Source organism: Enoplosus armatus, chromosome 23, assembly GCF_043641665.1.
Source record: "Enoplosus armatus isolate fEnoArm2 chromosome 23, fEnoArm2.hap1, whole genome shotgun sequence".
NCBI classification, from domain to species: domain Eukaryota; kingdom Metazoa; phylum Chordata; class Actinopteri; order Centrarchiformes; family Enoplosidae; genus Enoplosus; species Enoplosus armatus.
Window position 1 is genome coordinate 11,486,440 of NC_092202.1, and position 243,482 is coordinate 11,729,921.

General features: G+C 41.9%; 16 protein-coding genes, 1 long non-coding RNA gene and 8 other non-coding genes across 29 annotated transcripts in view; 5 read left to right on the forward strand and 20 right to left on the reverse strand.

The window, feature by feature from the left end:
- Positions 1–2,178, reverse strand: part of LOC139306036 (glyoxal reductase-like) — a 2,879-nt gene extending 701 nt beyond the window's left edge. Inside the window, exons 1-5 of the mRNA XM_070929998.1 lie at positions 2,128–2,178; positions 1,044–1,349; positions 551–696; positions 190–329; positions 1–82 (exon numbers count right to left, since the gene is read on the reverse strand). The exon at positions 1–82 is cut by the window's left edge and continues 77 nt beyond it. Of these exons, the coding sequence (XP_070786099.1) occupies positions 1–82; positions 190–329; positions 551–696; positions 1,044–1,303 (628 nt within the window). The 5' untranslated portion in view covers positions 1,304–1,349; positions 2,128–2,178. The remainder of the gene's footprint in view (positions 83–189; positions 330–550; positions 697–1,043; positions 1,350–2,127) is intronic.
- A 14,963-nt stretch (positions 2,179–17,141) lies between these two features.
- gpha2 (glycoprotein hormone subunit alpha 2) lies at positions 17,142–17,834 on the forward strand. Its single transcript, XM_070930218.1, has 3 exons — positions 17,142–17,262; positions 17,442–17,626; positions 17,730–17,834. Exons 1-3 carry the CDS (start codon positions 17,142–17,144, stop codon positions 17,832–17,834), a joined length of 411 nt encoding a protein of 136 aa, XP_070786319.1.
- A 2,160-nt stretch (positions 17,835–19,994) lies between these two features.
- LOC139306165 (glycoprotein hormone beta-5-like) lies at positions 19,995–22,029 on the reverse strand. The gene is made up of 3 exons (XM_070930123.1): positions 21,984–22,029; positions 20,894–21,095; positions 19,995–20,183 (listed from the first exon to the last, which is right to left on the reverse strand). Exons 2-3 carry the CDS (start codon positions 21,092–21,094, stop codon positions 19,995–19,997), a joined length of 390 nt encoding a protein of 129 aa, XP_070786224.1. The 5' UTR covers position 21,095; positions 21,984–22,029.
- A 6,064-nt stretch (positions 22,030–28,093) lies between these two features.
- On the reverse strand, positions 28,094–60,994 carry ppp2r5b (protein phosphatase 2, regulatory subunit B', beta). The gene is made up of 13 exons (XM_070929481.1): positions 60,802–60,994; positions 42,724–42,920; positions 40,585–40,686; positions 39,181–39,273; positions 38,541–38,671; positions 37,252–37,311; positions 34,692–34,800; positions 31,511–31,564; positions 30,720–30,770; positions 30,411–30,530; positions 29,960–30,087; positions 29,459–29,560; positions 28,094–28,331 (listed from the first exon to the last, which is right to left on the reverse strand). Exons 1-13 carry the CDS (start codon positions 60,992–60,994, stop codon positions 28,094–28,096), a joined length of 1,578 nt encoding a protein of 525 aa, XP_070785582.1.
- A 13,623-nt stretch (positions 60,995–74,617) lies between these two features.
- arl2 (ADP-ribosylation factor-like 2) lies at positions 74,618–76,816 on the forward strand. 2 transcript variants are annotated; one of them, XM_070929614.1, is made up of 5 exons: positions 74,618–74,780; positions 75,107–75,217; positions 75,619–75,781; positions 75,915–75,995; positions 76,179–76,816. In XM_070929614.1, the coding sequence occupies exons 1-5, from the start codon at positions 74,632–74,634 to the stop codon at positions 76,311–76,313; spliced, it is 639 nt and encodes a 212-aa protein (XP_070785715.1). In that variant the 5' UTR covers positions 74,618–74,631; the 3' UTR covers positions 76,314–76,816. The 2 variants fall into 2 exon arrangements, with proteins under 2 accessions (XP_070785715.1, XP_070785716.1); XM_070929615.1 differs by lacking the exon at positions 75,915–75,995.
- A 592-nt stretch (positions 76,817–77,408) lies between these two features.
- On the reverse strand, positions 77,409–82,453 carry LOC139305951 (uncharacterized). Of its 2 annotated transcripts, XR_011599368.1 has the most exons (14): positions 82,439–82,453; positions 81,818–81,854; positions 81,547–81,581; positions 81,180–81,226; positions 80,950–80,997; positions 80,711–80,763; positions 80,250–80,300; positions 79,709–79,759; positions 79,404–79,450; positions 79,155–79,202; positions 78,473–78,535; positions 78,251–78,294; positions 77,872–77,922; positions 77,409–77,666 (listed from the first exon to the last, which is right to left on the reverse strand). It is a non-coding gene; the product is annotated as an uncharacterized lncRNA (long non-coding RNA). The 2 variants fall into 2 exon arrangements; XR_011599369.1 differs by lacking the exon at positions 80,950–80,997.
- On the reverse strand, positions 77,738–77,810 carry LOC139306360 (small nucleolar RNA SNORD31). Its single transcript, XR_011599445.1, has one exon. It is a non-coding gene; the product is annotated as a small nucleolar RNA SNORD31 (small nucleolar RNA).
- On the reverse strand, positions 78,363–78,435 carry LOC139306358 (small nucleolar RNA SNORD31). Its single transcript, XR_011599443.1, has one exon. It is a non-coding gene; the product is annotated as a small nucleolar RNA SNORD31 (small nucleolar RNA).
- Positions 78,900–79,026, reverse strand: LOC139306361 (small nucleolar RNA SNORD22). The gene has a single exon (XR_011599447.1). It is a non-coding gene; the product is annotated as a small nucleolar RNA SNORD22 (small nucleolar RNA).
- On the reverse strand, positions 79,277–79,346 carry LOC139306357 (small nucleolar RNA SNORD30). The gene has a single exon (XR_011599442.1). It is a non-coding gene; the product is annotated as a small nucleolar RNA SNORD30 (small nucleolar RNA).
- LOC139306359 (small nucleolar RNA SNORD31) lies at positions 79,588–79,662 on the reverse strand. Its single transcript, XR_011599444.1, has one exon. It is a non-coding gene; the product is annotated as a small nucleolar RNA SNORD31 (small nucleolar RNA).
- On the reverse strand, positions 80,127–80,191 carry LOC139306354 (small nucleolar RNA SNORD29). The gene has a single exon (XR_011599440.1). It is a non-coding gene; the product is annotated as a small nucleolar RNA SNORD29 (small nucleolar RNA).
- LOC139306356 (small nucleolar RNA SNORD26) lies at positions 81,363–81,438 on the reverse strand. The gene has a single exon (XR_011599441.1). It is a non-coding gene; the product is annotated as a small nucleolar RNA SNORD26 (small nucleolar RNA).
- Positions 82,454–84,591: 2,138 nt separating the features above from the next.
- Positions 84,592–86,329, reverse strand: LOC139305540 (cilia- and flagella-associated protein 251). The gene is made up of 3 exons (XM_070929422.1): positions 86,175–86,329; positions 85,625–86,129; positions 84,592–84,747 (listed from the first exon to the last, which is right to left on the reverse strand). Exons 1-3 carry the CDS (start codon positions 86,327–86,329, stop codon positions 84,592–84,594), a joined length of 816 nt encoding a protein of 271 aa, XP_070785523.1.
- A 6,406-nt stretch (positions 86,330–92,735) lies between these two features.
- b3gat3 (beta-1,3-glucuronyltransferase 3 (glucuronosyltransferase I)) lies at positions 92,736–95,587 on the reverse strand. The gene is made up of 7 exons (XM_070929745.1): positions 95,494–95,587; positions 95,010–95,181; positions 94,717–94,900; positions 94,386–94,547; positions 94,199–94,285; positions 93,174–93,377; positions 92,736–92,849 (listed from the first exon to the last, which is right to left on the reverse strand). The coding sequence occupies exons 1-7, from the start codon at positions 95,585–95,587 to the stop codon at positions 92,751–92,753; spliced, it is 1,002 nt and encodes a 333-aa protein (XP_070785846.1). The 3' UTR covers positions 92,736–92,750.
- Positions 95,588–99,809: 4,222 nt separating this feature from the next.
- On the reverse strand, positions 99,810–106,376 carry naa40 (N-alpha-acetyltransferase 40, NatD catalytic subunit). The gene is made up of 8 exons (XM_070930113.1): positions 106,354–106,376; positions 104,289–104,384; positions 102,189–102,241; positions 101,910–102,005; positions 101,269–101,427; positions 101,050–101,133; positions 100,382–100,459; positions 99,810–100,060 (listed from the first exon to the last, which is right to left on the reverse strand). Exons 1-8 carry the CDS (start codon positions 106,357–106,359, stop codon positions 99,913–99,915), a joined length of 720 nt encoding a protein of 239 aa, XP_070786214.1. The 5' UTR covers positions 106,360–106,376; the 3' UTR covers positions 99,810–99,912.
- A 1,588-nt stretch (positions 106,377–107,964) lies between these two features.
- Positions 107,965–108,046, reverse strand: trnal-aag (transfer RNA leucine (anticodon AAG)). The gene has a single exon. It is a non-coding gene; the product is annotated as a tRNA-Leu (tRNA).
- Positions 108,047–116,968: 8,922 nt separating this feature from the next.
- rcor2 (REST corepressor 2) lies at positions 116,969–129,472 on the forward strand. Its single transcript, XM_070929841.1, has 14 exons — positions 116,969–117,006; positions 120,526–120,651; positions 123,131–123,187; positions 124,269–124,349; positions 124,711–124,763; positions 124,856–125,017; positions 125,176–125,300; positions 125,641–125,707; positions 125,906–126,145; positions 126,343–126,420; positions 126,690–126,747; positions 127,459–127,526; positions 127,835–127,996; positions 129,119–129,472. Exons 2-14 carry the CDS (start codon positions 120,528–120,530, stop codon positions 129,470–129,472), a joined length of 1,629 nt encoding a protein of 542 aa, XP_070785942.1. The 5' UTR covers positions 116,969–117,006; positions 120,526–120,527.
- Positions 129,473–135,946: 6,474 nt separating this feature from the next.
- Positions 135,947–181,550, reverse strand: mark2b (MAP/microtubule affinity-regulating kinase 2b). 2 transcript variants are annotated; one of them, XM_070930034.1, is made up of 21 exons: positions 181,415–181,550; positions 165,107–165,274; positions 163,513–163,566; positions 161,828–161,876; positions 161,482–161,547; positions 161,103–161,173; positions 160,571–160,627; positions 158,715–158,951; positions 157,545–157,664; positions 156,426–156,525; positions 156,133–156,245; positions 155,719–155,757; positions 155,325–155,382; positions 154,518–154,669; positions 153,434–153,528; positions 150,111–150,251; positions 144,825–145,091; positions 142,221–142,247; positions 138,545–138,580; positions 137,728–137,837; positions 135,947–136,329 (listed from the first exon to the last, which is right to left on the reverse strand). In XM_070930034.1, the coding sequence occupies exons 1-21, from the start codon at positions 181,463–181,465 to the stop codon at positions 135,980–135,982; spliced, it is 2,361 nt and encodes a 786-aa protein (XP_070786135.1). In that variant the 5' UTR covers positions 181,466–181,550; the 3' UTR covers positions 135,947–135,979. The 2 variants fall into 2 exon arrangements, with proteins under 2 accessions (XP_070786135.1, XP_070786134.1); XM_070930033.1 differs by having other exon boundaries at positions 155,683–155,757.
- Positions 181,551–187,704: 6,154 nt separating this feature from the next.
- Positions 187,705–192,860, reverse strand: krcp (kelch repeat-containing protein). Its single transcript, XM_070930235.1, has 13 exons — positions 192,799–192,860; positions 192,306–192,467; positions 192,040–192,121; positions 191,818–191,877; positions 191,305–191,536; positions 190,896–190,994; positions 190,209–190,340; positions 189,933–190,120; positions 189,586–189,782; positions 189,373–189,467; positions 189,174–189,228; positions 188,725–188,822; positions 187,705–187,937 (listed from the first exon to the last, which is right to left on the reverse strand). The coding sequence occupies exons 1-13, from the start codon at positions 192,858–192,860 to the stop codon at positions 187,705–187,707; spliced, it is 1,695 nt and encodes a 564-aa protein (XP_070786336.1).
- A 1,995-nt stretch (positions 192,861–194,855) lies between these two features.
- Positions 194,856–200,163, forward strand: cct7 (chaperonin containing TCP1, subunit 7 (eta)). Its single transcript, XM_070929513.1, has 12 exons — positions 194,856–194,886; positions 196,424–196,507; positions 196,621–196,690; positions 196,783–196,889; positions 197,007–197,185; positions 197,365–197,536; positions 197,707–197,871; positions 197,968–198,156; positions 198,519–198,616; positions 198,727–198,859; positions 199,045–199,251; positions 199,368–200,163. Exons 1-12 carry the CDS (start codon positions 194,881–194,883, stop codon positions 199,596–199,598), a joined length of 1,641 nt encoding a protein of 546 aa, XP_070785614.1. The 5' UTR covers positions 194,856–194,880; the 3' UTR covers positions 199,599–200,163.
- Positions 200,164–200,169: 6 nt separating this feature from the next.
- Positions 200,170–213,697, reverse strand: hspa12b (heat shock protein 12B). Its single transcript, XM_070929512.1, has 14 exons — positions 213,661–213,697; positions 211,994–212,057; positions 211,415–211,497; positions 210,856–210,980; positions 210,586–210,772; positions 210,291–210,395; positions 210,017–210,133; positions 208,371–208,548; positions 205,534–205,620; positions 204,190–204,294; positions 203,852–204,110; positions 203,597–203,700; positions 202,641–202,831; positions 200,170–202,405 (listed from the first exon to the last, which is right to left on the reverse strand). Exons 2-14 carry the CDS (start codon positions 212,037–212,039, stop codon positions 201,923–201,925), a joined length of 2,070 nt encoding a protein of 689 aa, XP_070785613.1. The 5' UTR covers positions 212,040–212,057; positions 213,661–213,697; the 3' UTR covers positions 200,170–201,922.
- A 5,776-nt stretch (positions 213,698–219,473) lies between these two features.
- Positions 219,474–230,802, forward strand: paip2b (poly(A) binding protein interacting protein 2B). 2 transcript variants are annotated; one of them, XM_070930020.1, is made up of 4 exons: positions 219,474–219,712; positions 227,223–227,389; positions 229,088–229,270; positions 229,406–230,802. In XM_070930020.1, the coding sequence occupies exons 2-4, from the start codon at positions 227,234–227,236 to the stop codon at positions 229,460–229,462; spliced, it is 396 nt and encodes a 131-aa protein (XP_070786121.1). In that variant the 5' UTR covers positions 219,474–219,712; positions 227,223–227,233; the 3' UTR covers positions 229,463–230,802. The 2 variants fall into 2 exon arrangements, with proteins under 2 accessions (XP_070786121.1, XP_070786120.1); XM_070930019.1 differs by lacking the exon at positions 219,474–219,712 and adding an exon at positions 222,997–223,130.
- A 4,150-nt stretch (positions 230,803–234,952) lies between these two features.
- On the reverse strand, positions 234,953–238,276 carry LOC139306293 (uncharacterized). The gene is made up of 8 exons (XM_070930236.1): positions 238,253–238,276; positions 237,508–237,651; positions 237,063–237,243; positions 236,901–236,969; positions 236,061–236,192; positions 235,462–235,564; positions 235,175–235,340; positions 234,953–235,069 (listed from the first exon to the last, which is right to left on the reverse strand). The coding sequence occupies exons 1-8, from the start codon at positions 238,274–238,276 to the stop codon at positions 234,989–234,991; spliced, it is 900 nt and encodes a 299-aa protein (XP_070786337.1). The 3' UTR covers positions 234,953–234,988.
- Positions 238,277–238,518: 242 nt separating this feature from the next.
- On the reverse strand, positions 238,519–242,000 carry nagk (N-acetylglucosamine kinase). Its single transcript, XM_070929886.1, has 10 exons — positions 241,972–242,000; positions 241,388–241,472; positions 241,063–241,161; positions 240,820–240,961; positions 240,268–240,378; positions 240,074–240,186; positions 239,870–239,957; positions 239,676–239,773; positions 239,501–239,579; positions 238,519–239,390 (listed from the first exon to the last, which is right to left on the reverse strand). Exons 1-10 carry the CDS (start codon positions 241,998–242,000, stop codon positions 239,188–239,190), a joined length of 1,047 nt encoding a protein of 348 aa, XP_070785987.1. The 3' UTR covers positions 238,519–239,187.
- Between the last annotated feature and the right edge of the window lie 1,482 nt (positions 242,001–243,482).

Below are 243,482 nucleotides of genomic sequence, written 5' to 3' on the forward strand. Positions count from 1 at the left end.
AGGAGTAGGCTTGGAAACACACTCCATACTCCTCACACACACTCCTCAGCTCTGTCTGGCACAGCCGTGGGTGAAACTCTACCTGAAGAAAAAAAACTGAGTGCATAAAACTTTTTTTTTTTTTTGCATTTGTGTACTATGATGTATATTATAGGCTATCTGTCCTCCTTTCACTCTCATGCATTCTACCTGTAGCACTGCAGGAGGGACTTTGCAGCTCTGCATCAATTCTCTCATGTGTGCTGGTGTGTAGTTGGACACTCCTATGGCCTTCAGCTTCCCCTGGGCATGCAGCTCCTCCAGCGTGGCCCAACTCTGAGCTCGGTTGCCTGGAATCCAATATTAATTGGGACCCCATCATCAGTCTTACTCAAGTTCGACCACATTGTGGAGTATTTACTTATACAACACTTGGTACACCTGGAAAGCAACATTACTTCAAATGCTTTACATTTATTTAACATAAATGTACACACAGGCCATGCATACACAGTTATGTTTCTAGTGATATTTTGGTACATAAAAGAAAACATTGACTTAATCTCTTCACCTGGGTTGCGTTGGTCAGCCACTTCCAGACCACGTGTGCCTGGCCAATGGATCAGGTAGAGGTCAATGTAACCCAAGTCCAGCTGAGACAGGCTGTTGTGGGCTCCTTCCATGGCCCTCTCACCTTGATCCTCGGGGGCAAGCTTACTGCAGGGAGAAGAGAGAGAGGAGGATTGTTGAGAATGGCACATTGTGCTTTTGAGAGTCAAACTTGACTGAGATCTAGTGCCTCCATATGGTCGCTGACAAAATAAATCATGCGAGGTGGGTATGATGCCAAACCCAGTACAGGCATGTATTGTTTATTTAACCCAGCTACAATAATAAGGTAAAGAAAACATTTGAAGTAAATTACAAATAAGGTATATAGTTTCACATCTCAAAACAAATATTCAATCGTCAATATGTTAATCTCCCAGCTGTATTCAAGATGACACGCATGTTCATAAAATAGCTGGAACTAAACATTCTATATGAGCCTGTATATACATCACCTGGTTATGAAGACATCCTCTCTGGTTAAGCCATGTTTGGGCAGGAGCTCCTTCAGGGCTCGGCCCAAGTCAGCTTCATTCTGGTAGACAGTTGCACTGTCAAAGGCCCGATAACCAGCACCCAGTGCAGCATCCACAGCCCGATAGACATCTTCAGGCAGCAACAACTTGTAGGTCCCCAAACCCAGGAGGGGCATCTGAACCCCCGTATTTAGGAGGACAGAAGGGGTAGTGGAGGAAGAGGAAGAGGACGACAACATCTCTGCTCTGAAAGGCGCTTCTTCTTCTTCCTTGAACCTGTTCGGTCTATCCAGCACAGTTAAAGAGGGAGAGACAGTTTAGTGAGACATAAATGGGAGGTTTTCTTGAGTAGTAAATATTAACACAGTTGTATTGGGACTGATACTGCATCGGGTGGAGACGCAGAAAGGTTACACTGATTTCTGCAGGTTTTCCATTACTCTTTGCCACCAATTCCATGACAGAGGAAGGTCACAGTGTAGCAAATGAGTACCAATGTTGCAGCGTTACACCGTTGAAACGTCACAATGCAGCTAGGTGGGTATACAATGAGGCAGTGTGTGTGTGTGTGTGTGTGTGTGACAGTGAGTACCAACATTATATGATACACACTTCAGAACGCTGGAACGTGACAACGTAGCCGTTAAGTATTACGATTTGCAGCGGTGGAACGTTGGAACGTCAATATGCGGCTGGTACACTGTGGCTGTGTTTGAACGTTATATCGTCACTATGTGGCGTTGCTACAAAAAACAAAACGTCACAGTATATGAGAACAATCTTTGCTACAATGATGCAGTGTTAGAACACTGGGATGTTGCATCTATGATGAGGCAATATTCATTATAACGTTACATTACAATGTAGGACGGCTGGGAACGCCATTGAATAAGGATGCCACCGTAAAATATAATAGATATTTTCGTCTCATCATTCGGGCCCTTTCACTTAAGAATTCTTTATATCGCATAAACATGCAACGGTCTGTCGCCGATTCATATGCCAATGTCAATGAACGCAAACGTCAAAAGTAAAAAAGGGAAAACGTCACTTTACTTCTAACCTGAACCGTTGTACAGAGGAACGTATACAACTACTCCTTTCCGTTACACGCGGTCCGCTAACAGTCATGTGACAGTTCCGGCGGTGTCGCCGTAGTGACACCTTCTCTGACGCCGCCGATTGGAAGAAGAACTAGCTAATCAAAGAAGGGCAAGCGACCGGAAGGCGGGAATTCGACCTGTCCAGCGAATCTCGCGCCGAGTCAAGCGTTTGATTGACGAGCACAGTTTGAAGTATTGACGTCCTGCTGGAGGGTGAAGTGTAATGTGACGCCTGCTGGACGACCTACCAATGTCATGCTCGCCATTTTCTGTAGACATTACGGTAATTTTAAGAGAGCGAAAACCTAGAATGTCTAACAGTTGTTATAAAGGCAGTTAGCGTTATAGCATATGATATATTAAATGTGTCTAGCTAGCTAGCTAAACCAATTCAACATTGTCCTCAGTGATGTTGACATGTAGCCTAGTCTGTATTTTGGTTGCCCTCTGAACCAACAGGCCATCGATTAATAAATAATAAACATTTCTTTTATATTTCGTTGCCCGACCCAGTTTACACCAGCCATGCCACTGCAGGCCTTCTCCTTCCCTTTCCATGAAACCCGACTCTTCAAAGCTGGTAGTTTTATCTACCAGTTCAAGATCAGAGGAGGCAGCAGCTACAGGCAAGGCAGATTGCTCTTTACATCTTCACAGCCTCATATTTATACTTCATCTATTCTATCTTTTGGTGAGAGCAAGACAAGACCACTGACGAATCCCAAGACAGCACAACTGTTTAACTGAAGGCTGAGATAAAGGGGAGCCAAGACAAAGAGAAGACGGTGACAGAAGAAATAGGGTACCATCTCAAAACAAAGCTAGAGATAGGATGGAAGTAGAAATAACAGTTTGTAAAGTAGCTCTAGTTGTTGGTGATCTTTCAGCATACTCCAATGCATCACTAGACATGGCAGTTTATAACCAGAAATGAAATGATTTAACTGATTGTGCTTTCTACAGGTAGAAATTGGTTAAATCATTTCATTTTTGCCACAGGTGGCCAAGCCCGAGGAAATTCCAAGCGAAGAACCTACAAGAAAATAGAAAAATGATTTGAATTTAAATACATTTCTTGAAAGCAGAGCAAAACAGCACAAGCTCAAAATCCATAAGCCAAACCAGCAAGAGAAAGACTACTGATCGATGCGGCATCTACTCACAGGTTCCTTCTGTTCTTTGCTTCCCTTTTTTTATCCTCAAGATTCAATTCTTCAAAGTAAAGGAAAATGTTCTTCCGTCTCCAAAGCAGTTGGGGAGACGGCTGAGCTTCAGACAAGAGAGGAAACACTGATCTGTTGTCTCCATTTTAACTCCAGTGCTACTGCCTATAATGCCTGCTATTACATGTTCTGATGTGTGTTACCTTAAGTTTGTCTTGACATTTCGTTTCATCTGCAAAAAGAAAAGGATCTGTCTGCCTTTATTGAGGGATAGCATACTAGAATAAGAATAATAACTGATCCTGGAATGCCTTAAAGCAATTTTTCCTTGCGACTGAAGGAGACTATTTTTATTTAAACTTTACTTAATATTTCTGACACTCAAGGCTCAGCAGCATTCCAGCGTTATATCCTTTTAGCGTTTGGATTTGTGCTCAACAGTCAGAGACTTTTAAGGCATTCACAGATGTATACAATGCCTTATACTGTAATCAGCTTGGAACTGCTAATGCTGCACAACAACATCTTTTAAGATACAAATGTGTTATGAACATAGCATAATGTGCATGATATATTTCATCAGTGGAGAGGACGTCATGGGAGGAAGCTGCTTCAATCAGGAACTCGAGGTAATTATGGATACTGCTCGCCTGCTTTGTCACGCTTTCAGCATTCACATTTGTTGTGTTGACTCACTGTCGTTCACACAATTTTTGTCAAATTGTCTATTTTCACAGTGAATTGATTCATTCTGACCTCTCATTGTTCATATTGCTCTTTCTCTCTTTATTTCCCTCTCTTTAACGCTCTCTTTCTCTTCTTCTCTGTTTTCAGGAAATTGTCAGAACTGTTCTCGGCAACCTGGACAGTCTCCAACCCTTCTCTAGTGCCCACTTCCTCGTCTTCCCTTGTATCCTTTACAGTGAGTTCATCAACTTATTCGTCCATCAGTGCATATATCTGTTTGTCAGCTTTCTGCCTGTTCCACCATTCATCCCTGTATCAATACTGTATATGTCTGTGGTTTATGTAGCAAATTATAAAGAGTAACAGGGAATAAGACAAAGTGGGGACCCAGTGGGATCAAGCTCTCACCTATAATTCAGTGTTGAGATCACTGTAGTGCATGCTGTTGCTTTAGTGGATGGTACTTTACCATTATCTTTAAATCGCTATACTGCAAAATACTGATGCTTGTGTGCCAGAAGATCGCTGTGTTTTGTTAACTGTAGCTACCAGATAAGAAGCAGTGGGAGAGAGTGTCCAAGGTGATGAGCAAACATGGCGAGAGGAAGCTGAGAGCCTACCCGTTTATTCTCATCCTCTACCTGGAGAAAAACATGCAGAGTGGTGAGCAACATGAGCAAAAACTCACAGCTTATCCGGTTGCTGTGACAACACAAAATACATCCTGTACTTGCAAAGCATGGCACGCTATCAGTACAAAGACATGCACATTTGTTATTGAATTGATTGTGCATCAAGACAGAGATATGGTTCAACAGTGATTAAGGTTACCCATGTTGTTCTATGAAAACAGACAGTCATGTCAGGGCTATGTAGACTCTATTGGCCTGACCACTGTCCTGCCCTGAGAAGTGGTAATGTGTAGGTGCGTTATGTGCTCATCCATAAAGGATCCTTTAAGTCAGTTGTGGTTCATCTTCTTACTAAACTGCTCCAACAGCTTGTTTAATGTTAACAGGCAGGAATATCCTTGACCCAATATTCTTCACGTCTTGGGCCTCAAGGGCAGGCGAAGAGTGGATGCAGGGCGGAGAGGTGATGCCATTTTCAGGGCCAGCGGTCATAGAAAACAATAAGCTCGTCCTGATTAGCTGTGCGTGTACATGCAGATTTTCAAGGTCTTCAGAGTGGTCAAGCCTGTAAAGCATGAATAGTCCTGTTAGCGAGCGCTGGTTGTGTGATAAAGAACAGACATTGTGAATCTCAGCACAGAACGCAAACAGGCACACGAAATACTGCTCAGGCCAGTTGATGTCTCACATGTACTCATCTTGTTTCAGAAAAGCAAGCAGAGGAGAAGTTGAGCCCCGTGAGTTGTTCTGTTATTCACATAAAACAAAGGCAGAATACAGGCTTGTGTGTGTGTGTGTGTGTGTGTGTGTGCGCAACACCTCACTGACAGTGTCAATAAGAACTGAACATTACCAACCTCACAGAGTTGCAGATTGTTTCATATTGTTCACCTACAGTCGTGTACAAATGATATAGTATCCACCTCATGCCTTGTATCATATAAAGTACACTACTGTGTGTTTTCTTGGAGAAACAGGTCGCACAGCAACTCCCCAGTGAGCCCCAGTCAAAGCGCTGTAAAAGAGCTTCACCACTAGAGGAGGCCATACTAAAGGACTTAACCAAGGAACTGGAGGCTGAGAGCAGGCTCTGTATGGTCAGGTGAGCGCTCTCTTTACTGCTGTGCAGCTCATCTGTAGCCTTTTACTTTGAGTTTGTCACGTTACACCTTAAGAAAACATGAATTTGTGGTTCTTACCATGTTCCAAGGAACCATGACTAAATCATTAGAAACTCTAATTCATTTAGATTAAAAACTAAATCCACCTGTGACCGTATTGATTAGATTATTATTAAAAAAAACTTCCTTATAGGGTTAGGTCTGTACATTGCAACAATACTGTCACGTTTACTCAAATGTATCCTCTGCTTACACAAAAACAGTCACATAGGTTCCCATGTGAATGAACTTCGTGATTATCTTTTTAAAAACGTGTGTGTCTGCCTCTGTAGGGTCTTTATTTTACCAACACCTAATACTTATGGTAGTTGTTGTCAGTTATAAGTTGATAAGCCATTTTCTCTTTCGGTGATATGACAATGTATATCATTAGACAACTGTCATAGATGTCCCCATACCATTTATTTTTCTGGTAGCTATCCATTTAATACTAATAAGGTCACTGTGGGCATGTGCTGCAAATCAACGAACAGGACTGTTCTATGACAAAAGTGGATCAAAAACAGACATTACTATCTGGTTATTGGATCCAGAAAATGTCTCCATTTATCAAAAAAGGACAGTATCACTATATATATATATATACAGTATAATATTGTATACCATGATACAGGATTTTATCCATATCACCCACTCTTACTTTCTACACTAAAACCACAACTCTCAATGAAACAGAGAGGTAGCTGAATGAAGTCTCTGGGATTAGCAAGTGTAAGATACATAAAGCCCTCTCTAATGTATATTAACAAAAGGTATGGGTACATTCATTTCCAAAGCTGTCATTGATTATTTTCTGTCTATTGTTGTCAGGGTGGTGATGTGGATAATGTGCCGAAGATGATGGGAGCAATAATAGGAAGCTTGTTCACGTCCACACACACACACACACACACACCTGTATACACATAGTGTAGAGATGAAAATAAATGTTCTTATTCATAAAATCACGAAGACATCCATTCTGACAACTGCCCTCCAGTGATTCTTGCAGTTATGAAACAGACAAGAGGCGAACGGGCGCCACCTCAATCACACTGACAGTCAGATCAGTGGGGCGAAAATTATTATTTAAAAGGCACACACACACCTATACACACACATACACACACACACAAACAAGGTATTGCCCTCCACTTAGTTTGTTTAACTTATATAAACAGAATTGTCTCAGAATTGAGGAACACACTCAGATGCACAAACTGTGTAAACCTCCTGCAAACAGCAGGGCCTCCAGCATCATTACCAGTTCACAGGAAATCAAGTTTCAATGAGCAATTTTCACTGAATTATATTCAGCACATTGACCATTACACTTACGTGTCCTTACAAAGGTACAGGTTCACACACACTGTCAGCAGTCCTTATTACCCTCAGAGGCTTCCTACATGCCGCAGTGTGTGTGTGTGTGTGTGTGTGTGTGTGTGTGTGTGTGTGTGTGTGTCTACATGTTGCCCTGGAGAGACAGATGGTTTGTTTTTGTGTTAAACCTGCTGGAAAAACGGGAACAGAAAATAATGAGTTTCAAAGAACAAGCGTGGACGTAGAAAGGACCAAAAAATGACAGCTTGTGTGTTTTTTTCTTTTTCCTCTGCTGCTGTTCTCGACTGTGGTGCAGTTCATATTGTCTACAAAATGAACAGGCCGTACGTTGTTTTACGGATCTATTTTATTGATAGAAACTGAATTGTCAGGGATATTGAAAAGTGGGTGTTGACTTTGCTTGATGAAGTAGAAGAATTAGTTTGAGTCGTGGTCAGAGGTCCAACGGTTCTTTTAGGCATGCCTCTCCGAAGCTGCATGTCTCTCTCTCATTCCTGTCTGCAACCTTGGTGCTTAGGGTCCTTTTCTGTGGAGTGTTGGGTTCAGTTGTGTAAAGGGCCTCACTTTCCTTCTCACAGGTCTTCAGCCTGATGGGCTGCACCTCTATGAGGCACGGGAGGTGCAGTTGCATTGCAGTTGATGGGCTTTGGCTCCTAAACACTTTGGGCGCTCTGTTGGAAGGATGAATAGTTTATAGTGCCCCAACACACAAGAAAACTGAGCAGATTTACTCGAAGGCATTTGTGTGTTGTAACAAACATGCAATCACATCAACAGGGAGCATCTAACAGAAAATTGTTGCCGTTGGCTGCAAAATCAGGCATTTTAATTGACGTAACTAAAGGCCTTTGGAGGACATAACACCCACCAATTTAAATAAAAAAGTGACATTGACAGACGAGCATTGATTTTCATTGTGTGGCATTATTTTCTTCAACAGACCCTGTTATAAGTATTGGGTCTCAGAATAGTCTGAGAATCAGAATCAATAGGACTGAGTGTTTGTTATTCTGCCTCTCTGAAGACGACTTCATGAACATAAAAATCAAAAACAGAACTCTATTTTAAAGTGGAAAGTTTCTCATGTATTTGACTTAAAAAGGGGTGTTTAGTTTTATTGAGTTTTACAACAGTAATTGTTCATGTAAGAATAAACTGAATAAACTCTCAGCAGGTTGCATGCGGACAGTCCGTGTGCAGGGAGGGAGGTCAAGGAAGATCCAAGACATGTTGACAAGGTGACTCTTCATTTATTCACTCAGTCCTCGACATTTAACTGGTTCACTGATTTCTCTTAAATGTCAAATGAAGGAGTCAGTCATTTCAGCCCACAGTTGTTTAGATTTGATTGATTCCAACAATTCATCCTCCAATTTTAATCTCATAACACCCTTTGGTTTCCTCTCTACCACATATATAAACACTTGTAGCATCTCTGTCTTTATCGTAGCCCCAGGCTAACATTAGCGCAGACAGGTAGGATAACAAGTGTGATTAAGGTTAATAATAACATTACATCAGACAGAGAGTGTACATGGCACTGTGTAATTGTGTGTGTGTGTTTCTGGTGATGTGCTTCAGTTTGATTAGCCTCCGCCCCACTCTCTTTTCCTCTTTGGCCTTTCATCTCATCTCATCCTGTGTTTTTTTTACACTTGTCCACTCTAGCTTTGCCTTTTTTCCCCTCACATTTGTTTCAAGTGGAAAAAATGATTTAAACTAATTATATCAGCCCATTCGGTTATTTGTTTCCTGAATAGGAAGTGCCAATACAAGTCTACCAGCTTTAACAAGGATTAGGTTTGAACAATGGAGGTGATCATTATGCATACGTTCTAACTCTGTCTTAAGTCAAAATACAATGAAAAAATATCAAATGTACATTTTTATAAATGACTTCCATTCAAAATTAAGTCCATGAAGACACATTGACACTGTCGCAAATGGAAGAATCCAATTGACCGTTAGCTAAGCCCTGCTACTCATAGTTACTGTTGCTGTGCCATTCTAGTTTCCATTCTAGCAAGGCATGTATGCAGTTTAGAGTGATAGCAGTGGCAGATCAAAGTTCGCGATAACAATGGGTCCTCCACTTCAGACGGAAGTAGACGAAAGCAGGCCTCTCATAGTCAATCAGCGTCAATTTTACTGGCTGAACGAGCATATTTTACAGACAATATAGCATATTTAACATCAACTCCATGAGTCGGTTGGAAACCCAGCTGATTTTTGTATCTCTTTGGCTAACTCTTGTAAACAAATATTAATTTGATGGCTACATACATAATATCACGCTAACTCAGTGCCGTATAATGATGCAAAAAAGGCTAATGCTAAAACTTACTGGTCCCAGGTAAACAGTCAGCATCCACACCAGTTTATGATCCGCAATGCCCACATGGAAATAAAGCAGCAGCACTTCTCTAGCCTTAGTATTTTATACAGTATAAGAAAAAATGTAATATCAAACTGTTTTTTATTCCTAACAAAATGCCATTTAGTACTATAGATTAAAAATACATAATAAGTTACTTGGATAAACAACACAAAGGTTATGTTTATGATTTACCATTAGTATTCTCTGACATCATTTCACTTTTACTTGAGAAAAGGCTTTGAGAAAGAGGACAAACTGATGAGTAACCTTTCCCAAATCCAATACAGAGTCGCTAACGTTACGCTAAACTCTGATGTAGTAGCATCTTCTCATCCTCTCCCACAGAAAGGGACCGAGAGGTTTGACGATCCTCAGCAGACACCAGGTGTCAACACAGTGAGAGGAAGTGGGACTCCGGGTGAAGTGCATCCTGGGACAGCACAGGACATGGCAGAGGAGGAGGGTGTTGAGGATAGAGACAATGCAGACTCTGTCCTCGGGACACCGGTGAAGCCAGGGATTCTGACTCGACTGGCCAGGTTGGTGTGATGGCACAGTGAGGAGGTACACCTTCACAGAGCAGCCACAGCAACAGTAGACAGTATCTCACTAGCATGCTACACGCTAAAGCTGTCAAATGAACCTGACAGCAGATGTGTAAGATTCAGACTTGTGGAGATGACGGTGATGTCACTGTCTTACTTGCAGATCTGATTGACTTTTACGCCCACAGGAGAAACAAGAGCTAATTGGTACTTTACATCTGAAAGAATAAAGTTGTCAAAGGTTAAAATGGATCCAGCTATTATTATCACAGAAATGACAATATTCCTGTGTCTGGTGAGACATGCTGAGACGTCAGATGTCCTTTAGGCACATAAAAGACTGACCAAAGTACCTCCGTGTTGACGAGCATGTCACACAGTCTCACAAATGTAGTTTGTTATGGTAACGATGGGATGAGCCGCATTCATCCTATGTGCCGTTTGTTAACGAGAACAAACTTGTGAACGTCTCTGTCCTTCTCCCTGCAGCCATATCTTCCCCTTCTCCTTGTTCTTCAGAGACCCCTGAGAGCAGTGTGCAAGAGAGACAGGAGGCTTTACTGGTTCCAGTAGTGGAAAGTCACTGGGGTTTGTTTGGTTAAAGTTGTGCACCGTGAACAGAAGAGAGTTTTGGTTTCTTCAGGAACAGCCTTTCGTAGATCTGTTTTTCATTTTTTCCATTTCGCTGGATTTCTCCTCTTGTTGTCTCGTCATACATGTTGGACTTTCCACTACATTCATTTGTGTCAAAATATGAACTATTGCCACAGATTTGGAGGGTCTATTTTATATCAGTTCTTTGTTGTTATTGATTCGATAAGCAAATAAATCATCCTAAATGTTACTTCTTTGTTTCCTGTTACATTCATGGCTGTTTTTGTGATTTTATGTTCTTTTGTATTGTTCCGTTGTGGATAACTATTGCTATCATAGCATTATATGCAATAACTGGATCTTCTCTTTTGTTTTTACTGTGCAGTTGTCTTCCTACCACAGAATCAGAGACCTTCCTTCTGCATCTTCTGTCACTTCATAGATTTTGATGGTATTTCTCTGGATCTACTTTCACTTTTTCCCCCCAAAACCAACAAAATAGCAATGTGTCTTTTCATTTCTCAGTTTCTTAAATTCTGCCACATTCAGCTTCGCTTTCATGATCTGTGACGCCATGCTATTCAATGGCAGATTCCTTTTTTTTTTTTTTTACATCCCACATCTTGGCACGTCTGTTTCTGCACTGTATAATCATCCTGCATTAATCGTGTGTTTTTTCTGTTTTGATGCAGTTGTGGGATACATTACGTAAAATGTGAATAAGCAGGAACCAGTTTAATCTAAAATGGCTACATCTTTCCTCAGTGTGCAGACTGTCAGATGAATTCACAGGAGCACATTCCAAGGCTTTTATTCTGGTAAATGTTGTAGACAATGCCGGCTCTTTCTTAGTATTTCCACTCCTGTGTGTGTGTGTGTGTGTGTGTGTGTGTGTGTGTGTGTGTGTGTGTGTGTGTGTGTGTGTGTCCTCATAAGTGCACACCTTGAGATTCAGTGAGTATCACCTTGTGGAAACTCCACTTTCCTCCTGTCAATCTAAATTAGCTAAATGTTCTGTGTGTGTGTGTGTGTGTGTGTGTGTGTGTGTGTGTGTGTGTGTGTGTGTGTGTGTGTGTGTGTGTGTGTGTGTGTGTGTTATGTCTTTTTTTTTCATGACTTGATACTTCAGATGCACACACACAGACATTTTCATATTTAGAGCTGATGTTTGTCTCCTGTCACAAATATGAAAAAAAAAAGAAAATCTGGTTATTGACTAACTTTATGGACGTGTGTGTGTGTGTGTGTGTGTGTGTGTGTGTGTGTGTGTGTGTCTGCCTGCACGTGTCCATGCTTCCATGTGTGTGTTTATATATGGGGGTAAATGGGTCAACTGGACATCATCTTAGAAACGGGAAAACTTTGTCTAATCCTCTCCTTACATTGTCATAGAGCCCAAAATAACACACACATCATTTATCTTACACTCACATCTACTTACACACTGTGACCACACACACACACAACATCCTGTCACACATAATGATGCACACACATGTTGTACTTACAATAACAAGCACACACAGTTGTATCAACTTCAATTCAACACACACACATGCACTGCTATACAGACACAGGCATACATCATGTACTTTCACACACACACACACACACACACCACACATGCAGATGTACGTACACACACATACACACTGAGATTAAAATAACAGGGCAGAAGTGGAAGCGGACACATTAATGATATTATAGTTATTCAAGACGCCACGGTTTCCACGGCAGCCGAGAGCGACGGGGCCACTGAGCGATACAAACATCAGTCACCCCGCTGAGTCACACTGGGGAAATGTGTGTGTGTGTGTGTGCATTTCAACGACAAGCGAGTCTCCAGTTTAACAAAGTTCATTAATATCTAACTCTCTCCTGATGAGGTGCTGTAGGCCGTTCAGATTTATAGTGTCTTTACCCCCCCCTCTCTCTCTCTCTCTCTCTCTCTCTCTCTCTCTCTCTCTGGTTGGCATGGAATCTGAAGAAACACACACTGCGGCCATCCGTGCAACTTAACAGTCAACACATTAATAGTTTTGTGTGTGTGTGTAGGGGGGGGTTAGGTGATGATGTCACACATTCCGTTTTCCATTGACATAACTAGATTGGGAATGTTTGGGGTAGAGGGGCCATAAGATGATAATTGTGTTTTCCTTAGGAGGTGTGTATGCGTGAGCGTGTGAGAGTGGGAATGTGTGTGTGAGTGTGCGGCACTGGAAGCCATAGCGTCTATCCTGGATCTGTAATTAAGCGACTCCAACTATGGTTCTTACATGGTGCAGAAAGAGGGTTTAAAGGATGAGGTTGGCGTTGTTTTATATTTTTCTGATTGTCAACAAAGTCCGTTACAAGATCCAACCGCTGGAACAGCTGGTCACTAGTTTTTATCAAACGTTACTCAAACACCAGCAAATAGTGTATTATTGGGGACTATTTTCAGTGGGAGAAATGAGAAAAAAAGTAGTTAGAATAATCCAACTCTTTTCCAAAGCAAATCAACTCAACTCTCATTTCTAGAAAACAATCTTGAAACAAGTTAGAAATATTCTTATTGCGCTGGCAGATTTTTCTCGTTTTTAGAAAATTGGGTTTAAGGACTTAAATGTAGACAGAAATGACTTGATAAGATGATGTTTTTGCTGTTGATGAATAAGCTTAAAGGCATCAAGCGAGTCCTGTTGTTTCCTGGAAGAAGATTGGCCCGTAAAAAGATGCTTTAGCTGTTCTTCTATTTTTGGACTTTCTCTGTTGTTTGGAAATGTATACGCTGCACTCTGGTCCTGAATTTATGGCGTCTTGTAAGCCCGTTGCGGGCTGGGCATAGTTACATGCATGACGCAGTAATAAAAATGTAATTCATTCATTCATATTAGCTTTTGTCCTTTCAGTTGATCAAAGGTCATAACGAGCATCTGCAGTTTGTATTTCTGAAGGAATAGTCTCCAGCTGTCCTATGAATACAATGAGACAATGATGACTGTAACATCTGGGATCCAACCAGAGGAAGTTTGAGTTCAAGAGTTTGAATCGCTACTGTTTCTTGACTGCGAGTTTTATCATTTAGTGAGTTCCCTGACTTCTTGAATCAGCTCTCCTGGCAGGTTATAAAGTTCTGTCAAAGAGAAAGATCAAAGACGTTTATGGCCCAATATCTATAGTGCCTCAGTGGGCTTTACAGACCCACCACAGCAATGATCCCCAATCCAGTCCTCCAGTCAAAAACTCATTGAGAAACCAAAAACACAGAAGAAAAAAAAAAGTAAGACATTTGTTCCTTCAGTCTCTTGTGGATACTCACCAAAAAAGAACAAAGGAGGGGTCTTTGGCATCACTGTTACAGAGCTATACTCAGTCATGTGTGGTCTAATCGGGCGGTTTGTGACCAGTGTGACATGTCACTGAAGTGTCCGGATACTGCAAATGTCCAACAAATAATCCAAGAGTTTTATTAAAAGAATGTCTTTACCCGCTGGAGTTTGGACCGGGTGGTTGCTAAGCTGATTTCTCTCTGTTCAAGACGAGGAAGACGAGACGCAGAGCCCCACAATATACCCATCATGTGCCACACACACACACACACACACACAGTTGACCCAAACCCACAATATCTTCTGACCCGACCCTGCCCTTCCTCCTGCAGCCACAAATGGAAAACCCAGGCAGACTTTGTGTGCGTGTGTGTGTGTGTGTGTGTGTGTGTGTGTGTGTGTGTGAGGTCCCCCATTCAGTGTATTTATTAGATCACTTGTAGTGTGTATCAACTGGCAGCTGAGGCCAAGAATATTATTTTTTGGGTTATTTTTTGTGTGCGTGTATACAAGTGTACTTTTTGTGTGTGTGTGTGTGTGTGTGTAGCCTGTGTGTGAGGTAAAGCTGTGTGTGTGTTCTTACTATTGTGGTGGTGCGTTGATGGAAAACCTATCTAGTTTTCCTCTGTGTCACAGCAGCGGTCCCCCTAAAGGTTTAAAACAGAGAGCGAGGAGGGGGGAGGGGGGAGGGACAGAGAGATGGTAACACACTCCAGGAGAAAGACGTCTAAGAAAGACGTTTAAGGTGATTTTAATATTTTTTGTACTTTTTAGAGAATTTAGGGGTTTCGTTTTGAGTGGAGAAGAAAGAGAACCAGTAGAAAAGAGGAAAAAAAAGATTGACACACTCTCTAATTGTGGGTGTGTCCAGAGCTATAAGTGCCTTCGCTCTTACCTGTGTTACTTATATCCCTGCATGAGGCTCAGAACAGACACACTCACACACACACACACACCTGCCGGTCGACACACCTGCGCTGCACTCGAGAAGCTGCGCCCTCTGCTCTGCGTCTTCAGGTAAGAGACTAGAACAGACCTCCTGTGATTGTTCTGTGACATTTAGGCTGTGGTCTTGCAATTGTTGCTTTCTTCTATATTTTTATGGGGGTTTTGTAGATAAAGAAAATTTAAATATTACACACTTCTTTACGTTCTAATTTTGCAGACTTTTAACATGAAGGTCTATATTAATACTTATTATAAGTAATAAAAAAAAAATCTAAATTGCCCATATTAAGGACTTTTTTGTTGCGTTTGGAGGGTTTTATTTTGAAACTCCTCACTACTCAGCTGACTTACTTTCATGACAATATGCATTTTTGCAACTAAGCATTATTATTATTTAGCTGCTGGACTATATAGATTATTCTTTTTTTAAAAATGGAACATTACATGAGAAGACAGTGACAGATGAGACAATATGTGTTAGCTTTAAGTCTGTGGTAATTTTATCAAATAAATAAAAGGTATTAAATGTGTTTTTATTTATTTTTCCTGTCATTAAGGCTGCACACCTTTTACATTTCCACAGATAACAAGTTGTGATGCTACTTAAAGAAAATATATGAAATTACATCCTATTGGCATTATTCAGTATGAAGTAGAATTAGAGGTTTTAGGTCCTTGACAGCTAAAAGGCTGATTGCGCTTGTGTGTGATGATGCAGATGGTCTAAACTAATGTCTATAGAACAGCAATTGTACAGTATTCATATAAAATCAAATGGTCTACTGCAACTGCAAACTGAGTTGTTTAAACAATGTAAGATACATTTAGGATAACAATAATAGAGGATCGTTTGGGTGATTTAGATTGAAATATTTCCACCTCTGTCTATTTTAGTTTTTCCAGGAAAACAATTGAAAGTTATGTTCAAACGTAACACCTTTTAGCACGCGTGTATGTCTCTCAGATCTGAAGGTGGCTTATGAAGCAGAACTGAAACTTACAGGCAGCACTGATGACATGAGTTTGGCGAGGTGTTTATGTGTATGGAATATTAAGCACATTAAGGATCTTAATTTTTCTATGGTGTATGTTCTTTCGGGTGTATTGGTGGTCTTGAACACCAGCCCTCCCACTATCACTATCCAAACCAAACCTTCGGGCGTGGAAACCCCACATAAGAGGAAAAAGCCGGGCATTTCCCCTGCCCCACCAGCTGACACGGGGTTAATGGCCTCACACACACACACTCACACACACAGTCCTGACCTGTTAATTTGGTCGTACCGGTGGCGTTAATGGCGTCCCCAGGGCCGTTCCACCATCACCACAGCACTCCGGTCAGAAGGGAAGCGGAGCTGGAAAGAGCTGCCATTTTCGAGGGCAAGGGTCAGGATCACCAAATTCCCAGGAAAACATGACTTTATTGTTTACACACGTGTTGGAGTGTGTGTGTGTGTGTGTGAGGGGGGGGGGGGGGCATGCATGTGTTAACATGGAGAACACGGGATCCTTCACCTTGTCTCTATTTTAAAGGCAGACTTTTGCTCATGTATAGTATCTAATTATGGGACTGCTGTCATGAGAGCGGCTACGTGTACGTTTGTACGAGCCGGTGTGAGCTAACACTGCGTACATGCGTGTGTCAGCAGGTAGCTGTGAAATGAGGCAGGTTGAAAAGATAAAGACAGTACTGTTTTTATTCACATTAGCTGTTACTCAACTGAGTGACACACAGTCAGACGTGCTGGATGGGAAATCACCTTGGTAGATGAAGGAGGGGGCTCTGGGCAACGTGTTTGATTTAAGCAGGAGAGGATCACCTCAGGTTCGAGGCTTCGGCTCAGAAAACAAGATTAATTCATGTCTTTTAAGCAGCCTAGATCACTGGTTCCCAAACTTTTTTTGATTTGTGGTGCTTTATGGCCTCATCACAGGTTGCATATGTCCATCAGCTTCAGTTGCACCAAAAAGTGCAGTTCAGATTGTTTCATTTGAACCGTTTTTGTCTAAAGAGGTCAAACTTGATAGACCAAGAGCTTTACACAATGTTGTGTAGTAGATATACCTGGACCAACTTAGTTTCAGCTAATATATTAATATGTAATATATTTTACAATACACTCAAGTTGTAATTATTTTGCATAAAAACCTCAGGTCTTCCAGTAACGTCTTACACACTTTGGTATTCTGTTCGGACCCTCCAGGCTGTCATCCAGATGTCGCTGCGCATGACCTCACATTTCTGCCTGCTGGTCCTACCAGTGATGTCACTGCTGCTACTCTTCTCTCCTATTGGTTGGAGCTACGATGGCGTCACCCCAGGGTGTCACCTACACCGTGAGTAACACACACACAGTTTTAAAGTGTACCCACAGTGCCCCCAAAAGCTGCATCAATTTATGTGCATGTTTTCAGGAAGTAACAGGGTTTATGGGAAATGTGGTCTCAGCAGCGTCAATAGACAAACACTGGCACCCAGCACCTGACTCCCTTCCCCCTCCCTCATCCCTCTCTAGCCTTCAACGTGACCATCCGCAGTGACCGCCGTGGTACATGTAAAGGCACCCACCTGGTCTACGCCTGTGTGGGCTACTGCGAGTCCAGCGCCTTCCCGTCCAGATTCTCCGTGCTGGTGGCCTCCAACTACACTCACAACATCACCTCCGCTTCACGGTGCTGCACCATCAGCAAGGACGCTAAGGTGAGGGGAGGGAGGTGCAGTGGTGAATGAGAAGAGGGGTGCAGCCTCTGGTTTTGATGGGTTTTGCCAGTTGTTCATGTCCTCTGGCTGGTCTTCCCCTCAGGTCAAAGTTCGCCTGGACTGCCCTCGAGGTCGCCACCATGACGAAATAGAGATCCTGACGGCGAAGGCGTGTCGCTGCGACATGTGCCGCAAGTCCCGCTACTGACACATCAAGGCAGCATGCCGCGTGCCAGATCCTACACCGGGATAAGAACCAAACTACAGCTTAGTCAGTTAAGCGGTACAAACTTTAGTAAACGATAGAAATGCAAGATTTTCAGTGATGCACCAGTACCTATCCTTTTTCTATCTATGTCGACTTGTTTTGAATGTTGAAAATGATCCACTTAAACGTATTTATCTGAAAAAGAATCAACCTTCCCGCCAATTTACTGTCACAACCAGGGTTTCCTATATTTGTGTTGAAAGGATTTCTACTAAAATCAAGTGAAATTCATTCAAACAGAGTAAAGCCTGCTCTGCCCCCCCCCCCCCGTACCTTAGAATCAAAATGGGAAATTCACACTTTCATATGTCTGTGTGTGTGTGTGTGTGTGTGTGTGTGTGTGTGTGTTGTTTTGTGTGTGCGTGTGTAAAATGTGATGTAAGGGAGGCTTTTCTAGAAAACTTGATCGATGCACATTTGTGTTAAAGTATCAACCATTCTGTCACTCACACTTCAAACAAACTCCACCTTTTCCTTATTTCTTCTTGCTTTCAGGTTTGGCAGACACTTGACTTTGTAAGAAGCTAGAATTAAATGATAGTCACACTACCCTTCATACCTAGTGACTCAGCAGCAAGTGAGACCCCAGGATTGTAATCGGTCAAACTCACTTCCCCCAAAAACACTTCTTTCACTGAACCTTCACATTGAAATATGCCAAAGAGAAAGAATGACAACATTACATTACAGTTAAGACAGTTAAGTCATCTCTTCATTGACTCGTATTCAACAAAAAAAGTCAACATATTGTCAAACTTTGAATCAACGTAAAGCTCATATATACAAGTAGTTTCATTCTTTGCAATAACCACTAAACCCAGACAAGAGACCAAAGAATGTACAACATTTATTTATATTTATGAATTTGAACTAAAGGACATTTTGTAAATAATATCTATTGATGAAACCAAAAAAAAAAAAATGTCAATGAAATGAGAAGAGAAAGAATGCACTGTATAGTTTGTGATGAAATTGTATTTCAATAAATTTCTATTCTGCAACTGTTAAGTCATTTGTGTGGACATTTGATTTTTCTTCTGAGTTTGCACACACACACAAATGTGTTTCCGTCAGGTAAGGGGTCGTTGCCTTGACTTACATTCATTCTCTGGTGACTTTCCCTAACCGTAACCATGGCTTCTACATGCCGAACCCCAACCGCCTCTCTTTTAAGCTAACCTTAACCTCAAACTAAGCCTTAAGCCTTAAATTGAAAGATATATACGTTGTGGGGGCTTGAATTTGAGTCCCCACAATACAACTGTGGGGGCCACTGTTGACCTCACCGCCACTGTCTCTCTGTACACTGTGTATGTATCATGTCCCTTTCATGTAAACAAAAAAACTGATTTAAATAGAAACCATGCACCATGCGAGTACAATTTAAACTTCAGAAATATATAATGAAGATATTGATTAGGTGTTATAGCTATTATAACTATTTTTTGAGCTTCGAGATGAATACAGGCCCCAGTTAAAGGGCCTTGTCATTTCAATTTCAGTTGAAATGATAATTTGCAAAATTGCATTTGATCTGATTACCGTAAACACAATAAACCTGGGGCTTTTGAACCCCTGTAGTTGCTCACTTTACTTGGTTGGTAATCCACCCTTGATACACATCCACAGTGCAACAGCCGACGCACAGAATGTATGTGATGCTAAACTCTGATATTAGATTATAATCACAGTTTATCATGGCAGCAATTGCTATAGATATTGTTTTCTTTTTAAACATGTAGTCAAAAAGTGCCTGTGTCTGTATATTCTTGAATTCAGTATTGTTAACATCATGGTATGACAGAATAATTATTTTGAACTGTAATGCTTTCTCCTTTCTTACATACAGATATAATTATACATGTACAGTCTTCAGTCTACAGGAAGACACATTTTTGGATTACTAGATTACTGGACTACTTTAGGGCTTTTTCTGTTATTAAACATAAACCTTTTGCTAACATTTCTTGCTAGAAGTGCAGTCACCTCCCACTCAAAAAGTCTCACACACAAATTACTTGATTTCATAATTTTATTCAGTGTCATTCGTATCAGTAAAACTGTGGATAACATTGTTCGCTGAAAGCAGCGTCCCGCCCATCAGAAGGTCTCACACTCTGTGTCCTGTGTGGAGCAGACGGCGCAGTGGCAGTGCAGAGCCATGGGATAGTGGTAGAGAGGGGAGACGTTGGGCTGGCAGCCCGGCAGGCGGGCGGTCATGTGGCGGGTACGACTGTACGTACACACACGGTGGTGTCGGTGGATGTAGGGGGGATCGGGCACAGGTTTCTGCAGGCAGAACACAGGTTACTTTGCTCTCTCCGAGACACTGTTTTTTCCATATACCAACAAAGAATAATGCTAATCATTTTACTGCTATACTGTGTCTAATCTCTCAAACAACAAAGGTCATAGGTCACAGACAGAACAGGTATGACTATTGTTTAACTGTTCTGGCCTTGTTCACATCACACTTAAGATTTGGGGATGATAAACAAGAAGTTTGTTGCACCCTATTATTAAGAATGGAATTGGTGGTTGGCCAAAAAAATAAACAGTATTAACTCAAAGTACCCCTTCTAGTCATGTGACTGAGTCAGGTCTGTTATTGCTGACTCAGAGCTCTTTCTCCTATAAAGGCTTTGAATCTGACCCCCTAAATTTGGTTTTTCAATTACTCAGAGGGGAAATTTGAATCCCTGCAAACTAGAACGAGTTCAGTAAAAGTTCAGTAACCCTCCCTGCTTGGAGGGATCTGAGCTTATGACAATGATATATGGGTCAGAGCCGAGAATGGGTCATCAGCATTCTTATGGTTTGGGCTGAGTCCTGGGTCATTAATCATTTATTTGATGTTTCACAATTCCAGTATTATGGAAGCTTTCAGAAATAGCAACGGAAAAGAGTGGGACTCCTACATTGGCTAAATGTAACTGATGTCCTGTCACTGTACTGTGTGTGTGTCTGTGTGTGTGTGTGTGTTTGTATGTGAATGCTACCTCCCAGGTGTGACAGCGCCCCCAGCAGGCCTCTGTGGTGATGCGCAGTCCCTTGCAGCCAGGCTTCTGGGCCACAAAGGAGAACTCTCGCACCGCGCAGCCTCGGAAACCATGAAGTGTGGTTGTCACGGTTACGCACACCACGGCTGCCCCGGTGACCAGGAGGAGGAAGAAAGAGAGGGACAGGGGATGGAGATACATGCTGGGAATGACGGGCAGAGAAAGAGAAATAAAGGAAAAAAAGATTATTATTCAAGTATTTATATCAATTGTTCCTCTGCTGCAAGTGAGCTACTCTACCTTGGGCCTGAAAGTAACTCTACTCATATTGGAAACCAGAACAGAGTCAAATATTCAGTTTGAACTCTTATATAAAACAGATAATGAATTGCTTAAGGCTTTTTTTAAGCAATAATTTACATCTGTAGGGGACCATGATCCACAAAAGCTGACAAGAGACTTTCAGAGCAGTATAGTGACATTCACTATGACTCACAACTCCCTCTAGTGTTGATCATGGCTACTGCAGCCACTAGTAGCAGTGACCTATACTGTAAAAAGATATTCATTTCAATGGGTGAATGAATAAATGGTGAAAATGTCAACTTTCGAACAAAGGAAAAGGCCATTTTAAATGACAACCAAAACAGTGTAGCTACTTCACTAAAGAAAAAGCTGTTTTCTTTTCTTGTTTCAATCAGAATCAAGAGTCATTTCCTTGATGCTACTGGAGACATCTGCTTAATTACTCTGGACTTTTTTCAAGCAAACCACTTAAACTGTACTGGAACAACTGGAATCATCTCTTAATTCAGCCAGACTGCAGAATGCTTCGCTTGTTTTAAGAAATCTAACACTGAAATAAAAATACTTTCTGCATGAACAGAATGATGTGGAACACTTTTATAAGCACTGAGACCGCTGTGAGTACAATGACTCCATATAGGCTATGAAACTACACAGGTTGTGGTGTAAAACAGCCTGCTAATTCTGTACACGTTTTTCCCCCTAAAGCAGTTCTAAGTCTCTTTTTAACGCAAAATACCTGCCCTACATTACTGAACGGACGCATAAAAAGAACACTTCTCACCTTTTCAGCGGAAGATCTTGCAGAGATTTGAGCTGCTGGACTCTCTCCGGTGTCTCTCTGCCCGGACAACAACCAGTGAATGGAACCAATCTGTCCTTGTTGTTGTTTTTAGAAGGCCATTAGGGCGGACGGACACTCTGACATCATAGCAATTACAATGAAATACCATTAGAGACCCCAAGCCAGAAATAATGGAGACTCCCTGGAAAATACTGATGCTTGTCTATGTTTTCTTAACCTCAGCCTGTATCTCTCTGTGTGAGTGCCTGTGTGTGTGTGTGTGTGTGTGTGTGTATGTGTGTGTGTGTGTGTGCGTGCGTGCGTGCGTGCGTGCGTGCGTGCGTGTGTGTAGTTCTTTATCCAACTTTGGTCTCAGTGATGTGAGGATTGTCAGTACTCAACTTGGCACTTACTGTGACAAAGGATTGGGAACATGAGTACAAAGGACATAACTTTTTAAACTCTTACTGGGTTTTAAAACCTTTAACACCATATAATTAGATAAAAGGTGCATTGGCTGGAAGTCCTGTCGAATTCAAAGTTCGGGGGATTAAAGCAGATAATGTGAACTCATCAGAGTAAATGTTTCTGCTGCTGTCACATGGACATTTTTGTTCTTAAAGTTCCATATCATACCAGTGTTTTAGCCCATTTACTAAAACTCACCTATACTTTATGTCGCAGCTAACCATTTTGCAAACCATGCTGCTTTAGATTTTTGACTGTTCCAGGAGCCATTGGTTCCCATGCATTGTTCCATCATAATGCAATGAAATATTAGGTAACTGATCAATGGTTGCCAAAACTGTGTAACCTGCAAAACCTTCATGCCTTTTAAACACACTTCTTAGCAGATGAAAGCAGCATTCTTTGCAACATTAACATTCATTTGAAATCGTGTTTCACCACCTGATGGACATTTTCTCTCCTTTCAGCTCTGCTTGGGTCTCCACCAACTCCTGAGGAAAATATCTGGCTCTTTAGCTGCTAAATGTCCCACTAGCTAGGTGCTAACTTCGTCTGCTGTTTGATGCTAGGCAGGTAGTGTACAGTGGGTTTATAGGAGCTTTTACGCTGAAAAAAGCTGCCTACCTGAGACAGGAAATTTGTGAAGTTTGTGGGCCAAAAAAAAACCCAAAAATAATAAAAGAAACTAAAGGTGTCTGTTAAACTGAGGGGAAATGCAGGATTGGGTGATAATTCTCGGTGAGTTTGTAACTGCACTGTAACATTACACATCTATACAAGCTGTAAGTAATGCACATTGTGCCTGTAGCTCATGGTATCAATAAAGGGAAGCAGAATGAATATTACTGAATATCAATATATGTATATTATTGAAGAGACAGAAGAGGTGACACACAAAACAGCACAGACTCCCAGAGTGTTTTCTCAAAGTGAAGTTTCATTTTTAGCACATAGTTTTTTTTTCTCCATTCTACACCCCCCCCCCCCCCCTGTAATGTTACGTACAGTAGTAAGCCTCTCTACATTCAAACCCCCCCCACCGCTGTGTTGGTCCCCAAAATATACATCTTCTTCTTCTTCTGCATCGTCTTAATCATCTTCTCTAAGGTTTTTCTTCAACACAACAAACACAGACCATTGGGCAGACAGTGCAAATCTAGAAATTCAGTGAAATTGCTACGTAATGCGGTTGTAGGTTTCGGTAACATTATATTCTCATTCTGTTACTGTTGCTCTGACTTATTGCCATTCTCTGGTGTCTAACTCTATGTCTTTTCTTTCCTCTGTCTTTCTCCTCCTCTGTTTTTTATCTTTACTGGCTGCTTTCATCCAATCCGTTCACACCACCCCTCTGATTTAAAGCATGTGTTTAAATCTGGCCACATGAAAATGGCCACAGAGAGGAAATGTGACAGTGAATGAAACCCAGCGTTTGATGGCTGTCTGTGAGGCGATACCAGAGCTCTCTACCAACACTCTCTCTTCTCTCGCTTCCCGTTCTGGAGCAGTTCTAGAATGTACGACAGAATTCTAGAAAGAAGAATGTGACTATTGATCAATATATTTGAGAATTCTAGAACAGTGGGAGCCGGGGTTCCATTTTCCCCCGAGTCAGCTGACCGTCTGACAGTAACAATCAAGAAGGTTTGTGAGTAAGCTAGCCAAAACAAAAATCATAAAGTAAGCAGAGTTTTATGACAGCGAGGTCAAGTTTAGTCTCTTTTCAGTTGTGTTTTTTGCCTGAATCAAAACAATGTTTGAAATCCGACCAAACGGCAGCATTTGCTTTTCTTGCCTGCTCAGAGCTCAGAGATTTTCTGTGGCTGCCGTGGAGCTCGCCCAAAGCGAATTTGTGCACGTTTATGCTCCTGTTGTGTGCAGAAACAGGAGAGAAACTAAAGAATTCTGCCTGTAAAGAAAGAATATGCAGCATTGTGGTACTTAGTGTAAGTGGTTCCCAACCTGGGGGTCGGGGCCCCTTAAGGGGTCCTGAGATAAATCAGAAGGTCATCACAAGTTAATTAAAAGGACAAGAAAACAAAATAAACCTTTTCTTCTTTTACTATTCTTTTACACAAAAGTATCTTATTTTTCTGATTTTCCTCAAACGTTTTGATTTGTATTTTTGCCTGCAATCCAAACTATACGAGAAGAAAAAACACTCTTTGGTTTAATTGCTCGCAACCCATGTCCACACAAAGGTCAAGGAGTCACAAGTAGACATTAATTTGTTCTCAGGGGTCACAAGCCAAAAGGTCGGGAACCACTAGCACACATGTAATAATCCTTGGGTTCCACAGTCGTCATCAGCAGATGGCGTTTGCTAAATTTGTCATGGAGATGGCTCAGGTGCCATCATGTGACGATACATTCTGAACACCTGTTACCACTTGACTGAAGTTCTATACTTTAGTCATGTGATGACTACTGAGCCATCTCTAGGACAACCCAGCAACTCTATCCCTTGATGAAAACCATGACATATGATTGTAAGCTGCAGCAAAAGCTAAGTAAGTAAGTGGACCTTGAGTTAAGTTTTTTTTTTTTTTATTGTGTCAACTACTTTCATGCACAAATTTGACAATATGTGATTTTTGGTTTGACTGATAAACGTGGTGGAAGATATAGTCTGGATGTTGGATGCAACATCTGCAAATGAAATGAAATGCGAAGCTGCAACGTAAACGCTGGGACACACTCAACACACACAAGCCAAACTTAAAGCATTCAGAAAAATCTGGAAATGTGGGCAGGGGCATAAATGCATCGCTGTAAGATTCATGACTCTGCTTGAGATGCTAAATCGCTCATTAACAGCTCAGTAAAGCTTGAAATGCAAAGTCGAATGGATTTCGAAACCTTGTTGACTCAGGCATGATTTGAAGTGAGTGTTTTGGAAAAACTGCTGGTCTGAAGAGTTTTTGAAGGTTTGGTTACGAAGCGGCCGACAGGTAGCTCTGCGTCTCAAGCGTCAAAAAAACAATCAGTCGATTTGTTTTACGATACATTCGGATTCAAACCCTGTCCCTCAGGAAGGAGAGAAGGAGAGAGAGAGAAAAAGAAGCAAAGAGAGAACCGTTTTTCTCCCGTTCTCTATCACTCTGTCTACGCACATCTCCTGCTCACGATTCACTCACTGGATACACACCAACACACATCCACGCACGCACACATACACAACCTGACCATCATCTTCAAATAAGGTTACATTTCCTGATCAAATAGAAAATAAATAGCATCAGTATCAGTTTTCCACAAAATGAAGATCATACAAAAACCAAGAAAAAACAACATAATTACAAAGCAAAATCATTTTTCATCAAATAAATTTACACAGAAAGTACCTTTAAGACAATGTGAATATCAAGGACGCAACAGGAGTAAAAACAAGAGTGGGGGGTAAACATTGGAGTGTGACACGCACTTCCTGTTTAACCCCCTAAAAACACACAGATTATCCTGAAAGAATGAAAATATTGCTAAAATAATTTTTTTTTTCTGTTTTTTTCCCCCCTCTCTTTATCCCACCACTCTATCTTAATGATCAGACAAGAATAAACTGATTTTTGTTGGTTCACACCGAAAAAAGTTATCATCGTCATGGTCGCCATCTAGCAGCGTCAGGTCTGCTGAGCCTAAAGGAACAGACGCTCCGGGTTCAGAAATCCAACGGGATCGCGGTGTTTTTCTTTTCATCTGAAACACTCATGGTGCGCTTTATTCTTCCTCCAGTAACCTCTGTGTTCGGTGGGGTTTACTGGGCTGCTTGGATACATTTTTGGTTCGAAGTTGGGGGTCCTAAACTTCAACTTCGTAAAATGTAACCCAGGCAAATTAGTACATTTTTAAAACTTTTAACAAAAAAAATTGGTTTCTAAAAATCATCGTCATCAAAGTTAAAGGTACCCTGTGGAGTATTTCACCACTAGTAGCACTATAGAGCAATGTTTTTATGAGCGGGTCCCCATTATGTTGTTGTATCGCGCATGAGCACACGGGCAATATGATTCACATCACGCCGCCACTTTCATGCTATTCCATTGATGTAATGTGCAAAGCGAAGAAACGTAAGCAGGGAAGAAGAAGACAACTAGCAAGTAAACATGGATGTAAACAATGCAAGAGTTAAAATACTTTTAAAAATTGGCTTTACAAATGTTTTATGAGCAAGGAAATGCATTCAGCACATTTGTAAAGCCTCAGAGACACACACAATGCGTTTTGGTGAGTAACACTGAATATGAACACCACATTGTTTCTCCACAGGGCACCTTTAAACAAACAAACAAAAAAAAGATAGTAATGATCTTTAAACATGGAATGTTTTGGGATTTTTATGAAATACTCCTTTGAAATACACCCTCGCACCACAAACATCCAAAATTTCAAAAGAAAAGAAAAACAGCCAACGCCGATCCAGTTCATTCCTCCCCTCTTTAAGGTCTGTTAAAGGGGAATTCCGCTGAATTTCAGCACTCACATTACGGCCTCATACAGTTAACATGTGATGTGAATTCAGAATTCGAGCCGGCCTTCCCCTTTATGGTATCTGCTACACTAGTGTTTCTCCCATAATACACTACAGAAATATCCAGAGACATATGTATATATATAAAAACATTATCATCATCATCATCATCATCAGTAGTACTTAGAGTAGAGTAGAGTAGTAGTAGTAGAGTAACAAGTAAGAAGAAGGAACAGTATTGTACTTTATATCATTATCATCATCTTCCTCAGTGGTTATTTAACCTTAAGGGACTTTAGGCTCGTCCTTTGGTGGAACCCGACAAAATGGGAGAGGAGTTAGCGCCAGAACCAGCTGTGTGTGTGTGTGTGTGTGTGTGTGTGTGTGTGTATGTGTATGTGTGTGTGTGTGTGTGTGTGTGTGTGAGTCTGTATGTATGTGAGTGTGTGTCTGTGTCAAAAAGAAATATCTTGGTGCATCAATCGATTGTTGGTGCGTGAGATTTGTTTGACCTGGATACATGTTCTCTCAGTAAATATGTACCTGCGTCTGTGTGTACGTGAGGGTTGGTGTGTCTGGTCGATGCGGCGATAGTTTTGGGACATTTGTGTGAAATTGCTTCTTTTGTTTATTAATGTATTGTGCTATCCACGCATGAAATAAGCATCTCTGACCAAAAGATCAATACGAGGCCAAGGCATAGACTCTGACACAGTTGGTTAAATATCAAGACAAGTTGGACACATGTTGAACTTGGTTCGTGTTGCACCAAAAGAGAAATTTCATCTCTTATTTTGAGGCTAATTTGAAGCAGGCCAGCTACCAATTTTGGGTACTGACCTGCAGTTTAATAAACCAGCCGTTAATTAAAATGACAGTCTGCACTTCTGGACTATATTCATCTTCTGATCTGCAACATAATGTGTGCACAGCAAAAAGTGAACCAGTTTCACACAATTCCGTCAGAAGAAAGGTACGGTCTTTACCTCGGATCACTGAGTTTGGGCGCTTTTTCACAAAAAGCCACCCCCTCGATGATACAAGGTAAAAAAAGAACAGTGGATTTGTTTTGTACCTTTTTCTATCTGAGCTCTCCCAACACTTTCCCCATCAAACCTCATGTCTTCTCCCTGTCCCCTAACCCCCCTGTTATCCAATCTCCGTGGAGCAGCACCTAGGTGGCGCTCTCCCCAGCTCCAGAGGAGGAAGAGGACGCACCGCTGGGCTTGGGCTCGGGCTGGTCGGAGTGAGCCGTCTGCGGGGATGAAGGGGTCGACGGGTCCCCTCTCTCACCTCGCTCCTGGAGGTTGCGCTGGTTCCTGGCGGCCTCCGTGAGCATCTGCATCCGGCGCTCCTGGTGCTCCTCCAGGCCTCGCCAGAGGTCTGCGCGCTCCCTGTCTCGCTTCAGCTCCCTGGAGAGGCGGGTTGAAGGGAAGAAGAGAAACCATACCAGGTTACAATGCTTATAGACAAGATGGAGAATAAAAACCACAACAGTATCATCATTGTGATATATCCTTAGTAAATATCTCATGTTGAACTTTCACAATTTAGTCTTGTAGTCAGTAATAATGTAGACAGGGATGGGACAGTTGTTCCCTGAGTTTTTTCTTGAGACAGCACTTCTCCACAGACTTGGTGCAGTTTTATGGGGGTGCTAATGGTGCCTGGGAAGATTGCAAGCACTGCCTGAAAGGCCTAAGTCAGGGAACAAAAGCCTCCTGTGTGCAGTAAACACCACAGATTACATGAACGACTGTAACATGATTGCCTGCAGTCTTACTCTGCAAGGTGGACAGCGATACTAAATGTGGGTACTTTTAGGTAGGTATACAGTAAACCCCCACCACCACCAACACCATCCTTTCCCCCAGTGGATGTCGTGTGCCTGAGTATACACACCACCACACATCTGCTGTAGAGAGACCCAAACCAAAACCTGTGCTCCAGAGATTCTGCACAGAGGTGCTGAGCAGATGGATGAACTGGATAAACCAACACATAACTCCCCCTAAAACCACACACCGTCATTTGTTTCATTTCTGCTCGTGCACGGCTTAATCACAGCAGGCAGACCATGTAAATAAGGCAGCTTTACAGGTGTTGGTTAACATATTTCTTAACTTTGACTAGAGCCAGGCTAGCTGTTTCCCCTGCCTGTCTTTATGCTAAAGCGAACCACGCCCTGACTCCAACTCCACGCTGAACTCGCCGACATGAGTTTGATATTGATTATCTCACTCTCAGGGGGGGGGGGAGCAAATAAGTGTATTTCCCGAAACTACTCCTTTAAATTTTGTTTCCCCAATAGAACCCACTATCTTGACTTCGAAGCAGTGTAATGAACACGTGGAATCATGATGTGACCCGTGTTCAAAAGATGACCTAAGCGATACATACTTACAATGTGAAATATAATGTGATGGATAATGGAACAAACGCCGTCTAAAACATGACATAAGAGCCGTCTATTTCTTCCTCTTGTTGTCACTGTTGTATCCAGTGACACAAACACACAAAGAGAGTGAGTCACACTCACTTCTGTTTCTCCACTTTGTAGGAGGCAGTGAGGTCATCAAACAACTTGCTGTTCATCTCCATGAAGGTCTTCAGCACGTTGTAGATCAGAGACACGATGGTCCTAGAGGGGCAGAAGGAGAAGACAGTGAACCTGGGTGGTCATCCTGTCCCATGGGATTATGGGTCAGGGGATGGAGGTTAAAGTTAACACTTGGGCCATTTATGAAAATTGGTTGTAATGGGACAAAACTGTACAGTGCCACTTTTACTTCAGATCTGGCCACTTTGACTGTGGGGTGTCAAGTGTTTCCAGGCATTTTGACGTAGCTGCCAACTTAGACTAGTGACAGTAAAGTTGCTTCCCCATATGGCAGCTTTCACCCCGGATGGGATCCATCCAAACAGTAGCAGAGCTTGAGGTTGCACCCAAATTGACCTAAATCTAATCTAAAATCCAAAATCTATGAGTTACGAGTTATTTATGTGTGTGTGTGTTTGTGTTCATGCGTGAGCCACTGACTGGTTCCAGTGCTCCTTGGAGACTCTGTAGAGGGTGGCGAACACCAGCGGCAGGATGACTTGACAGTTCTCCTCTATCAGACTGAGGATGTATTCGTTGTTCCAGAAGTAAAGAGCCCGCTCCGCTACCTGAAACAAACACAGAGACAGACTTTCATTTATCAAAGTTGCATCAGGATTCTTTTTATCAGATGGATGTTTGTACTCCCAGAAGTTATCCAAGTAACTGACTTTTGTTCCTACAGTCTCCTTCAGTGGATTGTTTTTTTCTATAGTGATATAATAAATCTGTAGGCAATTAGGTTACTGTTATCAGGCTTATCACTCCAGAAACTGTTTGTTTGAACATGATACGAGGGCTGATTTGTGTGACTATTCTTTCTTCATTTTGGGACTATTTTTAGATAATACGCTCCAGCATGGTTTGAACGTAGGGGAGGCGTGGTGCTCGCCTGGAAGTGAGGGCTGGAGATACAGGCTGCGATCTGTTTGAAGAGCGGCTCCTGGACCCGGATGAACTGAGACGGCTCGATCACATCCAGGATCTCCTCAATCTCCCCCAGGAACATCACCTGAATACGCAGACACAACAACACACACACATTTTTTTACACTCAATAGGTTAATAAAGGATAGAAGATACAATGAATACAGAAGTGCAAGGACAACAAATATCTACGAAATCATGAGAAAATGTTTCAGCAGTGACTAATGGGCTCAGCTGTGAAACGGCAGCGTCTTTTTATTACCGGCTCTCTCACCTCTTTCTGCGTGCAGGTTTTTGGCCAGTACTTGAGCAGCCCTCTGATGATCTGCAGAGAAAATATGAAGCACATTAATATAAATAAACACTGCAGCCATTTGCTCAGCGGGGACGCTGGCTGCCGTCCATCTCCATTAATTCATATTCATACTCTGGCTAGTGCATTAAGAAATATGTTGTTAGCTTTGCACCGAGTCTCATTTTTACTGTACTGATGTGGGTGAATGAAGAGGTAGGTTATAGCAAATGCTCTGATTTGACCTGAGATCAGCAGAATTGAGTTTACATTGGTGAACTACTGACAGGTCTAACATTGATATGACTATGACAATTTATTACTACTTAATTTTCGTGGTTTTGACCACCAGTTCTATCAGTTATAATAACATTGTACTCACTAAAGTAATTGATGTTGGTAACATTGCACAGGAAAATTATGTACGGTAGTCAAAGTTGGATCAGGGAGCTCTGTTTTGGTCTCCACCAACTCCTGAGGGGAATATCTGGCTCTGCTACACTATGTTCACCCGCTAGTTGCTAACTTCGTCTGTCTGCCATTTGATGCAGGGAAGGTAACGTACTGTGGGTTCATCTGAACCTTTTTTCTAAAAACATGGTTTATACAAACATTTTGATTAGTGCAGCTTTAAACCTAAAATATAGACTTCTTTTTAGAGATGTCACAGCAATGAACTTGGTAGATAGAAATGAAACTACAAAACAGAGCACTTAATTATCCTTTAAATACGATTCATGCGGTGCAGTAAGGTCATGAAAAAACAGTCTTACATATTCAGTCACTGTAGCATCTTTCTCCATAAACTGCACCACACAGTAGGCCAGCTGTAAGGACAGGGGAGACGTAGTTAGAACACACACACACCAACCCAAAAAACACACACACACACACACACACACACACACATGTTCCCTGAAGCTGTCACAGAGACGAGGGGGATCTTAGCACTTATCCCTCAGGATTACACACTGCTAAAGATCGGAAAGACTAGTTTTCCAAGGGGAGTGTCACGTGTGTGTGTGTGTGTGTGTGTGTGTGTGTGTGTGTGTGTGTGTGTGTGTGTGTGTGTGTGTGTGTCTGCGTCTACATCAGCTCTTGTCTCCTCCTATATGATCTGCAATCATTTCCTATTATTCAACGAGTGTGTGTGTGTGTGTGTGTGTGTGTTTTGCGGTTGCCCCCTCCGCCCAGGCCAGTTGCCGTGGCGAGTGGGCACCGTGGCGACGGAGACTGTGTGTGCGTGTGTTTACTTCGGAAGGAGTGATGTCACACACACAAAGTCCCTTAAGGGCAATGTGAGATAGAGTTTAGAGCTCTTGTCTCAGCCTCTCTGTCTTTCCTCTTCTGTCCTATTTATAACTTTGTCTTGTTCAAATCATTACGCCGCTGGTCCATTTTATGACTTTCAGATAAGTACTCAAATGCCGTCAAAATAAAAGTATGCTGGATTGTCCGATTTTATAGTTATAGATGGTAGAGGTTGTGTACTGTCAGATAGTTGATGGTTGTTCTCTATCTTTTTGTAGGACAATCACTTTTTACTTTCTTTCTTCTTTTTTTGTTGTTTCTTTCTTTGTCTCATTCCTGACCTGTGGCTCCATTGTCTGTCTCTGCGCCTGTCTGGCTTTCACATCTTCCACAGCTTTCATCTTTTTCTCCCGTCTAATCCCTTTTCCTTCTTACAGTGCACCTTTCTTGTTTGTTTTCTCCCTCTCGCTCCATCCCCACCTTTCCTGTCCCTCGCTTGCACCACAACATGGTTACAGAGGCGGAGGGAAAGAGGGAGCGGAGGCTAAAAGAAAAGAAGCTTGAGTAAAAAGAAAAGCAGGAAAAAGAGGAGGATTAAGATAAAGGTGCTGATCAGTCAAACTATTTAAAGTATTAGTGAGGGATTAGAGAAACTGCTTGGGGTAAATATGATGTTGGATTCTGTTGTTATGCCGGGCTTTGTGGGTGCAGGAGGCCGTTGTTAGGCTAAGGATTACGGACATTGTGGTCTTTTTAAGGCTGAGATTTTACCAATATTGATTTGTCAAGGTGACAGGTCAAATTAGGGTCTATTTTTGGGGATGAAGTCATTCTATAGAGCTCTAATGTTGGCTTCTTGCCTGTGAATTTGTTATGACCTGCACCTCAAAAAGTAGCCTTTCCATGCTTTAACAGTTCTTGCAATTCCGTTGTCAGATACAAACACGAGTATTCACAATCTGTGGATCATGCTGACTTATTCACACTGTCACTCTGTTTGAATTCTCCTCACTTTTTGTGTAAGGTGCAGCATATATTTCCATTTTTCAAACAAGGATAAAAACATTACATTACATATAAACACTGTCTAAGCTTCAGGCCTCTGGGCGACAGTCTCGCATGACAGCGGTTGACTGACATTTGAACAAGCTTGTCAGCTTAGCCTGCTATTGTGACGACAGATTCCCACTTTCATGGGTCAGTGGACCAGACTGTCAGAACTCAAAGCACCTCAGCAGTCGCAGAGTAACGTAGAGAGTGCTCAAATCTCAGATGGGACTAATCAGTGGCTTACAACAAAATTTGACAAAACTTAATTGTCTTCTTTTTAGCATTACGGTTTTGACCAAATAAGTCTAAACAAACACCAAGTATACACTGGTGTGTAAAATGCAAAGGCTTGCAAATTAAAATAAGAGAGTCTGATACAGGCTTAAAACGTAATAGCACTGCATTTACTTCTTGATATTTGGAACTGTGATGTGTAACCATGTTGTGGCTAACAAAACAGCTGTTATTACAATTCAGTGACATGAATATAGATGAGAAAACCCTTCACAGGCTACAGGAAGGATGATTCAAATGTCTTTCACAGCGTTGAGGAACCTTTGAGATGAATAAAAGGTGCTGCTGCGATGTGATATTTTGATATTTAGATCCAGAAATAGGTCACTCCTACACAGCCACACCTACTGAGTGCAAAACTGCTGTCCACTAGCGCCGTATCCTCCGTGACCCTGTCAAAGCGAGTGTGTCTTTGAGTGTGTGAATTATGTATGTGTGTGAACCACAGGGAGAGAGACGGGGAGGAGAAATGTAGGGCACGGTGATGCTCATACCCAGAACACACACACACACACACATACCTCAGACCAGTTTGTAGAGAACAAGCCGTACCTTCTGCATAATCAAATAATGTGTGACACAAATAAAATGCACAGATACACACACACACACACACACACACACACAATAGACTGGCTGCCATCTGTGTCATCAAATATTACGATAACCCAAACACACACACTCTCATACATGAACACACACAGGCCAAAGAAACCAAAGGCACAGACACACACGCAGTGCTTCTCTCTGCAGCGTCACCTGTGACTCAACTCTGCCTCCTAGTGTTACATTTGACACGTTGCAGAAATCTCTAACCACCACTACCATTTCAGAGACATTTATGTATCATTGATTTATCAAGCTAAGAAAAAGACCTGACCCTCTTCTTCCTCTGGGTTTAATCCGATACGTGTACATATGCAAGCCCAATGTTTGTAGACACTGCTAGCTGTTGCACAAAACCAGAGAGACCAATCAAACTTTTCACTGGAGATTTTGGTGATGCTGACAGCTGGATTACTGCTGGAGCAAAACATTTGAAAATTGTGAAAATGACGTCCAGAACACTGGCACAAAACAGCAAATAGCATCAGGGTTGGCCCTCAAAAACCATATGAACACACGTACAAACAGCTGTAACATCCGACAGACAATCAAATAAACATCTGTGAATGTGGATGGCTGTGTAACTTGTAGTGTTACATCAAACATAAATGGGTCTCATAAACAGCCTAAGTTGGTAGGTTTTTAACATCAAAAGAAACTGGTGGTAATACTAGCCATTACATATAAAATGAAATCTAAAATACAAACAACAGCATTTAAATACTGAAGTATGCAGGAGGGTGTGTCACTGACCTGTGCGTGGAAGATGGACAGGGACTTTGCCGTGTGTAGCGGGATCAGAACCCGGACCAGGAACTGCTTGTGTTCAGCCTTCAGGGGCAGGGCGAAGCCATTTATGATGCTGGAGACAGGGAGAGGAGAGGGCAGTTAAAGTTACACTAAATACTTTGACGCTGTGGCCTTTGTTTTTATCAAGTTTGCTTTCTTCCTGGCAAAAACAACAAGGTAACGTTTTTCACTCTGTCTTTCTGTTAAAATGTCAAACATTTTGGAAATGATAATGAGATTACTGATTAAAGCTGCATGTAGTGTTCTTTTTTTCAGTTAATCAATGAATGCTTTATAAAATGCTATAACATGTTTGGGGGAAAAAAGGGGCGGGGGGGGGGGGGGTGCTCACTGCAATTTCCCAAACCTCAAGGTGACCAATCGTTTTCTATGGCCAACAGTCCAAAAACCAAAAGAGCCAATCAAATTCATGTGAAACAGAGAAAAGCAGGAGAAGCTGGAGGACGTGAATGTCCGTTTGCGAGTGACGCATGGTCTGCTCTGTTCACTACTACACTGACTGACACAGAGGGAGCTCAGCCTGCGGAGGGAAGAGTATGAGCAGCGTAAGAGTGGGAACTAAACTTGGAAACACAGCTGATTGTCAGTTTGCATGGACCGTTTGTCTCTGCGTCAGCCTACCTGTCTGTCTGTCTGCCTGTCTTTTCTAATAGCATCGTTGTTTATTAGAACATTCCTTCAATAATATCTCCCTCCTGCTGTTCCTCTAATCTTTCTTTCTGCCTCCCTCTCACCCTTTTTATGAATACCTCTGTCTTATTCCTCTCTCCCTCTCTCTCTCCTTCTCTTTCTGTATAATGTATCCTCCCTCGCCCATCTCTCTCTCCCTGTCTCCATGTGTGGGAGGAGCTATAAATACCTCTGTTACCACCAACATGAATACAAACCTCTCTCTCTCCTCTCCTGCTCTCCCTCCTCCTTCCTCCACTTCTGACTCACCATTCACTCACTCATCCTCCCTCCATCTCCTTGCATGCCTCCATCTCTCATCCCTCCATTCCTCCCTCTCTTCTCACCTTTCCTCAACCTTCCTGTCTTTCCTCCACATTAACCCATAGTCAAACCTCAAAAGTCGCCGTGCCTTTTTGGATTTCACTTTTTGATCAGGTGAAATGGTGGTTTCAGGTTTTGTATGAACCCCTTTATCCAATAGTATCACATTCTTCACAAGATACTCTAGCACTTAACCAGCATCCAGACAAACCACTCCAGTCTCTCTAAATCTCTTTGAATGCAGCCCTCTTTTCAAGTCTCTGTACTTTCTTCTATGTTTAACATCAATACGGGTTATTTAAAGGCACTTCTGTCTTATTAGTGTTGAATAATGAAAGACAAAGACAGAGCTGGACTTCCAGCCACCAGAATGCCTTTGAGGGAAATTAACATCTATTGACTCTAATACTGATTTGTTTGTCTGCTGTCTGATTTCTCATCCTCCATCTTCTTTTGTTTATCTTCCTCCTTCCATCCCTCCATCTCTCCAGACATTAACGTCTGTTTATGTGACAGAAGTATGTCAATGTAGCAAACTCACGTCATCGCGCCACTTCAATGCTGACTAATAACCCAAGCTCGCACAAACTACTGGTCTGTCTCTTTACATTCAGCCCTCTTTTCATGTCTCTTCCACTTCTTCTTCTAGACGTTTTCCCTTCTTCCAGCATTAATGCTAAGCTAAGCTAGCAATGTCATGACTCCAGTTCTGTAATGCACAGGCATGAGGTTGATATTGATCTTTTTTAGATCACAAAGAAAGCAAGGGTGTTTCCCAAAATGTCAAACTATTCCTTTAACATCATTTCGCATACAGGGGAGTGAGGAAAACAAACTAGATAATATCACCAGTCTTGTTTGTAATCATCCTCCGTGTTCTCCCTCCCCCTTTCTTTCACTTTATTGCTGTCATCTTTCCATTCTTGTTCCCATTGATTTGTGTACTAGGACAGGAAGAGAGCAAGACATGTTTGGTTTCCTTCCTTGCTCTCTCTTCATTTATATCTTCCTCATATTTCTCTTGCTGGCCTCAGAGACAAAGCAACAAATTGGACCTCTGAGTCATTTCTCATTTATGTCTTTAACCCCCCTCTTGTGTCTGTCTCTCCACCTTTACTCACTTCCCCCCCTGCTTTATAACTCATTTCTCACTCTTTGCGTCTGGCTTTGCACCCACAGTTGTGTTTACCTGATAAGAAAGAGGGAGCGATGATGATAAATAGTTTTTTTTGTGTTGAGCAGTTGCAGTAGTGGTTATGCTTTATCGGCATTTTACATCGTTGCTTAATTCACTGGGTTACCAGCTGTCTCATGAATAGGAGCAACTGGCCAAGTACAGTACGCGTGTGTGTGTGTGTGTGTGTGTGTGTGTGTTCACACTCAACTGCAAATGCATTCATCAAGCCATGATATACAACAAGGTATGCTTTCCTGCAGAAAAGCAAAGTATGCTCCAAAGTGTGTGTGTGTGTGTGTGTGTGTGTGTGTGTGTGAGATTGTGGATACAAACCTGCCGAGGATTTCCAGAAGCTCCGCGACTCCGTTGAAGTGCTCAGTTTCATATATGAACCTGGAGATCAGATTCAACACACACACACACACACAGGTGTAATGATGCATCAGTTGATCAAGCACTTGTTTGTAGTTTAACAAAAATAAAAGCAACTGAAAGAAAGCCTGTAATTCTAGAAATAGTAAAACATATTCTGTTAACTTCCTGTAAAATGACCCACGCACAAAACTCCCTGGCCCTCCTGCCTTTCCTAAGGGACCGATCAATACCGTGACGTACAATAACAGTTCAGCAGATTGATGCTCGTATCTTTTAGCTGTCAAAAGGCACAAACAGTGATACTGAAACCAGTTAACTGAGACAGAAATAGAGCGTGTTGCAGCACTGCAGCTCTCCCGTGCTTGAATTACACTGCAAACACAATTCAGCCACACTCGGTGAAGGGAAAAGATGAAACATGATTGTACATCACAGCACTCTTGTTAGTCAGAGCTGTTTAACCAATCATTTGAGGGGATTTGTGTCACTGCACAATGATTTAACTCTCAGGATAGATGTAGGATGGCTGATTCGGCGAGTGTTATGGCTGCAAATGTGCACAGTCATGTTTGTGCATGCCTCGTGCCCGTTTGTTTGCATGTGAGGCAGAATACTACTTTATCTGAGCCAGAAAATACTACATGTAGCTTTTTGTGCTTCTCAAAATTTAGACGTCCCTTAAACCCCGGTGCCACTTGTCACAATAAGAATGTTGCTTCTTGTCTCCCGTTCTCCTCCATGTTGTCGCTTATGCCCCCATTCACATCATATCATACTGTAATTACGAGCAGCTGTGTGGGAAAACTGTTAACATCAGCCCCCAAGGTGTAGTTCAGAGTCTGGTTTCACTTGTTAAAGAACCACTCCAGACATGTAACACAATAAAAAAAACAGCTCATTTGCTAAAAATTGTGCGCCCACGTCGGAATAACAGGAGGTTTTTCTGTTCTTCCCATTCTGATAACTTGGCTTGAATGCAACTTTTGCCAGAAAATGGCAGCAATTCATTGAATAAATATGCATTCTGACTACTTGTTTCAAAATGTCCTGTTTTGTGGTGTAAAATCATCACTATTTCTTCCAGCGGCGCACTAATCTAAAAAACAAAATGCATTACTAAGGTCATAAACACAGCTGTTCTCCCTGCTGATGGTCTTTGTTGGCTAATGTTTGATTTATTGATGTTAAAATGCTATAAATAGCACCTTTAAACCCTGTGCATTGGATTGGTGGAAGGCAGCCTGTACCTGAGGAAGATGTTGTTGATCTGTTTGCGGATGTAGGCTCGGAGGCCCAGTAGTTTTCCATAGACACGGTGCAGGATGGTCTTTAGGTACTCCCTCTCTCTGGGGTCCTCGCTGTCAAACAGCTCCAGGAGCTACACAAACACATACGATAATTACAGACACAAATGCAGTGTGTTTGTATTGTGGTTCTTGTGAAGGCCTTTTCTGACTGCATTCATTCTCTAACCTCTAACTTTAAATTAATTTTCCCTATTTTCAAACATAAACCTTATCTCTAGCCATACAACAGCTCCCTCAGGGGACTACCAAAATAACCTTGGGAGTATTTGTCTCCTTTCTTTCTCTTGTTTCTTCTTTTTTATTACATTTACGCTTTTTCCCTCATCAATTTCTGAAATAAAGCAGGATATTATATTTTACACAAGGATTGTGGAGTCTTTAAGTCAATATTTTATATGCGCCACAACCTAGATAACAACATTTCAGAGCACTTCAGCAGGGTTATTACTTGGTCCTGTGATGGCGGCTGTTTCAAAGAGGAGCTTCATTTATTTATACCTTTCCATTTATCAGGATTTCAGAAACATCTTAGAGCTTTGGGATTTGACAAACTGCCGCTTTCGAGGAGAGAGAGGATTACCTGCAGGACAAACTTCTGGTCGACGTAGCGTTTGGCCATGGAGGGCTGGAAGTCCGGGCTCTCCAGGAAACGCAGAAAGAACTCGTACACCAGCTGACAGAGGCACAAACAGTGAGCGATTAGACGTCATTTAGTGTGTCTGTGTTTGTCTCCTGAAGGAATAGTTTGACATTTTGGGAAACGTTAACTTTCTTGCCGAGAGTTAGATCAAAAGATCGATACCACTCTCTTCTGTAATTTGTTTTCTACACTCTGTAAGCTAAATTATGCAAAAGAAATTGTTCAAATAAGCAAACCTATTTGCTTTCTGTCCGAGAGTGAGATGAGAAGATCGGTGTCAATCCCTCCGTGTGTTAAGTGTAAAGCTGGAGTGGTAGCCTCCAGTTAGTTAGATGTGGTTAGCCTAGCTTAGAATAGAGATTCTCCTTTTTCATACGAACAAATGGGATAAAACATATTATGAAATTAATTAATTAAAAGCCCGGATAGCTGTTTTCCCCTGTTTCCAGTCTTAATGCTAAGCTAAGCTAACAGGCTGCAGGATGTGGCTTCATTTTGACAAGACAGATGTGAGAGTGGTATCAATCTTCTAACTCTCGACAAGAAAGCGAATAAGTGTATTTAAGTATTTTTCATTCCAAATGGCAAACTATGTTTTTAAGGCAGCTCTTGGCAACATAGCATGATGATTGCTCCAAATGGCAGCAAAAGGGGACTTCACAGAAAAATCTGCGCTTAAGAGCCCAGAAACCTTAAAAGGTGACATCAGAAAACTTCACCTGCTCATTGTATGCTGAAGTTCATAGACAGTAATGCTCTAAACCAAAAGATACCAAAAAAAGATTTTGTTTCATGAGACAGTTTGGACTTCACGCTTACATTTGAATCATCTCTTCCTGAAGGTGAAGAAGTGACTGTACACCTCACCCAAATGTCATGTGGGCAAACATCACAAGTCTATTTAGGAGACGTGATGTTCTTCTTTGCTAGAGCTCCATTTTTTTGTGATTCAGGCTGATAAAACATAAATGTTTGCTTTAATCAGCAGATTGAAGTGATCTGAAGGACCTCAGGCTCAGGTACAGTACGTTTATGTGCAGATAAATGCTGAATGCTGCATTAAAAGCAACACCTGGTGGGTGTTGTGTGCATTATGGCATCGCCCGCCCTCCCAAATATAGTATATAACATAAGGTACGGCCCATTTTTCATTGCACTGACACTGCATTATGTTTCACTTTAATAACAAAGCAAGTCACAACAATTCCCGAAGTTTTTAGGCGAAAAAGGCCAAAGTCAACATGTTTTGCTGAACATTTCCTTTCCAAGAGACACTGTCCTGTTCTCTCTCTCTGTGCATGAATGAATTTTACCACAACATGAATTTTCATGTGTACGATATACCTGCAGATGTGGCCAGGAGGCTTCGAGTGTCGGCTCATCTTCTTCAGGGTCAAACTCTGGATTCTCGCTGGGCGGGAGAGTTCGGAAGATATTTACCGAGATCTGGAGAACCACAAACAAGGAGGAGGACGGGGAGAGAGCAATGGGAACAGGGAGTGTGAGGAAGAAAACAGGAAGTGGAAAAGATGAAAATGGATGAGAGGTAAGGAGGGAAGTGAATACAGGAAGGGGATAAGAGGAGATGGTGGAAAAGCAGGTCAGAGAGAAAAGTGAAGTGAAAAGGGAAGGAGGTGGAGAGGCAGGTAGGAGATTAGAAGAACCAAATGACACACAGTACATTCCTGTTAATGTTGACGATATCCTGGACATTATTTCATGTCTGAGAGATGTAATGGTTGTATTTTTCAAAAACTAGGTTTATGAGTGTCTTAACTGTCGTAGTACAGTATAGTCATAGTCATGACAGAGCCAAAATATTTACAAAAACATCCTTTGACTCATCCCGCTGATATTTGAACAGGATGCGCATCACAGATCGGTGGCACAATAGATCCAGGATGATTAGTTGATGTTATAAAACACTGTTAATTATCATTCAAATGTAATGTTTTTTTAAAGGGACAATTAGGTGGGTTTCTATCAATTAAATCAAGCAAATAATACAGTTGTGTTAGGTGGGTGGCAGTGTTGCAAACAAAAGAAGAAAACCGTGGTCTTCACAGTCTGTTTCTGAGTTTTCATAGACAACTTCCGCTATTGTCGGCCATATTTGATGCTGTTCACAGGCTGAGTTTGAGAACTAATTAGCCATGCAACCTGACTGCTCGCTATGTCATGATTTATTCAACAAATGCATTTCCAATGGCCATTTAGTGCATAAAACATATTGTGCAAATAGCAAATGTGGTAAATCCCAATGCCCTAATTCAGCCTTAGTTTCTTTTCCATTCTTTCCTCCTCTCCACACCTCTGTTTGCATGTGTAGAACTGCTCACTGCAGGAGGACACAGGCTCCTTTCACCTGACTTGGATTTAAAAAGGGACAAACCGTTTAGCCACTAATGCCTTATGCTACAGCACTCTCAGTAGTACAGAGTACCAGCTACAGTGTAGGGATATTAGCCCTAAGTGGTTGGTTCACCACTTATGTGCTGCATATGTTAGCATGCTAACATGCTGAACCAAGATGGTGAGCATACTCATTGTACCTGCTTAACGTCAGCATGTTGTCACAGTGAGCATGTTAGCATGCTGATGTTAGCATTTAGCTCAGAGCCTAAGTGCCTAAGTGCAGCCTCAGAGAGCAGCTAGCATGGCTGTAGACTCTTGGTCTTGTTCTGTGCAAAAATATTGTGCAAGATAATATTAGGAGCATATTTCCATATTTGGGAGAGCTGAGAGAACTAAAATTAGGCTAAAGTTCCATCACATTTCCACGCTTGGGAAACATAGGTTTCTAACATAAGTGTACTCTCTTGGCCTACCTCTTTCCCCTACGTTACATGAATCTGTTGGACTCTAACCTATGCACTTATTCGAAACTTCTGTTATAGAATTGAAGCTTTTCTTTTTACCTTGTGGCCACACATTAAAGCCTTCGCCCACTTTCCTTTCATCCCATCCCTCTGTCCTATCAGCATTTTCATATCCTCTGGGTATAGTGACTCCATAACATAAGCTATATCCTCCACTGGCTTTACCATCTTTCCTCAATCCATTTTCCCTTTCCTCCTCTTTACATCCTCTGGGACCTCTGGTGCTTTGTGATGGCGTCCACACATTTTCCCACCACACTCTACTTCATCTCTCTTGTCCATCCCTCAATTTCTCGCCATCTGTGCAGCCTATTGCTTCTTAGCACCCTTTGCAAGCGCTCTGTCTCTCCTTTCCTTCCCTCCCCTTATCTATCTATCCCTCTCTTCCTTTCTTCTCTCCTCTCTCGTCAGAGCTCCTCAGCTGGATATCACACTGTTACGTCCACCTTCTTTCCTACCCTATTTTCTCGCCGTGTGTAGAGTTGGTGTTGCAAATAATGAGGATTGATTGATGTTGAATTTTGGCATTTACTTTCACTTCATCTATCCATCCTGGAGTCCATCATTTCAACCCCTAACCTCCCCTCCCCTCCTCCCCTCCTACCATCTTTATAGCCTCTGGATACAGAGGCTCTATGAGGACTCCTCTGCTAGTGGCCACGCTCTCCACCAGCTCGTTGAGTGCCGCACGTTTGATCTCCTTCCCCTTCAGGTCGGCCACGCAGTCCAGGAAATCAAACAGCACGCAGCACTGCTGCAGCTTCTTACAGAACAGGTCATGTAACTCTGCCACCGGGGCGTCTGGATGATTGAGAGGTGGGAAGAAAGAAAGGGAGAGAAGAGAAATGTTAGGAGGAGGTTAAAGGACAAAAAAAAAGGCGATGCAGCTCAGCCAAATCCGATGGCTTTCCTGAAAGGCGCTTTGTGTTTGGTAGTGAATTGTTTGACAAAGTGGGAGTGTTAGAGTATACAGAGATGTTTTCTACAGGCTAGATCTTCTCTCAAAGGTAATGAGGGAAAGAGAGCAGACTATTACTCTCACACATTTGTACACACCCACGCACACAGGGGCTTGCCTCCATACACACACACACACACACACCTTCCTCCAGAGGGCCGTGTTGCATCTCAGTCCTATTACCTGTCAGATTCGTTCTCCGGACCTGTTCGTCACAATGAAACAACCTGCTGCCGGCCGTCAGATTAAAACCTTGTACCTCCAAAAACACCACTTTTCACGTATGCAGAGAAAGTGGCTGATACCCTTGGATTACTGAACACATGCAGTTTTAAATTGATTCCACGGGCCTGAGGGGGCGTAAAGTTAGCAGCTCAGCCTGTGAGGCGTCATGCAAAAAGTAAAAAAAAAAAAAAAATGAAGCAAACACCAAAGTAGAGAGTTACAAGCTTTGACAGCAGCCAAATTCTTTTTTTTTTTTTTAGTTACCAGATGATGGATGACTCAATAATTAAATATAGCAGTGAAATATTTTAGATTCCAATAGAAATGAGGTGTATGTGAGGTTTGGTCTGAACAATAATATGCTGGTCTATATTGAGATAAATCATACATAAAATATAAAAACTATTCCTCTTCCTCCAAAGGTTCTTGAGGGATTTCCAGCAGAATGTTGCAGACATTAAAGACTGTATACATGCATATTCAGAACAAGATATATGAGGAGGTGAGCTGGAAGGACATCACAGACCAATCACCTTCTTTGATTATATGTTTAAAGCTGTGAGGCTGGCACACAGCCTTGCCATGTACATGAATAACTGGCCCTACAGGACCTTAGTGGGCCTAACTGGATCAAAAACTTGATTAGTATATCCAACTTGAGCTGACTAGACCCGACTGGGCACTGTGTTGGGTTGCGGGGTAAAGGAGTGGTCTGTGGCCACCACAGACTCCAGACTTTTTTTTTCTTGCAGGGAATATGAGGGGCTTGGAGCCATACTGCTAGTGTGGCTAAAAAGAGAAAGCCCATTATGTATAAATCCTAATACTATACTTGCAAGCTTGGTGCTTATTTAGCCGTCACTGTTGCCTGAGCGAATAAATAAAAGAGAGGATGACCCAAAATAGTGACTACTAAGTTTATAACGCCATGCCACACAGAAAAAAAAAAACTGAACGAGACACAGACTCAGAAGAAAACAATACAGCTTTACCAGAGGGCTGGGAAGCAGTCTAGACTAACTGTGCAGTTGGAAAGAGGATGATCCAAGGCTCACACACACACACACACATAAACAGCAGGAGCAGATTAGATTTAACCCTTCTTAACCCCCAGGTGGGAAACACAGGAGGGGTAAGGGGGGCTGACTGGAGCTCTTCCAGCCCCAGACCCCCTCACCTCTTGTGGGCACACCAGGACCATCTGCTCCCTTTGGCACAGAGCTGCACAACAATAGACGAGGGCTGCCCTTTGCTTGACGTGTCGAGGCACAAGACACACACTCTTTTGAGACCATTGAAATTCGCCTTTTATTCTACCAATTACGACCAACAGAGTATGAAAAGTCGGATACATACCAAAACTAGCAAGTTGCTGTTTGATAAAGTCCCAGGTTGGATAAATGGAAACACCTACAAAACTTTCTTTTTTACAAGATTGTGATCCTAATTTTCTGAATTGCAACTTTACGTGTTAGGGGTCAGATTTAGTTTAAATTTAGTCAGACTACATCAATATTGTCTTCTAGTCAGGCAAATCTGTCTGAACGTTTCCTTGTTATATGTGCAGACGACTGTGTGTTGTTTGTGTATAAACGGTCTTTCTTTGTGTGGACCTTCCTTTTTGCCCATTTTACATGTAGTGTTGACATCTATGAGCGTGGCCATTGAGCTGTACTGAGCGTCCAATTTGTTCTTGAATTGCAGCCATTTCCCAGTGACTGGACAAACGTGTGACAACCGAGTTCACACAATTATCGGACTATGTGTGGCAAGAAAGACGTGTAAAAAAAGTTTAAGAGGTTGGAATATTTCTTCTGACTTTGCGTCGAGAATAAATGTGAGTCTAAATCTGCAGGGCGAACACAAACCACTTCTGTATTTGTGGTGCTGGTTTGAAATCTTCAGTCTTTTCATCCTCCTGACCCTTCATTCTAGAGTACCTTTCCTTCCTTCCTTTCTTTCTCCACCCCTTGATTTTCCTTTCCCTTCCTAATCTGCCCCCCTCCAATTCTGTCTATCTCTTCGTCCTTCTCTCCACATTTCTCATACCCCCCCCCCCACCACCACCACCAACACCACCACCCCCTTTCTCTGTCTTCTCCCTCCCACCCTCCTGTTCTCCCTCTGTAGACAGACTGTGAAGGTGAAATCTAATCCATTTTTAATGGAGAGTAATTGTATGAAGATGTGCCGTGCTGGGACTGAGGAAAAAAAGAACAGAGCGAGGTGAAAAGACGAAGACGAAAGAAAAAGCATGCATGTGTGCTTGGGAGACAGAGAGTGAGATAGGAGGTGAGAAAAAGCGAGGGAAGATGAAGGGAATGAAGAGACTTGGTGGGTCATGTGAGTGTGGGAGAGAGCGAAGGAAAAGAGAGGAGAAGTGCAGCGAGATGACAGGCACAGACAGAGCCACAGTACATATTTTAAGGGAAAGCAAATGGGCTAGAACATTATTTCGGTTGTTGGTGGTGTTTGCTGAACTGGCCACCAGTATTACGTTACTGTCTATCATCCTGTCTTGTGCAGGTAGATACATTTGGAAGAAACATTTCCGAAGACACAAACTCAGTGCTCAATGAGGCAGTGGAGAAACCAAACTGAGGCAATACTCAGTGAAGTGATAGTTGTCCTCATGGCTGTGCTATTATTAGGTCAACGCAGGTCGCTCCAGACCCATTCATTCAAAGCAGCTTTTAATATGATGTCAGCGCAGCGATTAGAATATTACGATCTTAATCACAGCAAGTGAGTCATTTATGACAGAGCTATTTTCAAATTAGTAACAAGCCTAGCTGTGACTATAAAATCCAACATGCAACATTAAATGCATGTAGTTACATTTTGCTTGTTTATGCATTTCATCTTTATGAACTCAGAAGCTCCCTTGAGATTAAAACTCATATTGTAAACATGGCACACCATTACCAAAGTTACATCACCACAATTAGAAAAGCCCAGTACGAACAGCAGGCATACGACACACAATCCATGTTAAGAAAAGCAATTACACTCTTCATGTATTTATTCATGTATTTGTATATAAGCTATCAGGGCTAATACAAAGTGCTTCAAGCTTTGTATTACTATTCTTTTAATCATCTTCTTCATGTGACTGTGCAGATAAAGGATCTTTTCTAAATGCACATGCACAAAGAATGTTTCCACCTTTAATTCCCCCTTCAGTCATTATCTGAAGAACTTACAGCTCCACTTTTTTTCTTTTTTAAAGCTACACTAATCAATATTTCTATGCTACCAATGGATGTAATGACTACTATGACCAGACTCTGAAGTTTCTGAGGGTTTTAGCGTCTTTCAGCTCCACATTTTCATTTGCGGGCCCGCAACTTCACTGTTTTGGTTCACCCTCACCGCTCTCATCAATCACATTTCAAGATGCAAGCAGCTGTTTTCATTTAAAAAGAAAAGCTCTGATAAACCCACTGTACGCCACCTGCTCAGCACCAAACAGCAGAAGTTAGCAAAATACAACTCATGACGACAAATGAATACCAATGTTGCTCTGTGTCTGCTGGAAGTGTAAATAGGCAACTGTTTGCTACCACATTAAAATCATTGTAATCTTTTATGTGCAACATGTAACTAAATGTACTAGACTTCACTGTAAGTTTTACAGTGGAAACAATTTAGAGGATTCAATTAAATTGTTGAGTAGATGTTCATTCTGGTGAGGCGTACAGAAAAGTCTACCAAAGTGTGTTTCACTCATTGAAGGCCAAAGACATAAAATAGTTTTTAGCTGTCTATCCAGCATGTCAACTCCTGTTTATTTGCAAAGCCAAAAATTATGTACATTCAATGTCTCATTGGGTTTTACGGTCGCACATCAACAACGGTTCCTAAGCCAGCCCTGTAGCTGTCTAAGAAGAGTAAAACCGTCTTTGGTGTATGAGAAACATAATGTGAGAAGCCTCTGGAGAGGCAACTCAATCAGAGATTCCCTCTCCACGGATGGCTGGGGGTGCAATAGACGCCGTAGGTGGTAAAAAAGCAATAACCCAAAAATGAAGAGAAAGTTGTAACAATAACAGAAATACCAACATTCCAATTCAGACACACTGTAACAAAACAAACATCATTGTTCCAAGTCTGAGGGGACACGGGTGGAGACAGGTCACATAGTGTATGCAGTCTAGAGGGCTATTGGATCACTACATTTTGCAGATACTGAGGAGTGCAGTGTCATATTATTGGCCATTAAATAAGGAAACATTAAACTGCCAGACATTTAGTGGAGTCTAATGCGAAATTCTCTCCACTAGCATGAACTGAATCAGGTTATCAGCCTACTCTTCTTTCCAAATCTCAAATAAATGGATTCAATAAGAATCACTTCATAATAAATACTTAAATGTGATTCAAATGCCTCGATAGAAACCCAAAGGAGGAAGACATCTGTTTAGTAACTACTGGACTAAGAAGCTCGGTGACACATTGTACATTTACATTGAAAATCCCGTAGGCTGGCTCTGCCTCTTCAGCTTACTTTTTCTTAGATTCAACTCCAAATTGTGTTTAAGAAGAATGTTTCAATGTACCACTTACAAGAAAGAGAAAGAGCTGCAACAAAGCCCATTTACACTTTCAGCGCGACCGACCACTGTGCTATAAACCAGTTTTTGTCTTTTACAATTGTGCGCATGCAAAAATGGAAAAAGGAGACAAAACAGGAACACAAAAGGAGATCATCCAGTATACAAGATGAACTATACTAAATCAGACTCAGCCCCAAGCCCATTTGTTTCTACTGAAGACATAAATCTTTAGAAACTGGTCACAAATATAAAGTTGTTGTTTTTTTCAAGTGTAAATCATTTCCTTTAACAGCTGGGCACTGTAGTTTTTAGGAAACATTACGCAAACAGAAGTAAATAGGGCATTTGTCAAGGACTATTTTCAGTGGTGGATTAATACACATTCGTGCACAAGTGAGTATTTGCAGCAGGACAGTGTGTGTGGGACTGAGTCAAAATAAACTACAGTGGCCATGTTCATTGTAATGAAGGAACATCACCCAGTGCCATAAGTACAGATCATTGATGTGTTTTTGGACAAGAATGGAATAAAGTAAAAGAGACAATATCTGTTGACAATAAGAAAAATGATTTATCTCCAGACTTCCTTTAAATACACAGAGGAGGAGGAGGACGATGAAATAAAGACGACCTGGAACACAGGGAGGGAAAAGACAGCGCGTGACGTAGAAAAGATGGTGGGAGCGAGCGGAGGGAGAGGGGTGGACGGGTTTGGTGAAAGGAGCAGTAACATGTACGACTGAGCAGCGCCGAGCACCCTGCATCTGCATCAAAACACAAACACACGCATACACAGCTGCACACGTCTAAATATAGTCCTGCTGGAGAGACACACAGCGAGGAGAGGAGGAAGAATCCTGGGTGGAAACAGGAGGAAGGAGAGGGGAGCGGTACAGGGTTAAAAGATGACATCATCCCCTTCGTCCTCCTCCTGCTTCTCTCGCATCTTTCCATCACTTGGTACCTCCCTTCTTTCCCTCCCTTGCTCCCTCTCTTCGCTCCCTCCATCTTTCCCTTCGTCTCCTCCACCCATCAATCTCTCCGAGGATTTTTTTTTCTCCTTCTTCTCTCAAATGAGCGAGCACAGCTCTAGTCTTTAAATAACAGTCATTCTGTTTGGGGCTGAGTGTGTGTGACAGAGAGAGACACAGAAAGAGAGGAGGACAGCTTCTGTTTTAGCTACCATCCAAGCCGCCTCTGCACCTCTGTCATTAAGCACACACACACATACACTCATGCTCAATGCACAGATACGGTGACGCAGAGAGGACGAGAGGAAGGGGAGGGAGGGGGAGAGGGGGGAGAGGGGAGAAAGAGACAGAGGAGGATAGAGGCAGATAAAGAAGGAAAGCAAGAGAAAGACACCATTATAAATAGTAGAAGGGAGCTACAGCAGCTATCAGAAGCCAGACACCATGCAGTGTAGAAGTCAGGGCAGTATAAATATCACCTTAAGGGGTTTAAGTGACGCGCTTTAAGTCCATCTCTAAATAATCTAATCCTCCGAATAACACATCCACAGCATCGCAAACTGCCTAGGAAACATGTACAACCCATTATCCATCATCCTGCTTGTGAACAGCCTGACTAGAAAAGGACAAATGAGGAGGGATGCTATCATGTATGATTGACTACATCTCCCCTCCCGTCGCCCATCTTCAGATTTTCGCGAAGACATGACGAGTAAACAGCTATTTTACCTGCCGAGAAAGAACAAGAACGGGACGAATCATCCCGCTGCTTTAAATTAGAGTAGGAAATGCTTGGAAGGCGTCACTCGGTTATGGTACCGAGAATAGGTAATGAGACAGGCTGGGTATTAGCATATAACATGTAAATAGAGTTGTATGTACAGTCTGTTACTGGTAATCAAGTCGGTCCTACTGATGGAAATGGGGGGGGGGGTAGTGCATTTTTCCAGCATGATTGTGCTCTCTGCTGAGGATGTTATGTTTTATCCCTCTCAGTCAGCCCGCCTGTCTGTCAGCAGGAGATCTCACCAAATTACGAGCAGATTTTCACGACATTTGGTGGACAGATTGGTCTTGGGCCAAGGAACAAGTCATTATATTTAGATTTTTATCTGGATCTGGAAATGTACTAAAATAACAAAATAGAGACCGGTTTCCAAATTCTGGATTCACAATGTTTTCAGGGTCAAAACATCCATCTCACCTAAAATGGCCGTGATGGTGGTTTTTGCGTACAGTGTGGGTGGAAGTGTGTGCTCTGTGGCTGACTACTAATTCTTTAGACAAGTGACAATATCTTTTCTTTCTCAAGGTGTCGCTCGTAGCGACGACCCAACAGAGAATTATCACCCAACTCTGCAGCTCCCCTCAGCTCTACAGGGTGGTGTGGTATCTCAGTCTTAAAGTGGCCGTATATTAGGAGAACTGAACTAACTTCAGAACATTTTACCTTGAGATGCACTGACCATTTTTTGTTGAAGATTATTTTGCCTTCAACAAAATTTATTTTGATAGAAACTGAGTTTCAAATTCTACGGGATGCTTGCAGGGTCAGAATCACTTTCACCTAAAATTACAAGAAAGATGTCCTTGGATTCAGTTTTGATGGTTTGGGCTTACTGGCAGACTTCCAGTTTCTAAGAAATTGACAATTCATGTTTTCTCTCAATTTTTTAGGCTAAAACACAACTTTAACATTTTGAGCATAAAATAAGAACCCTATTGAGGAGCTTTACAAACTGAGAGTTTTATTACAAATTTAGATGGCTACCATCTGGAAAATATCAATTATTGAAGTGAAACCCATCACTGGTTAACAATGAAGGTGACAGCTACTGTATCTCAAGACCTTTGCTTGAAAGACAGCATTGTATTTTGATGGCAGTGGATTTCAAAACATGGCCGAAAGTCTTAATATGCTGTATTTAAAGGACGCGTAGACAGAAAAGTCCCATTCTCTCTTTAACAAAGGCAGTGAGAGAAGGCTAAGTCATGGCAAAAGATTAAGTGGCCCGCTAAACCCATCTTTAAATAATCCAATGATACTAATAATACACATTTCCACCACACAGCATGCATAATGAACAGAGACCAGCTGGGTGTGCCAGGCTGTGGTTCATATCTGTATGATCCGTTGTCTGTAATGTTTTGTCGCTTACAGCTGAATCACTATCAATAAATACATTTCAGTTAGCATCAATAAAACCAGACTTTTTCACAGGTCTTTGGGCTACTGGACACGTCTCCTCCTTTGTCTAAAAGTCCAAAGTGCCCCTGACCACAGAATGACTTTCAGGATTTTTAGACATTAAGATTCTCCTCCGAAAGCAATATTTGCTGTGCGAAATGTAAACACAAATTGGAGACAGTTAGTAAACAAATATGGGAGACGTTTATCCCAGCTGGAGACATCCTCAATATTTGATTAGCAGGTTTGTAACCGTCACTTGTTGAATAATAATCTGTTGGTTTGCTGTGCTGCTGCCGCCGCTGCTGCTTGTCACACACAAGGAAATGTGATAAATGAAAAAAATAAATGTCACATTTTCTTGTCCTTGATTTCAGTCTGAGCGTGTTTTTTTAAAAGCCGGATAGCAAAACATTTTCACATATTGTCTGCTTTCAATCGTCCTCAACAATATCCTTCAAGACTGATTTGCAACACGTCACCTCTGCATGTCCAGTGATTTTCTTTGTTTGCCTCAGAACCACAAGAACATATTTAACAGCAAACACCCACATAGGTGAAACATTGCGGTGATTCAATCAGAGCTTGTTTGCATCAGCATCAGCGTATTCCTTTAAGAATCAACTCTTTCTTCGGTGACACAGCAGTGGTTGTGGTTATTGCATCGCTAGCCGTTTCATTATATCCTCTCCCCTGCAATATCCTCTGCCTTTTTTTTTTCTTTCTTTTTTTTTTATCTCTCCATCTCTCCTCCTCCCTCTGTCAACCTAATGTTCAGTCATTTCCTCTTTCCTCATCCACTCCATTTCTTTCATCACCCCCCTCACTTTCTCCCCCACTCTCCCTCTTAATTGATCTGAGACAGTCATAGAGCAAAAAACTACTCCATGTCTTCTGTAACCCAAAACCAAGCCCATCCAGCTGGCCTCTCCCTTACACACACACACACACACACACACACACACACACACACACACAGTCATTCAATCTCCCACATACAATCTGTGTGAGAAGGTGACTGTTTTACAGTAAACAGCACATTTAAAACAGAGCCTGCCATACATTCGTTATCATAATGTGGACAAACACACATGCTGGAAAACATATCCTCTCAAGCAGGTTGACATGTGACCTAAATTATGTGAGGTTATGTTACATGTTATACAGGCAGTATGTCCATTTTGACAAGTACAGAGTCACATTGTGGCCTAAGGAAACAGAAATTTAAATGTGCTTCCTCTTACAAATGAAAAGTCTAGTTCATAAGCAGTAAAACGTATCTTTGCTCTATTCCACACACTCAGGGGGTTTTGCCGCTGCAGCTTTATTTGGTCTAGTTGTTAGCTAATGTTTGCAAACTTTAGAACTAAAGCCTAGTCACACCAGAAGGTGGCACAGCAAAATACATCCTTGCGTCTTTGGCAAAATATGTGGGTCTACAAGCTTGGTGACATACTGGCATGGTTAGTTGGGGAACTAGTGTAGCCGGGGCTAGCCGCTAACAGACTAGCCAGCCAGGAACAGTCAGTCACAATAGTGTCAGTTGCTTAAAAGGACAATAAGTATACAAGAGGGGTGAGCTCCTGTCTCACAACTGTCTGCAAACCATGCCTCTTTGCAGAAGCAGAGCGGGTTTATGTGCATTGGTGGTTCAGTGGTAGAATTCTCGCCTGCCATGCGGGAAGCTGGGGTTCGATTTCCAGCCAATGCAAAATACTTTGTGTAATTTCCCTGCAGGGATAAATGAAGTATTTCTGATTCTGATATATCAAAATTGATGGTGCAATACAGTATATATGCTGCAATATCTTCCTCTACATTCCCTCGAAGGTCATTGTCAGGGCAGTTGGCTGATGGTCTATTTGCTTTGCTCACCAAAGTTGAAGTTGACACAATAGATTCACACAATTTATTTCACCCTTGCAAGCAAATCCACTGATGGTGGCGATTCGATTGAAATTAACTGATATAATGCGAACATTTCAATGCTGTCTTAAATGGTGGTGTCTTTCCAGTGAAAAAGTAAAAGTGAACATTTTATAGAATTAATTTCAAAATTCAAAGAAGTCGTCAAATATCAGTGCAACATGCATCCTAACAAATGTTTTTACATTTAAAATCTTCCTTTACAGCCTTTTTGCACCTACATCAGGCTGGTACAGCATGTCCTTAAAATGATACCCTCACTCTGTTATATTCTATGAGGTGGTCTTGAAGATTTCATAACGCGCATGTCTGATGACATGTTTTCCTTCTAATCCCTTCATTGTTAGCAGTGAAAATGGCCCATTTTTGAGTACATTATGAAACACAAGCGGCAGTGTATTTTTGTTCTTTCGCAGACAGCAGTGGGAGCATTTTAAATGCATTTCCTATCATTCCACAGAAACAGAAGGTTTGCAAAAGCACACTATGACCTGTTAAACAGCATCCAGTGGACTGATAGCATAATCAGACAAATGTTTAGATGTGGTACTGCAAGAAATCCTGCTTGCTGGTCTGCAATAGGGATCATCCATTCTGATTTTGATTAGGGAGTGTGAGCACATAAACTGATACTCCACATTACTACTTTACCTAAAATGTCTAACAACCTTTAATTCTTCCTGTTACCTCACTCGGGTTCAACTCACCATCTGTTGCTCTGTGCAACGAAGCCGGATTCAATTACATTGTCTGTAGTGCTCATCGTATATCTGCAGGGTGTTCTGTGGCTTTTAGAGATGCTTAAATGCTAGCGCCAACCAGCAGGATGGCTTTCTTGCAGGTATGGGAGATTAAACACTCTCTAAGCTCACACAACATCCTTTAGGGCCTGACATAGTTATTTGAATCCACTCAGCAGCCCTTTAAAAAGCCACTGATGGAAACGTCAAGGACAGAAACCATCATGCATGGCTATTTTGTTTTAAGGATATTTCTTTCCCATGGTTAAAATGGCAATTAGACATGCTGGTGCTGGTTTGTACACTGAAGAGTGTTTGCATGAAACGTCTATTAATTATGTGATGCAAGTGTTTTTCCTATTAATGATTTTGTTTTTTGTTGAGCTGTTTTGAGGGTGCAGATAAGCATACTGGTGAGCGTGTTGATTCATTTTCAAAACAGCAATTAGGCCCGCTGCTGTTCTGCAGTTCTGCTGCTTTCACATTGGTGTGGGAGATAATAATAAACAACTAGGTATTAATTTTTGATGAGAAGTCCAACAGCAAAGTTGACTGTAAGAAACAGCTGTGGTAAAAAAAAATTGGACAACTCCCCTTTTTTTTTTGCTGCTGCTGTTTTCTAGATCAGATGGTGGGCCTGACAAAAATTTAGTTTTTCTTTTAACTAGGACGACAAAACTAGAGCCTCTCGTGACACACAGTTTACAGGAATAGTTTTAGTATGATCATCTTGTGACTTCCAAATATAGATACATGTTTGCTAAAGGCCTCTTTTTAAATTCAGAAAATGAGGCACATTGTTGGGATGTTTTTTTTAATTTTTATAAAAACAGGTATTGCATGACCTTTCCCACGTGTTGGGGCTCCTGTCATGTCAGTTTAGGTCTTTACCATTTACGGTAGTCAAAAGTGTGATGGGAGCTTAGCAGACAGTCTGTTTCGTGCGTTTTCCTCTGAGCTCCTGCTGAGGTAGCTGCAGGCGGCAACACTGTTCCCCAAGATCTCAAGATAGACCAGAAAGTGTCTCATGATCACCCTGCATACATACATGCTTTTCACAATCCAAAACACACACTCAGGCCTTAATAAATACTTGGTGTGTGCAGTGCCTCTGTAAGATTTCATCCTCACTCGGCTCAGGAATAGACTCACCGACCTACTCTATAGTAAAAACCCACAAATGTCAAACCTATTCCTAACCTACATCCCTTATCAAGTTCATTTGCTATCCGGATCACAGTTTTAGTAGTGATTACATTTCTATGCATAATGATAGTATTCCTACCTGCAGTGAAGGTGACAACGTTTCTATTTGCAGCGATGTAATTACATTTCTGCCTAATCTGATAAATACACACAGTGACGATGCTTCTACTGTGATGTTTCTGCCTGTGGTTATGACATTTACATGCAATGGCAATATTTCTACCTGTGACTGTCACAGATACAGTCACACTGTGTAGAATGTATTTTCACCTGGATGACTCATCCTTACTGTAAGTCCAATCAAACTGTGAGCCTAGTGGTCTGGCAAAGCTGATCACATTCTGATTGCAGTGCATGCTGAGTGCATAACGTGTGTTTTTCATTATACAGATAAGATTCAGATGCGTTTCAACACCCGATGTAGGGAGAGAGCAGCAGAGGAAGAGGTGGAAAAGCCAAGAAATTAACTACAGAGGCGTTTGAAACCGAGAATGTCTCAAGGTCAAAGGGAATCGAGTGCCGCCTTGCTTGGTTGCGGGATCCTCCACTATTGACAGACAGAGACAGTTGGTTCAATAATCTTGTGTTTAAATGAAAGATCATCCTGAACCACAAATTGTCTTTCATGTATCAACAGGACATAAATCTTAACCATAATTTTGTTTATCTGCTGACGAGATGTTAGGCAGGAATGTGACCTTAGTCTGGTTCGCCTGCCAGTGACAGCACAACACCCGTGACCAGGAAGACTGGTGTCTGTAGCCCCGGGGGAGAGCATCGCAGCTGGGGAGGAGCGCTGAGCGAACAGCCTTGTTCTCTGGTTAATGTGAGAGCTGCAGTGTAACTGAGGACCAGGAGAAATCCAAGGACCAACTCAATAATCAGCTCTGATAAATCTGCCACAGATAACATCTTACATGATAAACTATGAGCCATAATAGGTTTAACAGCAGCTTGGCAAATTCATGCCATTAGGAAAGCAAGGCAAGACATCATGGCTGAAGTATCAACACTACCAAAGCACAATGCATGTTTTACAAAACACAACCTGTTACTTTTCTATGAAAAAACTGCAAAAATGAACTGGTCCCAGCTTCTGAAATGAAAATATTTGCTGGGCTATGATATTAAACAGAATTCCTTTGGGTTTTGGATTGTTGGCTATGCTGTACTTTAGCTAGCTAGCTTACCTAGCTTAATAGCCGGGTAGATGGATAGATAGACAGTTTTGTCTTCTGCCTTTAAAACCAAATCTTCTTCTTACTTGCAGCCTGACTCTATAGAAATGGAAACAGTGACGAGATGATGATAGCCTGTTAGCTCTGCTGGGCTAGTTTCCAAAACCATTAACTCCCAGCACCATCTTTACTGGACACCATCATCAAGTATTTTATTATTTAATGTGATGATTAAAGTGTAGAGAGGCAGGAAAGCAGGGGAGTGCTTTCACCGTGTCTGAAAATCTGGTCTGTGCTGTAACTGCGTGATGGCAGATTGTACATTTTCAGTTTGCCTGGGTCCCAGAGAAACACTAAGTTTATCAAGATCTGGTGCCTCTGTGTGACGTCATCACCATCTTGTTTTGGGCCACGTCTGACACATTTCAGCAGTACTTCCATTAAAGCTCAATTTTTTTTAAACAGGACCATTTAGACAATGAAAAAAAGAGAAACCACTTGAAATGGAGCGACTGCTAATAGTGGTAAACGCAGTGGTCATCTCCATTTTTACAACATAGTTTGTAGTTAAACAACACAAATGCCTACTGAAAGGTGAGGTGGGGTTGGCAGTTGTAAGAACACTGAACTGTTTCCGCATCCAAAGAGGCTTTTGAAGGGTGCTGTGTTTTCATGAAATAGACCTTGAAGGAAAAACACACCATAAATTCAGAGGCTGAAACAAGTACAGACATAAACCGTCCACTGCAGTACGGCGCAACCACTTTGAAGTGCAGCACTGGTGCAAGAACACAGTGTCCGGAAAGGGGTAAAATGCCTGTGCGTGTGTTTGCTGCAGGCCTGTGGCCAAACATGAATACGCTGTAAAAGGGATCATAGGGACCCTGTGTCCTTCACCCCTCATCTTTTGATTAATTGGGTGCCTTGACCATCCCTGCCTCTCTTTTACTGGATCAACTGAACCTGTTTGCTGAAATAAATCCTTCACATATGCTTCACAGCAGCTTCGCTGTGTCTCATTTCAGTGCATGACACCTTAACTGTATGCAGAGAAATATTAGGAACACTCATGTTATTATGACATGACACTAAACCCCTCGAGAGAAACTGTTGGGGGTTAAGAGGTCAGGATCAGGTACAGAACATCAGCCCTGATGCTGGAAGGAAAGTCAATGCCTGGTTCAATGACACAGGTAGATGTTTGCTTACATAAGGGTTGAGCCAGACTGTTCCAGGTGAACAGAAATCTGTCTGGATGATAACCGTGCATTTCCAATTCAGGTGATTTTCACAAATAAAAAGGCAATTAATTGACTTATTTTTGTTCTTCCTAACTTCTATGAACCTGCCTCATGCTGTCTCGTGTGCCTTGTCTTGTTGTTCCAATTACAAAAAAAAAGAGTTATTTTTAAAGGCTGATATATTTCACACCCTCCTGATGACAGATCTGCAGAGATGCAAGCTGTGACTGCATTGCATCCCGATCAGTTGAGGCTACTGTTGATGGGGTGTCTCGTAGATCAGGCAGCAGCATAATACATGGTGGATGCACAAAACTTCTGCAGAGGAACTGACCAATGAATTGACCTGTTTCAAGACCAGAACAAAACAACTGGGAAAAAGAAGCTGCAATGCACTGAAGTGGGGACATCAAAGGAAACAGATAGTCAGACTGTTAGTTAGTTTATAATGTTCAGCGCATTCCGGTTGCTAATCTGTGAACTCCCTACATTTTTGGATTTTCGGGTCCAGCAAAACTGAGAGCAGAAAGAGAAAAACATCTGGTTGCTCCGATTTTAAAAAAGTAACTTTAGAGGATGATATGTTTCACACAACAACTGATGACAGACCTGCAAAGACGCCAGCCATGGCTGCGTTGCATTCTAATCGATTCACCTAGTTATCAGTATGTCTGCCTCTTCTATGATGGATTTCTTCCTCTTTTGACTGTTGAAATTGGTCCAAAATATTAAGGGTCTTGCTCTCTCTGAGACTAATCTCTAAAACTCAATGTTCACTATTGGTCATTTTAAGCATTCCCTGCTGTCAAACTACTGTAGCTGATAATGCAACATTTGTTGGGCTAGTCGTCTATAAGCATCAAATAACAAAACTGATCCATAAGAAGTCAATGTTCAACACTAGAAGCTGTTTCTTGACAGGGTTCAAGTGTTTCAGGGTGGATTTTACCTTTAATACAAGCTTTTTCTTTTGTCACATTGTTATATGCCACGTCTTTCTGCTTCTATTATGTTTCATATTCAGTCCGAAACTGGGAGCAGGACTGAAGCTTTGCTCAGGGCTTAAAGTGAAAGAGATGTTCCACTGTTAACAGGAGGAGGAGTTCAAAGTAACAATGGGAATGTCATTCCCTAGAGGGCAAAACACCCACAAGTCTGTCTACACTTGGCCTACATACTGCCCCGATACAGACTTCCCCACACCAGGCTTTTCTCCTGCGCCGGTGCTGCAGGATCTTACTATCAGTTCCTCCTGGGGATCCGGAAACAGTGCCGCAGCGGTGCAGCAGCCATGTGATAAGTGAGACTTCTGTCTGTGAAGGCTATAGCACATATATGCACAGAGAGGTCTGAACCAAAGGTGCTGTAAACATGCAATGAAAGCCCTCCATCATCATGCTGCACACGCCCCTCGCTCACAGGCCCTGAGAGGAAGTCCAGGTGGGGAAATGAGGTGTAAAAACACGCAAGAGCATACACACAGCCAACCGGCACCTCGTACCGTCTCTAAAAGCAGAAAGGTCGTCTTTTCATAGAGGGTTAATGGGAAGAGATTGCAGGCTACATGAAAGGGGGAGTGACCTTATCAAGAGGGGTCAGAGGCATGAGGACTTATAATGTGCCTTTGTGCTGCACACACGAGTTAGAATGAAAGAGAAGGAACACACGCAAGGTGGAGGAAAAGGCGTAGATATATAGAGATAGAACAGTTCTTGAGAAAACAAATATAGAAAAAGTGCAGGAAGGTGAAGGGATAGGTCTTTTATCTGTTGTTTGCTGTGTGAACCAAAAGAAAAGGTACAAAAATATCGATTTGGACATCTCTGATGCGTACTTACTGTCTAAACACAACGTCAGGCAAGACAACATCTTTTAGGGGTTAAAGCGACTGTGAAGTAAGTGCTAAAACGTAGAGTAACAGTATGTACAGTGGAGCCATAAAGTCAGTGAGCGGACTCAGTAATGTCGATTGCACAACAACACCAAGCTTCCGTCTGCTAATATTAGCCACTAAAAGCTACTGGTCACACCAGACCACGTCAGGCTGTAGCAGCAAAACCCCCGAGTGTATTGAATTAAGTAAGGGTGTGTTTTATTTCTTATGCATTCAACTTTGAGAGGATTCCATCTTTAGCTAGCCACATGTACCTTTTCATGATATGTCTTTTTTTGCCCACTCCCCATGCTGATCTTTACCCTAGTTGCAGCTGAAGATTATTTTGATTATGGATTCATCTGTTGTTGTTTTCTTTTTTGTTTGTTTGATTGTTTTTCATTTAGTATATAATAGGTCAGAAAAGAGTGAAAATTGCTCAACCAGAGATGACTTCTTAAAATGTCTTGTTTTGTCAGCCAACCCTCCAAAAGCTATATAAGATATTCCATTTACAACTACATTAATTCCCATCGGGAGCAACTTAGGGTTCAGTGTCTGTGATAACCACTGCGCCACCATGCCGCCCAAAAACTAAATTTCATCACTTTTCCGTGATGTTCCTCTTTTTCTAACTGTATCACACCAAACCCCACCCCAGACCTGCCTGCAGGTTGAGCTGGTCACTCTATAGGAAATGTAGAAAGCACTACAGTATTAAATGAAAGCCAATGGGTTCCATGTCTCTGCATCCTCATGCCTTCATTCTGAGAGGATTCTGAACCAGCTCACATAAATCAAAGTGGCCTCTGAGTAGTAACAGCAGCTCTGGGGTTACAGCTATGGCAACGACAGACCTGCAAATAGTGCAGCTCTGACTGCCGCTATGAGGCATGTCATCCGTCTGAATGTCAAGCCGCAATTTGTACAAGTATGTTTAGGATTTGATGTATTTTTGATTGAGGTTTCTCCAATGAGCCAATTAAGAAGCAGTTCTGTCGACGGGAGAGGCCTCATACTGGAGAGATGCTTCTTCCCATTTCCCCATCAACCAATCATGAAGATGGAGCAGATGCTTGATGGTGCTGTGTTTTAATGAGCGTGTGAGTGATCAACATCAAGCTCACTGACTCTGCATACACGCATTTGAACTTGGACATTAGGACAAACTCACTCTTAGCTGCAGTTGAAAGCATACTTTCTTCAAAAAGCACTTTCACAATCAACTAGATTACAGAAAATTAACAGTTTGAGTCATTTTTCGAACAAAAATGCCAAAATGTCAGTGATGTCAGCTTCTCCGATGTAAGGACTCGCTGTTTTTCTCTGTTTTAAATCTTAAACTGAACTGATCTCAGTTATTTAATAGGCAAAATGATTAACTGATAATGAGAATAACTGTCAGTCACAGCCCTGAACAGAATATTCCAACAACAGTATCAACAACAGATGTCAGTAGAACTTCTCCACAGTGCTGATCAATGGGTGTCGATAAAGTCAGGAGACTCACTTTCATCAGTTTCTGGTGACCTTATTCGACTTTTCATCATGGTAGGCCTATCACTATGTTACATATTCCTGACATCCACCCATGGCTGCTACCGTAAAGCAGTGTCTCACCTTTGAGCAGGGGCAGCGGGGTGAGCTCCACCTGGGAGCTCTGGTAGCGGAACTGGGACGAGCTGTGGGACCTCCTCTGCCGGGCTCTGCGCATCGACCTCCGCGGGAAGCCGTCCACTTTCTCCGCGGACGGCACCGAGAAGCTGGTGGTCGGCGAAGACGGGCTGGTCGGCGGCAGCTTGGTCGTCTCCATGATGGCTGTGGATGGCGGTGGTGATGCGGTGGTGCGCGCGTGAGTGCGTGCGTGCCTTTGCGCGTGTGAGTGCGTAAAGAGGTGCTTAAGAGGATGTATGGGTGAATGGAGGAGAGGATGGAGGAGTGGGTGGCTTTCTGAATCACAAATTATCAATTGATCAGAATGAATAGACGCTCCGGGGTGGTGGAGGAGGAGGAGGAAGAGGAGGAGGGAGGAGGAGAGGGGTGAGAGATAAAAGGGGGGACAAGGTGCAGAGGCGGAGGAGAGGTGAGGAGAGCTCTTTTCTGGATGTCCAGTCCCGTGCTGTGCGCCTCGCTGTCTCTATCAGAGCCGGACTGGAAATGGCAGCAGCCTCAGCGACATCCCTGAATCTTCAGTTTTTCACGCACAGATGAAAAATCGCTTGTGTATCATCCCCGTGGAGGAGTAGCCTGTGCAGCTACCAGATGATGCTCAGACAGGCGCGTCTCCTCTCTCTCACACACACACACACACACACACACACACACACACACACACGCCTCTCTGCTGCTGTATTGGCGTCACACACACACACACACACACACACACACACACACACTAAGTCATCGGCCTAAATTTGAATATTTATTTCTATTAGGCCTTTTGATCACACAGCTCCTTATGTCAAGAAACCACCGCAATCAAAGACCGATGACCCTCCTCCTGTTTATCCAGATAAAAAAAACAAACAAACAAACGGACCCCGGGTCAGTTTATAGCTTATTCTCCTCGATGATGCTCCTTATGATAAAATCAGTGATCGGTCCTGGCGGTGGATGATGATATCATAAAATCATCAATCTGGGCCCACCTCGGCTGCCGCATCACTGTTGTCCTTCTCGCTCGTTTTTAACGGATCCTCTTTCAAACGGCCGCACCTGCTTATTTTGATTTTTGTTTTCTCTCTCAGAGGTGGATAATGTTGTTCTCGTCGCGGTTTATATCCCCTCCGCACAACCTCCTCCTCCTGCCGTCCTCCAACCGTATCAGGGCGGGGAAACAAGCGCTCCCTCACCGCGCCGACATGTGCAGGTCCTCCGCCAGCGGCCGATACAACACCGAGCCCCGCTGCTCCGCTCCGCTTCTACCTCCGCGGTGAGACAGGAAGACGAAAAGAAAAAGGAAAGAAAGGAGCCGCTCCTCCCGGCAGCAGCAGCCTGGAGTGGGAAAACTGAAGGCCCGTGTTATACAATAGCACCCCGTCTATGTCTGTCAGACTGATGCGTTTTGCTCCTGTCCCCCTTCTCGGATCCCGTTATCCGGTCGTCCTACAGCGCCTCAGCGAGCTGCGTCAAGAAGCACGCGGTGAGTCAGGAATGTACAGGAAATGAGGCATCCTGGCTTTCAAAATAAAATAAGAGTTGGCGAAAATAAACGGGTGCGTTGGTTTATAGACACTGACTCATGGCCGGACTGACTTGGGGCAAAAATGAGCAACTAGGTCCAAAATAACCCCCTGTCTGCACTATGCAATATTTTATAGCCTCAGGCTTGCTGTGTGGTAATTTGATTAAACACACACTCATTTAGGAATGTACACAATTTAAGCTGAAATTAAGTTTTTAAAGTTTAATTAACCAATTGCTTTTCGGGGCCCCTGGGGGTCACTAAGGCGGTTGCCTGCATTGCTCAGTAAGTAAGCACCCTGTCCAGAAAAAGTTGGATTTTCTCTCTCATTCCCTTGGCCTCTTACAAGCTTAATATCCCCGGACAGGTTGGTAAACACTGGGCCTGCAGTGTGAGGCTTACTGCTGACATGACATTATATCTTTTGAAGTGAGGCGCTGGCTTGCCAGTAGACATCAAAGAAAGGAGGTGGAAATTCTCACACTTAAACTGCAAGATGTATCGAAGCGCTGATCTCTAGAAATCCAACTGAAAAGATTGCACTGGAGTTATGAGTGTGCAGCTGTGACCCTTTCTTTTATAACATTTCTTGTATCGTGGAGCTATCTGACGATCAGCATTATGTGCAAATTATATTGTTTATTTTCACTGTCCAGTGATTCCTTCTACACAAACGTCAAGGCAGATTCTGCATCTAATTCAACAACAAAACACCTGAACCTCTAGGCCTATATTTAAAGGGAGAGGTAAAGACAGATTTAGATTTGTCTCTTAATTATCTTACTGAGCAATAGAACATTAGCCTGAACCCTGAACAAATGCTCCCCTCAGTGTTGAGAAGGTCAAAGTCATCTAGGTCATCATGCCAGTGGACATCAGTGAACAGTGGAGGAAGATCAAGGAGGCCGTTACCTATGTTTTCAATGTACTGAATTTACATTAATATGTATCTCTACATTGACATTTGTGGACATAATAGTAAATAACTTTAGAACAGTTACTCTTTATAGGCCTAGTAGAAATAGATACTCATCTCTTTCATTCATCATTTCTCCTGAGAAGTACAAAATCATGGTTAATACAAAATGAAAATTGAATGACGTGCTCCGCAGTCCTGCTTACATTTACATTAGAAAAATAGCACACCTGGATGTTCCATGTAATTATAGTCTCTCCTAAAACAAGTAGTACGAGTAAAGGTTAGTTCAGCGCCACACTTCGCCACATTGTTTCAGTGAAACACTGTCGGCAGGTGCATGAATGAAGGTTTTATTTTGAAAGCTGTGAGCGGATGCTCACCTATCTCACTCTGACCGTCTTGCCACTGGCTCCTCAGCCTAAAGGTGGTGCAAGGAGAGAGAGGAATGAGGCTCCTCACTGCGGATGACGCTATAGGATGGATTTATTTATTTATTTGTCTTTATTTGTGTGGCATGGCTTTGCCTCTTGAACCCGCTTCATTCTAAACAGATGCGTCATTAGTGCCTCGCGACCCTCCGCCAAACCTCTGGCTGCGGTTTCATCCCGCTATGAAATATTCGCTCCAGCAGCGCCAGCGCACCGCTTTGACGCTCATCGGTGTCTCTGTCTGACTCCCCCCCCCCATTTTCCTCGCTTCCTATTTGAGGTGAGCGCGCGCGTGATTGTGTGTGTTGTTTGTGCGTGTACACGCGGGGTTGTAGTTGGCCTTGAGGATCAAGTCCCATCCATTGTTCTTCTCTTCACTAAGCCACTTGTTCGCCCTCTCTCACGCACAGACACACACGCTCGCGCCTCAAAAGCGCAATTATCCGCGCGCTTTCATCTCCCTCTCAGAGTGACACCTTGGCTGGCAGCGGATGTGTTGAGCTGGTGTGTGTGCGCTGCCAGCCCTGAAGCCTCCTTACCGCTCCTCTCACCATAAACACACTCCAGGCATAACATCTTATATCCTGTGCAAGGGCGTGCGTTGTAGCATGCGCCTGCGCCCCTGTCTCTCCTCCTATGTCCCTCCCCCTCCTCCCCCTCTTCTATGTCGTGTCGCAGATGAGCTCAGCCGGTTGCCTTCTGAGAAAAACACTGGGGGGACCGGCAGGCCGGTAAGTGGCTGGGAGCGCTGCTGGTCTGCATCTTGTTTGCTATCACCAGAGGCTGTTAATATTGGTCTGTTAAGGACAATGACACTCTGGTTAACTCCATTATTGTATTGTACACTATAACAACGGTGGTAACATTTGTCTAAATTCTAATAATGAACAGTAAAATCTATTAACAAGACTAAAAGGTTCTGCTCAGCTAGGCTGTTGAGAAATGCTAACATCAGCATGCTAAAGTGCTCTGCCAACATGCTGCTTTCACACATCATTTTAACTACGTTCATCATCGTAGTTTAGCATGTTAACGTGCTAAGATTTCCCAATTAGCACAAAACACAAAGTAGCTACAGCTGAGGCCGATGGGAACGTCATTAGCTATGCAAGTATTGGACAAATTGACCTGATGGTGGCACTAGAGGAAAAGTCAGGGGATCACCAAAGTCTTGATGATTCATCCTCTGGGGAACAGGAATAATCTGCTCTAAATTTCAGTTGTCGGGATATTTCAGACTGGACCAAAGTGGTGGACAGACTACAGACCGGTGGCTAAAATTGTCTGTAGCCTATGTAAGCAACAATAAGATCAGATTTTCTATTAACAGAAAATCTATTCATGTCACTACTTGTGGCCACATAGCATTTATGTTAAAATGCTCAAATGTAGTGTAACAGTAATAATGTCAGTTCTACAGAAACATATATCTAAAGTTTGCTAACATTAGCCACTATAAGCTACAAGTCATCCCAGACCAAATGAGGCGGTAGCAGTAAAACTTGTATTAAAGTAATCAAGCACTAAAACACACCGTTTTACTGCTAATGAATTGAACTTTTTATTTGTAAGAAGAGTTGTATTTGTAGTTATATATTGTTGTATTGGAATGTTATATTACATAATGAAATAAACACGTTTTAACAAAATTGTTTTATTTGGATTGAACTCTGTTGTAACCAGTATAACATCATAAATATATTAATCTACATGATGAATACAAAATGGCCATAATAACTATATTTACAGTTACTTCATATATAAAGTAGAATAATCGACATAAATCATCCTTTGAAAAACCAAAATCGTCATTTTAATACAATCATGGTGCCGAAGCCCAGCTACATCTCCTCAAATACAATCCACTCTTAATTTCCTTAGAGCAGTAGTTCATATACAAATGTTCATATATATATATACGTCTCAGCAGCCACATGGATATCTTACTGTCAGTTACAGGAAGAGGGAGTCAAATGGAAAAATTAAGCTATTTGTCTCATTTGATTCACTTGAAATGTGCACAATAAGGGAATTATTAATTATACAGCCATTGTTCTCAGAGGCTTACACCCACAGGGGTGAGGGTTGTTAGGTCTGTGTCCCTGTCGCCATCAGCATCCTTAATGAAGCTGTCCCTGACAACCTCATCACCTCATCCTGCTGTTTACTGCTTCTCCCTCCCATATCAGTGTAAGCCTGCAAAAACAGCTTAGTCTGTGAAGCAGACTGCTTTCAAGCTAATCCATATGTGACACTATACATACATTTGGCAGGATTTGGTCATGTAGTCCCTGTCACATAAATTGCACCTGTAATTGCTGGATTTAACCAATAGGGGGGTTTTGTGCAAATGTGAGCTGTGAGTCCCTTGTGACCCTCTGTTTGTGGTTATTTAGTTAAACACAAATATATTTAGGAATATGCTCTTTGATACTGACAGATAAGACAGATAAATAATAGAGATACCTCCACCATTTACTTTTTGCAATTAATCAAATTACCACAAGCCAACAGACATACATTCAATCTGGGCAGTTTTGCCTGGTTGGTAATCCACCCTTGCAAGCAAAGCCTGGTAAAATACCTAAATTAACAATAAATCATATAGAAGTATAACTACAGTAGAAGTAGAAATAATGTAATTCTATTTTGAAGTGAAGAAGGAAAGACATAAATCTATTTTATTACAGGAAATGTAGAAAAATGAATTGTAGCTTTTAAAAAACAAAATTAAAAATCAGCAAATTAGCTTTTTCCTTGTAGCAGCAAAATATGCAAGGAGAGCGTGTGTGTGTGTGTGCGTGCGTGTGTGTGTTTGATTGTTTATTTTAAACATGGTAAAAAGAAAAGAAAAAGGGAAAGAAGAAGTTCCCTTGGGTTAAATCAGAATGACTGTAATATGCAGCCAGGCCAGGGCTTTGTGGTCAACTTTGGCAATTTGTATGTTCACACTGCGGCTACACACATGGACATTTCTCCTAATGGCATTTCCTTTAAGTTGCAAGGAAGTGAGAACTCCACCCTATCTAAAATTACATGTCAAAGTTTCACATGTTGAGTCAGTTTTTCAGTGTCTCGTCTCTGGATTAAGAAAGGGATAAGGGTTACCTGTGACGTATTCGAAAAGGAAACAAAACTGTAAGCTCATAGTTGGTTCACATTTCATCTACAATCTCATTTATTGTGCAGGGTTTTGGCCTGGTATCCAGTAAAGTCTCTGAAACCTCTGCTAGGCGTTGTGTCCCTTCAAGAAGCAGTAAGCTGAATATGAGCAACAGCCCAGGCATTTGTTTGGCCCTTGGCTCATTTTTTGTTGTCATGTTTTCGATACAGATGTCAGATGTATAAATGTGTCCTTGTAGTTCTGTGCTGTCATTTGGTACCATTTGGTGAATGGCATTGGTCCAACCCGGTTGAAAAAACTCCTCCTGAGTTTGATTAAACTGCTTAAAATATAGAAATACATAAATTAAACATCCATGTTGGCCCTAAGGAAACTGGTCATCCTCTGCTATGGGGCGTGTAGTGCTACTGGTTGCAAGTCCCACTTACTGTAGTATCCAATCATCGACCTCCAGGAGCTCAGAAAGGGAGAAATCTGAGGGATCCCCCAACGGTGGCAGCGGCCCCTGCTGGGTTGGGGGTTGCGAGAGAGGTCCATCAAAGCTGCTAGAGCTAGTCTGAGACACAATTAGGGGACTTGGGACAGTGAGCAGGGAGAGCAGAGACGCATCTGTGACATGACGACCAGAACTTGGCTTTAAGGCAAAAGCAGAGGCAGGAGGTGGCTCCGGGTCTGATTGAGGGGACACTGACAGGGACTGAAGAGCAGGATCTTGAAGAGTTGACGGAAAAAGAGAACACGGCGGACTTGAACTTATTGGACTTCTGCTAAACTGATCTGGATGAAGCCTGGGCTCATTCATGGGATGACTTTGCACTACTGGACCTGCATTCTCTGCCGCTAAATAGGAGTAAGGGGGCACTACATTAGAGGAAAGAGATAGAAAAGAGGCTTGTTTCATTAGAAAGGCATCCAGTGGACCAGGATGGAGTGTGGAGAAACAAGCATTTGGTGACACTGAAGGACTTTCATGGAGGGAGTTCTGTCCAACATGAGGCAGAGCAGTTGTTGAGAGAGAGCTGAAGGGTACAGGGTTTGAAACAAGGCCGGTGCAGACAGGCGTAGCGTTTGTCGGCCTTGATGTGATTAAAGAAGGAGGATTTTCACTAAACAAAGAGTGTGGAGCCGAGGCTGTAGAGAAAGAGGCAGAATAGGGAACGGTTAAAGAGCTGGAGGAAGTGAAGAGTTCAGCAGGCGAGGCGGTAGATGAGGATAATGTTGTAGTTGTTGGAGCGGGAGTTGAAGATGAGAGATGAGTGCTTTCAACACAGTTGAGGGCTTGAAGACCCAGGCTGGAGGTTAAGGAGGTAGAGAGTGACGGAGCAGCAGGGGAAGTGGAGCTCGAGGCCTGGGGAGGGACTCCAGAGGGGCTGACGCGGGTCTGACAGTCGGCTGAGAGGGAAACCGAGAGGAGAGTTGTTGAGTTGGATGCGGAGGCTCTGAGGCAGCAGAGAGGCTCGTGGCGCTCCAAAGCCGTCGTATAGAGGTGGAGGTCCTTTTTCAACGAGGCAATCTCCTTTTGAAGGGCCGAGTTTGATCGCTCCAGACACTGGAGCTCCTGAGGAGAAGAGGGGGAAAGAGAAAAAGGAAAGGAGTATAGGGTGAGACAGAGATAGACAAAGAGACATAGGAACATAGGAGGAGAACAGGGGCCAGAAATGACAAGTGGTTAATGTCAAGTTGAGTCAGGTATTATCCCTAAGAGTAGCACTCGTCAGCCATAAAAACTGATTAAAGACATACATCAAACGACAAATATTAAACGCAATCGCACCCTACCCACTTAATGTCACACGAGGCCTGATTTTAAGACTCTTCTCCAGCGCTGTAATAGAAAGCACAAAAGCCACAGAGCGGATGATGCGTTGCAAGAGTCCAAACCTCAAAGGAGAACTGAAATATTGCTCTTAAGTGACAGTACTGCAAGTTTAGCTTAAAAGGAGGAAGGTGGGCGGTGGAGAGGGGAAAAAGTAAGTGATTCCTCGCAGATTAATGCAGAGTGGGTACGTTTAATTTGAAAAATAAAGAATCAAAAGTTGGCTACAAACCCTTAGAAATAAACCAGTTCCTATTAAGAGTTCCTAGAATTGTTGTCTCCTAGTTTATCAATCAACTAAACCCTTGCTTTTATGGCCTCATTAAGTTTCAGTGCAGTCTGAAAACACCTAACAGCCAGTGTTCATCTCCATTGAGCACCAATGACTGCGAGTACCTAGACTTAGACTTAGACTTTATTCATCCCACAGCGGGGAAATTTACAAGTCACAGCAGCAAAGACAGAAAGGTGCAGAAACACACAGCAGACAAGCACTGTGTCAATAAAAAAACAGAAGTCTTTTTTAAAAAACAATATACATATAATAAATACAGATATAAAAAATATGGGGAACAAAAATAGATATATACACTCAGATATATACAGACTCAGAAGAAGAGTGTTTCTCTTCAGTAAGATTACATTTCTACTATGTTCTTCACAGAGTCACTGCTGTGCTGTTGGGCGTCACATGCACTGACCCTTTAAACCATGAACTGCTGACACCAGCTCTGTAGTTTTTTGTAAGTCAGCGATGCTTCTTCAAAATGAATGAGGAGAACAAACAGAGAGCAGAACAGAAAGAAAAGGAGAGAGAGAAAGTGAAACCTTCCACGCAAAAGACACACACACACACACACACGCTCACCCGTTCACAAATCCGGTAAACACACACACACACACACTTATCCAGCCAGTTATAACAGGTAGGCTATGACGTAAGAGGAAAACACGGCAAACTAATTAGTGTCAAAGACAATCTTCTGCAACCAGTTTGGATTTCATAGTGTCAAAATGACAGTAATAGAACGCATGGGTGTGTGTGTGTGTGTGTGTGTGTGTGTGTGTGTGTGTGTGTGTGTGTATGGCGAGGTGCATTCATGGCCTGAAAGCAATAAATGACAAATAAAAGTTTGTTACATTCATTGAAAACAAAAAACAAATGATTTGTTTGGCTGCACAGAGACCTGTTAGGATACGGTAATCGATAATCAATGAAGATCTAATCCAACCATGCCAAGTGAACTTCGTACTTTTCAGAAGGGACTTTCTGTCTTTGTGTAATCTGCTGGTGCTGGCCGCTGAGCTGTGTGGAGGTTTCAATGTGTTGCCAAACAGCAGCAGTGTTTTGTTAATAATGGCCATTACCACGCAAGATCAGGGTTTACCCCACGTTTCACTCTACAGGAAAAGAGTTTAAAACCATAACAACTGATCTTCATTAAAGATTGGGACAGTTTGACTTTTTGGAAAATACACGTATTTGCTTTCTGCTGAGAGTTGGATGAGAAGATCGATACAGTCAGGAGGTGGTTAGCTTAGCTTAGCATAAAGACTGAAAACAGGTTTTTGTGCGAATTAAACAAGTGAGATATAACTTGTTAACCAATTAGAGGTGCTGGTGGGTGGGTTTTGTTACCTTTAGACAGAACCAGGCTAGCTGTTTCCCCCCCTTTCCAGTGTTTATGCTAAGCTAACCAACTGCTGCAGCAGTAGCTCCATGTTTAGCATACAAACATGAGAGTGGTATCGATCTTCTCATCTAACCTTCGGCAAGAAAGCAAATAAGCGCATTTCCCAAAATGTCAAACTACTCTTTTATTAATGTCATTTTTAATCTTACTCATGAGAAAAAGTAATACAGAAACATTTGTGGCGAATCAAAAATGCTGACTATGTTTGCTTAGTTCTGAAGGCTGCACTATAACTATCCTTTAACACCATATTTGTACAATAAGTTCATTTTTCCCTTAAAGCATGCAACAAAGATTTTTTGACAATGAAGAAGTCCTTTAAAGAAGAGCATCACCTCTTGCTTTTTCAGAGGGATGACAGTATTACATCTGATTTTAAAAGACATATACCCATGAATAGTTTTCAGTAGTGCACATTATGAAGTTTCTGAGTCAGGACGCCTTAGCCCATAAGCCCAGTGTGTGTGTGTGTGTGTGTGTGTGTGTGTGTGTGTGTGTGTGCATCTCTGTGTAACACCACCATTGGAATTTGTCCCTCAGGAAAAATAAACGACAGAGACGCATGGATGGAAAAACATAGGCGGGACTGTGTGTGTGTGTGTGTGTGTGTGTGTGTGTGGGGGGGGAGGGCAGAGAGGATAGGGAGGGCCAATGGGAAGGGCAAACCAGAGGGAGTGAAAGCTCTTCTCCTAAGGCAGAGTATTTACAAGAAACGGCTATGACCATGCTGACAGATTACACAAGACACACACCCACCGCTAGTCACATAGCCTGTGTGTGTGTGTGTGTGTGTGTGTGTGTGTGTGTGTGTGTGTGTGTGTGTGTGTGAAAGGGAGACAGAAAGTGGCTATGGTGTAAGGAAGGAGGGAAGCAAAGGAGAGAAGGAAGATTGAGGAGGAAGAGTGATTGTTTTGAACCTCATGAAGTTCGTCCGCTCTCTCTGTTTGTTTTTTCCGGCTCTTCCTCGCAGCATCTCTGTTCTTGACTCGTCTTTTTGTCCCTCTCTCTCCCAACTGTTGTCCCTCTCCTTCTCTCCCCTGTCAAGATGAATATAACAGACACAGTTAACCACACACATTACAGTATACACTGTGTGTGTTTTTCAAGTGCGTACTTCTCTTGTGGCATCCCCTACTGCCTTATAGGAAATCTTTCTTTAAGGCAGACTTGATATCGCATGATGTTTTTGAAAGACTTCATCTTCATAAGGTCATGAGACAAACGTATCACATGACATTACATGTTCCCACTCAATTACAGCAGGAAGTTGTTGTGTTGTTTGTTGTGCGTGATGTTCAATTCAGGAGCAAAGTCAAGCTGATGAGCAACAAATTAAGTTTGTAGATGTAGGTAAGTGCACTTTTTTCTTTCAGCCAAGCCTGAACAAAAAACAACAGACGGCAGAAAATAGGAATCCAGGCTGAAGTGACAATTGCTATCATGATAACAGGTGCCAACTACTCTAACAGCACCATGTGTTACGAGGTAGAAAGGAACGCAGGTGTTAGAAACTTGGAAATACAATGAACTTGTCTTTTGACTTGTCTTTCTCTTTTTAGGCCACTTTTAGTGTTTTAAAGTATTTTGGGGGGGATTGTGCCTTCATTCGATAATGCACAGTTGAGATGTGACAGAAAACAAGGGGGGAGACAGAGGGTGAATGACCAATAAATAGATCCAATAAATGTCCCCAGCTGGAATTGAAGTGGGGACTTGTCAATCACAGCATCTGCATCTCAACCACTAGTACTTTTTATTGATTTTAGAGTGATTTGATAATAATAATAATAATAATCATAATAATAACTATAGCACTTTCCAAAAACATTTTACAATGTGCTTTGAAAAAGACAACAACAAGGAATGAATAGATCAGAGTGGAATAAAATGTAAATAACATTAGTTAGTTTGGGTGATTATTGTACTTTATTCCCATAACAGCCTGTTATTGTAATGTTTCCATAATATTTACATGGGATATGTGAAACAGTAAGCAAACTATCCATCAGGTATGTTAATATGATGTGATTAGAGTCTAGCATGCTTTATTGTTTGATTGGTTGATTGATGAGGGGAAGGAGAACTCACCGATCCAGTGGTGTTGCTCTGGCTCTCCTCCGCTGACAGCGAGCCGGGGCTGTTGGGCTCGTACCCGGTGTCCATGAATAACGGGGACATCTCTTCCGCCTCACTGTGACCGACTGTGAACCCGGCAGGATGACTCTTTCACCCGGCTTGGATCATCCATGCAGCGATGCCATTCAAATCCTGAAGTCGGCGCACCACCCGCGCGCCTCCCAGCAGCTTGGAGTGAACTTTGAATGACTCAGGGGGGGGGGAACAGTGCAGGCTACTAAATAGGTCATGCAATATTTCCGTGGTGCAAACTAATGTCCGCTGTTTGCTTGTTGAGTCTATAGGTGTGCAGCCCGGAGTGAAGCGCTCACACGGCGGGTCTCGTGGCTTTTGAGCGCAGGAAGTTTGGCATCACACAGCCGATGATGCAACGTGATGCTGCGGCTGCTTTCGGTTTCTCTTTATTTTAAAGTGACCCATTGCGCGGTAAGGGAGGGCAGGTGCGGGTGCGTGAGTGGGAGGGCTGTGCTGCCTTCAAATGTTGTATGTACATCGGTACAAAAAGCGCTTCAAGCCGAATGGACCCGAATATAACAGCAGCTTTTTCGAGTGTAGCCTGCACTTCTCAGCTGGTGTTTGTTTTAATCTACTATACTTTTATGCACATTGTGTCACACTGTGTAAGTACATTTTCCCATTAGTAGCCTATAATACAGCTATGTTGTCTTGTTGTGAACGTGTAGTCATTTCCACTACTTACACATCCTTACCTAATACTTACGATAGCACATGAACGCATCATGACGAATGAATGAATGAATGAATGGGAACAAGATGTTTCGGGACAGGAACACCTCAGGGTCGAATGACCAATTTTAGAATAATCGCGCGAAGGGAATTTCTCAAGCGCTTTTGCCAGGAAATGACTGCTTTAGCCAAGCCCCCAGACAGCAGCCAACAGCCTCTACCGGCCCCCAGCCGGAAGTGATTTAACATAGGGTGGGAAAGAGCTATTCTTTGACTGTGACACTGGGTTAACAACAGCCCACACTACAATTTTTTTACAAAGACATGCAAGCTGTATTGTTTGCTGATATTGATAATATGTGCAAATCATTTAGCCTGAACTCTTTATATATTTATTTCATAATTGTATTTGGTAGTGAGGATATCAGTTCTCATTATTATTATTATTATCTCATTCTCAGAGGATATGATGAACTTGATTAAGTTTTTTATTAGGTAAATGATCACATATCCATAAATAAACATAAAGATGTGTTATTGAAATTAATTATTTTAACAGCACTTGCTATTATTAATTAATTATGTTATATTATATTAATTATGATTAATGATTAATTTTTTTCCCTTATATTTAATCATCAATTCATTTCCATAGTTTTAACACTATTCTCTGATATTGTTAGTGAATAAAAATGATAAGATGAAAAGTATGGATTGCAGGACGTTTTTGCCAGTTTTAAAATTTCTGTAGGGGCCTAACAAAAATTCTTACAAAGTCAATGCCCCCTCCTCTAAATGTTGCTTCAGCTCTCTGCCATTCCTCATAAAAAGAACACAGTATTGTAGCAGCTTCACTAGGGTGCTTGATATAAGGTTTATCTTCTCCACTGATTAATTCACACCCAGTCTTGCTGCACACTGTAATTTGAATATACTGAACTAAATTTCTTTCCTGAATTTGACAAAATAATCCAAATAAATATCACAAAGTCTACAGACAGATGCAGCTGGAAGCTTTGGAAAACGTCTTGTGTTAATATTGTTTTGTCACACTAACATTTCCAAGGACAAGAGTGAACTTTCATGCTCTCTTGCCTGAATGTATAGCATGTTTTATCTTTTATGAATATGGTATACTGCATTATTGTGTTCCGATTATTCAATTTGTATTTTTCAGGAAAACAGGCTATATTCTGTATATTTTTGGAAACAAGCTTTGACAGGCAGAATATCCCCAGATTGTCAAATAAGTAATTCCCACAACAGGCACACGGGGACGCCAAACCCATACAAACGTGCTATAGCACGGCCACACCTTAAAATGCTCACTGACCAATCAACCAACTTCGAACGTCTCCAACAACTAACCAATCAACGTTCGCTCTTCACCAAACAATCCAATTGGTGGCTGCGTGGGGCGGGATTAGCATTCCAGCTCCTTCCTGGTACTCATTCCTCATGGATGCTAAATATCTTTCATACAAAACTACAAATCAGTCAAAGTAGCGTATTTATTATAACTGCGGTTGATCAGGACACCGTCGCGATGGGTTTGCTGACGATTTTAAAGAAGATGAAGCAGAAGGAGCGGGAGATGAGACTGCTGATGTTGTATCCTGTCTAACACTGTACTAGCTTAGCTAGAAACAAAGTAGCGTGCATGTAACGTTAGCAATGTTATTCTAACCTTAACAGTGTCAATAACATGAAAGCCGCGTGCGGCAATTTATATCTGGGTATGGTTAGATAATATAGGATAAGGGTTGTATGTAAGTAAGTAATGTACGTTTGTTTAGCGCATGTTGTGCTGTATCATGCTACCTTGCTGGCACTGTTATTTAACTGCGTGAGTAAGACACTAAAGCCCTCATTAATGAACTAGGCTACTTAATAGTCAGCTGTGCGTGAGAGTTTCTTCTTTAACCTGGTTTGTGCAGAGGTCTCGACAACGCGGGGAAGACGACCATCCTGAAGAAGTTCAATGGAGAAGACGTCAGCACCATCTCCCCAACACTGGGCTTCAACATCAAAACACTGGAGCACAAAGGGTACCGCGCGCATGCACACACACTGTTGGATTTGACCTCAAAGAGTAGCGTATGACGCACGTTTTTACACGTGCAGTTTCTCTTCCATACAACACACTCTCATTGAATACTTTTAGACAGTCTTTGTCACTGTAGGAAAAGCACAGGTGTGAATATTATTATTATTATTATTATTAATGACGGCTGAATTCCATTTAGCTGCTTCAGTTTCAGGGTCTTGGTGTTGTGCATGCTGCCTCACTGTCATGTCTTACTGGGACACTAGCACCTCTGCTCACTGTTAACACCTTGTAGTAACCGTAATGTTAAATACAAAACACATTAAGGAGTTAAGGATCCATTCTTTTTCCAGTATGCCACACTCCTCATGCTCTCTCCCTCTCTCGCTCTACGTTTACTAGGTTTAAATTGAATATTTGGGACGTAGGGGGTCAGAAGTCACTGCGGTCCTACTGGAGGAACTACTTTGAGAGCACAGACGGGCTGGTGTGGGTGGTGGACAGCGCAGACAGACTCAGACTGGAGGACTGCAGGCAGGAGCTGAGTGCACTGCTGCTGGAGGAGGTATACACACACACACACACACACACACACACACACACACTGGAGTGACAGGGAAGCAGATGTTGGGATTAGTGGTGACTGTATCATTATCATAGCAATCTCTACAGCTGAGTGTGTATTTCCCTCCATGCAGAGGTTAGCCGGTGCAACGCTGCTGGTGTTTGCCAACAAACAGGACTTACCAGGAGCCCTGTCGAAAGAGGCGATACGAGAGGTGAGATTTACACCCACATTACTGCGATATTGCTTTTTTTTTTCCTCCCAGCAATGTGAGGGATTACAATTTTAATTTCAGTGATACCGCTGTTGCTGATTTAAATTCTTCATGTCAGATTGCAGGTGAATGATCCAGAGACTGTACATCATAATGTATGTTGCCACTTGTGTTTTCCTGCAGGCGCTGGCCCTGGATGAGATCAAAAGTCATCACTGGTGTATCATTGGTTGCAGTGCAGTAACAGGAGAGAATTTGTTGGCCGGAGTGGATTGGCTATTAGACGATATCGCCGCAAGGATCTTCACCACTGACTGAGTGTGTGAAGCAGCCTCTCGTCTTGTGAGCTCTGGTATGACTCCAGGCTCATTATTGGACTACAGAGACTTGAAGTATCCAAATCCAATCAGCTCAACAATTGTCTGTTTTTGTTCCGTCAGCTGCTGTTTGAGGGCAGCAGACACGCAGATATCAGTGCTGTCTGTATCCTTGATTACAGGAATCACACCTGGCTCATAGTTTTTTTATTTGATGACAGACAGTTGATTAAGATATATTGTAAGGAAAGAGATCAACAGTGTGAGAATTTGTCAAAATGAACAAGTAAAGCTACCTGTACTGAAACCTAAATTAAGTTTGTTTAGTTTTCAATGCATTGACTAAACATGACCCTTCTTGCAGTTGGCTTCAATCTTTATGGTACATCAGATTGTCAGCTGATGATTTGTGCCTCACTTTCTCAAAATGTTTAATACATTTAAATGTCTAAATTACTGTCACTATTGAAACTGCTTTATAAAGAACATCTTCAAACATGTATATGTGATGCATAAAAACATTTACATCATTCATTGAGTGTTCATTTTTAGGTTGCATTTTGTTACCAGCTCAACCTCAGAAAATGGCATCAGATTCTAGACAATCTGAAGACATAACTGCCATCTTTTCAGTTGCTTCATGACTATGGACAAACAGCTCCCAGCTGAACTAGAGCAATGAAGAACTAATGGACCAGTTGTCCTGACCTTGTTTTTGCACCATTTGATATCTTAAATTATAGAACTGCATTACGTCAAACAGCAATTCTAGTGATTACTGAAAGATTTGGTAGTTCCAGATCCTCCAAGGTTAAATTTTGCATTTCACTTAAGTTTTGTAAAGGAAATTTGGGCTACATACTGGTCTGAGACACTTGAAAAGTACTTTGCCAGTTTACTGAGGTTGTAAATGCCTTGATTTTTTTAATATTGACAGAAATTCCCTTCAGTGGCAGCTCTACACGACTTACAACTGTCAACACTGTATCTACCGCTGATTTCTTCTTGCATCCTCTAGGTGTTTAATCTCGTCTTCGCCCCAGGAACTGAGCAACCAGACAGACATTATATGCAGTATGAGACGACATAACATGGGTTGTAGAGAAAAGTACTTTATTTGAAATTTGCACCATTAAAACTTCTCAGTTCTGGAAAGACAGTCAAGGAACAACCATTACAATGCATAACTCAACACAGCAGTCCTGTTGCTCAGTTAGCTGATACATCAAGTGTAGAGGGCTGGGTTCTGTCATTGCAAGTCACCTTGTACATAAGATTTTAAACACGAGTTGATTCCTGAGGAACTGCAGTGATCATGTTTGCAGCACAAGATGGCGCCCAAGCTCAGTCCAGTCTGAAAAGGAAAGACTACATCTTAGAAATTTGTGGAAAAACAAAAAATTAACATTGTTTAACTGAAAGGTTTTGATCAGAGGGGATACCAATCAGTCATGAATTCTCAGACTGGGGCGGTAATAAGAAACTCATCACTTCTTAAAGAATTTAGACGTTCGGGAATTAGTTCCATATTGTGAAACCTCAAAACCACAAATACTCACCAACATGGGCAGACAGCAAACATGTGATCAAGACCATGTAATGACTTCATTCTGCCAGACCAAAAAAAAAAGAAATTAACTTTCAGCATTTAGATCTGCAATTGTAAATTATATTGCAATGTATTAAATTTAGGCTTTGGCTTCTGGGATATGATCAGAGGAGGGATCTCAGTCATGCCCTCAGTCGGCACTCCTCTCCATCAGAACCCAGCAGGTCACCTTACACCTGGATGGTCAGGGTCCTCAGTGCCATACTGAGTCAACAGGAGGGAGACCAACTGGACTAGTAAGGGATGCAAACCTTGACAAACACCCCTCGACTGGATGGTGATGCATCATTTCCGCAAGCCCAGAAACATTAGTAGACTTGCTCATTTACCTGTAGCACTCCCAGGTGACTGTGCCGCTGTGACAGCATCAGACCTGCAACAAGTGAATAGGGTTAGTCAATCCAGTTTGATTAGTGTGAATGACAACATTTTTAAATCCTTGTGATCAGAGGGGATACCAATCAGTCATGAATTCTCAGACTGGGGCGGTAATAAGAAACTCATCACTTCTCAGTCACCAGTAAACATGACTGCACTGATCAGATACCTACCTCAACTCTGACGAGCCTGGGAAGCCCCCGACGACATCCTTGCAGTTCAGCATTGATGGCGACCTAAAAGAAAGCCAAGATTAAACAGTTTACTTGCCTGGTAGTATGCAGAATTACTGTTCAGCATTTTCCTCCAGTCATACATCTAAAAATCAGAACCCCTTTCAGGGTGCCGAAGATCACTTTACACCTAGAAGCTTGTTCCAGGCGTCAGTATCTTTTCAGCCCAATAGGAGGTCTGATGGCTTCACCTTCATTTACAAATAAACATGTCTGACACTGAATGCGTTCCATGTTGGTCCCTCTGCCAAAGATTGGCCCTCGATCAAATATAACTGCATCACCTACATCTCACATGCACCAAACTTGAGAATAGGCATCTTAAAAATTTTACACAAAATGTAGTCACATCTGTGTGATGTTTGTTTCCATTCAGACTGTTGGTAGCCCCAACAGGTCTTCCCCTTATTGCCAAGGTAACACCAGTGGGTTCACCTTTACAGGTTCTGGCATTGACACATGGCGTAAGACATGCGCGGGTGTCATCACAAAGGAAACAATTCATTTTGTTCACTAGAATTAATAAAACTGCCAAGTCATGTGAGTCAGGCTCAACAATGACACTCCAGCCCGCATGCTTTCATTGAGCTTCAACAGTTAAGTGCCTAAAGTGCTCACTCACCTGTGTTGTAAGATGGCAGCATCTTTTGAAACGGCTGAAGCCAGGTACCTGCAACAGATGTGATAGAGTCAGGTCTAAGCAGAGCGGCGAAATGTTTTAAACCATTAAATGTTGACCTTCACTGATGTCAGATATTCCATTTCTCAACAGCAGTTCAGACGAACGAGATTCCAAAAATATCTCATCATTTTCAGCAGGTCTAGGAGTAAGGGCTGTTTGTACTGTAGTGGTGACTTGTTCACATCTTACCTTCAACTAGAGCACCGCTATCATGCAGCTGAAGCAGTCCGAGTCATCTGTTGACCAAAGACAAGAGACAACATGTACTACAGTCAAAAGGGGTATGTCGAACACGATTTTCAAACTAAACACTGATTAGTTACATAGACTATACCACTGATCAAGATTCAGCTAAACTAAAGCTTTTATAGTCTTTTGATCAGAGGGGATACCAATCAGTCATGAATCTTCAGACTGGGGCGGTAATAAGAAACTCATCACTTCAGACATTCAATAGCTCCATATTGTGAAACTTCAAAACCACAAATACTCACCAACATGGGCAGACAGCAAGCATGTGATCAAGACCATGTGACGACTTCATGCTGCCAGACCAAAAAAAAAAAAAAAAAAACAAGTTTGTTTTATTAATTAACTGTCAGAAATTAGATCTGAAACTGCAAAATTTGGCGTAAGTAAATTCACATCCTGCGACACTCAATGTTTGGGGTATTTTAGCAACTTGAGACATTCACTTGGAACCATGTTACATTTAAAGTTTCTGTACACTTTTGTACAGATGTCCTTTGTAAAATTGTTCAGAGCAGCACCACATTTTGGCAGAGTGCTATTGACATTTGCCAAATGATAATTTAACTTATGTTGAAGCATTCAAAGCTATTTTTTTAATGTACTTTGTTCAAAGGCAGTCAAATTCAAGTTAAACTGGAACGGAAGTTGTAAACAAACGCAGTTGCTCAGATGTTCGTGTCGTTTCACATTGGGTCAAAGTGAGCTAAGTATCATCATCATTGGAACTGCATTATGAAAGACATTACTCTTTGGTTGGGCTTCAAATTTTCAAAAAAATCTTACGATGGGACTCCAATGGTGCCTTCCTCTTCAAGTATCCACTCAAAAAAGGCTCTGCAGGAGAAATTGGCACTTCAGTAGAGTTCAACAACACTAAGCGTCATATTAATATTCAAATGTTTGATCAGTGCTTTGGTGACAAACTGCCATGTGACATTAGTCGTCCAGGTGTTTGATGGGTATTACCCCATTTCATCCTTTCAAACAGTCAGAAACACCTTGCCTTTTACACGTGGGGAACTTTACACTTAAAGTTGGTATGTAATAGCTTGTGAACGTCAAGGCTCTGAGTGCCAAAATGAACTACATAGAGCGGCTGAAAGGGCCCAAGTGCTTCAAGTTTCAGTTTAACTGTATACTTGTGATTTCGGCTCACATCCAGCCATTTCTTTATCAGTGACTGATGCACTGCAGGAAAGGCGTTTCTGACATTATCAAAAGAACAAGCTCATATCACAACTCACCTGCTGAGATGTCTACATGGCATCCTTCCTAAAACTCCTTGTTAAACTCCCACCTGGCAGAGAAACCCCCAATATGTAAATCACATGCGCAAGAATTTAACAGGTCATTGGTTTAACGTAGGGCGATCAGATTAAAGGCTGACATCACTCGAATCAGGCATATGCTTGTCATTAATTGTAATCATCATGTTTATACGCCACTACTGAATAAACTTTAAATAAATCCATCTTTTACTGACCTCAGGGCACAGTCTAGCTGCTTTGAAGTGCAGACAGCGCAGCCCAACCTACAAGATAATCAGTGGTTAGCCATAAATTGAGGCAAATCTGGGCTTTAGTATTTTGATTGGGCTGATCAGATTGATAACCTAGCATCACAAAAATCAGGCATATGCTTGTCTTATTTGAAAAATCATCAGTTATGGCCCCTGTGAAATATGACCAATCCTTTAAGCTTTGTGTCGCTCACCTGGCGAATGCCATCACTCTTGTTTATCTTCAATCAGCCTTGAACATCTGAGAAAGAAAGATTAGAGTTAATCTTTAAGCTCACACTTATACAATTCTTTTTTTTTTTTTTTTTTTTTTTAATCACAGGTCTTATTGGGGTACAGCCTGGCTTGTGTTTTACAGTGTTAGTTGGAGCCCACGCGCTACTCAGAATCTGGTAAAGAGGTTTCTTCAAAGGCTGATTCAGTAAGAGAGAGTTCAGAGATTCATCACCGCAGCACTGAGCTCCTCAGCCGTGCAGCTGACTAAAGGCTGATGTTTAACAGGAGTCGCTGAGCTTAACTACTGAAATTACCCAAGATGATAGTCAAATGTTTTATAATTACCGCATGTGGAGAGTTTTGCCACACTCTTCTCAGGTCTGGAGACAAGGAAAAAAAAAAAGCACATTTAATGAGTTTTATGGGCAGCTGCAGATGAGCACGTTTGAGATCAGAGCTTCATGGTACTCAGAATGTTGAGAGATGAAGTTTCCTCAAGATTGATTCAGTGAGAGAGTTCAAATGGGACATCACTGTAGCATGAGGCTGCATGTCTGGTCATGCTATTACAGTCACACATTCTAAATGTAAACAAGCCACCTGGCATAGAAATTACCTTTGTAGTAAGCAGCTTCTGGGTTTCTCTCCATAGTCTAGAGATGAAAAATGAAAATAGGTTTAGCAGGCTGTAGCTAGCAGGTTGCTTCCTCTGGTCACCTAACACGTGACCACTTCATGCGACGTGCTCAGGACGGCATGAGTTGGTAAAAATTAACATAGCTGAAGTGTCTCACATCAGAATTATTAAATGCAATCACAGTCATTCAGTACAGGTCTGTGAAGTTATCATCATTGAGAGACACTGCTTGCAGCCACACCAAACGCGCAAGGGGCCTTGGCTAAACGTGTTTTCCTATACAAGAGTTAAACTTGTGTTCTTCAACAAATACTACATGCATTGTTTAGAAAACATGTAGTCGTTTAAGTTAACAAAATGAATCAGATGAAATTAGTATGTTTTACTGCCGGATGGTTAAGGATCGCGGCCAACTCTGGTCGGCGCTGCGCTAACATGCTGCACATAAGCTGCTAGCTTGAACTGCACTTGTGCTGATAAATAGGTCGAAAAGGATAAAACTCGTTTACAGTCGATAGCTTTCAAATGCCACATGTAATCTATCACAATGGAAAGGTTTGCAATTAAATGTATGTTAAGAAGCTCTAGGCGGACTCTTACCTCGGCCAGGGGACAGAAGGAAGTGGGAGAAGCAACCGGTCCATCTGCCTTTTATGTCCCGCCTGAAGGACTCCTCCCACCCGGCAAACTTCCACCAGGAAACCGACTCTAACCGCTCCGTGAGCTACATTTAGCTTTTGAAAAATCAAACTTGACGAAGAAAACTGCGTTGTATATTTTCGAACTCACCATTTGTAGAGCGGGGACTTTAAGGTTACAGCTGAAGACACGTTTGAAGAAAGTGAACAGAGTTTCTTTTACTACGTCACTTCCGTTAAGAAAAGGTAGTATTTGTCACATTCACAAGGTGGCAGCAAAGATACTGAGAGCGCATGCACAATATGTCAGACCGCCAGACTGCTAAATGATATTTTCTCCCCTATAACCATAAAACTGTGGAAATTAGTATCAAAATAAGCGACGCTGAAAGTGTTTTAAACTGGACCATTGTATTGTGGTATGTATTCCGTGCAGTCTAGTACTACTACCTTCAGTTATTCTATTTACTTTATATACATATCAGCTGATGTCCCCATGTGAGCATCTGGAAATATACCATACTGTAAGAATAAGATTAGAAGATAAAATATTCCTTGTTGGGATTATAGTTAGATTGGTCACTTTTTGTCGCTGCTTGTTAGTGTCATGGCAACAGCTGCTATGGTGTTCTCACATGATGACGTGATGCTGTGTGATTACATCTCATTCTGATTCATCCATATAATAATGACTCTGGCATTAACTAATTCAAATCCAGACAGAGCTCCATGAAAATACGACCAGTAAAATATATTAAGTCTTTATTTGCTCAGAAAAGTGCTCCTCGTAGTGGTTCATGATTTCAGAAGCTTTGATTAGGATACAAAAGGTTTTTTTTTTAATAAACATTAACAAAGACAATCATTATATACAACCACAACAAGTCTTCCCACTTGTTCAGTCTAGTCTGCAAGAATTACTGAGTACACTTGAGGTAATATAAAAGCCAAATATATAGTGGATAACAGGAAATTACAGCTGGCCTATTGTAAACATTACATATTTCATTTTAACAAGGGTCAATCAGTAATACATTGAGAAATCTCCTGAATCACTTCCATCATGTCTTCTTGTCCCCAGTTGCACATTGATACTGAAGTTATAGTTAGTTCTTAACTCCTATTTTGACCTTCACAGTGGCATTGACAATGTTTTCGGCTTCTAAACGTGTATAACGAACGCCTTTCTCTTTCTCTCAAATGCATACACTCTCCCGTCCTGTCCCTTCAGATTAACTGTCCTTCACCAGAGCACACAGAGAGAGATGGACGTTATCTCATGAGGAAGACAAACACTGACAAGCTGTGCACACACAGACGGGGAAAAAACTCTGTTTAAATGGGTTAACATCGGTAAAAACTGCAACAAATATTAACCTACAAATGTGTGTATTAATGTGGCTCACAATCACATGTTTGTTCTCCTCTCACTGACCACAACTCAGTACTGATTAGCTGCCAGTCAGAAATAAATGGCATTTAACATACAGAAATGTGAATACCTCCAGAACTGAAGTCCACCAATCAGTCATCGCTATACGGTTGAAAATGTCTGCTCCCTTTGGTTACACATCAACGCTTTAGCAGTTTCACAGTGCTGAACCAAAGGAAGCAAAGAGTATTTGTGCTCCAAGCTCTAAATAGTGGACCGCATGTAAGGAGCTAAGACATTCTTACATCGCTGAATAAAATCTGCAATTAGCAACACCGTAGGAGGGGGCCAGAAGCAGCTGAACTCAGTCGCATGAAGACTGGACTTTTCCATTGACAAGCCAGTCCCATTGACTTCAATGTAAATCAACAGCTTGGCTCCCCCAGCTCATAAAGTAAAACTGAATACCTGCAGTCTGTGTGCAAATGAATGTACACCACGATGAGACAAGGCAGTAAACTTTATGACGAGTAATTAAGACTCAGTAACATAAATAATGAATGTTTCTGAGGCCTTAATGCACGACACAAACACATCATGTGACTATAAAAGTCCCCACTAATGGCATGGTAAATGTCACACAGGCAGGAGTGTCCATCACAATTCAGTATTAAGAGGAAACGCTGCATAATCATGATTTAAACAAACTAATTATTAGAATTCGTCCATGTCGCTCTTCAGTTCTACCGAAACTCAGCTAACACAGAGTTGTGTTGCTGTTTCTTCTTTGACGAAGGTGAAGAAGGCGGCGGTGAGGACGATGTCACAGGTGTGAGAGTGACGCTGTAGAGGTTGGTGATGAAGGCCTCCCAGCCGCGACGAAAGGCTCGGTCCAAGGCCTGATGGGAACAAGGGGATAAAGGTTAGCAATCCACATACACGTTTCCCATGTTCAGCTGACCTGCTGTGTACTGACTAAAAGGCTCTTCAGGTTCCACTAGCAGTTCATTGGAAATAATTAGAAGTGTGCAAACTGTCTGTAGGTGGTGCAAAACTGCAGAGTGAAAGACCTGTAAAATAAAGTGCTTGCTCTTATACATAAAACTGAGATTGTCCTCTGTCTAACAGGAGGTCAGACTGTGAGGCTTGAGGGTGGAGCTGATTGGCTAACAGCAGTGGAATGTTTTAATGGTGTGGGTTTAGTAGGCGGGTCAACGCGGCCGTGCTTCGCTCCACTGATCAAAGCGCGTGATATAGGAGGCACAGGAATGTCACCTCTGTGCGTGTGTTTCAAAGGAAGCAGAAAATCTTCAGGAGCATGTGAATCGGGGGATGGTACACGCAGTACGTTTACACTGCAGCTGGTTTACAGCTAAGAGCCTGTTAGTGAAACCTCTGTTCCAGCCTCGCTTTTTCATGTCGTTAAATGTGACGTAGCGGAAAGAAATCCTGTCAGAGGTTACCTAATGACTTGGTGACATGCACAAACGGCTGCTGTACCTTGACCCTGGTGGCAGTCTGTTATTAAGGTGATAGTTTCCATGGTGATTAATAGCCCAGTGTGCAGTATGTGGAGGATGTTGAGGAAGAACTTTACCCCTCTGTTCCACAAACTCTAAGGGCGTGGTTATGTAACCCCGAGGGGCTTAAAGTTTAACCGGGGGGCGAAGATGAACATGGAATTTATGTAAATGAGATACAGAAAGAAGAAGTTTTCTTTGGCAGTATGCTGATAAAAAACTACATAATGCTGTCACTTTGTCTATTTTCTCTCACCTTGCGGTAATTCTTCATCGTGTTCCTCTTCACCACCTTCATCCCCTCCTCTTGCTCCCTCCTCATCCTACTCTCCTCCTCTCCCTCCTCTTCTCTCCCCCTCTTCTTGTCTCTGATCAGGACCTGGTCGTCCGCTTCCTCCCGAACTAGGAAGTGGACAAGCACGGGCTCCTTCCCTCTTGCTGCCTTCTCATTCTCTTCCCCCATCTTCTTCGGTTTCTCCATCTCCGCCTCGATCATCACCGTGGTGTCCTCCAGGATGTGTGAGTCAACCGGACTCTCTGTGCCCAGGCTGAGCCCCTCATCTCGGGCTGTGTCTTCCTCGGCTCTCCCCTCCTTCTGCTTCCTCCTGGAGCTTCTTCTCCACCTGCTGCTGCGGCGGCTGGGTTTCCGCCGGAGGAGAGTCTCCCCGTCGTCCTCCATCATCCCTTCATTGCAGTCAAACGCCTCGGCTTCTTCCCTGTCATCTGCCCGAGAAATGGGCGCCACACCTGGGCTTGGGCTGCTCACGACTCCCCCCTCTTTGTTGCTGTCCTCCGTCCCGTTCCACCTCTCCTCCACTTCTTTTCTCCTCACCTCCTCGCCTTCTCCAGCGACCTCGGGCTCATCAAGGCGACCGTAGAAGCCACTGGATTTGTCCAGAAACTTTGGGGCCCTGATCGAGCTCCGCACAGAGCTTTTCCTGGAGTTCTTGCCAATTGTCATGTTTTCTCTTTCTGTCTTCTGTTATTCTTTCACTTCTTGTATCCTCTGTGGCAGTCTTTTCGTTTCCGTGCTTCACGGCTCCTTTTTTTGTTACCTCTGAAAGATAAGGGGCAAGAGAGATTAGAGATTAATGCTGTTACATAACCCTGCCCTCACCCTCACTCTTTGGATCTCCCTCTTTTACACACACAGTCCCAATCATTTCATAGTAGCTCCCAGAGAACTGAGCCAAAGTTCAGAAAAGATGATAGACGTTTAAAAAGGAAATAAAAACGGAGAGAAAATGCACCAGTAGTTCTGTTTTTGACTTGACTATGAGTGTGTGTGTGTGATTGACACTGCAGGTCACACAGCATTATCAGTGTTGTGATAATAACTAAATGTCAAAGCTAGGCACAATGTTCTGACAACTGAAGACAAACACACACAGACTCGGACTTTGACACTGATTTAACCAGTTGGACGCTGTACAGCAGCCAAAATCAATGACTTCATATTGACTATCTCTCAATGCCAAAGTCAGACTTACAGTTGGCTCATTGTCAATAATGTCAAAAGGGTATAGGATCAAATTTATCAAATATGAGAGAGAGGGGGTATCAGTGTCACAGCAGGTTATTTTCCATCAGCGGCAAAACACCTTCTGTTCATTGGGTTGTCGCCAGAGGTGAAAAAACCCATAGAGAGTGGTGTAGTTTGATTCCGTGATAATTACCCTCTAAATCTTTTACAATCCAACCTTACATAAGAAACAAGTCTGCACAAATACTGCACTTTTCATCTTTCCTGTCAGTATCTACATTTGGCAATAATCAAATGAAAGAGAAACATGTTTACAATTAGGTTGCTCTCATGCAAATTCAATTATACCTCTGTTGTTGTTTTTAGCAAGCGAAATCTATGACGTCTGCTGTAAAGAAAAGCACTCTAGACTGATCACACATTTTGGGAAACGTGAAGATCACTACCACTCTCATGTTTATCTAAATATGAAGCTACATATTAGCTTAGCTTAGCATAAAGTTGGAAACAGCTAGCCTGTCTCTGTCCAAAGGTTAAAAGTCTGCCTACCAGCACCAAGCTCACTATTAAACATGGTATACCTAGTTTGTCTAATTCATACAAAAACCAAAGTGTAAAAACAACAGGTTGTGGTTTTACGGAGGGTTAAGTGACAGACTGTTTCTTTTCTCGGAGCAGTGACTTCTTGAAGTTCTCCAGGCTAGCTGTTTCCCCCTGTTTTTAGTCTTTATGCTAAGCTAAGCTAACCAGCTGCTGGCTGTAGCTTCATATTTACCGTACACACATGAGAGCAGTATTAATCTTCTCATCTAACCCTCGGCAAAACAGCAAATAAGAGTATTTCCCAAAATGTTGAACTATTTCTTTAAAAAAGTAGATTAATATATATAAATGTATATCAACCAGGCTACATGTACATCTTTTAATACTCATATCAACCTCAAGAAAGTAAGTTGAGAAGTGCCATGGTAGCCTTGTGTTAGCTATAGTTTGTTAGCATGCTTGTTGGAAGCTAGTGCATGCAAAGATGGCATTTTAATTAGTCATAGGCTTTAGCATTTATATGTTTCATTCAATGATAGCACCTATAGATTAAACCTATACGTCTTTTCATTGCCTTTTACAGGACTTGGGTGTATGTGGGTGAATAACAATTTGCTTAAACACTAGTTGTAACAGGTATGACTAAAACAGTAATCAAGGTAACTACATTCTGTGCAGAGATCATCTCTTTCTGATTTAATGACACAATGTTCAGATTGTACACAAAGCAAACAAAATGATTGATGGAGCAGCAAGCAGAGAAAACCAGATAAACAGGACTGAAAGAATAAGGAAAATGAATTTAACATCCAGCCACTTATTGTGAGAAGAAAGAAGAACGCTGTAAGGCAGCTGAGACTTCTTTTCTTACTTAACATACCTTATAGACATATAATTAATCTTAAAAGAATATCATGGTGTAGCAATAAGAAAAATGCTGAAACTTCTACATAAGAAAGAGTTGCAGGTCTCACCTGATCTCTTGCTGTTGTCTCCTTTCCCTCTGTGTGTGTCTAACTGTGTGTGTGTGTGTGTGTGTTTGAGTGAATGACTGAGAGCCGGGAGCTCAGGATACTCCCCTAACACACAGCTTCACACACCCACCCTGCCCGAACCTGCAGTTCTGTCGTCATCAAGGCAAACACACACATGCAAAAAGGGGCACATACACATATGCAGCAAGGCGCTCTCACTCTGAAGGACTCTTTGTCTCTCTCTCTCTGGCTCTTTCTTCTTAAACCACCCACCCACACACACACACACACACACACACACACACACACACACACACACACACACACACACACACACACACACACACAGACACACACCTCTTCTTTACATCCTTAAACACACATTGACTTAGAGATGAAGTTCTGATTTCAAATCTGTAACACTAACATGAGACACAGGGACAAATACACACGTGCCTGCAGTACACACTAAATACTTAAGCTCACAGAACAGCCAACCACCAGAGGCAAACATCCTATTCTGCTATCAGTGGCTATCAATCATTAACCATGACCTGATGCCATAGATAAACCCGCAGATTAGAGATGTGACTTTCAATTCAACCCCAAAGGGTGACAATATAACTGTTAGGTGTACCCGAAGTCCTCTCTTGTGTGAGGAGGATTTATATTTACAGGTGGTAGTTGTCCACCTGTAGCTCTATGAAACACACATTCATTCATTTCTCTTTAATTAATGTCAAACCCCCTTCAGGGAGTTACTAATGGGGAAGGAGAACATAAGCCAATACAAACAGTTATATATACAATATATATTCTACCAATACATGTATTGCATTGCATGTATTTTTCATACTGTACCTGCCCAAACATCTGCTGAGCCCATATATCACTGATATTAGCCTACTGCAGACATCTTCTAAACACCTACAAAACAGATGACATCATCATCATCAGCCTCAGCTGTACTTTATGTTCAGTACAACGTTACAGCCTCACAGAGCCGCTGCTAAAAACAAATTGAAGGGCTCTGTACCAAAAATGTTTCTATTATATGTTTATATCAAAACACAAATAGCAGCACATATTTAACCCTCATACATCAAGTTCAAAATGGTGTATGTAGATAAAATGAATGAGCTTCGTCACTGAATGGTATCTCACTGTTTGGAAGGTAAACACTGTGTCTGGGTGGGACAGGGAGTGGGAGCTGCTAAGCTGTGTGCATGTGTGTTGGGTAATAATCCACATGCCTGTTTTTCCTAAGTCAACTTCAGGATGTAAAGCACTCACACACCTTCTTGTACATGCACACACATGCATACAGTGCAACTGTTGCCAGAAGTGACTGAAACACCAACACACACACAGGCAAACACATTAAATGACGTGTGATAAGTGGTATTTAAGAGTGAAAGAGTGATGGTTACAGTAATTAAACTACTTTCTAGTGTCACAAGTAGTCTGGTCTACGTGTGTGTGTGTGTGTGTGTATATGCAAATGCACTTGTATGTGTGTCTGTGAGTGAATCATTGCGGATCAAAAAAAAGATGGTGTAGATGTACATGTGCGTCTGGCTCTATGACTTCAGATCCTCTTACTCACCTCCCGGTGGACCTTCACCTAATAAGTGTGTGTTGGGTGATGAGGCACACTCATACTTCCCCGACGCTCCATAAATGGTCACCAAGCAGGCGACTTCCCTGCAGAGAGGGAGTAGCAGCTGTCACTCACACAGGCCTGTAAAAGCCTCAGCGGTGCTGAGGTTAGAGAATCTCCGCCCACGTGGGTAATTGCTGATGACGGTACCAGACGCTGCAAGCAGGTTGCCATGGTCACTGTCAAGCAGGGGCAAGTTAGGGTTTTGGTACTGCAGTTGGACATTAAGTGTTGATGTTGATGTGGTGAAACAGGAGAAAATCAGGCAGACAGAAAACCGAAAACAGAATTAGAGGTTGGTGAGAACACAAAGGGACAGACAGGAGTGATAAAACTCAGACATACTGTATGACAAGTCTGTTAAGTGTGACACCGTTAAGTATAACCTGACACACTCCGAGAACAGATGTGCTGTTGGCTGCGTCTCAAATAAAGCACATTAAGCAGGCAGTCATTCAACTTCTTTGTCAGCATTTCTTGAACTAGTTGGGGTCAGAATCCAAAAATGCGCTTCAAAAGAAAAAAAGAGTCTGTTGGGTTTCTAAGTTGGGTACTATGGGAATGAAATCCTGACTAGAGTGATCCAAGTACACCCAGCAATCCTGGCCATGCTCAACCAGAAGTTTATCTTGAAGTAAAAACAAAACAATCTGCGTGGGTACACAACCAAAGAGATAAGTGACTAAATATAGTTTTACCTAAATTGGGTGAACCGACCATTTCATTAGACTGGACAGGTATATGATCTGCACAACCTCCACACAGCCAGCATACTCGTTTCTTATTTTAGCTCATTCAGGACCCTCACGTCTTTGCCGCGTCTTTTATTATAATGATGGTTTACAATTCTTCTAAAGGGTTCAAGGGGTACCAAAGCCAAAAAACTGAAAGAAAACTCATGAATAGTTGACATTTTGGAGATGAACATGAGCACATATTTAAAGAAACACTACATTTTCACTTTCAATTGTTGAAAGCAGGCAGTGGTGTAACAGTGAGGACGCAGAGCTCAGTGTTTTGTGCTGGGATACAAGATATGGACTTAATAGTTCAGCTCCTCCTTTTCCAACAGAGCTGCAAACAGTTAAAGCGCAAAGTTAAAAACAATTAAAGGGATAAGCATGAATCACTGAAGTTTAAAAAAGATGACAAAACACGTTTTTACATGATCTAGGTTTATTTTCAAGGCCATGGACAGACATTATCACATTGTACAATGTAAAGAACAATATTACAATAATAAATACATAATACAACAGTAGAGAATTGACTAACAGGCACTAATTACACTGAAGCAGGCACTAGCTGTTTTTACAGTATCATACAACAGTAGCTGAGGAGCGATAATGGTATTTCGCTCTTTAGTCTTCCAACTTCTGAGGGTGTCATGGAAGATAATCAAGCGCGGCTCGAGTAGTTCAATTCATATTTGAAGCTTTTCTTTCAAATATACTATTGAAATACTGCTACTGTAAAGTATCGGGGATTTCCTGCCTATTAAAGGCAAATTCAAGTCTTTTTTTCTTGTCAGAGTGTGGGAATGTAACATGGACGGCGTGTTTTGTATTCGCTTGTTGCATAAGGAACATGAGCTTCAGTAGTGTTGTTCCCTTATTCTGGGCTTCTAAATGGATCCCACAAGCCTCATGTTTCTCACTAAAACTATACATATAAAATGCTGGCTGGAACTACTTGTTGCTATGACACTATTGAAAACCAGCATAACACACTAACGCTACACTGGGTGTGGAACCAGTGCATCTCTGTATTTGTTATGCCTGTGTTGCACCACAGTGTTGCTAAGTTGCACCTGTTGTGACTGTAACACAGGTGTATGAGTGCATAATAAATACAAGGCAACAACTACTGAGCATATTTGATTTGATATTTAATTAACTGGCGGGTTTTGAGGCTCTCGTTTTATGTTATGAACATTGTTTACTGCACCTTCGCTCCACAATACTATTACCTTGAAAGCAAATGCAGACACTTTGATTTAACAGGTTGTATGAAGATCATCATGCCTATGATGATGATGTTGTTTTTTGACATGTGACTAAAAAAGAAGCCATCTATACGGCTGAATACGGACTTACAGACACTAAGCACGCAAAAATAGGAGCCATGCATGAATAAAGTGCTGAGGAAACAGAGACAGGAGGCTGGAGCCAGGTGGTGGTGTAGCTGTTGTCAGGGATGAGTTACACTGCAGGACTACCACTGAGTGGGAGTGATGTGAAAGCTTACAAATGATGCCAAGTATGGAATTCATCGTTCCTCTAGCTTTAAGCAAAAGTGTATGGGTGGTGTAACAGCATGGCTCTGCAAAATTTAAAACTGGCGCCCCCATCAGGCAAGTGTTTAAACTCCAGAGTCCTCATCCACTGTACTGCTGGGCAAGGACAACTAACTCGCTAAAATCAAAGAAAAACCCTGATACGTACACTAACATACAGTCCGGCACAGTTGTAACAACACACACTCAATATTTTCTCACACGCCTACATTTACTACCCGACACAGAAAAAACAGACAGTCATAACCAGGCAAATTTAAATGTCACCTCTAACAGATATTTTTCTGTTTTACAGTATTTACAACGCAGAGTTACATATGCAGCATTAAACAGCAGAATACACTTTACAGTGTGTGTGTGTGTGTGTGTGTGTGTGTGTGTGTGTGTGTGTGTGTGTGTGTGTGTGTGTATGTGTGTTTGTGTTCCTCAGACCTCCACTGCAGGGTCTGACCCCAGTCCCTGAGCCTGCAGTGCCTCCTCTCTCTTCATCTTCGGTTTCTCCGTCCGTGTGTGCCACACCAGCACCTACAAAACACACACACACACACACACACACACACACAATGAATGGACATAAAATCAAACATTTTGCTTAAAAATACACTGCACCTAGTAAATCTGAAATTTTAATTCAAATATTTCATCCTCAAATTTCACTTACGTCTCAAAAATCTCTTTTCCAGGAGTTTCTATAATACAAACTGTGTTTCATCTAAACTGCATCATCTGCTCTAAACTATAATATATGCCAAAAGCTCTTCCAACTTATATACACACACATTACAGACATCTTGCACTCTACCTCTGTCTTTATCTTTCTCATTGTCTATCTCTCTAACACACACGTACTTTAGAGCAGTTGTCCGCTTTGGGCTCCAGTTCGTCCATGGTAACCAATCCCTGAAGGAAGCTGCTTTCCAGGAAGCCCATTGGTGCATCTCCGTCAAAGCACGCCTCTGGATTGGCCAGGACCAGTTTGAGGGACACGGCAAAGCCGGCCATGTCCATCGGGAAGGGGCGACTGGGACGCCAGCCGGTATGAAAGCGGACCACCTTGGAAGAATCATCAGAAACACAAATACAACATTCTGCATTGGTGATAATTTAGTGGAAGCGTTTCTGATAAGACATTAAAAACAACCTCCTCCAGGGCTTTATGAGAGGAGTACTGTTGATACAATCAGACCTCACAGATATCAGCTTTAAAATGCAGCACGGGTTTGTGAAACTGGTGTTTTTATGATGGTCTTTTTTTTTATTTTTAAATCAAGATCAGTATCAACAAACATGAGTGGGAAAAAAGTTACAGTCCTGGTTTATTGAATGTTTGATGGTCAAGGTATAAGAAGAGGTTGTGTCTTTTTTTTTTAAGTGAGCACCGAAGTTCATTCTTGACCTCAAAAACAGTAGCTTCTTAACTCAAGGTCTACTTACTATTTTTTTCAATTAATTTTTTCATTCAACCTCATTTCACAGTCTTTCTCAGCAGATGGGAGTTTGCTTAGATGTCATGACTGAAATTCCATACTTAGGTCACGTCATGACAGGCGAGTTATCGCCATGACATAACAGAGAAAAGTTCATCCCCTGAAGAAGACTGTAAGATGCGGCTGAAAGCTCTTGAAAAAGATGTTAAGTGGACTTTTCTGTTGTTTTTCCTTTTCATAACACATATTAACTTTTGGTTATACTCACATTAATAACAATAATCAAATTAAAATGAACTGAAGCATAATCTTTGTATTTTTTCATATTTCATATAAAAGACACTAAGCTTATTATTTTTGTTTTGTGTACTGATATGAATAAATTTGTGTTTTTCTCAAATGAAGCAAAACACAGGCTCGTCAAACCATAATATAAAAAGCACCTACCTTTCCTCCTTCAACCACGGGCCTCTCATATTTCATCCCTCCAACTAGCCCCACCGGCCACACTGATACTCGCTGAGTACTCCTCATCTGAGACAAGAACAAGAGGACGTTTGTTTTTTATTTCAATCATGGGACAATTAAAAACAGACACCTCAGCTGTAGAACACATTAACACTCCAACAACCACCTCTTCGAATATCTGCAGGCTGTATGTGTTGTCATCATCAGCAAAGTAAACCACTCCCTGCTGGTTGTCTCCGCCTGGCTGAGCCCTTCTGTCCTCTCTGAGCCACCGTAGACCCTCGTTCCTCTGCTCAACGCCACGAGGCTTCAGCCAGCTGGGGTCACCCTGAGGTGGAGAGTGAGCGTTCAGACTGAAAGTTTAAAAGCACTGTTTTGTTCAAACTCTGAATGCCAAGTTGCCAAAATCTGCATTTGATTTAAATTTAAGGAGGACAAAAACAGGAAAGACTAATGTGATTTTTGTCTCCACAAATCGCTGCTCTGTCTCCACCCACCTCCTGCAGTTTGCGGTCCTTGGCAGTGGGCATGTGCAGGTGTGTGTAGGTCAGGCCACTCTTCACCAGGAGGTCAGTCACCAGTGGTGTCTTGTGTGGCGAGTCCTCCACCACGATCCAGTGGAGCCGAGGAACATGGAGGAAGGTCTGGGACATGCGAGTCAGCTCGGCCTTCTGAACTAGCCTGGACAGAAATGAGACAGTGCGTTGGAGTGTGAAAGAGAAATGGAGGGTGGAGATGGTGTAGCCAAGGGAGCAGGAGATGTGGTAAGGGGACCGGCCCCCTGGGTTACCTTGCGTATGTCGGGGTGATGACAAAGATGGTGGGCAAAGACGGCTGTTTCTGGGGTTGTTTGGTCGCCTCCGACTTCCTCATCTGCTCCTGAAGACGGTGCATTTCCCCCCGCAGGCGAGATATGGTACGATCTTTGGGCAAGTCATGCTCTGTGCAGTCGCAGCGCTGACCTGCAGCGCGTTCGGAACAAAACAGACAATACTGTTTAAAGTACAACTAGGATTATCAATAATTGCTGCTTTGTTTGGTGGTTTGTTTTATTTTGTGTTTGTTAACCCCTCTTGGCCAACTTTAAGACCAGGCACTATCTACCCTCCCTAACGAGGACCACAATGGAAATAAACTTCCAGCCTGCTTAAGTTTTCATCCTAAACATTTTAAATTGTATGTCAGGACTGAGTTAGCAATGCGGTGTGATTGAGCGTTGTTGTTTACATTTGCACATTTCCACACTTGATTGAGACTGTGCGGTGACCACTTACCAAGCTGCATCAGTGCATAGATGAGGCCCATGAGGGAGACCATGAAGTAGAGCACAAACACAGTCTTCAGCTTTAGCTTCATCCTCGTTGCCATGGCACCCCGACCTGCTGAAAGGATGACAATATGTGAAATGGAAAACATTACTAGTCACAAAGCAATACTCTTTACAGATTTGTTAACATTTCACTGGTTGTTCACTTTTGTCTCGAGGCTGTGGAGATTGTAACTGAGCACCTAAAGAAGTGTTCAAATGTGCCAAAATTCAGTTTCTCAACTGGCACTCATCATCTAGCTAGATAAGTAGCTAGCTAACAGGGTTAGCATTCCCAGCAACATTAACCTTAAATATTCTGTAAATGTAACTGTAAAATATTGAAGCTGAGGATGGGTTTGTGTACGCTATTCCTGAGATGGTCGGCTATATATGAATATGCATTTAACTTGATAATAAATCGGTGTTAGCTAAGCTACGTTAGCCTGGCAATTTGTTTTAACAGAAAATAGCTCGACAATTATTCCCATGCACTTACCAAAGGCGTCAAATCGTGGAAGACAGGAGCGGTAGAGTTAAGTTATAACAGAGGTCAAAGGTTCATGTCATCTTGGACAGATGAGAGCAAAGCCTCCTCAGTGCATCAGTACATCCATTCATTCGGCATAGCTAGGACATTCTTTGCAGTAATATACCAACAACTTCCGGTTTCAGTGCAACACAGTACGAAATCCCCTCAGAACGTGCCCAATCACAATAGTTCCACAAGAATCCTGCACACTCGCCAGTTTTTCAAAACCGTTTGCTAAATATGATTATATGCATGCCATGCGAAGGACAAATTAAAATTAAAAACAGCTGGTGGTTTCCCAAGTATAGTGTAAGAAAACATAAGGAGGTATGTCAGGCATGTTAAAAACTTATGGTAAGCTAAAATTAAGAGATACTATTAAAATTATGATACCAAGTCAAAATTACAATTTTCTCACTTTTTCTTTTTAAAAGATCATCATAAATGACAAAAAAAAAAACAAAAGGACATCTCTTGAAAAGTCAAACAACTTTCCTTTATTTGTAACATACAAATAAACACTGACAAGGCATAATGACTTAGTTTTCCCTTTCATTGTCGTTCATGGATAGGACTGTAACACTCACTCTCAAACATTTTTCTTTTAACATCATGTTTAAAAAAGTGTTTCACCTGTAAAAGGCCAAGAAATGAAAATGAAGATGGATCCACAACAGCTTATATATATACATAGAGAAAAGACCGAGAGAAGGATCTGTGATTTAGTGAGGGTTTGTAACCTTTTTCAAAAATAAAAGTACTCACTGACTTAAAATAAACTGGTTAAGTTTAGGCTCGTTTTCAAACTGAAGATATTTTCACAAAAGCATTTTTTACTTCCAGTGAGCCTTTTCTTTTTTTAAAGACAGCCCACCTGCCTGGATTGAATGTAACAACCGAGCACTGATATAGGGTCAGTTCCAACTTTGTGTCTTATCTATTTTCATGCGATTTCACATTTCCAAAGCAAGGGAGCTTCTTCTTTTACTGCAACATATCATAAAAACTAAAATCACCTCCTGAAAATCACCATTATCACTTTCCTAGTCGTGTTAAAAGTAGAATTTTAGATAAGGTTCTTCAAATCAGTTTCTTTAAATACTATGGCATGACACGCACACACACAAAAACAAAAACTGACTCTAGGTCAGAGCTGCGGCCGATCCAATCCAGTAAACAGCTAACTGACAGCATGGCTGGTAAATAAAACAGATGAGGTTTGATTACGTTTGATTAACCTGAGAGAGAGACTGTCAGTCGGTTGATATACTACCACTATGTACAACATCCTCTTTTTATTGTAACCTATTAAGTACAAAACATGATTTACTGTACTTATCAGAAGGTAGTCTCGAACTAAAACAAGCAATATGTTGTTTAATTGTTTTTGTTGTTCATGATCAAAAAAGCATGAGACACCAATATGTCGCCTCCAGGTGTTGAATATTTTTTTTGTCTCTACCCAGTCTGAAAACAACCAGAAACTTTCACCCCAGGATCTGGACTCTGTCATCCAAAAGGTTTTTTTTTGGTGATTAATCACATTTTGTTCTTGTGTAGCAGAGATTATTTCAGTAGGTGTTTCTAAGAAAGTGTCTTCACATTTCCATCTCCCCCATTTCACATACTTTGACCAGGCATTCATCTGTATGAAATCTTAAGTTGAGCCTTGATATGACCGGCTTTAAAAAAAACAAAAACAAAAAAAAAACAACTGAAGCCTTACAGCCACACTAAACAGAAGAATCTTTACATCCGTAGTGGTGTAAAGTAATGTCTTTTTACTCCTCCAGCCCACCAGTTAAATGTGTACAAGTTCACTTAAGGGTTTTATGGTGGTTTCGAGGTGGGGCTTCTAACCTGACTAGCACTCGAAACTGTCCAAAAACACCCTGAAGGTTTTGTAAACAGATCAGAATCAAGAAGATTGAAGTGGTTACAGCAGCCGGTCTAGGAACTCCTACAAGCATCTTGGCAGCAGATATACAGATGTACTTTGTGCCAAGATGCGTTAAGGAATAACACACCTCAGCATTAACTTTAAATTGTCTAACATGCACTGATGCTATTAGACCCATGTGATGATTTTAGATACGCGACTCTTTGTTTTGTTAAACATGTTGTCATGCAAACGAATGACTGTGGGCTGGGAAAACAGTTGACGACTGAGAAGAGGAATAGCGACCATAAAAAACACTTCCTTCCTCCAAGTTAATAGCATTCAGCTTCAAACGGCCACATAATGAAGTGGTGACTTCTACCAATCCTCCTCCACGTTAAATCAATATGATTTGCTCATGCTAACAGAATATGTAAGAGAAGGGATGGAGGATGGTTTTAGTATTTTTTTTTCTTTTTTAAATACAGCTAAAAGGTAGCGTCAACATCAACTTGTTTATCATTAGTACCTCTTGGAAACGACGTGAACAAAGAGGCAAGCAGGAGTAATGCAATTGTACAAAGGTGGCTGAAGATGAGAGCAACAGAAATGGGTCTGCAGTCATCGTTCAGTGCCCTTAGTGCATGGAGGGAGAATGGAGGCACGAAGAGGGAGGGGGGGGCATTTTACAGAACTGAAGCCTGGGAACACACACGATCTGTAAGCATGGAAACAAGGAAAAGACGGTGAAAATGAGATTGAATGATTTCATGAAGTAAAGACCTCCTTCAGTGAGCCAGAAAACAGAGTTCATGTACATGACATGTACCTCTGACAAGGACATATGGCCGACGGTTAAAGCAAGTTGAACATCTGAATGAGCAAGAGGGTCATACTGGGATTGTTTTCTGGGTTGGACGCAGATTTACAGCAACAGATGATGAGAGATCAAAGTTTTGCTTTTTACTAATTTCACTGGGAGAGCAGAGAGTGCATAATAAAGAAAAAGGCAACCTTGAACATCTTGTCTTATAAATGTTTAAAAATGAGAAGCAGGGGAGACGTCTATATATTTAGCTATTACCTGAACAGAAAAGACGGGTGGTGCCAACAGTGTACTGTAATCTTCTAACAGGTGTAAAATGGGCCAATTCAAAACAGCTGCAGCTGCTGCTAGCTGCAGTGTTTTTGTTACAAAAATAACTTACAAAGCCATACGTGCATATAACAGGTGATATTACAGTACAGCAGGGCTTCTCAGACTCATTTTTCTGGGACCCAAACGTGAGTGCATTCAGCCTGGGACCCTGGTTCAGTGAAACAAGATGGCAGTCTCAGGGGCTGTATTACAGAAACTGACTAACTCTAAAAATCCTTATTTGCTAAGTATAGAGTCATTTCAGTGAGGGCATGATTTATCTTGACTTGAGGTAGTAAGTTTCTATAATTCAGCCTTAGGCCAGCAACCAATTTCAGGCCCCAAGCCGTAGTTTAAGAAGCGCTGCAGGATGATTCAATACAGAACAGCACGTTGGGAGATGAGAGCAGGATGGGACGAGGTTCACTGCAGTAGTAAGAGAATGTCAGCAATGCCAAGTTAGCTTTTTCTTGACTGGGAACTACTAATTGTCATCATTAACCGGGATAAGAGAATGAAAAAAAGACGGCTTGGACATTGAACCAAGAAGTAGGAAAGAAAAAAGAAAAAAAAAAAACAGGAGCTATGTGTGAAAGCTCACACTGCGTACTGCTTTTGTAGCAGGAATACACAACAAACACACAAATCTCAATCCATAATGCGACATCAATATCTGTAGCCAGGTATTCCACCGTCAGTTCATTTTTTTAACACGGCGCTCTACAGCCGCTCAAACTCAAAAAACGCTCGCAGAGTAGCAGGCAGTTCGAGCTTTCACACACACCCATGAAAGTTGCTGGCTTTTAACCAATCATTAAAAAGCTGGAGCTGGAGCGGATCAGTGGCAGCAGCCCCCGCAGTGGCCACCCCCGTGGGTGTGTCCCGCCGAGGCCTCGCCATGTTTGGTCCGCCGGCTGAGGATCTCATAAGAGCAGTCGTCGCCACAGCAACCGGACATGCTTGGTGAAGTCTCATCGATCTCAAATCTAAATGGGGGTTGAGAGAGAAGGGGGGTGGGGGGGGTTTAGTAAGTGAGGATGAAGGAGGTCTGAGCCATAGAAATATATTTTTGCTCATATGTCCTGTTAATAATGTCGCAACACTTCAGATTGAACCTTGTGGGGGTCCCAACCCCCCCAGGCTGGTAACCACTGCGCTAGAGGAAAAAAAACTGAGCTTCGAACACGTTGCATCTTTATGCATAAACAGAAGAGTTGAAAGCATGAGATTCACCTTACACCAGCCTGTTCACAAAGACTTTGCTTTAATGTTAAAAAACACGGCTGTTGTAGAGCCAGCACACTCACTGTAAAGCTTCTCTGAAGAACTGGTAAGCCCCGTGGTTGTGTTTGAAAACTGTCAACATCACTTTCTTCATCTGTGTACTGGACAGGAAGAGCAAGAGAGCAGGAAAGATACAAACAAATTTACTTAAGTTTCACTTGACTGAAAGATAGACACATTTTTCTTAAAAAGGTTCCCTGTGGAGATTTCATGTGAACGAACTAAAGTTGTGTCCTTGAGGTGTAACAACACATGTTGAACACACTTCCTTCCTCACAAAAACATTGGCAAAGTCAATTTTTTAATGTTTTAAATCATGCATCGTTCACATCCATGTTTGCTTGCCTACAGTCTTGGTCCTTTCATGGGATTTATAGATAATAAAAAAAAAAACATAGAATAACGCTAACCTTATACTTTAGACCATGTTGTGATAAAGCAACAAGCTGATGTGAGATCTTGTCGCATAAATAAATAAGTGAACAAAAATAGTTTGTTGGACTTTCCATGCTGATACATATGAGCCATAGAGGCCATTGCAAAATTATAAAATATATATATTTTTTACAGCTATCAGCAGAGAATAAAACCATTAATCCAGATTCACTTGGTTATTTGTCCATACTCAAGCCCAAAAGCATCTGAATTTCACACGCAGTCACACAGCCATGGTTGCAGCTGCAGGTTTTACCTGTTAGCGATGAGCTGTAGTATCTGGATGAGGAACTTGCCGAGTCCTTTCCTCCGCACTCTGCTCTCTAGCTGCACCTCATAGCTGGAGAGTCCAGACGAACCAGAGTGGGCACATTGCAAAGTTTAGTAAAGAGTGAAACACATCTTTTCTCCAGTCGTTAAAATAAAAGCAACAGATGGAACTTAAAATCCACAAACCCATGGGTCGCTGCCTTACCAATATAAAACCTCCTCTCCGCACTCTACGTCGAATCGGAAGTGAGAGAAGGCCACGGGGGCGGAGTCGCCGTCGCGGGCCAGTAGGTACCACGCCCTCTCGTCGTTCATCTCCTCCCTCTTTTCCCTCTCCTTCCACCCCCACTCGCTTTGCTCATACCTGCAGCCCGGTGAAAAAGGAAATGGGTCAACTCAAACGTGACCTGACATGCTAATTTTACCCTCGCGGTTCTCCCCATCATCAGGCTGCTCGAGCAGTGCCACTCATAAAAAGGACACATTTTCTAAAATGGAACAAATTTAGCTTTGACTGACTGGCTGCCATTTGCTAAATTGAATGCTTCTCAAATTCTGGCAAAGTGAGAGATGATAAATTGCAGTAATTTCTCTGCCTCTATCTCAAATCTGTCTGCATTCCATTCGTCTCCACAGCCTCTCCAGTGTTTATGGTCCAATTCACACTCTGATCCACGTCTTAGCTGTTTGATGTCGCTCTCCAATTCTTACTGCACAAAGGGAATTCCTGTCGTTTCTGCACTTCTTCCCGGCTATAATCTACCATTCAGATCTATGCGAGCCTGCCCGTTCATCAACCCAAGCTGCATCTTTAACTACAAGAACAGGACAGAACAGACTCCTTACAGTGTCTGCATGTTGGCTCTGGTGAGTTCGAAGGCCCACTCCACAGACAGCGGGTTGAGGGAGGTCACTCTCTTACACTCTATCTGCAGGTTGAGCCTGGACGGGAAGACAAGTAAACATGATCAGCAACATCAAGAATGTGTGAGAGAAAGACTAAAAGAAGAACAGACATAAACACCACCAGCAGAGCAACTCGCCCCTCCATGTAGAAAAAGAAACAAGTATGTATTTCATGAAATACTGAATGAGCCCTTTGTAGGCGTACAAAGCCATGCGTACCCATTTCTGTCGTACTTTTTGAAGGCTGGGAAGGCAGCCAGTGGGTCATCAAGCTGTGAGGAGAAGGGGCAGAATTAGTAAGAGACTTCCAAAACACAACAGTATCATGTCTTTTCCCCTCCCATGCCCCAATCTTATTACCCTGCCCCCCAGTAAAACGCTACTATTTCAGTTTTCAGAGAAATGTATTGTGCACATATTTCAGAAGATACTGGGGCTGCGCCTTGAAATGTGCCTCTAGTTTGATTAAAAATGTCTAAACAATATTGTAAAAGGATCATTTCTGTATAGCTGAAATAATTAGTTGATTATTCCATCGACAAAAGTCGCCAACTTTTCATAATTGATCAATCAAAAGAGACATTTTTCCAGACAAAATGACAAATAGTAGCTGTTTTTATTTGTCTTAACTGATAGTAAATATATTTAGGTTATGAACTGCTGGTTGAACAAAACAAGATATTCTAGGATGTCACCAAGGGAAATTTAAGTGGACATTGCTGACATTTTATGGACGCAACAGTTCACCAATAAAATAAGCAGATTGATCGCTAATGAAAATGATCATTAGCGGCACCCCTGCACGTCTGCCTTTTCAAATCAAACTCTTCTTTTACTTGTGAATGCAGCAAATCCCCCCAAAATAGACCGGAAAAGAGACTGCAATTCTGAACTAAGCACTCCTCAGTCTCAACTACAGGCCCTGGAGCCTAAATAGGCCAATCGAGGGCCATACAGGCAGGGAAATTACAGGGCTATTAGTGTTACAGCCCCATTAGTCACTCATAATAAGCGCCCACAGTTTTCCCTTGGCCTTGAGAGGATAGATAATCTCAAATTAAGAATACCCCTCTTATTGCACAGATTATGAGACACAGGGCCCCTGGGCACAGACATATGAACTACGCGGCCGTATTAGTGAGAATATAATACAAATAAATATCGGCTCAGACATAGTGAAGGATCAGAATAAAAAACTAAATCAGGACATGCCTAGTTTTGAATGAGCCATTTGACTTATCCAATCACAAATGGTTATAACAGTCAAACACAAGCTCTTAGGGGGCCCTCTGACCCTTTTGGCTCGTGGGCCCATGCCCGTTAGGCCTGTTCAGTAATCCAGCCATACTTCTCCTCCATTTGAGGGCCAAAGAGAACTTACCAGGATCTGGTTAAAAAAAATATTTTTTTAAGTAGCGAATACACTACTTGTTCATTTGAAACAATAGTCTAAGTCAAGATTCATTACTGTTGGCAAGAGCATAAACAAAAATAAATGTTACTTGGGGAGAATTTCTTGCATTCCTTCTCTGTTGGCACATCAACAGTGGAAAGGGGTGGGCGAGGGAACAGCGTGCAACAGAGTGGCCCATTTTGGGACAAAGTGGTACAGAAAAAGTAATAAGTGCAGGCAGGCCTGTTCAGAGCTGGTTGAGGAAGCGGCTGCAGCTCAGCTGGAGGCCAGTATGTGAGTTTTGTTCTCCTACCAGGCTTACTACTAAGGTTCACTAATGCTCTACCCCACCTCCAAGCTACAGGAGCTGTGTGCTGTGAGTTCTATGAGGTGGGTGGGGTTTAATAATGCTGATTAATTATGCATAAAGAAACATATGGCACTGTATTTGGCTTTTCCTGTCATGCGAATATCAATTACTTGTGTAATTAGGGCAAGGAGGGCATCCCCAGTTCTCTGTGTCATTGCATGGAACCTTGTCTATTACTGTAGTTAACTTAGCAAATAAGAATCACAGCTCACAATGGAAGTTTTTCGATGTAATATGAATCCAGTGGAAAGCCTGAAACAGCACGTAAAAGGGCCAAGTGGTGGATGCTTTTATGTGAAGCACTTAACAGTCTCAAAAGTGCATTTATTTTTAACGTCATGACATTATCAACTGTCAGAACTACACTGCTGCAAATGTTTTGCTTCTGTTGCAGCAGCTAACGCCTAAACCTCTATTTCTTGAAAAAGGTGATTCCAATTCCTTTAATAATTTCAGTCCCATCTCCACAAATGTTCCCTCAAAAGCCCCTCCACATGTGGCCCACTTCCAAGGCCGGCGGCAGCTACCACACCGGTTAATCTGCGACCAGAATTACCTTATTGGCTGCGTCCACCTTGGCGCAGACGGCATCCATAGCTGCCCTCTCCTCCAGACGCCGGGCTTTCTTCTCCTTTGCTCTGTTGGACTTCCTCTGGACACAGAAAATCAGGAAGGAATTAATGATACCAGACATGCAGGAGAGAAACAGAGAAACGCAGGGACACAGGAACAGAAGAGACGAACAACATGGGACATAAGAAGGGGTAAAAAGAAAGGAACGGGGAACAAAGATATTTGACATGTGTCAGAAAACAAAGAACTATAATGATCTATTCATTTAATTAATTGAGGATCTCTTGCTTTTTTTGTCACTTAATCAATCCCCTTCTCTATTTCATATGATCAATTATCCATTTAAACTGATGCTTTTCATCTAGATGTCCACTGTGGGGTTGTGTGTATAATTTAGTGTTTGCTGGCTCTAATTAGATACAATACCATTCTTCATTGTGTCTTTAACTAAATTGATGACGTACTTGTGTAGTCTCTTGTTATAACATGAAAAGGGAATCTTATTACTAATATAATCATGATCATCCTGTCTGTAAAAGTATATTCATATCAGTAGCTATTATGACCACCATTTGTCAAAGCTGTGTGAAACAGTGGAGTGTTTCTAACGCTGATGTTGCATATTGTTCTCTGCGTGGGACTATCGTATTGGAAAAATTCTCTGATACTGATACTCTAATTTAGCCTGCTCTTGGCTTGACGTCCAATGCTAGTATCAGCAATGGTGCAGCCATAATTCACACAGATGACTCTGACTGCATCTGTGCCTCGCAACAGAGAGAACACACACTTCAGCAGCTGCTATGAATGCATTTCGCACACTACCATAAATAGTGATTATTAGCCATCTTTAAGTTATAGAGAAAACTAACACGACTCACTCACTGCACAAATGGCTTGATACTTGCACTTAATTTTAGGGTTTCTAGTGGCACTATTTAATATATATAGTATGCCACTATTTTGATAACCAATTAATCATTAATCAAGTCCTTAAAGAAGGAAAAACACAAATTTGCTCAAATTTGAGGATTTGCTGCATATCTCAGTTTCATAAATTAGACATGTTTGGGTTTACAAAAAGCCATCTGAAGACCTTAGCCTGGAAAATGATCATGAGTTGTAGCCCTACACAACACTTACACAGCTTCATTTATTTACAACATATTAATCAAGTTTTCAGTGACGTGTTTACAGTGCAGAAATGGTGCATTGATGCTTCATAGACAAACAATGGCAATGGACAAACAAGTAGCAATTAGCTAAACTATTAAATTAGATCCAGACCTGAGCAGAAAAGGTAACAATTATGGGAAGGAATGCAGTGAATTGCCAACTTTAGCTTAGCGCATTAACTTTGTACCAAGCACAGAGAGGCTGCAGACTGAGCTGGGACTGTGGAAACACGTGGATTGGTTTATCTGGAGTGAAAGTGGAGGATAAACTTAAAGTCTGCTTACAGGGGCTAGCTAAAGTTATCGAACCTAACTCAGCATTACAGAATGAGAACAGGCCTGGCTGGGGCTGAGAAGTACATTATTGGCATCAAACAAGCCTAAATTTAATAAAACCAAGTGGCCAAAGACAACACACTCCGGTTTATTGGGTCAAATGTACATACACACAAGCGGTTAGCAGTAACAGCTAGCAAAGCACTAGTCATTAATATGGCATTCCTAAGTGGCTAACACAGCTAGCACGCTAACAATGGCACAACACACACCAGGAGAAGTTAACTGAGCACAGCGGCAAGGACAATGCAGTAACGTTAATAATGACATACAAAGCTGTGAGTTAGTTTGGGCTAACGTTATTATACTATCGAAGCTATCTAGGAGCTAGCTAAACGGCTAACGCAGCCAAATAAGCCCCGGTGCCAACCAACACCTTTAACTACATCAATCCACCATGGTCTCTCTTCCTTTCCCTTCCTCCCCCTTCCTTCTTTCTTTCTCTCCTCTCACCATCACGCATTAACGAGCCCAAAACATCCACCGTTCATTATACCACCTCGCACCGAGACATAAAGCAAAACACATACAACTCACCCCCATTTTGCAGCTGTGTCTTATCGGTCCCCCCGGAGAAACACACCTCTATTGTCCCCGTGCTTTACTGTTGCTGAGTTATTAGTATCGTGACTACAGACAGAGAGAAGGGGGCCAGATTAATATGACAATGATAGATAGTGTGCTAACGAGGCTAGCTGGCTGTAGCACCGACCGATGGCTGTGAGAGAGGCAGCGGTTCAGCGAAAATTTGATTAAAACGTCAATGAAAATATAGCTGTTTTTTTCTCTTTAAATCGGATTGGCGCCAAGACTGCGAGGCTGAATTTATTACAGGTCCCTTCCTTGCCCTTTTCTTTCCTCTCGTCTCCGTCGTCCAACTATGCTGCATTCACGTGCTCTTGACGAGCTCCGACTTCTGATGCCCTAGTGAGTACACCTACACCAAAACTTTGGGGAAAGTAAAACCCAGTTACCTTTCTGTAAATATTTGTGTGTATTTTGTTTTTAAGAAATACGCACTTTATTTATTTTACATTTTTGTAATAGTTTTGATGAAATTAATGTATCTGCTTTACAAAGCAAAGTCAAACGTGTGTTTCCTAGATGTTGCTCAGAGCACTGGTGGAGGAGGTATCCAGATCCTTTACTTAAAATTAGCAATAGCACAATATATAAATACTCCATTACAAGTAAAAGTCAAAAGTGCATTCAAAATGTAAAAGAAAGTAAGGATCATCAGCAAAGTGTACTTAAAGTACACAGCTTTGGCTAGTTTATCCTATAACAATAGATCATATTTTGTATGGTCAGTATAGGTTTGGGGTATATAAAAACCTACTCTGCAAAGTAAAGTGAAAGTTTAAAGCAGCAGAAAACTCAAGTACCTCAAAACTGTATTTACCACATGGACATGGACATGAGCACATCACATAAATGTACTTAATTTATAATTTCCCCCCGGGGATCAATAAAGTATTTCTGATTCTGATTCTGATTACATTCCACCTCTGACTCAAACTGTTCATGAAAGTGGATGAAACCTGTTGTTTGTTATCGTTTAATTTGACTGTTTTATAAACCAAGTGGTACATTTCTTATGGTTGCGCAGTTCTTAAAACAATACAGCCCTGAAAACTGAAAAGCTATGTTTTTCACCAAGTCATTCAATTCCAGATCCTAAAATGTCCCACTAAACTTTACCATTAATTGTAGACATTGCTCTAAAACTCTTATGTTGAGAGTTTCCTTGGTTTCCACTCTCAGTACTTGATTACATATTTCTTTATATTTTCTACTTAAAATGTTTATTGTTATGTATCCATATACCTTGATAAATTCCTTGTATGTGTATGTGAAAACCTACTTGGCAATAAACCTTTTTCTGATGAACATCTAAACCACCTTGCAGTACAGAGAGAACTGGTATGTATCTGCAGTCTTTCTCTTCTTTTATTAATTACTACTTCATTGTTCTGTTTTTCTGAGGTCTCATGTTTATAATGTTTTTTCAGGTCAAGTATATATACACAGTAATTCTTCCCCTGATAACCAGCAGAGCAGAGTTTTTCCAATGCCTGCAACAGATTTGCAATGCTGCAGACACAAGAGTCTGGTCATCAATACAGCAGCTATCATAGAAAATATTCCTGGCAGCGGTGGGATTCGAACCCACGCCCCCGAAGAGACTGGAGCCTTAATCCAGCGCCTTAGACCGCTCGGCCACGCTACCACGTTAGTAAATTCCAACTGCATTTGAAAGCACCACTACTTTAGCGCGAATACGGTTTCCTTGTTTGGAAAGTGACGCCAGACCCTCAGAGGGCCGGACAGGGTGAAGAAGCGCGCCACACTTCACACTCATTTCCATTCTATGACAGAAGATTATAATGAACACATCATAACCAACAGAAATGCAGTGGTGGAATGCAGCTAAGTACATTTACTTAAGTACTGTACTTATAGTAGTATAGTTTACTGTATTTAAGTATTTCCATTTTATGCTACTTTATATTTCTACTCCACTACATGTTAGAGGCAAATATTGTACTTTTCACTCCAGTACATTCATTTTTACAGATTTGGTTACTAGTTACTTTGCAGACTCCATTGATTAAATATAACAAATAAACAAAATATAAGCAACTAATAAGCTATGATTTATTGTTATGAATTAAACAGTATATAAAGCTGTTCAAATTAGCCCCACCTTTACTGGCTGCAACATTAGTGATGCATTATTATGCATAATTGCAATCCAATGGTATGGCATTCAGAAATGGGCCATTCTGTATCATGAGTACTTTTACTTTTAATGCTAATACGTAATGTACTGTTACTTAAGTAAAATTTTGAATGCAGGACTTTTTCTTGTGACAGAGTATTTCTACACTGTGGCATTGCTACTTTGACTTAAGTAAAGTGTCTGAGTACTTCTTCCACCTCTGCAGAAATGCAGGGAGTTGGGAGTAACATATTACATGTAACACAATTACAATAATTTGATTACAACAAGCTCAATGAGCATTTGGAACCCATTACACCCTGCTAGCTGTCAGATATTTATTACATTTCACTATAATCTTATTTCAATATAATTTCCCTCAGATGTTCTATTTGTAAATCTCATGTACCAGTCACTGTGAACAACATTGGGATATGTTAAGACTGGAATGATGGGATGTGTTTGGATGGTAGGAATTCTATGATTTTGCTTAATACATCTTACAGTTTTATTACATTTGTATCTATTAATCTTGCATTTACAGTACAATAGGCATCCAGTTCAACTTAATTCAAGTGGGCGGCTTTAACGGCATGACTGCATACAATACAACATTGCCAAAGCATATTAACACAAACTATACAATAATAAACAAAATAAACAGTAACAATACAAAAGGGCATGGAGAACAAGATGGGCTCTGGAAGGTAGGTAAGAGTAACATAAGATATAAACATACAACAGATGAATTATTAATTAATAAACATTAATTATTAGTCATGTGGGACAGGGGGCTCACAGAGCTGTGGAGCTCATGGCAGGCTGCCAGTCTACAGCAGTCCTCCATCTCTCCCAGTAGGACCGGAAGACTTTTTTATTTTTTTTTTGCAAAATATTGGTCACTAAGACCTTGATATTGGTTGCAGTGAGTCAGGAAGTGCAGCTCTGCCTCTATTGTTCCCTACTCCCACTGTATGCCATGAATATGTGTGTTGCATAGACCTCCACATGTCTGCAAGTACTGACTTGTGCTGTTACTGCTCCTCTACACAAGGTTTGAGCAAACTATTAGATGTACAGATTAAGAGGGGGATACCAATATTTTATAAAATTGTAGGAATGCATGAATAATAGAACAATTTAACAGTCATTATAACGGGTCCCTTCTCAGAGAACAACCTCAGACAGCTTTTAGATCATTGTGTTTTTACATGAAAAAATATTCATTAATAAAAATGAATTAAACATGGCAAAATATCCAAATTAGTTGAAAAAAATCACAGAATTATTTTCTCTGTGATCTGGGGTGGAGGGGCTGCTTGGACTTCTGACTACAGTATTTCTTAAATCCTTCAGCCATGATTATATTTAACTTTACAAATATCTCTGTATTGTCAACAGGTTGCAAAGGGGGGTTTTGGGATTTCCAGTAGATACTTCATAAAATGATCCCAGAGATCATTTTTAGCTGATTTCAGTCTCTTTTCAGTTATCATCCTGTGGTTTTTCGTGTAGTAAAAAACATCACATGCGAAACATTTTACTCACTTTTTTCAGGTGTGGGTCCATTGTCAAAGAGGGACCCATCTCGCTCATTGGTATGACAAGAATGGTTTTTTTTTTAAACCCAGAGGCTGAAATCAGTTCCTGACAGTGTTATTATCTGAGAAGCAGTTTATCGCAGTGACCACAAGGTGGCGACGTGGAGTGTGAAATCCCTCCATTCATATTGCAGCTCTTTATTTCTTCCAAACCTAGAATTATGCTCCAGACAGGATAAAAGATGAGTAGCTATAGAAAATATAGGCTTTTATTCAACTTTTACTGCCTCGGCTTCCATTTTGGGCCCTCTTTTACCGTCGACGCCAGCTCTTACAAACAAACTGTAATTGGCTGGTGCAGCATAAAACACACTGTGGTGTCTCCCCTCACCCTGCAGCAGAAGAGATACAGCAGCATATTCTGTCATTAGGTGAGAACGCAACCACAAGAATGCAGAGGAATACTATATTAAAATCACACTATAGGTAAGAACATTATAGGACCACAGAGTCTATTATCTAGGGTGGAAATTAGATCACAGTCATGACATCTTTAATTTACACATTTAACAAGTTTGGCACGATGCTGGCCAATATATCTATGTAAACATTTTATCTGCTCTAGAGCTGTAACTATTGATTATTCTCTGGAAAAAAAAACTGTGAAAAATGCCCACCACAATTTCTCTGAGCCCAAGGTGACGTCTACAGATTTCTTGTTTTGTTTGTTCAACAGTCCAAAACACAATATTCAATATATTATCATACATTACAAGGAAAAGCAGCACATTTGAGAGGCTGGAAGCAGTGAATGTCTTCAAAAAAGGATTGAAACAATTAATCATTCATCAAAATGGCTGCTGATTCATTTTTAGTGAATAATCTTTGATAGCTCCTTAATAGCTTAAAGCTTTTAGTTTTGCTCTATGTGTGTGATTCACAGTTGACAGTACCCATCCCAAAATGAATGGAGTTTTATAATAGTTTGCTCATAATGGTTCTAAACGGGAGTCTAAGTGACCCCATATATAAATAACATCACCATGTTGGAGAACAGACTGTGCATTTCTTTGTCTGTCAGTGATCTTTTGGCAAACAAAAAGAACACATTTCTTCATACACAGCCCATATAACACATACAACATGAAATGTTTTCCTCTTTTGCTGTAATAACAAGGCTTTATGGTCATGTCTTGTGTCACCTTTTATCACATTTTACTGTAATAAGGTCAGAAGAAAAGAAGAAGACGTACTTTCACATACAGCAATGGGGTCTGTGGAAACCCAAAGCAAGAGGGTTAAATATCGCTCTGTTAGAGCTCTGATTCTGACTGTGAGTTGTTGGTTTGGTGGGATATGAGATGGCCACCTTCAAAAGCCTACCCACTTTTTCATAATGCAAATAAAGGCCTTGTATAGGGGGTTCTCTCGCTCTCTCTCTCACTCACACACACACACATACACACTCACACACACACACACACACACACACACACACAGCAGCCCTCCCCAGCACCCAGATGGCCCAGTCTCTAAACCCCGCCTACAGTCTTTTGTCTTCAGGGAATCTGTCTCTCGGCTGTCGGTAGAAAAACTATTTATTTCATGTGTCAGTAGGGGGCGCGGCGAGGCTCTGAGAGTCTATATGGAGGACTGGTGCTGGTGTGGTAAGAAGTCTGCTTTGCCTACAGCCCAGACGTACTCACACTGACAAACATCAACTGCAGTTGAGATGCAACTCTGTGTCTCACCATCTACATGTATTCCTCCTGTCTGTAAATATCTAAGTATTTAAGACTTTCTGTGCATCCTCTTTGGAGTGAATAATGAAATTCAAGCAACCCACACATGTACTGGTATAAACACACACACACACACACACACACACACACACACACACGTACATGCTCACACATACATACAAGCACAGCTCCTTCTCTTCAGCTCAGCAATGCTGAGTGTGGTGTTCTCTTGCCATAGATACCTTTAATGCCTAGATAGATAGATAGATGGATAGATGGATAGATAGATAGATAGATAGATGGATAGATGGATAGATAGATAGATAGATGGATAGATGGATAGATAGATAGATAGATGGATGGATGGATAGATAGATAGATAGATAGATGGATAGATGGATAGATAGATAGATGGATAGATGGATAGATAGATAGATAGATGGATAGATGGATAGATAGATAGATAGATAGATAGATGGATAGATGGATAGATAGATAGATGGATAGATGGATAGATAGATAGATAGATGGATAGATGGATAGATAGATAGATAGATGGATGGATGGATAGATAGATAGATAGATAGATGGATAGATGGATAGATAGATAGATGGATAGATGGATAGATAGATAGATAGATGGATAGATGGATAGATGGATAGATAGATAGATAGATAGATAGATAGATAGATAGATAGATAGATAGATAGATGGATAGATAGATAGATAGATGGATAGATAGATAGATGGATAGATAGATAGATAGATAGATAGAGCAAGGAGGGAGGGGTGAGAGAGGGAATCAACAGATGCAGTGTGGAAAGGAGCAGAGGAGAATGGTGGCCTCTCTCAACACAGCGAGCCCTGCAGCACAGAATTACAACACATAGACCGGACAGCCGGCCTGCACTGCTACTCTATTGAGATGAGATGGTTGTACAGTATGTCTGTGGCCTGAAAGTGACTGGTGTCTGTCTCCTGCAGTGGCACTTCCCTATCTGTGCAATAATAGGAAGGGATTTGTGGCTGATTGTATTCAAGCCGTGTGGAAGGCCTTACAGCTTTCATATCTGGTGGTGAAGCAGCATGAGCCAAGTCTGCGTCAACTCTCAATGAAAGACCTAGATTTAGGACTTCAGAGGAGACTTTTAGCCTCATTTGATAATCTACTGTAAATGTTGCATCATAGGCTTTTCCACCGTTATAACAATGCAATTCTGGGTGTATTCATGGTAGTGATACTGAAAATCAGCACAAAATATCTCCTGCTGCCATTCAAAAGTATTGATACAGAGGATCTTTTTGGGGGGTTGTGAGAAAAAGCTATTTCAACAACTACTTGCCACATTGCCATTAAATGTTCTCTAGATATTTACAGTGTGATCACTGAAAGATGATTTCCTTATGGTTTTAATGACTCCCTGACCCTCCAGTAGCTCCATCTTCGGGTCAAAATTTCATCTTTATCAACACTTAACAAGAACTCCATAACAAGAAACTGTATCTTGAAAGCTAAAGACTGCATTGTCATGCTGTTTTCTGTAAATATTCATATTCCCAAGAGGATGATCCCTTTCCATTTTTTTTTTACACACTGAACTTTCCTTCAGCGCCACCCACAGGTCAGCGAGTCCCCAGTTCAATTGTCATTTCCCCCACTATCTTTCACCACATTTCATCTATCACTATCAATAAAGACATAAAATGCTCAAAACCTAATCTAATCTCAATTTTGCACTCAAGATATTTCATAATCTAACTGTCAGATTGCCATGGAATTTGCTAAAAGTATGTTCATGCTCCAAAGGGGATATAAACATTTGGTTTTCATGATGTCATGACCTTCCCTTTAGCACTATTTCACAGTTAGTCCCAGTGCTGGTAAGGTTCTACAAAAAATGTTTATACAATACTTCAGTGCGTCAATGTCATTTCCATTTCCTTTGTGTAATGCATTGTGGGAAAATAGTGCATCATAAAAAGTTTTTTTTAGTATGCATACTGATTGTTTTGAGTATGCCACAATTTGCTATTTTTTCAGAGTGAAAACACTTCAGACTTGAAACCTGTTTTAATATAGTGTGTATTGGGACAATGGAGTGGGGACAGTACACATCACTGTACAGCACTGGGGAGAATAGCTACAACCGATATCTCCAAACCTCAGCATACCACCGAGCACCAGGAAAAATAATCATTAAGATTTTAGGTCATATTTTTAGGCCTTGGAGACATAAATTTTGCAAAAAGCGCTGCCAATCTATTATGTAGGAGTTTCTAATCTTTTGTACACCTCGTGACATGGCAAATACACAGGGGGTAAAGTTGTACCTTCCAGCAAGTGAGCATCGACAGACACGCAAATCAATTCGGTGATGTGTTTTCCTCTACATCCTTATATAATTTCAGTCTGAATTTACATATTATGATCTATTTACGTCATAAAAGCTTGTGTCAGACTATAATGAGTAACATGGCGTGTCCTGGCAATCAGTGCATATAAATCATATAATAGTGAGTTGGCAATGGCAAAGGGCATTATATCCCTATAGGTGAGTACTGGAATACAGAATATTTAGACATACATGATGGTCTTCCCATATGACAGAAACCATTTGATGGATGCAGTAGGGAGGGTTCATTCTATCACATTTGATTCTAGACCATGCATCTCCTGCGATAACAGAGAAAGTCAGAGGCTTCATAGGAGGGAGGGATGGAAGGATGGGAGTCAGAGTTAGGTGCAAGGGAGACAGCAGAGGAGACAGACATTTACCTTGACAAAAATGAGAAGAGCAGACAGACAGACAGGCAAGAGGAAGGAATGAGACAGGTGGCGGGAGGAGGGGTAGGGGAGGGAGGGGTGAGGAAAGAAGTGGAAACAAGAGTGAGCTAAAGGGAGAGTGGGAGGGACACTCAGTTCTGAAAGATCGAAGAGAAACCGAGCGAGAAGAGAGACGGAGTGACGAATGGAGAGGAGGACAGAGGGGGAGGAGAGGGGAGGACAGAGAGAGGAAGAGGAGGATGAAAGGAGAGCTGAGAGGTGAAGGAAGGGAGGGAGGGGAGAGATGTAGCAGTTGTTCACTAGTGAGGATGTGTTAGGGACTGGAGGACTGAACGAGAGGAGAGACAGTGGGATGGTGAGTTCATGGACACTGACTAATGAGAGGAGAGGAGGGAAGGAGGTGAGGGGACAGGAGAGGAGGGGGGTGGAGGAGGTGGCAGGGGTGAATATGAGAAGATTGAAGGGGGAGGAAGAGGAAAGGGGGGAGGAAGAGGAGGGGGGGTGGAGGTGAGCGAAGCGAAGCTGCTTTACTGTGTCACCGTAGGGGGAGGATGGGGGGAGGGGAATTTGCACGTACGCACACACACTCTGTTGAAATCGAAAGCGACATGAGAGGAAGAAGGCAGGAGAGGGAGACAGATAAGTAGCCAGAGAGAGAGAGACAGGAAGGAGGAAGGAGCTGGAGAAGAGGTGAGGAAGGAGGGGAGAGAAGACAGAGGAGAGGAGTCATCACTGGAGAGAGAAAGTGAGGGGGGTGTGGAAGAGCAGAGGAGGGAGAGGGAGAAATATTAGGGAGGGGAGGAAAGCAGAGGAGGCAAAGGAAATTGGATGGGGAGAAAGGAGGGAGGCAGGAGGAGAAAAAGAGAGGAGGAAGAAGAAGGAGGAGAAACAAACAAACAAAAAAAGAAATCCGTCAGGGGGCACAGACAGTGAAAAGAGAAAGGACAGAGGGGAGAATTGGGGCAGATATTCAGGAGGTGGAAGGAAGAGGGAGGGGGGAGTAGGAGGAGGGAGAAAGTATTGGAGAAGGAGAGGAAAAAGGAGCAAACAGAGGGAGAATTAAATAAAAGAAGTATGGGGAGAGGAAGCAGACAAATAGAGGAGGTGCAGAGAGGAGCAGGAAGCAGGACTGTGGAGAGAAAAGAGGGGATGACAAACAAGAGAAATCACATAGGAGATGGAGACAATGTGGGAAAATGAGTGGACTGGGATGATGAATAGGAGGTGGGGAAAAAGAGGAGGAGGTGGTGATGCCAAAGAAAGAGTAGAGAGAGAAAAAGCTGGAGGAGTATGTAACAGGCTGTTACATGTCAGCAGCAGGCACTTGTGAAGGTAGCAGCAGGTTCTCTCTGTGTGTGTGTGTGTGTGTGTGTTTTTGTGGGGGTTATTGTGTTTATTGCCAGCATCAGGTGTGAGAAATCCTGCTACAGCTATCACTGAAACGTTCCCTATTCTACTCACACACACACACACTTCCACCTGTGCACTCACACAGATTAATGCACGCACACACACACACACACGCGCGCGCGCGCGCGCGGAGGTACAAGGCAGAACTCTTTGAATTGTTCGACATTTCAAATAAAGAAATAAGCAGAATACATAGAGGCTATTCAATCAGTTCATGCATTAAGTCTTGAGGACACCTTCGCTCTCTCAAATAAACACACACTCTCGCACACACACATACACACACACTAGGTTCAATTGTACCCCACTCTCCTGCCCTTTTCTCCACCATGCATACATCAGTACAAGTCTGGACAGCCTGCCTCAGCACAGAGATGCACAGTTGACGAATCCCTCCGCCGACACACTGGCAAGTAGTCCCTAATTTATGGGATTTTGATAGATGGCAGATTAAGAGCCTATAACAGCTACTGTTTCTACAAAATATAACCGCGCCTTCTTTCTCCCTCTATTTAAACGAGATTAGCTGTGGATAATAATCATAGTGTGAATTTGCAAGTAGGCAGTTTTAAAAGCTGCTTTTTTGCCAAAGCCTTTCAGTACGACATACATGTGAAAGATTCACTCTAACATGTCAAATGATATGTTTTTCAGCAGAAATTCAAAATCAAGAGTAGGCTACACTTAATAGTTTTACAGGACTACTTTTTGTCAATCCAAACGGCTGGTTGGGAGAGGCGAACGCATCGGGGCGGATGTCCACCTCACTTTTCCCCGGGTGTTGTCCGTCTCCCCGGCACACACTCTCGGCTGCTACCATCCATCCATGCAGTTCACTTCATTGTACTGACTGTGCTCACCAATTAGGCAAGAATTAAGCCGTTTTAGATGCAATAATTGTCTTTCAGCACTTCGAAGAGGATTATAAACCGCGGGAAGAGGCGTAGAGAAGTTTTGAGTGCGGGAACGCGGAGAGAGACGAAACGCAGGTACAGTGTGACTGTTATCTCGACTTCCAACTAGTAACGTTACTAATGTAACGCGAGCGTACTAGCCGCAAGCTAACTGGCTAACGTTAGCATCCCAGCGACCAACTAGGTTTGACTTCAGATTGCACTTTGGTGAGGGGGGAGAAATGTCGCCGTTTTTTTTTATTGTTCAGCCTCTAGAAATTACTTCGACCGTTCAAACTGCTACTGTTTACAGCTAAACGTCCTGAAAGAGCCAACTTGAGTTTTAATAACCCAGAGAGCGAGTTTTTACTCCATGCCAGCAGCAGACAGTAGCGTTAGTAGTAGTAACAGTCAGCAACGTAAGCGTGGGGAAAACAAAAGGACTTCAAAGTCTGACACACAACACAGATGAGTGCTTAGGAAAGCTGTGAAATATATTGATTTAGCTAGTAAACGTGGCTCAGATGAAGTACCTGGTGCGGGTCCAGCACCTCCTATTTTTGGTGAGGTTTAATAAAGAACTCATTTATAGAAAACCAAGGTTTAACAGATTATGAAAGGATAGTTAAAAAGCAGTCCCCATACTAATATAATAGTGTTACCTGTACTAAATACTAAAAAAGCCGCTATAAGGGAACTCTAAACTTAGTACTGAGATTCATGAGCACATTATTAGTCACATACTATTATACCAACGTTATTTGTCAGTATGAGTAAAGAAAGATGATTAATGAGGAGAGTTGAACCAGACTACACATTTAGACATTAAGGATATAGACCAAATAAATAAATACATTTTTATTTTAGACGTTATTTTTATTATCCCTTTTTAACTGAATACATCTAAATGTTTAGAAGTGTGTAGTATGGATCGGTTCTGTGTAGCATAATACATAATCATATCAGATTACTAGATATTGAAAGTTAAGGAGCTAAAAGTTGAGAGGTTGTGGAAATGAATTACTGAACACAAGCGAGTGGTTGAGCAATTACCGAAAATAGACCCTTCCTAGGTTAGAAGTTATGTGTTATAGTTTTAGCTCATAACGGTTGATCAATCTGCCAGAGATCGAGGCTACCGTAGCAGTGTCCGAGGCTATCACGACCCCCTGAAACTCTCCCTGAAAGTGAATCGGGGCGGGATTATAGCCTACATCTTCGTCTCCTTTTGTAGCTGTAGCTTCAGAAATACATCGAGGTAGACGTAAGTAGACAGAGGGATGTCTAAGGTTTGGATGATGTGAGTTTCCAGTGAAGTTAGAGGGGGACAGCTGTTGTAGGTTTTGGGGGGCCACCGGCAGCCGCGATAGACAAAGACCCCCAGAGAGCCTCAGACACTTGTATTGTCTACCGGAGTTTGGTAGATGTGATTTAATCTCTCGGGTCGTAAAGATTGCCCCCCCGCCCTCTTCAGAAGCATAACCGATCATATTTAATCTGGAGAATGAGGGGGATAACTTGATGCCGCCTGTCTGTCGTGTAACTCCGCGTCCGTGCTTTGTTCTGGTCGTAGTTCAAGTTAGGAAACTAGAAGTTGCTGCTGTGATGGTGAAAGAAAGCAAGTGTAAGCGTTGTAAGATCCGGCGCACTTAACTGGTGTTTATACTGTGATCTGTGAGTGATACCGGTCTTTGTTTTTATCACCTGCCGTGTGGGACCGCACTGTGGAGTTGTGTGCTGGGTTTACTTTCTGCTGTGTGGAGCTGTGTCCTGAGCTGACCGTCTAGTCTTTTGTGCTGCTGTGAGACTCAACTGGCCCGGAGACAGAGAGAGAGGGAGAGAGGGAGAGACAGGGGAAGAGAACGAGGCTTGGCCACGTAATGATATAGCACTGTCTGTGGATGACACTTAAAACGAGAGCCCCTTCATGCAGGAGGGCCCTCGTGTTATCCCTGGCACGTTTTTTTTTCACGTTGTTTATCAGATGCTACCACTTGTTAGCTGTGCTGTTGTGATGGATTTCCTCAGCATGAATTAACAGGCAGTTGTGTGTATATGTAATGGTTTATTCTATGGTGTGCTAGAGACTGTGACTAGAGTTTTGGGATGCATAGATTTTCATATTGCAGACTGGAAACGATGTCAGGCTAAAAATAGGACATCACATTTTGGACATCTTAATAGTGCAATTGAATATGCATAGACAGATATAAACTATGAGGTCAGGCCAGGGCGAAGCATCGCTTTTGTCTTTTTCACATACACTGAATTGTTAAGGGCTTCAACTAATGATAATTTTCATTATTGATTAATCTAATGAGTATTTCCCCTATTAAATTGATGTCAGAACATAGTGAAAAATGCCAATCATCAGCCCAGGTTAACATATTTAGACAGCTGGTCTTATCCAACCAGTGGTCAAAAATTGAAATATATTTGAAGTGATTCATCTATAATCAAAGTTGTTGCAGATAAATTTTCTGTCAGTCAACTAATCGATTCATTGACTACTCATTTCAGTTCTAACTTCTAACTAAGTTCAACTATTCTTTCAAATGTCAACAATGTAAGTCGCTCTGCTACTCTGAATTGTTTTGTACTGCTGCTAAAAGTAGTACTCTGAATTGATATGTCAGAATAGTGTTTCTTAGAGCAGAAACTAACAATTATTTATTCATCTGCTGTTTATGTTTATTAATCAATTTATCGTTTGGTTTATAAAAATAAAGGTGTTGTCTTCTTGTTGTTTCCCTGTCATCCTGTTAGCTTACATAAAAATGATTCCAATGAGCTCCACATGGTGAGGTACATTTTGGAAAAAGAAAACACTGGTATGGGATCGGTACATACACTCTATCAGCTGATACCCTGAGTTGGAATATCAAAATCGTTTGGAAAAAGTTGAACTGGTCCATCCCTATAACCCTAACCCTAATTGATTATCAAAATTGTTGCATATTTTTTGTCTGTCGATCGACTGTAGCTCTAGTGTTTCTTAAACAATGGTCTGGGACACTAAATAGCCCTCTGTTGTGTTTGTGGGCGGTGCCCCCTTGACAGGAGCATGTTCTTAATTAGCTGGAGTAGTTAATCATTTTGGGTCCTGTGATGAACAAGATGGAGAAGTGCCTGTGTTACTGAGGTCAATACTTGGCAGAAGAAGATCAGAATTTAAACTTGAGCCTAAATCCCGCAATTAGTAAAAGGGTGTTAATAGCCAACAGGCCATGTGGTGGCGTCTTCATCACTTTACGCCCCACTGAACTGATAACAGTGCAAGGTCATTTTGATTAGAGAGATACCAGGATATAAGATGACGCTGAGAGCTACTGAGTGATAATGAGGGTCAGGGAGAGATAACTGAGAGTTGTTGAGCGGTAATAAGTTCTCCTGCTGTAAACCAGAGTTCGGAAAATAGTAGGAGTGCTTCCATAAGGTGCCATTCTACTTTACAAGAGTGAATTAGGTTTTATAGGGTTTCAAGTGAAATGAAAAGAGGTTTACTGATCGTTTTATGGGAGACTGAATCATAATTAAGACAAACTGTATTTTGTTGATGAATGTTGTTGTAAGCGATGGAATTGTATTTTTAGGGTCTGTGTGTTTTTTTTCCAGCCATGCCCTCAGTGATGGAGCGCTCGGGGGCCGGGGTCCTGTCCAGGAGCAGAGCCAAGACCGTAACCAACGGCAACAGCCAACCACACTCTGAAGAGGAGAGCAGCGATGAAGAGCATGCTCATGGTAGACACACACACACACACACACACACACACATACATTAAACTGAAGTATAATCTACTGACTTCAGCTCTCTGGCTAGGTTAGGGGTCGATTTAGCTCCTTAATGTCTGGGTTTCTAACATGAAGCATGTGTAACACATACTTCCATCATGCAGATACATCATGCCAGCTGTTCCGGTTTCATCCACTGCGGCAGTGCTTCTTTAGTCCCTGCACACTGCTCTCCTGTCGTCCCCTCCTTCTCTCCTCCACCCCCTTCCCACACTTTTCCGTCCTTGTTATCCTCTGCCCACATACATCGTTCCTTCCTCCATTCTCTCCTTCACCCACTGACTTGCTGTTGGTCTTTCATTTTTTAACCGTTATCTCACTAGGCACATGGACGGTAGATATATTATGAGATCAAACAGTTTAAGTTAACGTTCAAAAGGCACTTCCCTACCCAGATTTCCCCAGTTTATTTGAGACTTTGCATCACAAGCCACCATTCCTATCATTATTGCAACCACCACTTTCACCCTTTTAAGTCTTCCAGTCACCTCTCTTTTTTTCATCCATTTTTTTTATTTTTCCTTTGTTTTTTTTGCCTCCTTCATGCCCCTTCTTTCTTTCTTTCTTTCCTTCCATCCAATTTAATTCCTTCTTTACTCATCCCCTTCCTGCCTTTCTCCACCCATTTCTTGCCATCTACTCCAGTTTCTATCACCCCCGTCTCCTCCCTTCCTGTCCTCTGTCCCTGAGGAAACAGTAATCTGTCTCTTCCTCATACTGGTCTGCTTCCCTGCCTCTCTCATGGTCTCTCTTCACTCTTCACCACAGCACTAATTGCTTAATGTCTGCCATCCGCTGTCGCACTTCCCTCTTTCTTTTCCACCATCTGGTTCTGTCTGTATATCTGTCACTTAGTGATGGGCGACGTGGTGAAAATGTATCACGATATAAATATCATGCACAGAGATATTAATCACGATATATGCTATTTTGACTATAGTTATATGCAGTGATTAAAACCTTCCTGGCCTCCTGGTTCATCCAAACTGTTCAGAGGCTCAAATGTTTAGAACAATTAAGGAAATAGAACAAACGAAGACCAAAACAGTCAGCAGCTTCTAGTCTTTTAAACCAGTAAAATCACTATAATTTAGATCGTTGATTAAAAGCAGTCTCCCTGTGTGTTTCTCATAGGCTGACAACTTGAGGACTTGAGGAGTGTTTGCACCCTTGCCAACTAATTACACATCTTCAGGGTTTCCTGCAGTGTTTTCTAGTGGAAAACCCACCTCGCCTGAAATACAGAGTGCCTTCATGAAAAAATTTATCACATTTTTGTAAAGTATAAGATAAGGCTTATTCAGCTTCAGGGAAAACGAGCAGTGGCACTACTTTACACAGCAAAGGCAGCGTATTTATTGATGGAGTCGACTGTTTAAACAATCATCTTGTAACTACATTGATAGCAAGATGAGGTGCGTCAGGATCTGCCTGATTCAGCTTTGCAGGTGATTGATCATGTCATATGTTTGGCTACCAGTAATTAATCAGAGCAGCACGTCACAATGGAGGGGGAAAAAAGAAAACCCTCTGAGTTTTTACAAAAAAAGTAGACACAAAGCCCAATCAGTCACAATCAAGTTCTGATGTGCAACTTCAGGTGGACAGCGCTTACCAACTCCGCTAACCCTGAGTCCACAATATATAAGTTTGTATAACCAGGTTGTTAAATTGATCAAAATCTGATCCCTTCTTTGCTTTATTCTACTGTATTTTGTCCACCTCGGGGTGCTAGTGTTACAGCGCTGCTCTATTTTACCCCAGCCAGCTCTACAGTGCCGCATTTCACTATATGTGAGAGAGAAAATGAGTTTGTGTTTGAAATGTGAAAAATAATTTGGCCACACCGGTAATTGGCGGAGTGAAGACAGAGAGGTTGGCAAAAACACGGATTCGCTAAGCTATGGCGCTAATTATCGTTAGCAAAGCTCTACCTACATTTAGGTAGTAGCTTCTCATTTTCAGCCGGTGCACGTCGCTCTCACCAGTTAAAATGACAAATAGCAGCAGTGGCAGGTCAGCTGGAAAGTGATCAAGCTGGTACAGTTTGTTGTCATTGAAATAAAATTAAAAAGAAGTTATGTGGATGTAACTCCAGTTCTAAGAGTATGTGCACTGCCCTCTAACGGGCTTCGTTATTGCAGAGGCAGAGCCTTGATAGGATAAACCAGTGGTGAAGCCTGTTAGAGGGCAGAGCATATACGAAATAGAAGATTATTATCACTCTCAGTTATTTACTCTGTCACGCTATCGATGGCTCTCCTTCTGTCTCTCCTGTTATCTGTCTTCTTATGATCCTGTCCTCAGCTCTGCAACTTCATGGGAAATTTACTGTAATACTTGTCCCCCATCCTCTTTATCTCTACAGCTCTAGCCATCCTTCTGGGAAATAAAAACTCATATTCGTCTTGTGTGTCTCTCTCTACAGACAGTATGATCAGAGTGGGAGGAGACTACCAGGCTCAGATCCCAGAGTTCAAACCAGGTAAGTTGGGAGAGAAGGAAGCATAGCAGAAAGGGAGATGACAGGGAGGTATAAAAAGGTAGAGGAATAGAGAGGCAGGAAATCAGGGCTGAGAAGGAGACATAGAGGTGAGGAGAAATGTGGATGACATTGAAATGGAGGGAGGAGGGGAATGCAGATGAGAGAAATGAAGGTCAAATGACCAGTGTTAGTGTCGAAAAAATGGAGACGGGGGAAGAAAATGTAGTTTCTCTTCCCCCAGTTCTTTGTAAACCAAAATAACTAATTTACAGTTTTCTTACCCCACCTGTTTAAATGCAATCATACTTTACACAGAATAAAAGGAATAAAAGACACAGAGTGTAATTAAGTTATTAAGTCTTAAAAGTGAGAAAAGGTGTTCAATAATTAGCATTACTAGTGGCACTGTGCAGTGAAAGGTTTCTTTGAGGTGAGTGTTAAGTCTTTGTTTAATAAATAAAAGGGTTAACCGTGCAATATTCAAACCCTTTATTTTATTTATTATATCTTTTTCAGAAAACCCAAATGGCCACACATGTGCCTGTAGCTATGTTGAATCAGAATAAAAACAAAGCTAGTTTGTCAGCCTGTTTTCTAATTTAGTTTAAATGCAATTTCATGAGGACTGAATGCAATAGGGCTCTGTGAAACACCCTGATACCTCATATAAGTAGTAAATGTAAAGTGGCTGAACACTAGAAGAACAATCACCATAGATGAAGTTGTCCCACAACCATTAGATGGCTCCAGAGGAGGGGAGAAGCAGCCTCACTTGTCTGTGTACAGGTGTTGAATTCCCAAAAGAGTCCACTGACCGACATACCACCGTCTCCTCCTTGTTCTTCTTGGTAATGAAGAGGAAGCCAAAGAGTCACAGGAGAAAACATGCAAAGGAGAGGGAGGAAGACAGTTAAAGTTAATATGAGGAAGTAGCCAATCAGGGAGAGACTGATATTGGGAGTTGAGGGAGAGGGAGACGAGGAGAAGAGGCACACAGATGATGTGCCGGAGTAAGAGAAGGATTCAAATATAACCTCAAATAATATGTGGATTTAAATGCTAAATGTGTTTTCATTACCAGACAGTCCAACCCGCTACAATGAGAAGGACCAGAGGAGCATGTTGGTCTGGTGTCCCAACAGTCTGCTTTCTGATGCAATGTGTAAGCTCTACACACACTCTCACACATACACACTCACTCTCTTCCACATCCCTACCTACCTACCTGACCATTCACTGGTACAAGCTTAAAGTGACCTTCAATTTAATGGCTATATACTGACTGGAGAATAGCAATTAAAACTTTCATTCTCTATTCTCCCTTCTTTTTCCTGTGCACTCTCTCTTTTGTCCTCTTTGTCTTCATCTCCTTCCCTCATGCCTTTATATTTCATTTAACTCATCTTTCTTTCTTTCTCTCTTTTAATTCATTTCTTGTTCTTCTCTTTTCTCTACCTGGTTTACCCTTCCTTTCCCGTCCACCATACTACTCTCTTTTGAACCCATTTGTTCTCGCTTCCCAGTGGACGAGTACATCCTCATGGCCAAAGAGAAACATGGATACAACATGGAGCAGGTACGGCGCACCAAGACAAAATGTCTTTTTCATTTCACTGCATGTTCGTGTCTCTCAATTCTGACTTGTCTTTGTCCCCTCCTCACCTCCAGGCTCTGGGCATGTTATTATGGCACAAACACGACGTGGAGCGCTCGCTTGCCGACCTGGCCAACTTCACCCCCTTCCCAGACGAGTGGACAGTCGAGGATAAAGTGCTGTTCGAGCAGGCCTTCAGCTTCCACGGGAAGAGCTTTCACCGCATCCAGCAGATGGTGAGCGACAAAGGAAACACACACACACACACACACACACACACACACACACACACACACTCACTCTTACAGAACATTTAAGACAGAACTGAGTCTAATTTCCAAAGACATTTTCAATATTTAATACTCAATTTATTGATTTCTGTGTTTGTGTGTAGCTTCCAGACAAGCTGATCTCCAGCCTTGTGAAGTATTACTACAGCTGGAAGAAGACCAGGACCAGGACCTCTGTCATGGACCGGCAGGCCAGGAGGCTGGTCAGCAAGAGAGAGAAAGATGACAGGTTTGTGACACCACGAAACTTTAACAACTCCAAACTGGGTATGAAGGGAGAGAGTGGAGGGATGGACAGAGGAAGAGGTGATATTGGAGGATGGAAACATTTAAGTTCTCAGAAACAACTCATCTGTGATGTGACATTTACAAAACTCTTTTGTTAAATGACACTCGATAAGCATGTCCTCCTGGGAAACAAGAGTCTCATGAATATGAATGAGATGCTTTTGATATTATTTCTTGTCATTTTCAGTTGACATTCTCCAGCATTTTAGAAATGGACCATTGGCTGGGGACAAAGCTTAACCGTGAGCGTGTTGAGTTAAATCTTCTTTTTCTTGTTACAGTAATGATGATATAGAGGAAGGTGACCCTGGCAGTGACAGTGACTTTGAGATTGACACCAAGAAAGAGGTGAGCAACATGACATTTAATAGTGCTTGTTTGACTGAGTGTGTGTGCATGCTTATACAAACAAATCTTTTTGTTTTATTAGTAATGACTTGCCTGAGGAGATCAGCCTGGCTAAATCAAACACACATGTATTATACATAAATGTAATGCTGCACTCTTGTGTCATTCTGATAGAACCCGATTCCTCTGTCCAAACAGGCAGTGAAACAGAACCCCAGCAGCGCCAGCTCTGACAAGGCGACCCCCAGTCGCTCTGGGCCGGTGAAGAAGGAAAATCTCGGGGTTCAGTACCGCCACCACCCGCTCAGAGCCCGCCGCAGGCCGCCCAAAGGCATGTACCTGGAGCAGGGAGACATCACGTCCCTCTCGGCGTCCCACGATGCCGGGGTGCTAACTGTACGACAGCTGGACACACAGCTGGTGTCACTCAAGAGACAAGTATGTACCTTCATGAATGAGTATTTTTAATCTTAAGCCTTATGTTGCATCTTTGGTCATCTGATTATAAACTGAAGGTGTAAATGCAGTAGTGTTTTTCTAGAGGAGCTCCAACACAATTTGGAGTGAAACCAGCCAACAACTAAACTTACCATGCTCTCCCTCCTCTCCTTCTTCCCCTCCACCTTTTCCCTCAGGTTCAGTCTATTAAACAGAACAACAGTAGCTTGAAACAGGGCTTAAATGAAGGTGTTGACACTTTCAAACCTGCTGAGGTAAGTCCTTTTTTTTGTACAGACTTTGTCTTTTTTTGTTCCCTGACTGCATTCACTTTTCTTCATCTCCTCAGTTTGTCTCTCTCCTCTTTCATTTATTCACTCTGCCCTTACCCGACCCCCTCCAGATATGATTTCACCCCTTGTGGGACTGAGATTAGCCCTAATCTGCTCTTTGCTCTCATGCTGTCATTTTCACCCCTCTCTTCTCTTCTTTCTTACCACCTACCTCCCTCCCTCACACTCTAACCTCTCTCTCTCTCTCTCAGCCTGCCCCTAAGATGAACTCTCGCTGGACCACAGAGGAGCAGCTCCTGGCAGTGCAGGGTGAGTAAAGGCTCCAGCATCATCATCCTCCTCCCCTCCTACAGAGTCACCTCATGTTGCCGCCTCTCCTCTTCCTTCCTCACATTCACAGGCAGAAATCAGACTGTTAGACACATTCATATTCATGTTTTCCAAACACTGAAAGCGCCTGTGTCAATACTGTAGAGGCACATTAACATTTTTACGCCTCTGCTTTGGATGAGCCGTGTTGCGGTAGTGAAGTTTGGCTGTTAAAAACACACAGACTGTCTCCAAAATAGTTCACTAAGAGCTACTGGGATTCAGATTCCAGCTGTGATTGAAGTGAGTTATTAAGTTGTTAATTAAGTTACGGGAGAAGTAAAGCAGCTACTGGTCCATGATGCAGAGGTAGAGTTGTGGAGATTTCAAATCCATAAATCGCAGTTAAAGTGTCTTTGAGCAAAGTGTTTAACCCCCATCAACTGCAGCTGTGTGGTGCACACAGATGAAGCGAAAGCAGAAGCTGGAAGCTTTGAATGTGTGTAGTAATATGAGTGTGAGGCCTGGAGAAGAGCAGGTGCACTCAGCCGGCCGACCTCAGATGAAGGTTAACAGAAAACACACGCATCAACAAGCCTGCTCACACTACACTCACTCTTCCTCTCATACACACTGCCACGTTTCCTGTTGATGTCTGTGAGTGATGCATACAGACAACATGAACCGTTTCCCCCCCCGTCTCCTCCCCAGCTATCCGTCGCTATGGTAAAGACTTCGCAGCCATCGCCGAGGTGATAGGGACCAAGACACCAGCTCAGGTGAGTGTCCTCCTTCTGAAAGGAGATGACCTCCCTCATCTCTTATTCTGACCTCAGTCTAACCCTCCATCCTCTCAGCAGTTTGCTTTCTGTGAGCTGCCTATCAGCTTTTCATCTCGTCTCCAATTCCTTCCTCATCCCTCTCTCTAGATGAGCATTTTTCTTTATAGCATAACTCTAATCTCCATTATCCCTCCTTTCATTTGTCTTCTGACCTCCAGTCTCTGCCTCTGCGTCCTTGAACGCAGTACGACTTTCTGTCCTCCTTCATTTATTCTCTAACTCTCCGTCTTTGCCTGCCTGTTCAGGTGAGTTCGTTCTTCGTGAGCTACCGGCGCAGGTTCAACCTGGACGAGGTGCTGAGGGAGTGGGCGGCCGAGCAGGTGGCCACCAGCCGAGACCAGAGAGACCCCAGAAGGAGCGGCGAGGAGATGGCAGCTGCTGCAGATGGAGGCGCAGAGGAGGACGAGGTGAGCCGTGACGGAGGATACACGTGATACAAGTAACACGTTAGTTATTCACAGTTCAGAACAGAACAGTTGTTGTGTTAGCTTTTACTAAATATACTCTTAATGGATAAAAAAGGTTCAAAAGAAAAATATAAATAACAAATAATAAATAATAAATTAAACACAGCTTATATTTTTCACAACATTCAGTATTTCATCTTAACTACACATTTTATAATATGTACTATTCTCTAACTTGAGTTCTATATTAATGGAATAATCCAGTATTTTGGATAATACATTTATTAGCTTTTTTACAAGATCTTATGCTAGCAGCAAGGGGAAACAGGCTTGTCTTTAGCCTTCATGCTAAGTTAAGCTAACCATGTCCTTAACACATAGAAAGAGACTGATATTGATCTTCTCATCTAACTCTTGGACTCATTAATGATTCATCTTCATCAAACAATGAAGATTTGCTAACACTGTCACAAAGTGGTGAAAATGGCTCACTGGTCATCTGCTTAAAGTTGTATTTATGGTCATTCTTACTTTTCATAAACCTTAATTATACCTTTTTAAAGGATAAATCTGTTAAAGAGTAAAAACTCTAAGCTGCTTTGCTGGAGAAGAAATGAATGCCAGAACTACACAAAATGGCTGCTTTTAGTACCAGATCTGATTGAGTGTCCTTAGTGCTTACTTGCCATACAACACAGTAAGTTGAAAATCCAAGATGGCGCAGGCCCAAAGGAAGAAGTGGAGGAGAAAAAACGATAGAAGGTCTGTCATTAACAGGACCATCAACTTTATGCTGACTCAGAGTCCAGGCGTGGGCTCTCAGCCTGTGATGCTTGTTGTGGGTTTAATGGCTGACATTCCTACGTCACAGCTCCTGAGTGTACTGAACAGAAGGAGCAGGTGGTTGTAATAAGTTCTCTCCTGTGTCGTGTGTCTTCTTCATCATCGAGCTAACATGACATCTGTCTCTTTTCCCTCTTCTTCCTGTAACTCTTCCTCTCTCCACCTCCCGCCTCTTCTGTTCTCCAACTGTCCTCTTATCTCACTTCATCTTCTTTTGTTGTCTACACTGTTTACCCTCCCTCCTCCTCAACTCCATCTCTGCCTCCTCCCTCCCCTCAGGTCAAAATGGAGGACTCTCCCTCGGACGCTGCCGGCGGCTCCTCTCCCCCCTCCTCCACCCAGACCCCCTCCTCCCTCTCCCAGCCTCCTCCGCTGCTGCGCCCCGCGCCTCCCTCGGCTCCCCCGAGCCTCCTCCGCCAGCCTCCTCCTCTGCAGACGCGCCCGCTACAGAACCGAGCCCCACACAACCACCCTCCACCTCCTCTCATCCGGCCCGCGGTGACCACCTCGTCCTCTTCCGCCGGGGGCTCCAGCCTCAGGGCCTCTCCTCCCAGCTCCTCCTCCTCCTCCGCTGCAGGGCAGATGCCTCCGTCGCTGGTCGGGCTCAAAGTGGAGCAGCCCAACTCGCACTGATACACACACACACACGCACACACACACATACACACACACACGCACACACACGCACACACACACACACACACACACACGAATTAGCATGCAGACTTCACCCTGTATCTCAATCATTCCTAGCCTGTGTTCCTGGGACTATTACACACATCACATGACCACGTGATCGTTCAAACACACTCCGACCCCTAAGGTGACATCACAGCCAGCCCCCCCTCGCAGGTCTACTTTGTAAGGCAGTGGCCTAAAGCCCCTTGACTGTACTCCTGTACTGTAACACCTACCTCCAGACCCTCGTTCTTTAGCATAAACACACACACACACCACAAACAAGCTAGGAACTCAAAACAAACACTACTTGCGCACACACGCACACACACACACACACACACACACACTTAAAACAAAAAGAGACACTGGATCGCCAAGCTGTTGAATAAAGCCGTGACCACAGAGAGCAAAACCCACCTGCTTGTTTCCATGGCAACTGCTGAACATCTGGATTGTGGAGGAGTGTGGTTGAACACACACACGGACACACACACACACACTATATATATATATATATCTATACTGTAGATTCCACTGGGCAGGTATCAAGTCATCCAAACAACCTTCAGGAAAATCAAATAATGAATAAATGAGGGAACAGCTGAGGAAGACTGAGGAAGAGTCGCCCACATCTGAGCCAAACCTGAGAGGTCACGTAGATCAGAGAATCATCCGGATGGCCGGAAACGATGTGAAGAAACACACCTTCTCCTGTTGAGCTCTGCTTTAAAACTCAGACCCTCGCAGAGGAGTCAAAAGGTACTTCTGCACAGACACGGGGCTATGGAATGGAAGCTGTGCTGTGAGTTCGTCATTATGGCTTTTCATAGTTGAAGCTGTTGGTTCAAAAATGGAAGAAAAAGAAGAGGAGCGAGAGGTCACACCTCTCCCTCTTCTCTCATAGCCATGTATTACTAGTATTAACTGGAGTGATGTTTTTTTCCCCGACTAGACTTTTAAAGTGAGCCCTAGGTAGGCAGTTAGTTATTGTAAGTAGTTTAGATGGTGCATACTTTATTATGATGGTGATGATGGTGATTGTTGACTGAGCACTAAGGAGAAGAAGAGCTTTTTAATACACGTGACTGGACTTTGTCTCACATTTGAAGAAGACATTTGCCGCCGTTTTGTTGTTCACTGGTTCAGTGTTGAAGTCCCACTGCTTAATGTCCAGTACTTTGGAGGAATATTTTCAGTAGCTAACCGCTAACGCAGGTTTACAGTGCAGGGGACAGTTGACCTTTCCCGACCTCCTGCAGATAACCTTCTCTGAGGAATAACATGTTCTGCCAAAGTCTGTTATCGCTTTAAAAGCTCATTGTCCCACCAAATTCCCACATCTCCAGTTAGCTGTTGAGCATTTTAGAAGAGTGTTTTGACACTGTTGTCTAACCCTCCCACATGTTAGACACAGGAAAAGCAGCAAAACAAAAGGCGTTACAGGTCACGTTGGGGAATACACGTATTCGCTTTCTTGGAGAGAGTTGGACGAAGAGATTGACGTCACTCTCATGTCTGTACACTGATGTGAAGCTACTAGCAGCCAGCTGACTTAGCACAAAACAGGAAACAAGGAAACAGTTAGCTTGACTCTGTCCAAAGTTACCAGTTACCTAACCTACCAGCATGATCCAACTTGTTCATTAGTGAACTCTAGAGGTGCTGGTAGGTTGATTTGTTACCTTTGAACAGAGCTGGACTAGCTGTTTCCCCATGTTTCCAGTCTTTGTGCTACGTTAGCCAGCTGTTGGCAGTAGCTTCATGTTGACCACAGGGACATGAGAGTAGTTATCCTCTGGATAAGTTCAGTTCTGGATTCAGTTCAGCATTTTTGTTAACCAGTGTGTCAAAATAATTAGAAAAGGGAATTTACTGATGTGATGACGACTCTCGAAAGCCCTCTGAGTCCAGGAAAGGCAGCTTTTCTCTCTGGTAGAGATGCGTGACGGGTCAAAGGGTTAATTCAGCCAATGAACTGTCAGGAAATGCTGCATCTTGCCTCTCAGTCCTGCCACAGTGCAGTTCTCTGCCTCTGAAATGTTCCTGTAGCTTGTCAGGCAGCCTCGTGAACATGACTAAATGATATTTTGTTACTTGTGATTTCTTTTGAATGTCATCTGCTGGTCCCCCTGCTCAGTCTTTCCCCTCTTCATAGTCTTAGTTGCCTGTGTATCACTGCCTTTTCAAGCAGATCTGGGATCACACGTCGCATATAAATCTTTAAAACTGTGTTCAGTGCTTCTCCACTAACAGTCTCACATCAGCTGCTTTTGTTCGCAGAGGCCTTGGCGTTGGGTTTAGCGCAGCACTGAGTGGGAATCAAAGTGGCCCATCACTACGTTTGGCTTTAAAGTGGCTTGCCTTTTGACTTTGCTTGGACTTTTTTTTCTGACATTTGTTCCTTCCTCCAAAAACTGCTTGTGTGTACTGTATCTGAGAAGTTGTTTACATTGTGAAAACTGAACTGTTTGTTTTGAGAAATGTTTTTTTTTTCATAGAATAAAGAAATGACCAAATAGGGCAGTGTTTGTCTTGTATTTTAAAACGGTTTGTCCACACACACCATGTCAATGTTTTATATGAGTTTAGGCTCTATTTTTATGGGAAAGACCATGTTCAGTCTGTAACATTAACCTAAGTTATACTTACAAGTGTTATTTGTGAGCTTCATGAGCACATCATCTGTTCCCAAATGCCAAGTCTTGTAAAAACACCATCTGTTGACTTCCAACAGGTTCGGTCACCTGCAGCTCCCACATTCCTGAGCAGGGCTGTGGACACAAGCACTTCGCTGGGCTTCACCTGAGCACCAGCGAGTGAATTCGAAGAAGCCCGTCTACAGCCGTAAGACAAACGCGGGCAGACACAAAACAGCTTTTAGGTTTAAGGTATACAAAGATTGGCTCCAACTCAATCCACTTGATAAAAAACAAACCACACCAACAGAGTGTGTACTACAGGTAATTCCACATCAAGGATCCTGTCCGACATGTCTTCAGTGTTTTTACATGTTTATCATGAAGATATGGATTACAAACAAAGCAGGCAACGGCCTGAGGCCCCAGACCCCTAGGGACGTCAAAACAACGTTGGTCATCAGACTGTAAATTTGTTTAGGAATTTGCATCACTTATCAAGTAAAATCAAGGTGGGTCCTGCATAATGAGCCCCCTCTTCTAAAGGGATGCTGTGTCAATATCTAGTTTTAAGACCTTTATTGATTTAGTTGTTGTTGTGCTTACATTGGGCCTATTCCAAAATAGTTCTTACCACAAACTGACACCTGGGGAAGGGGGGGGCATGTTATTCCTGCATATGAGTATTGGTTGGTTCGTAGGTGTCTAGCCAAAGTAGGGGATTAATCAGGGAATCCAGCCATGATTGTTCAGTATGATTAACCCTGAGAATCACTATATGCTGTGTAACTGTTAAGATTATCCTACACGTTTTCATCTTTATTTTAATGCTGAATCTGAACACAGCTGAGTCCATGAGAAACCCTGAGTTAGTCTGACTCTTGGGAATAGAGGTCTAGTAAACGAAGGAACTGCAATTCACCGTCATTGACCCTGCTGAAGCGTCAACAAGCAAAGCACTGATTCTTTGTTAAACTACAGGACTACTTTCAGTCTCAAATTTTAAGCCAAAATGGACAAGAAGTGCTTAAAGTGCCCAGAAAAAAATGGACATTTGAACATGCAGAATTACACTGGGCACCGAGAGCTCCAACAACAGCTACTAAACGGACCTTCATATTCAGAGATTTTGTCAGCTACGGGGCTGCTGAGAACTTCCAGGAAGGACTTAAAATATTTATCTTGTTTGTCACTTAATGGATTTCAGAGGCAGGCTGTCATTATATCATTGTTTTTATTACTATCATTGTAATTTTTCATCATTTTGTCTTTGCACAAAAAAAAACAAACAAATAATACATTTTTCAGGAGTTGATCACCCCTCCCAACCCCAAACCCACCACTACAGTTACAGTTTGCTCAAAACACGTTTAAAATCAATGTAAATTACAGCAATGTAAAACAAAATAATGTAAAATAAAATCAACCCTGAAAGAGATAATATAACAGCAACAGTCAGAATAATAATTAGAATCCAATACCCAGCACCTTAATACAATGATCAACTTGTAAAGAAAAATCTGACGTATTAAAAACTGAAAGGAAAATAATAAAACGACAGTGTGTCATTGTGATCGAAAGAAACGTGTTCAGTTAGGTACAACCAGCTGACGGGACCCAGCGTCGTCCCCATCACCCCCTTTCTCTAACCCGTGTGTGTGTGTGTGTTTTTCTCCTGCTTCGACAAACTGCAAAGAGAGAGAGAGAGAGAGAGAGAGAGAGAGAGAGAGAGAGAGAGAGAGAGAGAGAGAGAGAGAGAAAGTGGCTTCTTCTGGTTTGTGGTTTTGAACATGAACATGTGCTGATATGAGAGCGTGCTGACGAAGAAGCGCTTCCTGCTTTCTGTCTCTGCTTCAAGCCATTCTGGACCGATAAGGCCTTTAAAAAATAAAGTAAATAAAAACAGACCGATGAAAAAAAGAAAGGGCCAAAGAGGAACGAGCAGTAGTCGTCACCATCAACATCATTAAATACATCGATAACTCCTGTCTGCACATGGGGGGTGGGGGTGGGGGGGGGTCGTGTTTAATACACTATGAGCTGTGTGTTAAATGTGAGTGTGTGTTAAAGGTGCACTACACCGAAAAGGCAGCAATGATATGATCTGGCATGACCCTTCACACCCGGTCCACCCCCCCCCCCCCTCCTCCCCCTGAAAAATCCAAATCTGTACAAACCCAAAATTCTCAACGACACAAAAATATATTATCAAATCAAAAGTAGAAGAAGAAAATAATTCATCATTCGTAGTCGTCCTCGTCGATCCTTTTTGTTTTTTTGTTTTTTTTTCCAGTGATCTTTTATAATACACTCACACACACACACATACTGTTTGTTACAGACTCCAAAGACACACTTTTTTGTGTATTTGCTCTTTGGGAACACGTGTAGCAGAGAGGGGACGGGGGAAGAAAAAAACAAAAGGGGGGGGACAAGAAATGTGTCAGTTCAGGGTTGACATTCTGGATATGAAGGCGCGATGCCAACCGAAGCTATACCAACATTAACAAAAAAAGTACAAATAAATCATTTAAGCATTTATGTGCTGACGTATGCAACAAAAACAAACCCCAAATTTAAATCTATAAAGAAAGGCAACATAAAGTCCATCCACAGCCCCGTCCATGAGCTGTCCGTCCCGCCCCAGTTTCCCATATGCCCCTCTTTTCCAGTGCACAACTCTTTTTAAAAGCCATAAAAGAAGAAGAAACTAAAAAAAAAAAACAACAAACACAAGTACGGACTTGAAGGGCTGAAGCCCAAACATCAAGTCTAACTGGCCACCTCGGACTTGATGACGTGAGAGAAATTTAAAAAAGGAAGAAAACGGGAGTGAAGAGGCGAAAAAAGATGGATGTGTTTGTGCTGATCAGTTTGAAATTAAGAGGGAGAGGGTGGTGAAGAGTGTGTTTGTGTGTGAGGGGAGGTGGTGGAAGGATGGATCAGGTGGATTTTTACGTTCATTTTGGGGTGGGAGGGGAGGTTTGGGCGGGAAAGTGGAGGGTGGAGAGGGTCCTTTAACCAACAACAGCAGAGTTCATCCATCCAAAGTCCACCTGTAGGTGTGTGTGTAGGTGTGTGTGTGTGTGAGACAGAGACAGTGGGCTTCAGTGACCAAAGTCCTGGCTCAGTTGGAGTCCATTCAGTTTTGGAGGAAAATCAGAGCAAATTCAAAACTCCTTTGAGTTTTCCAGCAAAATAAGGCTCCAAACTTTCTGTCAATCACCATCACTTGTTAGAGAAAGTTTTTTTTCAGCAATTCCTCCGCTTTCTTTTGTCCTCCATCCAACCCCCATCTTTTCCTGGTTTCCCCCCTCCCCAAAAAGAACTTGCAGCGGAACCGTGCAGAAAAACTGAATAAATAGCAGGAAGAAGTGACAGGAGTGGTCAAAGTGATCAAAGTGTGACTTCTAAAAAACAGAGAGAGCAGATCGGACATGCAGAAGAGTGGAACGTCTAAGTAGAACGTGACAAAAAAAAAACCCCAGCAGAGAAGAGAGAAGACCTCGGTCTATAAGTACTTCACAACTCAGAAGAAATCAACTCGAGTTTCTAATCGCAGAGCCTCGGGAACTTAAGGAACAAAACTTCTAGAAAAGAAACGTTTTCTAGTCTCAGAGAACCGATAGCCCTACTTCAGACCTTTGTCCAGATAACAATTGCGTTATTTTGAAAATGATCCCACCCTTTAGCTTACCTCCTGCCCGCCACAGTGCCCCCACCCTGCTTACAGCATCATCTTCATCCTCGCTATCACCCCCTTCGCCCTCCCACCTTCCACCTCCACCCTTTAATCTCATCTCTCCTCGCTGCTCCTCCGCACTCACAGTTTGAGCTCGTTGGCGATCTTTGAGGCAATGTTCTTGAAGGCGATGGACGTGCCCGAGATCCGTTTGAAGCGCACGCCATTGAGGGAGAGCCGTGGCAGCTTGCACACCTCCATCTCCCACTGGACGAAGTCATCGCGGGCCGGGTTGCCCGACACGCACAGCAGCATGTAGCGCTCGCGCAGCTCGTACTCGCAGCTGTTGGAGTCAAGCACCTTGCGGATCTCGCGCATCATCTCCGTGGGCTCCATGGACGACGTGGTCTTCATGGACCAGGTGAAGCGAAGCGAGCGCGGCTTGGCCGAGTCCTTCTGGCCGCCGATGGCTGGAGGTGTGCCGGTGCCACCTGGGGGGGGGGGGGGGGGTGGTGAGAGGGTGAAAGATGAGAGTAATAAATAGACAAGTGGGAGGAATAATGGGTAGAAGTGATAACAAGTGATGGAGCACAGAATGGATAAAGATAAAGAGGGAAAGTGAACAGATGCGAGGGTCCAAGAGGTAAGAAAGAACATGACGAAAGACTTGGAAATTAAGTGAGGAGGACAAAGATGGGAGAGGAAAAGAAAGGATTGAAAAACATTAACAAGTGTGGAGAGAGACGGGAAGAATGAGACCAGAATGGAGAAACGAGCGTAGAATGAAACATGAGGTTGAACACATAAAGCATATTCTCTGATACAAAACCCCATTAAGACAATAGTCTGAATAAGAGTTGATTCCCATAAACATTGTGATGTGAAGCAGTGACATAAAACAACTGTAAATGACAAACGTGTTGTGGAAAGTTTTCTTAGCTACAGCTACAACCAATCATTTTCATTATTGATGCATCTCTCAGTTGTTAATTCAATGAGAAGAGCACTCCTATCATTTAGTGTTGCACTACAAAGCTCTTTAAAAAAAAAAGACTAGACATTATCAGGATCAATAGAATCCTTTTGGTCCAATGTCTTTCTAACTCCACAGCCCCAGGCTGTAACCAGGGATGCACCAACCCATTCCACTACCTAAACTCGATACTGAATAGTGATCTGACATCATTACATCCTTTTACCAAGATGTACAGGCTACCTCACAGTGAGGAACTCACTGATTTTATTATTGACAAATTTTAGTCAATAAAATGATTTTGCTCGTCTCACTGTCTAAAGCCCAAAGCCATTTAATTAACTATGATATACAACAGAGGAAAGTTTCAAATCCAGATTTGAGAAGGTAGCATCAGTGAATGCTTGGCAAGTTTCACTTGATAAATTACTAAAATGTCAAAACTTTTGTTCATTAAATACTACTCATCGAGTACCTCAAGGGTCTGTGCTTGGCCCCATTTTATTTTTCTACAGTTGGGCCTTTAATAATTTTATTCTATCTTTCCGCTTTCGTGCAGATTCTCAGCTGTCTATCTAGCCCGGACTCTGTGTGATAAAACGCAGGTCTTTATTATCAGTCCCGAGTCCTCAAAAGACCCTGCAGCAGTCGCGCAAACTTTTAACCTCCGATATCAAGCTGCATACTAAGAATCTGGACGTCATATTTGATTCTCGACCCTCGTCTTGAAGAAAAATAAACCACAGCAGCAACATGGCAAGATGTTTGGTTTTGAGGTGGAATACTGGGGACACTCTGTTGTCATAATGTAAGATGGGGAGGACATCATCGAGTGTGTTGTCAAAACACCTCCAGTGACTGGTCTGTTTATGCTACTATTGAGAAAATTAGAAAATAGTAATAAAAGCCAACATACCAGTGTTACCAGATCCTGGTGAGGAGTTGTTCTCATCGTTGTTAGAAGAGGAGGAGAGAACACCACCAGACGTCTTCTCCGACTTGTCCACTGTGCTGCTCAGCATTGACCTGAGTGAGGGATGGGAGGGCGGAAGAGAAGGAGAGAGGTGGGGGAAGACGAGGAGAAAGAACGGACAGATAAAGAGATGAGGGAACAGGAGAGGGAAGATGAATACAGGAAAGGGGAGGACGAGATAAGCAAAGAGAGAAGAAGAAAAGTGAGAATCGAGAGAATTATTTTAAAAGTAGAGACAAAAAAGGAGGGAAGGAGGAGGGAGAAATGGAGGAGTGGTTGAGAGGAAGAGAGAGATGATGAGGTCGTGGAAATGAAGACAAAAAGCAAAATTTCCTTAAGTACCCCTGTGTGTGTTTGTGTGTACACATCTCTCAGGTTACTAGAATGTGTGTGGATTTATATCGGTGTGTGTTACAGTGAATTTCAACTCTGCTTGCACACAAACACACATTTGGGTACTTCGATTCGGATTCCACCCCCCCCCCCCCACACACACATGCAGGTCAACCTCCACACCAGCATTCTCACTCTCTGGGATGCTACCATTCACTTCTAATCTCCCCTTCCCGATTGGTTAAGCTGCTATCACCATCACCAACCAATTACATCCCAGATCGAGCCCCCCCTCTCCCAGCCATTCACAACAAGCTCAGAGATCATCTACTGATTGGCTCCAGACTACTGATTGGCAGGCGGTTTTGGTAGAGTCTGGGGGTTTTGTAGGGTTTTTCGTTTTTTTTCGGGCTGTTCTGTATCTCACCTGCTCCCCTCATCCCGACCCTCTCCCTCATACGGACTCCTCGAGAAAAATCAACACAAGTTTAGTCTTTTTGAGGGCTAGGGGCAACAATTGGACTCTTACACAGATAGTAAATCAGCTGGTTTAACACAGTTGCACTGCTCGCCATGCCTGCCTGAATGTTCCAATCCAACCACATCGAGCATCGATGCCAAATGTCTTATTTCCACTCCAAAGTCCAGAGCCACCCGAGGACTTCATAGCCCACAATACAGGCCCCAATGCCAGTCCACTCTGAGTAACCACTTTACCACAGCTCCCCACTGAGGAGACGTCCTGAGTGTTCAATGGGTTGAAAAGATGAGTGAGAAAGGATTGCGTTGCATCACCTATTCATAAATCCATTAAGTTTATTTTAAGTGTAATGTCCTTCTATGTTCTAAGTAACTACCAGTTACAACTAGTTTCACCGTTTTTTTGATTTACTAAATTGGGTTGCATCATTAAAACATAAGAAATGTCTTCAAGTAATCACTTGTGTGAACAGGACGTCACTGTAGCACCACAAGTTGTAACATAACTTCCAACTATAACAGTTTAAAGGAGGAAAACAATGTTACTACCAACTGAGTGAAAATGTGTGCAAAAAGAAACATGTTATTAGTATTTGTGTGGTTTAACGGGAGAGCGGAATATCTGATTATGCTAACCTAACTGACATTCTTTGATCATTTGGTCTAACATTGTCAGTCCTATATTAGCAAGCTAGCATTAGCTTTGTCAGTTCGTTCAGTTAGCAACAACAGTTACATCTGCCAGTTAATATGTATAAATATTTTGTGACAACTAATCTCCACTTAAGACCTCATTTGTGAGGTGCAACCCATTTTAATTTAATGATTCATAAAACTCCACCTAGTAAACAGTTGTATCTAAGCTAAGTTGGAACTTATAAAAATCTGGTGCAACCAGCTGCAGAATGGATCAGAAAAAGGTGAAGGATGGGATAGAATGACCTGAATAGAAATGGAACTGGTCTGGTCTATTTACAAAATGAGTTGGTCCAAATTAAACGGAAAGTTTGGACAAAAACTAGTAACTCAAAATGTCATGGTTCATTTTAGATCAGAACTTGAGTACATCATGTTGGAATAGAATGGGATGGCGTGTAATGGAATGGATTCCAACAAAATGGAAAGTTGGGAACAAAATGTAAAATGGAACCATTTAGAACGGAATGGAATGGATTGTCCCAAAATGGAATGTTATGATCAAAAGGTGAAATGGAACGTTTTGGACCAGGATGGAACGTTTTGGACCAGGATGGAATGGTTTGGAACAGAATGGTTGGCATAGTGAGCGCGATTCGTGCGGCTAAAGAGGTTAGGAGCATTAATGATCCCAGCACTGCATTGAAACCTATATTAGTAACACTGGACCTACACACAAGTTGTTTAAAAACACACACACATACATAATCCCCGACAATGCTGTAACTACAGCTAACACATGTGTAACATACACACACACACAAATATTCTCTCTCATACCAGCAGACAAGACAAACTGAATAGAGAAAAGCAAACAACAAAGAAACACAAAGACAGACAACAGCAATACACATGCAGACAATGGCAGGAAAGAGACGCACACATGACAAATAATTCTTAAAGTCTTAAATTCATTCCGTTCTGGGAACAGATAGCATTCTTGTTTTTTTTTTACCCCATTAAAAGAAAAAAACAAAACTAAAAACATCATGTGAAACACGTCCTGCAACAGAAACATGATCAAGTATACAGCACATGGGAAATGACAAGTGGGAGGAGTGGAAAAACAGGATTTCTTAAATAATAGAGGTAAATTGGTGGACAATGTAAAATTAAGCAATTTGTTCCATTTTGCATGCTCTGTATGATTAAGCTAAATATGAAGGGATGCAAAATGACTCCCAGGAGGGGCACTGTCACATCAAGAGAAAAAAAGGACTGATAAGATGATTACTGGAAGCCAAATTTATCTCACTTGTCTGGTTATTGAGAACTGTCACTGTCCACATAGAATGCACTGTACATACATATATAACTACTACAATCTATACATATACTCATAAACATAACCAATGTGCCCCATATTTATCCAGGCAGATTAATTGTTTCTCCCTCTTATATTTCATGATTTATGAGAATCCTTAAATGGCCCAAAGGCATTTCTACTTATTGTTCATCATGTCACTAATAACAAAATAGTATTCCAACTTCTAACCACCAGGTGGAGCAATGGTCCAGATTAAAGGAAAATTGCTCTACCTGCTGTTAAAAACCAGCCAACACACTCAAAAGCAAGTGTGTGAGACAAATGTGGTTGTGAAATCTGGTGTGTTCAGCATGTACATATATACATGTAAAATGCGTCAACGTGCATTTAACATCTACATATAGTGTCAATATCTACATGAGCATGGATAAAAGTGTGTCTTTATGTAAATGTTTGGGTGTGTTGGTGCAAATATGCATATATGTGCAAGAGATGTCATCTGTGTGTGTGTGTGTGTGTCCACAGCATAAAAAAGGTCTTTTCCAGCCACAGTGGGTCAAAGCCATCCAGTTCTGTTGCTGCTGCTGTTAGAGAGTAAGTGCCAGAGTGAGAACAGAGCAATGAAAGAAAGGAAATGAGTGCAGCCTCCAGAAAAGAGTGCAGCCTGAGAAACACTGCAGCCCCGTCCCTCCTGGGTCCTCTCCTCCTCTCTACCTCCCGTCCACAACTACAGCCAGGGACTTATTACAAATGACTTCCCCCTGTGGGATCATCAGAAACTTACAGCAAAAACTAAAAACACGACTCCAGTCTCTATGGCAAATGAAAATTTGATTCGAGTAACCAAGCTGATGAAAGCAGAGAGGTGAGATGCTAGGTGGCGCATTAGCTTGGGTAATGGTTAGCAACATTTAACAATCCTGTTGTCCCAGACTAAAATGAAAACACCTGCTCAGAACACCTTATCCTATCTCTGTGTTTCTTCTCCATCTCATATGCTTATGGAAATTAGGAAATTAGTACAGGGCTCTGTCTCTGGAATGACATTTTATACTATTACCTCACCTGTTTTTAAGATTTGGAGAGGAAGATCTCCATTAAGCTCAAAGGAATGACAACATTACCTGCATCTGAAGCTAAGAAAGGGAGAGGGTTAAGAGTGGGAAGGGCGTAGTTTGATCTATTGCACCATTAAGACTTGACCTAAATCTGGGACGCTACAGAGGGATACGAGCTCACACACACACTCTACCTGATAAACAAATGGAAAAAGAGGGGATGAGGATGAGGTGGGTGGGAGGGACGAAGAGGAAGAGGTGTGAGGTGTTATTGTGCAGCATGACGATGGAGTGAGTGAGTTAAGTGAGTGGGTGGCTGGGTGAGGGGGGAAGTTAGTAAAAAAACAAAAAAAGAGATAAATAAAAATGGGCCAAAACTCGGCACTCAAACCCAGAAGGCTCAAAAAAGGGGCCAACCACAGAAAAAAAAGGAGGAGAAAAGATAAGGCTCAAGGCACAAAGGAAGATTTCAACAAAAAGCTGCACGAAACACCAAAAGGGGAGGAAATATAAATATATATATATGTAAAATATATATGAAGAAGAGAATATATGTATATATATCAAGGGGTTATATATTTAACGTTGGGGATGTTGCCTACCTTCTCGGAAACCTGAACGAGAGATTTCTACAAAAACAAAAGAGGGATAAAGAAAGAAAGAGAAACAAACGTATGTATAAAAACGTATAGTTTTATAACTTTCCTGTAAAAGACAAGCTGCCCTTTGAGTAGCAAAACTTTCAAGCAAATTGTCAGAAAAAAAATGAAGTCCAACATTAAACCAAGCTCACTTGGGATTGAAGCAGCAAGCACAACCAACATTAAATAACCAAAAATAAACAACAAAAAAAAGAAAATCAGTGTCACCGGCCGCCGCTCACTTTCAATCTGAACGTGTTTAAATGTGGGAATTATTGGTGTGTGAATGTGTGAACAGGCATTATTAAATGCACACCAGAGCACCTTAGATGGATTTAATGAGCTCAGTGGGGAAAATTCCATTAAGAGACCCTGTTTGAACACAGCCGCCCCCCCCCCCTCCCCCAACATGAAATGAAGCGCTTGTTCACATACAGAGCAGTCCTGGGTGATCCTGAAAAAAAGTGTTTGTGAGGTGAAAAGTTCAAACGTGATAAAAGAATTTAAAAAAAGGAGAGGAAAACACCTCCTATACACACACAAAGACACATTTCAAATGAAAAAGCACAGGTTAAGAAACAACTTAATCTTTAACACACATTGAGAAACTTAATCTGCTTCACACACACACACACACACACACGATGTGTTTGAAGGACGGAGAAACGTCACTCTGCAGACCAAGCAGGAAAGTGCAGTGCTGAGGTTATATGATATGTTAATAAAACACACAGCTTCAGTGTGTGTGTGTGTGTGTGTGTGTGTGTGGTCAAACTGTACAAATGCAACACAATCTCTCTGTCTCCACCAACTCTACTTCCTACCAGCACGCCAAGTTGTGTGTGAGTGTGCATGCATGTGTGTCAAGGTGTCCCCACTAGCGGTATTTATAGTTGAGGGAAAAGTGATATCTCCGGTGTAACCATGGATACTGTCGCCACGGAGCTACAGTATCTCTGAGTAGGAGGCCTAGAGAGTGGCTGTGCCTGTACCTCCGCCTCTTACACACACACACACACACAGACACACAGACACACAGACACACAGACACACAGACACACAGACACACAGACACACACGATACTTGATCATTCTCAATTTCTGTCTTTTTTTAAGCTAACAAAAACACAACCCTCTCAACTCATTCTCTCTTTTCTCTTACTGCCTTCTCCTTCTGAACCTCCAGGTCTGCTTGGTGACACGGGAGCGGTGACGAAAATCTCAACCTCACCTGCTCTCTCAGCTTTTCATTCTTTCAATGCTCACTTGGACCTTCCTCTTTCAGTCTCGTTCCTTCCTGCCACCTTTAAACCCTAGCTTCCTGTCTCCTCCACATCTTCTATTCTGATAGCGGCCTCTGATTATAACCTGCCAGTCCGCATCAGTGCTCCTCTTCTCGTCTCAAGTAATGTCTGTGTAGCCAAAGCCTGATATATGTTATTGCTCTGTGCCATAGAGCTCCATTGTTGTAAAAAAAAAAAAAAATAAATATTAGCAAACACATCAATGAGCCACACAGTTGCTCTGGGTAACATGCTCCTCCATTATGATGAACATGGGTACATACACCGTCGTGCTGTTGTAAATAGTGCTCCCAATATACATTACTCCACAGCTAAAAATAGTTCCCAGCAAATGCCCTATTTACCCGTGTTAGAGTAATGTTTACTAAAAACTACAGCATCCAGCTGTTTAAACTATTATTCTCTATGAAATGATGAATGAAATAAAACTATATATTACACATCAGTCTAGTTGTCACAAGACACAGTAGCCAAAGAGTTCGTAGATACTATATTAGTCAGCCTTTTCCCTCCCATCCTTCCCTTCCACTTTTATAACCACAATGTACAGTCTTCACCTCCCTGTATTTACACAGCAGAGTTGGATCAAAGTTAGAAAACTGAAGTCCAGACTCCACTTCCAGAGAAAATTAAAAAAGTATAAATAAAACTAGTTTAGCTTTCATTACAGCTAGGTACCCATGAGAGCAGTTTTAGAGCTGCAACCTGCACTAGAGGACTGAGATGAAAACTGGGCCAGACGTGGAACCAAAACCAAAATTACTCCCCAGTCACCACTGCTCCAAACAAAATTATAGAGAAGACACAGCTGTTCCCTTCCTCTCCCTCTCTACTCTCAGCAGAGTTACAGATCAGCACAAGTTTACAGATAGGGATGAGATGAGACCAGCCCCTTTAAAGAAGTACTCAGAAAATCCAGTGATGACATGGACTTGCAGTGCGTTGTTCCTTAGAGGAAATGAGCACATGAAATGACTTTCACGTAAACCTAGTCATTTTCTGTTCAAAGCTGAAACCTCAATGCTCAGAAAAAGCTTTAAACTGTACTTGTGCTGCAAAGTAGCTGGATAATAAGTAGACCAGCTGCTACGACGACTGCTTTGCATTTATAAGCTACCAAGTTTCTTCTTCTGCCACTAACCCTTACCCTGTCCCGTCCTTTCTATCTTGCTGCTTCCTTTCTCTGCTCTCTCCAAGTATACTCTTAACTATTCACCCATCCCTTTTCCCCATGCTCCTGCCTCTCTTTTCCGACACTCACCTGCGTACAAACTTGGATGTGAACTTGCTGAAAATCCCTGTAGCGCCGTGTGTCCTCCGGGCCTGGCTGTTGCCATGCGACAGTGATGGGGACGCGGGCCCACCGGGGTAGGCGGAGCCCTGCTGGTCCCGAGCACCCCGCTGCTGGCCTGCGTGGAATGTGCTGCGGACGCCCACTCCTCGGGAGAAATTGGGACGGTCTGACACGGCAGCGCTGCTGATGTTGTGGGCAGATGGGGAGGCACCGGGCGCCCGCTGAGTTGGGGCACTACAGAGGAGGGGTAGGAAGAAAGAGGTGGGAAGGGATGGTGAAGTATAGGTGATACAGAGGAGGGGAGGGTGTAGAAGAGCAGAGAGGAGGATGTGGAGAAGAAGAAAGAGGCGTGAAAAGATTGGAGAGAGATAAGAGGTTGGTAGGTGTGATGAAAGAAGAGGCAGAGAAGAGGAGGTGCAAAAGAACAATTCAGGGTGACGGAGATAAGACAGGAAGAGAGAAGAGAAAGCAGGAAATAAAGAAATAGGAAGGGTGGGGAGGATGGAAAGAGAAGAGATAGGAGAAAAGAGGTAGATGAACAAAGTAAGGTGTGATGCAGGAGGAGAGAAGTAGAAAAACAAGAAGGTATAAAAAGAGAGGGTGGAGAGGAGGGGTGTGGAAGAGGAACACAGAGTTAGACAAACACTAATCACTTCCTTCTGATGTGCTACTTACCTCAGTGTAAGGTCATACAAGTATCTATGTCTGATAAACGTCTGCTCGCCCTGATGTTTCAAATAATCCCTAAAGTCAGCCAAGTCAATATTTAGGGCCACATCAGGTCAGTGACACACACACACACACACACACACAGTTAATCCTCTTTGCCTCGTCCGTAGGGCAAAGCATCACAAGCCTCCAGATCTCTCTCTCTCTCACACACACACACACACACACACACACACACACACACACACACACACACACACACACACACACACACACACACACACACACACACAGACACAGACACAGACACACACACAGACACACACACACAGACACACACACACACACAAAGACAAAGACATACAAACACTTGCACATTGTAACTATTCAGTACATCTGCGGCAGACGGCAAACACAACAAACAGAAATGGCAAAAGCACAAACACAAAGCACACACAGATCAGAAAAGGGAAGGAGTGTAATAAATACAGAAAGTGGAATAAATAGAGAACTTAATACAAATGGACAATCCACTATAGAGGGCTGCAATGGGACTGGGATACCACACAACACAAATGCTGCAGGTGCAGGATCAGGTCACTCTTATGCGGGTGGTCAACATCGTCATCCCAACCAAAAAGTTATGGCCCTCCCCCTTGTATCCCTCACCATCCCAATTCAATTTCACACTCTCTTTTTTAGACTAGACATTTAGTTGGTTACAGAAGCTTTGTTACCACTTACAACTCTGTAAAGAAACATGCTATACTATCACTGTCAATTTCTAGTCTAACATCACAGCATCTTGGTTGCATCTGTTGCTATTGGAAAACAACCGAGGGACACAATCCGTAATCTTGTAGTTCCCACTGCTTCAAGCTATAGCTTTTTTATTTTTACTATTAAATGCTTATCATGAGGCTTATTTTTATCTTTTAAAGATGGGTAGCTGAATATCTGTATAATCAATTATTAGTACATGTGTGGTTTTTCCTGTGGCATAGGGCAGACATATTTCAATAAGAACAATGTTGCATGCAAGAATGACCAGAATAACTTCGAGAGCAGCTGGAAGTTGAGTTGAATGGCGCATCTGCTGGAGCAAGTGGTAAAGGTAAAAAATAATCTCGAGTGAGGGATTGAAAAAAAAAAAAGAAAAATACAGTCCCATGCAGACCCCTAATACACTCAACACTCCACAAAGAAAAATCAAGAGGCTTTTCAGTCTAGTTTAACAGTCCAGCTGTGAGATGAACAGCTTAAACACACCCTTTGATTTGATGTTCAAGTTGCGCACTGAGGACAAAATACACCTAAACACACAAACACAAAATCTCTTCGACGAATACAGATGCAAGGAAAGAAAGACTGGATCAGGCAGATTAGTGGGGACCAGTGTGACATGAAGATGACTGTTGATTGGGAAGGACTACATTATAGCTTCATTAAGATTTAAAGGAAAAGAGTAGTGATGGACAGTAAGTATCTAAAGAAGGCGCATTATAGGCATGCAGTGGATGCAGGTTGATGTTTCTTCATGGTGCAGCTGGATGATTTTCATCCTAGGCATACTTCATTTGCGTATAGTAGACTGCACCTCTACTTTATACAAATGTGGAGCTGCGTATGTGCAGCTTGCTTCATTACAACACATGAATACTCATGCAGTAAGCCGGTTGCTTAAAGTTATGTAATTGATGAGAATGATATTTGAAAGGTTTTTTTTTTCCAGAAGGGTAATTTGGGACAGCTGGATAAAACAGGAATGGATGGGACTTCAGGGCACAGACTATGTTCTGAGAAAAGGTGCCTATTCCTCACTCAGTGTACAGTCTATGTGTTGGAGCAGTACCTTCTCTCCAGCGTCCCCAACCAGGTTCTGAACAGCCCAAGCTCACTGCTGAACGACGCATGCAACAGAACAAGACTTCAACATAGAGCAGACAAAACCACAAACAGCCAGAGGGCCACCTTGACATTTGCTCTGCTGGAATTTCAGCCTGACATTTGAGGGAGCTTTTTTTTTTTCCTCCACTAGACAACTGTCACAAAAAGGGTGGGGGTCTCTGCCTGCGCAAATGGCATATCAGTTCAGTCTCAGACAGTATTTAAGGTAGCTGAGGAACATATTGGAAGGCCTTTCAGCCTGTATTGTGACACGTGGCTGGCAGGGGGAAAAGAGGACAAAATATCAAAATATCAAAGAAGCCCTTGAAACAGACACAGTGGACGGGCCAGCTAGACAAGAAAGCAACATGCACAAACCAAGCAAAGACAGCACACACACACACACACACACACACACACACACACACACACACACACACACACACACACACACACACACACAGATGACCAACAAGACACAGTCAGGTCATTACCTGGGTCGTTACAGTTCATTCAACGAGACATGTCACAGTATAGTTAATGCTTAATAGACGAAGACGGAGTTTTCCCAGGCAACTTCATAACTGATGTGGGTTTATGTAGCAGATTGAGACCTGTCTTTACACAGGACTGAAACTCACTTGTACAAGCCAGGGAAAATCCTTTTGTCGACAAACACAGCATGTCAATATTAAAATATCTATACATGCAACAGATTATACAGATATATTATCACAGAAACATGCATCAATAAAACTATTACACATCTGTATTTGGTCTGGTTCTCCCCCGAGCACTTGCACTTTTTTTAACCACTTACCTGCACAGCCTACCAGCACAGGTACACTATGCAGGTGAGTGAAGCTCAGAGAGGCAAGTTTATTCATCAATAGTTATTAAAAAGGACAATTAGCTCAGAAAATCTGATGATATAAACTGAAGTTTTGTGGCACTTTGGATCTTTGGAATGGCGTGTATATGTATGTATGTACCCAAACAAAAACAAACTCCATATTCTGGTAAATGTCTTCATTGGTCATTTTAGATGCTGAATAATGTGGTTCTTTTCCTTCAATACCACTTTTTCATCTTTGCATGCTGTCATAAAAAAACATTTCATCTTAAGCTCTTATTTGCATAAAGTAGTAACGGCCATTTTTTTCTTTATCAGCGTGATGGTGACTGTCCAACATTCGGACAGCAACCTTTGACACAGACTCCATTTTGCAAGCTAGATAGCTAGTTAGCCAATCAGCTGTAGAATTCTGTCCAGCTTGGAAACTTAGCTGCAAATGTCAACATTATTATTACTATTTTAGATCCTGAATAATGTGGTTATTTTCCTTCAATAACACTGCTAATATTACAATGTCTGTCCCTTGGCTTGTAAGCTACAGTTAACAAATCAAGTCTGTTTACAATTTACCCCTGACAGCCCTATGGGTTAGAAGCCAAAAGGGAATATTTCTTTGCTTTGATAATAAAATAATATTAAAGGTGCCATCTCGTGTTACTTATTCTATTCCTTTGACCAAGAAGGCAGATAAACAACATAGCTCATTATCAAGCTTATATAAAGGGGTGGCCTGCACACTAGCTATTGAGACCTCTGTGTGTGGAAACATAATCCCTGTTGGTCCATAAATGTCTCTTCTCTGAATGTGTACAGTGAAAAACCTGCTCATCATCATCATCATCATCGTTCTCAAGTTCCGATTGTTCAGTTATGGTCCACTGGGTGATGTGAGGTTGGAGAGTGACTGTTTGGCCAAAGACAAGATGTGTCAACATCTCTACACTGAGTTTAGCTTGAACAGCTTTCTGAGCTCCACAACCTACTTCCTGGCTGTTGCTAAGTAACTGACGAGTCTATGGTAGTTGGGCATCTCCCTACGGTGATGTTATAGTGGTATATATACACACACACACACACACACACACACACACACACACATATACGCACACTCAAGAACAGCAATGAGGGACTCAACAAACTACTTCTTGCCTTCAGGTTAGGTAGTGTCATGTAGTCTCTCTTTGCTGCTACACTAATGCTAACTTTACTTCCTGGCTCTGGCTTGCTATGAGGGAAAAAAGTATAATCACTAAGGAGTTTTACAGTAGATTTAAACTGCATATATTTCTAAAACTGGAAGGAGGAATAGAAGTGTATACTTTTCAAAAGGTCCGACCTCTTAACTTCATCTTACTTAATGTTCATATTAAGTACTGTTATTTTAGTTGATTAAAAGATGATTTTAAATCAAAAGCTAAAAAATATTTTAGAATAAATGAGATACAGAAACTGTTATCTGTATTATTTTTGCTCATGTGAGGTGGCTGTTGGCAAGCAGAGCAGTGTGTGTTGAATAAAACACCAAATCTTTGGGGAGGAAAATCCACCTCTTTGACTCATTTCACAAATTTAGGGGGAATATTGGCAACCAGGTCACTGTTGTGTGCCAGGATTTGTTACTGTGTGAATAAAAGGTAATCAAAGTTAGACTTGTTTTTTTCCCAAAATAAAGTTGGCGCTGTCCCTTTAATCTAGCAGTGGTGGAAGGTTTCAGAGAAAGCAAATCACTTTATCCTTTTTGTCCATTGAGTTCTTGTGGGAAGGATGATGATCTGTGCGGAGGAAAGTGGTATGTGCTGAAAGGGGCTGAGGGTGTGTGTGTGTGAGTGTGTGAGACTTGCCTGTGCCGTGGTGCGTGCAGGTCAGAGGGGCATGGATGATTGGAGGAGGACAGGGACTTGTGGTGGCGGGGACGCGAGGAGGAGGAGGAGAGGACGGCAGCAGCCGAGGCAGTGGAGGCACGGGAGCCCGGAGTGTTTAGGCTGGGAGGAGGTGGAGGGACAGGAGGAGTGCCCCGCCCAACGCACGCACACACACACACACACACACACACACACACACACACGCAGGCACACCCACAAACGTGACCGACACAGGACAAACGCACCAAAAAGTCATACAATCAAACATACATACGAGCATGACGCATACACACAGTCACACGCAGACCGGGCGGGGTTTGTGTGTGGGTGGACGGGGAGGTGAGGTGGAGCATGGTTAGAAGCAGCACTTATCAAACACATTAAGGGGAGGGAGGGGGAGAGGAAGGAAGGAGCAAGAGAAGAGCACAGAGAACAGAAACACACGTGGAAGAACAGAGGAAGTAGAGACAAAAAGAGACAGAAAACACACAGAACAACTTGAACAACGAAGAAAAGTTGGTCTTTTTCGCTGCTAGCTTTGCTTTATCATGGTTTAACAAAAAGCAATAAACCACAATCAAAGGCTGTCTGTGTTCTTGTGCCTTCATCTTTTCATGTAACATCTACTTGGCACAAAAGACAGAGCACAAAAGACCAACTTTAAAACACACACTTTTCTACTGGCTGGGAAGACTGAAAACACACTCAAGACAAATTATGTGGACAAAGTCAGGTTACTAATTTTACAGAAATGTGCAAAGCAACAAAACTCAGCAAATCACCACTTGAATACAGCCCAGTATTTCACTGGTCTACATAAAAATATATGATCAACACAGCCTGGAGGTGGTTGGGTAGTAAGTAAAATGAACTCCACCACATCTTTCCTACAAATCCCCTACATTTTTCTGTATTTTCAGACATTTCATAAACTAAATGTTTATAAATGATCCAAGAAAATTATCTGCAGATTAATTAATAATAAAAATAATTGTTAGTTGCAACCCAATTAGCTTTTGCTCTTTTTCCAGATAATAATGGACAGGTGAGTTTCTTCCATGTTTTATTGAATTACTTGCTAAGCAAAACAACAATGGCTATTTCCTGAACCCTCTGTTAATCAACAAGGTTGCTACAGGCTACAGAGCTCTGCACATTACTGACAGCTCTAACTTGACTTTCTCCACGCACTGAAACAAACACAGTAAGAGACAGGGGAGAGTGGTACCACAGAGAGATAGAGGCGGAGAGAGATAGCTGAAGAGAGACCAGAGGAATGAGCAATGAGAGAGAGAGAGGGACATTTGTAGAGGTCAACCAAACAGCTTCTAATTACACAGAAAACAAAGAGCTGAGAGAAACACACTCTTTCTGACAGGGATTAGTACTGCTAGTGATGAAAAAAATAACTGCATTCACTGGACAGCCCAGTGTGTGGCAAGAGTTTGAGCATGTGTGACATGTATGTTTAAGCTTGTGTGTGTGTCAATGAGTTTGTGTGTGTGTACAGCCTCAGTGTGTATTTCTGTGTATGTGTAAGCCTATTAAGAGGCAAGTACAGGGACCATATAGTGCCACTAAGAGTTAATATTCCATCACAAGTCTTCCTAATCTCCTTAGAGAGAGGGGGGACAAAAAGAAAGAGAAGAAAGATTAATATAAAGACAAGAAGGAAAAAATGGAAGCTGGAAAGAGGAAAAGAAAGGAGGTGCCAAGAAAATGTGAGTGACTTAAGATCCAGAGGGACAAAAGCTCAGATGCAGATAAAATAACACCAAAAGAAGGGAATTAGAAAAAGGACAGAAATGGAAAAAGGAGAAGTGGGGAAGGAGGGGTTTGGTATAACAAGTATAAAAGCCCAAAACTTCAAAGCATTAATGATGATCAAATAAAGCAACTTTAAAATCAACGCAGATGACAACCACTAAGTTAGCAGAGCCTATCATGGCGCTTAGACCCACAGTACTAAAAAAAACCCAAAACAATGCTGTCTCAAATGACCACAATGTCACCATGTAGTGCTTAGAAGATGAAAGAAGATGACAGAATTCTCAAAACTTATCAGAATTTACAGCCTGAACATGGATTCAATGTCATCATTATCATTGAGTTGTAGGTAGGGCAGCATGTTGCGAACAAGGGGGTCATTTGAGACTGCTACATGAACAAGTAATAAAGCTGTAATGAAAATGAACACTGCATCACAGTAAGGATTATGGTTTGGCTTGAGGTTTAATGCTTATGAAAAAGCACACAAAAGCATATGGCTGGTTAGGCATGAGTAATGTGGGCATGGTTGTATGTGTGGACGCGTACAAGGTATATTCAACACCAGAGGTTTACACTCCCGTTTGACAAATTCCACGACACAGACGACTTGTGAAGGTGTGTTTTCATGGCCATGGACGATTGGAAAGTCCACAATATGGAGTTTTGTCCATATTGGATTTGTTTAAAGTGGTTCAGGAATAAAGGGGAGCTGGGAGGATGAACTACTTGGAGGAAGGATGAAATGAGAAAGGGGAAAGGGGAGGGAATGTCACACTCCACATCCCAATCCAATGAAAGAACAATGAATAACAGGGGATCTTGATTCAAGGCCTAACCCAATGGTACATTAAATTCAATTTATTTTCTCCAAAAAATCCCAGAAATCCTGCTTTTCATTACTATAAGATTATTCACCTTTTGGCCTTTTGAGTTTTGCTAAAACCTTTACCCGTCTATCCTGGTTTGACTTTCTTGATTCAACTAGAAGTTCAGGAAAGTCAAAATTGTATTCAAGGAAAAGAACAGAAAGAAGGATAAAACTTTAAAGAACAAATGAGGTCTCCATGTGTCAGCATATGTCCACCTGCATGTGTATATGTTAACACGGGTGTGAGTGCCCTCTGCTCTGACTGGCAGGCCTCCATCAGACCATCACGGGTAATCTGTAATCTACTGGAGGTTTGGCCTAAATTCCCAAGGGAGCCTGATTTCCTTGTCCAAGAGGGCTCACCCCACCCTTGGGGGAAAGCTGTGGGCCTCCCTGAGCCAGCTGGCAGAGCTCTGGAGAGTACCAGCCAAGGTCTGGGATTCAGTCACTGAGACAGCTGTGGGACTGCTTCATTCACAAACCATGGTGAGTGTGTTTGCATTATTTTTGTGTTAGCAAGGAAGGAGCGCCGCCTTACAGCAACTACTTGAGTTGCCAGTGACGAGAACGATAACGATTGTGTGTGAATGTAGTTGCCCTTGTCTTTTTGAAAACATCTCTCTTTTTACATGGTGTGTGTGTGTGTTTCTGTGTCATTCTGTACCTGTCTTTGCCGTTCTGGATGCCCTGGCCCAGTGTGGCTCTCTCGGTCAGAGGAGAGTTCCGACTGCGACCAGTGCCGGTGGATAGGATGCTATTCTGAAGGGAGAGACGAAGAAAATAAGACGAATGTTAAAAGGAGGACAGAGTTTAAGACAGTGAGTGCATTGGACGGAGGATGGAGGAATGATGTTGAACAAAAAACAAAATGTTTCTGCAGCTTGCCAAAATCAACAGCACAATCATTCAATTACAAAACCGTTTCATTTTCACCTCAGTCTTCATTACACACACAGGTGTTTTCAATTACCCTCACAGATTAGCCATCTGCTCAGGTTGAGGTTGGGCGGCGCTATAGTGGGAATAACACAATGTCACCGAAGGCCATATACTAATAAAAATGATAAAAGTCTAAAAAGTTGTCCTGTCCTAACAGGGTGCGACTGAACTGAAACTGAAACGGTAGTGCAGGTGAACCAGGGGTGTGTTGGGACTTTAAATTTCACATATTGCATTCTACACAAAATTCATGAAACCATTTCAGTTAGGAGACTGACACAAAACGCCCTCACATACTTTTGTCTATCATTTCTAAAACTTAAAAGTTACATTTTACACTTGTAAAGCATTTGCTGGTAGGTTTCATATGGAAATTGTCAGGAGACCCAGAGGTTGAAACAAAATTAGGACAGATACAATAAAATATACATCTAAAAATCACCTAGCATAACCTTGAACATGATGCACACTTCCATCTTCTTACACCATGCAAGAGGGCCATCATATTTATCTGGCCATTTATTTTAATTTGTTTAATTAGTAACAAGCATTTACTCTTTGGACCATAGCATAAGATAAAGTATTGCTGACGCTAGCTTACACTACAGAGCAACAAAGACAAAGTGAAAATTAACTTTGGAGTTGCTCTGTTTTCCTATCAACTCACAAAGCTGTTTATTCACTACAATTTTAGTGTTTTTTTGTTTGTCTTTGGTGGTGATGTACTAGTGCACAGATTTTAATGTGTTTTTGAGAGAAATGCAGAGTGTTGGAAATGCCATGTAAGCAGTGTGGGTGTTTGGTCTCACGGTGGAGGGCGTGGCACTCTTCTTCCGGTCAGAGGTGGACAGGGGGCTGGCCGGCACCTTGGTAGTGGAGCTGCCTGATGAACCTTTCCTCCCAGAATCCTCCCCTGCAGTCCGGTTGTCTGCTTGACCCCCCCTCTTAGAGTAGGAGGAGCCTGGAGAAAGAAAGAAAGGGAGTGCATCAGAAAGGCCATCACTTGCTGTGTTCCGACCTGCTCCTCCCCCCTTCTTCCCATCTGCATCATCTTCTGCTCTGCCACTCATTTGTCACTTTCCTGTCATCACTCAGTTCTAATAGACGTCAGTATCACCTTCTTTTGCGGATTTCTTTCATTCAATCTGCTCTACCAACCCTCTGCACTTAAATCAACCTTTTCCTCCCACCACTCCACTCTCTCTGCCTTCTAGAGTACATGTAGATCTGTACATCACCCAGCCCATCTCTCTTACTTCAACATACATCTACCCCACCCATCACCCCTCCATTGTTATTTAGCCAAAGTTTCTCTTCCTTTTTGTCTGCTCTGTCTATCTCTTCCCCTCTTTTACAACAACTACAAAAAGACTATTTTGGGATTCAAGAGGAACCTTTTTACCTTGAATCTTTTATTCAATTATTTTCTCCACCTGCTTCAGTGTGGCAGGACTGAAGACCATCCCAGCATACACCAGGACTGAAATTACATGATTTAATTTAAAACAAATAGTTTTGTATGATCTCCTTGGACTGTGTTTCCATCCCTGACAAATGGACATCCCAATCTGATCCCCATCTTTGCCCCCTTCTCCTCTGACACACACCAATCTCACCCTGGTCGGTGGCTCTGCGGTTCTGAGGCTTCTGGTTGGACGACACACTGCGCTGTACCTTAGAGAGGCAAGATGGACACACATTGGGATGTAAGTGTGCGAACAGAAGAGCTACATTTACAGACGCTGTTAATCTATAGAGCCATTCACGCATGAAACCTACAACACTGTTGAATTCAAGCATCCGGGGGAAGACTTCACATGTATGTAGGGTACATTCTAAAACCTAAAAAGCAGCTGTGAGTGTTTGGTAAAAAAAAAAAAAAATAAAGAGGTGGTCAGGTCAGTGTACTTCACTGGCTGGAGTTGGGAGACCTCATTATGTGTTAGCAGAAGACATTATGTGTTCTTATTGTACCTTGTGAGGCGGGGAGGGGGCGTTTATGTTGCTTACATCACTTCCTGGCCGGGGCTTGATGCCACCTTCATCCAGCTGAGGGGAAAAACAACAACACACAAATCTGAATACATGTGATGAGTACTGAGTATGTGTGAGATACTGTGGTGTGGATGCAACAAACACAAAGGTGCATGGAAAGGTTACATGGTACTGTTACGAGAATACTGAAGTGTTTTGAGCCTAAATATATGCAAATTCGAAGATGACAGCAAATTGTTGGCTTGAATGCAAAATGAAAGTGGAGCCCTCTATTTTCTGGTATATAATGATGAACTCACAAGTTTAGTTTGTCAGTTTACTGTGTAATATCAGTGTAAATGCAGCTAAGGGAGCTCTGACAAACCAATAATAACTGGCATGATAATGTGTAAAATGAAGGCGTGTTAGTGTTAGAAAGAAACAGTGTACCTCAGAGTTCCTATAGTCCAGTAGCAGGTATGCAGCCATCACATCATTGTACTTCTGGTTCACCAGCGAGTCCTGGATCTCCTCCTGAGAGAAGCCCATCTGCAGCATGATATCTGCACACACAAAACCAGTTTATAATTAGAATAATGAGCTTCCTGCTGGCCCACAATTCTCCTTAAGATAAATTATCCTTGTGTGTGAGTGGAGAAAAGGAACATCTGTACTAAAGTGTGCCTGTGCAGGGGTAATGAAAATAACAAATCTATCATTTCTGAGTGCGTTCCTATGCCCACCTGTCCTCCTGGGGTCCTTATAATCTGGCTGGGGTTCGATGTAGGGTTTGAGTTCCTCCTCCTCGTGGCCCACATTCATCCACCGGTCCCTCATTATCTGCTGCTGGGAGCAAGCCACACAGAGAGATTCAGGGAGACATGAAATGTCAAAGACAATAGAGGGGCAAAAAGCAGAGGAGGGAGGAAAGGTTAAGGAATGAGAGAGCACAGGGAAAGACGAAAGGGTAAAGAGATAAAGAGTAGAAAAGAGACAAGTGAAAAGGATGCAGAAGTTAGCTAAACACATTAAACATCTACATTATTAATCTGGTTAATCAACTAATCTTGACAATTAATCCGTTTAATTTTTCTCAAGGGCATAGGCAGGTGTATTGTATCTTAAATATGCAAATTAATCTTCCTTAAGAAGTAAACAAGGGGCGTGACCTTTAACAAAGGGCTGGAATCACAACAGAGCAAAACTGAACCATATCAATCCGTCAGCTGCTTAGAAGTGTAGACGCATCATACACAAACTTTAAGGTAGGTGTGAATGAAACAGTCACAGGACTGAATTCTAACACTGAAGCTCAAGTCTTCTTTCTGTATTTTTACAGGGCTGCCATAACATTTAGCAGGTTGAGCAGAGACCAAACCAAAATTAGAGTATGTTTTTAATCCAAAATGTTAATGGGGATCTGGTATACTCAAATGGTAATTGACACCTTTTACTCAGCAAAAGAGCTCATATCATTCTGAGTAATAACATCCATTCAAAACTAGTTACAGTCCATTTACCTTTAGTGCAGCCAAATGTAGTAACTCATAAATCCCAAACTAACAAGTATTTACTATGCCTTTAAAAAGCACTTTACACTTCAGCAACAAACTCACATATAGCTGGTGAAGCAAGTCCAGGTGTACAGTATAGTACTATATGTGGTACATACACCATTAGCTAAGCAAATGACTGGTATAACTATTAGGACAATTTTGGTTTAGGTCTATAAAATAAATATAAGGGATTCTCAATCTGTTCCTTTTTGAAAATTAAATGTTTGTGTTTGTGTTTGTGTTTGTGTGTGTGTGTGTGTGTGTGTGTGTGTGTGTGTGTGTGTGTGGCAATACAGTACAGTGTACCTCAAGGCTGCCTCTTTTGGAGGGGTTCAGGATGAGGAACTTTTTCAGCAAGTTCTCGCAGTCTGTGGACATATAGAAAGGAATCCTGTATTTGCCACGCAGCACGCGCTCTCTCAGTTCCTGGAGATGGACAAGTGCACAGAAAGTCAACAGCAGACTCTAAAAATTCACCTTCAAAACATACACACAATCCTTTTCTCTCACATCTTTAGATTCTGTTAAAGGGCAGCAACCTCCCATGAATGTGGACACTGGACTCCAGAAATGTTTCCAGTGAATGACTGACAATTAACATCTATGAACAATGTTTAATAATAAAGGACTTCACTTATTATTTATTGAGACACTGAAGGATAAATGCATGCAGTGATAGGTTTTAACAACGCTGTGATGTTAACAGCAAGCTTTCAAGGAGCTCATATCATGAGGCATTGAATTTGCGTAACAATCTATCAAATTGCAAAACCGAGTGTTACGGCTCATAAAAAGGCAGATTTGTCTTTTTAAGTGCTGAAACATTCACATAAAACTATCTTAGTTGTGCACTTTGCAATTCTTTTTGTCTGTGCACCAGTATGACCTATTTAAAAGAAAGAATACAAGTTATTACAATTAGTGAAATCAGAAAACAGTGAGGCTCTTATCTGTTACATCAATAGTAAGAGCAGTAGTGTAGCTGTTGAACGAAACTCCACACAGCAGGAGGTAGTGCAAAGGCTTTCTCGATGAGCCTGGATGGCAGTTTGCAGGCATCTTAATATCAATATCATCACATTCAATGTCATATCGCCCACCCAAAATGTGTCTGCACTTCCAGAGTGAGTCATGTGGGTACTGACTGAATGCACAGTGTGATGGGTGGTGTGAATAACTATAGTTCAGAGAAAGCATTAAATCCTTTGTCTGAACACTAAACTGAACAAAGTGGCAGGTTTCAGCGACTGTTTGGTGCATCACTCCACCAAACAACATTTGAAGACAAAGTACTTGGGTTAGCATTTAATCACTTTTACACATTCACACTCTCTTGAGTTTAGTTTCTGCATTCTAGAGGGCAGAAGGAACCGAAACCAGCATGACAAATACTACAACCACCCACAGAATACAGAAATCCGCTTATGTAATGCACATGAACACACACACACACAAACACACTCTCCTCTTCCTGACCTTGAGGTTCTGTCCATCGAAGGGCAGCGAGCCGCTGACCAGTGTGTAGAGGATCACCCCCAGGCTCCAGACGTCCACCTCGGGCCCATCGTACTTCTTGCCCTGGAAGAGCTCCGGGGCAGCGTAGGGCGGGGAGCCACAGAACGTGTCCAGCTTGTTCCCCAGAGTGAACTCATTACTGAAGCCAAAGTCTGCTATCTTGATGTTCATGTCTGCGTCCAGCAGCAGGTTCTCTGCCTGCAGACAGATAGAGTATGGGAGAGAGCAAGGGGATGTGGAGGGAAACAACAGGAAAGATTATTAATGTGCTGGGATTTCTTATTCTGAATACTACATGTGCCAAGAAATGAAACTCAAATACTCAAAATATAGGATTTGCTTTGTGTTATACGGTTATGTGATATTTTATTTACCACATATGGAACCCTTTTTCCACTTCTGTCCCAAAAGCTATGTAAAGTTTAAAGCTAGCTTGTACAACTGAAAAACAGATTTAACAAATAGACCACCACGTCATCCAATGTCAACGTAACAAAGACTTTCTCTGACATGCAAATGAGTTTGAAGATAATATATTTCACAGACAGTTGTCTGAAACACCTTTCTTTGGGGAAAAAACTGCTGGGTGACAGAGGGGGTTTTCAGGGTAATGGCCTAGGGCCTACAAGAAGCACACAATGGGCAAAGTGAACTGCCACAGTTTATTCTGTGTGTGTGTTTGTATCCTAAGCCTTAAGTGAGCCAGTGAGCAAGGAGGTTGGGGTTGCCTAGCAACAGGTGCGCTCTCCTTTTCACTTGCTCTGAATACTCAGAGCTGCAGCTTCTGTGTGTGTGCACACTGACATCATCTCCAGGCTGTGACCTAAGAAATAAATGAACATCGGTTCTCAATTTTTTGCCGAGAGATTTGATCATCTATGGCTTAACACTTTAAGTTGGCCAACCAGCAAAATTAAACTCTTTGATGTTGCTTTTTTTTTTTTTTATACAAAAAGAGCCATCAGTATAGTAGATACAGCATTATAAACCATATGTAGAACATTCTTGTAGCCATACTGGGTTATTCATCTTGGGAGCCAAACAGAGCGATTTTAGTCTCGCTGTGAAATGCAGGCTCATCACAATGTGTTATTTCAGTGCAGGACCAACTAGAATTAAGCGTGAGCCAGATTTCACATTACAACCCACAGATCAAGAGTGATTAGGATAATGTGCAGGATGCTACGCATTACAATAATGAGAACTGTCTGTCCTCAAGAAATCTCTTATTTCCCATGCTACCTTTTCTGTAAATGACAACCATCATTACCTGCTAAAAGTGTTCAAATTGTTTCATGACCTTGGTCAAAGCATTGAATGTGTTTATTAAAAAATGTGCAGGAAAAAACTACTTTGAGATGAGAGGTTCCTGTATGGTAACTGCAATAGTAATCATGATAATGTCTTGTCTACAGGTCTGCCTGCTGGCACAATAAGAGGATTTACAACTCTGCATAATACTATGAACCAAAATGACCTGGAAGCATGTGTGTGCGTGTTGTGTTTTTGGCACCCACTAATGTGAATCAACGACAGGCAGAAAAACAAATGAAGAGACAGAAGGACCCAATAGGGAACACAATAGGAGAACTGCATAGAAACAGAAGTGTGTGTGTGTGTGTGTGTGTGTGGTGGGGGGGTTTAAGCCCTAGCCCTCGAAGAGGGACATTATATCATCTTTGTGATTAACCTCAGGGTCGCCAATTCATGGGGGCAGGATTTCATCTCAAAAAGTCAAATCCTATGAAGATTAATGTAGAGGGAGGGAGAGAGAGAGCGAGCGAGCATGTAATTCGATAATATGTGCGTGTTCTCACCTTGAGGTCTCTGTGTACTATACACTTCTGATGGCAATACTGCACCGCTGACACAATCTGGAGAGTGAGAAAGTGAGTGAGAGAGAGAAAGACGACAAGATGGACAGGTTGAAAAGGTCATTGAAGACACAGATCTCTTCATTCGTATTTCATCAGGATGCAATCATGAGGCCAAGGGATCAATCATTACTACAGTAATACACAGAATGCATGTTTTATTTATTATTTTAAAGCTCTATTTAAACAATTGACATAGGCTATTTTCATAGAACAACCACAAATAAATTTGGCATTTATTGATGATTTAAGTAAATATTACTTTATATCTGAATCAATACAAGCCTGACCCTCAAAATTGCTGCATTTGCTCCCACTCTACCTGTCCTTATTCAACAATGACACCAAAGTTATAGAACTGCACAGAGGCAATACACTTTTAATCTCTGCCTTGGCCTTAAAACAACAGCAGCATATATACAAATATCTATAAAATTACACACAAATAGGCATTTCCTCTAACATACACACAGACCTGTCTGAATTTGGCACGGGCTTCTTTCTCCTTCATCCTGCCATGGGCCACCAAGTAATCAAAGACCTCTCCTGGGAGACGAGAGAAAGAGGAGGAAAACAGATTTAGTGTTGGAACCTGAGCCAGAGTATTGGGTCAATGGGACATTGAACTAAGCGATGTCCTTTAAAAACAGTATGGGCACAGTGAGCTAAAGATGAAGGGACTTAAGTTAAAACATAAATACTAAAAAAACAAACAAAGAAACAGGATATTTCAGAAATACTGAAGAGCCTGCACATTAAGAGGGGGAGTAGCATTTTTATTTGGGAACCTTTTGATTCTAACATACAGACTGCTAAGCCTCAGGGGGAATGATTTCACAGTGACACGCACTTACCTCCACTAGCGTACTCCATTACCAGGTACAAAGTCTTCTCTGTCTCTATCACCTCAAAGAGCTTGACTGGAGGTGGAGAGAGAAAGGCAAAGACAGTGGAGTGGACGGGGAGGGAAAAGTAAAGTGAAGGGAGATGGGACCAAAAAAGAGAGGGGAAAGGGAGGAGTGGTGAAAATAAGAGATTAAAAAGAAATGGCCAGGGCAGCAAGAGTGACAGCATAAATAAAGAGATAAGAAAGAAAAGATTATTATGATTCGGCTTGAATACATGACCTTGAAACACCAATTAAATCTGGTTCTCCGTGAGTGACGACAGAGTGGAAACTCACGTTTCAGAGTGACTCACCTATGTTGGGGTGATTCAACATCTTCATGATCCTCACCTCCCGGAAGAGCTGTGAAAAAACAAGTGCTGTGTCAAATACGCTATCAGATTTTGGTTGGTATTGCTTTCAGTATGAATGTGTGTTGTCGTGTTGAGTTACATTTATATTCTACAGGTTTTTGTGCAAAGTAATATCAATTGATTTTGAATGTATGTGCCTGTCAGAGTTGCAATTTTTTATTTGTGCCATTGCAAAGATTCCAGAATCAATATTTGTTGGGGTAAAATGACACTGAAAACACAAATATTCACTTCCTGTTGATGAGCATGTGCGTCAAATTACAAGAAGAAAAACAAACATGGTTAGTGAAGACATACTGGCAGAGATTCAAGCAATACCAGTTAAAATCCTAGGTCTGGAACAATTTAGGATTTAAAACAAACAATGCCTTTAGGTGTGTGTATACTCTGACATGATCAGTCAAGGAAGTAATACAACCAAGTCTAGCTCAACGCCACCCAGTCTCTTTCTATGGTAAAGGCGTGAAGGGACACTTTTCACTCATTAGGAAATAATTTCCTCTAAGCCAGCAGATAAGGTCAAGCTAGGCTTACTGGATGTTTTTAGGGCCTTTAAAGTAATGCAACGCACTTTTTAAGTAACATAACTTCATACAATCAATTTATCCTTTTGACTTGTATTGAGTGTTTGTGTAGCTAAAACTTGATAGAGCATATTCCTTTGTGCCTTAGAGGACCATTGTTGTCCAAAAGCTATTAAAAACAAATCGATCAGCAACACTGTTGTACTGGGTGACATGTTCCTTCATTACCATAAACTTGGAACTTTGCATCATTTTTTTAATTTTCACTCAATCCCACATACACCATCCTGCTGCTGTAAATACTCACAAGAGCACCAAATGTGTATGAATCTGCAGCTGTATTAGTCCCCTAGTTACAACTATTTTAGTAACATTTGAAAAAAACTATAGTGCCCAGCTGTTATAGAAAATTACTGAGCCTTTTTAACCATTTTTGTCCAGTTTGAGATTGAGATCTTCAATAGAAATGAATGGGCTTGGTGCCACCAACAGGTTATGAAAGTCAGGAAGTATTAAGATGGACGTCGGTTTTGGTCTTTAAACTGGGTATGTTGATAATCAGACAAATCTTAATCTTTTAAGACCTAATAGAGTACAATATCAGGAGTTCCCTGCCAATTCTGGTCCTAGTGCACACACGTCTTTACAGGGCGTGTGAGTGTTACCATTTGACACATGATTTATGTGTAGGCCCTGTCAGTGACTTAACATTTTCTTGTCATGTGCGCTGTGTGTCTGTATTCTATGCCTTATGTCTGCGGATGCATGAGTGTTCGGTGTGTGTGTGTGTGCAAGCATACATGGTTAGAGAGTGTGCGTGTAAGTGGACAGACCCCACCCTGCCACGATCAAAAGAAGTAATTGCAGCTTGTTTCCTGTAATTAAAACTCTCTCTGAAAACTAGACCACTTCAGAAAGACAGAGAGAGAGAGACGAAGGGAAAGAGAGAGATGGACAGAGAGAGCGCAAAAGAGAGGAAGAGCAAAAGAGAGAGACACGTGGGGCAGGAAGAGTGACTTGGAAACGACTTCTGAGAAATAAGATAAGAAGGACTGAGGTTTGAATTTTGTGCCTGTGTGTGTGAGAAAAAGTGAGACCCACCTTCTGCAAACTGGAGGAGTTGAGCTGTGTCTTATCAATGATTTTTACAGCCACCTAGAAGCAAAACAAGAATGTTCATTTATTATTTCACTTTTATTCATTAATTACACTTGCTGCAGTGGGTTTGATACATCTTGCTCACACAAACCTGTGCAGCTACAGCCTGTGACCACAGAACAAACACACTTCACACAAACACATACACACTTCTATCTGTTTGGACACACACACATATATGCACACACACAGAACGATACAATCTCACAGCATTAAGTGATAAATACACAATCACAGCAGGCGACAGTTGCATAATAGGGCAGTATACAGACAGAGACAAACACACAGAGCTGAAGCATGGTTTATATCCATGATCCATAATGAGGTGTATAGTTCATAATCCAGTGGACACCAACGAGGGAGACAGAAAGAGAGATAAAACACAGAGGAGAGAAAAAATATAAATGGAGAAACAGACAGATGGGAGAGATTCAAAGTGAGACATGTCGGAAAAAAAAGGGATGAAACAAAACAAGAGAAAAGAGGACAAAAGGAGAAAGTCAAGAGAAACAAAGAGTTATCTTTTAACAAGGACACAGAAAAGGGAGGTCTACTTCTCTCTCCCTTTTCTCTCAGTGTCTTGCACTGTCAACTAACTCCCTTCTTTCACTCCTCTTTCTGGTTGTGCTTGTCTGTCTGAGTCTTTCATGCCCTCTGACTCTCCCTTGTTTTCTTTGTGTGTGTGTGTGCCAGCGAGTCACATGGAGTGTTATCAGGGTGTCAGGCACAGAGCTGTCACACATTGACAGAGCCCGCCCACCCCTCTCCAGCTCTCTCTCTCTCTCACACAGACCAGCAGTTGACTTGACTGGGCCTCAGACAGAGCCCAGCATGGGCTCACTGCAGACACAGCTTTTCCCTTAAAGGGACAGACCACCGTGTTACATCACATCTGGAATTTACAGTAAGCCGGAGACATTTAGGCTTTTCTATTCAAGCTGACAATGGTGATCTAATCTCCAGCAGCAGATGTACCGTCTCCAAAGCCATGCGAGCCCAGGATCAGACCACACCTACTGTGTATCACAGCGTGAACCCTCCCCTATCCTCAGCAACCAGGAAGGAAGATTAACATTTAGACATCAGCTAAACATTCATGTGTTTTTCTACTTTTTACCATCTTGGCTAATTAAAAACATCTGAGGCTTCTTTTCTACTCAAAATAGATTTGGTGATAAAATAGTCACTGGATAAAAAAAGCATTGAGCAAAGTGGTCAGGTTTCCTCACCTGCTAACAATTTCTCACAGCAGTTTCACTTTGTAGAGCAGTTGGTGATTTACTTACTTGTCTAGTCTAAAGTTTAACGTTTTCATATTTCTCCTTCTTAATTAGGCTTTCTTAGCATTGCTGGTGTTTGTTATTGAAACAGTGACCAGTTTCTACTTAAATAAAGAGTAATAATAATAAAGCATTTCTCCATAATGCAACTAAAGTAGCTAAAAATAAAAGTTCAGAAAGTCAGGGCGACTCTGGAAATGGAAGAGATGGATTAAAGCTTTCAGTTCAATCTAGCGTGTGTGCATATGCATGCCTACCTCTTTTCCGGTGAGGACGTGTCGTGCCAGTTTGACCTTGGCGAAGTTGCCTTTGCCGATGGTTTTTAGCAACCGATAGTTACCAATGTGCGGCTGTTCATCTGATGTGGTCGTGGAGACGGAATTCCGACATCGCGGCATGCTGGAGCGGCCAGATGACTTGGACTCCTGAGAAGAGAGGAGGCATAGTAAGCACAAGAGGACATGATGACTGGCAGGCAGGAAGGTAGAAAATGACAGTAAAAATGTGCCAGAGCAAAAAACAAAGGAAAAGTTTTACACACATGAAAAGGGCTTTACCTCCAGCTGTCCTGAACACTTTATATCTACAGGACATATAATCACAGGATATTCACAGCTTTTAAGGACAGATAAGGTTTATGCTTAGTGTCACTAACTGGCCCATTTCTACATTTCAGGAGTTGAGACATTTATCTCTTAGAATAGTTGAGTTTCATTCATCTACAGAAGTGATACAAGTAACAAAAAACAAACTAATAATATGTATGAAAAGAAAAAGAGGTGGAGTAACACTACACGCCTCATCAACATGGTTGCCTCTTAGAGAGAACAACAATGCTTTTAAAGTAACACAAACAAGGTCATTCAGATTCTGGTTTTAACATCAAATGCTGCTGCGATTAATCGTCAAAGCATTAACTATGACAGAACTATACCAAAAGTAAAGTTAAACAAATAACATTACAAACATTTTTTACAAATGTATGAAGGTTTTAGTTGCACATACACTCAATACAAAACCACAACAACTCGCCATGACAACAGTTTTCAAATAAACTTCAAATAATATTGATCAGGACCCTGCTCTTCTGGACAAATTAAATAACACAGCTAAATAAAACATGAGTGGGTTGGACTTTGTGAAGAATATTTTATCACTCAACAAACTTTACAAAAAATGAAGCCTGAAACCTAAAGCTGTTATTAGAAGTTGCACGGTAAACTTATTTGATAGTCACAAACACAATTTTGGAGAAAACAAACAGGTCTACCACTTCACTTTGTTTCACTGTTTCTAACATTTCCTTGTAACATTCAAATTTAGTCTTCCTTCTAGTATTTGCTGTAACATAATAGCACTTAATATTTGTGTATGACCAAATGTCAGTAAGAGCCACTGCCAACACTGAAACTATGCAAACTTACTATCATAACTGATTCTTTTTTTGTGCAGTCAAAGTAAAGGTGCTGGGGCAGTGAGCTTAGTCTTGCTTTTCATATTGTTACTGTTTTATTATAGTTAATGATTCACTCTGTAGCAAGTCTTGGCTACACAAAATATTCATCTTTTGGTAGGCTATTCATATTGGGCTTCAGACGAATCCAGATATAAAATAATATTTTCCCCCTGCTTCCTCGACTGTATCTGTGACTCTAACTTGAAGCCACAAGGCCAGTAGTGTAGAGTTATTTTAACAGTCTCTTTATATGGTAGTATGGAGTACAATAGCTTCAATTCATCTTACAGCAGACAGTAGGTCTTTGGAGTCATACACACACCCACAAAAAGAAAACAAAACCTTGCTGTGCTGGCAAGTTTTGGATGGTTGGCAACTGCGATTGGGTTTCAACTCCAGGAAAGGGTCACAGCAATTGTGTGTGTGTGTGTGTGTGTGTGTGTGTGTGTGTGTGTGTGTGTGTGTGTGTGTGTGTGTGTGTGTGTGTGTGTGATCTGAACGGACAGGTGACAGGGATCAGGGTCAGATGAGAGGACGACGGCTCCAGGGTGACGAGACGCAAACACACATGAGCTGTGACACAAACACGCGCACAGATACAAGAATACACACACTGGTGCGGGTACACGCAGTGGCATAAATCACACACACCTCTCTGAGATTTGACACCAATGAGAGAGAGAGAGACGGTCTGGTGAAATTCACACTGTCGATGTGGAGTGAAGACGTTTGCACAAATCATCGCTTTCTCTTGTTCTCTCCCTCCAACACCGACTAGTCATTTTATTCACCTAATTATCTCTCTCTAGCTTGAACAAATTAGAGGCTCGCTCTGTGTCGCAAATTACCCACAGACCACATTTTTATCAATGTCTTCCTCCCTCCGTTACCATATCTTAGGACATGGGAAAAAAGGACCACCATGATTACTTCATTGTGTTTGTGTGTTTCTTGCTCCAGATGGTATGATCTAACGTCTGCACGTCTGCACCCCCCCCCCCCACCCCACATCCTCATGCTGACAGTGCAGACCCTGTAAAGTGTAATAGGCCAGATTAAGCTTTAGCACAAACGGGGAAACTGGGATTAAAAACAAATGACAGTTACATTAAACCCCGAGGACAGGGGAAGGCCATAAGTGGCCTTGTGTGAGGAGGGAAGCAAATGATTTTTATTTTTGGATCATGTGGGAGACAGACAATATGTCATATGTGAGACAATGACTGCTTATACATGCACACTAGTTATTCCAATTATGATACAGAACTTGTAAACAGCATATTCCAAATGTAGCATTTTCCAATTAATACATGTGGGATATGCCGATATTATTCAGGTTTTAGGAGCACTCTTTGGACATGTATACAGCGCATTCAGAATATGCGTCTCAAATGAGGTTTTTAATGCAGTTTGCGACACACAGCCTCTTGTCTGTTTACAGTCAGGGTAGAGATGTATGCACAAAAGAAACACATTTCTGGTCAGAAGAAGGAACACACCTACTTTTAAACATTATGAAAGACTTGGATATCAACAGGTTTTTGGATATGCACAAATATTTCAACGCCAACCTTTTCAAGACGGTGGCTGAACACACGTCATTACTTTAATCGAAGTATGCATGGCTAGATGTAATCGGGAATATTTGTGGAATAATCATTTCCATTAGCCATGTAAACAGCTTAGTAGGAATATTGTCTTTTTTCAGAATAAGAGCAAAAACCAAAATAGTTTGTGCATGTACATGTACAAAGCTGATTTCTAGATCAGCTGGGCCGTCCTCACAGAGGTGATCTATCCCCCTCTGTCACTCATTTAGCTTTGCATTGACCTCTCTAGAGTACTGTTGGCAACATTTGACCTCCACTCGCTATTTTGGACCTCAACAAAACATTTGTGTCTCCCAACAGCTTCTAGAAAGTAATCAGGCATCCTATTTTGTCTAGTTTGATGCAATTTAAAAAGGTGTGAGAGGCTGAGAAGATATGCAAGTAAGAGAGTTTATGCATGAAAGGAGCCCAAATGTTAAAGTTAACATTTTCTGTATCCACCACTGGACGTTTTATAAAATCCGGACACATTCATGCTGAAAGCAAACTACTTTCCTGCATAACCGGTTTTCTCAGAGTAACCTGGTTTCTAGTGTGCTGACTGACAGGTAAAGCTGTCAATGGCAACGACTAAGACAACATTAATGTAATGGCTTTAAAATCTAAAACATTCTGTGATTTGGGTTAAGTGCTGATATTGGCAAGCAAAGATCAGCATCAACTATAAGACACAACTTGAAATGCATACATTTCTTTTGAGTCAGGGAGATAACCTGATGAACGTTCAAAGAAAACAAACATCCAAATTACTTCTCTAGCTGCCCAACACTGACAACAAAACCTTCAAACCACACAGTAATGAATAAACTAATCAAGGCTCCTCAAACAATGCATGACCAATGAAGGGGAAAGTGTTGAGACATTACACAACAGCATATCATTTGAAAACTAAAGAAAGGACAAAATCTAAAAACAAACTATATGTATACCCTTAACTACAACACAAAGCGCAACAAAACAACAGAGAGGTGCAGCTTTAAGGATGTCTGCAGTGGAAACTGCATCTACTACAGCACAACCACAACACAGTGGTCCCCCAGCTGAGCGGTTTGTGATATTAGGAGATCAAAAGTCAGTGCACTAACAATGCAGATGTAATCACGAGTGCTTCATTGTTCTTATAAACTGATAAACATTGACAGGAAGGACAACTTTTATGTGCTTACCAAGGTGGCAGCATGAGACATTTACTAATTTCTGAGTGGCAACTTTTTGGCCATTTCTTACTTAAAATCAAGTATACATTGATGATAGAGGCAGTAAGACTCCTCTATTATCTTGTTGTGGCTTTTTGAGTGTGGAAAATGTAGGACACAATGAAGTTAATATATGACAGTTGAACTTTGGATTGTGCTGTACAAGTTTAAAGATTCACAAAAAAAAGTTCAAATGTCTTGTTAAAATCTTTGAAATGACATCTACTCCTTCTCCTTCATTAAAAATCCAGAATCTATAAATACAAGTTTTCCTGCTGGACAACAGGTGTCTCCTACTTCACTGTGAAGTCCATTCTCAGTGTATGTGTGCTGGAGGCTTCAAGTTTCCACATCACACTTTTGCAAGTTGAATATTGGATGAGGATTGGCTTCCAAACTATTACAAGGTAATGTAATGTAATGTCACAAATCATACTTGTAGGCCAGCCGCTGAAAATGGGATTTTCAATGAGCACAAACTTTCCACTTTCAGCAGGTGAACGTGAAAACATCTTTCTAGTGTCAAACTCACTGCACATACATCATTCTGCACATTCAACTGTTGGAACAAGAAGAAAAACATATTTTTGAGTGGAGGGGAACTTTAAATTTTATTATCATCTCCCCATTTTATAACACACAAAATGGTTATCAAACATTCCTCTTAACTTAACCAGCTAACGAAGGCTGTATAACATGTACAACCCTGGTATGACTGTACTACAACTGACATGAAGGTCAGTCGACAGAGACAAACGGCCCATCTTTGGTTAACTAGTGCTTTAATGGATCATCCCTACAGTAGTCAGCAGGCTAAACTTTTAATTAAGAGTGTACTGACATTAGTTTGGTAACACTGCACCGAGTACAGTGAGTTAAAATTCAAGCGTATTTCCCTCTTCCACACTCCTCAACTCTTTAGTCTTCCTTCTCTCCTATCCTCTTTCATGTCCGACTATTTTTGTCTTCTGATTCTTCCTTCATTTTTGGGCAGCTGCAGGCAAAGCAAACCCCCCCCCCCCTCCCCCAACACACACACATTTCCACCTCTCCCCTCAGTTATAATTATAGATGTGTTGGAGGACAATCAGTGACATCATTGTTTTGTTCTCAATTTACTCTCTGATGCGGCTTGTGACTCATGAATACTAAGCTGAAACATACATAGTTTACCAAAGATTTACTAAGTTAAGATTCCAGTGTACTCCCGATGGAAATCTAATGTTGACATATTCAGAATGGCTGTCAGCGTACACTCACTGAAACTCAGGGTTTGTTCATGACATCATTCTAGATGAAGAACCTCTTGAGGAAGGAGTAGATAGTGAATTGGAAACACAAGGCCCAAAGACACAAAAATGTAACAAATCACATGGCATTGTTGACCACTTCAGTTGACACTGAACTGGGGGTATTAAGCAAGGCTGTGCAAAAAAGTTTCAAAGTTTGGCTGGCCAGCATGTGTACTGATGAATCTAAAGACGATCTGCCTACACAGAAATAATGGTGAGCAGCTACCCTGCATTTCTCTTGCTAGCTTGGTAAGTTACTGTTTTATGTTTCCTGGCCAAAACTCAACTTTTACAGTATCATGCGTTTCCGTTTGTTATTAAATGATGCGTTTCTTTTGATAACAAGAAAGGGTGGACTTGATTATTTAAATAATTGGCAATTCCACTGTTATTTCCTACCTTTAAATACAGACAAATATGACAAGAAACAAATCCTTTATCTGACCTGATTTTACATTTGCCGTTTAGTGAAGTGACAGTTTAAATACATTTTCAACTTGAGTGCCACCAAGTATTTTTCTGATTTCCAGGCCTGATTTGTTGCCAGTTTCCAGAACCACCATCATTCAAAGCACAATAAAGCAAAGCGCAATTAGCTCTGAACCTGAGTTCCGCAGGTACTGTGTGTCAAGCCTGTCAGCTGGTGCCTACCATGTGGAGAGACCATTAGTATAGTGTTTATATTCGGCCCAACAATTCAAACCCCCTCCCAACACACACACACACACACACACACACACACACACACACACACACACACACACACAGAGACAGACAGACAGACAGACAAGATGTTTGCAGCTGAGAGCCATTTACTGCCACTCTGCAAACACAAGCATGTGCACATGACCAAAACACACAACGCACACACACACAAAGCAGTAATGTTAATCCAAGGCGGTACTGGTTGTGTTTTGACTCAAGCCTCATTATCACTGACCTTTACTAATCTGAGTTCTGGGAGGAAGCCACTCAGATACAACCACATGGAATTTTACATGGTACAGTTCAGAAAGTCACCCTAAATGAAGTGTGTGCACCACGCTACTATCAAAAGACAGTTCTACCCAAACGCAAGATAGGCAAACAAAATCATGTCATCAACAGTAGGGAGGAAAAGTAGGGAGATGACCTTAAAAACACACACTTTGGAAATTAAACGACTAACCAGGCTAAGCTGAAAGAACTAAACACCATTTACAACATTGTGAAAAATAAAATGCTTACTTCCGCCCTACTTACTGTGTCGCCAGATCACGTTGATCATTTATCAACTATAATCTGATCAGGATTCCAGATTTATTTTACCCTGCTGAGTAGACTGCCTCACCTTACAGTACCTCATTCTGTAGTCAAACTTGAAAATCCAGTTTGTTTATCATCATTTACTTTGTTGCTTATCCGAGGAGCTGGGGCACTTGTTTTTAGTGTGTTGTTTATAATGTGTCATACCATTTTTGTATGTGCTTTTAATTTCTGAAATATGGGGTATAATTACCCTGATTATTACTCCAATTATACATAATTAAAATATTGCGACTTTTCTGCCAACCAACAAACTGATGGCTCATTGGCAGCTATTATGAGCTATTTATGCAGATCGCTTTTTTAAATACCGCATCACCTGCTGTTAACCATTAAATGTAATCACACTGTTCCCTCTCATTTGAAATAATTAACTACAAATGAAGTACTCTGTCCCTTCCTGTCCAAGGACAACTTCAAGTTGTCACTGTAGACTCAGAGGAAGCGCTCACCAGAACAGACGGCAGGTATATATCTATGCACTGCACCTATGCATTTCAGATTGAAAAGTGAAGTAACGGCTGAAGACAGACAATTATAACCATGAGGCGAAACCATATAAAAGTAACAAGCCATTCAAACAAGAGGTCTTAACACTGCCAGAGTGCAATGTTTTTCAATATTATCTTAATTTATAATCAATGTAATGGTAACAATACATAGTTATTCAAAAACACTGTGCCACATAAATATGGTGATTAATAACAAAATCCAATATAATTAAAAGGAGTTAATAATTTGATTTATTTCTCTACAGGAGGCTGGGTGATGTCAACAACAGTAATAGCATTAACGACAGCTTCAAATGCCTGTTTGATTGGTCGTTCAATAACTAAAGTCCCTTCCAGATAAACACCCTACGATTTAAGGGGCTTTTTTTTTTTTTTTTACACCGTGCTGTTATTGAATTAAATCAAATCTCCACTGATCTAATCATTTACAATGACACGCAGTGCTAATTGGACATGTACATCTAAAGGAGGGAAAACAGAGAAGCTGTTAGGACAGCCAGACACTGAGTTCATTAAAAGAGCTGTTGTAATGTCAGCAACATCTAAGCTTTTTATCGGGCCTGTAGGCTGCCTTCATATAACTAATCTGACATGTAATCAGCTGGGAAATGTGTCATTTATAAAGAACCACCTGCTTTAATTTGCTGGAGAGACGAATGTAGTTAATGAAAGCACGATTCTCATTAACTACACTTGTCTCAATTGATTTTGTTTATTAAATAATCCCCTCCAAATGGGTTTAACTGGACTTAAAGGGTGGTGATACTGGTAAAAAAAAAAATGGCGTAGCGCTATGATTTAATTCAAGATTTTATAATGGAAAAGCTAGATACCAGTATTGTGTATGTCTGCGATTCCCACCCCTATGTGACATTTTACTTAAAGTAAAAATTTAAAAGATAAATACTTTGAGAATTGAATATTAAACATTTTGTTAAAATAGATCAAACTCAACTTAACATTTCTCCTCCTTCTACTTACCACCCAAAGCTATATGAGGAACAAACAAGCTCAGAACAAACAGGGTCTTTATTGGATACATAACACAACGACATACAAAAGCTGCTGCATTATACTGAAATTTGTGGGTGGGAGGACACACACATGCATACACACACCTCCCGACTCTAGGTCGTGATGGCTGTGTTGCCATGGAGATTTGTCACTTGCTGAATCCTGCCCTCTATCTCGATGTTGGTTTGTATCTCTTTCATCCTTCCTTCATTTTCTCTTGCTCCCTCCCTCCTCTCCACCATTCTTTTTCCCTACCCTGCTATTCATATGTTTATGTTTCTATTTATACTCCTCTTTAATGCCAAGATGGGTTCCGCAAAAAAATATATGTGACAAGGAGAGTTTGTTCCTTTAAAGGGGGCATGTAGCGTGCGGTATCCTAATATTACTATACAGATGGTCAAAAAATTAGTTTGACCTGCTTGCTATGTAGTAACTCTCACATATAAACACCAATTACAGCTCCAACCATAGCTACCAACTGGAACTACTACCCAATTACAAGGAAATCCCAACAGGGAATAACTTTGGGAGGACTCAAGTGAAACAACCTCTCTAATGAGAGGGAAATTAAAAAGGACACACGTTAAAAAGCTGCTAAATGCCTGAGAGAAATGTTGCTGCACCTGTTAAACTGGCTTTCCATAATCAGTTGAAAGGGAAGAACTGTCAAACAGGACCGGGGTGTATAGAGTTTTGCATAAATATATCAATGGTAAAGGACAAATGCGGCACTTTTTATACAGTATATGAAAGGAATTTGAGTCTATAATTTATTGTTTTATCTGTCAAACCTTTTCCTGCACTGTTTAACACCATTACCTTTTGACATGGTACATGTTGCAGTTTTCGATTTTTATTTAACCTCTTTTATCTTACCTAAACCTGAAATAAATTGTGTAACTTATTTTATATGCATTTAAGATGATGATTTTCACAAGGCAGAGGCTGTCATCAGGCCCATTTATAGCTTTGAAGCACAGCAAAAACACTATCTGTGACTCACACTTTTTAAAGTCTTTTGGTGACAAAGCAGAACATTATCTCATCATGCCTGTATTTCAATAGCAAATGATTAATCATGTACCCTACTGGAAGGGGCCACTGTAAAGGGATTTTTAAACATTTAATGATGTTAAACCTAACCCATTATGGGCCATAAGTAATCCCAGTTGAATCAAAACCCAGTCCATCCCTATCTATGACACTACAGATGTCTGCTACCAGAAACTACAGATATAAATATGAAAAGCTTTTCAGTAGTAGTGCTGATGTGTGTTTCCAGGTGTACTGGCTCCAGACTCACTGCAGTGCAAGACAGGAAAATCATTTCATATTAGTGAACCGCACAATGTTTCCAATCATCTTGCTTGCATGCTCCTTTGTCGCCTCTTCTAAAACTCTGCAGGGCAATATCCAATACACACTATAGCTGCTTATTAGCTATACAAACTCTCCACACACACACAGACACAAAAGACCACGTACATTTGAGAGAGGCCCTTTACTTTGGCAAGGTGGTGTCACGCTGGGTCTCAGTTTGCTGTGAATGTAGTGTCATGTGTGTGTTCTCTTGAACTGGATTACCCTAGCTCCCTAGGTATGTGTACATTTGCGTGCATGTGTGTGTGTGTGTGTGTGTGTGTCAAATCAATTCAGAGCTACGATTTGCTCTGTTGCTGTCACAGTTGGGACACACTGCACAGCACTTCCTTGCATGCCCTTGTTCTGCTGCTATGCAACTGTGTGTGAGTGCGTGTGAGCCACCAGAGTAAACAGGCCTGTGTAGCTTACACTAGGTGGCTGACTTGAAAAGCTGATGAATACATGTATAGATAGATGGAGTACAGGGTTATAAAGCAAATTTGGGCCAGCACACCTGAAACAAAGACCACCGACACCAACTTCTAAATAAAACAGAAATAAAACCACCCCAAAAAAAAGAGCAGGGGTGCCATTTCACTATTTAGCTATTGTTTAGGCAGTCATCTACTAAGTGGCTTATGACATTGGCTAAACAATTTCATGTGGGTTTTGAGAGTAAATGAATGGTATGATGCATTTGTTGGATGGTTAAATCACAGCAAAGGAACTATAACAGAAAATCTTTTCTCAACATGTATTCCACTAAAGAAATACAAACCTCAAAATGTTAATATGGAAAATACTAATAAAAACTTTGTTAGAGGAGGAATGCCACTATTATAAGCAAAGGCAAATTAGGCCTGATGTTTTATATGATTACAAAGCCCAAATTATCTTTGGGGATGCATTCAATTAAGCCACTGGTTCAAGTAGCAAGGCGGTAATATCTTTTGGGTATTCACTACATTAATCAAAGATAGGGGATTATTAGCCTGATCGTGTTGGCTTGCTTATTTCAGGCTCACGCTATGTGATTTGAACCGCAACTAACCCAATTTTACCATTCTGCCTGGATTTCTGAATCAGTGTGACTCAGCAGAGATCAGAAAGTTTCCTCCAATGGACACAGCTAATCCTGCAGGATAAGAGAGGTAAAAGGACTCCGATTAAAGCCTCAGAATCAAGTAGGGCAACAGTTGGGAGCTACTACAAGCATTTTTAACTAGCTTTGTTTTGTTTGAGTTGGTGAAAAAACTTGTCGTACCACAAAAATACCACAACAAAAACCTCTGACGTAGACCGTCTTAGCCCTGGGAAATATATTTTAGATAATGAGCAGCATTACAGCTCCTTGGGTGCAGCATTGAGTGACAAAAACAATCGAGGCTTGAATGTTTGCCACCAACTGTATACAAGCGCTTCTTGAAAATTTACTTGACCAATATATTTACCAAAACAACCAAAACACCAGTTTTATCTTTATTCTTGCACAAGATAGTTTTCTCCCTACGATAAAAAAGCCACAGTCTAACAAAAAAAACGCACCTTGGTTTGTACTTTCTAATCTTTGACAATTCCCTAAATTTGCCTTCATTTAACCATTCCTAGACATACACATTTGATCACAGGAAGAAATCCAAGTATGGACGGCAAATTGACATCACATGACTAAACAGAAAGACCGAATTACATTGACGAAGTGAGAGAAATCCACACACCTTAACCTGAATGACGTCAAGCCCTACAGTTAGCTGTCACACCTACCGCTCAGCTCAACTGGAAAGGCCTGTTTATACTCTGCTCCCTTCCAATCCAACACACACACACACACAAAGCACTGAACTTCACTGCATTGTTGGTTAAACACCTAGGTAGCACCTAATTGTCCTATATTTATGTATCCACTAGAACTACTAGTATAAATGAACTCATTAAATCCAAACATAATTCCAATCCAATTAACAAGTTTTCATGTGTCTGTGTATGCGGGAAAAATGAGGGGCTGCTTGTGTGTGTCGACAAAGAACAAATGTGAACGTGATGGAGTGAATGATCTAGTGTGAGTGTGTGTGTTTGCGGCAGGTTCTCTGTTGCTAGGCCCTGGCTAGCTTTGTCTCTCTGTTCATCTGCCTAGTGACTGGTTTGGTAAGGAGAGAGGCATAATTTATGGTTTCCTGGGCGTAACGGCAACGTGTACGTTTGTTTGTGTGTGTGTGTGTGTGTGTGTGTGCTATAGATTGCTTACAAGATGACTCACTCAATGGGAGCATGAATGGAGACAGGCAAAAAGGTGAACACTGGAATATTAAAAAAAACGTCTTCACCAACATACCTGTGTCAATACACTCACACATTCGGCGCTTCTCTCTCATCTATATTGAATTTCCAGCTCAACAGCTTGCTGAGAGATTCTGCGCCAGGCTTTCACACTCCCAAGGTGTCAGGTGAAATACATCAAACTGTGCTCAGCTAACCTCATATTTCCAATACTGTGTTTGCTTTGTCTTCCGTTGCTGTGGCGCTTGACAACATTTTAAAACCTGCAACCGTCATCGTTTCAGTCCTGGTGCAGCAGGTTGCAAAGGTCAAACTGGAAGAGACTGGAAACTAGGGCCACGGAATGACAATTCATTTTTACGTAATGATTTTGAATTAATTAATAAACATACGGATACTCGCATCTCTTCATGCCAGCAATCAAATTCTGCATTCTAAAAATGTGAGAAATGGGTTAAATGCTGGAAAAAAACCCAGCAAAAAAGAGTTGGCAATCAGAGGTCAATCACAATTGGTGTTGTTTTTCATTAAATCGGCTTTGCAAATGTTCTGGAGGGAAGCACTGAATGAAAGATAGGCAACGCTTTTAAGTGTTTAATAGAGAATGTTGAGGCTTCTGCATTGAACTTCTGCCAGCTGAAACCACTGTCAGATGATTCTCCTTATTCCCATCTGGTACCGAGCCCACAATAAAACGTAATGGTCTTCCCGTCCCACAGGAATCCCACAGATCCAATCACTACATTTCCTGCTTGATAAAGTAGCATACAAGCAGGACAATGTTCATTGAGAGTGAGATTATATTCGTAGGCAGAATTAAATGACAACAATCATTAATTTGGTTAAAAAAGACTGCACACTCAGCCATCATGGAAAGGTAGCTTCAATAAAAGTTTGGGGGGAACTTTTCCTCACCTTTACTGAAGGGCTAAGATTGGTGGTGCCATTTGAAATACACCAGGTAGGTAAGGCAGGCCTTTTATGCCTTCATATGGCCATCTTGAGATTTATGTTTGATTTCCTTGTTTCTTGTTTTATTTGCTTTTGGGATGGAGGGTCTTGTATAAATAAACCATGGGTAAACATTAACAAAATTAAGTCCTAAATGTAGTTAAGTTAGTTTCTCATTTTCTCTACATGACTTCTACAATGAAACGTCTAGCTTGGACAAATTAATGGTTCAAACCCATCACACCTCCATGTGGGGAGGATCCAGCTTGCTCGGCTGGTGTGCAACTACCCAAACAATGAAATGGAGGATGAAGTAACAATTGAAGAGGCAGACCAGTATTTCTGGCTACATTAGTTTGTCTTTTCAGAAGACGTGGCTCAATGAATAGAGAGTGAACATTGTAAAACAGGAAATCAGACAATCAAGAGATCATGTCTGGGGAAGTGGACAAAGAGGGCAAACCTACAGCAAACATGTTAAAAACACAAGTTATGCAGAACCATATTTTGTACCAATTTAGTGCAATAATTTTAAATAGTATCAGACAAAATATATTCTGCTTTATATTTTTAATAAACCTGCTTTATCACTGTATTGTGTACCAAATCCAGGTATTCAGTGTTGAACTGGCGTCACATTGATAGTGTCATATTCAAATAAGTTCCTCAAACTAACAGCCAGTACCAAACCTTGTGTAACATGTCAGATGAAAGCCACTCAACATATCTGCCATTTCACACCATCAGAAAGATGTCACAAGTCACTTCTCTACATTTGACAGCTCTCTTACGATATGCGCCCAACGACTGTTAATGATGACAGGATGGTAGTCTGTCTTTTACTGCACAACCTCCCCCAGACTTCTATAACCATTAACTTACAGCTTAGTTTGCAGGTTATATGTGAAAAGGGCTTGCAAACTTTCCATCCAAGGCAAGTAAATCACCATTAGGCAAGCTTGATGTAAAATATTAAAATAAACATCTTTTACATTCCAGTCCAGCAGTCTTTTTGCAGATAGAAGGTGAGGATATTTAGAGAATATCTGCTTTTACAGGGCTGCACACATTGGCTAATCACATCAAAATATACAGTCATGTCAACACTCAGCCCGTCTTCATGTCTGGTGCCATTTTGTCCTGTATCTTGAGACCCGACACCGAAGGCTTTCTATACATGGCCTTTAAAACAGACTGTGTTTGTGTGGGAGTATCCATCCGTGACCTTTTGCCTACAAATCCAGTTGAGGACTTGCCATGACCCCAAACTTTTTTCTTCCACCCCTAAATCCTCACTTGGTGCTGCAGGATGAGTAAGGGTGCAATCAGACCAACAATAGCACTAGAGCAAAACAACAGGTTGTATGTACAGGAGCGTCACTAAAGGGTACACAAACATGGATACTGATACTTTGGTTTTATACTCTTTAAAGCCTGAGTGTACAACTGTGTATCAAAGCAGCAGTATATCTGCAATATATTCTACCCAATATGTACACTTGCAAGCATTTGATTGCTTTAGCTTCGATATGCCGGCACAGTGTGTTGTTGGATAATATTGCACTGCATTGTGGCTGACAAAGAGCCTGAACTAACTTTTTTAATTGACTGTTTTGAGGAAGTTGGCTATTATTGAAGGTCAATACTCACTGGTGTGTGTTAATACATGTGTGTACATGAGTGTGTTATAACAATATGTTAAAAACACACCAACTTCAACTATCAACCTTAAAAACCCCACTGGATATGAATGTGTGTGTGTGTGTGTGTGTGTGTGTGTGTGGCTGCTACAGTCAAAGACTTATATAATGAACTGTATTGTTTATGACCTCTGTTCCAGGTAAGGGTGTAGCCATATAAGAAAATGTATGTGTCACTGTGTGTGTGTGTGTGTACTTATACTACCTACATACCAATCTAGCTTTCCTGTACACTAATGAAAGCAGTGATCCACTGTGTGAGACAAGCCAGCACACAAACACCGTCACAAGCAGTGAGATCATGGTATCAACAGACAACGTCCGTCAGAATTTCATTTGTACAAGAAGGGAAGACAGACTAAATCTTTTAACCTTTGAATCTCAAACACCAATTTTCCCTATTGGTTGCTAAGAGGAGATCTGCAGTCTGGTTGGCTGTGCAGCTGCAGTTTACACACCTGGGTTGGGCTTAAATGTTTCAGGTAGAAAGCTGTTTAACAGAGGGTGCAGCTCTTGGGACAGATTGAAAAAAAAATACCATTTAATAACGCTCCCCTTGTTTATCACGTTATATTTCTTTCATAGTGACTGGCAGTGTCATGAACAAATTTTTAGCATAGGTCTTAACTAAATGCTTTTTATACATGTACATTTGCTCTATGTATGTTGCTACACTCATCAAAGCTACTGACCAACTGCTGAAACTATCACGCCAAATCCTCACCGCAGCTACATTCATACACCTATAGATACTCGAACAACACAAATATAGAAATGGGTTTAGCTTCACACACGTGCTGACATCATCTGCTGGCTACCCTGTCAACATGTAGACACACACATTTTTCAATCCAACTCTCATAAAAGATTTTTCATCACATGATGCTTGTCAACGTTTGTCCAAGTAATGTAGGTAATGGTCTGTCTTCAAAAATATAATTGTTTTCATGTGAGTGTGTGGCTTTTTCACAATAAAAAACAACAGTTAATCTACAGATAAAACTGTCTACAAATTAAGACAGATACTGTAGTCTTAGATGCAAGGGATTTGTTCCAGCCTTCTAGTAATGATCTACAGAGAGCCAATGGGGTTCCTTTGTCTTTTAAACTTTACAGCACACTACCAAAGACTTTTTTTACTCAACCAAATGGAAACATGCTAATCAATGAACAATACATCTTGTTTCTTACAAGTTTGCATTTGCACCAAAATACTGAAAGCCTGTTCTCTATTATTATATTTAACATAGCCACCAATGCTTCTTCTTCACAACAACAAACAGCAAGTACTTACAGCTTTGGTATTCCCATGTCAAGAGTGTCCTGCACAAACCTAATACATTAACTTTTATTCCGAAAGACCATCACCGCAGGGGATTTTTGAGGCCATAGTTGCACTATTGAAGTGAATTTCTCAAACACCACTTGATAAGTGGCCAGGGGTGCATAAAGAACACTTTTCACACGTCCACTATGGAGAAATAATTATGTATCGGGCTAATATGTGGTTGCTGTTTCTGTACTGTCAACTGTACAGAATGCATGTAGAACTGGCCGACACGGTTGTCTGTATTGCAACAGGTCAAAGTAATGAAGAGTCAAGTGGGAGTACATGCCCTAACGCACAGACTAAACAGAAACCTAAATTTGTTCTTCTATTCTGCAAGGAGTGGGAAATCCAGTGCGAGTGCGTAGGCAAGCTGGTGAATCACTGCTGTGTGGCAAAGACAACAGAGACAGAGAAAAGGCAAAGAGACAACCAGAGACTCTGGAAGGCCAAACAGGGCCTCTTCTCCACAGCAGAGAAGAATTTCTATTAAAGCAGATTTATGAGTAAATATCAACTATAACATTATTTTGGAGAATTATCTTAGAGATACATCTTACCTGCCCGGTCGAATTTTCAATGACTTGCACCAGTGGGATCCTTGTTGACATTTTTGAAAGTCTTGAAGTTGCCAAAAAGGGGAAAGGAACGGTGAATCAAGAACGATTCTTCAGCGTCTATTGTACATTTAAAACCTGTCTGGTTGATGGTAGGGAGAAATTTCCAACAGATGTCCAGTGCTAGCCAGCTAGCAGCACGACAGATAGCCCGTGAATCAACAAGTTGAATCCCACATCAGCGGCTAGCCGAGTTAGCCAGCTAGCTAGAAACTAGCTAGCAGCAACCGCACGTCCCATGTTTGTCAACAAGCACAAAAGAGGAAAAAGCAAGTCTTCTTTAGCTTCGGTTTAGGTGTGAAAACATTCAGTTCCCAATTAACATTTGTCAGCGTCGATGGTGTCCAGCGAGCTACCAGCTTGAAGCTGTGACGTTTTGGCCAGCTAGCTACTTGGACTAGCTTGACGAAAAGTTGGGCAACGGTTGTATTGAACGAGACAAGGTTCAATTAGGTGGCTAGCATGCTAACCTGTAAGGTTGCTAACTAACGTCTGAGGAAGCCCCGACTGTCGCCGAAATATACAACAAATGTTTATCCAGCGTCGTTTTCCACAACGCAGTGTCGACGTCTGTTTTCCTCTTATCTGTGGCAGAGATGTTTCCTTTCAGGTTTGAAACCAGGTCCGGGGTCTACAAACTTTCAGGCCAAAGTTATTCCCGGCGAGGTCTCGACCTTCCCAACTCACACAAAACTATTCGAAATGTTCCCAGCGAGAAATCCAGGGTAGGGTATCCATGTAAAATGGTCACATGGCAGGTGAGAAACACGAATTAATTTGTTGCGCTAGCTAACTGGCTGGCCAATATTAGCCCATATAGCTAACTAATTCAGTGTTTCTTTCGAGGCAAAGCTAGCTAGTTAGCTTATCCTCCTGCGGCCGCAGCGGCGGTGATGCCACAGAGCAGCCCACAAAACTCAAAATCCACGGAAATCACCGGCGCTCTTCCTTGTGTTGCGTGATTGGAATAAGGTCGTTCACCAGTGCTGCACTGCAGTGTGGCGATATACCAGTTCGTCCTGTCGGTACACCGACTGCTATTATTTCCGTGACCAGCCGACTAAAGGAGGAATCATCAAGTTGTAAAATCCATTATCGGTAAACTGGGGTTTTCTTGTTGGGAGGTGCGTGTCACGGGCGACAGGGGGAGAGAGGCGAGGAGCTGCGCCCGAATGCAGTCTATGCGCACGATCCTGCCCTGATACCGGAACAAGCTCGCGGCAACATGGCTGCTTGCACCACGACTGAGAAGAGGAAGGTTGGGGAGGGAGGGGGTTCGTTCCACGTTCGTCTCTACTCGGCTTTTTCCGAGCCTTTTACTGGTGACCGCGATTCCTCCAGGTTGGTAAATGGCAGGTGCAGGGGATTGTGTTTGTTATTCACATCCTGTGCCAGGGATGTACTCTCGCTCACTGAGGATAGAACCCAGGACCCCCAGGGGCCCCAGGGGCCCCAAAAGCCCTAACTTCACGTGTGTCACTGTAATAAATGTTGCATACTGATGTTACATGCGAATAACTAAAAATCAACACAGATCTTAAAATATACTTATGTAATTCTTTTTTGTGTAGCATTGCTGTACTAGAGGTGTGAACGATGGCTATGATTCCAGGGGTCTACAGATAATCCACCTCCCAGTAGCTGTATTCTGTCAGGGAGGTGAGAATCCCTAACAACACCCCTACAAAGCATCTTTTTCTCTTATAAACTCCAGTTCTGCAGGTGATGCTCACTGACAGATATTTCTACAATGGAATCACATCCCTATTTCCTTTCACCTATATAATTTTGGTGGAAAATATAATTTTCTTCCCTATTATTCCCATCGTTTTTATCTGAATTTATCTGAGGCCATAGCCAATTATTAAACTATACTCTCATGTGACTGAATTATGGGTCCTCATTGTAATCACAGCTATAGAAATAAAGCGTCATTTGTAAATATGTACCCTTAAGTGTGACTGGGGGATGCTGACAGCTAGCATAGACATTTTCAAGTTACTTAGCAACAGCCACGGACCAACAAAGATGATGTGGCTGAACTCTGTCAATCAGGAGGCCTGAAGGGACTGGTCACAATACCAAATATTCACCATTTACACAATACAAGGATGTTATGGAGAAAATAAAAAAGAAATCAGGAAATGAAGGGGTATGAGAGGCTTGTTAGTAATGACTGGGAGACCATCCAACTGGCAGGATTTCCCGATGAATCAAGGGAAAAATCACATCCCTGATGATGGAAGGAGTGTACTCAGGGGTGTACACATGCTGTTACAGGAGACAAACACCCCTGTTTTCATGGCATAAAAGTGCATCCATGTCATTAATAACTTAGTTACTCTACCAGAGAGAATTACTGGGCCTTTCTTGTAACTTATCTATCAGCGCTCACTCAAACCAATCCAACTGACTTGGCAGAATATGTCTTGTTTTTCTTTTTCAGCGCATTGGAGCGTGTCCAATTTGATGGTGGATCACAGGAGAGAGGATGTCACCGGCATTGCACGGTATTTTGTGAGCAGCACTTTGTGAAAAATGTCGGAAAATGTCACAACCAGTCATGTTAATAACCACATGAACTCAATGACTCTACCTTTTTTTCCCAAGATTTTACATGAGCTGTTTGAGTAAGAGTCTAGTTTGTTGCTGGGGAAAATGTGCTGAAATGTCGCCATCTGCAGGATGCCTGAATATATATATATATATATCCGAAGCCTATCCTGACACTATGTCCTGCTGTGTGACCCATAGATATTTGGATGAAAACACATTTTCTTGGCAACATTACTCCTATTTTGCTTTGGAGAAGAAATGACACAAGTCGGAGGTTGAACCTCAGGCTGTTAATTGCAGCTGATTTTAGGGTATTTTAAGTCTCATTGGATGAACATTAAAAAACATACCAGCCCTTTTTTATCTCCAGCCTCATATTTTAGGCTGCCAAATGTATCTGGCCAGATTGAGGCTGTAACAAGTTATTTTTAATATGTAGCCAATCATTTTCTCTGTAGAAGGCTGGCATCCTATACACACCACCAGACTGTTGATACATTATAGTCAGGCTGTCTTTCCAGCCTTTTTTTGAATCTAGCTCAGTCTTACTGTTGGTAACTCTGTGGCAACATGCAGATCTTGATTACTGTGACATCAGATTCAAACAGCATCCAAATTCTCCATCATGTTGTCACACGTATGATCTAAATGCACTGGAGCATGAACCACCCAACTGTTACCAGTGACTTCAATTTCAGTAATCCAGTTACTGAACAAATTTTTGAATTCATTAAAGCAATTCTTAAAAAAATATAGTTTTTGAAGCAGAAATTAGCACAGAAATGCATTTTTTTCTGATTTACAACCAAAAAAAAGGTGTTTTGGTGGTCTTGCCAGGCAAATAAAGTCGACCATAAATTGTATATTGCAATAAAGAAGTCATGATCATTGATTAGCAACAAGAAGAGATATTAAAGGGACAGCTACCTCGGTATGAACAGTACAGCAACAATCTCTGACAGCAGACACATTTTTATCGTCTCACTGTATTTATTTTAACCTTTATTTACTCAGGAACGCCCTGCTTCACACATAGTTGCACACGCTCTTACCTGAAAGCTGCCCAGTACATCCACAGTCTGTTCTGCTGGCATCTGAGCAGCTCTACTGGAGTAACTGGTCAGGGATTATGGGGCATGCTCAAGGGTATTACAGCGGTGGTAATGAGGTGCTCTTCCACCCAGAATCGATTGTGGAGTAGCTCAGCTCATTTGAAAACACATAAATCATGATTTAATAAAAAAAAAAAAAAACAATGTACCCCCCAACTTTTACATGATTAATAGTGTTAAGTTTAAAATTCAAACGAGTACAATTAAACATGACAGGTGGGGTTGATGAAGGGGTTCTGGAACTCATCTGACAGGGCTGTGAGGGTCGATATAGCTGGTCCTGGATGGGGAGTGATTTTCACTCCAGCTGGATATTATTAACAGAGCATCTTGCCTAACTACAGTAGGTGGTGGTGTACATTTACGCTGTTACATAGTGAGACAAGATGTTACCGGACGTGATAATAGGAGACAAGCAAGGGAGAGTAGAGTACACAAACTAATTCATGGCCTAACAGACTGACAATCCTCCCTTTACTTGGCGATTTAGTAGCTGCTGACTCACGGCAGTGGGCAAAATTAGTGAAGAAGTAAGAAGCAAGGCAGCACATGTAACATAATGTACTTTAGTAATAAGAGAAGTGAAATCCCTTTAAGTGCATTGCATATTTTATGAGTTGCAATGAAAGGATCAAGCCATGTATCAAGTACAGGTCTTAAAAGGGAAATGAGGAAACTGATTTGTTTTTGATTGAAAAGTTTTGAGGAAGCCAGGCTTTCCTTTGCATCACCAGAGGAAATGCCACTGAGTAGGTGAAACCAGCTGGTTTTGCCAGTCTGTTTTCTCTTTTTCCTGTCTTTTTTTTTTTTTTTTGCTGGTAAGGATGTGTTTCGATGGTCAAGATGTTCTCACAGATGTCACAAATAAGCATGTTCTTGCTTGTTCTTTGTCTCATATTTTTTGACATATATTCCAGGATTGTTCCATCTTTATTTGGGTTCTCAGGAGGTCACAGTCACTTCATGACTCATTGGGCATTGTCCATTGTCCGTCCTGCTTCTGCCTCAAGACCTACTGCCACAAAGATCACGATGATAGTCATCCTTATCCTCACGCAGTGATGAAGATTGGTGGAAAGTAAATCAACAAATGCTTATGAATTTAAACAAACTGAACTCTACAATATCTGAACGAGAACTCCGTCTGTTGTCACTATGATTATCACCAGATGACACACTTCATTGGGAACTCACAGACTTCTGGAGGACAAACACTATATTTATTACGTTTTCTTATCAAATGTGATCATATTGAGTCTCAAAATCAGCCTATCCAACCATCAGCCTAAAATACCCATCATATGTATGACTAGCTGCAGACACAGGACACTTACCCAGACCCTCACTCACCTACAGGCAAATTTCATATACATTATTTTTGCAACTTCTTTACCTCCTCACTTTATTTGAGACTATTAATGTCTCAATACACTTGAAAGTTACTGTTTAAGTGGGTGTACATACTATTTAATACCTAGATTTTGTTTTTGTCAGGCTTCATTTTGTGTATAGTAGACACTATTAATATATTCTACCTTTTACAAAAGCTATTTATCTTGTACTTTTCCTGCTGTGACTCTTCAGTTTCCCGGCGTGGGATCTGATCTTAAGTTTTTATCTGTAGTATGTAATTGCCCCTCGTGTTTGTCTGACATGTTAGAGTTGTTAGTTACCAGGAATGTTATGAACGGGTCTTTCTGTTTTAAATTGTCAAACCTCATTGAAATTACATCAGTTTGACACTTCATGGTATAAAGTATACCTCACTGTTTTACGTCCGACTAAAGGTGCGTCAATTATTCTGCAAATGTCTCGACATCTCTACACATGTGCTTTACTTTCTCTATGGAGATGTCATTGAGGAGAAATACTAAATCTAAACTATAAAGGAAGATTATGATGAAAAGAAAGTGTAGAAAATCCAAATGTTTATTAAGTAAAAACAGTAGCCAAGTGCAGGGAACAGCACAGGAACATATATTGAGATTTTGTTTTTCACTAAAGCAAACGCCAGTTTGGAGATGATGATAAAATACCATCATGATTTTGAGCATTATGATATACAGTTAATGCACTTGCAGCTATCCAGAGGCGACATGTTCCAAATATCAGGCCTAGTGGAAGCTCCAATCATTTGTTAATAAAAGCAAAACGGCACAGTCAAATGAATCGAAAATAAAAACACAAATTTTACCTTGAGGAAGAACTCAAATAGCTTTAAACTTTGTACATAAAATATTTGAATAATGGCCTTGATGACTGAAATAATCTAAAATGCTTGATGTTTTAAACCAAGATCATTGCTCTTATTAATATGGACCCACAAGGAAAGACGAAGGAAAAGGGGCAGTTTAACTTTTGAGATCTGTGTTCAAGAAGTTGTAAATCCTACATGCACATTTTCCAATATTCAAACTTTAAAGCCCTTTAAAACAGAAAGAAGCTGAAACAACAAAAAGGAAACAAAGACAAACTATAGGAATATAAATAATAAAAAGGTCTGTAGGTGTTAAAATAGCTTCACATCCATTCAGGCAGTGAGGATTCACCTCTGACTCACTCTCTTTAAATAGCACCGAGCAGTTCCTTCACAGCGACAGTCGTCAGGTCGGAGTAGAAGTTGCCCTCGTTGTCTCCGCCTCCGAACACCAGCAGAGTTCTGCTGACGGAGGCCACGTCCACATCTTCATCCTCCTCCGAGAGACGATGGTGAGCGGCTGTCTCCATGGTGATGATGGAGTGCCCCGCCCTGGGGACAGAGAGCTGAGGAAGCGTCACCTCCGTCCAGCTGTTGGTGTCTGAACCAGCGAAATAAAGACAAAAGTGATTCGATGAATACGACAAAAACAAATGACAATAATGCAATCTTTGTGTTGTAATTAAGAGCTGCAATCATTAGTTGATTAATCAATTGGTAGAAAATGAATTGCCAACTATTTTGATATGCGATTAATCATTTTGAGTAATTTTGTAAAGAAAAAAGGTTCTCTGGTTCCAGGCTCTAAAATATGAGTTATATTCTGGTTTCTTTAGTAGTCTATGCATTTTATGGACCAAATGATGAATTAATAAATTGAGAAAATAATTGACAGATGAATCGGTAACTTAAATAATCGAGTGCTTGAACTATTTATTGTCGATCAATTGAACATTTATTTTAATAATCAATACATGTCAGAAGAGAAGAAAAGGGGAACATTTTCTGGTTCCAGCTACTCAAACGGTTCCTCCATCACTAGAAATGAAATATTTTTAAATAAGCAACCTAAAGACGTCCCCTTAGACTCTTACAAACTATTATTTATAGGGCTCGCTGCAAGAAAACCTTTGATTCCTCTCTTCAGGAGGGGAGCTGTGAAAGGCAAAATCATTATCATCAATCATCATCAACACTTGTTTGTTTACATCAAACACACGTTCTGGACTTTTGCTTAAAAACCCCCAACAAAAACAATAAAAATAACAAGACAATAATTCTCCTGAAAAACCAACCAGACAACAACAGGTCTACAAGGCTTCTTCCTAGGATGTACACTGTGTGTGTGTGTGTGTGTGTGTGTGTGTGTGTGTGTGTGTGCCTCTCACCTATATCAAAGATGAAGGTGTCACTGAGAGCGTTGTTTCCGTTGTAACCTCCATGGATCAGGAACTTTGTGTCAGAGAGAACAGCACTACCATGCCAGCTGCAAAACACACACACACACACACACACACGATATTGTTTGTAATTTCTTGATGCCAACGCAGATACAATATCTGAGTTTTGGTGCTGATACCAAGACGATTTCAAAACCTCATTTTGATTATTTTGTTTTTCTACAAAACTACTTTTCATTTACCAAACCAGTAAGAGTAAATGTTCAATGCAACGTAACGACAATTAGAATTTTGCCTCAATAAAAGTATAAAATGTCAATTAAATCAAGAACTATCTAATCAAAGAATAAATAAAAACGATTATGAATCTGACCAGCTTTTGGTTATTGACTGTTTTTGGTAATCGGTGCTTCTGATACATTGTGTTGGTTGTTTACCTTCGAGGAGAGGGGCCTTTCCCAGTTGTTTTTACAGCAGAAAACTCCATCAGCCCTAAAAAAAACACACAAACACTTTTATTTTAATCATGCATGCAGTGCTAAATATTACACCTGTAACTATATGATAGATATACCTACAGTTAGATATGTATATTGGCATGAAGTTCCTATAAAGACCAGCTGGCATGTGGCTTACCCAGGTCCAACATGTACATGTCATTGTAGCAGACAGGTGTGTCCCATCCACCAAATACATAGATCTTCCTCTGCTGCATCACACATGCAGAGTGACTGAAAGAGAAGCGAAGGTGAAGGATTAGGCCGGGAGAAAATGAGGCGATTCAATGTGTGTGAAAAAGGAGCGGCCAGCCAGACATGCTGACATGACATTTGGATCAAACCATCTTACCCTGAGCGGGGGGAGGGTGATGCGCCAGTCACGATGGGCTGGTACCAGATGGAGAGGTGGGGATCGAAGATGTACAGTGAGTCACTGCAGCCGTCGGGCTCCGGGTTCGGACGAGGAAACACGCCTCCCAGCACGAACAGCTCACCCCGAAACATGCTGCAGCTGTGGTAGGCCAGAGGAGGAACCTTACCTTGAGCCTGAAGGAGGCGAGAGAGGGGAGGATGTGAAGAGAGACCACGAGCGGCAAAAATTGACTTGTGGAGTTAAAAGAAGCAATACACACACACACACACACACACACACACACACACACACACACACACACACACACACACACACACACACACCTCCACCATGGTCCACTTCCAGCTCTGTGTGTCAAGGATGTGAACGTCGTTGAACCACTTCTTGTTTTTAGAGCCTCCAAACACAAAGATCCGCCTCGAGTCCGGGTCGTAGACGGCTGTGTGGCCGATCCTGGCCTCCGGTGTTGGACCCTCTGCCAGAGTCTCTGCTGCAACCCAGGACATGTCCTCTGTTGGACAGAGAATCCCCTTAAACACAACTCTCACTGGATCCTTGTACGAAACAGATTTCCAAAACGTAGTTTATGACCGACTGACCTGTACAGAGCTTCCACATGGGGTCTTTGCAGAACTGCATTCTGGCTCCCTGGCCGCCAATCAGAATAGCTGTCTGAGCATCGATGGGACACATGGTCTGACCCCAGCGACCTGACGGGCTGACCAATGGGGCTGCAGGAAAACCACAGGGTTGTTGTTTCAAGTGTCAATGTCTCCCACATACAACCTCAGGACAGATGTTTAAATGTCAACACAGAACATTTCAGAGACCTCCAACCCAAAGGTGCTGGTAGGTGGATTTTGTTGCCTTAGGACAGAGCCAGGCTAACTGTCCACCCCCCGTTTCCAATCTTTATGCTAAGCTAAGCGTCTCCTGGCTCCGGCTTCATATAGGACGGACAGATATGAGTGGTATTGAGCTTCTCATCTAACTGTTTCTCCAACAATGCCACCCAGGTAGCTGTAACACTACAAACCCTGGACGCTCCGTGGCCTGTCCAAGTTTATGTTACATTCCTGCACCGAGCACCTCTCCCTACTTGAGAAAACGCAAACAGAAAACATCACTCTGTGAACTCAGGTGGGCGATGTGCACCAGTGTACCAGCTGTGGGAATGGAAAGTGAATAAATATGACAGAAAGTGAAGATATATAAAACACACAAACAAACAAAAAACACACACACACACAACTAAAATGGTATGTAATGTGTATGCACAAACTCACCGGTGTGTGTGGGAGTCTTGGCCTGCCTACTCTTTGTCCTGGCTGCGCTCTGAGGAGGCGTTCTTCCCACAATCCCCTGTGCCTCTCCTACTCCATTAGCTGCGGAGAGGAGAAAGGGAAGGGAGATAAGAAATGCTTTACTCCTCCACACCGAGCCACAGGAGTGTCTTTAGCGCTAATTATCATTAGCAATACCATCCTGGCTTACACACTCACACAGGCACACATACTGTTGTTTTTACAAACACAGGCATTAAGACAACTTGTGGTCGCATTCCATCCATACACTCTTCTATCTCATGGATTAATAAAGGTCATTTTGTACTGATTTTGGTACAGAGTTATGGGACAATAAACAACAGCATTATCATATGATAATTCTCCTTGCACAACATGCTGCCTCTCTCACCTTGTCCCTTCATCTTTGTTGCATCTCCACCACTACTGAACAGCTTCTGGGCCCCTTTGGTTTGACCCCGGGCCTTTCGCACAGGCGTGGTCTTCTCCACGGTAACATTCGGACACACGTTCTCTTCTTCGCCCCTCTTCGTCATCTCATCCTCGTCACCATCCTCCTTCGACATTCGCTCTCTCTTCCTCTTGCCATTGAGCTCCCGGGCTGCCAGGGGAGCCACGGTGTCCTGGGACGGTCGGAACAGTCTGGGTCATTTATCATTTAGCAAAATAACTTCTCTTCTGACATTAGCCTCAATAGACCAGAGTGCAATGCTGCAGCACAAACATGCTCTCACTCTGCTCTGGTTTTTGCCAAAGAAACACCTGATATTTCCCATTCTGGGTTGAATACATTAAATGTTGAAAACAGGACTCTTGCACGTTGCTCTTGATGTGGGATTTTGCTATCTAAATGGCTCTTTTCCGTTACCGGTTTTAGTAATAGTAAATCATTCACATAGATTACCTTTGGTGTGTATTCCGTCACAGCCAGGATGAGCTCTGGTTCTGACCAATCTGCTTTTACCTGAGGGAAAAAATGCATAGATTTTAATCAGCATTCACTTTTTTCTGAATAATGAAGACATCAAATGTGTCTACCATGATGCATAACTATTGTAATTTTAAGTTGCTTTGGTAAAAGACTATAAAAGGTAAGACTATAAAAGATATATTGAGTTACTTTTACCAGCTTTCCTCCTTCCAGAGTGATATTCAGAGTGACACTGTCTGTCCATGTCTCCTCTTCCCACTGCTCCCATGACAGGCACCTGGAGGTCATAGTGAAAGGTCACTCATTAAATGGGATTGTTTATATTCACATTTGATGGCAGTGGGAGACAGTAGATGCATGGGGACAGCACCCAGAAAGGTCACAACACAGTAACTTTTAACTATATATAAATAAGCAGTCATAATGTTAGCATGGGGTCAAAACCCCGAGAGTCAACCTACTTGTTGTATGGAGTCAGTTTCCCGATAGTGATGGGTATCCGGTCAGCATCGTCGAGCTCCGCGTTGACGCAGATCCTCTCCCCCCACGGCCCGCTGCTGAACAGCACCACCTGGCGGACACTTGGGGGAACTGCGACAGACACTCTGCACGAACCTTCAGCACTAACAAGGGAAAAAACAAAGACACGAGGGAATATTGGTCTTGCTATTCAGAAAAACTAGGCTACAGAAGAAGATGCATTTCTTAGCATGTGTATGACAATAACAGAGAAGCTAACCTTCTCTGTAAACACGGCTAATTTAAAGAGGCGCCAATGGGGAGCAACAGATAATGACATTATTTATGACATGGGGCTGGCGGCCACTGCTTACAAAAAGCGTTATCAATGAAGCTTGAGCTGCGGTTCAGATACAATATGGCTCACAGACTAGGTGAGCAGCTAGCTAACTTTAACGCCACTGTAATCCACATTAAACGTTTATCGTAACTCACCTCAGCAGCCTTTGAGGCGGACCGTTTACTCCGAAAACCGCATATATTCCGAAATCGTCCATCTTTGAGTTGTCCTCCAGCGACGGCGTTTGTTGTCACAGCTCTTTCTGCTTTCCTGCTGATATTTTAAATATCAAAACAACGATATCGCTTCTATCTTGCTCTGTTCGACATCTCCCGCCACGGACATGAGTACAATATCGAAACACCGCGCGAGTTCTTGGTAAAAGATTAGTGCGCGTGTTTTAACGTTGAGAGTATCTGTACGGGTGGAGTCTAATTTTGAACTACTATACAGCAGAACCAGCGCTCCGTCCCTGCGGTACCTGCTGATACTATACCGAGCGCACTGCAGGCTGCGCCTCACACGCCGCGAGCCAATCAGAAGCCTGAATTTCGCACCGCTGCGAGACTTAACAAAAGCTGCGTTTAAGAACACTTGTCACCACTTTTAAAATTGGGGTTATATTTTATATCTGACATTGTACTGTTACTGCGGTATTTGTTATTCATTTATTATAATTTATTCAAATTTAGAATATTTCAAGCTATTTTGTATTCTATTTCTATGTGTTTTGTATGTTTCCTTGTTTCTAATTCTGATTCTGATTCTGATTCTTTTATGTCTCATCTCAATGCCTCCTTATGTCTTATGTAAAGCACGTTGAGTTGTTACAATGCTTTACAAAGAAAATGGCCTTGCCTGTGAGTGAGAACAAAAGCCAATATATCACATGTTAAAATGGCAGTATTGCTGATTTGCAATTTACACACTATAACAGAAATGGCTTCCAATCTTATACAGATTCTATCCTAATTTCTAAACCCTTATGTTATTTGGTCAAATAGTACAAAACAAATCATTTGAGCTATATTCCCACTGGCAGATCAGTCTGTTCTTCCACAGAGTAGTATATGACAAAAATAAGCTAAATTGAACCTTGATGATCAAAAACAAGAGAATGCAGTAGGCTGTTGGTTACACTGTATGCATCTGTTTCATGTCATTTTCATGCATCTACATGGCATCATGCTAAGTGGCTCTGAAGGCAGCAGCTTGTTCAAGTGAGCCTTCAACACTGAGTAAATGGTGTAATTACACATTTTGGTGTGATGTAGTGATATAGGATTGTGTCCCATAATGCACCCTCAGTTAAATGATCTAATTAAAGAATAACAAAGAGCCTAGACCTGTTTTTTTAATGAGGCATTCAGTTGGAACATATCCTCCTTATAAGATCAGTTCTCGCAAAATGTATTTATCATTTACTAAATTTGAATTTAAAGGTCAAAGGTTGCCGGTGTCCTCCCTGTAGACTTGTTCCCCTTCCACCTGGCCCTCACCCAGCTGTCCTACCTGGTCTCACCTCCTCTCTTTGCCAACAGGCCTTAACCATGTGAACGCACTGTCCTGGTTGACCTGTTTAGTTACATGTCTGTCCCTCTCTCTCTCTCCCTTCATGTCCTGTCTGGCTCTACTTGAGAAACAGTGACTAAGGTGGATATGATGACCAAGCAGGTGGAGTCGTTTATTGTACATGTAATTTAGATTTGACCAATGTAATAAATCGCAACCCTATTCCACTTTGCAGAATGAAAGCAAGAAAAAGATGTCTACAAAATTTCAAGTCACAACACCATGATATTGATATTTGATGATATACCATATCAACCACACCTTCCCTGGGGCAACAGTTAAACTAACTAGTATGGAACCCCAAAGTATTCAATATTAAATTAACACATAAGATATCACTAAATAATGAGTAATTTACTGTGTAATATATTTAAATAAACCAATAAATAAATGAAAAGAGAGATTATGAAATAAAATGTGACATCAAATGAAAGCGTCATTGGGAAAAATGCCATCATCAAATAAAAAAAACAAAAACGATATAACAATAGTAGCTTGTTTATCAATGGGTATGTGTTTTAGTTTAGAAATTGTGTACAACAGAAAATTCATATCGTTGACAAAACGCTGCATCATGTTCATGAACGCACCCCCAACAGTGCTTGATTTCGAAAAGCATTGTGGGATTGGATGCCGGTGGAAAGCTTCTCGAAGGAACTGCAAAGATGATGGTGAGTGATTTAGCATCCATGCCCCAAACTCAAATATATAATCCATGTCCATCCTTCAGTTTGTCTGCGAGCATTTGCATCTGGACTACTCTCAACGTAGATGGCTCCCTTTTGGCGGTCTTGGGAAGCTATTATTTTGTGAAAATTGTTATTTATATCATTGTATCGTTAGCCAGACCGTGTTAGCCTCGTAGTATTAGCCAGTATCAATGGGCGTATACGATGCTAACGGTGATGTTCGCTAACATGTTAACGGTTGCTATTGTTAAAGGATAAACTACGCTTAGCTGTGTAGTTTGAACTTGTAATTTAGGGTACTTTGTTTTAGGTATTTGTCATTAGTTTTGTCAGCGCCTGTCATTGCAACTTCGCCAGTCAGTATATGAAGTTAGCTGCTGTGTGTTTAGCCTCTTTGTATGAGAGGCTCCATAGGAAACTGTTCTGTAAGTTTCTGAATAGGAGCTACACGAGTAAGCGATTAATTTAAATACACTACTCACAAAAAGTTAGGGATGTTCGACTTTCGGGTGAAATTTATGGAAAATGTAAAAAGTTCATGCTACAGTGATATTATATCATGAAAGTAGGGCATTTAAGTAGAAGCATGCAATGGTAATTTCTTCATCTCATTCCTCATTTCTGCTCAATGTGAATCGACTTCATGTGAAAGCCGAATATCCCTAACTTTTTGTGAGTAGTGTATATTGCTTGGTCACTCAGCATTTGTGTTTGTCCAGAGATAGTAGCTATGCCGGACTGAAGCGGACCGATGCAGGCTAACTTAATAGACAAAGACCAGTCATAATTAATGACCGTCATTTGCCAAAATCTGCTGAGAATCAGAAAATAGTAATGTGTTGTGAAGCTACGGTGAGATGCAGACATGTATTCTGCTACAACGAGCAGACATCCGGCTTTTTGACAGTGTCACACAGCTACATGTCCGATGGGTAACAAAAGAATTACACCCTGCAGCCACAGTGCCGGCCACAGCCTGGATGTGTTTTACCATTTCAGGTTATGACTGTAAATGGTAAACTATCATGACTGTAATTCATAGCCTGTTGGTACTGACGCAGACTGATGTGGCTGAAATCAATACCACAACAACATTCCTCAGATATTATACTATTACTATGTGGCAAGTAGATGCAGCATCACAATGTTGAATACACTATGTATAGTATGCTCCACAGTTTTTGTAAAAGACACTTCGTGGTCAATTTCATTGAAATACGATGAACAGTAACATTGTACTATTGCTCAGCCATCATGTTATAAATGAAAACCACATTACATACTATCCACACAATTGCCATTTGTACTGCAACTGAACTTGGTCATAGTCAAGCCTCCTACTGTTACCACTGACATGGTAGTATTCACATTTTTGTAGATAACCAGGCCACACTACTCCAGTATACCTGACTTATTTCAAATTGTTGGTCTGGGTTCAGCTTACTTGATTTCCTCACCTTCTTACATTTTTCTCTTCCTTATATTCTTCATTCAACCACCCTGTCCTGTCTCTCTCCAGCCCACACCGGTTATCCTGCTGAAGGAGGGGACAGACTCGTCCCAGGGTATTCCCCAGCTCATCAGTAACATCAATGCCTGCCAGGTCAGAAAAACAGCTTTTCTCTCCTTGGTTGTGTGTGTTTTTTGGTTTGTTATGTGTGTCATAAAGTATGCCTTAAATCTCTCTAAATGTACCTGTTGGGTTTTCTTTTCCAGGTTATTGCTGAGGCTGTCAGGACCACCCTGGGGCCCAGGGGGATGGACAAACTGATGGTGGATAGCAGAGGTGAGGAGAGACAGGTAGACAAGGATCGAAGGAATGAATTACAGGATGAATTAATCCTCACCACAAAAATTGTGATTGATTGTGTTTTCCAGGTAAGGCTACAATCTCCAATGATGGAGCCACCATCCTGAAACTGCTGGATGTGGTTCACCCTGCAGCCAAGACCCTGGTGGACATCGCTCGCTCCCAGGATGCAGAGGTAAAGAGAGTGTGTCTGTTGTTGAGGTTTGAGGCTGTTTCTGTTTCAGTTAAGGGAAGACATCTGTTGAAATCTGTCACAAAATTGAAAGTTTCTTTCTTTTTGTACCACCCTCAGGTCGGAGACGGCACTACCTCCGTCACTCTCCTGGCTGCTGAGTTCCTGAAGCAGCTGAAGTCGTATGTGGACGAGGGTCTCCACCCTCAGACCATCATCAGAGCGTTCCGCACCGCCACACACCTCGCTGTTAACAAGATTAAGGAGATTGCCGTCTCTGTGAAGAAAGATGACAAGCAGTAAGTGTTCACTTGCAGCGCTACAATTTATTTACATGGCAGCTACTTAACATTTGAGGTTTGATCTATCCTGTGAGCAATATATTAATGTATCCTTTAGGCTGAAGTTAAGTTGAGCTTTTTAATGCTGCTTTAGTTGTACATTTACAAATGTATTTTCCCCCTCTCTATCCTCTCAGAGAGCAGCGGCAGCTGCTGGAGAAGTGTGCAGCCACAGCCCTGAACTCCAAGCTAATTGCTGGTCAAAAGGACTTCTTCTCCAAAATGGTGGTAGACGCTGTCATGTCTCTGGATGAGCTGCTGTCTCTGAAGATGATTGGCATCAAGAAGGTCCAGGGAGGAGCTCTGGAGGTTTGTATCTTTTACTTTTACTTCCTCCTTCAACTACCAAAATGGCCTGCACCTTAATGTTTACATTAATTGAGTTTACTTAAACATGTCTTGTCCCTCTTTCTTTTAATGCTTTAAATTCCAAATCTCATCATCTATGAAATAATACTTTTTATATTTAAATTTCACAGGATTCGCAGTTGATTTGTGGGGTTGCGTTCAAGAAGACCTTCTCTTACGCCGGGTTCGAGATGCAGCCTAAACGCTATGAGAATCCAAAGATTGCTTTGCTCAATGTGGAGCTGGAGCTGAAGGCTGAGAAGGATAACGCTGAGGTCCGCGTGAAATCTGTGGAGGTATGAAGACCACAACACGGCATCAGGATGTGGAATAAGTGCCCTGAAATGTTGTTCTGAAATTAATCTCTCCTCTTCCTTTCACCTTTTCTGCAGGACTACCAGGCCATTGTGGACGCAGAGTGGAACATCCTGTACGACAAACTGGAGAAGATCTATCAGTCGGGGGCCAAGGTGGTTTTGTCCAAGTTACCCATCGGTGATGTGGCCACCCAGTACTTCGCTGACAGAGACCTGTTCTGTGCTGGCAGGGTGCAGGAGGAGGATCTGAGGAGGACCATGATGGTAGGACACATACAGAGGCAGACACTGATTACCCCACATCAGCATTCCTAAAGGATGAAGCTGGATGAATAGAATACCTGCCAGTCTGTTTATCTGTCGACACCAGACACATGTCAACACGTTTAGTATTGAGACAGGCCAACAAAAATATGAGACTTTTAATATTAAACAAATGCTTAAAAATGATTTACATTAAGAAAAATTAGTTTGCAGTTATACTATCTCACTTCAGTGGTGTTATACATGATGCAGGAATGTAAGTTTCAGTAATGTAAAAATGGGCTTATTGTTTGTCCATTTGTGTTAATAAACCCATATTATGTTAAAATGAGCTTGAACATGACTGATTGTGTGACCTGCAGGCCTGCGGTGGCTCCATCCAGACCACAGTAAGCGCACTGACAGACGATGTCCTGGGGCAATGTGAACTCTTCGAAGAGGTCCAGCTTGGTGGAGAGAGGTAAGACGGACGAGTTCAAATATCTGTCCTCTGCAGAGAATAACCTCTTGAGAGTAAACCTTGCGCCATGACGCTCTGACAGCTCACACCCATCATGTCTGTGTCGGCAGGTTTAACTTCTTTAAGGGTTGTCCGAAGGCGAAGACGTGCACCATCATCCTGAGAGGCGGAGCAGAACAGTTCACAGAGGAGACGGAGCGATCGCTGCATGATGCCATCATGATTGTACGCAGAGCCATCAAGGTCAGTTGACACATGGGAGTGTATGTGCAAGAAGACTCATTACATGAAGCTAGGAGTACACAATGTTAAATGTTTATTAACAGCACTGTTACTGTTCATTCATACCGTATCTCAAATTGGCTGGTTGATCTTTGCATCTGTGCACACTGACAGCAAACAGCTGACTGTACTTAACCCATTCCCAGAATGACTCCATTGTAGCCGGTGGAGGAGCCATAGAGATGGAGCTTTCCAAGTACCTGCGGGATTATTCCAGGACCATCCCTGGAAAGCAGCAGCTGCTGATTGGTGCATATGCCAAGGCCCTGGAGATCATCCCGAGACAGCTGTGTGACAACGCCGGCTTTGACGCCACCAACATCCTGAACAAACTGCGCGCCAAACACGCACAGGTAGGACATGAAACACGCAGACAACACTTCGAATAAAGCACTAGGCAGACGGGCGCTTTTATGGTCTGCAAGGTTTAGAAGTGGAACAGTAAATAAAGTCTGTCATCTCGCTGCAGGGTGGCGTGTGGTACGGTGTGGATATCAACAACGAGGACATTGCAGACAACTTCGCTGCCTGCGTCTGGGAGCCATCCATCGTGCGGATCAACGCTCTGACGGCGGCGTCGGAGGCGGCCTGCCTCATCCTGTCAGTCGACGAGACGATCAAGAACCCACGCAGCAGCATGGATGGACCCCCAGGTGGCGCTGGCAGGGGCAGAGGCCGCGGGAGACCCCATGCTCACTAGAGGAAGCGAGAACAAAACCCCATTTTAAACTGGCATTAAAATCCAAATGCAGATGGAAGAAGTCTTCAGTACCAGTGAGGTTATATTTAAACATTGTGTTGAATGTACCTTTGGCATGTTTGATCTGCATTTGGATTTATATTCTAGATAAAATGAGGTGCTGTAACCCTTCACAGACACATTGCAAATGGCAGGTGAAGTGAAACAAACGAGGGGGAAAAGGTTCATGTTGCATTTTCTTTCGGCTTTGTCAGAGATGGCTTACATTTCTTGTGTTTTCTTTGTCACCTGTAGTCTTTTTTTCTTATTGGAGCTTTGACTTGGTAACGTCTGTGTAACATTTCAAGCACTCTTTCAACGTGTAGCCATTTTACTGAGAAATGATATTGAAATACAAGCAGAATGAAAGCAGCCCCCCCCCCCCTGGTTTTTTAACAACCACACTGTTGTCCCCTCTGTCAGCTCTTCCTCACTGAAGGAGCTGTTCCATAACTTCTAATCTGGTTTTGTTGTATGTGACAAACTGACGTGTAACATGGAAAATAAAGCACTGATAGGATGTTGAGCAGTTCTGAACCATTCATTGTTTACGATGTGTGAGACTATTTATTGGACCATTCTTATCAATAAATTCACAGCTGAAATCGTCCTGTTGTGTGTTATTTTAAACATCTGGTCAAGGGTGGAGACTGTTGTTTCCTGATAATGTATCAATATATCAGTGGCAGGTACTGTATAAAAGAAGTGGTCTATCATCTCTAAATAGGAACAGCAAGGCCTTGTACTGCTGTGGAAAAATGGTGTTTTTATTTTAGTGTAAAATGTATGACCATGGATCATAAAAATAGGATAATGTAAGACTGATATATCATTTTGCAACCTGCTTAATAGAAAATGGACTGAAGAACTGAAAAGAAACAAGGTTGGGTCAACATGTTGAACATGGTACAGGGGTTCTTAATCTTTTTCACTTAAACATGAATACAGTTTATTACAGCATACACAACATAAAAAAAGGATGTGACAGCGAGATGTCTTCAGGTGGGAAAGTTAAAGCCCCTCTTGTTTTTCCTCCTCAGTTGGATGACACATTGAAGTTTGAGGCTAAAAGTTCATTGTTGACCTTAGAAACAGTAGTTGGACAAAAAAAAAAGATAACTCAAGGTCTATTTGTCAGCTTTTTTCAGAGCTTTCAACTGCATTGACCCTGTCTTCCCTGGTGATAGCTCAGTTGAATGGAACTTCAGTCACGTTTTAACATTGTGCTAACATCTAATGAAGGCGACTAACTAACAGACAACTGAGCAAACTCCATCTACGGACCAAGAGATGCGGTTGAATGCACCAGGAAAGTCCAGTAAGTGGATCTTGAGTTAAGATTAGCCTGGTTTCTTCTCAAATCAACAGGCTCCCATGGGATCAGATGGCTTTGTTTGGGCTCTTATCCTGATTTGAGAAGAGAAAAGAATGTCCTGAACTGTTAAACGCTACAGACACTGAACACAACACCTGAATGTGAATGGTGAAGTACTTCATAAGAAACGTATGCAACAATGCCACAGCCCCTCCTAGTGAAGGTGTGTTTTGATGCATCCAGGGAGCTTTCATCTTCCAAGAGGATTTCCAGCCTGTAGTTCAGTCTTTTCACCACTAGGTGATGCACAATCATAGTCACTTTAGAGAAACAAAGCTGCAGTCCAGGAAGCTGTATCAACACCTCATATATGGATAGTGAAAAAGGATTTAAATGAGGTATCAGACCAGAACATGTGAGAGTCATTATATGAGGGAAAAGGCAACAGCCTTCATATTGAAAACATTACGATGAGTGAGTTTTACTCTAGGTAGTATAATGCATCATGCAGAGTCCAGGTAACATTATTATTAGATGATGATTCTAATAGGATTATTAGAAGAGTATCTGTTCGCTGCAGCTGTGGTGTGTACTCGGCCACCAGCTTGCATTAGCTTTCACAAGAGTTCAAGTGTTCCTCTGAATATTTTCCGGGAGGGAAGTTCCTGTGACAGCATCATATGGTGTGACGTGACAAGCTCTCCACTGAAGCCAGAAGGCAGACATGTTCATCTCTTCTTAAAGAGAGGGCACCCTATCTTTCAGCTCTACTTGGCTGGAGAGTTCTAAAAGAACTTTCCTCTCTTGATCTGTTTTTCTACTCTGATGAGTAAATGTAAAGCCTGAATGTCTGAATTATAGGATGTGAGTAGTTCCCGTTCTTTCCAAAAAAAACATGTTGCCCACTCCCAAAGTACCGCTTTTTCTAGAACCAGTCAAATCAATCCTTGTCTCCACTTCCTGCTCCTCCTCAGTTAGACAGGAAGTCTATGGCAGCCCGGACGGAGCGGTTAGACATGATGTCAACGGCTGTGACTTTGATTTCCGTGTCTCCAAACTGCATGGTCGCTCTGATCTCTCTTCTCTCTGGGCCTCCTCCTCCTCCTCCTCCTCCTCCTCCCACTGCTCCCGGTAGCGGCAACGGTTCCGGTAGGTCCAAAGTTATCGTCCCGCACTTCCTGACTCCGGGGTCGGAGATGTATGTGACGTCGTCCGTCGTGCTGCAGTAAATGTTGATGATGATCTTCCGCTGGCCCAGACGGGCGGGCGTGTAGCTCCGCCTCACGACCTCGCCCAGAGCCACCGACTGGTCGACGGAGATGAAGCGGTCAAGGATGTCGGTGCACCACTCGCGGCCGTCCTTGACCAGGAGTTTGTCGCGAGGGTGGCGTCCCTCCACGAAGCGGTTCAAGACGCCAACGCCGTAGGTCAGCGGGCACCGACGCACTCTGACCTGTAAGAGAGAGCATGTTAGAACATGACTCACCGGATGTAGGTTCAGTTGGAATTCTCCTCCCCTTCCACTATCTACGTGTTACCGTGTTGCAAGGGCACCATCGCTGCATCCTGGCCTTAGCGAAAGAAATACAAACAAGCCAGAGCGTTTTTTGCCCTATCCCAGAATGATGATGGGTTGAGCCAGACCTTTCTCCAAAGAGTGTGAGACTAATTGACTCCTGAGCACTCACCACAGTGGGGTCCAGCCCAAAGAGCACGGCGCCCTTCAGTATGGTCAGTCCGACATCGTGGGGGATGATGATGCGACACGTCCGGCCCAGTGCTTTCTGGACTGCTTTCTGCAGCATGGGCGACTCTGCAAAACCACCAACCAGGAAGAGGAAACGCACTCCACGCACCTCCGGCTTTGCCATCAGCTCCTCTGTCAGGGGAGAAGATCTTTAGAATAACTTCACGTCAAAATTAGGGAGGAAAATAAGGGAATAAAGAAAAGAAGGATCTGGAGGAGAGGCACAGAAAGTCGACTATGACTGGATGTTGATTTCTACTTCCTTTCCACCAGCTACATCTGGTATGTCTTCAATTTGATACATGTGAAACCCATTCTTGCCTCTCGTTCTTCGTCTTATGGTGATCCAACAAAGGTCAGCGAAGTTAAATGCTACAAAACCAGTCCCCTGGTTTTCAAATTTACCACTGGAATGTGATTGATTTAAAACAGGCGCTCTCCCTTTTTCTGCCTCAGTTCTGTCTTGACAAGGCTAAAAAAAACAAACAAACCACAAGGTCACCTCATCTAGAATAAAGATGCTAAGCAAGCCATTACGTTTGTTTTGTTTGGCCTGTAGTTGAATATTGCACCATGCTGTATTTTTCTCCTTTGGTACCATTTAGATTCATGCTGCCCATTGACAAGCAAACTGGGATGTGGAATTTAAGTGACACAGACTCACAGACAGTCAAAAAACGAGCCCAGTTCCCAAGTCAAAGCTGCACTAATCAAAATCTCTATCTTAACAATGGATCAAATGACTGTGTGTAATGTGAAAGGAGTCGCTCATAGGGATGAATCACCCAACTCCCCTCAGCGGTATCAAGCTTTTTAGCCTTTGGAGAGAAAGAAGGAAACGATGGTGTAATAATATCAGCGTGTGTGTATGTGTGTGTGTCTTTGTGTGTTTCTCACCAATGTGTTTGACAATATTGATGATGGTGGGCTGGAAGAGCTCGTTCATGGCTTCCTGTGTCAGCCGCAGCATCCCCTGGGACGACCACTTCACTATGTTCATACTGACACACACACACACACACACACACACACACACACACACAGAGAAGAGAGTTACAGATACACTAAATCAATCCATTGTTTAATCAAACTGCTCACACACTCACCGATCATCCCTCTCACACACACACACCTCTCCCAGCCCACACTCACTTGCTCCTCCTCAGGGCGGCCTCCACGCTCTGGCCCCTGTGTCTCTTGTAGTAGTCGATGAAAGAGAAGGGCAGGGAGATGTTGAGGGCGTTGGCCCTACCCGGCGCCGCCGTCCGTTTCCTCGCCTCGAATGCGATGGTGAGGTCCACCCATGCCGCCGGCCGCTTGGCTTTGAAGCTCTGGATGAAGTCCTCACCGAAGATCTGGCACAGCATGGCTTCAAAGGCCAGGTCTACGCCGACGGCACCGTGCGGACCGCCTGGAAGAAAAACGACAGCTCTGGAAGTTGTTGGATATTTGGTTATTTTTGAGTTTCAGCAGATTGAGAAGGTTTGTACCTGAAGCCTTGTAGAGCTCTTTCAGTGTTCCCTGTGGCTGCTCGATCTGATGGACTGTCAGGTCGACTGTTCCTCCTCCACAGTCTGCAACAATATACCTGTCGCCTGCACAAACACACACAGTTTTAATATCTGCAGTGTCCTGGAAACCTTATTTTATACATTATTTTTGATAAATAGAAAAAAGAGAAAAGCTTGCTAATCATAGGCCAGGACATATTTTACACAGGACTGTAAAAACAAGATGTTTCTCCTAAATTTGTAGGAGGAAATTGTGATTGATAGTGTGTCTTCATTTTTGTGGAATGTCTAAATGTCATGTTTCCAGTCTCTCTCTCTCTCTCTCTCTCTCTCTGTGTTTCCCCCTGAAACTCTTCAACCAGCGGACCCTCAAACATAAACAACCCCCAGGCATCTGTGATCGCTGCGCTCCCTCTGAGAGTGTGTTTATGATATGTTCAGCGATAAGAGCTGTTTTCTTGCCGTTGTTACCCCGAGTTTAGCTGACCACACCCTGAACACGAGAAACTGAGCGAGAAAGGGGAAAAGTGCGAGCAACCAAAATGGACAAAAATGAAAAGAAATGTAGGGAAGGATGAGAGAAGAAAATGCAAGAGGAGGATAAAAGAGGGTTTCTGCTCCTTTGGTTTATTTTTACAGTGCAGAGCCAAAGAGTCCCATGGGCTGGGTCCTTCCTGTGTGTGTGTGTGTGTGTGTGTGTGTGTGTGTGTGTGTGTGTGTGTGGACAGGAAAGGGAGCAGAAAGGGTCAGCAGGGACGCGTGGCTCCTCAGATTGTTGTCATGGCTCTCAACAGAAAGAAAGCGCAGAACTGGGTGAGTTTGATTGTCCCTGGGTATGATTTTATCATCCCAGGCCAAACTTGACTCTGTTGTACATTGATTGTACATTTTGTTGTTTGTAAAGTCGTAACAGCTGTGTCTGGTAGTTTAGAGTGACACACCGGTTGATGCTTGGTCCTTTCAAAAACTATTAGAATTTCATCCCTGTTTTTGTAAAATTATGACTTTCTTGACATTTTTGACTTCATTCTTTTACTCTCAGATCCATAAGCAGGGACAACATTTAGTTTTTTATTCAACATTTTTTCGATCGATTGAAACAGGCCCTGCTAACATTGCAGATATCGTAGATAATGTGTGAAAACAGTGACCACGCTGAACTGAATGCAGGGGGAGGTGATAATATGCAGGGGTGTGTCTGTTTCTCATAGTGAACCTGGTGGGGTTAAAAGTCAAAATCATCAATATCTCCAACATGTGGGGTCTGTCTGTCTGTCTGTCTCTCTCTCACACACACACACACACACACACACACAGTCTTACCAGTCTGCAGCTCTGACCACAGCTCTCCGGTTCCACTCTCCACCAGGAAGGTCCTGCTGTGTCTGGATCGCCTCAATTGCTCCCTCGCTGCAACAAACACACACAAAAATAAACACGAATACACACACAGGTAAACAACATTCTTTTTTTTAATATGATCTCACGCACACGTCATTAAATCAGTTCACAAAGTCACAGTGAGGCAAAAGAGAATATTACAACATTTTATGACAAGTAGAAGTTCTTGTCCCTCAGAAATATTGCTGTCTAACTAAAATAATCACACAATAATTTGTATGGACTCTCTCCAGCTGTGAGCCCCAAGTGTCATCACCAGCTTTCACCACCGTGGACTGCTTTGCCTGCATTCAAACATATACACACTGTAGGGTCAGACACACGCTTCACGTGTTCAACGCAATGCAAACTGGTCTCATCTTCAACCTGATGACGGCGCCAATAGTATGAAGTCTATCAATCACAGTAAAACAAGAAAAACATACCAAATCATAAGTCTCGTTTGTTTTTGTTTTTTTGCACGACAGGAGCAATTTGTTGGAAATGACAAAAGCTCTCAGATTTCGATTTTTCGCTCTTGACATGTAAACTGCCTGACTGGCAGGTCAGGAGAGTACGGATGGAGGCCAATAAAAACAGAGCATGCTCAAACACAGCTGATAGAAATACAAAATACCTGACAGCCTGTTTGACAGAGCAGACACGCTTATATGCCTCCATACGTGCAAGTGAACCCACCAAATGAGACATAATGGCTTTAAGATGAGAAGCTGTTACAGGACGTTGGAAAAAAAAGGTAATATTTTTGTCTCTTGCTTTTAAGAATGCAACCTCTTTGGCAGAGTTGTGGGGGAGCCTGATTCCTGATGTAAAAGTGTGTGTGAGTGTGGTAAGTCCTAGGTTTGGCAGTCTGGTGTGAAGTATTTGTGTAATTTCGGTAAAAGTGGTTTTTACTAGGTTCCCTCAAACTCTGTGAGCACTACACACCACAAAAAATGGAATAAGAGAAGGGTAAAAGAGATTTGTGGCAGCATAAGAAAAGAAAAGAAGACAAGAAAAAGAAAGTTTATAGACTTTTAGATTAAGCAACAATGGCTACATTGTCTTGAAAGCAAGTACAGTTGTTTTAAGGCCCTGGATGACGCAGGAGGTAATGTATGTGCGTGTGTGTGTGTGTGAGTGTGTGCATGGGGGTGATGAATGAAATGCAAGTCTGGAAACCATTTACAACTATTTGAAACAGCAGAACAGAAAATGTATGTGTGTGTGTGTGTGTGTGTGTGTGTGTGTGTGTGTGTGTGTGTGTGTTAATGCCTCCCCTGTGCTTTGTTTGGAGACGAAATGAGGTGGAAGAAAAGCTAAAGATAGTCAAAAATCCCGACTCTGATGCCAAATGTTTGTGTGTGTCTGTGTGTGTGTGTGTGTATAAACACTGCATGTCTGTTTGTGTGGTGGTCTGTGACTGCAGAGTCCTTACAGAGTGCATGACCTGGCAAAAGAAAGTTAGGGAGCAAATGCTAGAAATACAGAGGGAAAAGGAAAGAGGAATGAATGTGAGTGAAGTGGAGAGGGAGAATGACAGGCCAGGAGGGGGTGAGATCATGGTCTCACAGCACCTTGTTCCAATTACAATATCCTGTGTTTAGTGTGTGTCTTTGTGTGTGTGAATGTTCTTTGTGTCACTGACTGCATATGTATAAGTGGGCCTGTGCAGGGGATTTTGGACAGCATGTTCGTTCGCTGAATTATGCCTCGGTCTCCTTTCTACCAGCCTGAAATCGCTCTTTGTTCCATTTTCCTGTAGCTGTTGCAAACACAAATGTTTTCAACGCGGCTCTGACACTCATGTTTCCACTCAATAGCCTTCATTTTGTCCGTTTATGTTGAAAGGTTATTCGCTTTTTGATCCACATGCTATAGAGCCGCAAAGTGAAAGGAGTTGGTGGGTCTGGAAGTATTTTTCCCCACTGTAAATTCCCATTTGAAACTATTCTTTTAAAGCTAACACAATTGGATGGAATGGTTTAAATGATTATGTGTAATGTGAAAAAAGTCGCTTGTGCCCAAAACCCGCAGAGAATTATCACCCAACTCTGCAGTTCGCCTCAGCTCCACGGAGCGTTTAGCATCTTTCATGGATTTAAACTTAGCTTCTGCTCACCTTACATTTTTATGTGCACAGGTTTGTGTCTTTGACTTTTTATCAAAGAACCAGATATTTTGCAACACGGCTTCTCATGTTTTGTACTGATGATTCAACCATAAGGGTTTAATGCCCATACTATGCTCTGACTCACTGGATGTCCGAAATAGCGTCTCCCACTTCACAATAATGAGTTGAAAAGCATTGCCACCATGCTACAAAATACATATAAGACGCACAATCCTTCACAATCTAGAAGAATGTTTCCATACAGAACGTTTGTCTGCTCTACATGACACATGCACAACTGCAAAGTCATACAACCTCACACAGACACACACACACACACGCACATACACACACACACACACACACACACACACACACACACACACACACACACACACACAAATGCAAAGTAACTGGTGGCAAAACCACCAGCAGTATCTGAAGTCAGATCTTCACCCTCAGTGCTCTCTCTTTCCTTCACACACACACACACACAAACGCAGTTCATCCTTTGCGAAAAACCACAATTCCTAAGTGAAATGAAACAACAACATTTCCAGGAACGCAGTATGCGGTTTCATGGTTATGCTAATGACAAAGTCCACAAGAAGACACACACACACACACACACACACACACACACTCTCTCTCTCTCTCTCGTCACTACCTTGTCTGAAGCTGGAGTCGAAGGGCCGGGAGCCTTCCAGATCCAGGCCATTTGTGATTGGCTGCAAGCTCAGGTCAATCACCTGGTGGAGGCGGAGCTTGCGGCAGTAAATGGACGCGGCTTCGGGTTCCAGAGCGATGAGGAGCTGCTCGGGACAGTCGGGAGACACCAGACCAGCCTGGAGGAGGAAAGAGACACAGAGAGGGAGAGAAACATTTACAAGCAGACTTTTATTATCCTGCAGTGCCTCTGGATTGTACTGAGATACTCAGGGGAGGGAACAAGAGAAAGAAAAGAGACAGAGAAAAGTTAGACAGCAGTTCTCAAGAATCCATCATGCTTTTAGACATGCATGTAAATCCTGCTTTGGTGTATATGTGCTAAGTGCCATTAGGAGAGGAGAGTTGGTCTATAAGCATTAGGCTTGATGTATTGGGAGCAAAGTTGAGTGGCTGGAATGGTGTGTGTGTGTGTATGTGTGTGTGTGCAGGGCGGGGGTCTGGACACCACTTCCTGTGTTTGTACACCGGTCTCCCTCATTGTTCACCTCTGATGACATCATCACCAGCAGGAAGCATACACACCCGACAGCCTCAAGCTGGGAGCCAGCGCAGGGTGTGTGTGTGTGTGCGTGTGTGTATATGTGAATGTACACGTGAAAGCGTGTATGCATTAGACTGTTCATGTATGAAACAAATTGATCTGTGTGTGTGTGTGTGACCGAGAAAATTGAACATGGAGAGAGAAGGAGAATGAGGAAAGCATAACATTAGAAATACAGTCTTTGTACAGTCTTTCTCATGAACTATTGCGTATGTTCTGCACAAGTACACACTCACTCACTCACACACACACACACACACACACACACACACTCACACACACAGGTCGGTCCATTCTCATTGATGTGTATTGTGATAGGACCCCCTGCATTCCTGTCCATGTACGCATACTTCCTACAAGTCATTGTGACACGTACAGTACACCAAGGAGGAGTATATAAGTAAAAGTGCAGCAATATGATCTCCGTGTGTGTGTGTGTGTGTGTGTGTGTGCATAGTAAGTGATCTTCCATGGGAACATTAATCAGACAGCCTTTATCTCATGCTTTATACGCTGCTTTTCTTTCCATCTCCCTGTTGTTCTTCCTCTCTCTCTCTCTCTCTCTCTCACACACACACACACACACACACATAGTATGGTAAGATATTTGCTGCCAGTGATCACTACACTACGGAAAATCGTCGTTGTCCAGTCAAATCCGTCTCCAAAAATATCAACTTTTCATGCAACAAGAAAAACCGCCTTGCTGAATGAAAACGTATTTTTGGTAATTCAGTGGGTTTTTAGAGGCTCTTTTAAGAAAAGATGACACAAAAATGATTAAAAAACTGATGACACCACGAATCAATTCATAGATCAAAGCCTATGATATACGAGAATTTTCTCAACCCATCAGGGTTTTCACTGGACGGTGCATGTATACATTACGTTCATGGATGAATGGATCCAGAGATGTATTGGATGTAAACCCTCCTAGGCTCAAGTGACACATTTCTTTAGTTGTAAAATAGTATTGGTTGATTTAAAAGTGTATACTGTATATGTTGATAAGTTAATATGTGTTTGTGTGTGTGTGTTTCTACCAGGTATGCGGCCTCTCTCATGAACTGTTTGGCAGGTTGTCTCCACACAGCGGGGACGGTGATCACCCATCTGATCTCCTCACCCTCCAGCACTGACGACGACTGGTCCTTCACCTCCTAAAACACGATCAATCAAACACTCAAGACCTTAAGCCTTAAAACTCAAGATGTGAGCTTCCATTAAAGCACATCTGAAAAACATCACACACACACAAACAGTGTATAAACATGGGGGACCATACTGCAATCTTAAACTGGGGTTTTTAAGGTGCACCTTTAGAGCGTGCTCCCTGAAGAAGTGCAGGGCATGAGCAAACACCTCGATGGCCCTGACCCTCCGGCCGTTGACAGCCTCCAGCTCTGTCTCCATGGTGAGGTCCTGCAGCAAACACAGCGGCAAGAACAAGTCATCTTTCTGATGCTTAAATCCTTAACGGGGTACTCCAGAAATTTAAAGTCGGGAGGCTTGTGAGAGACAGTAAAAAAATGATTGGTTTCCTACTAAAATTGACTTTCTGTCACTACTACCCGTCTATTCTACCTTTCTCATCTGATCTGATCTCTCTTACACTTGTGCTGTGGATCTTCATCTTGAACTTATCGAAGTAGAGCCAGTGCCGGGCCTCCTCCGGGTCCAGGTCGTGGTAGAAGTCCCGCGCTGCAAACCCAAAACTGTGGAACCGCAAATCAGGAGCCAGCAGCAGACATGTCGGGCTCTTCTGATTGGCCACTCCAGGGTCTCCGCCCTCCCAGCGCCTGCATGGATTAGAGGTAAAAGGGGTCAAGGGGTAGAATAGAATAGAATAGAATAGAATAGAATAGAAGACTCAGACTCTTACTTCATCATGTGTATGGCCTCTGAGTCCTGTGTGAAGCTGAACGCATAGCCACTGGAGGTCGTCCCAAAGTCTATCGCCACGACAACCAAGAACGGACAGGACATCCTCGGTCTGACCTCCACCCTCTGAGAGAGAGAAGGCCAGAGAGAGACGAAGTCAACATCTCTTACAGTTCAGTAATAACTAGTTTCTATGAGTGGAAATGCGCAGAATTAGTAGGTTGGCTTGGAAATGAGAAACTGTTTTTCATGGACTTCCCTGTACTCTTTATTTCCTCCTCTCCTCTCCTCTAGTGCTTGTGAGTGTATATATGGCTTTACCACAGATTGTAGTCTTGATGGGGTACTTGTTTTACGTCTACACTTCACTTTAAAGTGTGAGTGTAAGTGTTATTATAAACCACTAATAATAGTGAGAAGTGGATGTGGGTTTACAGGTCATGTTTAAGAGCTCTATATAAAGAAAGTAAGTAGAAAGAGGGAAAGGGTGTGTAGGAGTGTCTGTGGTTAGTGTGTGTGTGTATATGTGTGTGTGTGTGTGTGTGTGTGTGCGTAGTTACCGGCGAGGGGGAGGGTGTGAGGGGTGTGATGCTGCAGTCATTTCTTGCTGTGGCAGGCGATGAAGGAGCTGATAAATAATCACCTGGGAATTAATGTAGAAGAGAAGCGAAATGTAAGGACATACAATGGTGGCTAACTATTAAAATCTTATTCTAATCATGTTTCAGCATTGGAAAAGCGCCACGCGTACTCTCACTGGAAAATGAACAGAATAGCTAAAAAAAATCTGTGTGTTTGAGACGACACGCAGCCACAGGAAAACTTTCTTATCACAAGGAAAGAGCCATCGCTGGACTGTCATCAACTGCTGATACTAACATGTGCACAGGCAGAAAACACCTTACGGTTCACTGTAGAGATGAGTGAGTTAGGGCGTAAACACATCAAGCTCTTTAGAGGTGAAATTGAATATCTGTAATGAACTGGAATCTGTTGTGAGTGATATTCCCAAGTGGGAGAGGGGCATGGCAAGGTCAGCGTGTTCGCGCTCCAAAAGATAAGAGAGAGAGAAGTGAGTCATTTTGACCGGGTTGCCATAGTAATGAAGCATGTGTGTGTAAACTGTATGTGTGTCTCACCGGTTATCTGCAGGCTGTTGGGGTCTGGCTGCGCCACGTCAGTCATCTTTACAGGAGCCAGGGTCTGCAGAGAAACACACCAACACCAACATGATGCATATAGATGAATTAATCTGGCTCCTTAGCTGCTAAATGCTCCGCTATGTTCACCAGCCAGCTGCTAACTTTCTCTGTCTGCTGTTTGGTGCCGGACAGGTAGCGTATCAGAGTGTTTATCAGAGCTTTTTAGCTAAAAAACAGCTGAGTGAACCAAAACAATGAGTTAAAAGACGCTAATATGCCCCACAGAGCTGAGGGGAGCTGCAGATTCCTGAGATCATTTTCTGTTCGTAAAAATATGAATTAGTGCAGCTTTAAGCAATTAATTCTTATTGGTGGACTTTACAAATGGATGCCAATGCCAATCATCTTATACGGCACAAATACAAGCACAATAAAATGGAGAGTGATAGCTCAGTGGTTACAGATTTTTGAGTGTAAGTTTATGAACCAGAATGTCTGCCAGACAGACTGTGGTGTGATGTTAAACAAACAAGTACACACATGGGAACAAATGAGAGAAACTGTTAAAAGCAACTTGACGAATGTTGCGCACTTATCAAAAAGACACAAGCACATGTATAACTGACACATGTTGTGATCCCAAGCACAGATGTGACAGAATAATGAAATATGGAAGACGGGAGAATGAGAAAATGTGTTGTTAATGAAACATGAGAGAAAGACATGGAGTGTATATGAGTGTGTGTGTAATATTTATATAACCCTAATGAGTGAATTGTCTCTGTGTTGACTGTATGTCCTCCTACACACACATATACTTTGTGTGTGTGTGTGTGTGTGTATTGTATTGCAGCACTGGGAATCATTTGATCCGTCTGTGATCCGAGCCAAGAGCAAACTGAACAGATGAGTGCAATGAAACAAAGATGCGTTTGTTTAAATCTCTTTCTGTGAGTGCGTGTGGGTGCTTGAGAGAGTGAGAGAGATAAAGAGACCATAACTTAGTTTGACATCCTTTCTTTGCTTACATGCATGAATGCTACATCTGTGTGTGTTTATTCAAACGTTGGAACGCGCTGTGTGCTCGTGCATGATGATAAAACCAGAGATGGCATGAAACTCCACATCTCTCCCCTGCTCCATCTCTCTTGCACACACTTTTTCTCTCTCATCCCGTCATTTCTTTAAGCCCAATGTGCAGTGGACAATTTACAACCCCCGCCCCATACCCCTCCATTCTTTTCTTCTCTCCCTCTTTCTCAGACGCACGGCTGAGATCTTGCACGGGATCAGCAGAACAAGCAACTCTAGCCTGGGATGTTGCATGAGGGACCAATTGTGCAACACACTCCACTTCTATGCACCATTAACAATAGAGCTCTCACACCAAGTATATGGAGACGTTTTGTAAACATTACTGGCAAGACATGCTTCAGGAGTGCTCATGCATCTTTGTGTTTGGCAGTTAAAAACATCAGAATTCTTGCAAAATAGTGCAAACATGCAAGTTTATAGCTCCGAAGCTGAAGGACAACTCATATGACTGCAGACAATACAGGTTACATTACATCTGACAGATGCTTTTGTCCAAAACTCCACAGGAACGAGAGCTAAATGTCATCAACAATCATAGATGCAATTGTTTTCTCCGAATGTTAACTCACCTCTTTATACGCTGTTGCAACACGATGCCTCTTGTCCCGTTTTTTTGCCTCTCCAGAAGTAATCGCAAACTGTGGAGTTTGGCAGTGGAATCCACCTCCAGGGAGGGAGATGGAGCGGAAGGAGAAGAACAGGAGGAAACGGTGACTGATACGAGAGGATGCTTTTCTAGAAATTTTTTCTAAAAAAAAACTTCCCAGCTGACTTGCAGGCAAATTTCCCAAAATTATAATATATTTAGAGGAGCTCCCAGTGAGACGTGATGGATGGAGAAACAAGTTGCAACCTAAAGGAAAAGGACAAATGTTCTCTTCTTCTTCTTCTTCTTCTGAGAAAGTCACAGCTTTTCCCGTTGAAGTTCTGAATTGGATTTGTAGTTCTCTCCTCCTGCAGCCGAGTTCACCGCCTCTCCGCTCTGCACAGGAATGTCAGAGGAAAGTGGTGACACACACACACAAGTTGTAGAAGAGGGAGGGCTGTGACAGCGCATAGTGGGGGAATGCTGGGGGATTTACCTCACTGGGAAATAGCTGTGTGTGTTGGAGGCTGAGGGTGGAGTATTCCTGAGCAGACGGTGAATCCCAGTTAAGTCATCGTGCCCTCTCTTTCCCCTCCCACTCCTCCATATGTATCCTTCCTCTGTTTAATCATCTCTTCCTGTATTCTTCTTTTCATCCTGTCCTCCTTCCACTTCTTTGTCTTTTGTAACTTTTCTTTCCTTGTTAATGTGGCTGCTCCCTTAACCTTTTCATAACATTTATGCACAACTTTCTAACTTTGCAGACAAAAGCAGGCAGGAAGCAGGCAGGTGTGTGGATTTTGTCACCTTTGGACAGAGCCAGGCTAGCTGTTTCCCTCTTAAACTGTAGATAAATACATTTGCAGCACTCGATCTGTAAGTACGTTCTTATGCCGTGCATGTGGGTAGATTTGTGTGTGTAGGTCCACATCAATGCCGCAGGGATCTGATTTCTCCCCACAAGAGCTGTGATTGAAAGCACACATTAACCCCCAGTGTTTGTGCGTGCGCACACACACACACACACACACACACACACAGACACACACAGACACAGACACAGACACACACACACACACACACACACACACACACACACACACACACACACACACACACACACACAGACGAGTCTACCCCACTCCCAATGGGCAGAGGAAGTCAGACCTCTTGAGTATGCGAAAGAAAAGGCCTCTGGTATACACACACACATCCACATACACTCAGTCTCCTTGTCCTGTCAGATTTCCAAAATCGAATTAGGGAGTGTGTGTGTGTGTGTGTGTGTGTGTGTGTGTGTCTGGAAGCCATTACCTGGCATGTCTCCCCTTGCTGCCCAAAAACCAAGAGGCCCCATATGGATCCTGCCATCACCTCTCTCTTTCTCTTTCTTATTCTTTCTTTCGCTTTATTGCCTCTTTTATTGTTCTTCTACATCTGTCCCTTCTCTGTTTTATAGGCCATTCTCCTCTCTTCCCTCTTGCATCCATCTTTGTTTAATCCCTTTTAATTAATCCCTTTCCTGCATTCATTTGCTGCAGTTAATTTTCTAATGAGTGACATTAGCAGTTGGGTGGCAGCATTTCAACAGCTTTGCTATCAAATCTGGGCTTTTCATAATTTTGGACATTTGCCTGACACCTCTATTTGACAATCAGCTTCGTCCTGATCGGCATTAGACCTGCTTAAACCCACCAGGGGGGCACAGACAAGCTCCTCCATCGTCTCAGAGACACAAAACTATGAAACGGACCCTGAGTAGTGGTGGAAGGGTGCAGCCTCACCCTTCCCTTCTTGGAGGTCCAGACGCAGGAAGCCCAACGCAGGAAGTGATGGAGTCAGGTGACAGGAAGGAACCCCTGTGCGGCATTCCTATTATGAATTCCACATTATCTCTGGAACCCTGGAAGTCCTCGAGCGACGGAAACACACCCATAACATGCAAACACACACACACACACACACACTGTAAGACACTGTTCTTCCTCCAGATCCTCTAAATAGACCACAATCTCAATGAGAACCTGTTACTTCCCCTCCAGATAGCATCAAATGCCACACTGCTGATGCAAAAGAGAAACAACAATTTCTTCATTGTAAAGGCAGTTTAGTTGATTATGTCTTGTTCATAGCTTTACATAGTGTCAATCAGCAAACATTTATTGCTGAGAGTTAGATGTTAACATTGGTACCATTCTCATCTTTACTGCACTGTAAATATGAAGCTACCGTCAGTGGCTAGCTAACTTAGCCTAGCACAAGGAGTGAAAATATGGGGAAACAGTTTGACCAGATGACGATCGTACTATCATCTCTATTTGTGATCGACAAACCAATCTCAACTCAATGTCCACTTATTCGTTAATTCTGGAGCTTTTGACCATATCATAAGGTCTTCATTAGCACATGAAGTTTTAAGTCAACATAGATAAGAAGTCATGGAGGTGCACAGAATAAGGGAACATTTTAACGTCTGTAACTCCATTACAATGGCTGCCGATGAAGAAGAGATATGGTCGAATGGCTCCAGATTAAACGAGTAAGTGAACCTGGAGTTTGTTTTGTCAACTGCTGTTTTCTAAGGTCAAGAGTGAACTGTGATCTTTTGGCCTTTCATAAATGTTCTGCACAATCACATGCCATTTGAAAAATGTTGGACAATAGGTAAATAATGGTGAATAATGGTCATGAATATGCAGCTCCACTTACCCTGCGTTAGTATTGTAGGTTATAAAGCAGTAATCATTTTACAACCTCTCCAAAAACAAATCTTCCAGCACATGCACACTGGGGACCCAGAGTCTGACCATGCGAGTGTAAAACACACCGGGGAATCATTAGAGGGAGAGTGAAGTAGAAATATCTGCATGTACTGCATGACCCCTTTTTTCTTTAAGGTTTTTGGAACAAATGTGCAGCAGGAATAGTTTTCCATGTTCACCAAAATCCTTGTTAAAATGGAACATACTGTAGGCCTGCTGCTTACTGGAGTGTTAACAGCACCTCAGTGGTGAGTGTTAACAAGACCTCGGACTACAAGCAATTGTGCATGCAGCAATATCGGGTTTGTGCAGAGAATAAAGACAATATTGTACCTTTGAGTGTGTACTAACGTGCCACTTCCTGCTCATGTGCATGCGAGGGTGTGTCGTACGTATCAGTGTGTATGTGTTCATGTGTCTGTGTTAGTGGCATTGGACAAACTTGCTGGTGAAGCCTGGGGTGGAGACCAGGGCCACAGGAAAGGCTGGGGTAGAAGATACACACCCACACACACATTAAACATGACTGCCCTCTGACATCAAGTCTGGGCTATTGTGTAATATAAAGGAGAGGGAGAGCAAGGGAGAGCGAGAGAGGCACAGGAAGGAAATTTATGATTTATGATTCAATAGCAAAGACGGAGGGTGAAATTTATAGCAGAGAGGGACTAAAGGGAGGGGGATATCATGTAACAGCAGTGGGGAGAAGGAAAGAGGGGGAAAAGTTAAAGAGTTAAAGTGTACCTCCTTCTGTCTGTAACTAAATAGCTGGTATGTGTGCACAATATTGCTGTGCACTCCCATGAGAATATGTGTGGGCTGTATATTAAAATCTGCAATATGAGGCGTCTCAGATGAAACTGTTTTTCACCTAAAGACGTCACTAACTGCCTTTATCGTGTGTGAACAGAGCAGAGGCTGCCGTTAAAGCCGCCGAGATACGTTCGACAAGGTTTGGTCTCCGTTTTTGATGCAGCTCGTATGTGCATGTGTGTGCTGTGTGTGTGTGTGTGATCACAAAGAAACAAACCATTCCTGCAGCCCTTTACGAGTTTCCCAAGGAGAGGTATCACAGGTCAGTGTGGATAAATCAACGGCAGCAGACATGCACACACACACACACACACACACACACACACACACACACACACACACACACACATTTGATCTGACACTCTAAGGAACATCTGGTGTTCTTGAATACTGATTTAATATCCCCATCTCCTTCACAACACATATGCACAGTCATGCATCTTGCATCCAGCTGAGACAATGCAGAAATAATGTAGCAAGCTGGAAATCAGTTACAGTGACGGGGAGCTTCTCTGACTGTTAACTACATAAAGACCAAGCAGTAGTGTAGTGCAAGGTACACAGAAGGATATGCGGTATAGTCACTTGTATACAGTATACAGTGTAAAATGCTCAAGATGTTGCATTTACCTGCGCTGTCATTAATACAGAAACTGTGCATAAAATAGACCCTAATTTGGTGGCCTTTGTGAGCTGAGGGCTGGTAAGTTAACTGGTACTGTAGGTCCTTTAATGTTTTATGACAAAGCGGCCTTTCCCTTATTTTGACAGGCATCTGCACTGGCCACACTTTTGTGGAGTACTTTAACTAGTCTGCACTTCAACAGACATTAGTGGTTATGGGGGTGCCGTATTTACGTCCTTAGTTCCAGCTACCAGCATTCGATCCACATTTTCAACACAATAATAATGTTCCTGCCAGTGGACACACCATACTGCCCCAAAACCTCACTGTGTGTTGCAGTCGCCCTCCACTGTGATTTCAGGGTAATGCACCCTCTTATTCACTGCTGACCGAGGACCTCTCCTCTCATTTAGCTAATTTTGCGCAAGGATCATTCAAGAGAACAGCTGGGTTGATCCAGGTGAAAGTTGTAATCAGGCATTGTTGATGTCTCTTGTCATTTTGTTTAGTTTTCTATGGCTATGTCTCTAAGCCGTGTGTTAGGGAAGACAGACACAAGATACTTACTGCATTTCTAACCATCTGGATAAAAAATATTTGAGTTTTAACATACTCCACTATATGCTTTAATCCAAAGATGGGTCCCACATCCCATGTATTGCTCAATTTGTATGACACTTAGTTAGTTGTCTATATTGATGTTCCTTTCCATTAAGTAATTATTTCATACAGCACACAACAAGAATGTCTAGATCATCTTAATTTATTAATTTTCAGCCATACATAAATATTTCTCTGTGAGCAAACAACGTGTTTTTCATTGTGGCTTCTTCAAGTTCGCCTTTCACATGATCAGCAACAGGAATGTGCTTTTAAAGCTTCTTTTGACTCTGTGACAGTCAGCGATCAATGAGCAAATAAACACAACAATGTGTCGAACAAAAGGAGCAAGGAGATATGTAATTACAGCTAATTCAGCCGCAACGTTATCTTTTATATACCAAATATTTCTTCATCCAGATGGTTAAAGTGGTTAGTGTTTTTAGGAAGACAATAGCATATTTGGGCATAAAATATAAAGTTTCAGATGATTTACAACTCTCATTTATCTCATCACTCTGAGGGTATTTCAAGAATCCTTCAAGACTGTAAAAATAAATACTTATTAAACATTTATCTTTCTGAAAAGCAGATGTGACTTGAATGTAACGGAAATAGATGAGCTGGGGATTTCCTCGCCCCTGAAAAGCATGTGCACGCCACTGCTCACACTCACACATTAAATTCTTTCATCTGCTGTACTTTTACTCTTGCTTTCTCATCCCTAACAGCCTCAACAAACATACAACTAGAGCCTCGTCTGTTCAAGAAAGGTCAGACCGAGTTAGTACAGCCACGTTGTCAAATATTAACTGGTCATATCGATTACAAAAAAGGGGGCAGCGAGAAAAATGGGTTATATTTTGTTTACTTATGTGAATGGAGAGGTGGGGCGGGGCGTCTGGTCGTCCGGACCAATGGCATCGCGAGGAAGCGTTGACTGACGTAGATTCAAACCAATGACTGAAGTGTGCAGCTGGACAAACGCGACCACGACACAACGTTTTTTCCCCCTCGACGTTCAGGCAGAGAAACAGTGGATTTATCCGTTTTTCAGCAAATAACGCGAGCAAACTGACAAAGGAGACACGTGTTTGTTTACCGTATTGGGGATTATTAGAACAATTTCCTTGCTGTGTGGTTTTCTTGCGACGTCTGGGATCGGAAAAGAGCCGCCCCCCCCCTCCCCGACAGCTGGTTTGCGGATTCCCCCTCTTTGCACTTGAAGTTGTGTGGTGAGTCTGTTGTTATTGGTGGAGTAAAGGGGGAAGCTAGCTGTTTGCTACATAAAAGAAAGAAATACAGAAAGACACAGCTGCAAGAAAGCAACGAGAAAGGCTAACCGTCAACAATGTTCATTTAAATAATTAACTCATGTTACTTTCTGTATCAGAGCCTAATTCTCAATAACTTACACCAGTTTCACGGCTAACAGTACTTATGGTTTTGCACCCATAAACTCAGTCTGAAAAGATGGAAACACTTTATGAAAATGCTGAAACGGTGGTAAAACAACCTAAGAGTCTTCTCCTACATTAGAAATAGTTGTATCGTGACAGATTACAACATTGGAGCACTGTCAAGTTCACGAAAATATTCAGTCTTCAAATGTTGGATTTTGTGGGGTAATATACTAACAGACCTTATCATTTCATAGCCTGTTGTTCCTCATTAGAATCCTTTAGTCCTCCTCAGAAGACTCAATTAAAGTGTGACTTGTTGGATTATTTGTCATTTATCGACAGAAATGTTTTTTTAAATGTATTTCCGAAGCCACGCAGGCATTTGTGTTTTAGAGTAAAGAGTGTAGTGGTGGTGTGGTGGAGCTAGAGGGATGTTTGTTCACATGTTGCATTCAAGTACCCATTATGAGCCCCGATTTTCGACTTCTCAACGTTACTGTGACGTGTACTGCTGAAACGATAAAGTTAATTGATTAGATAATTGGCTCCCAGCTTTTTGGCTTACGACACTTTAAAGTAAACATTTGGCTTTGAGAGTTGTATATGTCTTTGAGCTTCAAACAGCTCAACCAGAACCAGAAAGTGATTTTTGCACTTAAATAGTTTTACAGGCGTGAAGAGGTAAAGCTGTCCTACATTCTATAATAAAGATGGAAAGAGTAGTGAAAAGTCTGACAAATTAAGCACAATTTGTGTTCTAGTCTTGTACCTAGTCTTTGTTTACTTTCATATTTCAAATATTTCTTATTTCACGTTTATGCTGCGACCCTTTGGGGGATCCTGACCCCCAGGTTGGGAACCACTGGATGACTTGATTGAAAGAAAATCTATTGGCAACATTTTGATAATTGACTTGTTGTTTAAGTCATTTTTCAAGTCAAAATGCCAAACGCTAACTGGCTCCAGTTGTCATGTGTGAGGATATGCTGCTTTTCATCGAATATGTTACATTTGGGATTTTGGACTGTTGGTTGGACAAAACAAACAACTTTCAGACGTTACACTCAGTTGCCAATCTATTAAGTACACCTAGTTAAAATTAACCCAGTCTAATACAGAGGTACAGCAATAAATCCTTCCTTCATGAAGGTTATAATATTCAGTTGAAATTGTTTTAGACAGGTGTTGACTTTATAGTTATTTTGGAGGATGTAGTTTGTGGTGCTCTTGAGATGTATTGTTTGTATGGGAGGTGTTTCTAATATTTAGTCTACCCTCATCGATGTAAACCTGGAGGACAAAATGTTATCTCTAAAACAGTTCCAACAAAAACTGAACATTATAACCTTCATGGACGTACTATTTATTGCAGGACTCTGTATTAGACTGGGTTAATTTTAGCTAGGTGTACCTTTTTAGAAATTGGAAACTGATTGTGTGTAGTTACTTTCACGTCATGACTGAATGAACCTGCTATATTATCACTATTGAATTCATGAAGCTAGCCAGTTAACCCAAGTTACAGTTGGTTCCCAGGGCGTTAGAAAGGATAGGCTGACATTATTCATTGAAGGTAGCTTGCTAACCACTGCGTAGGGTTATCAAAACATTGACATTAAAACCCAAATTAGCTGACATCTCATTAGGTGTGACATAACCCGCGACGAATAGTAGACGTAACGTTAAAATATAATTCAAGAACTGCAAAGCAGTCTATAACTAAGGGGGTTCTCTGGCTCTGGCGGGTGATTCTCAAATGAACACTCACATTCATTTTTGAAGGGTGTATTAAGGACCTTAATTACTTTTTTGTAACAATATGAATGAACTCATGGCTCATGCCTCATTTCTTCAATGTGCAGTGTGCAAGGCAAATTTTAAGTGTGGGGTCGCACTGGATGTGCTTTGTTGGCTTGAAAATAGGATGATCACTTTTCTTAGCTGATTATAAGAAGTTGTTACAGGCAGAAGCATCAGGATCATTCCCTGTTTGCTCCTGGGGAGCCATGATGTCAGCTGCTGTCAGTTATTTAATTAGCATAACTAATGACATTAGCAACTGTAACCTCTAACCAGAGAAGAAAGAAACATAACATCTACTTCAGGCTTCCAGTCCTGATGGTGTTTATTTGTGCTGTGATGTTTGTTGTTGATTTAAATAGGATGCATGTAACCACATTTGGTCCATTTTTTTTCAACAGAATAAAGGCCTGGCTCTTTTTTTATCAGAATGGACAACAAAGGAAAGAGGGTCAATGAAGTGTTTTTCTGCTCAGAGTGCATCAGAGCTGAATCTTGTTCAATGTTGGGATCCATCATCTTATCACGCACTATTAGCCTCTGGGGGGAATAGGAATGGAAATACTAGGGTAAGATGTAACCAGATGTTGTGGTGAAGCTGCTTGCATACCCAGCCCACGTTTCTTTCTATGCATCACTATCATCAATATTATTCTGCACAAGAATCAAACTTTCTGACGGCACTTTGGTCAGTTTGTTTTTCATTGACTCTCCACAAGTACAGTGTACATGCACACCTACATACTAATCAGTAGTAATAGGTTGTGTTAATGCTGTTCATCCTTAAAATGTAAATCAGCATGCTCTGAATATTGTATTGAGACATCTGAAGAAGGGATGGTCAATATGGTTGAAATAATTATCACAATATCAATAGGTATTTTCCAAAGCCATATAGATCATGATATGGCAAATGTTTGCAATATCACTCATAAAATAATCAAATTGATGTTCAAAGCAATGAACTGTATTCCACTATGGATTTATGGATTACGGGCCCAATTCTTCATACTACTAATACTAGTTTTTAGTTACTGTTTATTGAAAGTAGAGCTGATTGATGTTGTATGTCATTTAAAATGGCAACATTCTATTATTTCAGCCTCACAAATATGAGATTTCCTGCTTTTTCTGCTTTATATTTTTATAATTTTAAACAAGACATTTGAATATGTTACCTTGGTTTGTGGGACACTGTTCGCATGACATTCATGCAGTTCAATTCCCACATTCCTGAAAGAACTTGAATGCAGCACCAGACCACGTGACCCACCCAGCTTTCTAACGTTAGCAAGGTGGCTAACAAGCTTTAGCTAACTTGAGCTACGTTGCAACGCTGCACAGAGTAATCCCCACTGAAGAAACGACGAACACGCAGTCTTCGCTGGGTAGTTGCAATAACTTTGCGTAACGTTACACTTAAAAGCGAACACCGAGAACACAATGCCAGGTAACGTGAACTTTAAAAGCTTGTAATGCAGACGGTTCGTCTTGTGTGTGTAAAGCTGTTGTAATCAAACGAAGCAGAGGCTTGTTTTGTTGACCTGCTTCACGGATGCTGCCATGCTGTAGCAGCGTGCTAGCTGATAGCGGAGCAGCCGACTTTGTTTGGCCTCAAGCATCCAAACGGGAATGGAGTTTGACCTCGGCTCGTGGCTTACGTGTTTAAAAAGCTTACCATGTCCTTTTCATGTGGTACATTATTTGCGTTTAAGCCGTTTTCACGCAAACGCACATTACGTCTTTCATGAAAATAACTGTTTTCAGCCACCCAGCCCTCTACCCTTTGTTGTTGCTCTGATAGCTTTCACCTTAGGCCCGTTCATTGACAGCATAGCTACGTGCATCTATGTAGCTTGTTAGCCACTGTAAACTAGCCACTTAGCATTACCTCGGCTAAAACCGTCCAATCCCGTTACCAACTTTCCAGGTAGGCCTGGACACCTGGTTTAGCCGGTTAGCTCTCTGTAGACGTTAGCAGGCTATAAGCCGCTACGACACGGCTCATATTACACACCGCACACTAACTGTTACATTACATAATCTGTTATGTAGCGGTTTATTCTGCGCTTTTCAAAGCACTTATTATGCACAGTTGATGGAGTTGCACAAACCTATTTTCGCTTTTCTATGTTCACCAGTTTTTGTCGCTTCACAGATTGGATCTCTGTGAGAGATTTTTAATGTTTTGTTCACATGCAGGTTCACTAAGTGTCTTTGGGTTTCTTGGAGTCTCCACAGCAGACGGACGCGACATTTTGACGTGTGGAGTTTAATAAATTAACCTATTACACTGTATTCTTGTTTATGGTATTAATACTTAAGCTTATATTGATGTTGCTAATTTCACCTGTTTACAATATGGAGGAATGAGTTGACTTGGAGAAATATCAATTCATAATTTTATGACCAACTAATTACTAAGGTAACATTCATTTTCTTTAATAATTATTTGTCTTTAAAACGTCAATCTTTGTGAAAAATGTTCATCCCAGTTGCCCAGAGCCCACAGTAACATTGCCAAATTGCTTGTTTTCTTTGCCTAACAGTCCAAAACCCTAAAATATTCAATTTACAATTATATGTATGAAAGAAACAGCAAATCTTGATTTTTGAGAAGGTCAAACTATTACGTTTGGCATTTTTGCTTTAGAAATGACCGAAATGATTTATCAAATATTAGAATAGTTAAAGATTTTAAAATGTATTCAGTAAAGTAAAATTGTAAAATAAATGCCCATCATAGTTTCCCAGAGCCCAAGGTGTTGCTTCAAATGTTTTTGTCTGACCAACAGTCCAAAACATACATATTCAATTATTTACAGTTATAGAAAAGCGGCTGCAACCAGTGAATGTTTGTTGTTGTTGTTTTTGCTTGATAAATTACTGAGAGGATTAGTGGATTATCAAAATAGTTGCCAAGTAATGTGTTTTTAATCATGAAATTTGGGGTTTTCCCTCCCTTTTTTAATAGAAGTAGTACTTTCCAAATGTAAATTCATCTCCATCTCTATTGGAAGGATCTACCGGTGTGTAATGTAGAATAATATATAGAAGTAAAATATAGAATTAATGTGGGAAGAAATGCGTAATCAAGGCAGCAAAACTGACATTCAAGAGGAAGGCTTCATTAGAGCCAAGAAATAGTACATACAGTGAGGGGATTGGTCATCAGGAACATCAAGTCAGAAAATGATGACAACAATGTCTACAACTGAAAGTGTTTCAGATCACAACATAGGGTCATTTGACTCAGACCTAGAGCGTGATCATATTTTTGTAAATCTTTCTGTGCATTTTACCTTTCCCTGTTTAGCCTTGACCCTCATCCAATTGGATCAGCTCACACTTTGCCTGCAGGCATGGAGGATGCTAGGCTCCGCTAACTAAATATTACATGGTGACCAACACATGGTTACGCAACAAGAACATGTTAAGTGCTACATGCAGAACATAATGGCACTGTGCTCGCTGTCTCCTCTTTTCCTTATTCATGCTGGTTCACCCGCCGTGCACCCTTGTGTCGGCAGAGCAGAGGCATGTTTACTGTGGCTCTTAGCAACTGTTAAAATTGATTTTTAGGGTTGGGACTCACATGATAATTTTTAGCTTTAAGAATATTATACTAAGAAGTCTCTCTAAAAGGCATGCAATTAACACTTATTTTTCTCCTCGATTTAATCTTTTTTTCAATTAAAGACTTTTATTGTTTAATCTGAAAATAGTAATAATTGCCTGTCACAAGCCCAAGGTGATGTCTTCAAGTTGCTTGTTTTGCTCAACCACCAGTCAAAAACCAAATGATATTAAATTTAAAATTATATAAAATCAAGAAAAGCAGCAAATCCTCACAATTTCATTTGAAGTTTTGATTGATAAATTACTATAAATTAAACAATGATTTTAGCTCTAACCTCCATGCATTTCTAATGGATATTTTGTGATGATGTGGTGGTAAACTTAATTGTTGTCTGCTTTGTTTTTTCTTACTCCGATGCCTGATATATGGAATTTGTGTTGTGCACTTGTTTATAAGAGTCCGGTAAACTTTGGCAGCTGAAAGTCTGTGTAGCTTCAGACACATTTATAGACTCCACATACAAGCTTCAAACACTTTGAACATGCTGCACCGTTCTTAACTAGTGCAGAATTACATTTAGGCTTCTCGTATGTTCTTGAAAAATGTTCTTTCTTACCCTTTCCCTGTCTCCTGCCCTGATTATTTGTCTTCATAGGTAACATCTTGTGTAAATTGTTGTACTGTATAATTAGACTGCTTTATCATTGCCCACAGATAGACAAACACTGACAGCTTTGAGCCAGGCCAACACACCTCCTAGTCCACTAACCTACTTAGATTACACATGTTTATTTGAACTCTGAAGGACATCGTGTTCGTACTGTCACTGCATGCAGTCAACACCAATCTGTCTTGGGTCAAACTCAGCTGACATATGTTGATTTGTTACGTTAACCAAGACAGAAATGGCTAATAAGCGCCAACGTAACATTTTGTCCTGAATTTTGGAAATCAGGCGAGTGAAGCTGCTGGGGAAGTAAGTCAGTCCACGCAAGTCAAACGTTGCTGTGGTGTGTCTGCATCGGGCTGACCCTGGGGCTGTGTGCACGGCTCGGTTGAGATCATCGTTTTTTTTTTTCTCCCTCTCCCCACTGCGAGGCAGCAGTTGAGTCATGACGAGTCTGTTGGTGCTGGCTGGCAGTCTGAGGATTATGTCATTATAGTGGGCATTTATCATCAGAACAGGAGTTTTGTGTCACAGAAGTAGGGAAGCATAAACAATCATGTCTAATCAGTATTTCTTCAGAATTAAATGTAGTATTCCTGTGATATGGTATTATTAATTCCTGTTGGAATGTCAATGGTAGGAGAAGAAGCACAATAAGATGGAAGTTCTTGCATGAAGATGAAGCTCGCTGTTTGTACACTGTGGCCTTTTACCACAGCATTGCATTTCACCCACCTGAAAAACTATCAATGGTGGTCATAAAATGCCAACAACTCTGTAAATCCATCAGACTCATTCAGGTGTTTTCAGTATTAGATATCACTTAGTAGTTTTGGAGACCAGCATCAGTCCCAGCTGGGGTTGCAGTTTTCAGTCTGTCTTATTCAGATCATGAGATATGGAAAATTGTTCTTCAGCGTTGAGCAGTGCGACTTTTCTACTCGTTGGAGCAGTTTTCCAGCTGTAGCTAAAAGTTTAATTGAGGTGCTGCTAATTTGTTCAGTTTGGATCCTGGGCTGAAACTTTGCAGCCTTGATTCAGATGAGATAATGTAAATTTAACAGCCAATGAGACCCAGCTGTGGGCTAATGGATAGATTAGTCAAAGCTATCTGGCTTCAGTGGAAGACAATGAAGTATGCATGTTGTTTTCATTTGTTTTAGGGAGGCAGTTGTGTCTGATTTGAAAAATATTTTCAGCATGTCTTTGTAAGAATGCGTTACCATGATGAAGTTTGATGAAGAATTTGACCAGCTTTCGAACTATCACATTCACGTACCTGTCTTCTCCTGCAGAGCCGGCTGAGATGAGCGGTCCAGAGGTGGCCAAGACACCGGGAGGTGGAGCTCCGGGCAAGGAGGGAAAGGAGCCAGTGGCCAATGGGCACGCAGGAGAGGGCAACGACGCCAACCCATTTGCTGAGTACATGTGGATGGAGAATGAAGAGGAGTATAACAGACAGGTGTGTGCTCATACTTTATGTTTTAGAGAGACTTGATGCGTTCATCCTTTTTGTAGCATTTGTCTACCCGCAGCCCTTCTTTCTATTTGTTCTCTGTCCCATTTTGTCTTTCCACACCCCCCACACATAACCCCCCCTAACCCTAACCCTAACCCCAACCCCAATTGTCTTTTTCCATCAAACTTAATATCATCTTGGAAAATTACACTGGGGGAAGTAATTATTTCCGTCAAAGCTAAAGTTCTGGTATTGTGGGCTTTGACTTTGGTACTATTCTCAAGGTCGTGTTCAACATCAGCATTGTCAGAACGTGCTCTTCTTAGTCCTTTCTGTGAGACTACTGTTGACGCAAAGGAATCTGGCAAAAAACACAGGGTTGTCCAGCCAAAAAGTTAAATCTGGCTAAACACAATGCGACGTCATCAGCCTGAGTTGGCCAGTCAAGAAATGCCAAGATTATGTTTAAGGTTAATTAGAAACAGTGCAGTGGTGGACAAACCGTGTAGTGGAGACACTCGCATGTTTTGTTTTTAACCGTCCCACTCCGTACATATTTTGGCTACAGTTCTTTAAAAACATTTTATGGGATCTTTATTTTGTTTATGGAAAAAATGATAGCTGATATATTTATCAGTCTCAAATATCTGTATTTGCCTCAAAGTATTCTTAGTACTTTCACTTGAGAGTGGACAGTAGAAGATGACAAGAATTAAGGGCAAAGAGAGATGAGGAACGACATGCAACAAAGATCCCTGCTGGCCAGAGTTGAACAGGGGACGTTGCTGTTCATGCTTGGCACCTCGGGGGCCCTCCCTCCCCCCTGGATCATATTTCATCTTCTCACCAGTACCTGCAGCAGCATGCCCACACCAACACAGCCTCTTGCCTTTTAATTCAAGCAGAGCTGCTAAGTGTTAAAATGTATGCTAGTGTTAACACCCCCCCTCCTGTACCTGCTTTCCTAGATTGTGACCTTAAATCAGGTTGTGCTCTTTGTTAGGTTGCTTGGATAAATCAGAATTTTCATAAATTTGACTTAATTCTCACCATTCACTCCACCTTCCGCTTCTTTCTTTTGCTGTTTTGCCATTTCCTATCTGTCCTGGTTCTTCTTTCCAAACTCAGCCCTACCTTCCTTCCTCCTGTCTCTCTACACTCAGTGAAGCTCTCCTGTGCATTCAGCTCTTCCATTTTTAAATTCTTTTTGTGTTGCTTTCTGCTGTCTCCTACCCTCCTCCACCTTTTCTGACGGACATTCTTAGGACAGCTGATGACTGATAACCATCCACAACTTGCCAAACCTGTTTACCTTCCTTTCCCCACACACGCTTCCTTTTTGGTCCTTCATGCCTCACTCTTCCTGTCTTTTCCCCTCTTCTGTGTTCATTTGAGTTACATGGTTAGTGTTGTATAGGTAGAAGTAGCGTTTTCCCCCCTTCTTCTAATGTTCAGTGCCCTGCCAGCTTTCTGTATCTCAACCTCAAGCCCTTTATCCCGTGCTTGGCTGTATGAGTCATGTGTTTTAATGTCACCACATCACTGAGAAGATCTCTCTTTGGGAAAACTTCCACCTACTTGTCATGCAAATAATCTGTCATATATTCCTCCTCCATCCACCCCCCCCCCACCACCCCCAATTTCTCTGCCTTGCATTTATATCTCACCTCTCTCTTTATTCTCTCCCTCATCATCTCCCAGGTGGAGGAGGAGCTGTTGGAGCAGGAGTTCTTGGAGCGCTGCTTCCAGGAAATGCTGGAGGAGGAAGACCAGGATTGGTTCATCCCTTCTCGTGACCTCAACAACCAGGGGGTGGGGCAGCTGCAGCAGCAGCTCAACGGCCTGTCGGTCAGCGATCACCACAGCAACCTGGAGGAAGTGGCGGTGAGTCAGAGATGCATCTAATTTCACAATAGATATTTTTAAATTATTTTTAAAGCTCACACAGAGATTGATTGTAAACAGTCAAGAGTTTAACTTAAAGGGAATGTGTTCTAACTCTCATGTCTTTTTCTGCAGAGGAAGAGCATGTTGAACCCCGAAGCGAAGGAGTTCGTCCCGGGGAAGAAATACTAGGAGTCCCCCTCACCCCCATGGAGCCTCCACGCGCACACACACACGCACACACATACACACCCACACACACCAGTCCTCACATGTTCTCAGAGACTCTGGCGGCCACGACCGCGCACACACTGATTCTCGCACACAACGCATGCACACACACACCTACACACTTGAAGTCAGTGGCGTGCTGGCAGGCCCAGTTGGGGGGTGGGGGGATTTCTTTTCTTTTCTTTTTTTTTTGTTTCTTTAATCTTTTTATTTCCTGTTTGTTTCTTGTAAACTGAGGGACATTGGGAACAGGGGTGGGGGATGGATGTAATACCAGCACCGCCCTACTGCGGGCGCTAGCTCATCATTGCATTTCAGATGACACTGTTGATGTTTACAGAGTACGCAGATCTCATTCATGGTCCCCTTGGAACTGAGGCAGCTACCAAGGAGTGATGCCAGGACAAAACGTCAGTCCAAAACATTTAATAAACTTGAAAGATTAATTAATTTGTGTGCTGTCAAAGTTGAAAAACATCGCCAGTAGTTTGAGGGATTCCATGACAGTGAGGTTAGAGAACGACTAACATTTTAGGGGCTTTGATGGGTTTCTGCCACTGCTCTGTAGAGTCATCATGGTCAGTCAAACCCGTTGGCGTTTGCTCCTATGATGTTATAAGCTCCCTGTGACATCACAGGCCTTGTGCATCTAGAAATGCGGGTTCTTATTTGTATCTGCAGCGGCTCCGTTCCAAACCAAATACAGACCCCACCCTCCCTGCACGCTTGTTTTTGAAGTGATCTTATCAGACATGGACGAGTGTAATCATGGATAAGAAATTATTTTCCCAATTTATGTGGAAGTCCATGTTTATGTTTAGTCCAGCTTATTAGAACAGAGGTGTGAGTTTCCCCAAGCACACATCAAGTCGAGTTTAGCAAGAAAAATGTTATAGAGGGAAGGTCAGAGCCTTTTGAACCTTCAGAAACTCCGTTACCGCCATATTTCTCCTTCATGGCTTCATCCTTTAGTTCAATTTGGATTTATGGGGTGTAGTGAGCAACCTTGTTACAGGGGAGTATTTGGTCTGGAACAATGCCACTGCCTCTTTCTGCCGGAAGAACTTGGTTTGTCCAGCATCAGATCAAGTGTCCATATCCAAATCAGGTTTTCAAACAGCCTCTCCTCCTCTTTTGTCTTTTTTTTTTTTTCTTCATGTTTTGAGGATGAGGCGTTTTGTGTCTCTACTGGGTACAGTAGCCTGTGGTGTCCATTCAGTCCTATTTGCAGGAGGAAATGTGAGGGGACAATATTGTCACAGCCAATCAGAATAAAGCAGTATGGAACATGTGGCTGACAATATGGCCTCCTTGCTGTTCTTCTCTTTGTAGGTTGACTTATTTGAGGAAGTTCTTCTTTTTAACCATGAATCTTGGTTGTGGTCTGGCTTTCCCTGAAGCATTGCCCCTTAGTGCAAGTATAATCTCCGTTAAGTTGTGAGCCAATAGGAAAAAGTTGTATATGTGAAGATGCTTTTAGGGAAACCCGGATTCTAATCAAAGGTAATCATGAATTATTGAGTCACTTTTTTTTTTTTTTTTTTAGCTCTCAGCCATTTTGGCTTGAAAATGCAGAGGCAATATTGTCATAAAATCTCATGATCTGAATATTAATCTTCTTCATGCCACTGTTCATTTGTGGTATTAACAGTGACGATAACGTCTTGTGTTTTACTGTATTAGTGTTAAGTAGACACTTGTGCACTTGTACTTCATAGAATTAAGAAGTATCTGACAGGCGAAAGCACGTCTTTACATCCATGCAGCTTTTCTGATTTTCAGCCTAACAAGTACTCAAGTGTGTTCTTAAACCGTGCAGCAGAGACTTAAGTGTTGGTTAACGTGGAACTTCCTCGCCACAGTGTTGGGCCACAGCTGTCGAATGGCACCCTGGTGAAGCCAATAGGAATGTCCGCCAGGTGGATTGTACAACATGAAATCATTTTTGGTGATTTTGTTTAGATGAGTTAGACGACAGAAGCCGTTACAAAAAAAAAAAAAAAAAGAATTCCAGAAGACACAGAGTATGAATTTCAGTACAAATAAAAATAATGAAAAAAGACGAATAAAGATGTTAAAGACAAATGACGTGTGTCAGTGTTTTGTCACATTTTGATACACAGGATAAGAACATTTTGTAAATTCTATATTAATGACACTGAAGACACATTCTTTTGTCATTTAACACACAGACAGCTTCTATTAAATTACCATAGACAATTGAATGACAATGCTAACAAGTTGATGTTTAGCAGGTACAGCCTTAGTTTAGCAAATTAGCAAGCTAACACTTGCTAATTAGCAGTAAACACTCAACACATAGCTGAGGCTGGTGGGAATGTCTTTAGTTTAACAGGTATTCGCTCATAAACCAAAATGTTAAAATCATCCAATTTGAAATAAAATCACACATCAGTCTTATTCTTTCTGGTGTAAATATAGCACATAACAATTTTAAAAATAGCATTAGTATTGAATACAAGAATTCATGTGGGTTTAAATGAAAAAACAGAAATATAAATATAAATTGAGCTTTTTGTAAATAAACCTTCCAGTAAACATTTTATGTAGTTTGACTAGTGTTAATTAATGTATGTTTTTAAGACCTTATTACTAAAATACCCCAAACAGGATCAACCTCACAACTTCTGATGACAAAGGAAGAGTAGAAAGAACGAGTGGGTTCAAAGGAATACTGACACTCAAAAGCTGTTCAGGAGCTCACAAGATCTTCCTCAGCAGATGGATTGTGCCCAGTTGTCATGGGGATGTACAGTAGATGTTTAAATTTCCATTTTCCTTTTGAACATTTACAATTCCATGAAAACTGATCCAGCAAAATCCATCTGCTGAGGAAGATCTTGTGATATGATAGAAAGTGAACAGCTCCTAAATGAACCTAGTGGCGAGATTGTTTTCAAACCAGCCAACCAACATTGGCCTTCATCTGAAGAAATGGAAACTCTAAGAAGACAAGAGAAGCATTTCATGCATATGGAGCTTGGACTTGGGCCAGAGCAGATCGCTGCAGGTATGAACCGGTAGGAAAATACTGATCACATACTCTTCAAAATCAAAATCATTTCAACACTAAGTTAGTAATACTCATTATAACATGGGATCTTGATTGAACTGTATATTGATACAACCACATGCCACCATGGTTTAGTTACATTAGCACAAAAAAAATACTTATTTCTCCATTAAAGTGGAGCAAGCATTATACATGTACTTTTATCCTGTCATTCCTGAATAAAATGCAGAACGTTCTTACTCGTTTTGTAACTCCATCCCTTTAGAAAGTCAACAAGTCCCTAATCTAAAGTTATCTGAATCTTGTTTTGCGTTTAGAGGGGCGGCACGACGTCAGTCTGTACATCATCAACTTGAGGAACCGTCGCCTGACCAGCGAAAACCTGGGTACCCTTTCAGTGTCCATGCCTAACCTGCAGCGCCACCTCACCGGAGAACCTGACCCGCCTGTGCCCCTGACAGCAGACATCAGGACAGACCGCCTAAGATCACCCTTCACTTATAAAGATGAGGACGTGGAGAACGCTAGATGCTGTCGTTTGGTGGCAAAACCAGCACAGGTCATGACGGCCACTGTAGGCTTTAGGTAGGGGTTGCAACGTAATATTAATGTCTAATCACATTGAGATATTGATTGACCTAAATCTGCCACAACATAAGCTTTTAAAACTTGTTCTAGTAATCTTTGAAAAGAAAATGTATTTGTATTGAATTAGTTATATGATCATGTGTTTAACTTTTAATTGAGTGATTTTAAATGCTCTAGTAACTTTCGTAATAATTCTGTGATAATAATTACGATAATTATCACTCACTCCTCTCTCCAGGCCTCCTGCTGGCCTCCTGCTGTCTCCACTTCACCCGAACAAAACTCATATTGCGGTCCTGAAAGCAGACCGGGGGAACGACATCCTCCCTTTGGAGTGGGAGGCACGGCTGTACAACGGGGTCGTGTCCACGGTCTACAGTGCTGCAGAGGAGGAGATGAAGGGCTGGTTCAGGGTGTCTGACTACACTGAAGATGGACACATGATACTGTCAGTGTTGTGCTTCTTCCCCATTGTGGAAGAGGAGAGGGTGGAACAGGAGGAGCCTCAGAAAAAGAGGAAGAGGGAGAAAACCTCCACGGATGAGAGCAGCACTGACCTCACTAAACGAAAGCGTCTCAGACTGTAAACACCTACACTAGTGATTAAAAAAAAAAAGACCTCCTATTTCAAACCTCCTCAAGTGCCTTAATGCAAAGGAGCATCACAAACTAGTAAATTGAGAGATTTATTGCTTAGAGTGTTGACATATACATTTAGACTGAAACTGAATCTTTAGTCTTCTACTAATGTTTTTTTTGCAACACAGATTTGAAACAGCAATGAGCCATGTAGGGCTCTAACATGTTGGTGTGGTTATGAGCAGTCTAAAAAGGTGCTTATCTGAAGAGTATAATTAAGGCAAAAAGCTGGGCTCCGACTGTAGCCATACCTACAGCTACTGCAGCCACAGTGCATGCACTTTGCTGTGGCAATAGCCATTTCTGTTGCTGTGGCTGGCTGTATTTATTGGTCTGGCTGTGGCTTAGGCAGTAGCTGTAGCTATATGGCTATTGCTATGGCTGTAACGTTAGCTATGGTCGTGATTTATGGCTGGCTACTCTTTGCAGCAGCCAAGACACTGGCCAGCAAAACAGTGTTGAAAAGCAGGAATCAGATATGACAGCTGTGTACAGGTGTACAGTAGTAACTTCACCACAACGCTCAGCCATCTCAACCATATCAGTTCACACCTGGCATGTAGGTTAGCTAGTGTTACACTTTAAAAATATGTATCACAGCCTTAATAATAGCCACAGCAATAACCATGTCCATAATCACAGCAAAAGCTATGCCCTTAGCTACAGCCACATATAAGAATTAGCCTCCACTAATTATCTTAACATTAGCCACAATGATGGTGGAGTTATCTTCCATGACCATGATATGCTTTCACCTGCCACCTCAGCACATTATGACTAATGTTAATACCAATCTATGATCATCATTCTCTACTTTTCTCACCTACAGTGGCTATCAGACAAGCTAATGTTAACTACTAAACTTAATACTTGGTATTTGTTGTTTTTACTTAAGTGAAGAACCTGAGTACTTCTTCCACCACTGCATTGCCGCATGCACATTCAAACCTCTTCCCAACAGGAGGGTGACAACAAGCACACATTTTACTGTCTCCTTTGGGTGCCTGCCAGCAGCGGGTTTACTGCCGTGTTATGACTCATCCACAGCTTCTGTATCCTGAGGCAAGATAACTGAGAATCACAGACACAAGCCTTGACCGCTCGCTCTGATTGTTTGGTGGTGGAACGAAGAGGCAGCATTTAAAACTTACGGCTTCATCATGTTTGACACAAAACACAAACAATTTTTTTCTTTTATCTGCTGTGTATTGAGACAAAGTTGAGATTCAGAGAATAGGATCAATTATCTGGTGACGAGGAGGATGAAGATGGTAAAAGTCACTCTGCTGGATCTTAGGCTGGGCCCACTAGGAGGAGACACACAAGGTAATAAATATACAAGAACATAAAAAAGCCAAAGGACAGGGCTTGAGTTTAGTGATCATCAGTTGACCTCTCTACCTTCTCCTCACCTCAGCAGTGTAGCTGGCTTGGTACTCTGTCAACAGTGGCTTGCTGCTGCTCTCTGTACTCGGCTGTACACGGGCCAGAGGTAGTGTGCGGCCACGAGGGATGCCAGGAGGGAAGGTTTGCATCATAAAGCAGCAACCATTGAGGTACTCAGTTTCCCATGCACAGCTGAGAGCGAGGGCAAAGGAGAGAAAGTGTCAGCAAATAACACACAGGGTACAAGAGGGGCATGTGAGAAGAAACTACAAGAATTGTGATAAAAAAGGCAAGGTTTGTGTTAATGGCTTACCAGCTGCACTGTCTGGAAGTAGTCTGAAGGAAGGAGCTGTTTCTCAGTCCAAGAGCTGGTCTCAAGCCCCTCAAGTAGGAGCCGCTACCCCAATTTTCAGCATCTAATTAGAAGTGGGAATCAACAAAGCACACTCAAATACTGTACTTAAGTACTTAAGTGTTAGCTTAGCTTAGCATAAACACTGGAAACAAGGGGAAACAGTTAGCCTAGGTCAGTCCAAAGATAACAAAATCTGCCTATCAGCACCTCAAAAGCTCACTAATTAACGAGTTAGCATGTTGTTTTTACAGGCCAGAAGATGAAGCCTACAGACTTTGATCCCCTGACTTTTCCTCTAGCGCCACCATGAAGTTGACATTTTTGGCTTTTAGTGGTATGTCTCAACTATGGGATGGATTACAATGGAATTTGGCACACACATTCATGTTCCCCACAGGATGAGTTGAAAAAACGTACAAAACTAATGATATTCTTGAGTTAACGGTTATGCATTATGGGACGTGTGTGTGTGTGTGTGTGTGTGTGTGTGTGTGTGTGTGTGTGTGTGTGTGTGTGAGAGAGAGTGAGTGAGTGTGAGACAGAGAGAGTTGTTCTACCTTTGACTGTGATAATGGCACTGGAGGCCACAGGACGGTGGAGCAGATGCTGCAGCCCGGTTTCTCTGCAGACAGATCTAAGGAAATCTTCACAGCAGGCCGGACCAACATGAGATGATAAAACAATCACACCTAAAAGTGCACAAATATAGAATGGGTTTATTAAAAAATTGTGTGGTTCTCTACTACAAGAGCCACTTTAGCAAATAACCTAGAGTGTCTCTGAGTGGAAACTTGGCACGGATCGGGGATCCTTAATTTGCAATTAGAACAGTCAAGATTGGAAACAAATGTAGCACATTTTCAGCTAAACAATAATTGTGTGAACTCTACTCCAACATCGTATAACAAAAATAGGTGTCAAGGTTAGTAATGCTGTTGACGCCAAATTCCTACCCTGCCTATGTTATGTAACTTAGTCATCTTCAACATTCATTGTGTTATGAATGAGAATGAGGAGGACAGTTGAGAGAACAATTAGATACAAAATAGGATGTAAGCTTGACAGGATGATTTTCTTCTTGGGTATGTTTTTCTCAAATGATGTATATTCTGGCACTCTTTTACCTCAAATGGCTTGAAAAATAGTGCATAAAGCTACTGTAAATGGGGAAAAAAAATCTCCTCGGGGGAGCATACCCCCAGACCCCCAGGTTTTGGGCTAAGCCTCTAACATCTGCCTCCGCCCCTGTCTGAAACAATAGCAGGCAGATTAATTAGTGAATTCCAGTGAGCACGAGCCAAAATTATTTCAAAAGGTGTCCTTATCGAAATTTGCAGCTTAAGTGAAAAATGACTTGATGAATCAAAGCAACACCCCTGAAGTAAGAACAGCCAAACCTTCCTCGTAGAGAACATCAATCTTCTGCTGCGGCTCATCTTTTTCCTCCTGCTGCTCCAACACATTAGCTGTCAATAGAGGAAAATGGACTGAGTATCAATGCAGCTGCCAGCTTAGATGTGTGTGTGTGTGTGTTTCAGAGAGATAGAGAGAACTCTTACCCTTTCCGCCAAAAACATAGCACAGCTGACCTTTCTCCTCCTCGCCAAGTGCAGGCCCAGTCTCCCTGGCAACTCCTGCTTCCTGTGTTCTGGCCTCTGTCAGGGCGGACGCCTCGGAAACGGAAGGAGGGAGGCCGCCAAATGGAGGCAACAAGTCAGGGAAGAGAGAGCAAGAGGGAGGCTGAGAGATAAAGGAAAGAGTGATGGTGGTGGTGGTACCAGAAAGCTAGTTAGAAGGATGTTATGGTGAACTTGCTGCATGTTGTTGTGGTTCACCTGTGAACAGCCACTTGAGCCATAGATGCTGTTAGTTGTCTTGTAAAAGTATTGATGAAATATAGGCCAGGTTGCACGGTCATTCTATGAAAACAACAATAAACATGACAGTGAGTCAATCGATCCATCAATAAATCTGTCTGTCTATCCATCCATCCATCCATCCAACCTGAGGTGGGCTCATAAATGAAGGAGCAGCTTTAGCTTCAGGTCTAGGCTTCAGCTGGTTGACCTGTGGATGGCGCTCACTGAGGGGTTTATAGTCACTACTGTAAGTGGTGACAAATCTCCCACAAGGCATCAGCCCCAGAGTCTGAAAGGGAAAAACATGCATTACTGTGACACTGCCACACTGTCACTGTAGGTTAGCCCAAAGGCAGGATTCACACCCTATAGTATCCGGAACAATACAGTTACTGTACGAGTAAATCCCTGAAGGGCAATGCATCATAATAACTACAAAACTGAATCACTTTCCTCTAACACGTATTATTTTTGTTGAAATAAAATAACAGAATTGCAGTGATAAGGTTGGGGGAAAATTATTGTTCTCCAATAATAAAATAAGAATTTAGATGCATCCTCAGAGGTTTTAATCTAATAAAAAGCTGGGTTGCATGAGCTCAGATTTAGCTTTGTAACACAGTTAACAGTAATGCTGACTGACGTAGTGGAGCAGTTTGTGCAGGGTGACAGGTTTGCCTTGAGGCTGCAGACTGCATGTACAAGAGAGAGAAAAGGTCAGCGACTGTGTGAAGTGGTAATAGTGGCGCTAAAATTTTTTAACCTCCTCATTTCAATTCAAAACATGCTAGGAAAAATGAAAAAAAGACCAAGGCACACTATTGCAGAACTCAAAGAAAGAGAAAATGAACAGAAGACAAAGCGAGTAGCTTAAATCTCAGAGTATTTACCTTCAGGTGTGTGGAGGGAATCATCTGATGGTTTTTGATTCCTCTTTGGTTGAGTAATCTCAGTGAACCATCACAGCAGTGAAGCTGAACTGACTTCCAGTGGAATGTTACTGCTACTGTTTTGAATTAAATCGTACAGGGACTGTACATTCATACAGTAACATTGTGTTCAGTCTATGATGACCGTAGGATTTTAAACATGTCCAAACATGTGAATTCAACTTAAAAAGAGTCATCATCTGCTCTTGGCACTATATTTGACCTGCTATTTATTCATATATAGGTCCCAGACAACAATAAGTTTCCTCTGAGGAACACTCTCCACAGGATTCCCAAACTGTCAGTGCATCATGACAGGGTTTACAGTTGAAAGTAGTGAATGTGATTGGCTGTGATAAAGTGCCCCACGGGTGTGCCAGGCGAGCTTTGCCACTAAATTACCAATTGTTTTCTAGATGCATGAAGTAATGTCTCAGTATACGTGGACGCATGAGAATGATTAATAAATGCAGACACAGTGAACAGCAGTGTAATAGCACCATCTACTAGTAAAAGACAAAAGTGCAGAAAGCCTGCGGAAGAATAAATCTCTGCCTATATTAACCGAATAATATTCAAACAGTGAGTTTTTTTTTTTTGATCAATGAAACTTCAATTATCCTGGCAGATTATTCACAACCCTGACTGAGTTTTTCTGTCCAGTTAACAGTATTTTAATTATAAATGTCAAATGTAAACAAGTGGTCTAAAGGTGCAAAGATTTGACAGTAAAATTAAAGTAATATTGATTCCTTTCAAAACAAGATTTGGAATATTTTCAACCACCATCTTGGTATGTTACAGCGAGATCAAATCAAGTACTATACCATTATTACACAATCATCATTATCATTATAGAGTGTTATTAACGAGGATGATGATAATCATATAATCTCTCATTGGCTGCTGTTGAAAGTGTGCTGGTAGAAGATATTGACATTGGCTGTGTAATCCATAGTTATGGTGGCGCCCATGCTCCGAGCCCCCAGACTAGCGCCGCCGAGGGCTGAAGACTGCTGCAAAGCCAGGAGGCTGTAGCCATGGAAACGGCCCTTGAACTTGTCAGATGATGCCACTTTATCCAAGGCCTCTGTAAACCCTGGTCAGCGACAGAGACATACAGAAACAAAGGAGAGGAAACTGAGATTTAGCTGAACAATTTTCTTTCACTGATGGGAAAATAAGTCTGGACCTTGAGGGGACACCGACCTGGCTTCAAAAGCTCCCAGCTCTTCCACACTGAACCCTCACACAGGATGGGCAGACCGAGGTCACCGCTCAATAGAGGCTGTCATGACAGACAGAAGAAGAGATATCAAGAAATTCATGTAGTGAATGTTTATAACAAATGAGTAAAAGCACAGTATACGTGTGTGTGTGTTACCTCTTGTGCTGCAGGTAAGACTGCTTCTACATGTTTTGCAAGGGCTCTCCCACCCTGAGTGAACACATGCTGACAGAGAGCATCCCCTGCTGCTGCACCTTAAACACATGCACACAAATACTGTTCATGTGACCTTCCATAAATCTTTACTTTTTTTCCCGCTAACAGAATGAAGCAGGAAGTGACGTGCCTACCTTCAGCCAGCTTCTTGCAGAGACCAGCAAAGTGGGACTTCTGGAAGTTTCTGTAGAGGTGCGGCAGCATGCCCATAAGATCTGACACCTGGCATTAATTGGACATGTTTTCCACATATGCATCAGAAGAGAGAAACGTGATTTCCTTAAATCAGATGAAACTGAGCTGGTATTATTGTATAAATGAAAACATTTCTCACTGACCTGGAAGTATTCCTCCATGGCTTTTCTGACATGTGTAATGTCGTGAGGAGGAGCGACCAGGTTGTCTCTGGCATCAAACACCGTCTTCACGGCCAAATGAGCGATCCAGAATGCTGAGAGGTAAAAAGACGTCTAAAGGGTTTGGTCCCATCAATAAAGCTATGCATTATTCACATACATGTTGCCACGGTTACCTGATCCTTCATCACCCATCATGTGACCCCAGCCTCCACAGCCGATCTGCGAGCCATCAGGATTGACTAACTTGCAGTTGGAGCCAGTCCCTGATATCAGCACTACACCTCCTGCAGAGAAAACAGAGCTGACTGATATTATATGATCACGGCGACGACTGCGTTGATCTCATTAAGCCATAAAGTTGGGAAAGACACGCTATAAATGATATGACTTTTCTACAGCCACAGCTCTGGGGGCAAAGTATCAAGCCTTGCCCTGTTATGACATTTATTAACTGCATCTGTACCTTTGAGTATCTTTCAAATGTTAATATAGGTGGCATAAAAGTAGCTACAGTGTAAATTCATCTACAATAAAAATGTATATAGTATGAGGTACATATGGTATTTAATTACATTTCATCCAAATGTACATGGTAAAAATGGTTGAAAATACTAATGCATATAAGCAACTGAGATTATATTAAGTGTAAATGGAGGCAACTCCTACTTGCATATCTTGAACACTGTTTAGTTAAAGTTTTGTGCTGAGGATTGACTGCAAGTTACCACGATCGCTGGCAGTTGCCATGGCGCCAATAGCATCAGTGGTGATGAAGTAGTGCTGGCTGAGAGTGGGGAACCGTTCTTTCATCTGAGCGATCAGTTTGTCAATGGCGTCCTTCTGCTCCCCTCCACTCAGAGACATTCCCTGCACACATACAACAAAATCTGTGTGTAAAATGTTACAACTACTTGGCACTTCTTCATCAAATACTTTCCGGACAACAAACATCAAAGAGATTGACTGACCAACGAGCATAGTGGCGTGCTTGGATCCAGCCCTGCCTCCATCTTGGCTCTCTGGACCATGTCGCTGATAGCTTCAATACATTTGTCCACCCCAACCAACTGTATGCACATACACACACACACAATCTTTGTGCAATCAGTTTTTGTAGTTGCTTAGCATGCGTTTAAATCATGAAAGAAACAGAAAGTCTTATGCAATGAGTAAACATATAAGGTAAGTCTGAATCATTCCATCATACATTCTTCCCTCCTGCCATGCTTAATTTGTTTCCTACATTTCTCAATTTATCCAACCCAAACTACCTCCATCCCTACTTCTGCTCACCCAGTGGTTGGTGGACGGTCCCTCTGTCTCCACCAGGATCTTTCCATCTGCTGCCACCAACACTGCTTTGGAGTGTGTCCCTCCACTGGAGAGGAAGATGCATACAGTGTATACCATTGAGACAACATCAAGAAAAAACAGATATGCATTTGCTGTGACATATAAACTTACAGACAGGCTTCTCTTTTGAGTATCTCTCTGCAAAAACCTTCAATAAAGTATTACTGATTGTGATTCTGAAAAGGTTTTCACATATACATGCATATATATATATATATATATATACACACACACACACTGCTGCGAAACTGACTGTACCCCACAAACAGTTGTGTTGTGTTTGTTGTGTGCGTGTCTCGCGATCACGAGACACGCACACAACAAAAAAAGCTCCCTCTTCAGTCAAAGACTATGGTCAGAATGAAACTCTGTCAGTATAGGTTTGTAGGCTACCTTAAATGTACAAAGCAACCGCGAAAACACAAATAAAAGCCTGAAATATACACTAGCTCTATCTGACCATTCAAATGGATAAAACTAATAATAACAATTCAGTTTTGGTGTATATTTTAACTCATTCTCACCCCTCTACTCCGCCGAACACTGATGCCATGTCTCAGTTCCTGTTTTGATGGTCCAGCCGGCTCTGTGCTCGAAGTGCCCAAATGTCGCGAGAGCAGCTGAGCTCCAATCCTGCAATGCTGATTATAACCAGTAGGTGGCAGTCGTGTTTAGGGACCAATCACCCTGAACCTACTGTCAACATCGAGCTATGCTGATGATTTCAATAAGAAAAGCATATTAGTATGAGTATAGCAGGAAATGGTCTGGTATAAGTTTAAGTAAGGTTTTATAATAGGTGTAATAATTTAGTGTGACAAAAAGAGAATGACAGGACAAGAATAGGTTGTTTTAGTCTTGTGAAGTAACACTGGCAAATCAAAAACACACTGTGTGCCTTGACTCATGCTCAAAAAATCCATACTCGGTGTCAAGAATAAAAGAGTTTGCACCATTTGGTTATGGGCTGAAAACAGGGACAACAACTTTGAGTTACACTGTGAGCCAGCAGGAGGCATCTGCAACACATTAATTTGGGGGCCAGCTTCTCTTTGCCAACATCGGCTCCTTCAAACATAACTATCATTCTTTGGCTACTCGAAATGTCCCTGTAGTTAAGTGTATCTAAGTGCTAAAAGTGGGTTCACGGGAAGCTGGTCTAACATTATATTTGTTCGCATAAGGAATAATATCCTGCTGTGATGTCGCACACTTGATTTGCCAATCTGTAGTTAGGTGCAGTTTAGGGTATTGCCTATATTTAGCATATAGTTTCTATTTGCGTTAGAAAGTCTACGTGTGTCAGGGCTGAAACCAACAGAGAAGTTACACAAGAGTGAGGAGGTGGGAGGAGAGGAAGAAGAGCGGCTCGGTGCGCTCACCGCGCGCTGCTCACTCCTCCTGCAGGGAGAGAGCTGCGTCAAGCACCAGAGAGTTACTACAATACCGGATGTTACCTAAATCACATTTCAAAGTAAAAACACATCGTGGGGTTTAATAGCAACTTTTCTCATTAGCACACACATTCATCCTTAATTTCGTATGATTTATGTTCTCTATAGAACTTTGTAAAGCCCAGAAACAGTGTCAACTTATTAATAAATATTTCCCAATCTCTGCCACCCATCTCACTATTCTAAGAATAATAAGGTTTAATAAATAACTGAGTTAATATATTGTTTAAAAACCTTGATTATTTCAGTTAATGATGCATTTTCTTAATCAGGTTACCACCAAATAATTAGGCCTATTAATTACTAGCTGATTCATATATAATGTACTGAGGGTGTGAAAAACAGAAAAGATAATAATTACGCACAACTAAGTTTCTGCCTGGGCCCCTCAGAGGGTTAATCTGGCCCTAAATAAATAGTTTTGAGCATAAAATGAGCTTCCATGCAACTGCTACTACCTGTACAGGTAAATGACTGCTGAACTGTGTTGTGCCATCATACACCCAAAGCGGGTGTTCGTTAATTAGGCTTTTATTGTGAAAGCTGTGAGCAGAAGCTTGGTGTTCTCTATGAAGAGTGGC

What these genes read in the sequence shown, in the direction of transcription:
- LOC139305540 (XM_070929422.1), bottom strand. Translation starts at nt 86,329, where the DNA reads ATGACAATTGGCAAGAACTCCAGGAAAAGCTCTGTGCGGAGCTCGATC. An exon ending in AGAAAAGAAGTGGAGGAGAG is followed by an intron (nt 86,130 to 86,174) that starts GTGGAACGGGAC and finishes GGGAGTCGTGAG; the next exon opens with CAGCCCAAGCCCAGGTGTGG. An exon ending in CGATGAAGAATTACCGCAAG is followed by an intron (nt 84,748 to 85,624) that starts GTGAGAGAAAAT and finishes TGTTCCCATCAG; the next exon opens with GCCTTGGACCGAGCCTTTCG.
- ppp2r5b (XM_070929481.1), bottom strand. Translation starts at nt 60,994, where the DNA reads ATGGAGACGACCAAGCTGCCGCCGACCAGCCCGTCTTCGCCGACCACC. An exon ending in TGTCCATCTTCCACGCACAG is followed by an intron (nt 31,565 to 34,691) that starts GTCAGTGACACA and finishes CTGTCCTTACAG; the next exon opens with CTGGCCTACTGTGTGGTGCA. An exon ending in TACAAAGTGGAGAAACAGAA is followed by an intron (nt 28,332 to 29,458) that starts GTGAGTGTGACT and finishes CCGCCTCTCCAG; the next exon opens with GGAGCTGAAGCGAGACAGGG.
- b3gat3 (XM_070929745.1), bottom strand. Translation starts at nt 95,587, where the DNA reads ATGGCAACGAGGATGAAGCTAAAGCTGAAGACTGTGTTTGTGCTCTAC. An exon ending in ATCACCCCGACATACGCAAG is followed by an intron (nt 94,901 to 95,009) that starts GTAACCCAGGGG and finishes ATTTCTGTCCAG; the next exon opens with GCTAGTTCAGAAGGCCGAGC. An exon ending in GCCTGCAGATATTCGAAGAG is followed by an intron (nt 94,286 to 94,385) that starts GTGGTTGTTGGA and finishes TTCTTGTCTCAG; the next exon opens with ATGAGGAGTACTCAGCGAGT.
- nagk (XM_070929886.1), bottom strand. Translation starts at nt 242,000, where the DNA reads ATGGCATCAGTGTTCGGCGGAGTAGAGGG. An exon ending in GGCAACTGCCAGCGATCGTG is followed by an intron (nt 240,379 to 240,819) that starts GTAACTTGCAGT and finishes TTTTCTCTGCAG; the next exon opens with GAGGTGTAGTGCTGATATCA. An exon ending in GATGGGTGATGAAGGATCAG is followed by an intron (nt 240,187 to 240,267) that starts GTAACCGTGGCA and finishes TTTACCTCTCAG; the next exon opens with CATTCTGGATCGCTCATTTG.
- arl2 (XM_070929614.1), top strand. Translation starts at nt 74,632, where the DNA reads ATGCTAAATATCTTTCATACAAAACTACAAATCAGTCAAAGTAGCGTA. An exon ending in GAGATGAGACTGCTGATGTT is followed by an intron (nt 74,781 to 75,106) that starts GTATCCTGTCTA and finishes TGGTTTGTGCAG; the next exon opens with AGGTCTCGACAACGCGGGGA. An exon ending in CGAAAGAGGCGATACGAGAG is followed by an intron (nt 75,996 to 76,178) that starts GTGAGATTTACA and finishes GTTTTCCTGCAG; the next exon opens with GCGCTGGCCCTGGATGAGAT.
- gpha2 (XM_070930218.1), top strand. Translation starts at nt 17,142, where the DNA reads ATGTCGCTGCGCATGACCTCACATTTCTGCCTGCTGGTCCTACCAGTG. An exon ending in CCCAGGGTGTCACCTACACC is followed by an intron (nt 17,263 to 17,441) that starts GTGAGTAACACA and finishes ATCCCTCTCTAG; the next exon opens with CCTTCAACGTGACCATCCGC. An exon ending in CCATCAGCAAGGACGCTAAG is followed by an intron (nt 17,627 to 17,729) that starts GTGAGGGGAGGG and finishes TCTTCCCCTCAG; the next exon opens with GTCAAAGTTCGCCTGGACTG.
- naa40 (XM_070930113.1), bottom strand. An exon ending in AGGTGGACGCAGCCAATAAG is followed by an intron (nt 102,242 to 104,288) that starts GTAATTCTGGTC and finishes TTCTCCTCACAG; the next exon opens with CTTGATGACCCACTGGCTGC. An exon ending in AAAAAGTACGACAGAAATGG is followed by an intron (nt 102,006 to 102,188) that starts GTACGCATGGCT and finishes CTTCCCGTCCAG; the next exon opens with GCTCAACCTGCAGATAGAGT.
- cct7 (XM_070929513.1), top strand. An exon ending in TCCGCGTGAAATCTGTGGAG is followed by an intron (nt 197,872 to 197,967) that starts GTATGAAGACCA and finishes CCTTTTCTGCAG; the next exon opens with GACTACCAGGCCATTGTGGA. An exon ending in GTCCAGCTTGGTGGAGAGAG is followed by an intron (nt 198,617 to 198,726) that starts GTAAGACGGACG and finishes CTGTGTCGGCAG; the next exon opens with GTTTAACTTCTTTAAGGGTT.
- LOC139306293 (XM_070930236.1), bottom strand. Translation starts at nt 238,276, where the DNA reads ATGATTCCCTCCACACACCTGAAG. An exon ending in TGATGTTCTCTACGAGGAAG is followed by an intron (nt 236,193 to 236,900) that starts GTTTGGCTGTTC and finishes GTGCACTTTTAG; the next exon opens with GTGTGATTGTTTTATCATCT. An exon ending in AAGCCAGCTACACTGCTGAG is followed by an intron (nt 235,070 to 235,174) that starts GTGAGGAGAAGG and finishes GTCTCCTCCTAG; the next exon opens with TGGGCCCAGCCTAAGATCCA.
- LOC139306165 (XM_070930123.1), bottom strand. Translation starts at nt 21,094, where the DNA reads ATGTATCTCCATCCCCTGTCCCTCTCTTTCTTCCTCCTCCTGGTCACC. An exon ending in GGCGCTGTCACACCTGGGAG is followed by an intron (nt 20,184 to 20,893) that starts GTAGCATTCACA and finishes TTCTGCCTGCAG; the next exon opens with AAACCTGTGCCCGATCCCCC.
- hspa12b (XM_070929512.1), bottom strand. Translation starts at nt 212,039, where the DNA reads ATGACTGACGTGGCGCAGCCAGACCCCAACAGCCTGCAGATAACCG. An exon ending in GAGGCCATACACATGATGAA is followed by an intron (nt 210,773 to 210,855) that starts GTAAGAGTCTGA and finishes TAATCCATGCAG; the next exon opens with GCGCTGGGAGGGCGGAGACC. An exon ending in GTGGTCAGAGCTGCAGACTG is followed by an intron (nt 204,295 to 205,533) that starts GTAAGACTGTGT and finishes GTGTTTGTGCAG; the next exon opens with GCGACAGGTATATTGTTGCA.
- mark2b (XM_070930033.1), bottom strand. Translation starts at nt 181,465, where the DNA reads ATGTCAACAAGGATCCCACTGGTGCAAGTCATTGAAAATTCGACCGGG. An exon ending in CCGCAGAGCCACCGACCAGG is followed by an intron (nt 154,670 to 155,324) that starts GTGAGATTGGTG and finishes TTCTTTCTCCAG; the next exon opens with GCTCCTCCTACTCTAAGAGG. An exon ending in CTGCACGCACCACGGCACAG is followed by an intron (nt 145,092 to 150,110) that starts GCAAGTCTCACA and finishes CCTCCTCTGTAG; the next exon opens with TGCCCCAACTCAGCGGGCGC.
- krcp (XM_070930235.1), bottom strand. Translation starts at nt 192,860, where the DNA reads ATGGACGATTTCGGAATATATGCGGTTTTCGGAGTAAACGGTCCGCCT. An exon ending in CATGTACATGTTGGACCTGG is followed by an intron (nt 189,229 to 189,372) that starts GTAAGCCACATG and finishes TGTTTTTTTTAG; the next exon opens with GGCTGATGGAGTTTTCTGCT. An exon ending in AAAGGCCCCTCTCCTCGAAG is followed by an intron (nt 188,823 to 189,173) that starts GTAAACAACCAA and finishes TGTGTTTTGCAG; the next exon opens with CTGGCATGGTAGTGCTGTTC.
- paip2b (XM_070930019.1), top strand. An exon ending in AAGAGGAGTATAACAGACAG is followed by an intron (nt 227,390 to 229,087) that starts GTGTGTGCTCAT and finishes ATCATCTCCCAG; the next exon opens with GTGGAGGAGGAGCTGTTGGA. An exon ending in GCAACCTGGAGGAAGTGGCG is followed by an intron (nt 229,271 to 229,405) that starts GTGAGTCAGAGA and finishes CTTTTTCTGCAG; the next exon opens with AGGAAGAGCATGTTGAACCC.
- rcor2 (XM_070929841.1), top strand. Translation starts at nt 120,528, where the DNA reads ATGCCCTCAGTGATGGAGCGCTCGGGGGCCGGGGTCCTGTCCAGGAGC. An exon ending in GCAGCTCCTGGCAGTGCAGG is followed by an intron (nt 126,748 to 127,458) that starts GTGAGTAAAGGC and finishes TCTCCTCCCCAG; the next exon opens with CTATCCGTCGCTATGGTAAA. An exon ending in GAGGCGCAGAGGAGGACGAG is followed by an intron (nt 127,997 to 129,118) that starts GTGAGCCGTGAC and finishes CCCTCCCCTCAG; the next exon opens with GTCAAAATGGAGGACTCTCC.